Here is a 288,358-nt window from a genome sequence, read left to right as displayed (position 1 = left end):
CCGGACCAGGTGGCTCACGCCTGTAATCCCAGAACTTTGGGAGGCCAAGGCGGGCAGATCACAAGGTCAGGAGATTGAGACCATCCTGGCTAACATGGTGAAACCACTTCTACTAAAAATACAAAAAAATTAGCCGGACGTGGTGGCAGGCGCCTGTAGTCCCAGCTACTCGGGAACCTGAGGCAGAAGAATGGCGTGAATCCGGGAGGTGGAGCTTGCAGTGAGCCGAGATCGCGTCACTGCACTCCAGCCCGGGCGACAGAGCAAGACTCCGTCTCAAAAAAAAAAAAAATGAAAAGCCAGGCGTGGTGGCTCATGCCTGTAATCTCAGCACTTTCAAAGGCCAAGGTGGGCGGATCACTTGAGGCCAGGAGTTCAAGATCAGCATGGCCAACATGGCGAAACCCTGACTTTACTAAAAATAGAAAACTTAGTCAGGCATGGTGGCACGTGTCTGTAGTCCCAGCTACTCGGGAGGCTGAGGAGGGAGGCGGAGGCCGCAGTGAGCTGTGATTGTGCCGCTTCACAGCCTGGGCAACAGAATGAGATCCCGTCTCAAAAGGAAAAAAAACAAAAACACAGGGATTTCCAAGAGGCAGGGATTGTAATTTTAAACATGATGGTCAAGGATAGCCTGTGGAGAGGGTGGCAATTTGTGGCAATTTGAGCGAAGTCTATGCCTTTTGTTTCTTTCTTTCTTTTTTTTTTTTTTTTGAGATGGGAGTCTCCCTCTGTCGCCCAGGCTGGAGTGCAGTGGCGCGATCTCAGCTTACTGCAAGCTCTGCTTCCCGGGTTCATGCCATTTTCCTGCCTCAGCCTCCCGAGTAGCTGGGAGTATAGGCGCCCGCCACCACACCCGGCTAATTTTTTGTATTTTTTAGTAGAGATGGGGTTTCACCGTGTTAGCCAGGATGGTTTGATCTCCTGACCTCGTGATCCGCCTGCCTCGGCCTCCTAAAGTGCTGGGATTACAGGTGTGAGCCACCGCACCCAGCTGCCTTTTGTTTCTATAGACAGTAGCTTCTTTTTCAGAGGGAGAGAAAACTGAGGTGTTTTCAACGATTTTTTTTTTCATAGAGATGGGGTCTCGCTATGTTGCCCAGAGTGGTCTCAAACTCTGCCTCAAGTGAGCCTCCCACCTTGGCCTGCCCAGGCTGGAGTGCAATGGCACGATCTAGGCTCACCACAACCTCCACCTCCCGGGTTCAAGTGATTCTCCTGCCTCCGCCTCCCACGAGTAGCTGGGATTACAGGCGCCTGCCATCACATCCAGGTAATATTTGTATTTTTAATAGAGACAGGGTCTCACCATGTTGGCCAGGCTGGTCTTGAACTCCTGACCTCAGGTGATCCACCTGCCTCGGCCTCCCAAAGTGCTAGGATTACAGGCATGAGCCACCGTGCCCAGCTGGCTTTTTTGTTTGTTTGTTTTTAAACTAGTCAAAGACAGTAGTGAAAAAGGGAGGGGAGAAAAATAAATTTTCTGCAATTTCTTTTTTTTTTTTTGAGACAGAGTCTCGCTCTGTCACCCACGCTGGAGTGCAGTGGCACAGTCTCGACTCGCTGCAACCTCCACCTCCCAGGTTCAAGCAATTCTCAGGCCTCAACCACCCGAATAGCTGGAACTACAGGCGCCTACCACCATGCCTGGCTAATTTTATTATTTTTAGTAGAGACGAGGTTTCACCATGTTGGTGATCCGCCCAACTTCACTTCCCAAAGTGCTGGGATCACAGGTACAAGCCAGCTCACCCAGCCTGTTTTCAGCAATTTCTTTCCCGCCATGCAGCCCTGCTGCAGTTGCCTCAACTTACTTCAAGACCTGACTGTTGAGCAGTTTCCTGCTAACAGAGGGTCAGAATGATCACACTTCTCTCAGCCCCTACACAGCAAGCCAGATCTCCACTTGGCTGTTTTCTCTTCCTGGCAAAAATTGTTCAAATGAGCTAGAGTCAAATATAAGTATTCACAAAACACCGCGGTCATTTAAAAAAATCATTTGCTGAAATTGAACAGTTTATGGTGCCAAGTAATATATTTGAAAAGAAAATTTGCCCAAGTCAATGGATTTCAAAACACTTGACTTATATCCACAGGAAGAAATATATGTGGGATCTGGTACATTCATACATACATAAATCTAAAACATAGCTGGGAGTGGTGGCGCGTGCCTGTAATCCCAGCCACTCAGGGGGCTGAGGCAGGAGAATCGCTTGAACCTGGGAGCCAGAGGTTGCAGTGAGCCGAGATGGCACCACTGCACTCCAGCCTGGACAACAGAGCGAGATTCAGTCTCAAAAAATAATAAAATAAAATAAAAGTTTCACAAAATAATACTCACCTTTACCGTGATTCGCCTTTATTAGGTGATTTTTCTTTTCTATTCTATCTTATTTCATTTTAAATAAAGTTGTTCACTATTCACTAAATTGTTTCTCAACTGTCTGTTTATTCTCGTTGGTTGGGTGTTCAAGATCTTTTCTTTTCAGAGCCTGCAATTTTATCAATAAAATTTTTGTTGTTATTTGTAGTTTGAGACAGAGTCTCACTCTGCCGCCTAGGCTGGAGTGCAGTGGCGCAATCTCGGCTCACTGCAACCTCCGCCTCCCAGGTTCAAGCGATTCTCCTGCCTTAGCCTCTTGAGTAGCTGGGATTACAGGCAACCGCCACCAGGCTCGGCTAATTTTTGTATTTTTGGTACAGACAAGGTTTCACCATATTGGCCAGGCTGGTCTCAAACTACTGACCTCAAGTGATCCACCTGCCTCGGCCTCCCAAAGTGCTGGGATTACGGGCATGAGCCACCGCGCCCGGCCAAAGTCAAGATTTTAATCTAGGGTGCCATGACTCTTCGGTACTTTTTTTCACCACGACTATATTTTTATAAAACTTAAATGTTTCGACCTGAATATGAGATTGGGCAGTTGAGAGTAATGTTTGAGAGTACTGCATGGGTCAATGATAATATTTCTGAATAGTTTGGAAATATTAAAACTGAGGAAAATAATTATACTTGCCGGGCGCAGTGGCTCACGCCCGTAATCCCAGCACTTTGGGAGGCCGAGGCGGGCGGATTGCCTGAGCTCAGGAGTTTGAGACCAGCCTGGGCAACATGGTGAAACCCTGTCTCTACTAAAAGTACAAAAAAATTGCCTGGGCGTGGTGGCAGGCGCCTGTAATCCCAGCTACTTAGGAGGTTGAGGCAGGAGAATCGCTTGAACCCAAGAGTCAGAGGTTGCAGTGAGCCGAGATCATGCCACTGCACTCCACCCTGGGCGACAGAGCAAGACTCCGTCTGGGAGGGGCGGGTAGAAAATAATTATACTGTAATAATCTGCAAAAAAAATGTTCACACAGTATTGGGTGATAATCATCTCATACATTCCAGAAATGAGGTTTCAGAGAGCCTTCACTGACCATGTGTCCTATCCATTTATTTTGGGATCCCTTTCACCCCATTTTTAGCTTCCTCCCAGTTGCCCAATGTCCTCTGGAGTTTTCCATCCAAGACCTCCATCTTCTTTTTTATTCCCTTTCACCCCATTTTTAGCTTCCTCCCAGTTGCCCAATGTCCTCTGGAGTTTTCCATCCAAGACCCCCATCTTTTTTTATTCCCTTTCACCCCATTTTTAGCTTCCTCCCAGTTGCCCAATGTCCTCTGGAGTTTTCCATCCAAGATCTCTATCTTCTTTTTTTGGGGGTGGGGGGGGACGGGGTTTCACTCTTGTTGCCCAGGCTGGAGTGCAATGGCGCGATCTCGGCTCACTGCAAACTCCGCTTCCCGGGTTTAAGCGATTCTCCTGCCTCAGCCTCCCGAGTAGCCGGGATTACAGGCGCGTGTCGGGATTACAGGTGTGAGCCACCGCGCCCAGTCCCCCCATCTTCTTAAAGGGGTTCATTTCTTGGCTCTTGCATTTTGACTTTTCCATCATTCCAACTGCCATCCTGTGTCCTGCTCTTTCCCAAGGGTTGCATTCTTACTCTGCTGAATGCTATATTATTGGATTCATGAACAATTGTTAATGTATTATAATTGTCTGATACTTTGATTTACCGGAATGAACACTTCTATGAGAGCAGGACTGGATCGAACTTGTTCACAATTGGGATCTTCGTGCAAATCCTAGTTCTAAGGGATACAAAGCACAAAATATTTGCGAAATGGAACAAGCTTTCAGACTTCATACTCGCATATATATTTGCCTTATGCCAAAGATGTGAGGATGTGTCTTAATATGGAAGTTTTGCTTTGTTATTGAGCCAAGGTCTTGCTCTGTCATCCAGGCTGGAGCGCAGTGGTGCAATCATAGCTCAGTGTAACCTCCAACTGTCGGGCTCAAGCGATCCTCTCAGCTCAGCCTCCCTAATAGCTGGGATTACAGGCAGGCACCACCGCACCCAGTTAATTTTTAATTTTTTGTGTGTGCGTGTATAGAGACAGGGTTTCAGTAGTTGCCTCCCAAAGTTCTGGGATTACAGGCATGAGCTACCATGCAAGACCTGTTTTGTTTTAATACTTAGTAATTGGGTGTAAAGTCCTTCAAAAAACAGGTGGGGCAGGTGGGAAACTCCCTTTGTCTGACACTCTAGCACCAGGGATAAAATTCCAACTTCATTTTAAAGTGACAACATACTTTTCCAAGTCCAAGTGCGAAATAGCAAAGGGAAGAGCTAGCTCCGTAGCCGCCCGCCACAGAAATGCCACAAGCTTTCAATTATGGGACAAAATTGGAACGCATGGAAACTCCGTGCAGACTCCTGTGACATCTTCCCTCCTCTCCAAGTCCCTTCCCATAGACCCTGCGCCCCAAACGATTATTCCCCAGGGGCCGAGCAGGACGACTTGGGTCCCACTACCCGGACTCAGCGGTGCCCCCACAAAAGCGTCCGAAAAACTCCAGCTGGGGCAGCCCTGGGACAGATGCTGAAAATTTGTCAGAGGCCCTCGGGCAGTCCCGACATCTCCCCCAGGCCAGAGGGCCTGACCCTCCCTAAATGCAACGTTCTCCTACATCGGTTGATACTCAGGTTCCCAGAAAAGGGTGGAACCTAGGCTGGACGAGGCGCAGGGCGAAAGTTTAATTCCTCTAAGCTTCACCCAGCTCCCAGCACCTCTCCAGGCGGCCCCGTGGGGTAGGGCGGAGCTAGGTCCAACATATTCCGCTTCCCCCGCTCCACCCACCCAGGGCTAGGAAGCGCCCCGAGAGTTGGCCTCCTCCCACGCTCCGCGCGCACCTCCCCGCCCCCACCCCCACCTCCACCTGCTGGTGTGCCCAGTGGAACGGAGCCTTGGGTCTCCGCGTCAAGTCCCCGGATGCTCACCTCCCCGACTCGCCCCTGCTGTGGCCCCGCCCCCGCGCGGCTCTTCGTGCCACGTCACTGCCTGCGTCGCTTCCGGAGGCGCAGCGGGCGATGACGTAGAGGGACGTGCCCTCTATATGAGGTTGGGGAGCGGCTGAGTCGGCCTTTTCCGCCCGCTCCCCCCTCCCCCCGAGCGCTGCTCCGGCTGCACCGCGCTCGCTCAGAGTTTCAGGCTCGTGCTAAGCCAGCGCCGCCGTCGTCTCCCTTCAGTCGCCATCATGATTATCTACCGGGACCTCATCAGCCGTGAGTCCTCACTGCACTGTCCTTACTGCCGCACACGGGGGTCTGGGGTGCGGGTGGGGGCGGGGAAGGCGCAGCCGTCGCGGGCCTAGGGGACGCCGGCGGCCTTAGCCGAGCGCGGAGGGGTCGGTGCCCGGGTCTCGCGCCCGGCCCTGGTGCGCTCGGGAGGGGCAGATACCGCGTGCGGCCACCGGCGCGGGAAATGCGGGAAATGGTGGCGCTGGGCGCGCGGTGACGGGCGGCTCTGTGTATGCTGCAGACGATGAGATGTTCTCCGACATCTACAAGATCCGGGAGATCGCAGACGGGCTGTGCCTGGAGGTGGAGGGGAAGGTGAGTCGGTCGGGCCTGCGCGTGGGGGAGTCCGGGCGGAGCAGGCTCGGGTTTCCGCCGCTCCCCCGCCTGAGGTTGTGCAATCCTCCCCGCCGCCTCCTGGCGGAGGAGACGCTCTTTCCGGGCTTGGGTTTTTCTAGAAAACTGGAGGCGGAGCTGATCCTGGAAATAGGTCCGCCGCTTCGGCGCCCATCCTCCTTCCGGGGTTGTCAGGGACATGATGCCTCCGGCTTAGGAGCCCCGAGCCCTTTCGTGTTTGCCCTATCCCTACTTACCAACCAGAGGCACCACATGCCCGCAACTGGAAACAACTTTTTAATGACTCCACTTTCTGTTCCGGCCAACAGACAACTCTTTTAAGTTAGGCCGTTTTGAGAAATCCACAGGTCACAACTTTATTCCCAAAATGGTGCTTTTTTTATTTTCAGCAAGAACTAAGAATACTTTTTATCCGTGAACTGTTGGCGTGGAAGGTGCTTTGGATGCGTTTGTGTCTTTTGCAATTATACTGCTTTTCTTAATGCAGATGGTCAGTAGGACAGAAGGTAACATTGATGACTCGCTCATTGGTGGAAATGCCTCCGCTGAAGGTCCCGAGGGCGAAGGTACCGAAAGCACAGTAATCACTGGTGTCGATATTGTCATGAACCATCACCTGCAGGAAACAAGTTTCACAAAAGAAGCCTACAAGAAGTACATCAAAGATTACATGAAATCGTAAGTGATATTGGCAGTACCTAGCTGATGTCTAGAATCTTACAGGATTTAAAGATTGGCTAACTTTTGAGGTTCTTTCGCAGCGGATATACTTTTGTGAAAGTCCTTTTTTATTAATGAGTTCACTGAAAAGAGTGGTTGCTTTTCTATAATAGGAGCATACTGAAGCCTGCAGTCTGGTTGTGTTTAGAATTAGAATAGTATTTTGAAAATAGTCAACAAGAAATGTAAACATTCTTGAAAGATAACTTCTATGAACTAGTAATTTCTTAACAGCTGGTTGCCTTTTTCAGTGTTTTCTTTTTTTAAGCTTGGATATTTTTTACTTTAAAAATTGATTTTACTGAAAATTCAATACTTCAACTTGTTAATGAAATGTTGTTTTAGAATCAAAGGGAAACTTGAAGAACAGAGACCAGAAAGAGTAAAACCTTTTATGACAGGGGCTGCAGAACAAATCAAGCACATCCTTGCTAATTTCAAAAACTACCAGGTAAATACCTTAAGTATCTGGATCAAAGGATTGTACAATTTTAACTGCAAGAGCAAAAATTAAGTTGATTAATCTTCAATTCTATACCAGTATTCCAGGTGTAGAAAGTGGCTTTCCCAGCTCTCAAGTGTTTCCAAATCTTGTCTTCTGATTGAAAATGTGCTTCCCAGATGACATTTCTCAGTTTTTCTTTTCGTGAATTGCTTAACCACCTTTCAGTTTTCTGCTTACAGTTCTAATGTGTCTCATGGCTACTGGTCCTCCTCCTAATGTATCTGAGCTTGTTAATACTACTTTTGGAAAATGTCATTGGCTTTTCGTTTCCTCCAATTTTCCAGCTTCATGCATCCCCTGGCCATAAGATACTTCCAGACTGTATGATATATTCTATCACTGTCAGCCTTATGTTCCCTGTGGTTGACTATATAAGCACCCTTTAGGGTTTGGGATTGTATTTAGGACTGAGAGTAAAGGTTTCCTGAAAGCCTAGTGTTCCTGGATTGCTCTGTACATTATTTTTCTATTTAGGTCACTATTAAGGTGCCTTAATCCAGTGAACAGATGTCTATTATAAGTGAGCATCAGAGCTTTTGGGTACTGGAGTTTTGATTTTTGTGGTGGTCTAAACCTTCCCTTGTACTGTAGTTTGTTTTGAATGGCATGTATTTGTATGTAATGATCTAATTCTAGATATTTTGTTTGCTTCCCAAGTTCTTTATTGGTGAAAACATGAATCCAGATGGCATGGTTGCTCTATTGGACTACCGTGAGGATGGTGTGACCCCATATATGATTTTCTTTAAGGATGGTTTAGAAATGGAAAAATGTGTAAGTACAAGGGAGTAGGTTAAAATAAGTAACATAAAAAAGAAGATATTTTAGATGTGATTTGCAGTTTTGTGACACTGAGAACGAGTTTTACAGCGTTCTGAAACATGGTTTTATTTTCTCTTTGGGGATCAAGAGAATTGTTTCATTTGTAAAAGATTCTTAGGGTATAAAAAGGCTTAGAATCTTGTTTGTGGAAAACGTTGAGTGCAGATGGGACATAACAAAGTACAGTTTAGGCTGGGTGTGGTGGCTCACACCTGTAATTTCAGCACTTGGGAGGCCAAGGTGGGTGGATCACCTGAGGTTGGGAGTTCGAGACCAGCCTGGCCAACATGGCGAAACCCTATCTCTGCTAAAAATACAAAAATTAGCCAGGCATGGCAGCAGGCACCTGTAATCCCAGCTAATCGAGAGGCTGAGGCAGGAAAATCACTTAAACCTGGGAGGGGGGTTGCAGTGAGCAGAGATCCCACCACTGCACTCTAGCCTGGGTGACAGAGTGAGGCGCTGTCTCAAAAAAATACAGTACAGTTTAAATGCTGAAGGAGATCAGAGAACACCATTGATCTTCTCTAGATAGGCCTCACTTTCACATCATAATCATGTTTTGCTGTATACGTATGGATCAGTATCTGTTTTTCACTTTGGTTTACTGATAATGGGCAGCTGATCATTGAAAGCATAGTGCAGTACTAGCTTTTAGTAAATAGAGCTGACTGCTGAACTGGTATGCAGATTGCTTTACTAATAATAAATAACTCGGTGCCTGCTATGGAAGGAACTGCTGGAAGCTGTACAGAAACAAAGGCATTCATTCTAGCTTTCATAGGCTTCTGTATAAATTAGGAAGAAGATAAACATAAGGCTATACTGAACAAGCAAGATTAGAGTCAACAGTAGACAGAAATTACTTAGAACAGTATAAGATGACTTACCAAAGGGGTTATTCAGACAGTATCTGAGGTTTTTATTTGTAGAGCAGGGTGTGGGTGGTACATGCCACAGCCTTCTGGAAAATGAGCTACCGCTGATTTGGTAAGGGTGTTCTGCATCCACTGATAGACCTTGAACAATTTACTGTTGTTCTTTTGGTTTGCACTAGGATGCAAAAGAAAGAAATCCCTGCGCTTTCTGTCTGTCTTTGTGGCGGCCCAGATTGAATTGGGGAATACATCTATAGCCTAGAAATGTAGGCTGCATGTTAATGGCAATGTAACTTTTGCAGTGTAGTGTTTGAAAAATATTAATGTAGTTTTTGTTTTTACAGTAACAAATCTGGCAATTATTTTGGATCTATCACCTGTCATCATAACTGGCTTCTGCTTGTCATCCACACAACACCAGGACTTAAGACAAATGGGACTGATGTCATCTTGAGCTCTTCATTTATTTTGACCGTGATTTATTTGGAGTGGAGGCATTGTTTTTAAGAAAAACATGTCATGTAGGTTGTCTGAAAATAAAATGCATTTAAACTCGTTTGAGAGAATGCCTTTTAGTTTAATGCACATTTAAACTAAATTCATCCTGTAGTGTTCCTGGAGAAGCTAGAGCCTGGTTGTAGGCTACTACTCATCAATTTACTTCTACAGTGGAGACTACTTCTGGGACTGGAATATAAAAAAGAATCAAAAGTTTTGATTTTGAGTTGCAATAAAGGGAAAGACCATGCTCATAGCAGTGCCAACATCTGAAGTGTGGAGCCTTGCCCATTTCATCACCTACAACGGAAATAGCTAACTGGAAGAGATTACCAAGAGAATAAAAAGAGACTCATTCAGTGGAAGCAACTTTGTCTCAGCTTATTTCACATAAAGAGAGCCAAGTCTATTGGGATGAATGTTAAACTCCCTGGTAACTAGAACAGGGACTGGCAAACTAGCCTGTCCGACCACCTGTTTTGTACACTTTAAGGTGGTTGGTTGCCTTTTTAAATGGTTGAGGGGAAAAGAATACCTTGTGGGATGTGGAATTTAAGTTCGAGTCCAGTTTTATTGGAACGTGGCTATGCTCATTGATTTATGGATTGACCGTGGCTGTTGTCAGTGCATGAGCAGAGTTGTGTCTAACAGACTAGAGCCTGCAAGTTTGCCAGCCCCTGATATAAAAGATGAAGGTACACAGAATGTGAGCTGGCTGGTGGGCAAAGGGGTAAAAATGTTCTCTATGTTGTATCTGAAAAGACAGGGTGTCTGAATGAGTAAGAAAATGCATCTATTTGACAGACCTGGAGCAGTTACTATCTGCTGCTAAGGTTTCCACCACAGATGCGAGAAAAACATGTCCTTGCGCTTTCCGTCTGTCTAATTGTGGCAGCTGAGATTGAATAGAGGAATACAGGGGTAAAAAACAGGAAGAGTTTTTGAGGCAGGTCGGTCACCCAGGCTTGTAGTGCAGTGGCACAAGCAACTCACTGCATTCTCTGCATCCTGTGCTCAAGCCACCTTCCTACCTCAGCCTCACTAGTTGCTGGGACTGCAGGCATGCATGCACCCCTATGCTCAGCTAATTTTTGTAGAGACCAAGTATCACTTAGTTGCCCAGGGTGGTCTCTTACTCCTGAGCTCAAAGAGATCTGCCCACCTCAGCCTCCCAAAGTGCAGGCCCAGCCTGGGAGGGGAATTTTCAAAACGTGAGTTTTGGGAAATAGTCCCTACCAGCCTTACCTGGTTGATTACACTTGTAAAAGATTAAAAGCAAGCCGGTGACTCTGGTCTGCTTGAACATGTGAATGTAGTGGTTTGAGCAATCTGGAGTTTGCCCTAGTGTCAAATTCCAGACTACATCCATAGTGTCCAAAACCTGAGGCAGATGCTAATCATGTTAACCCCCATCCCCCTGTGATTGGAAACCTAAATACGTATTGGAAACTTAAAACTTGATAGCAATTTTAAGCATTCTGATAGTTTTTTTTGTAGGGACGGGGTCATGCCATGTGGCCCAGGCTGGTCTGAAAACTCCTGGCCTCAAGTGCTCCTCAAGCTTTGGCCTTCTAAAGTGTTGGGATTACAGGTGTGAGGCATTTGCATCTGGCTTAGCATTCTGATTTGACATTGTGATGAAAAGTGTCTCATTTACAGGGCCTTTTGTCCTCTGAAATGATAGCAGGAAGGGAATTTTCAGGTAGTGGTCAAAGCTAGGGAAACCAGGATAGTGGAGAGGGCCTTGAGGTGAGAGATGGAAGCTAATTGGTGAACTAGCCTTGGGAGCCTGAAACAGACAAGTAGCAATTTAGAGGCCTTGTGGGCTCCACTGCTCCAACTTGCCTTGAAAATGTTCAGTTCTGCAGAAGAGCCCCTATTTGCCCAGTTGTCCTTTCAGTGCTCTTAGCTGTTTTCCCAACATCCAGATCCAATCAAGGTTGGGACATAGCATTTTATCATGTCTATTTAAGCCAGAAGTGATCAACCCCAGCTGTTTACCTCATGGTAAACCTTTGAAGATTCCAGATAGAATCTTCTCAGACTTTGAAGACTGCCTCATTTTATATCTTTTTCTGGTTATTCCTAGGGTCAAGACGTTTTGGGCAAGAATAAGGATGTGCACATCAGAAAGCTCATAGCATTTTGTCTTTGATGCTAAGTTTAACACAGGCATGCTTTAGTAGCCTGTGAGCCCTAGGGTTTGTTAACGTGTGGAGAACAACTGAGTGGAGTAAGAGGACTTTTCTAGGAAGGTCCTTGTAATGTGACATTTGAAAACAAATGAAGGTGTGGAAGTAGGCTATGTGGATATCAGGACAAACCATTCCAGGCCAAGACAACAGCAGTTGGTCTGGAGTGTGATGTGTTCTGGGAAAAAAGTGGCCACTTTGCTAACCCAAGAAGACAGGAAGGGTTGTAAAGCAGTGTGAGTGCACGAGGAAGGAAGACCAGACCTCAAGGAAACCACAGGCACTCTCAGCAGAAGAGTTACGTGATAGGACTTAAATTTTTAAAGGATCACTTTGGCTGCCAGGTAGCAGGGTAAAAGCACAGAATAATTGTGTATAATGTGTTTTTAAGGCAAAGATGATAGTGGCTTAGTCTAGGGTGGTAGACTCAGGTGGTAAGAAATGAAGAGAGAGACAACAGGATATGCTGATGGGTGAGAGGATGGAGTTAATGTTGATACAAGTATTTTGGTCTGAGCGTTTGGAAGAAAGTTGGCACTGAGACGGGAAGTCGAGTTTAGTTTTGTTAGTTTTGGATGTGTTAAGTTTGAGATGCTGATTCTTCAGAGAAGTCTAAGCTGGAGAACTATATAGAGAGTGGAAAGATACCAGTAGACATTGAAAGCCATGATACTGGATAAGGTCATTTGGAGAGAGGATAGACTGCATTCCAACATGAGATTGGTTGACAAAGAGAAACCAACAAAGGTAATTAAGAGGCGCTCCCACTGCACTTGTACTCAGAAGGCTGTGGTAGGATTGTTTGAGGCCAGCCTGGGCACTACAGGAAGACCCCATCTCTAAAATTTAGCCAGGCACCACGGCTCATGCCTGTAACCCCAGGACTTTAGGAGGCTGAGGGGGGAGGATCGCTTGAAGTCAGGAGTTAGAGACCAGCATGGGCAACATAGCGAGACCTAAAAAAATTAACTGGGCATGTGTAGTCCTGGCTACTCAGGCAGCTGAGCCGAGAAGATGGCTTGAGCCCGAGAGATTGAGGCTGCAGTGAGCTGTGATCATACCACTGCTCTCCAGCCTGGGCGACAGTGAGACACTATCTCAAAAATAAAAGTTTAAAAATTTTAAAAAAGAGGGAACTGCCCCGAGGTAAGAACCAAGGGAGGGCCTCCCAGAGGTCAGGTGGAAAAAGTTTTAGGAAGGAGGAAGTAGTCAACAGGGTTACCTGTTGCAAAGTACTTAAGTAATACGAGGCCTGATAGTGGTAAACTTGACTATCGTTGGATTTCACTAGTGGGAAAGTAAGTCTAATTAAAATGCACTCGAGACTAACAGTCGCAGGCATGAAATACAATAAGGTACATGGTTTTTTTTATGTGTGCGTCTGCTTCAGTAATAGGTGTGAATTACTCATTTGGATCATTAGGAGTTTCAAAATCTAGTTAAATCACTGGATTTGTATTGATGTAAATTCTGTCATTCTGAACTGCAGGGATTGTCAGTAACTTACAGCAAACTAAACTGGTGATAATTATGGTAAAATTGCAAGACGAGCAATAAATCTCAACCAACTTGAGAAAACACTGATAACAAAGCATCCTTAAGGTTATATGTGTGCACACAGGTGGAGTGGAGTGACTGGCTGGCAGCAGAATACTCAGTAAAATGGAACTAAAACCATGAGGATTTACTAATTTACAACCAGTAAATTAGTGATCAGTAATTTACAACTAGTAGGTCACTAAAGAGCTCCAGCTTTGTGGCAATTGGCATGTGTTTTTAGAGACTATCCATAAGAACTGTGAGTGCAACTTGAGGTTTCTGGAAACATTTACTATTTCATTATTCCAAAGGAAAAGGCCTTGATTAAAGTGTTTTTAACATAAGCAAGTAAAGAAAAAGGTGCCATAGCTAGGCACAGTGGCTCATACCTGTAATCCCAACTACTTGGGAGGCTGAGGAGGGAGAATCGCTTGAGCCCAGGAGTTTGAACTTGGAGCCAGTTAATGACTGCAACACTGCACTCCAGCCTTGGTAACGGAGGGAGGCCTTGTCTCTTGAAAGAGAAGGGTGCCACATACCTTCCATTGAATAAAAGTTGGCTGCTATGCTAGCCATCTCAATTAGCTACACTAAACGTGGAGCTTGCAAATAAGTTAAAAATCATAATGGTGCTGATAGTTTCTATTTACCCCACTGAAATCCTCCAAGTCTATCCCTTAATCAATACAGCAATGATAAATCAGGCCCCTGTGCATGTCAGCAGTTCAAAACAGATTTTACTACTGTAGGGGCATATTTTTAACTACCAGAACATTCCAGTTTATTTTTTGAAAGTCTGTAGATTTGTGCGGTTACACACAGTTTCATATAATTGAGCCTGGAAGTTGGCATTGAAGTTTCTTCCATATGCTGGGCCATGAGAACCTTTGGGAGTAAATGTGGCTTTAGCTGGAGTCAATAGAATTCAGTGAGAGAAACGTGAGATATGAGTTTAGGGGAAGATTCTTTCTGAAATAACTTGTGCAATGATGTTTCCCTCAATTACTTTCTCCTCCATTCATTTATATATGCATTCCACTCCTCTCTGAGTCCAGAGGTAGAGCAAGGAGCACAAACCGGGGAGAACACTGCAGTGCTGTTTTGTGTGTGAGTCACAATCTACAGACAAAGGAAAATTGAGACATCAAGGGACTCACTGGAGGGGCCCTCTGGGACACGAGCCACAATTATTAGTCAAGAGTTATAACACAGTGTTTTTAATAATAGGACAGTAGAGCTACTAGCTACCATTTAGTCCTGAGTTTCTGGGGTTTTTTTATTTTTGTTATTTTTTTGGGGGGAAGTCAGGTTCTTGCTATGTTGCTGGAACTAATCTCAAACCCCTGGCCTCAAGTGATCCTCCTGCCTTTGCCTCCCAAAGTGCTGGAAACATTTAGGCATGAGCTACCACACCTAGTTACTAGAAATCTAGTTGTTGGCTGGATGTGGTGGCTCACACCTGTAATCCCAGCACTTCGGGAGGCTGAGGCGGTCAGACCACTTGAGCTCAGGAGTTTGAAACCAGCCTGGACAGCATGGTGAAAGCCCATCTCTATAAAAAATAGAAAAAAAAAAATCTACTTATATAGTTGTTGATTTTCTCAACATGTAAAGAAAGCAGATAAGCCCTACTTTATTATCAAATGCGGCTTGCACATGACCTCATCTAGAGCACAGGGTTATCAAATTATTCTACTGTTCCCTAAGCAGTTGGTAGAAAACTGGTATTTTCTGGACATCTATTCAAAACAGCTACACGTAATTTCCTTTTCCTTGAGTACATTAATTTGGGAGTTATCCTTAAGAACTACCAATTCATGTAAGTCAAACACCCAAACTAGTATTCAATCTGGGAGTGGAAACTGGCAGTTAAAGAGGAAAATTACTGCACATGAAATTAGAAAGAAAAAATGAATACCTCTTTTGACTACCTCAATGAGGTAGAAGAAAGTGCATCAACAGATGGCAAGTATAAAATTGGAAGCTAAGCAAACTCAGATCTTGGGCATGATGCACTGTAACCTTTTCTTCATTATGTTCCTAGCACCCCATCCTTCCTAGGCCTCTCCCATTGTATTAGCTTGAAGGGACTCAATCCACAGTGGTGGATTTTGTCAGATGGAACACAGGCTGTGTGTTAGTACCGTTGGTGACTGCCATTATATCAGCATGGTAACACCAGCTGCTGGTATCTATTAAAAGTAAAAGTGACTAAGCTTCTGAAATTTGGTTAAGTAATGTGCAACCTGTTCTGCTCTGTTCCATAGACCAGGGAGGAGGAGGAGGACTGGGTGTGAGTGTGAGAGCAGCAGAGATTTTCACGTAGGGGAGGAAAAATTGCTTTCCACACCCATTGCTAAGTTCATGACTGAGGCCGCTATAACAAAAGACAAGTCGACAAAAGCAAAGTATACACTTTTTTTTTGTTTTTATTTCTTGAGACAGTCTTGCTCTGTCGCCAGGCTGGAGTGCAGTGGCACGATCTCGGCTCACTGCAACCCCCGCCTCCCGGGTTCAAGTGATTCTCCCACCTCAGCCTCCCGAGTATCTGGGACTACAGGCACGCATCACCACGCCCAGCTAATTTTTCTATTTTTAGTAGCTGCTGGTTGGTTTCACCATGTCGGCCAGGACAGTCTATCTCTTGACCTCATGATCTGCCTGCCTCGGCCTCCCAAAGTCTGGGATTACAGGTGTGAGCCATCATGCCCAGCCAATGTACACATTTTTAAAATGTTTTCTGTGACATGGGAGCCTTCATAAGAAAATGAGGACCCAAAGAAACAGGTGAGCTTGTGTATTTTTCTGTTTTGGTGTAATGAAGAGTGAACAGTTGTGCAAAAGTATTGGACAAAGCGGAAGATCTAATGGTAAACTGGGGGAACTTAGCAAGGCCTGTTTGTTCAGATTCTACTCTGTGTTTCTGTCTTCAGAGATGAGGATATTTATTTCCCCTGGGTATATGGAGGGTACCTCTCGAATGAGAGTAATTTCTTTCTTTCTTTGAGACAGGGTCTCACTGTGTTGCCCAGGCTGAAGTGAAGTGGTGTGATCATAATTCCCCGTAGTCTCAAACTCCTATACTCAAGAGATCCTCCCACTTCAGCCTCCCAAACTGTTATGATTACAGGCACCAGCCACTGTGCCGAGCCTACACCACACCTATTGAAACAGAATATTCAGCATTTAATATTTCGGGTTTTTTGTTTGTTTGTTTGTTTGTTTTTTGAGAGAGAGTCTCACTCTGTCATCCAGGCTGGAGTGCAGTGGTGCAATCTTGGCTCACTACAACCTCTGCCTCCCGGGTTTGAGCGATTCTCCCGCCTCAGCCTCCTGAGTAGCTGGGATTACAGGTGCCCACCACCATGCCTGGCTAATTTTTGTATTTTTAGTAGACACAGGGTTTCGCTGTGTTGCCCAGGCTGGTCTTGAACTCCTGGCCTCAAGTGATCTGCCCGCCTCAGCCTCCCAAAATGCTGGGATTACAGCATGAGCCACCGTGCCCAGCCAGAATGTCCAGCGTTTTAAAAACCCTTCTGGGATTTCAGCTCCCTGCTGGGGATTGAAGAACCACTATGGTAGCAGGAACCATGGGAAGGAAATGAGCTCATGAGATAAAGGAAAACAGCTCAGGCAGCTGGCTTGTGGTTACCGCCCTCTTGCTAAAGCGACATATAAAGCGCCAGAGTGGAAAGGAATCTAATGCGCCTCTCCAGTGCTCAGCACGCTTAACTTCCATCCCTCCTAACCACAGTGCCGTGAAGGCCCTGCAGTTCCCCAGGTGTGGCTTGGCCTCGTTTTCCACATTGTATGTTAATGCAATAATTTTGTTTTTTGTTTTTTGAGACGGAATCTCGCTCTGTCGCCCAGGCTGGAGTGCAGTGGCACAATCTCAGCTCACTGTAAGCTCCCCCTCCCAGGTTCACGCCATTCTCCTGCCTCAGCCTCCCAAGTAGCTGGGACTACAGGTGCCTGCCACCACGCCCGACTAATTTTTTGTATTTTTAGTAGAGACGGGGTTTTACCGTGTTAGCCAGGATGGTCTCGATCTCCTGACCTCGTGTTCCCTGCCCTCAGCCTCCCGAAGTGCTGGGATTACAGGCGTGAGACACCGCGCCCAGCCAATGCAATAATATTTTAATGCAGCCTAAACTGACGTTTGCTTTCTTTGGGTAATATCAGACAGGAGACTGGTCTTGAATTTCTGCCAGCTAAAACTTGTTTTCATGCTTGCTGCTGAAACCAGGTCTGCCCCATCCACACTCTGGTGCAGGTGGATTTTGGACTAACACACAGGAACTTATATTGTGATACCTTTTTCTCACTTTGCACACCAGATGTCTCAGCATCTGATGTGTACTTTAGATATTTTCCTAATTCCTTTTTCTTTTTGTTTTTTTCATTCTATTTTAGCTCAGCTAAAACAAATAAAAGATAAGCGTCTTCATCAATTTGGCAGACTTACAAGAAAAAAAGGCATTCTTTCCATTTTGGAAGAAGGCATGTGGAATTAGTACTATGCAGTGGTGGTATTTTGAAATCTGGGTTCTAATAAAAGCCTGACCACTTGCTGTGAGACCTCCGCATCTTAACCCTCGAAGCCTCAGTATCTCCGTCTAGAAAACAGATACTCATAACTTACCTCATCGGCTGATTTGGTAAGTAGAGGCTATCATAGGAGTGCCTTTACCATGAGAAACTCGTACAATACTGGTCTCTACTCTGAATCAGTGCAAAATACAGGATGCCTGTTCACATTCTCTGACTTTTGTGTAGCCTTGGGAAACTGCATCATGAATATGTTTTAGGGGCCGGGCGCGGTGGCTCACGCCTGTAATCCTAACACTTTGGGAGGCCGAGATGGGCGGACCACAAGATCAGGAGACCAAGACCGTCCTGGCTAACATGGTGAAACCCTGTCTCTACTAAAAATACAAAAAATTAGCCGGGCATGGTGGCGGGCGCCTGTAGTCCCAGCTACTCGGGAGGCTGAGGCAGGAGAATGGTGTGAACCCAGGAGGTGGAGCTTACAGTGAGCCAAGATCGTGCCACTGCACTCCAGCCTGGGCGACAGAGCGAAACTCCGTCTCAAAAAAAAAAAAAAGAAATATGTTTTAGGCCTGGCGCAATGGCTCACGCCTGTAATCCCAACACTTTAGGAGGCCAAGGTGGGCGGATCACAAGGTCAGGAGTTTGAGACCAGCCTGACCAACATAGTAAAACTCCGTCTCTACTAAAAATACAAAAATTAGCCAGGTGTGGTGGAAGGTGCCTGTAATCCCAGCTACTTGGGGGACTGCAGTGAGAGAATTGCTTGAATCCGGGAGGCAGAGGTTGCAGTGAGCCCAGATTGCACCACTGTACTCCAGCCTGGGCAACAGAGTGAGACGAGGTCTCAAAAAATCTTTTTATCTATCCCTAGATTCTTCTTCAAGGTTGATAAGCAGTTTGATGTCACTTTAAAATGGGCAACTCATATCTTCCCTGTACCACGTGAAACTTTGTGTGCCTATATTCTTTTTTTTTCCCCCCCAAACATTGCAGGGTTGATCCTAGTCTTGAAAGTTTGGGCCTTTCCTCTTGGCCTGTTTCTGGAAGAAATGCTCATGAGGTGGGTGAGAGGCGGATGATATCCTGTTGCTCTGGCCCCACCCTGGGGATGCCAGATGACAGCACCACAGCATTTTCAATAGGTGACCCGCCTGGGAAGAGGAAGGAAAAATGTGCCCAAGGCCATTATGGAGAACAAACACCTATGCAGTTGGAGAATGCTAAAGACACCCAAGGGTGTTGTCCTCTCCCTCCTGAGAGAAGCTAAGAAGATCCAGGCTTAGAGTGCTACAGAAATAGAGATTTAGGATAGAAAAAAAGGAAGGATTTCCTAAGCACCATCAGGGCTATCAGGCACTGATATGACTCATTTGTGAACACAGTTGTATAGAATTGTTATGTGGCAAAGACGAAGATCATGCTGGAATGTCTTCCATGTATCCCTTGGTGGAGGCAGTGGGCAGCATAAAACTACAAGATGGCAGGTGGAATCTTTTTTTTTTTTTTTTGAGACGGAGTCTCGCTCTTTCACCCACTCCGGACTGCAGTGGCGCGCTCTCGGCTCACTGCAAGCTCCGCCTCCCGGGTTCACGCCATTCTCCTGCCTCAGCCTCCGAGTAGCTGGGACTACAGGCGCCCGCCACCACACCTGGCTAATTTTTTGTATTTTTAGTAGAGACGGGGTTTCACCGTGGTCTCGATCTCCTGACCTCGTGATCCGCCCGCCTCGGCCTCCCAAAGTGCTGGGATTACAAGCGTGAGCCACCGCGCCCGGCCGATGGCAGGTGGAATCTTTAACCTTGTGGTCTGGAGGCCGCATGATAGGGTTGCAGTGTATTTTCCTTCTCTACACGCTTGGGCCCTCATTCTGTTTTCTCACATTCACTCCATCCTAGTGTATTCTTGGATCCTGTCTCCCTCCCCTTGAGATTCTGGCTCTAACTAAAGCCAAATATCAGACCAACTTTACCTGTCTCATTAGACCAATCACAGGCAGATTCTTTATTTTTCTTCTTCTTTTTGAGACAGAGCCTTGCTCTGTTGCCCAGGCTGGAGTGCAGTAGCACAATTACAGCTCACTGCAGCCTGAAACTCCTGGGCTCCAGTGATCCTCCCCACTCGGCCTCCCAAGCAGCTGGTATTATAGGTGCGCTGCACCACGCCTTGCTTAGTTTTTTTATTTTTAGTAGAGACGAGGTCTGCTATGTTGCCCAGGCCAGTCTCGAACTTGAGGGCTCAAGTGATCCTCTTGTCTTGGTCTCCCAAAGTGCTGGGAATATAGGCATGAGCCACTGTGCCCAGCCTACATTTATTTTTACTTTTTTTTTTTTTTTTTTAGACAGAGTCTCACTTTGTTACCCAGGCTGGTGTGCAGTGGTGCGATCTTGGCACACTGCAGCCTCGACCTCCTGAGCTCAAGTGATCCTCCCACCTCAGCCCCCTAAGTAACTGGGACTACAGGTGTGCACCACCAGGCCCAGCTAATTTTTTTTTTGTATTTTTTTGTAGAGACGGGGTTTTGCCATGTTGCCCAGGCTGGTCTTGATCCACTCACCTTGGCCTCCCAAGGTGCCAGGATGACAGGTGTGAGCCACCCCACCTGGCTAGCTACATTTCTTTTTAGAAAGAAAAGATGGTTCATCAAACTTCAATACAGCCAGGTTGAAAATGTTTCAGACTGGCCGGGCGGGGTGGCTCACACCTGTAATCCCAGCACTTTGGGAGGCCAAGGTGGGCGGATCACAAGATCAGGAGATTAAGACCTTCCTGGCCAAAAAGGTGAAACCCCGTCTCTACTAAAAATACAAAAAATTAGCCGGATGTGGTGGCGGGCACCTGTAGTCCCAGCTACTTGGGAGGCTGAGGCAGGAGAATGGCGTGAACCTGGGAGGGGGAGCTTGCAGTGAGCTGAGATTGCACCACTGCACTCCAGCCTGGGCGACAGAGCGAGATTCCATCTCAAAAAAAAAAAAAAAGAAAAGAAAATGTTTCCCAACATGGCACATGGATACATATGTAACAAACCTGCACATTGTGCACATGTACCCTAAAACCTAAAGTATAATAATAATAATAAAAAAAAAGAAAATGTTTCAGATTTGGGACATGTGATAAACTGGTTGCACGGCTGCACTGATGGCCAAACAATCTCCTTGTATTTCTGCCTTTTGCAATGCGGCTTTGCAGCTGCTCCCACCAAGGGGGAAATCTACTTCCCCGTCCTTCACCACCAGCCCTGTGACTTACTTTGACCGTGAGAATGTGACAGAAGTGTTGATGTGACAGTTCCAGGCCTAGGCTTCAAGGGGCCTTGAGCACTCCTCTCTCTCCAAACACTGCCTCTACTGGGAACACAATCCTGGACTAGCTGCTGGAAATGGGAGACTGCGTGAAGCAGGGATGAATCCTTCCAGCTAAGGCCATCCTAGAACAGCCAGCTGCGCTGACAGCTGACAGCAGAGGCATGAGAAAACCTACCCCAAATGACCCAAGACCAGAACTCCCCAGCTAATTAAACTCAGCCTAAATTGCTGATCCCCAAAATCGTAAGCTAAACCAATGGTGGTGGTTTTAAGCCACTAAGTTTTGGGGTGGCTTTATGTAGCATAATTCTGGTAGTAGGTAACTGTTTCAGGATAAGACAGGAATGGTTCTGATAATTAGAACCACAATGACTCCCATATTTATGTCACCAGCCAACACTTCTCTCCCTTGAGTTCCAGACCCAAGTATCCAGCCACCAACCCAACATTTCTATGATCAGAACCAAGCTCTTGATAACACCCTAAAATTTACTCCTCCTATAGCCACGGTCTTTACTGTCTTGATAAAATGAATAACTTTCTATTTCCAGTTTCTTAGTCCTAATCCTTGCGCTCATTTTTAAGATTTCTTTCTTTTACATTCCATGTCCAATTTCTTAGCAAATCCCGTGGGCTCTGCCTTCAAAATATATTCAGAATCTGCTCACTTTTCACCAACTCTATGGCTACCACTCTGAGCCAAGCCCCCACCATCTCTTGACTGGATTGTTCCAGCAGCCTCTTAACTTATTTCTGTTTCCAAGTTAATTGAGCACCTTTTATGTTACCTGGCAACCCTAACCAGGCATGCTTCCACTTCACAGCGTTTGCATCTATCTGCCCAAATGCTCTTCCCAGATAGCTGCATAGCTCACTCTCTGACCACCTTTAAGTTTCTGTTCAGATGTTATCTTGTCAATATCAAGAGGCCTTCCTGGCCAGGCACGGTGGCTCATGCCTGTAATCCTAGCACTTTGGGAGGCCCAAAGTGGGTGGATCACTTGAGGTCAGGAGTTTGAGACCAGTCTGGCAAACATGGTGAAACCAGCTCTCTACTAAAATACAAAAATTTGCTGGCGTGGTGGCACGTGTCTGTAGTTCCAGCTACTCGGGAGGCTGAGGCACAGAGAATCGCTAGGAGGCAGAGGCTGCAGTGAACCAAGATCATACAACTGTACTCCACCCTGGGAGAGAGAGTGACTCCGCCTCAACAACAACAACAACAACAAAAAGGCCTCCTGGACCGCCACATGTATTTATTTATTTATTTAATTTTTTGAGACAGAGTCTCGCTCTGTCACCCAGGCTGGAATACAGTGGCATGATCTCGGCTCACTGCAACCTCTGCCTTCTGGGTTCAAGCGATTCTTGTGCCTCAGCCTCCAGAGTAGCTGAGACTATAGGTGCGCACCACCACCCTCAGCTAATTTTTTTTTTTGTGAGATAGAGTCTCGCTCTGTCACCCAGGCTGGAGTGCAGTGGTGCGATCTCGGCTCACTGCAACCTCTGCCTCCCGGGTTCAAGCGATTCTCCTGCCTCAGCTTTCTGAGTAGCTGGGATTACAGGTGCCCGCCACCATGCCTGGCTAATTTTTGTATTTTTAGTAGAGACAGGGTTTCACCATGTTGGCCAGGCTGGTCTTGAACTCCTGACCTTGTGATCCGCCCTCCTCGGCCTCCCAAAGTGCACCCGGCCCACTCAGCTAATTTTTGTATTTCTAGTAGAGACGGGGTTTCACCATGCTGGCCAGGCTGGTCTTGAACTCCTGACCTCAGGTGATCTGCCAGCCTTGGCCTCCCAAAGTGGTGGGATTACAAGCGTGAGCCACCACGCACAGCCCACCACCACATTTAAACCTACCTTCCCATCATGGTACGCCCAACCCTCTTATTTATTTTTTCTCCATGGCACTTATTACCATGTAACATGCTATGTATTTTACTTACTTATTTGTCATCAATCTCAAGCCCAATCCCATGCAAGATTCAAGAGGGTTTGGTTTTGCTCTGTTTTGGTTTGCTCGCTGCTGTATCCTCAGTGTTTAAAACAGCTCCTGACACTTGGTAGGTGCTTGTGGTGGTTGATTTTCTGTGTCATCAGAAAATCTGGGCACCAGAGGGTACCCAGATTAACTATTGTTTCTGGTTGTGTCTGTGAGGGTGTTTCCAGATGAGATGAGCATTTCTGGTGGTGGACTCAGTGGAGTAGATACTCAGTGGAGTAGATGTGAGTGGGCATCATCTAATCCATTGAGGGCCTGAATAGAACAAAAAAACAGAGGAAGGAGGAGTTCACTCCTATTGCTGCCTGCCCACCTGCTTGAGCTGGGACATTCATCTTTTCCTGCCCTTGGAATGGGATTTATACCACCAGCTACCCTGGTTCCCAGGCCGTTGAGCTTGGACTGAATTACACCACTAGCTTTTCTGGGTCTCTAGCTTGTAGATGCCAGATCATGAGACTTCCTAGCACCCATAGTTATATGAGCCAATTTCTCACTCACCTGAATGCCATATCCCCTTTTTCCATCTTGGTGAAACAGCTCTCCAACAGTTTATTGAGAAGGTACTTTTTGTTTTTTGAGACATTGCTTGTATAAAATATCCTTATTTTCTCCTTACACTTGATTATTTGACTAAATATGGAATTCAAGATTAGGAAAACTTATCAGACAGAGTTTTGAGGGCCTTGCTTCATTGTCTGCCAGCTTCCAGTGTTGCTGTTGAGAAGTCTGATGCTATTGTAATCGTCAGTTCTTTGCATGTGACTTGCTTTTTTTTTTCTTTCGTCTCTGGAAGCTTTTAAGATCTCTGTTTCTGGTCCTGACATTTCATCATGTTGTGCCTTAGTAGGTGTCTTTTTAAATTTCTCGTGATGGATACTTGGTCAGGCATTTCAACTTGAAAACACATTTTTCATTTCTTGGAAACTTTCTTGAAAAAAAATTTGTTTCTGGTATTTTCATTTTCTCAGCTCTTACTTTCTGGATTTACTGTTAGCCAGATGTTGGGTCTTCTAGACCTACTCCTTGAGGGTGAAATTCAGCATAATCTGGGCATCACACAGGCATCAGGCTCACCAAGGAAGCCAGTTTATGTCCAGGGCGTCAGGAGGCTAATGCTTGACTGCCACCTGTGCCAATACCTCTCTGCTTCTGTTTCATGAATTAAATGAGAAGTGACCAGTAGGCCGGGCACGGTGGCTCATGCCTGTAATCCCAGCACTTTGGGAGGCCGAGGCAGGTGGATCATGAGGTCAGGAGATCGAGACCATCCTGGCTAACATAGTGAAACCCCGTCTCTACTAAAAATGCAAAAACAAAATTAGCCGGGCATGGTGGCGGGCGCCTGTAGTCCCAGCTACTCTGGAGGCTGAGGCAGGAGAATGGCGTGAACCCGGGAGGCAGAGCTTGCAGTGAGCTGAGATCGCACCACTGCACTCCAGCCTGGGTGACAGAGCGAGGCTCCATCTCAAAAAAAAAAAAAAAAAAAAAAAAAAGAGAAACGACCACCTTGTTAACCCACTGTATTAGTCAGCGTTCTCCAGAGGGACAGAACTAATAGGATATATGTATATATGAAAGGAAATTTATTAGGGAGAATTGGCTCACACAATCACAAAGCGATGTCCCGTGATAAGCCATCTGCAAGCTGGGGAAGAAAGAAGCCACTGGCGGCTCAGTCCGAGTCCAAAAGCCTCAAAAGCAGGAAAGCCAATAGTGCAGCCTTCAGTCTGTAGCCAAAGGCCCGAGAGCCCTGGCAAACCACTGGTCTAAGTCCAAGAGTGCAAAGGCCAAAGAATCTGGAGTCTGATGTCCAAGGGCAGGAGAAACGGATAGAAGCATCCAGCACAGAAGAAAGATGAAAGCCAGAGGACTCTGAAAGCCCGCTTAGCCCACCTTCTTCCACCTGCTTTGCTCTAGCCCCACTGGCAGCCAACCGGATGGTGCCCACCTACATTGAGGGTGGGTCTTCCTCTCCCTTTCCACTGACTCAAATGTCAATCTCTTCTGGCAACACCCTCACAGACACACCCAGAACAATACTTTACCAGCTATCTAGGCATCCCTCAATACAATCAAGCTGCCATCTAATATTAACCATCACACCCACCTTGTTAGCATGTGGGTATGTGTTGAAAGTCTGCAGGTTATGTTGGGAAGCTTTGTGAGAAACAAATACATGGAAGCTTCCGGGGGTTAAAGAAAATCAGAATACTGGCTGGGCATGGTGGCTCAGGCCTGTAATCCCAGCACTTCGGGAGGCCGAGGTGAGCGGATCACTTGAGGCCAAGAGTTCAAGACCAGCCTGTCCAATATGGTGAAACGCCATCTCTACTAAAAATACAAAACTTAGCCAAGTGTGGTGGTGCACACCTGTAGTCTCAGCTACTCTGAGGCCTGCCTCAGCCTCCCAAAGTGCTGGGATTACAGGCGTGAGCCACTGCACCCAGCCTGTCTTTTTGTCTTGAGAATATGTCTGTATTCCTATTTCTTGGTGCATCCTGCACTGACACCGTAGGCCCCGGTGCATTCTGCCCTGCACATGCCCATGTGTATTGTAATAGCGAGGCAGCAAGGCGCAGAAGGAGGGTGTGTGTTATTACATAACATCATGTAGGCCCAAACCCTGCCACCCAACCCAGATGGGAGTTATTATACAGTGACATTTCCTTGCAGTGTCTTGTAACATTAGACTTCCCTTTTCTTTCCCAGAATTCTTTAAAACACACTTCCCTTGTATATAAATAACTTCTTAAAATATTGGAAAGTAGCTATCCTGCCAGGTTATAGCAGGAGGTTAGCATAAGAAGAAAGCTTCAATTTCCCCCCCATTATTTTGTTCTTCATTTAATAGCAACCTAGACTTTAATCTGAATATAGTACAAGGTTTGGGGAACATTGCAGGAGTCTGAAATCAATAGTGATGTCATTAAATTGCCACTTTAAATCCGCTTATTCTGGCTGCTGACACCCCTTCCACTCCCTGGGCAAACTACAAGCTTTTTAACAGCCAACACTTAGCGTGCTCGCTCTCTCTCTCCGTAAACTAACCTAAACTATAAGAGAAAACTCTTGTCTTGCATTATTCTGACTCTAGGCCAGTGCTTTCCAAAGTATCTGTGGTAAAGGACTGGTTTTCTTTTCTTTCTTTATTTCTTTCGAGACAGAGTTTTGTTCTGTCATCCAGGCTGGAGTGCAGTGGCGTGATCTCGGCTCACTACGACCACTGCCACCTAGGTTCAAGCGATTCTCCTGCCTCAGCCTCCCGAGTAGCTGGGATTACAGGCATGCACCACAACGTCTGGCTAATTTTTGTGTTTTTATATTTTTAGTAGAGTCGGGGTTTCTCCATGTTGTCCAGGCTGGTCTCAAACTCTTGTCCTCAGTGATCCACCCGATTCGTCCTGCCAAAGTGCTGGGATTACAGGCGTGAGCCACCGCACCCAGTCTCAGGACTGGTTTTTTTTTTTTTTTTTGAGACAGAGTCTCGCTCTGTCGCCCACGCTGGAGTGCAGTGGCGCAATCTCGGCTCACTGCAAGCTCCGCCTCCCAGGTTCACGCCATTCTCCTGCCTCAGCCTCTCCGAGTAGCTGGGACTACAGGTGCCCGCCACCACGCCCGGCTAATTTTTTGTATTTTTAGTAGAGACAGGGTTTCACCGTGGTCTCGATCTCCTGACCTCATGATCCGCCCACCCCGGCCTCCCAAAGTGCTGTGATTACAAGCGTGAGCCACCTCGCCCGGCCTAGGACTGGTTTTCTTTAAATTTTCAATCTGTTTGGATGGGTAACTTTTGTAAAATATAATAAATATGAATTACTATAAATGTAACTTGGAAAGAAAAACATGCAAAATACAATTCCAAATAACTTTTTTTGTTATTACATTGTATTTTTAGGTTCAATAAACAAAATTATTCTATCATATTGCCTGAAAAGCTCCCTTCCTTCCTTCCTTCCTTCCTTCCTTCCTTCCTTCCTTCCTTCCTTCCTTCTTTCTTTTTTTTTTTTGAGATGGAGTCTCACTCTGTCGCCCAGGCTGGAGTGCAGTGGCATGATCTCAGCTGACTGCTGCCTCCTGGGTGCTGGGATTACAGATGTGAGCCACCTCATCCAGTTTCTAAATGTGTGCTCTCAATCTCTGTCCCACACTGTGGACCACATGTTGAGTCACTATGCTTTAGTTGATACTGGCCTGAACATTACATAGTTTTGAGTTCTGAACTTGGAGTCAAATACTTTCACACTTCCCTTTTCAAAACCTTGCAAACTTTTGGCCTTTCTTTCTCCTTCCTTCCTTCATTCCTTCCTTCCTTCCTTCCTTCCTTCCTTCCTTCCTTCCTTCCTTCCTTCCTCCCTCCCTCCCCTCCCCTCCCCTCCCCTCCCCTCCCCTCCTGTCTCTCTTTCTTTCGACAGTCTCGCTCTGTCACCCAGGCTGGAGTGCAGTGGTGCGATCTCAGCTCACTGCAACCTCTGCCTCCGAGGTTCAAGCATGCCTCAGCCTCATCAGTGGTTGGAATTACAGGTGTGCACCACCACACCCAGCTAATTTTTTTTTTTTTTTGAGATGGAGTCTTACTTTGTTGCCCAGGCTGGAGTGCAGTGGTGCGATCTCAGCTCGCTGCAACCTCCGCCTCCCGGGTTCATGCAATTCTTCTGCCTCAGCCTCCTGAGTAGCTGGGATTACAGGCACCTGCCACCACACTGGGCTAATTTTTGTATTCTTAGTAGAGACAGGGTTTCTCCATGTTGGCCAGGCTGGTCTTGAACCCCTGACCTCAGGTGATCCACCCACCTCCGCCTCCCAAAGTGGTGGGATTACAGGCGTGAGCCACCGTACCTGGCCTGTATTTTTCTTTAGTAGAGACAGGGTTTCACTATGTTGGACAGGCTGGTCTCAAACTCCTGACCTCAAGTGATCCGCCCGTTAGGCCTCCCAAAGTGCTGGGATTACAGGCATGAGCCACCGTACCTGGCCTGACCTGACTTGCAAAACCTTCACAATGTGCCCCAAACCTACTTTTTAAAAATCACCAGAAGGCCCAGTTTTCTTTTTCTTTTCTTTCTTTCTTTTTTTTTTTTTTTGTTTTTGAGATGGAGTTTCACTCTCATTGCCCAGGTTGGAATGCAATGACTCGATCTCAGCTCACTGCAACCTCTGCCTCCCGGGTTCAAGTGATTCTCCTGCCTCAGCCTCCTGAGTAGCTAGGATTACTGCCACCTGCCACCACGCCCTGCTAGTTTTTGTATTTTTAGTAGAGACAGGATTTCACCACGTTGGTCAGGCTGGTCTCAAACTCCTGACCTTAGGCGATCCAGTCACCTCAGCCTCCCAAAGTGCTAGGATTACAGGCATGAGCCACCACACCCAGCCTCCAGTTTTCTTTTTCTTTTCTTTTCTTTTCTTTTTTTTTTTTTAAAGATGGAGTCTCACTCTGTCGCCCAGGCTGGAGTGCAGTGGTGCAATCTCGGCTCACTGCAACCTCCGCCTCCCGGGTTCAAGTGATTTTCCTGCCTCAGCCTCCCGAGTAGCTGGGATTACAGGCATGCGCCACCATGCCTGGCTAATTTTTGTATTTTTAGTAGAGATAGGGTTTCACCATGTTGGCCAGGCTGATCTCGAACTCCTGACCTCAAGTGATCTGCCCGCCTCGGCCTCCCAAAGTGCTGGGATTACAGCCACTGCGCCCGGCCAATAAATGTTTGTTGAATAAAGGAACATAATTTATAAAGTTTGGAAAGGGTCAGCATATACGGTTTTTGAGAAAAGGAAATGGGTTAATGAACTGCAGAGAAGAAAGCTAAAGATGGGTACAGTAGCTCACTTGGGCCAACTGTATATGAAAAAAGACTAAGAACTTGTCTACCTTATATGATGTGAAGTGTTATTTTAAAGGTGCCAAGATCACCTGATTCTCTGTACCCCAAAATAGCCCTTCCCCCATTGACCTGCTTGCACACCTGAAATTCCATTATTAACTATACATTTTTTTTTCTTCTTTTTAGACACAGGGTCTTGCTTTGTTGCCCAGGCTGTAGTGCAGTGGTGCAATCATGGCTCACTGCAGCCTTGACCTTCCCTTGACCTTCAAGCAATCCTCTCACTTCAGCCTCCTAAGTAGCTGGGACTACAGGCATGCTTCACCGTGCCCAGCTAATTTTTTTATTTTTTGTAGAGATGGAGTTTCACCATGTTGCCTAGGCTGGTCTCGAACTCCTGGGCTCATGCAATCTGCCCACTCTGACCTTCCAAAGTGTTAGGGTTACAGGCGTGAGCCACCGGGGCCCAGCCCTACATATTCATTCCTACCTGGGTATTGAGTATCAATGATTGTTAATATCACAAAAAGAGAGACAACCAGGTATCCGTTACATACTTCCTGATGGAAGAACACACCACCAACTATGAAATGGCCTTGTCAAAAGATCAAACCTAAAGCTGATTGGCATCCATGTACCAAATTATAGCAACTATAGGAACACAGGGCATATTATATGACACTACAGTGATGCCATTGCTGAAGCCCTGACTGGCGAATTCTAAAGGACAAACAACTTGAGTTTGTTTTTGTTTTTAACAAATAAATCAAAAGAAAAAAGAAAGAGATAAATCCTAGATTAATAAGAGATTTAAAAGATCAACCAATCACAACGTATAGACCTTATTTGTGTTACCGGAAAGGGGTCCCAATCCAGACTCGAAGAGAGGGTTTGTGGATCTTGTGGAAGAAAGAATTCAGGGCAAGTCTGTAGAGTAAAGTGAAAGGAAGTTTATTAGGAAAGGAAAGGAACAAGGAATGGCTACTCCATAGAGTAGCTACTCGGGAGGCTGAGGCATGAGAATTGCTTGAACCTGGGAGGCCAAGGTTGCAGTGAGCCAAGATTGGGCCACTACACTCCAGCCTGGGCGACAGAGTAAGACTCCATCTCAAAAAAAATTAAAAAAAGAAAACCTGGGCCCTGCTCCCTGGCTGCACGTTCTACCTTTTCTTGCTGATTTGGAGGTGAGCCCAATCTCTCCCCCATTGTGGAACAGTCCTTATATGTATGGTGACGGTCCCCTGACTAAAGTCTGCCATTCCACTTTAACGAGTGTCAGTAGTGACCCTCCCCTCCCCCCCCACCCCCTTTCCTTTCCTTCTTTTTGAGATGGAGTCTTCCTCTGTCGCCCAGGCTGGAATGCAGTGGCGTGATCTCGGCTCACTGCAACCTCCGCCTCCCAGATTCAAGCGATTCTTCTGCCTTAGCCTCCTGAGTAGCTGGGATTACAGATGTGTGACACTACGCCCAGCTAATTTTTGTGTTTTTAGTAGAGACGGGGTTTTGCCATGTTGGCCAGGCTGGTCTCGAACACCTGACCTCAAGACATCTGCCCACCTTGGCCTCCCAAAGTGCTGGTGTGAGCCACCACGCCCGGCCATGAGTAATTTTTTCTGTAGCACACATCTGGCACGTCCCCTCTCCCTCACTCAGCTCCAATCGCTCAGGCCTCCCCAGTGCCCCTCAGACATCCACCCCAACTCCTGACCTTATGCTTGCTCTGCCCTTGGAGCCCCATGTGGCTTACACTCTCATTTCTTTTTCTTTTTTCCTTTTTTTTGAGATGGAGTCTTGCTCTGTCCACCAGGCTGGAATGCAATGGCACAACCTCGTCTCACTGCAACCTCTGCCTCCTGGGTTCAAGCCATTCTCCTGCCTCAGACTCCCAGGTAGCTGGGACTACAGGCATGTGCCACCACGCCTGGCTAATTTTTTTTTTTTTTTTTGTATTTTTAGTAGAGGTGGGGTTTCACCATGCTGGCCAGGCTGGTCTCGAACTCCTGACCTCATGATCCACCTGCCTCGGCCTCCCAAAGTGCTGGGATTACAGGCGTGAGCCACCGCGCCTGGCCTACACTCTCATTTCTTAGGGTCTCTGCTCTCTTATCAGGAAGGCCTTTCCTAACCAACCATCTAAATAGCAGTGCCCAACACTCTATCCCGCCTCCCAACTGACATACCATTACCTTCTGATGGGTGAGACCCTGACTTGCTGTTACCGTAGCCCCCATCGGAATGACACCCATTAGAATAGAAGGACCATGAAAGCAGGGGCAAGGGCTCTATTTTAGCTTTCACGTTAAGAACACACTTTGTGGGTACTTCATTGTGGATACTTCATAAATATTTGCTTTATAAAGCACAAAACAAAAAATCAGATCAGAAAACAATCTGGGCTTTAAAACCTAACAAGACCAGGCATGGTGGCTCACGCCTGTAATCCCATAACTTTGGTAGACAACATGGTGAAACCCCATCTCTACCAAAAATACAAAACAAACAAACAAAAAAAAGCCGGGCATGGAGGTCATCACCTGTAGTCCCAACTACTAGGGAGGCTGGGGTGGGAGAATCGCTTGAACCTGGGAGACAGATGTTGTAGTGAGGAGAGATCAGGCCACTGCACCCCAGCCTGGGTGACAAAGTAAGACCCTGTCTTAAAAACAAAAAACAAACAAAAACATCTAACAAGAATGTTGGCATCAAGCAAAATGTTTCATCTGAAAATAAGAAATTCTGGGTATGGCCTGGTGGGGTGGTTCATGCCTGTAATCCCAACGCTTTGGGAGGCTGAGGCGGCAGATCACTTGAGGTCAGGAGTTCAAGACCATCCTGGCCAACATGGTGAAACCCCGTCTCTACTAAAATACAAAAATTAGCCGGGCATGGTGTAGCGGTAGTCCCAGCTACTCGGGAGGCTGAGGCAGGAGAATTGCTTGAGCCTAGGAGGCGGAAGTTGCAGTGAGCCGAATCGCGCCACTGCACTCCAGCCTGGGCGACCGAGAGAAACTCCGTCTCAAAAAAGAAAAGAAAGAAAAGAAAGAGAAGAGAAGAGAAGAGAAGAGAAGAGAAGAGAAGAGAAGAGAAGAGAAGAGAAGAGAAGAGAAGAGAAGAAGAGGAGAGGAGAGGAGAGGAGAGGAGAGGAGAGGAGAAGAGAAGAGAAGAGAAGAGAAGAGAAGAGAAGAGAAGAGAAGAGAAGAGAAGAGAAGAGAAGAGAAGAGAAGAGAAGAGAAAAGAGAGAAGCGAAGCGAAGCGAAGCAGGGCACGGTGGCACCCGCCTGTAATCCCAGCTACTCAGGAGACTCAGGCAGGAGAATCGCTAGAAACCGGAAGGCGGAGGCTGCAGTGAGCCAAGATCATGCCACTGCAGTCCAGCCTGGGAGAAAGAATGAGACTCTGTCTCAAAAATGAAAAAGAAGGCTGGGCGCCATGGCTCACGCCTGTAACCCCAGCACTTTGGGAGGCCGTGTATCTTCAGTAGAGACAGGGTTTCACCATGTTGGCCAGGATGGTCTCGGTCTCTTGACCTCGTGATCTGCTGGCCTCGGCCTCCCAAAGTGCTGGGATTACAGGCGTGAGCCACCGCACCCGGCCTCATTTTTTTTTTTTTTTTAGTAGAGACGGGGGTTTCACCATGTTGGCCAGGCTGGTCTTGAACTCCTGACCTCAAGTGATCTGCCGCCTCAGCCTCCCAAAGTGCTGGGATTACAGGCGTGAGCCACCCCACCAGGCCTGCAGGCGATGTTCTTCAGCCTCCCCCAACCTTCTAAACAGGGTGAAAGGCCCCTGGGGACTATCCCATTGCTGCTTGCCGCTAGGAGCCACACATTTCAAGACTTTTGGCTGGAAAGATAACCGTTTTTACGATGATACTTCTAAGGTGTTTATCTGTGTGCTTTTTGGTGTAGTGTCAAATCTTCTGGTAAATATGCGATGAACACATACAGACTTTTGGAGGGGACTTATGGCTTGGCCCCCTCTGCGGATCACCCTAGAGAAAATGCAAACATTACCGTTTAAAGCCGCACCCGCAGAGCTAGAAGAATTTTCTATGTGAGGACCGGGCGGCGCTGGAAAGTGCTGTGGCCAGAGACCCCCTGGCCTTTGTCTCTGGCGGGCGCGGCTGCCCTGCCTGCCCACGACTCGCCCCTGCGCCCCCTCTGTGATGCTGCGGAGAGCAGAGGAGGCCGGGCTCTGGCAGCAGGAACTCAAAGACAGCGAGCGCTCCTCGGACGCTCAGGTCCCTGCAGGCGAGGCCAGGCTGGGCGCGGACGCCGGGGCGCGGCTCGTGGCGCCTGCTGCAGGGTCCCGGGGACCGCAGCTCGCTCCGCGCGGATGTTGCTCGGCAGAGGCCTCCTTTCTACCTTCTCCTCCACCGCCATTCAGACCAGAATGTACTCGAACATACCCAAATTAAAAAAAAAAAAAAAAAAAAAAGTAACTCATCGGCATTATCCATTTCCTCCTCCTCTTCCTCCTCCTCCTCAACCCTGTTTTCCGGGGACCATGACAAGAGGCGGCATTTCGTGATGACAATGTGGGCCACTGCAGTCGTTGCTATTTTATAAGCCAAACGGCTGCTCGCTTTGCCCAGGGAACATAAAAATGACCACCTCCGCCCAAAAAAGACGCTTTGTGGTTTGCAGTCCGAACAGCTGAGAGGCCCTGCCTCTGGCCTCTGCCCGCGTGCTCACAGCCGGGAGGTGTCGCCGGGAGGGGGCGCCCGCGCGCCAGAGGCTCTGAGATGCACTAAAGTGCCAGCTTGTCTCTATTGGGAACGGTTCAGGGAAGGAGAAAAATGACAGGAGGAAGCAACCATAAAGAGCATGTTTGGGGAACGGTCACGTTTCCTTCAGAGCCAGGAGAACGAGGCAGACATTTGTACAGGTGTAGTCCGGCGAAGAGCCCCAACGTGGCACGTTGCTTAGCGACGGAAGCCAAAGCGTTAATAAAAACCGTTAGGGTGAACACTTAACAATAAAAGACAGGTGGAACACTTACAATAAAAGACAGGTAGCTGTAATCCCAGCTGCTCAGGAGACTCAGGCAGGAGAGTCAATAAAAGTCAATGGATGCTGCCACATCTCATTATTGAAATGCCTGCTGGCTAAGTGGAAAGAGAGGCAGTCTTGCTTCCAAATTTGCCTTTGCAGAAAGATACCAAACATTCCGTTGGGGATGGAAGTGGGGCTGTTGGTACATTAAGTCTGATGCGGTTATTATTGTGTAGGCATTCTGACATAGCCAAAGTGGCTAGCATGTGTTCACTATGAACGTATTCTTTCAGCAGTTAAGTACGTAATGTGCAAAACACATGTGCATCATCACAGATTGTCTTCATTTAAAGTTCTTCATGTATGCATCTGCAGCCACCCTTTTGTATCTTCTTGTGAATACTTTGCCCTATGACTGCCCTCTCCTACCCAAAAGACAGACAAAGGCAGGGAAGATGATGAAATAGTGGGTGCCAGGTGGGGAGGGTAAACAACTGATAGTTCCTACCTGAAATCTTGCCCCAGGGGCTTCTGAAACCAGCAAACATGAAAACAGGAGTTGAGTCAAGCATTGGTATTCTAGCTCTCAAGTGAAATTTAACAAATTTTGCAGCCACTTCTCTAAGGCTTCCCAGAATTAGACTGAGTGATGAAATTGTAATGGTTCTATTACAATTTGTACAATCAATCAATAACCGTAACCCATTAGTTGCACCCTGCTAAGGTACAGATAAAACAAATGCAGTAAAGAATGAAAAATATCCAGGCCGGGGGCAGTGGCTCACGCCTATAATCCCAGCACTTTGGGAAGCCAAGCTGGGAGGATCGCTTGAGCCCAGAAGTTCGAGACCAGCCTGGGCAAAAAAGTGAGACCCCATCTCTATAAAAATATTAATACAATAAATAAAAAAGAAAAAAAGAAAAATATCTGCAACTGGCTAAAAAAAGTATGTAGGTACAGTTTTTCTTTTCGGAAATCATACTCCCAGCTGCTGCATCTACCGTGTATGTACAGAAAAGGGACTTCAGTAATTTAACTCATAGATGACCTGTTTATAAAATAAATGTAATGTTTGGGTGGTGTAGTTCATCAGAAGGTCACCAGAGGGCGCCCAAGTTTGCTTCCCACAGAACCCCAGGGTAATTTGCAGTTCAAAAGGCTGGCACTCAGCCCAGCATGGTTTCAACACCTGGAGGTCCTGTTGCTGGAAAGCATTTTGGAAACACAGGACTGATAACTTCCGTTCCACTGGTATGAACTGGAAGATGGCTAAGCTAATGCTCACTGTTGTATTCGAAGTCTTGACCTTGTTTTCAGTTGTGTTTGGGGCTGCTTTGTAGGAAGGCCCGTCTCCCAGCTCTCAGCTTGTCTCCCACCCTCAGCATTTTTATAATGATAGTGCACAATGACAATCCCTGGAATAGTAAAATTACAGCCTAGTGCATAGAGCGGTATGGATGAGGGGGATGTGCACATCCACAGAGGAGAACAGTGAGTGAAATCAGCCCTACCTAATCAACAGAGCTTTGTCATATGTTCTAAAGGTTAAAAATTCTCAATACGGGGACTCCCTTTTATTTCAAATCCACATCTGAATCTCTTTCACCTTGTTTACTGTGAGTCACTGAATCAATTATCTACTGCTGTGTTACAAATAACCCCCCAATATAGTTAAGAATAATAAATACGTATTATCTCAAAGTTTCTGTGGGTCAAGAATTTAAAGCCTCTTGGCTAGATGGTATGAGCCTGGGGTCTCTTTGATGAAGCTGCTGTGAAATGGTGGCTGGGCCTGCAGTCATTTGAACACCTGACTGGGCTGGGGTATCCACTTCCAGGATGTTCACTCACATGGCTGCTGGGAGGAGGCTTCAATTCCTCACCCCTGGATCTCATCAATGGACCGTTTCAGTCTCTCCCATGATATGGTAGCTGCTTCCTCCAGAGTGAGAGCTCCAATGGAAATACAGTGGAAGCCACAATATGGTTTATGATCTAGTTTTGGAAGCTGCACATCATTTCCTCAATGTCCTGATGGTTACATGGTTAGCCCTGGGACTGACTACCCAAGGGCATGAATACCAGGTGCTGGGGATCATAGGAGACCCTCTTGGAAGCTGGCTGGAGTGCAGTGGCACGATCTCGGCTCACTGCAAACTCTGCCTCCCAGGTTCAAGTGATTCTCCTGCCTCAGCCTCCTGAGTAGTTTGTATTACAGGCATCTGCCACCATGCCCAGCTAATTTTTATATTTTTAATAGAGATGATGTTTCACCATGTTGGCCAGGCTGGTCTCAAACTCCTGACCTTAAGTGATCCGCCCACCTCAGCCTCCCAAAGTGCTGGGATTACAGACGTGAGCTACCGCACCCGGCCCAATTTACCTTATTTAATGGAATCATTCCTGTTTTAAGAATGCATACATGAACAACTTTTTACACTTGATCTTAACCAAAAGGCCGAGAAACAATACATGAACCACTTTTTAAGTGCATACCAGAAGTTTATTTTCCTCTGAGTACAAATTGCTCCCTCTTCTGTAGATGGGAAAATAATTTCTGAAGAGGTGTGTGTTGGGGGTGGGAAGAATGTCCTATCTTTAATAATATATATGTGTTATTAAACATATTGGTCTCTCACAACTGTAAAATTGATGTGTTAAGGAGAAGCTTTCCACCTTCTGGTTGGGAATGTTTTCTTCATTTCTTTCTGCAAGCAGACTTGCTAGCAAATGGCAAGTTATATCAAACAGTAAGAATCAATAGAAGTCATCAGGGAGTTACTGGATCACTTTGTTTTAAAATTAACAATCCCAAGCCCTTTTCTTGTATGACCTGACACTAGCTGACCCTAAAAGGGAACTGTGATGATTCTTTTATTCATTATTTTTTCAAAAATAAGAGCTCCCCACCCCTGACTAACACGGTGAAACCCTGTCTCTACTAAAAATACAAAAAATTAGCCGGGCATGGTGGTGGGCAGCTGTAGTCCCAGCCCCAGCTACTTGGGAGGCTGAGGCAGCAGAATGGCGTGAACCTGGGAGGTGGAGCTTGCAGTGAGCTAAGATTGTGCCCCTGCACTCCAGCCTGGGCGACAGAGTGAGACTCCGTTTCAAAAAAAAAAAAAACAAAAAACAAAAATAAGAGCTCCAAGGCAGAAAGGTTTGAAGCAACCTCAGAATTGGAAAATGGCTGCAAACTCAAAGTTCTAACCTGCTGAGTGACCTTGGATGACATCAGAAACTTAAGAGAAGGGTTCTGACACTCACTCAGCAGCCTCCCTCCATTTCTGTCAACAGCAGAGGCAGCGCCCAGGCATCCTCCTGCCTCGGCCTCCCAAGTAGCTGAGATTCATATGGCTTTTGGAGTTAGAGAGAGAACGAGTTTAAATTCTCCCTTCACTTCTCATTGGCTGTGTGACCCTGGATGTTTTATTTAACCTCTCTAAGGCTCAATTTACCCTTGTGGAATATAGGGATACTAGTATTTACCTTCCTGGGTAGTTGTGAGGTGATCTATGTAAAGTACCTATTATAGTTCCTGGGCCTCCTAGGTGGTCAACATTTGGAGGCTGTTTTGGAAGGGGGAGGGGATGGAATATGGCACCACAGTGATGTGCAGAGGGGGTCTATAGTCAGCTGTTTCTCTCTAGGTGAGATCATGTAAAACATAACATGACATTCCATAGTATTTTTCTCTTTAGAAAACTGAATAAGCTTTCTGGGGAAAATCAGGGAAGTGAGAATGTGTGGTGTCCCAAATTTAGGTCCTCCACATGCTGGCATTTCAGGATTCCCAGAACCATGGCTGGGTTCCCACCTGCTCACCCAAAGCAAAGTCTGTTGGTGACAGATCCTGCCCACACAGAGAACTCCTAATCAAACATTTCATTTCCTCGTTAAAAAAATGTGAACAAATAGGCAAGAATCACCAACAGAGCCTTCAGCACGAAAAAGACCAAGATGAACAAACAGAAAACAGAAATAATGCAGAGTACAGAAGAGTACAAGACCGCTAATTAGCATTCTAGAGAAATCTACAACAGCGGATCTATAAAAGAAGAACAAACATGATGCTATAAAATAAGAAAAGTCAGGCAGGTGACTAACACCTGTAATCCCAGCACTTTTGAGAGGCCAAGGTGGGAGGATCACTTGAGCTTAGGAGATTGAGGCCAACCTGGGCAACATATCAAGACCTTGGCTGGGCATGGTGGCTCACACATGTAACCCCAGCACTTTGGGAGGCCAAGGCAGGCGGATCACTGGAGGTCAGGAGTTCAAGACCAGCCTGGCCACTATAGCAAAACCCTGTCTCTACTAAAAATATAAAAATTAGCCGGGCATGGTGGTACACACCTGTAATTCCAGCTACCCAGGAGGCTGAGGCAGGAGAATCACTTGAACTTGGGAGGCAGAGGTTGCAGTGAGCCGAGATCGTGCAACTGCACTCCAGCCTGGGCAACAGAGCAAGACTCTATCTCAAACAACAACAACAAACAAACAAACAAAAACAAAGACCTTGTCTCTACCAAAATAAAAACACTAGCTTGGCGTGGTGGCATGCACCTGTAGTCCCATCTACATGTGAGGCTGAGGTGGGAGAATTACTTGAGCTTGGGGAGGTAGAAGTTGCAGTGAGCTATGATCACGCCGCTGCACTCCAACCTGGGCGATAGAGCAAGACCCTGTCTCAAAAAAAAAAAAAAAAAAAAAAAAAGAAAAGAAAAATAAATAAGCAGCAGCTAATTCCTTCATGAAGGAGTTGGTTCTAGAGCAAAATTGTTAAGAAAAAAATATAAAAACAGGGCCAGGCGCGGTGGCTCACGCCTGTAATCCCAGCATTTTGGGAGGCTGAGGTGGGTAGATTACAAGGTCAGGAGATCAAGACCATCCTGGCTAACATGGTGAAACCCCGTCTCTACTAAATGTACAAAAATTAGCCGGGCGTGATGGCAGGCGCCTGTAGTCCCAGCTACTTGGGAGGCTGAGGCAGGAGAATGGTGTGAACCTGGGAGACGGAGCTTGCAGTGAGCTGAGATCCTGCCATTGCATTCCAGCCTGGGCAACAGAGCGAGACGCCGTCTCAAACAAAAAAAAAAACAAAAAAAAAAAAAAAAAACAGAGAGACTTTGAGCACATTTAAACTCTGAGAGAGAAGAAAACTTATTTTAAAAAGTAAAAATCTGGTTTGGGCATGCTGGCTCACACCTGTAGTCCCAGCACTTTGGGAGGCTGAGATGGGAGGATTGCTTGAGCCCAGAAGTTCATGACCAGCCTGAGCAACATAGCAAGGCCCCCATCTCTAAAAATAGAAAATAAAAATAATTTTTTTTTTTTGAGACAAGGTCTCACTGTGTTGCCCAGGCTGGAGTGCAGTGGTACAATCTCGGCTCACTGCAACCTCCATCTCCCAGGTTCAGGCAATTCTCGTGCTTCAGCCTCCGGAGTAGCTGGGACTACAGTCATGCACCACTATGTCTGGCTAATTTTTGTATTTTTTGTAGAGATGGTGGGGGTGGGGGTGGGTGGTGTTTCACCATGTTGCCCAGGCTGGTCTCGAACTCCTGACTTCAAGTGATCCACCCGCCTCGGCCTCCCAAAGTGTTGGGATTAAAGGCATAAGGAACTGCAACCGGCATAAAATAATTTTTGTTTTTTTTTTTTTTTTGAGACGGAGTCTCGCTCTGTCGCCCAGGCTGGAGTGCAGTGGCGTAATCTCGGCTCACTGCAAGCTCCGCCTCCCGGGTTCACGCCATTCTCCTGCCTCAGCCTCTCTGAGTAGCTGGGACTACAGGCGCCCGCCACCACGCCCGGCTAATTTTTTGTATTTTTAGTAGAGACGGGGTTTCACCGTGGTCTCGATCTCCTGACCTCGTGATCCGTCCGCCTCGGCCTTCCAAAGTGCTGGGATTACAAGCGTGAGCCACCGCGCCCGGCTATAAAATAATTTTTTCAAAGTAAAAGTCTGACCTTGAATAGGTAGAAATAAACCTGTTTCATGTCAGAACATTTTCTTTAAGGGTAGAGAAAGTTCATGGCACAGATATTGGAGATGAAAATTCGTTAAACAGAAGTCGAAGAGGTTAGTAATCCCTAGTGTTTATAAAAACTTAGTTCCTCAGGAATTTTCACAGCAGATTTGCAAACGCCTTAGCTCCTAAAGCTTGAGTAGAATCAGGATAGAACTCAGGCCCGAACATACCATGACTGAGATTGCCTGATGATGCTGGCCTCTCCCTCAGGGACGGGGCCTCCCAAAATGGGTGTGGCCACACAAAGCACAGGCATCTATGGGCAGAGGTGTTCCTTCCAGCATTGTTACAAAATGAAGCAGAACAGAACAAAACTCAAGTCTGGAAACAGCCTAAATGTATATTAGGGGAACATTTAAATAAATTATGGTTTGTTCATATCATAAATCCTATGATGGCTGTTAAAAAGGATGAGGCTGGCCGGGCGAGGTTGCCTCACTCCATTAATCCAGCACTTTGGGAGTCCGAAGCGGGTGGATCATTTGAGATCAGGAGTTTGAGACCAGCCTGGCCAACATAGTGAAACCCCATCTGTATTAAAAATACAAAAAAATATTAGCAGGGCATGGTGGCACATGCTTGTGGTCCCAGCTACTGGGGAGGCTAAGGTGGGAGGATCACCTGAGCCCAAGAGGTGGAGGCTACAGTGAGCTGAGATTGTGTCACTGCACTCCAGCCTGGGCCACAGAGTGAGGAGACCCTGACTCCAAAAATAATAATAATAACATCATCATCACAAACAATCAACATCTATTTGATGGTTTCTGTTTACTACCAATCTCACTCCTCTGGCCCCCTCCCCCAGTTCCAAGAACTTTGTCATCTCCATTGCTAAGTCCAGACCTCTAGTCTGTAGTCCCACGTCTTCAACTTTGGAGACTGGACTGCAGTTTAAACTCATTATGTCCAAATGGAAACAGTCAGTGCTTCCCTGTATCAATTCATTGGAAATAAATAAAAATCCATTTCATTTGGGATCTTTCTTCTCTATCTCACATATGCATTATTAACTCTGGTCATTTCTTCCTTCAGAACATCTTTGTTCTACCCTTGTTGTCTACTTCTACCTTAGTTCACAACATTGTTATTTATCGGTGTATTCATTTAGCAAGTATTTATTAAGCGTCTCTTGTGTGCCAAGCGCTGTGCTACCTAAAGGGGACAAACGCTAATTCCAAGCTCTACCACGGTAGGAGGAGCTCACAGTTTAATGGGCCTCCCCACGTGGGAGCACGGTGTCTCCCCTCCATCCTCCAGCTCTTGCACCCCTGCTGACCTGCCAGGCTTGGCCTGCACCTCTAGGCAGTTCCAATCACAATTCCCAAGGGCCTGTGAGTTTCAGCAGTGCTACTATTTCATAATTCTCACATTTTCCTATAACCTGTTACTCTAGTGCCATTTCCTAAAGAAGAAAATTTAAAATATCCGCAAGAATTCTCACGAGTCTCTTCCTACAGAGCATGTTTGCTAGCAGAGCGACACCACGGAGGAGGCAGGGTTCTAAACGCATGGAGGATGCTGAGACTGGAGAAAGACCATGTAGGAGACATGCCGTCGCCAGGCCTGCAGGTTCTCTAAGCTCAGTACTTGGCATCAAATCAGTCTCAATGGCTGGGCGCAGTGGCTCACATCTGCAATCCCAGCACTTTGGGAGGCTGAGGCGGGCAGAACATTTGAGGTCAGGAGTTCAAGACCAGCCTGGCTAATATGGTGAAACCCCATCTCTACTAAAAATATGAAAACTAGCCAGGCGTGGTGGCAGGTGCCTGTAATCCCAGCTACTCGGGAGGCTGAGACAGGAGAACTGCTTGAACCAGGGAGGCAGAGGTTGCAGGGAGCCGAGATTGTGCCACTGCACTCCAGCTGGGCAACAGAGGGAGACTTCGTCCCAAACAAACAAAAAAATCAGTCTCAAGATGTGCTGTTCTGGAAGTACAAGCTCAGTTCCTTATTGGCAACCCTTCATTAAGTTGTATTGTAATGGAATCAGTAATCAACAAATGGGCCTATATACTGTGTCTTTGCATTATTTATCCCCAATATTAAGGTCCATGGTGAAGATTTATTCTATTTTTTGCTTAGGGCTGTCTGAGTTTCCATCATTTGCAACTCAAGGGACCTGCGCTAATAAAAATAAATAACAACAGCTAATAGGTTTACCCTTACAACATCTATGTAACATGGTACTTTGGTTGTACCCTTTATAAGGAAGAAGAAACAAAAACTCAGAGATAGAAGCTGTTCCCAAACAGATGAAATGTGAGCCAGTGTTCCTGCCCCAGAGCCTACGTCCTTTTCACTAGAAGTCCCTTCATCTGTATAGGAAGTTTTAAGTAATCTCAATATTTTTTCTGAGAATAGGTGAGGTTCACATTGCTTGTACATGATAAACTGAAGTAGAGTGATTAGAAGTTATGTTTTCATTAAATTATTTCTAGTCTCTTTTCTTTAGATCCTTTTAATTTCTTTCAAGTCATTGCTCTGGGGCCTGAAATAAACAGTAATTTTGTGAGACCCCCAACTTCCCTTTACACAGTCAAAAACCTTATGGTAATCACTAATTAATAGCCCAGCCATCCATCCTTCCCTGTCCCCCAAATCTAGAGGAAGGAGCTGTTTCTTCACCCATTATCAAGTCTCCTCGAAGCCAAGTGAGGGACAGTGTCAGCTACCAGAAAAAGTAAACGAAGCTCCCGCCGATCTGACTGACACAGTTTCTGAATTCCTTTTGCCAGATCCCAGAGAAAGATGCTTAGAAAGACAGCCCCCAGGCTGACCCTGCTGCTTGCTCTCAACTGTATGTAATGCTGATTCTCACCACCCAAGCTCGAGGTCAGTCAGAGTGATTTCAACTCACCCACGGGGATTGTATTCAGCCCAATTTAAATTAATTTGGCAAGTCAGCCTTCATGCGCTGTGGCATTAACCACCCTCTCCAAGCCCAAAAGTAGATCCTGTGTAGGTGTAGCCTCCACTTTGAAAAATAACAGAGTTGTGCATTCATTTCAGCTGAGGAAGGAAGGCAGCAAATAGTTGTTTTCAAAATAAAGTTTATTCATCATTTAAAAGAAAGATACAGGGCAAGACCCTGACTCAAAAAAAAAAAGAGAACACATTCTCATATCAAGCTCGTTCAAGGTATGACTACCCAACTGTTACAGAGTGAATGTTTGTGTCCCTTTTTTTTTTTTTGAAACAGAGTTTTGCTCTGTCACCTAGGCTGGAGTGCAGTGACATGATCTTGGCTCACTGCAACCTCTGCCTCCCAGGTTCAAGTGATTCGCCTGCCTCAGCTTCCTGAGTAGCTGAGATTACAGGTGCGTACCACCATGCCCAGCTAATTTTTGTATTTTTAGCAGAGACAGGGTTTTGCCATATTGGTCAGGCTGGTCTTGGAACTCCTGACCTCATGATCTGCCTTCCTTGGCCTCCCAAAGTGCTGGGATTACAGGTGTCAGACACCGCGCCCAGCTGTTTGTGTCCCTTCTAAAATCCATGTTGAAATCCTCATCCCCAAGGTGATGGCATTAGGAGGTGGAGATTGGGCAGGTGATCATGTCATGAGGGTGAAGCCCTCATGAATGGGATTAGTGCCCTTATAAAAAAGACCCCAGACAGTTCTCTTTCCTTCTTTCTACCACATGAAGACACAAAGAAAAGGCAGTCTGTAACCCAGATAAGGACCCTCACCAGAACTGACTTCCAGCCTCTGGAACTGGGAGAAAAAAATTCTGTTTATAAGCTACCCAGTCTATGGCATTTTATGAAAGCAACTCAAATGGGCTGAGACACCAGCTGCTGCACCAAAACAAAAATGTGCCTGGATTTCTCATTATCCTACAAAGCGAGGAACTGCCAGCTCAGAGACTTCTCCTTGTGTCACAAATGCTAAGGTACAAAACCAGTAAGGAGAACCCTGAGCGTGATCCACCTTTATTTTGTTGCCAATATGCACTCTAAAGCATACCTAACAGTGTGACCAAAGTGCTTGCCTTCCCACCAGCGACCATGAAGAGGCACTTGCTTCAGCTACTCCCAGTGCTGTTATTGCCTGCAGAAATCACACCCTGAAGGGCAAGGAAATCGGAGCAGACACTGTAAGAGAAGGAACCAGGGGACCTACAATTTCAACCAACTGGACTGTTTTTTTTTTTTTTTAAATTTTGAGATGGAGTCTCGCTCTGTCGCCCAGGCTGGAATGCAGTGGCGCAATCTCAGCTCACTGCAACCTCCACCTCCCGAGTTCAAGCAATTCTCCTGCCTTAGCCGGCTTTTTTTTTTTTTTTAAGACAGAGTTTCACTCCTGTCACCAAGGCTGGAGTGCAGTGGCGTGATCTCGGCTCACTGCAACATCTGCCTCCAGTTCAAGCAATGCTCATGCCTCAGCCTCCTGAGAGGCTGGGATTACAGGCCCCTGCCACCACATCTGGCTGATTTTTTGTATTTTTAGTAGAGACGGGGTTTCACCATGTTGGCCAGGCTGATCTCGAACTCCTGACTTCCAGCGATCCGCCCACCTTGGCCTCCCAAAGTGCTGGGATTACAGGGGTAAGCCACTGCACCTGGCCTAGACTGATATTTCGAAGGGTAAGTTATGCACTCGGGGGCAACAAATACTTCCTCCTTTCCATTTTTCCTATTGGGACATTCACCCTAAGGAGGGGCACAATCAGGAAAACCTATAGTCAAGTGGTGGGAGGTCCAGGTCTGGCTGTGTAGGGGCTGACACAACTGGTTTTGCTGGCTCTGATGGCTTTGAGTGGGGGTACAATGGAGACATTTGAACCCACAGGACTCTAAACTAGTTAGCAAGGGCCCTAGGGCCAATCAATATTTACCTTTTATTCCAAACTGGAGTTACTATTTGGTGTGTTTGATAAAGACAACCGTCTTTACTCAGTATGAGATTTCCTTGGTCCCCGGCTTTTCATACCCATCAATGGCTTTATGGCCATTTCCTGTGCGGTGGCTAGAAATGTGTGAAATGCAGGTTATCTTTACTATTGAGTGGCAGTAGCTCTGAAAACAGTCAATAATAAACACTTACTGAACATCTACTATGTGGCAGGCACTGAGTGAAGCCACTTTATACTCTTCTCATTCGCCCCTCCCACCGCTATTCTCATCCTTGGTTTTCAGGTGAGAGCAGGGAGGCCTCCGAAGGCTCACACTGTCAGTAGATTCATTTTCAAGTGCTCAGGGCAGGGTGTGTGGTGTGATGTGTAGGTGGGTTGTCACTGTGCTTTTTCAGGAAATTCTTGAACTTTCCTACAAGCTGTTTGTTCATGGCCAGGAAAACCCCACCACCAAACAACCGTTTTTATTAATTTTCTGGTTGAAAATGTTTTATGAGTGCAATGGTTTTCAGACCTGCTTGATCATCAGAAATAACTGTGGAGGCGTGGTATGGTGGCTCATGCCTGTAATCCCAGCACTTTGGGAGGCCGAGGCAGGAGGATCCCTTGAGCCCAGGAATTGGAGACCAGTCTGGGCAACACAGGGAGACCTTGTCTCTACAAAAAAAAAAAAAAAAAAAAAAAAATTAGCTGGACGTGGTGATCCATGCCTGTAGTCCCAGCTACTCAAGAGGCTGAGGTGGGAGGATCGCTTGAGCTTGGGAGGTTGAGGCAACGGTGAGCCACGATTGCACCACTGCAATTATGAGGGACTTTCCCTCATAATTGTCACTGTTATCTTGAAATTCACTGGTGAACCTTTTTTTCAGTGCTCTCTTTAGTTGTGGAACTCAGACCTAGGCACAGGTTCTCACCAGAATGGAGTACGATGGAACCTCAGGGCTCATATTCTCAGAAGAGCATTCCTGAGTAGCTATCACAGTCTGAGGATACCGTGGTCTTTTTCTGGGGTGCCCAGCTAGACACGAACCCTTCCTTGGGAATCACCCCAACCCCACAATTAGAGCTCCTACTGGCTGTGAACACACATGCGCCCTCCTGCTTTCCTCTCTCTAACCCCTCTAGCCCCACTGACCTGACCCAAGATGGGCAACAATCAGATTGGTCTGGGAAACCTGGAAATGGGACCTAGAGTGAGTCAGCCAGCTATGGGGAGCTAAGCTGAGAAATCATGTAAAATTGAAGCCAGAGCTGGCACCATATCAAGACAAAGCACAGTGCACGCCAAGTTATGGGGGAACTCGAACTGCATGGACCCAGGGAAGCCAATCTGTAGAGAGCAGGATGCCGCAGATACACAGAGGCAGGCCACCAGCAAAGACCCTGCAGCCCAAGAAAGGGAGGGCCGGTCTCTGTGAGGATTGTGCCTCCTACCTTTGAGCCACCTTGAATGGACTTTTTAAACTTGTGTTTTGTTTTTTCAGACAGGGTCTCATTCAGTCGCCCAGGCTAGAGCACAGTGGTGTAATCTCAGCTCCCTGCAACCTCCACCTCCTGGGTTCAAGTGATTCTCATGCCTCAGCCCCATGAGCAGCTGCAATTATAGGCGCCCAACACCACACCCAGCTAATATCTTGTATTTTTAGTAGAGATGGGGTTTCCCCATGCTGGCCAGACTGGTCTTGAACTCCTGGCCTCAAGTGATCCACCGTGCCTGGCTGGACTTTTTAGTCATGGTCTTGCTCTGTCGGCCAGACTAGAGTACAGTGGTGCAATCATAGCTCACTTTAATCTCCAACTCCTGGGCTCAAGTGATCCTCCCACCTCAGCCTCCAGAGTAGCTGGGACTACAGGTGTGTGCCACCACGCCCAGCTAATTTTTTATTTTTTTGTAAAGATGGGGTCTCACTCTATTGCCCAGGCTGGTCTTGAACTCCTGGGCTCAACTGATCCTCCTGCTTCAGCCTCCCAAAATGCTGGGATTATAGGCATGGGGCACCGTGCCCAGCTGTGAATAAACTTCTCTTTCTTACAACTGAAAGGGCCTTGAGTAGGAGGGAACTGAGTAAGGATTAAGTGATAAAGACAAGCATTTTTGGGTGCATGCAAAAGTGTGTGTAGAAGCAGGTGGGCCTGCAGCAGGGCGGAGGTGAGACTGCTGTGAAGCCATGCAGGGAATGGTCTTTTCTGAGAACATGCACGCCTGTCTGGTGCCTCACGCCTGTCTGGTGCCTGCCGCCTGTCCACAGTGGGATGTCCATGTGTAAAATTCAGTGTGGGTGCTGTAGCTGGGCCTCTGCCATGTCCAGAGCCTCTGGGTGAGAAGAACAATACAGCAAACCCCTCTCTAGTCTTGAGCTGGGCGAGGTTGACAGGATCTTCAAACCACAGCAACATTAAAGATCATTTTCACCAATCTCCTGCCCAGTACAAAGATACCCTTTTCTTTGTACCCAGTACAAAGATACCAGCCTCACCTCAACCACTTTCCCCAAACCAGGACAAGTTTCTCCATCCCCAGTTACTGATGACAACAGCTGTTTAAAAACACCCAGCAAAAACAAATATCACATGTGATGTAGAGCGTGCAACCCCAGCTCTCACTTCCTGGCTTCTTTTCTAGTGCATGTGATGCCCTAGTCTTGACTGACACACTCAGTTTTGTTTTTTTTTTCATGTGGCAATCAACCAATTGAGCCCAACAGAAAGTATTGTTTTTTTTCTGTTAATTAAAATAATCCTGTTTTTTCTTTTCTGTCCTTTCGCAGTTGATTACTTGGTAACCATGTGCGACATCAGTTAAATCCAGCTTGAGAAATCAACATGTCGAGGTTCAATTTATTTAGCTTGCAGACTAAGGTTTGTGGAGCTTGGGATGAATCTTTGTGTAGGTGGGTAACAGAATGTGATCTCAAAGCTGAGTGTTTCACGTTGTTAAGGTTTCACTTGCTGATGCTGTCTCAAGGTGATTAAGAGTTTTATTTTTGAAGTGGATAGGAAGGTTGGTGAGTAATAAGGATTCACTACCTCCATAAGCTGTGCTTGAACAGAAAAGCCTCTAGCAGCTGTTGGTGCTGCTGTTTTCTATGCGTAAGGCCCTGGGCCGAGGTGGCTGAGCCATGCCAACAGTGCAGCATGGGGAGGGAAGCGGGCACCCACCCTCCTTTCAGATCCATGACTCCATCAGAAACAAGAAAGGAGATGTCGCGGGGCTAGTAATTTAGCAAAAGCTTTGGCTCAAGCGGACTTGAATTCTAGCCTTAATTTTTTTCATTTGGGCCATGGCATGGTCAAGAACTTACCTTGGTTTTCTCTGCTTTTATTATTATTATTATTTTTTGAGACAGAGTCTCGCTCTGTCACCCAGGCTGGAGTGCAGTGGCACGATCTCGGCTCACTGCAACCCCTGCCTCCTGGGTTAAAGCAATTCTCTCAGCCTCCCAAACAGCTAGGATTACAGGCGCCTGCCACCACGCCCGGCTAATTTTTTCCTATTTTTAGTAGAGACTGGGTTTCACCGTATTAGCCAGGATGGTCTCGATCTCCTGACCTTGTGATCCGCCCGCCTCAGCCTCCCAAAGTGCTGGGATTACAGGCGTGAGCCACGGCGCCTGGCATTCCCTGCTTTTAAACCAGTGTATCTCTTACCTTCCCTCCAGTAGGAAAGTTACTCAAAATTGCTTTCTCAAGCATCTGGTGAATCATCAAAGCAGAAATGGCTTCTCCTTCTTCAGTGACACTCATTTCCCAAATTTACCATAGGCATACATATGCCTCACTCCATGCGTGGATCCTCTTCCAGTTGACTTAATTCACAGCCTCCATCACTGTACGGACCAGGCACTTTCTTCCATTTTGAGATGGAACTTACCTCTGTTGATCCCAGCAGAACCTGCAAGGCCTCCAACTCTGTAAACAGACCCCAACCCACTTCTCTCCCCGCTTTCCCTGACTGGAGCCACCTGCAGACTCCTGGGTTGTGGAGGACACAGGTGTGTGAAATTCAACACATGTCTGTCCAATCACATCTATCCTCTCTCCCACCTTTAGTCCTCTGGGGAATCGTTCCTCCTTCATGTCAGAATTTCAGGTGTGCTTGAAACCAAAAGCCCAATGGGGCACAAATAGAGCATTATGTATTTCTTGGAGAGGCCTTTAGTTTACCTTATAAAAGGCATGCTCTTCTTTTGGGCTTGATTTTCATATATATGTATATATCTGAAAATACCCAAGATCATTAACATATGTATTCTCATTGTAAAAATATACATACAAAGAAAATTCCCCTTGTCTTGCTTCCTATTCTAGTCTCCTCCCCAGAGGTGGCACTAAGAGTTTGGTATGTTTCCTGTGTGTCTGTATATCTATAAGCTCATGTAGCAATAGATATTGTTTCATTTTTATTAATTTAAAGGGGGGGGCTTACTGTTAACATTGTTTTGAAACTTTTTACACTTAAGCATGTGGAACTCTTTCCCTGTCAGATACACTGATGTGCCCCCCCCCGCCCCTTTTATTTTTTTGTAGAGAGTCTTGTCCTGTCGCTCAGGCTGGAGTGCAATGGTGCGATCTCAGCTCACTGCAACCTCCGCCTCCCAGGTTCAAGCGATTGTCCTGCCTCAGCCTCGCGAGTAGCTGAGATTACAGGAGCGTGCCACCAAGCCCGGCTAATTTTTGTATTTTTAGTAGAGGCGGGGTTTCACCATGTTGGCCAGGCTGGTCGAACTCCTGACCTCAGGTGATCTGCCCGCCTCGGCCTCCCAAAGTGCTGAGATTACAGGCGTGAGCCACTGCACCTGGCCACTGATGCGCCTTTTTAACTGTTGCAGACATTCCATGATACAGATGAGTCATACTTTATTTAACCTGTCCCTGTTCATCGACATTCATTTCCAGTTTCCATCCTATTTAATTTTCTAGAGTCAGTTTTACCGAGATATACTTTTGTGAAAGAAAATGAAGTACCGAGGACTGCACTCACACCTGCTGAAGGTCAAACCACAGAATGTTCCAACAGACTTGGATAAACAACTGCAGTCAGCATTCGCAGCCGTCAACATCTCTCAGCTGGGAATAGCCTAGTTAACTAACCAATCAGAACAGGTTTGCCATTTAGGATTTCTGCCCAGCCAATGAACTGCCTCTGAAAACAGCGTTTTGTGGAAACTCCCTATAAAAATCCTCTACTGAGCTTGCCTTACAGGCTACTATTCAGGACTGCCTTGCTTCAGTGTACACAAATTGTAAATCTTTATTTCCCAAATAAAAACTATTTCCCTCAACCTCTTTTTTTTTTTTTTTTTTTTTTTTTTTTTTTGAGATGGAGTCTCTGTCACCCAGGCTGGAGTGCAGTGGCAACATCTTGGCTCAATGCAGCCTCTGCCTTCCATGTTCAAGTGATTCTCCTGCCTCAACCTCCCAAGTAGCTGGGATTACATGTGCGTGTCACCACACCTGGCTAATTTTTGTATTTTTAGTAGAGATGGGGTTTTGCCATGTTGGCCAGGCTGGTCTCGAACTCCTGACCTCTGGTGATCCTCCTGACTCGGGCTCCTAAAGTGCTGGGATTATAGGCCTGAGCCACCATACCCAGACACTCTTTTAGTTAACACTTTTATGCAGTAAAACTCACAATGTGCAAGTTTTAACATACGCAGTGTCATGTAGCTGCCACCACTATCAGGATTTCCATTGCCTGTGAAGTTCCCTTGTCTTTCTTTGTAGTCAACCTCAGGCAAATCCTGTCCTGTGTTTTTATCCCTCTGGTTTCGCCTTTTCCAGAATGCCACATACACGGAAGCATACAGTACATACCACTAAGAGTCTGGTTTCTTTAAACCATTCCATTGTATGACTATACCACAGTTTGCTTTATCTAGTTACAAGTTGGTGGAAATTTGGATGGTTTCCTGTTTTTGGTGATTAGAATTAAAGCTGCTATAAGCCAGGCGCAGTGGCTCACGCCTGTAATCCCAGCACTTTGGGAGGCCGAAGCGGGTGGATCACGAGGTCAGGAGTTCAAGACTAGCCTGGACAACTTGGTGAAACCCCATCTCTACTAAAAATACAAAAAAATGGCCAGGCGCGGTGGCTCACGCCTGTAATCCCAGCACTTTGGGAGGCCAAGGTGGGCAGATCACCTGAGGTTGGGAGTTCGAGACCAGCCTAACATGGAGAAACCCTGTCTCTACTAAAAATACAAAACTAGCCAGGCGTGGTGGCGCATGCCTGTAATCCCAGCTATTCAGCAGGCTGAGGCAGGAGAATCGCTTGTGCCCGGGAGACGGAGGTTGTGTTGAGCCAAGATCGCGCCATTGCACTCCAGCTTGGGCAACAAGAGCGAAACTCTGTCTCAGAAAAACAAAACAAAAAACAAAACAAAACAAAACATTAGCCAGGTGTGGCGGTGGGCACCTGTAATCCCAGCTACTCGGGAGGCTGAGGCAGAGAACTGCTTCAACCTGGGAGGCAGAGGCTGCAGTAAGCCGAGATTGCGCCACTGCACTCCAGCCTGGGTGGCAGAGCAAGACTCCATCTCAAAAAAAAAAAAAAATTAGCTGGGTGTGGTGGCACATGTCTGTAATCCCAACCACTTGGGGGGCAAATCTGGAGAATCACTCAAACCCGGGAGGTGGAGGCTGCAGTAAGCTGAGATTGTGCCACTGCACTCCAGCCTGGGTGACAAGAGCGAAACTCTGTATCAAAAATAAATAAATAAACCTGCCATAAATCCTTCTATACAGGCGTTTGTGTGCACATATGTCTTCATTTCTCCTGGGTAAACTTCTAGGAATGGGATTGCTGGGTTGTGTATGGTAGTGTGTTTAGCTTTACAATAAACTGCCAAACTGTTTTCCAAAGAACCGGTATCCTTTTGCATTCCATGAACCATGCGTGTGTTCCAGTTGCTCTGCATGCTCGGTAGCACTTGACACTGTCAGGTTTCTAAAGTTTTAGCTACTCTGGCCGGGGGCGGTGGCTCACGCCTGTAATCCCAGCACTTTGGGAGGCCGAGGTGGGCGGATCACCCGAGGCCAGGAGTTCGAGACCAGCCTGGCCAAGATGGAAAAAAACCCATCTCAACTAAAAATACAAAAGCCAGCTGGATGTGGTGAAGAATGCCTGTGATCCCAGCTACTTGGGAGGCTGGGGCAGGAGAATCGCTTGAACCAGGGAGGCAGAGGTTGCAGTGAGCCGAGATTGTGCCACTGCACTCCAGCCTGGGTGACAGAGAGATATACTCTGTCTCAAAAACAAAACACCCCCCTTCCCCACCAAAAAAAAAAAAAAAAAAAAAAAAGTTTTAGCTATTCTGATAGGTATGCAGCATTCTTTTGTAGTTTTAATTTGCATTTCTCTAATGACCAATTATGCTGAGCAGCTTTTCATGTGCTTGTTCATCTATACCTTCTTGATGAAACGTATGTTCACATTTATGGCTTGTTTTAATTTTTCTTTTTTCTACCTCGCCTGGATATTGCCTGTTTCAAAACTGAATTGTTTTATTATTTTATTAAAGTTTTAAGAGACCTTTATAGTCTGGATACGAATCCTTTATATGTGTTTCACAAATATATTCTCCTTTATATGAAGTTTCCCTTTTAGCATCACTGCTGAGAGAACATTATTTCTGAAGTGCTAATTGGCAGTTTCATGCCAGTCATGTCTCTTGGAGGTCAACATCTGACAAATGTTGTCTGAACATATGGCTGAGTAAGTGCTCACAAATGTCTCAGCTGTGTCCTTGGGGGTAGGGGTGGAGGTAATTGGTAGTCCAGAGGGGAATCTGGGGGAGTAGGCAAGCTTGAAGGGACTTGGATGAGAGTTCCTTTGGTAGCCTGCTACCATTCAATCATTTGTGCCTTTTCCAAAGTCCATCTTTTCTATGTCCACTAAGTTAACAAACATTCCTTAACAATGTATCAGGGAATTTTGACATGGTTAGGTTCATCCATTTCCCATTCTGTGTTTGCTGTGTTCTTGAACCCCTGTGTCCACTCCCACAGGGTGTGCACACTAGGCTGTGATACCTCTGGGAGACCAACTACTCCAGATTTTTCACCTGCAAGCAGTAAGTCAGGCCAACTTCCGTTGGTGACCAGTTATCTCTACCTGAGGAAAAAGATAAGGAGATTCTCCACTTTGGTCTCAGCTCTTAGCTAGGTTCTTTAGTCCAGCTAGGAGTTACTGAGCCTCCACCAAGAAGGTGAATCATTTGACCCCATTTAGCTCCTGCTCCTTATTTATCTTTATTAGAGCTTGCAGTGATGGCGAGTAAGTGATTGGGACCTCAAACTTCTAACACATAATTCTCTCAGGTTGTTTTGGACTGCTACTCTAATTAGACTACATTAAAGAAATGTGTTCAGGGATGAATCAAAAGGAAAAAGCCTGCTGCAAATAAAGGAGTCATTGAGTTGCTGGCATCAGTTTGCACCTGTGTGCAGAGCTGATGGAGGTTAGCCCTGCCTAACTCCTCATCCATTCCACTTGGGCCCAGGGTGAGATTACCTGATTCCAACTTGCTCTATTAGACTGAGAATGTATTTAACTTGTCAAGTCACAATCCTTTACAATCTGCTGTATCTGCAGGTACACTGGAAGTGTGTGCAGGTTCTCATTCAAACCACCTTGGGAAGTAAGGCTATTCGAATTATCTCGCACTTGCTCTTTCTGTATCTCCTGCTCTTTGACTTTTATGAACTCCTAGACTCCTTTAAAACACAATTCAGATACCAACTCCTAAGCTTTCCTGATTCTCCAAAAATGTAACTAGTTGTTTCATTCTCTGTGCTACCCCATATTTTACATAATAGCCAACCCTGATAAAGTACTTTTTATGTGCCATGCAGTGTTCCATATATGAGCATTAAATTGACATTTAATTTTCATCACAATTCTATGAGGTAGATACTCTTTAACATTTCTGTTTCACAGACAAGTAAACAGGCACTGATGGTAGGCACCTTGTTCAAAGTCCCAAGCTTTGATTGTAGGTAGCTCTTAAAACATTCTCCCATATATTTCTACTGCTGCACTTGACACTATGCTGCCATTTATTTGCTTCCCAGTCTTCTTCAATACCACAGCTCCCTAAATGCAAGGACCTGTCTTATTTGTTCATCTCTGTATCCCCATTACCTGGGGGTCTCAAGCTGATGGACTTCCTCTGTGCTCACTGGGCCATGGCAAAGACCCCCAGCTGTGACCACCCAAGCCAGCAATTTCCTCATGAGCCTGGCATTGGAGAGTCACTGAGTGGTCTTGGGTGGAAATAAATCAAATACACTGGCCATCTGTAGTCATTAATGGGAAGTAGTATCTCCTCATTTGAATCTACAGCAAAGGAACATCATTCCATAATAAGAAACTCTACAAAAGAAATAAACACTGGAAACCCAATCTCTAAAGGCAAAGCAACCAAGGCAAAATTCTGAAGCAATTATTTTTGGTTCAGGAAAGGTAACTCTTGAGACTTTGCCACCAGCATTTAGTGAGGAGTCATTGAACCCTAGGGAGGCGAATGATAGCTGTGGGCACTGAGCAGTGGAGCACCCATTATCTAACACATGGTGGCAGGAGCCCATGTTCCACAGTGCCATTCTGGGATTTGATCTGGCTCCTGCCCTTGGCTAGAGCTGGGGCAGGTTCTACTGTATATTCTACTGTATGACCCAGGGCAGGTTCTTTAACCTTTCAGTGCCTCTGGACTCACATTGATAGAACACAGATAATAAGAGAACCCAGATTATAGGGTGGCTGGGAGGATTAAATGAGTTATATGAGTTAAATGTTTAGCATGGTGCTGGACACACAGTAAGGGTCCAAGAAACATGAGCTATTATTCTTCCTGCTTATTTAGTAAGACAGGCAGAGAACTGGTGTATGCAAGGTCCATCATCATAAATACGTATCACCTCTACCCCTGTGCCTGGCACACAGTACGCAGCAATGCTTTTTTGTTTGAGACGGAGTTCTGTTCTTGTTGCCCAGGCTGGAGTGCAATGGTGCGATCTCAGCTCACTGCAACCTCTGCCTCCTGGGTTCAAGCAATTCTCCTGCCTCAGCCTCCTGAGTAACTGGGATTTCAGGCATGTGCTACCACGCCTGACTAATTTTGTATTTTTAGTAGAGATGGGGTTTCTCCATGTTGGTCAGGCTGATCTCGAACTCCCGACCTCAGGCGATCCACCCACCTTGGCCTCCCAAAGTGCTGGCCACTGTGCCTGGCAGCAATGATTTTTCACTGAATAAATAAATGGCAAAGTGGTTGACAGGCTTTTGTTCAAGGAAATACACTGGAATGGTAATCAGAAGTAAAGCTTAAATGTCAAGAGGACCAGCCCAGTAAGCTCTTAATTCAACATTCTATTGAGATCGTTGTTACTACAGACATCCACTGTGTGTTCATAATAGATCAGCCTGAGGCACTGTATAAATCCTTTTGTGTCTTAAGAATTATCAATGATTAAATTATATTCAATGAAGTTTTAAAATTAAGTATACGTTACTGCATTCAAATACTTGAAACACTGGAAATCCATGAAGAGCACAAGTGGCAACAATGAATTAACTAGAGTCTTCTCATGGAGAGCAACACTTCATTCGCACCTCTGTACCTACACGGTATTGTTACCCATCCACAGCTGCATTTCCCACTAGATTGTGAATGCTTATGTCTAGTGCTTTTGTATCTCCAGTGCCTGAGATACAGTCATGCTTAGTAAATACTTACCAAACAAATAGCCATCGTGTTTCATGACCAAACCAGATTATAGTTTTTTTTAAATTTTATTAATATACTTTAAGTTTTAGGGTACATGTGCACAACGTGCAGGTTTGTTACATACGTATACATGTGCCATGTTGGTGTGCTGTACCCATTAACTCGTCATTTAGCATTAGGTATATCTCCTAATGCTATCCCTCCCCTCTCCCCCGACCCCACAACAGTCCCCAGTGTGTGATGTTCCCCTTCCTGTGTCCATGTGTTCTCACTGTTCAATTCCCACCTATGAGTGAGAACATGCGGTGTTTGGTTTTTTGTCCTTACAATAGTTTGCTGAGAATGATGGTTTCCAGCTTCATCCATGTCCCTACAAAGGACATGAACTCATCATTTTTTATGGCTGCCAGATTATAGTTTTTAGTCCAGAAACATATTCTTTTGGTGAACTTACACTTCTACAACACACTAAAAAAGCTTATACCCTCGAGACCACTTAAATATAAGTTTCAACATTGAAAAATACGGTACACAAGAAAATCATTCTTGAAAGCCCTAACATTTTAGACTAAATGACTTAATAGAACCCAGTTAAACTGAAAGCTAATGCATCTGAAAAGTCCTTTTAAATTTACAGTTTCTAGGCCAGGCGTGGTGGCTCACGCCTGTAATCCCAGCACTTTGGGAGGCCAAGGCGGGTGGATCTTGAGGTCAGGAGATCGAGACCATCCTGGCTAACACGGTGAAACCCCATCTCACTAAAAATACAAAAAATTAGCTGGGCGTGGTGGCCAGTGCCTATAGTCCTACCTACTTGGGAGGCTGAGGCAGGAGAATAGTGTGAACCTGGAAGGCGGAGCTTGCAGTGAGCCGAGATGGTGCCACTGCACTCCAGCCTGGCCAATAGAGCGAGACTGTCTCAAAAATAAAAATAAAAAAATAAAAATTTACACAGTTTGTAACACAATAAGATAAAAGCCCCTGCTTTTCCTTCCTTCCACAGAGTGAGACTCTGTCTCAAAAAAAATAAAAACATAAACATTTACAGTTTGTAACATAATGAGATAAAAGCCCCTACTTTTCCTTCCTTCCTTCCTTCCCTCTCTCCCTCCTTTCTTTCCCTTCCTTCCTTCCCTTCCTTCCCCTCCTTTTTCTTTCTTTTTCCCTTCCTTCCCTTCCCTTCCCCTCCCTCCCTCCCTCCCTCCCTCCCTCCCTGCCTTCCTTCCTTCCTTCCTTCCTTGCCTTTCTTTTAGATGGAGTCTCCCTCTGTTGCCCAGGATGTACACTGGCACGATCTTGGCTCACTGCAACCTGTAATCACACCTGTAATCCCAGCACTTTGGGAGGGCGAGGTGGGTGGATCACAAGGTCAAATAATAGAGACCATCCTGGCTAACACGGTGAAACCCCATCTCTACTAAAAAAAAAAAACAAACATTAGCTGGGCGTGGTGGCGGGTGCTTGTAATCCCAGCTACCTGGGAGGGTGAGGCAGGGAATTGCTTGAACTCAGGAGGTGGAGGTTGCAGTGAGCCGAGACTGTGCCACTGCATTCCAGGCTGGGTGACAGAGTGACTCCAAAAAAAAAAAAAAAAATGACACTAAGTCAGGCACAGCGGCTCATGTCTGTAATCCTAGCACTCTGGGAGGCTGAGGTGGAAGAATCAATTGAGCCCAGGAGTTCGAGACCAGCTTGGACAACATAGGGAGACCCCATCTCTACAAAAAACGTTTTAAAAAAGCCAGGCATGGTAGTGCATGCCTGTAGTCCCAACTACCTGGGAGGCTGAGATGAGAGGATTGCTTGAGCCCAGGAGTTTGAGACTGCAGTGAGCCATGATCCTGCCACTGCACTCCAGCCTGTGTGACATAGTGAGACACCGTCTCTTTAAAAAAAAAAAAAAAGAAAATGATATTACGCTCAGGAACTTTCTCTGGACTCATGTCAGAGAAACTAATCCGAGCACTTTGGGAGGCTGAGGCAGGCAGATCACTCGAGGTTAGGAGTCCAGCCTGGCCAACATGGCGAAACCCCATCTCTTCCAAAAATACAAAAATTAGCCAGGTGTGGTGGTGGGCACCTGTAATCCCAGCTACTCGGGAGGCTGAGGCAGGAGAATCGCTTGAACCCAGGAAGTGGAGGTTGCAGTGAGCCGAGACTGCACCACTGTACTCCAGCCCAGGCAACAAGAGTGAAACCCTGTCTCAGCGAAAAAAAAGAAAAAAAGAAAAAAGGGCAAACAGAATAAAAAACAGAGCCACTTTATCATCTTCTGGACTCTCTCACACAAATGCTAGGGAAAATGGCCAATGAGGTGAAAGTGATCTGCAGCAGGTGATGTCTGCAGCTCCCCTCTCAGCTCAGCACCCCTCCCCACAACACACTGCATCGGGAGCCTCAACCATGCAGAGGTCTAAATCATCGAGTCCACTCTAAAGCTGCACTCTGTACAAGGTACTTTTTATGGCAGGACGGAGACTCGCTCTGTCGCCAGGTTGGGGTGCAGTGGCGCGATCTTGGCTCACTGCAACCTCTGCTTCCCGGATTCAAGTGATTCTCCTGCCTCAGCCTCCGGGGTAGCTGGGACTACAGGCACACACCACCACGCCCAGCTAGTTTTTGTATTTTTAGTAGAGACGGGGTTTCACCATGTTGGCCAGGATGGTCTCAATCTCTTGACCTTGTGATCCGTCCACCTCGGCCTCCCAAAGTGCTGGGATTACTGGTGTGAGCCATCGTGCCCGGCCTCTACAAGGTACTTAAGTGTCACATTACATTGTTAGCGAAAGGATCTTGACTCTAAAGGTGGAAGTTTATTCTTCATCCTGTGGATAGGAGGAGTTTGGGTGTCAGGATTTAAGGAGGGTGGAAGTTTAGTCTTCATCCTGTGGATAGGAGGAGTTTGGTGTCAGGATTCAAGGAGGGGTAACAAAGACAAACTCCCATTCCTTCACAATTTTGCTGGGATCAGCTCCATTTTCTTGGTTTGGAGGTGACATGGGGTGGGGAGAGAGAATTCTGGGAAAGTAGACTCTGATTTTGGCCATGGGTAGAATTCCTCCAGCCTCCCAAAGTGCTGGGATTACAGGCAGTACTCACGATGGTATGCTAGGCAGGAAATAGTTCCATAAAATGGACATTACTTACCACTCAGCGTTGTGAGGATCAAATGAGATAATATTTTAGACTACTTACCATACTGTTAGGCACATACGGCCTGATAAGTGTTTACTATTACTTCACTGATATGTACCAACAATGATGAAAATAAGCTTCCAAAGAAATTTGCTCACAGACCATTAGAAACAGTTGTACTTGTGCTGAAATCCATAAGAACTGCTCATGATATAAAAGAGTGCAATCTGTTCCCTTTTTAAAGATCTATCACTTTTATTTTTTATTTTTTTTTGGAGATGGAGTCTTGCTCTGTCGCCCAGGCTGGAGCGCAGTGGTGCCATCTTGGCTCACTGAAACCTCCCAGGTTCAGGTGATTCTCCTGCCTCAGTCTCCCAAGTAGCTGGGATTACAGGCATGCACTACCATGCCCAGCTGATTTTTGTATTTTTAGTAGAGACGGGGTTTTACCATGTTGGCCAGGCTGGTCTTGAACTCCTGACCTCAGGTGATCTGCCCGCCTTGGCCTTCCAAAGTGCTGTGATTACAGGCGTGAGCCACTGCGCCTGGCTACCACAGTAACTTCTAAAGTGATAGATCTGCTAGGTGCAGTGGCTCACACCTGTAATCCCAACACTTTGGGAGGCCAAGGCAGGCGGATCACGAGGTCAGGAGATTGAGACCATCCTGGCTAACGTGGTGAAACCCCGTCTCTATTAAAAATACAAAAAAATTAGCCGGGTGTGGTGGCGGGCACATGTAGTCCCAGTTACTCGGGAGGCTGAGGCAGAAGAATGGCATGAACCCAGGAGGCGGAGCTTGCAGTGAGCCGAGATCGCGCCACTGCACTCCAGCCTGGGCGACAGAGTGAGAAGCCGTCTCAAAAAAAAAAAAAAAGGCCTTCCTGTCTTATGATGTGACATCTTGCCAGAGGTGTGCATCTCCTTTATCCGTCTTTCTCTCACTCTCACAGTTTATAAGGGCTTAGGATTCCTACTTATTGATCTTTGTCAAAAGTCTGTTTGTCAGAGTAAGAGAGTCCTGAAATAAAAGTATAAGGGAACCTGGGTGGAAGGGAAAACCTCCTCCATGGCCAGCACCCACATTTTAACATTAAATAAGAAAGCAATTTAAGCCAGGCGTGGTGGCTCACACCTGTAATCCCAGCACTTTGGGAGGCTGAGGTGGGCAGATCACTTGAGGTCAAGAGTTCGAGACCAGCCTGGTCAACATGGTGAAACCCAGTCTCTACTAAAAATACGAACATTAGCTGGGTGTGGTGGCATGTGCCTGTAATCCCAGCTGCTTGGGAGGCTGAGGCAGAAGAATCACTTGAACCTGGGAGATGGAGGTGGCAGTGAGCCGAGATCACACCACCACTGCACTCCAGCCTGGGCAACAGAGAGCAAGACTCTGTCTCAAAAACAAACAAACAAACAAACAAACAAACACGTAATCAGAAACAGCATCAGTCTAGCACCTAAATTATGTATCCTACTGAAGAGGTAAGTGTTTAAGAGACTCACGCTCACACAATCAGGTGTGCTGAGGTAACAGGCAACTAAAAGAAGCAGAAGAAACCAGTTTACAAAAACACCAAAGCACAGCTTCAAATAAAACACAGCTCTGCCCTGGGAACTCTTGTGGCACAGCCACCTCGTTCAATATGGCAGGCACTGTCCCCAAAACAAAAGACATCAGCAGAGGAGACACAAATCTGTTTCAGGGCAGAACACATATATAAAAAAACAAGGTTTTGGGGAAGATACATGCTATGAACCAAGCACATGGCAGGTATCCAGAATTCTCAGTTCTATATAGATTTATCAGACCATTATCCACGGGCTTCCTGACATGGAGCTTCCAGTCATCAGGAACTAGAAGGTGATGGGCGTACCACATTTGGCCTGTACATAAGAAAATCTGAGGTGGGGTGGGGAATGGGAACACCCTTTTTACTCAGAATTTTATTTTCCAGTGTGTACACAAGAATAAAAATCTTCTTAGTGCTGTAACAATCTCAGAACTCTAATGCTTTGCTGCTAAAAGCAAATAATATAAAAATTATTTTTCTCAATGGATAGATATCTCCTGGCTTTAATTATATAACATTTTCTTCAATTTTTGGCATTGCTCCTTCCTTATTTTATTATTTTTTTCTCTTTTTTTCCTGCAAACACTATGGCAACTTGGGCACTTGCTACTTCTTGGTTGCAGCATCTAGAAGCAGATGACAAAATGAACGGGTGAAAAAACAACTTTTCCCTGTGCTTGCTTAGTTTACTTAAGCTTGTTTGTTTTGTTTGATAGTCTTGATAGTATGATTTTGGATTGCTTAATATATAATATTGTGTTGTGCTACAAAAAACTAACATATACGTGTATTGTTTTCATTTAAAAATTAATTAAAGAAAAAGAGAAAAGCAACATTTTAATGCCCCAGGAATTGAAACTAACCTTTTCTGTCTCGGCTGGACCCCTATGCCCCTCTTTTGATTTGCTGATATCATTTGCCATGTGATGGTCAATACATGTCTGCTGGGTGAGCAGTAAAATTCTGGGGGCAAGCCAGTTTTGAGAAGCTTATAATCTGACTGGGGGAGACATATCTTGAAATTTTGGAAAGATATTTAATTTCTAATTATCTTAAAAGCAAATAAAAGAAACATCAATTGACCATGATTCTGCACATTTCCCATCTCAGGATCACTACGGTAAAATAAGCTAATGATGAACACTGCCATTTCACTACAAACTCTCTCCTTTTATTAACGTTGAGTATGAACACGAAACATGATCACCTGTTTAAAAGAAAAACACCGCTTTGTTCTTGGACAATTTCAAAATAAGGAACTTTGGGTTTTTATTCCTTTTAAGAGTTTCTGTAGTTGACTGTTTTTTTCCTGCTAAACAATTCTCCTTGGATCTGTATTACCTCAGCTCCTTAGATACGGCAAGGGTAGAGAGTCCTCATTTAAAAAACATTTCCTAATTGTACACATTAAAAGCTAATATTTAAGAAAAACCCTCTTAATCCTCCAACCCCTATTCCTATTGTGAATAATCTGGTTTAATACAAGTTAAGTCTATAAATAAATTTGTTCTTTCTCCTCAAAAAAACAGTTAAGAAACTTTACAAGAATTACAGGTTTAAAAAATTTACCGAGAGAAATGAAAGTACTGTCACTTAACCCCTATTAACATACAGTGTTCAAGCCTTCCAGTATCAGCGCCTTTTGCACAGCATCGCCGCTAGTCGTTTCACTAGCATGCTGGCTAGGAGTCTTCTTAGTCACTCTTTTCTTCTCCTTGATAGTGTCTGTACTCTGGCTTCAGCTCCCATGTGTTTTTGTGGATCCCTTTTACATTCTGAACACCGATTTCTTTTAAGATTTCCTTCAGGTACACCTAAAACAAAAACAAAACCCCTAACAAATAAGGCAGGGAACAAAACTTAAAATAAGATGATATGCCAAAGCACATATGCAAGCCATAAAAATTATGCTCCTAAAAGCTCAGCAAGATTTCTCTATAAGGAGGTTCAATAAACTGCCTTTTGATTCTACATGTGCGACATGGTAACTGCACTAAATATATGATCATATGCATTAAAGGGGTTGAAAGTCCTGAATGCCAACAACTTAAAAGCTAAAACAAAAAAACCACAAAAAACACTAGAAGAAATACATGAAAAAATTACTGGTCCTCATTCAATGTGACACGGCACACCAAGGGTAATCTGCCCTTGAGTTCAGTGGCTAACGGGCTCAGTTCACAGACTGAAACCAGTAGTTTCAAGAGCAGTAGCATATATAAAAAATGAGTAACATTTCTGAGAATATTCTATCAAGCAAGCATATGACAGGTATTCAGAATTCTCAGTTCTAAGGTGAGTTCTCAAATTTGTTATTAGGCCACCCACTTATTTTTTCCTATGTAAGAAGGAGAGTTGTTATTTGTATTTACTACTATTTGTACTTTAGCCAAGCTTGCCAACACAGATAAGGGAGTAAGAAGTAATAATAAGGCCGGGCTTGGTGGCTCACGCCTGTAATCCCAACACTTTGGGAGGCTGAGGTGGGCAGATCACCTAAGGTCAGGAGTTCGAGACCAGCCTGGCCAACATGGTGAAACCCCTTCTCTACTAAAAATACAAAAATTAGCCGGGCATGGTCGTGGGGACCTGTAATCCCAGCTACTAGAGAGGCTGAGGCAGGAGAATCACTTGAACCCAGGAGGCAGAGGTTGCAGTGAGCTGAGACTGTGCCATTGCACTCTAGCCTGGGCAACAAGAGTGAAACTCTGTCTCAAAAAAAAAAAAAAAGTGATAAGAAGACATCCCCTAAAACTATCAGGGAAGCAGCTTTGTGTTTGGCTTCTCCAAAGAAAAGAGTCATATTATGGTGTTTTAGGTCCCTGAAAATTCAACAAACATTTACTAAATGATTACTATGGTCATGGAAATGATGGCTATGTTAAGTGTAATATGAAACTTCACCTTTGCTTGCCAATGCTGAAGGCCAAAAAGCATTCCACAATAAGCTGACCAATATAAATTACAGAATTTCCTTCTTGGAGAAGAAAGGAAAGATAATAATAAAAATTATTATTAATTATAATTATTATTATTATTTTGAGATGGAGTTTTGCTCTTGTTGCCCCAGCTAGAGTGCAGTGGCATGATCTCGGCTCTCTGCTACCTTTGCCTCCCAGGTTCAAGAGAGTCTCCTGCCTCCTCTCAAGTAGCTGGGATTACAGGCACATGCCACCACGCCCAGCTAAATTTTTGTATTTTTAGTAGAGATGGGGTTTCACCATGTTGGCCAGGCTGGTCTTGAACTCCTGTCCTCAGGTGATCCACCCACTTTGGCCTCCCAAAGTGCTGGGATTACAGGCCTGAGCCATCGCATCCGGCCAAGATAATTATTTAAAGCGACTCTTTTGTTGTTGTTGCAGAACAAAGCAATCCAACAATAATTTGTGTGCATGTGCTTCAAAGAACTAGTTACGGTATGATGATGACTCATCCCATTGATGGAAGATGTAATTTTTCTTATTGATTGAAATGAGGCATTAATAAGAAAAATGGCTAAGAAGCTCTTGTCTGTATATTTAAGGTAGTGCTTTTCTCTAGCGTGGTGCTAGACTACCTGCATCAGAACCTTGTGGGGAGCTTGTTAAATAAGACACAACCTGGGCCTACTGAATCAAAGCCTCTTAGGCTAGGCTCAGGAATCTGCATTTTAACAAGTGCCTAGGCGACTCATGTAACTATATACTAAAGTTCCACCACATCTGGCTTAAGGTTCTTCCAGTTCTGATACTCTAGGATCTTTGAGTCCTTAGTGTGTTGCTTCATTCTCTGAGCCTCATCATTGCTGGAGAGTACGTGTTACCAACATAATCTAATGCCACTTTACACTGACTGATATAATGCTCTAGAGTTCATAAAGTCCTTTTAGTTAGGGGTAGGTTGTCACCTAGAAACATAATAGCTGATTAGTACTGGAACTATACAGAGGTTCCTTCAGGATGGCTTAGCTCTCTCGTGGGCAGCCTTCCCATTCCAGCAGCCAAGTCCCAGCAGATGGCAGCAATGAACCAAATGAGCCCTGGGTTCCCCCGAGGCTTGCTTGCCTCCCACACCTTATACAGTTGGCTTCACTAGCAGACCCGTGTGAATGAGTAAGCATAAAGGCTTGAGATATCCAGGTAATATAAAATGCAAGTCTGCCACCTGCTATTTCGAATTACATTTAAAAAACAGGACACCGGCCGGGCGCGGTGGCTCACGCTTGTAATCCCAGCACTTTGGGAGGCCGAGGCGGGTGGATCACGAGGTCAGGAGATCGAGACCACAGTGAAACCCCGTCTCTACTAAAAATACAAAAAAAATTAGCCGGGCGTGGTGGCGGGCGCCTGTAGTCCCAGCTACTCGGAGAGGCTGAGGCAGGAGAATGGCGTGAACCCGGGAGGTGGAGCTTGCAGTGAGCCGAGATCGCGCCACTGCACTCCAGCCTGGGTGATAGAGCAAGACTCCGTCTCAAAAAAAAAAAAAAAAAAAACAGGACACCGTTCATAAACTACTTTCTAATTGAACAGGATTCATAAATGGAAAATGATTGGTTAGGCACAAATGATTCTCTGTTTAGGTGCCAAGAATGACATCTTTGTAAAATTCCAAAGAATGGTTTATTATGAGACTAGCTAAGACGATGTTGCACAAACAACCATACAATTGTGGATGCACTGCAATGGGTCAAAAACGAAAAGAACAATTGCCAGGAGCATTTTAGTAGCTCCATAGAAAAGAAGCTCTCCTGACTTCAAGTCTAGTGTGCCCATTTATAATCTAGGCCCAGAAAATGAAAAGCCTAAAAAGGGTTAAACAAAAAATATTAATAAAGTCTTAAGTGTATAAATTCAGTTGTTTTCATGTCCACCCTCATTTTGGCAATCTAGTAGAACATATGGAATTCTTTTTATAAACGAAGGTGTCACTCTTTTTTCCTTGTAACTATAAGAATGGAATGAGATGATCATAGTCTCAATTTCTCAAGCAACAAAATGCAATCAGGGTCACAATGTCCTGTGATCAGGGGGTAGGGGACACAAACTTCCTGATTTTTAGGATGTTCTAAACTGCAACCTAAGACCATTTTACTCTAATCAAATAAATTAGCTTGGCAGGGAAGTAGGTACAAAACATTAGCAGAGAAAGTAGTAGTGACGATAGGGAAAAACAAGGTCTCTAAAGGGAAAATCTCTAAAGGGAAGACATGGAAAGAGAACAGAGAGAGCACATGTCCTTCCTCTGTCTAAAATATTCTAATGATTTCCCCGTTTGGGCTACACATTAAATTCCAAACGCCTTTGTAGGCATCCACTCAGGTCTGCCTTCTCCCTTTAGCCTCATCTTCCAACACTTCCCCTTACACATACTTCCCATTTCTGTATCTGTGTGCTTCTGGGTTTTTCCCAAATGTTGTTTCCCTTCCTTGTAATGTTTATCTCCTTTCCTCATATCTGGACCCCTCATTCTTTAAGACTAGGCTCAAATGTTACTTTCTCAGAGAAACTTTCTCTAACAGCCTTACCTTAGATTTACATTTCACACTGCACAATCTTCAATGGTAGCTCTTATTATAATCCTTTATTTATATGCCTTGCTCTCCTCTTAAATCCCATGCTCCTTTTTTTGGGGGGGTGGGGGGATGGTGGGGAGGGAGTTTCACTCTCGTTGCCCAGGCTGGAGTGCAATGGCGTGATCTTGGCTCACCGCAACCTTCGCCTACTGCGTTCAAGTGATTCTCCTGCCTCAGCCTCCCGAGTAGCTGGGATTACAGGCATGTACCACCACGCCTGGCTAATTTTGTATTTTTGGGACAGACGGAGTTTCTCCATGTTGGCCAGGCTGGTCTTGAACTCCTGACCTCGTGATCCACCCGCCTAGGCCTCCCAAAGCACTAGGATTACAGGCATGAGCCACTGCGCCCGGCCACATGCATTATAGTGCCTGCGTGCACATCACAGAGACTCAGTGTACTTATGCAAAGTGAATAGGGTGTGCTTAAGACTAACAAGGCAGCTAAGAGGACTGCTGGGTAGTGGTGGTGGATATCACTAGGAAGGTCCATAAAAATAGACCATTCAAATTATAGTTCATTTTTAGAACTCAAGCAGTGATCTAGTTTGAGAAAAAAAAGTTTACTGTCTAAACTGTACTACGTGAATTTGAATGTTATTTATTACTAAAATCTGCATTTTAGTGCTAAAATATTGTTGGTGACAAAGCCAACTGAAGAAGAGGTTTTAAAGGTTCTACCAGGATTGAAAATTACTTGGTAATCTTATTTCTCTTTTTAACATTCATATATTCACTCAAACATTTATTCCAGCACCTACAATGTGCCAGGTGGAATGGTAGACACTCAGTTTTTCTTCTCCTCGGAGTTCACAGTTTAAGATTAGTGCAGAGGATGGGGGCAAAGAAAAAGGCATATTAGGCCAGGCATGATGGCTCACGCCTGTAATCCCAGCACTTTGGGAGGCTGAGGCGGGTGGATCACCTGAGGTCACCAGCCGGCCAACACAGAGAAACCTCATCTCTACTAAAATTACAAAAATTAGCCGGGCATGGTGGCAGGCTCCTGTAGTCCCAGCTATTCAGGAGGCTGAGGCAGGATAATCACTTAAACCCGGGAAGTGGAGGTTGTAGTGAGCTGAGATCGCACCACTGTACTCCAGCATGGGCAACAGGGCAAGATTCCATCTCAAAAAAAAAAGAAAGAAAGAAAGAAAAGGAAAAAGGCAAATTGGCAGGTAATCAGAAAATATAACAGAGGCATGTGTACAGGGTATTACAAGACCACTGAGAAGGGGCACCTAACACAGCCGGCATAGAGATATTAGGTTCTTTGAGGATAGATATTTGATCATTTGATTTGAACAGCAATTCTGTGTAGAGATCCAGAGAAAGGAGTTCTCCTCCTCTTACTTACTCTAAATATTGAGTGACTTTCCAATTAAATCTTTTGTCTAACTATCTGTATTTGAAACAGAGGATTCTAGAACTGAGTAGATCGCTTTTATGTCACATACGATTGGGGATATGTCTTATTACAGACTATGTGCTGAGCTGCAGCACAAGATCTGAATAAACTGGCTCAGGTCCAGCAATTCTTCTTCAAAAGGATGTGTGGGAGAGAATTTACGGCAAGTCTGAATGCAGAGAAATAAGGAATAGAACATCACAGCTTTCTTGGAAGGAAATGGCAAGGCACATACTTGACCAAAGAGGGCAGGTGATTAGGATGTTTGTTTGCATTTGTGGGTCAAGTTAAAACTGTGGTGGGCAAAAAGCCAGAAGTCCACAGATCAACTTCCTAATTGGCCCCCAAGACTGAGACAAACCCATAGAGAGTCATAAGGCACAGTAGCCTATTATTTTAGTCTTTTGCTCCTTCCTTCCGTCCCTCCACCCCCTACCATTTCTCATATCATCTTTTCTTCTCTTGCTCTGTCAAACGAATGGAGGACTTAATCTGCATTTCATCTTATCAGGCATTTCAGTGATAAGCATAATAATAAATCAATTATATCTAAATTTGTAGATGTTCATTAAAAACATACACCTTTGACAGGGAGATGATCACCAACTACTAATGCTTTAAGTAAGTTAACAATATGACCCTGTTAGTCTTCTAGTCACAAAATCTTCCCAAAATGGTGAGGCTGAACATGCAATATGCAAACTTACACTGATGATGGCACTGATTAACACAGCCGACAAGGGGAAATGCACTATATGCTTTTTATAAAGTGACCCAACCACAAGAAGGGCATTATCGACTCTGTGATAATTTCAAAGCATCATTTCGTCTTTACATGATTTTTGTGTGAACGACTGCAACTCCTTTAAGAGATATCAACAGAATGAAAACTTACTGATGAAGATGTTAGTGACTTCAAGGCAAAAAATTCTTCTGTTAAAATATAAACCACATTAGGAAGAAACTGATCAAATGTGATATAGTTTGGATGTGTGTCCTCATCAAAATATCATATTGAAATGTAATCCCCAGTGTTGGAGGTGAGGCCTGGTGAGAGGTGATTGGATCATGGGAACGGAACTCTCATGAATTAGCACCATCCCTCTAGGTACTGTCCTCGCGATAGTGAGTGAGTTCTCCTGCCATCTAGTCGTTTAAAAGTGTGTAGCATGTCTTGCCTCACTCTCTCACTCCTGCTTTTGCCATGTGACATGCTTCCACCATGACTGTGAGTTTCCTGTGGCCTCCCCAGAAGCTGAGCAGATGCCAGCATCATACTTCCTGTACAGCCTGCAGAACCATGAGCCAATTAAATTTCTTTTCTTTATAAATTACCCAGTCTTGGGTATTTTGTTATAGCAATGCAAGAATGGCCTAATACAGAAAATGCAACAGACATTTTCACTCATTTAGAGGCAAGGTGATGCTAGGAGACTTCTCTGAAACACAGACCATTTCTGCATTTTTCTTCTTTTCTCCTGGTTTCACTTCCTCTTCCCCACTAGATCCCGCCTCCTATCTTCCACTCAGGGTCTCCATTGCTCCCTGTAAAAACTCTAAGCAGCACACAAATGGGTGATGAAATGGTCAAGGTGCAAACCCTACTCCACCTTCCCCCAGCCCTACTTTACTGCTTAATCCAAATCTTGAAAAAGCAATTATTGCGTTAATATTTGTGTGCTGGTAAATTATCTCACTTTATAACATCTCCTCTGTCCGGCACTGACAAATGCTTCACATGTTTGAATATTTCAGGTAAACAAAATTTACTTTCTTTAGGCTAAACCTTTTAACTTTGTTTAAAGACATGCTTCTGCCGGGCGCAGTGGCTCACGCTTGTAATCCCAGCACTTTGGGAGGCCGAGGCGGGCGGATCACGAGGTCAGCAGATCGAGACCACGGTGAAACCCTGTCTCTACTAAAAATACAAAAAAATTAGCCGGGCGTGGTGGCGGGCGCCTGTAGTCCCAGCTACTCGGAGAGGCTGAGGCAGGAGAATGGCGTGAACCCGGGAGGCGGAGCTTGCAGTGAACCGAGATTGCGCCACTGCACTCCAGCCTGGGCGACAGAGCGAGACTCCGTCTCAAAAAAAAAAAAAAAAAAAAAATGCTTCTAAACTGTACTAGGCCAGGCGCGGTGGCTCATGCCTGTAATCCCAGCACTTTGGGAGGCCGAGGCGGGTGGATCGCCTGAGGTCAGGAGCTCGAGACCAGCCTGGCCAATATGGCGAAATCCCTTCTCTATTAAAAAAAATACAAAAAATTGGCCAGGCGTGGTGTCAGGCACCTGTAATCCCAGCTACTTGGGAAGCTGAGGCAGGAGAATCACTTGAACTCGGGAGGCAGAGTTTGCAGTGAGCCAAGATCATGCCATTGCACCCCAGGATGGGCGGTAAGAGCGAGACTCCATCTCAAAAAAAAAAAAAAAAAAAAAAGTCTAGCAGTTCCTCAGAAGGCTAAACAAAGTTACTATGTGACCGAGCAATTCCACTCCCAAGAGATATGAAAACATATATTCATATGAAAATCTGTAGGCAAATGTTCATAGCAGCCTTATTCATAATAGCCCCAAAGTAGAAACAATGCAAATGTCCAACCCAAATGTACCAATGTATAAACAAAATATGGTATACACACACTATGATATATATTTGCAAATAGAAAGAAATGAAGTACAGTCAGCCTTCCATATTCTTGCGTTACATGTCCATGGATTCAACTAATGGCAGATCAAAAATCTTCTGATTCTTTTCTTAATGCATTTGTACTGAACATACACAAACTTTTTTGGGTCACTATTCCCTAAGCAATATAGTATAACAATTATTTACATAGCATATACATTGTATTATATATTATAAGTAATCTAAAGATCTAAAGTATACTGGAGGATGTATGTAGGTTACGTATAAAAAAAGATGCTGGAGAGGATGTGGAGAAATAGGAACACTTTTACACTGTTGGTGGGACTGTAAACTAGTTCAACCATTGTGGAAGACAGTGTGGCAATTCCTCAAGGATCTAGAACTAGAAATACCATTTGACCCAGTGATCCCATTACTGGGTATATACCCAAAGGATTATAAATCATGCTGTTATAAAGACACATGCACACGTATGTTTACTGCAGCACTATTCACAATAGCAAAGACTTGGAACCAACCCAAATGTCCATCAATGATAGACTGGATTAAGAAAATGTGGCACATACACACCATGGAATACTCTGCAGCCATAAAAAGGATGAGTTCATGTCCTTTGTAGGGACATGGATGAAGCTGGAAACCATCATTCTGAGCAAACTATCTCAAGGACAGAAAACCAAACACTGCATGTTCTCACTCATAGGTGGGAACTGAACAATGAGAACCCTTGGACACAGGAAGGGGAACATCACACACTGGGGCCTGTCGTGGGGTGGGGGGAGGGGAGGGGGGAGGGATAGCATTAGGAGATACACCTAATGTAAATGATGAGTTAATGGGTGCAGCACACCAACATGGCACATGTACACATATGTAACAAACCTGCACATTGTGCACATGCACCCTAGAACTTAAAGTATAATAATAAAAAAAACCACTATTTTATATCCAGAACTTGATCATACTTGGATTTTGGTATTTGCAGAAGGTCCTGGAGCCAATCTCTCATACTGAGGATTGTATGGCTGTACTGGTATGTGCCACAACATGGATAAAACATAAAAATATTATGTCTAAGTTAAAAAAGCCAGGTGTAAGAAATCACATATCCATATATATTAATGTCCAGAGAAAATCTACAGACACAGAAAGTAACATTAGTGGTTCCCTGTGGGGGAGAGAAAGGAAATGGGGAAAAGACAGGAGTGACTAGTAATGGGTATGAAGTTTCTTTTTAGAGCGATGGAAATGTTCTAAAATTGATTATGGTGTTGGTTGCACAACTCTATGAATATACTAAAGTCCACTGAACTCTACTTTGTTTTTTTTTTGAGACAGGGTCTCCCTCTATCATTCAGGCTGGGGTACAGTGGCACGATCTGGGCTCACTGCAACCTCTGCCTCCCAAGTAGCTGGGGACTACAGGCACATGCCACCACACCTGGCTAATTTTTGTGTTTTTTGTGGAGATGGGATTTTGCCATGTTGCCAAGGGCTGGTCTCGAACTCCTTGACTCGAGTGATCTGCCTGCTTTAGCTTCCCAAAGTGTTGGGGATTATAGGTATGAGCCAACACATCTGGCTTGAACTATACACTTTTAAGAAAGTATAATTTGGTCGGGCGCGGTGGCTCATGCCTGTAATCCCAACACTTTAGGTGGTCAAGGTGGGCGGACCACGAGGTCAGGAGATCGAGATAATCCTGGCTAATACAGTGAAACCCCGTCTCTACTAAAAATACAAAAAAATTAGCTAGGTGTGGTGGCATGTGCCTGTAATCCCAGCTACTCGGGAGGCTGAGGCAGGAGAATCGCCTGAACCTGGGAGGCAGAGGTTACAGTGAGCCGAGACTGCGTCACTGCACTCCAGCCTGGGTGACAGAGCGAGACTCCATCTCAAAAAAAAAAAAAAAAAAGTATAATTTGTACTAAAAATAAAAGGTTTTAAATTGAGAGGAAAAATCAGCTTATAACAACAAATTAAGATGATTATTTTTATTATCCAATTATCTAGGTAATGTAATATATCCAATAAACAGTGGCTGGCTCTGTATGTTAATCTATAATTGAATTAGCTGTCTTGGGACATTTGGAAAAGAAGAAATGGCTCTGTAATGCTGCAATACAGAATTGAAGAAGGCCAGTGCTGGCACTACAAGGTCCTCTGCCAGTTGGTTTATCCTCTGGTATCTGAATCCACCTGCTCAGAGAAATGGGAGGCTTCGAACACCGATCCAATACCACAGAATAATGTTTTCTTTTTTTTTTTTGAGACGGAGTCTTGCTTTGTCACCCAGGCTGGAGTGCAGTGGCACGATCTTGGCTCACTGCAAGCTCCGACTCCCGGGTTCACGCCATTCTCCTGCTTCAGCCTCTCCGAGTAGCTGGGACTACAGGCGCCCGCCACCACGCCCGGCTAATTTTTTGTATTTTTAGTAGAGACGGGGTTTCACCGTAGTCTCGATCTCCTGACCTCGTGATCCGCCCACCTCAGCCTCCCAAAGTGCTGGGATTACAGGCGTGAGCCACTGCACCCGGCCAGAATAATGTTTTCTTAAACGCAGAGCCCAACACAAAGAAAATTATTTCTTTCCTGAAGGAAATTATTTCCATAGAGATGGCAAACCTAAAACCAAGTCTTTCTAGCGTGTTCAGGAACTAAATGAAGAAACCAGCAGCAGACAGTTAATAAGCTTAAAAATTTTAGCTGGGCATGGTGGTGGGTGCCTGTAATCCCAGCTACTCAGTAGGCTGAGGCAGGAGAATAGCTTGAACCTGAGAGGCGGAGGTTGCAGTGAGCCAAGATCGCGCCATTGCACTCCAGCCTGGGCTACAGAACAAGACTCTGTCTCAAAAAAAAAAAAAAAAAAAAAAAAAATTTACCATGCTTTAAAATCAAGTGGGACTGGAAGGATGGTATGGAGATTTTATTGGTAAGGGCATTTTTCAGAAAATATAATTTTTGTGGCCTATTGCTTAATTAAAATTTCAATGTAAATTCTATATAAATAAATACCAAATTTTGTTTACTGGGTACCTATCCCAGATATTGCTCTTATCCATGTAATACCTTACATAAAATTCTGACTCATTTGTTTATATTACTAAATTCACCCCAAATTTCACCTCATTCAGGATGAGGTAAAAAACAAACAAGGGCCAAATGCTGTGGCTCATGCTTGCAATCTCAGCACTTCTGGAGGCTGAGGCAGGAGGACTGCTTGAGGCCAGGAGTTCAAGACCACACAAAGCAACACAGTAAGATCCTGTCTCCACAAAAACAATTTTAAAAATTTAGCCAGGTGTGGGCTGGGCACGGTGGCTCACACCTGTAATCCCAGCACTTTGGGAGGCAGAGGTGGGATCATGAGGACAGGAGTTTAGTACCAGCCTGGCCAAGATGGTGAAACCCCGTCTCTACTAAAAAAATACGAAAATCAGCCAGGTGTGGTGGCGGGTGCCTGTAATTCCAGCTACTCGGGAGGCTGAGGCAGAGAACTGCTTGAACTCGGGAGGCGGAGGTTGCAGTGAGCCAAGATTGTGTCACTGCACTCCAGCCTGGGTGACAGAGCAAGACTCCATCTCAAAAAAAAAAAAAAAAAAAAAAAAAAAAAAAATTAGCCAGGTGTGATGGGGCATGCCTGTAGTCCTAACTACTCAAGAGGCTGAGGTGGGAGAACCGCTTGGGCCCAAAGGTCAAAGTGACAGCAAGCTATGATCAAGCTATGAGCTATGGAGCTATGAGCACTCCAGCCTGGGTGGCAGAGCGAGACCTTGTCTCTTTATTATTTATTTGAGACAGGGTCTCGCTCTGTCACCCAGACTGGAATAGAGTGACACAATCTTGGCTTACTGCAACCTCTGCCTCCCGGGTTCAAGCAATTCTCCCAACCTCAGCCTCCAGAGTAGCTGGGACTACAGGTGTGCACCACCACTCCCACCTAATTTTTGTATTTTTTGTAGAGTTGGGGTTTCACCATGTTGTCCAGGCTGGTCTTGAACTCCTGAGCTCAAGCAATCCTCTCACCTCGGCATCTCAAAGCGCTGGGATTACTCTCATGAACCACCTCACCTGTCCAGACCCTGTTTTTTTTTTTTTTTTTTTTTAAAAAGAGCCAAAACAAAACCATATAAGAAGTTAAAAGGGAAAATGTTACTGTTCCATAATAAAGTTGGTAGTAGATCATTGGTCCTTCTATTAGAATCACTATTCAAAAAGAAAGTATTAAAATTTTATAAATGTTTTTAAATTTCACCCACTTATAGTCAACATAGTTAATAGTTTATTTTACATCACATTTCATATTCTAAAACTTTTAATTAAGGCTCTATTTCATAAGTTAGCAAATAATTATTTTTAAAAGAGAAGTCTTAAAGAGGGCTGTCATTAATATGCTCTGTTGGGAAATTGTCTTTTTTTTAAATATAAAAAATTTGTATTTAAAATATAAAAATGTAAAAATTTAAAAATAAAAATTTCCAGTTATAGGAAAAATGAAAAGATGAAAAAAGGAAGCAAGTGAATATATGTCACTGCAAAGCATTATAATAAAAACAGCAGTTATTAAGTAGTAGTAAATTTGGGAATAAGCTTCAAACATTAAAAATACCTATTTTTCCTTTTGGAGTAGAAACTGAACTAAGATAAAGCTTAAATTCTACTCTCTACATACCTGGCTTAGGATTAATGATGATGATTCTTAATAATATAGAAATTAGAAAGCAGCCTGCCTGATGAGCAGATCACCTGAGGTCAGGAGTTTGAGACCAGCCTGGCCAACATGGCAAAACCCCATCTCTACTAAAAATACAAATATTAGCTAGGCACAGTGGTGCATGCCTGTAGTCCCAGCTACTTGGGGAGCTGAGGCAGGAGAATTTCTTGAACCCGGGAGGCGGAGGTTGCAGTGAGCTGAGATCGTGCCACTGCACTCAAGTTTGAGGACAGAGCAAGACTCTGTCTCAAGAAAGAAAAAAAAAAAATTTAGCTGGGTGTGGTGGTGGGCGCCTGTAATCCCGGTTACTCAGAAGGCTGAGGCAGAAGAATCGCTTGAACTAGGAGGCAGAAGTTGCAGTGATCCGAGATTGCACCACTGCACTCTAGCCTGGGTGACAGAGCAAGACTGTCTCAAAAATAAAATAAAATAAAATAAAATAAAATAAAATAAAAATAAACTTCTCTGAATCCTGATCTGAAATTGGGTAGGTGGTGCAAAAGGAAATTAAGAGGTCCAGTTATAATCAGCGCTGGTTTTCTTTTTTTTTTTTTTGAGATGGAGTCTTACTCTGTTGCTCAGGCTGGAGTGTAGTGGCACAGTCTCTGCTCACTGCAACTTTCGCCTCCCAGGTTCACGCCATTCTCCTGCCTCAGCTTCCCGAGTAGCTGGGACTACAGGGGCTGGCCACCACGCCTGGCTAATTTTTTATATTTTTAGTAGAGATGGGGTTTCACCGTGTTAGCCAGGATGATCTCGATCTCCTGACCTCGTGATCTGCTCACCTCGGCCTCCCAAAGTGCTGGGATTACAGGCGTGAGTCACCGTGCCCGGCCAATCAGGGCTAGTTTTCAATGACACTTTTTAATACAAGTATGCTGTAGAGGAACACTGGTAAATGAATGCTGTTAGATAGAAAACAGAGTGTTGAAGCTCAGAGTGGTATTGGCAGTTTGGTGTTTCAAAGGGAGCAATTAGATAAAGTTTTTAATGGTTTATATCTTCAAAGGAAACGCTATATATGCTTCTATTTGACAGATAAAATATGAAAAAAGCTAGACATAACTCATTCAAGGTTAAAAATCAGAGTATCAGGGAGAAATAATAGGCCTCCTGTAATCTTCTATTTTTGAGGGGGAAAAAATCCAGAAGTTAAACCATATAAAAATACCTGCTATGGTTTGTATATCTGTCCCTTCTAACGCTCATGTTAAACTTAATTCTCAATGTGGCAGTAGTAAGAATTGGGCCTTTGAGAGGTGACTAGGTTATGGGGGTTCTGCCCATTCATAGATTAATGGGTTATCATGGGAGTGGGATTGGTGGCTTTATAAAAAGAGGAAGAGGAAGAGAGACCTGAGCTAGCACGCTCAGCCTCCTCACTATGTGATGCAAAAAGCCTCTTACAAGACGTGGCCCTTTGATCCTGGACTTCTCAGCCTCCAAAATTTTAAGAAACAAATTATTTTGCTTTAAAAATTGCCCAGCTTCAGGTATTGTTATAAGTAACAAAAAACAGACTAAGATAATATATCTTTAAATGGATACTATGTCCCTGACTTTATATCAGTTACCAAAGCTTGGCTTCCTTGATGAGTAACTTTCACTCTTTCTAGTTGCTTATGTAAGTCACATACTGGCAAACGAGAAAAAGACGGGCCCTAAGCAAAGTTTCTCTAGCCAATAATTTTGCTTATAGAAATGAAGGTTTTGGCCAGGAACGGTAGCTCACGTGTAATCTCGTGTAATCTTGGGAGGCTGAGGCATGTAGATCACCTGAGGTCAGGAGTTCAAGACCAGCCTGGCCAACATGGTGAAACCTCATCTCTACTAAAAATCCAAAAATTAGCCAGGTGTGGTGGTGGGCGCCTATAATCCCAGCTACTCAGAAGGCTGAGGCAGGAGAATCGCTTGAATCCAGGAGGTGGAGGTTGCAGTGAGCAGATATTGTGCCACTGCACTCCTGCCTGGGCAACAAGAGCAAGATTCTATCTAAAAAACAAACAAACAAACAAACAAATAAAACCCCCCCACCTCCCAAAATAAATTATAATTTGAAAATATTGGTAAATTTTATATTACATATGTTAAGTGAACTAAATATTAAATATATAAGTAATGTATTAAATATATTTAAGTACCAGGACTATTTGGCTAAATGGTAGAGCTGGGACTTGAACTGAGATCTTATACTCCAAATCCAGGTTCTTTCTATTATACCAGAACACTGCCTTTCCTGGACCATTGATCTTCATGCTAGAATAGATTCCTCAAGTCTCTCGGGTACTGATGACCATTAGTACAGATTCACTTATGTCCTGGAATCCTTTTAAAGGGGGATAGTTGCCTACTTGGGGGAGAGCTAGACTTTGGCAATTTTCTTTCCCAGTCAATGGACTGGAATCCATGCTGACCACTTCCTGCCCTCTCCTCTAGGTGGAGGTAACTACCTCTGGCCTACCCCCAGCCTGGGGAAGGCATTCCACACTTTCTTGGCACTGGCTCTTTCCCCCAACCTCACTATAAATGATATGAGAGGCCTGCCAAAATCCATCTGAAGAAAATATGGTGGTCCTTGGAGACTGAGGATTTTCTTTTTTCAAATCAATTCATGAGATATTTGCTGAGTTTTTACCATCTTTTACACTACGAGGTATATGAATATTTAGGGATAGGAATAGCATACAACTCTGCCTTCAAGAATCTTATGCTTACTGAGGCAATTTAGTCTCTAAATAATAAAATTATTATTAAAAAAGTTAGTTTCGAGATCAGTGGCTTCTATGAGAATCTGATATAAACTATGGATGATATGTTCCCCAGAAAAATCCATACATTTTTTTTTTTTTTTTTTGAGACGGAGTCTCGCTCTGTCACCCAGGCTGGAGTGCAGTGGCGCAATCTCGGCTCACTGCAAGCTCCGCCTCCCGGGTTCACGCCATTCTCCTGCCTCAGCCTCTCCGAGTAGCTGGGACTACAGGCGCCCGCCACCACGCCCGGCTAATTTTTTGTATTTTTAGTAGAGACGGGGTTTCACCGTGGGCCGGGCGCGGTGGCTCACGCTTGTAATCCCAGCACTTTGGGAGGCTGAGGCGGGCGGATCACGAGGTCAGGAGATCGAAAAATCCATACATTTTTGCATATTTTCAGGAAGTTAATGGATCCCCAACGTCTATCCACTGGTTAGGAATTAAGAAGCTCTGTTGTAAGAGATTCACTGAGTACTACCATATAAAAAATATCTTAAGAACCAAAACCAAAAGACACACTAGTAATCCTTGTTCTTTGATGTAAAATGAATAAACCTTATATCCCATGTGAAGGCAAAGAAACTGCTTTCCCTAGTATCATCTGAATGCTCCTCTACAAGTGATTATTTTCCATATCTAATTTTTTGTGTTTAATTCCATGAGAATCTCTTGTCTGTTTTCAGAGTTTCTAGAATGGTCTTTTCATAGATATATTTATATATATAAATACAAAGATACATTTCATTAAAACCAGAAGAAACACAGCTTAGCTAATGAGTTATTCTATTTCAAAAAAAAATTTTAATCGAGCTTAGAATGCTCTTTCTAAGACTTTGATGCCAAAAGGAGTGAAGTCATTGGGATGAATTGATAATACTGCACCATGAGCACTTTCTTCTTATTAAAAGTAAATCTTTTGGAATTTAAATTAATTTCTTAACAAAAAGTGAAGGGTTGATGTATAATAGTAAAGAAATCTCTGCAAGAGAAACTGTATAATGAACATTAAAATTTCATAAATCATTGCGTAAAGCTTTGTATAAATAAAAAAAAAATCAAGTCCTTTCACAAATAGGTTATTTGGTTACGTTAAGATATTTTTTAGCTGGGCGCGGTGGCTCACGCTTGTAATCCCAGCACTTTGGGAGGCCAAGGTGGGCAGATCACGAGGTCAGGAGATCGAGACCACGGTGAAACCCCGTCTCTACTAAAATACAAAAAAATTAGCCAGGCGTGGTGGCGGGCACCTGTAGTCCCAGCTACTCGGGAGGCAGAGGCAGGAGAATGGCGTGAACCCGGGAGGCGGAGCTTGCAGTGAGCCGAGATTGCGCCACTGCACTCCAGCCTGGGCGACAGAGCGAGACTCCGTCTCAAAAAAAAAAAGATGTTTTTTAAAATTGGTTATTGTTACATATTCTGAAACCAATAAATGGAGCAGCAAGAATCAACATATTCTTGAGTATACCAGCAGAGTAGACAAAATGGTAAAGGAAATGAGATAAAAGGGTTTCCATTCAATTTTCTTAAACTTATAAGTAAATACTCAATCTGATACTCTGGTGACATATGGTGGAAAAAGTTAAATGGAAAACAATGTGACTCAAAGACTAGAGAAAGAATTTGGATTTCTTATTGTTACCATCATTTTAAATGGATTATTAATGCAAATTACTAGTAAATGCACAAAAGCCTAGAGAAGAGATAAAAATGACTATTTATAAAACAAAGATAAACTTTCTAAAATACGAATTTGTTAAATTTGTCCTTAAAAATGGGGAATAGGCCAACCTAATCACAATCTCTGCAAGCATAATTTGAAAGTGCAGTTCAGCTCAGGTTTAAAAGGACCTACGTAGATTCTAATTAAAAAAAAAAAAAAATCCACAGAGAACAATTCACAAGACAGGGATAAACCCTCCCACAATGACAAAACAGTGTAATTCTTTAAAGAATGTGATTTTTCTATGAGGCATGTTTTCCAAAAAAAGGGAAGGGGTTAAGCTTTTTCAGAGGAAGATAGGGAAACAAAATAAAGACCAGAAATGGTATCAACAGATTTCAGGCTTAATATCAAGAATAAATGAACATGAGGATAATTTCTTTTCTTCATAATTATTAAGAGTACTAAAATGTAAAATAAAAGCTGATGTTACCAAAAAATGGCTGCATTAAGACATCTTTTCTGAGTGTTGTCATAAAATTAGTCATTAGCATAGGTAAATGTGAACTAAATCATGTATGACACACTTTCAGTAATGTCGTGTTAAGGAAGGAGGGCATATTCAAAGGATCAGTATGAACATATACATACCACAGGTTGTTTTGTGATGTCCACCAAGTCCTTAAGATTATAGTATTGATGTTTCTCAAAGGCTGAAAATAGCATGTCTAAAACATGTTGTTTATCAGCTCGAGCTCGCTTTCCGTCTTCTTTCTTTTTCCTTTCATATTCAATCTATATGCAAACAGCAAAGGAAATAAAAGCATCAATTCAACATGCTCACTCTGAAACACAGGCATTCTCTTTTTTTTTTTTTTTTGAGACAGAGTTTTGCTCTTGTTGCCCAGGCATGCAGTGGCATGATCTCAGCTCACTGCAACCTCCACCTCCTGGGTTCAAGCGATTCTCCTGCCTCAGCCTCCCGAGTAGCTGGGATTACAGGTGCCCGCCACCACGCCTGGCTAATTTTTTGTAGTTTTGGTAGAGACGGGCTTTCATCATGTTGGCTAGGCTGGCCTGGAACTCCTGACCTCAGGTGATCCACCCGCCTCAGCCTCCCAAAGTGTCGGGATAACAGGCGTGAGCCGCTGTGCTTGCCCAGGCACTCTCTTTTGAGTCATCCATTAACGACTAGATTGTAAGTTTCGAGGCAGCAGGCCTCTGAACAGTAGTTCAGAACCTGGGATCTGTTACTCCTGGGGGTCCCCATATCTTTAAGGCTCTAAGTTAGTAATAATTCCAGTCACTGTCATTATCCCCTAAAGCTTTATGTAATGCATAATGTGTCCATTTCCCCCTAAAAAGGCCTTTTGCCAAAATTGTATCAACTTACTGTGGTTAACTGGTTATCTTGTGTTGATCAAAAACTCTAATTTGTAGTGCTTTTGTTTTTGATCAACAGTAAAACAGTTTATCTAACAGATGCAGTTTTGTAGGTAACATCTTTCAAACATGGGGTTCTTGGAGGCAGGCAGATTATAGAACAGGTTCTTTACGGAGTGAAAAGTTTGGGAAGCACTGGTAAAAAGCAAAGGACATGGACCTTTTCTCATCCTGACCCTGTGCAACCTCCTTGAACCTGTTTCTCCTCCCATACAATAAAGTTAGTTTAACAAGAGAAAGGGGTAAGTATATACTTACCACCTCAGACACAAGCAAACCATTTTTCTGAAATTCCCATTTAAAACTTCATATGACCTCTGAATTCACCTGTATAATACATCTTTATTTTTTTAACATGGAAATAAAAAATACAGTATCTACTATCCAAATAAAAATGACACTTCAGGACCATATGTTATGTTTATCCTGCAGTTCTGTGTACCTCCATGCATGCCAGCTTAAAAAGCAGTGGCACTAACACAATGAAGAAGTTCCCTCCTACTGTTACCATCTTGGGACTGTTCAATTGTAAAACATCACCCTTTTTACTGAAAATATGCAAGTTCTGTTCTATTACTTAGTTGAGACATTTGTTTGTTTCTTTTTAGGAACACTTCACTTGTATAAACCATTAGAAACTTGTCGAAGGGGCCAACCTAGTGAAGAAAGCATCAGTAGGTTGGGTGGAAACTGCCAGAGAAGAATGTCCTGTGAGTCAGCTGGAATAATTATAATCTGGGGACTAGCTTCGAAAACAATGGGATACATTTAAAAACTTACAAATAAATTATTCCACAAATTTCAGCCTCAGGTAGTTAGGCTTACTCTATTTTAACAATAAAGATTTGTTATAAAAGGATAAAATTTAGTTTCTATTGATTATTGATATTAAAACTAAAAATATGTCTTATGAGAGACTGTCAAATTAATGGTAAAAGGTAACTCTGGCAACCTTGAGTATCTACTTTTCAATTAAATAAAGTTGGGAGTGAGACTAAGGGAAAGGACTCAATCATCTTCATTTTTTGATATGTACGAACTGGGAGTAAAACTCAAACTCCATTGAGCTTCAGCAGATTAAGCATGACTATATGCTAGGCATTGCGCTAAGATATGGGGGGAGTAAGACAGCTTTTTCTTTATAAAACGGCTTTAAATGGATTAAAATGATTACAGAGGGGAGGGCCTTGAGTGTTTTAAATACAGTAATGGACAAAGAGCTACCTAGGACAAGATCATCATGCTAAAAAAAATGCAAATGAATGACACAGATTGTATTGTTAGGGAAGACTGAAATCCAGCCAGTCTCAATTTTTTTTTTTTTTTTTTTTTTTGAGATGGTGTCTCACTCTGTTGCCCAGGCTGGAGTGCAGTGGTGCAATCTCGGCTCACCACAACCTCCACCTCCTGGGTTCAAGTGATTCTCCTGCCTCAGCCTCCCGAGTAGCTGGGATTACAGGTGCGCACCACCATGCCCGGCTAATTTTTGTATTTTTAGTAGAGACAGGGTTTCACTATGTTGGCCAGGCTGGTCTCGAACTCCTAACCTCGTGATCCGCTCACCTCAGCCTCCCAAAGTGCTGGGATTACAGGTGTGAGCCACCACACCTGGCCTCAGTCTCAAGTTAAATTCAGGAACTAGCAAAGACAAGTGATGGTATACTCAGTTTCCACTTCTAGTAGGCCGTTTCTTGTGTAAAATGATTGGAGAAGCTAGGAAGTTTAACAAGAAAAATGTTAAGCCCACTGGTAAAGTAAGATGACCTACTTTACAGAGGGCACACATTCTAGTTGGCTGTGGAGAGAAAACTTTTTAAGTGTTGTTATCAAGTTGTCCCAACCCAGAGTCACGTGTCAGATGCAAGGGGACCTGAATCAAAGGTAAAAATTAATAAATTAGAAAAGAACTTTAAAATCAACACTAGGGATAAGAGTAAGGGTCAGATTAAGTTGTAATTAGTAACATTAATGAGTAGTAAGAAAATTACCGAATTCTACCCAGATTTTTCAAACAATCATGGGGCCAGGCGCAGTGGCTCACGCCTGTAATCCCAGCAACTTTGGGAGGACAAAGTGGGTGGACCATTTGAGGTCAGGAGTTCAAGACCAGCACGGCCAAGTCTCTGCTAAAAATACAAAAAAATTAGCTGGGCATGGTGGCACACGCCTGTATTCCCAGCTACTAGGGAGGCTGAGGCAGCAGAATCACTTGAAGCCAGGAGACAGAGGTTGCAGTGAGCCAAGATCGTGCCACTACACTCCAGTCTCAGCAACAGAGTGACTCTGTCTCAAAAAAAAAAAAAAAAAATCTTTGTTTACATGCTTCAATCTCAAATTGAAGTTAATGTTGGTGCTTTCTCTTTAAAATTAGAAAAACAGACTAAAAATATATGCTTTTCTTTTTGTGTTAACATGCACATCACTGGTTTAGTTCCTGGGGGCACTGCAGCCTACCTCTACACTTACCTAGTGAACAAAAACTGTTTTTTTTTTTCTGTCTAAAATATTTAATTGTTTACTTATCAAGATGAACTCTTTCTCAGCCTAGATATTCATGTTTCATAGTTCACGAACACAAGTCAGTGACAAACTTCCATGTGATTCAATCCAAGCAAATTCTTTATATTCCCAAACCACTTTGCACTCTGAATGATACCAGCCTTCCTCATCTCAGTATCTTTCATGGAATCCTAATTTCTGAAGAAATCTGCATATGCCTTATTTCTTGGTTCAGCACACCCAACTTATAGAGAGCTGCGACCCCCAGGGATACAATGAATATTCCAACAACATAAAACCTCAGATGCATGGCGTTTGGTTTCATCAAAGCACTGGAAACCATGGTAGTTATTGTCCTTGACAGGCATATGTCAGTCTTAAGTAATGAGATTCAGAAAATAAGATTAACTATATAGTTTATTCGAGCCCAAAGCTTGAGGATAGCCATCTGGAAGCATAGTTTCAAGGTACCCTGACTATACAATCTGCAGCAAACAAAAACTCTTAAAAATGTAGTCTGTAAGCCAGGCGCAGTGGCTTATGCCTGTGATCCCAGCACTTGGGGAGGCCGAGGCGAGCAGATCACGAGAGCAGGAGATTGAGACCATCCTGGCTAACACGGTGAAACCCTGTCTCTACTAAAAATACAAAAAATTAGCCAGGCGTGGTGACGGGCGCCTGTAGTCCCAGCTACTTGGGAGGCTGAGGCAGGAGAATGGTGTGAACCTGGGAAGCGGAGCTTGCAGTGAGCCCAGATGGCGCCACTGCACTCCAGCCTGGGCGACAGAGTGAGACTCTGTCTCAAAAAAAAAAAAAAAAAAAAAAAAAATTTAGTCTGAAAACCCAGACATACAAAATAACGATAGCAAGAACAAAACAGAAATATTCCTCACTAGAAAAATTTAAGTACTTTAAATTTAATCCTACATTTATTTAAATTTATTTAAAAATAAAAACAGAACATCCCTTTAATGTCCTCAGGGCCTGTTTAACTATGGGATAATTTATAGAAGATTGTTTTAAAACAAAATTTATGGCCACACATGGTGGCTCACACCTGTAATCCCAGTGCTCTGGGAGGCCAAGGTGGGAGGATCACTTGAGACCAAGAGTTTGAGACCAGTCTGGGCAATAAAGTGAGATCCATCTCTACAAAATTAGCCATGAACAAGCCTGTAGTCCCAGCCACTCAGGAGGCTAAGGCAGGAGGATTACTTGAGCCCAAGAAGTTGAGGCTGCAGTGAGCTATGATCATGCCACTCATGCACTCCAGCCTAGGCAACAGAGTGAGATTCTGTCTCTAAGACAATAAATAAATAGATAACAAAATAAAGATTAGGCTGGGCGCAGTGGCTCACACCTGTTATCCCAGCATTTTGGGAGGCCGGGGTGGGTGGATCGCTTGAGCTCAGGAGTTCAAGACCAGCCTGGGCAACATGGCAAAACCCAGCCTCTATAAAAATTACAAAAATTAGCCGGGCGTGGTGGCACTCACCTGTAGTCCCAGCTCCTTGGCAGGCTGAGGTAGGAGGATCACTTGAGCCCAGGAGGCAGGGGCTGCAGTGAGCTGAGAATGCACAAATGCACTATAGCCTGGGCAACGGAGTGAGACACTGTCTCAAAAATAAATTAAAGATTCAACTAATACTGTACTACAAAAATATTATTGTTTTATTTTAATTAGTTAACTAATTTTAGAGATGGGATCTCACTCTGTCACCCAGGCTAGAGTGCAGTGGTGTGATCACAGCTCATTGCAGTCTCAACCTCCTAGGATCAAATTATTCTCCTGCCTCAGCCTCCCAAGTGGCTGGAACTACAGGGGTATGACACCATACCCAGTCAATTTTTAAAATTTTTTTGAAGAGATAGGGTCTGGCTAAACTGCTGAGGTTGGTCTCAAACTCCTGGCCTCAAGTAATCTTCTAACCTTGACATCCTAAAGTGCTGGAATTATAGGCATGAGCCACTGCACCCAGCCAGTTAAATTTTTTTTTTGATAATGTCTAAGACAGGCTCATAATCCAAATTCTGCTCTGTGGTATCAGATAAGTAGTTTCAGTGTATGTGTAATTATCGAAGGGGATTTAAATAATTTCCATGGCCATTAAGTTATTAATAACTTATAGTTAGGACAAAACCAAGGTCACTGAGGTAATTTTTTAAAACTAAACAGTGCAGAAATGGTAATCTTAATACTATATTCACAACTTGACACTACAGATAAAATCAACTGTACAAATAAACTACCAATGATATGAACTATTCTATTTAGGAGAAGATTACACTTTTGAGATAATGTTATTTCTTCTCTTTTTAGCTCTTTGCCTTTTGGGCATTTTGTTTCTTAGTGGAGCTTAGGCACTGTAAGGAAATGATATTAAAGCAGTCAGATATCTAACTTGTTGGCAGCCACTACAAATCTTAGTAAGACTGGAGTAGAAACAGCTTTTATATTGTGTGAATTTTAATTACCAATCTTCTATCCAATGATCACAGATCACTGCACAACTGACTGTATAGAAATAAATGTCAATTCACAATGTACTTTAGTCTTCAGTTACAAATTTTTACCAAAAAATCCATCATATACAATTAATTTTCACTACAGAACACAAATTATTCTTTTTTTTTTTTTGAGATGGAGTCTTGCTCTGTCGCCCAGGCTGGAGTACAGTGACGCTATCTCGGCTCACTGCAACCTCTGCTTCCCAGGTTCAAGTGATTCTCCTGCCTCCGCCTCCCGAGTAGCTGGGACTACAGGCGCATGCCACCACACCCGGCTAATTTTTTGTATTTTTAGTAGAGAAAGGGTTTCACTGTGTTAGCCAGGATGGTCTTGATTTCCTGATCTCATGATCCGCCCACTGCGGCTTCCCAAAGTGCTAGGATTATTGGCTTGAGCCACCGCACCCGGCCCCCAAACCTTTTTTTTTTTTTTTTGAGATGGGGTCTCATTCTATTGCCTAGGCTAGAGGGCAGTGGTGCAATCTCACCTCACTGCAGCCTCCGTCTCCCGTGTTCAAGTGATTCTCCTGCCTCAGCCTCTTGAATAGCTGAGATTACGGGTGTGTGCAACCATGCCTGGCTAATTTTTGTATTTTTATTAGAGAGACAGGGTTTCACCACGTTGGCCAGGCTGTTCTCGAATTCCTGGAACTACAGGGGCATGCCACCATACCCAGCCAATTTTTAAAATTTTTTTTAAGAGATAGGTCTGGCTATACTGCCCAGGCTGGTCTCAAACTCCAGGCTGGTCTCAAACTCAAGTGATCCACCCGCCTCAGCCTCTGAAAGTGCTGGGATTACAGGTGTGAGCCACCACGCCCAGCCTATTCTTGACTAAAATGCAACCAAATGTTGAAAATCCTTTGTGGATGTGGTATATATATGTTCAACCATTATTACTGAAACTGTAATCATTGACTAAAATTATAAATGCCACCCACTCCCAATTAAAATTTATAATACAGACATCTATAAACTTGTAGATTATTGTTTGCAGAAATACTCTGTTTTGTCAAGGCAGTCTTTGTAAAGGCTTTTAACTTTTGAAGTGAGCATGACAGCTTTGAATATCATGGTTCTGCATGTTAAATCCTTAGGAGATATTATTCCCCCTCCCCTCAACTAATGCTTCTATTTCTGCCTAGTGTGTCATTATCTCTTGGGAGGAAATTATTTCTTTAGAATTGGTCAGTCCTTTGTGTGCAAATTCAAATGGACAAAGCATGTAGTATACTTATACTATATATTATAACAGGCAAATATTACTGAAAAGCCCTCATGATATAGTCCTACAAACATCCTTTTTATTTAGGAAAATTCAAATTTATGCATAGAACTTTATAAGATCAACCACTCAAACCCTAAATCTTAGTTCTGCAGACTAACACAGTCGGCTGCCACACTGAAGGAAATAGAGCATATATGCATAAAAATGAATTTCCTTTCTAGTTCCTGGGGGTTTACCTCAACAACCAGTTTACTAAGTAAGCTTTTCTTTTTTCTCTCTTACCTATCTGAGCACAGTTAAGGTTTTCGAGTTCTTTCTGGCCAAGAGCTTTTACCAGAAATAAGAAAAAAAAATGAGAGAGAGAAAGCTTATTTTTTCAAACTATGGGGCAGAAATTCTAACAAAAATAAGAAATATTAATTCTTTTTAAAAGTTCTAGGTTTGGCCGGGCACGGTGGCTCACGCCTGTAATTCCGGCACTTTGGGAGGCTGAGATGGGCGGATCACGAGGTCAGGAGATCGAGACCATCCTGGCTAACACGGTGAAACCCCATTTCCACTAAAAATATAAAAAAATTGGCTGGGCGTGGTGGCGGGCGCCTGTAGTTCCAGCTACTTGGGACGCTGAGGCAGGAGAATGGCGTGAATCCGGGAGGCGGAGCTTGCAGTGAGCTGAGATTGTGCCATTGCACTCCAGCCTGGGCAACAGGGCGAGACTCCGTCTGAAAAAAAAAAAAAAAAAAAAAGTTCTAGGTTTGCCAGAAAGGTTTCCTTCTAAGTACCATTACTGAACACCCCACCCGCAACAGGAGATGGCAGAACCATAAAAAGTTCTCCCCTCTTTGGTTCAGTGGCTGCATACTAGAATTACCTAAGAAGCTTAAAAACTTAAGATGGTTGGCCTCCCCATTAGATTAACCAAATCAATTTCTGAGGGTATTTTTCTGTTTTTTTTTTTTTTTTTTTTTTTTTTTTTTTTTTTTTTTTTTTTTTTTTTTGAGATGGAGTTTCGCTCTTGTTGCCCAGGCTGGAGTGCAGTGGTGCGACCTTGGCTCACTGCAACCTCTGCCTCCCTGGTTCAAGCAATTCTCCTGCCTCAGCCTCCCAAGTAGCTGGGATTACAGGCATGTGCCACCATACCCAGCTAATTTTGTATTTTTAGTAGAGACAGGGTTTTACCAGGTTGGTCAGGCTGGTCTCGAACTTCTGACCTCAGGTAATCCACCTGCCTTGGCCTCCCAAAGTGCTGGGATTACAGGTGTAAGCCACCGCACCCGGCCTATTTTTCTTCTTTAAAAGCTTCCCAGGTGATTCTAGTATACGCAACACTGAAAACAAATGTCTAGACAACAGAGGACATGATTCCTTATAAGAAAAGGAATTCCTTACGAGAAAGTTTATAAAAGGCCATGAAATACATAAAAGAATTGCTATGAAATTTACATATGCTAGATACGATGTTCACAAAGTCAGCTGGAACACACAGAGTCACCCTTACTTGGATTCAAAGTGGGAAGGAGTTGTAAAGAACCTTACGCATCAGCTGACTCTATACTTTCATTATGCACCTCTGTGAGCAAAAAATTTAAAGCATGAACTATGCATATATCTCTTTATAAACTGGACAAACGTACTACTGTATTTATAAATAGATATAAGCATACACAAGATAAAAAATTTTAAAGGGAAGAAATATACATAATTTTAAGAGTAAGTTTTGTCAAAACTACAAAATACCTTTTCATTTTGCTCTCAAAATACAGTTATTTGTCTTCATGTTCTGTATGCTTAGTTTTTAAATACACTGCACACCGTGATAGCTTTGTATCAGCAATAGCTAAGCTAATATAACAAGGTACAACACTCGCAAAGGTCAGGGGCCACTTTGCCTGTTATTTTGCAACAAGTCTTCAACTCTAGGCTTGGCGGTAAGGGCGGGGTAGCAAGAGGTCTGCAGGCTACATTTCCAAGATTCCCTTGCTAGTGGGTTTCCAGCTGGGGTTCTGCCAATAGGAGAATGAAAGTGGGAGGGAGGGAGATTTTTCTTCTTTTTTTTTGTATTGCAGAAGCACCTCTGCAGCAGCTTCCTGATCTCTTCTCCCTTTTGCAACTCCAGCCCTTCCATTTGGTATTCCTAACTCATTTGTAACCAACTCCCTACATTACATTCTTTTCTGCTTGGAATATCAAGAGTTGTTTTTGATTCCACCATAGACACTAACTGAGTCATCATTAAAGACAGGGCATGACAAGCCATATTTAAAATGATACTGATAATTTCCTTTTTGGAAGGGCCAAGTTCTTTTCAGATCTGATTACATCATCACTGTTTGTCATCTCAAAGATTGACTGATAAAGAAACTATTTTTAGAAGCAAGAGTAGTTCAGTTTTTTCACTTTCTTGTTCACATATGCTTGGTTTATTAGTATTATCTCTAATTGACAGTTTCTCTGCAGCAATCTTTTAAAGCCATTTGTTCATTTGTTGAGACTGAGTTTAGTTAATAATAGATACTATAATCTGTAAACCTCTGAATTGAGCACCAATGCTAAAAAGCTGAAAGCAAATGAAAACATGAAGGCACAACGCTCAACCCCTGTCCTGTCCCATTTCCACTCTTCTGCTGAAAAATGACCGACTAGCACAGGGGCTGCAAAAAGATGCCAGGGTCAATCTACATGTTATTTCTAAAGCTCAGTTTCTTTCCTTTATTAGGTGCAAAACAAGATAAATATAAATTTTATAATAATATAAATATAATAATTTTCCCCCTCACCCAGTGGGCCCTCTTGTAAACCATACTTTGACATCTCCGTTATTTCCCAATGTCTTGTTTTCACTGCTTCAAAGAATGGGGGAAATTTGATGTTCAAATGTTTGTAAGTGCAGGATTAAACAAATTCCTAAAGCTTCCTAATCTTGAGTATATTAAAGTGAAGTGTCAATTTAAGAGGAGGATATAATCAGAAACTACAAGTTCTTTAAACACAGAATCCTTTTTACATGACCTTCTCACCTAGTTAATGTTACAAAAAATTTACTGTGGAAAATGCTGACCTACGTGAACTGATTCAAGTTTCAGACACCTAATGAAGATTTAAGGTACAGGAAATGCCACTTAGGGAAAAAAACCTGACATGTCATATCCTAGTAAGAAGATGGTTTTCAGGGGTGCGATTTCAATGGAGTATTCTAAGAGATAAAAATAATCATATAATTCTTTTTGGCCCAGTAGATGGTTTCTGAATGACAAGTATGATAGACATTATACCCAGATAGTTGGTGAACTAAAAAGATAAATCTGAATTTAATTCTTAGAATAGCTCCAAGAACAAAATTGGATATTTTCTCTACATATATACAGGTAAATTCATCTATTTGCCATAGGTGGGTGAAAAAGCTGTGGGTAAATGCAAGGTAGTTTCTTTTTTTTTTTGAGACGGAGTCTAGCTCTGTCGCTCAGGCTGGAGTGCAGTGATGCAATCTCGGCTCACTGCAAGCTCCGCCTCCCGGGTTCACGCCATTCTCCTGCCTCAGCCTCTCCGAGTAGCTGGGACTACAGGCGCCCGCCACCACGACTGGCCAATTTTTTTTTAGCAGAGACGGGGTTTCACCATGGTCTCGATCTCCTGACCTCGTGATCCACCCGCCTCGGCTTCCCAAAGTGCTGGGATTACAAGCGTGAGCCACTGCGCCCGGCCCAAGGTAGTTTCTTTCTGACCAAATGTAGGAACATTTCTTTCACTTTTTTGTACAAAATTTTTTTATTTTTATTTTTATTCTGAAAATTGCATTCAAAGAAGCTCAATTGTTAGAATGAAACACTGAGCTTCATGTTTATATAACTTTATCTGGCAAGACTTTCAAAACGTTTCAACATTAAAATTTTTTATTAAAAGTCTTTATTATGTTTCCTCTAAATCATTCTTGCTGACCTGTGTTCGTTTATGTTTCTCAATCTTTTAAAAGTCAATGTCCTCTTCTAATAAATAACAAAAATGTTATACTCTTTCTATAGTTGGTATTATACTACAATACTGAATATGTTTTTTAAAGCTATGCAGGTGCCTATCCTGGTTTACTCCCAAAATAAATAATGATTAAACATTCAAATGCAATGTGGTAGATTATAGTCAATCTTTGTATGTAAAAACCTTAATCCAAGATTCATTACTATGACAACCTTAACAAAGGTTGATATCTTAAAATAAAATGTCACTTAATGTTAATTATCTTTGTAGAGGGTGCTATAGCTTTATATAGTAAGGAGTTCAGAATATAACATGTTTGTACTTAATTTATTCACCAGGGATATGTATCTCAGACATGAAGTGGATATTTAAAAAGTACGTGTTTAAAGAAGGTAAATCTTAGACAATCAGTAGGGTACTATCATGGCCTTCTTCCCTGGCTTTCTTTCCTTTCCAATCTTCCCCTTCCCAACATAACTTTATTGCTTACCAACAATTCAGGCAATACGTGCTCACTGTGACAATTTCAACAATTGGAAAAGATTTTATAAAAAAGAAAATTAGGATAAAATCACTGTAGATCCTACCATCCAAAAATAATGACTTAAAATATTTATTTAATGAATCCCCAATTTGGGACACTTGTTTCCAATCTTTTCCTATCTTAAAACAGTAGAGAGAAACATTATTGTATATATATCATTGACCACTGGTCTCACTATAATAAATTCCTAGACACAAAACTGCTAGGTCAAACGATATATCCTTTTATAGTGCATTTGACATAAATTACCAAACTTCCCTCTAGAAAGGTAATAACTCTTTACAGCCTATGAAAGTGTGGTCTTTCTTGTACCCACTGTAATAAAAACATACACAAGGGTAGAAACCACAGAGAAGCCTGGCCCACAAAAGGATAAAAAAGCTGAGTCAGGCCTTCCTTCTTTCCTCCTTCTTTCCTTCCTTCTTTCCTTCCTTCCTTCCTTCCTTCCCTCCCTCCCTCCTTCTTTCTTTTCTCTCTCTCTCTCTCTCTCTCTCTCTCTCTCTCTCTACTCGGCTTGCTGCTGCCCGCGCCGCGGACTGCCTAGGACTGCCGGCGCCCACCACCGCTGCCTGCCTTTTCTCCTTTGCATACAGGCACGTGTTCGCCATCTTGGCCACGCTGGTCGCCAGCTCCTGACGCCGAGTGCTCTGCCCGCCTCAGCCTCCCGAGGTACTGGGACTACAGACGGAGTCTCGCTCACCCAGTGCTCGGTGTTGCCCGGGCTGGAGGGCGGTGGCGTGGTCTGGCCTCGCGGCAGCCTCTACCCCCCGGCCGCCTGCCTTGGCCTGCCAGGGTGCTGGGATTGCAGCCCTTGCCCGGCCGCCGCCCCATCTGGAAGGTGGGGAGCGCCTCTGCCCGGCCGCCCCGTCTGGGAGGTGAGGAGCACCTCTGCCCGGCCGCCCCGTCTGGGAAGTGAGGAGCGCCTCTGCCCGGCCGCCCCGTCTGGGAAGTGAGGAGCGCCTCTGCCCGGCCACCCACCGTCTGGGAAGTGAGGAGTGCCTCTGCCCGGCCACCCACCGTCTGGGAAGTGAGGAGCGCCTCTGCCCGGCCACCCACCGTCTGGGAAGTGAGGAGCGCCTCTGCCCGGCCACCCACCGTCTGGGAAGTGAGGAGCGTCTCTGCCCGGCCACCCATCGTCTGGGAAGTGAGGAGCGCCTCTGCCCGGCCGCCCCGTCCGGGAAGAAATGAGGAGCGCCTCTGCCCGGGCGCCCCGTCCGGGAAGAAGTGAGGAGCGCCTCTGCCCGGCTGCCCCGTCCGGGAAGAAGTGAGGAGCGCCTCTGCCCGGCCACCCATCGTCTGGGAAGTGAGGAGTGCCTCTGCCCGGCCACCCACCGTCTGGGAAGTGAGGAGCGCCTCTGCCCGGCCACCCCGTCTGGGAAGTGAGGAGCGCCTCTGCCCGGCCACCCACCGTCTGGGAAGTGAGGAGCGCCTCTGCCCGGCCGCCCCGTCTGGGAAGTGAGGAGCGCCTCTGCCCGGCCACCCATCGTCTGGGAAGTGAGGAGTGCCTCTGCCCGGCCTCCCATCGTCTGGGAGGTGAGGAGCGCCTCTGCCCGGCCGCCCCGTCCGGGAGGAAGTGAGGAGCGCCTCTGCCCGGCCGCCCCGTCCGGGAAGAAGTGAGGAGCGCCTCTGCCCGGCCGCCCCGTCCGGGAAGAAGTGAGGAGCGCCTCTGCCCGGCCGCCCCGTCCGGGAAGAAGTGAGGAGCGCCTCTGCCCGGCCGCCCCGTCCGGGAAGAAGTGAGGAGCGCCTCTGCCCGGCCGCCCCGTCCGGGAAGAAGTGAGGAGCGCCTCTGCCCGGCCGCCCCGTCTGGGAAGTGAGGAGCGCCTCTGCCCGGCCGCCCCGTCCGGGAAGAAATGAGGAGCGCCTCTGCCCGGCCGCCCCGTCCAGGAAGAAGTGAGGAGCGCTCTGCCCGGCCGCCCCGTCCGGGAAGAAGTGAGGAGCGCCTCTGCCCGGCCGCCCCGTCCGGGAAGAAGTGAGGAGCGCCTCTGCCCGGCCGCCCCGTCCGGGAAGAAGTGAGGAGCGCCTCTGCCCGGCCACCCCGTCCGGGAAGAAATGAGGAGTGCCTCTGCCCGGGCGCCCCATCCGGGAAGAAGTGAGGAGCGCCTCTGCACAGCCACCCATCGTCTGGGAAGTGAGGAGCGCCTCTGCCCGGCCACCCACCATCTGGGAAGTGAGGAGCGCCTCTGCCCGGCCGCCCCGTCAGGGAAGAAGTGAGGAGCGCCTCTGCCCGGCCGCCTCGTCCGGGAAGAAGTGAGGAGAGCCTCTGCCCGGCCGCCCCGTCCGGGAAGAAGTGAGGAGCGCCTCTGCCCGGCCGCCCCGTCCGGGAAGAAGTGAGGAGCGCCTCTGCCCGGCCGCCCCGCCCGGGAAGAAGTGAGGAGCGCCTCTGCCCGGCCGCCCCATCCGGGAAGAAATGAGGAGCGCCTCTGCCCGGGCGCCCCGTCCGGGAAGAAGTGAGGAGCGCCTCTGCCCGGCCGCCCCGCCCAGGAAGAAGTGAGGAGCGCCTCTGCCCGGCCGCCCCATCCGGGAAGAAGTGAGGAGCGCCTCTGCCCGGCCGCCCCGTCTGGGAAGTGAGGAGCGCCTCTGCCCGGCCGCCCCGTCTGGGAAGTGAGGAGCGCCTCTGCCCGGCCACCCACCGTCTGGGAAGTGAGGAGCGCCTCTGCCCGGCCACCCCGTCCGGGAAGAAGTGAGGAGCGCCTCTGCCCGGCCGCCCCGTCCGGGAAGAAATGAGGAGCGCCTCTGCCCGGGCGCCCCATCCGGGAAGAAGTGAGGAGCGCCTCTGCACAGCCACTCATCGTCTGGGAAGTGAGGAGCGCCTCTGCCCGGCCACCCACCGTCTGGGAAGTGAGGAGCGCCTCTGCCCGGCCGCCCCGTCCGGGAAGAAGTGAGGAGCGCCTCTGCCCGGCCGCCCCGTCCGGGAAGAAGTGAGGAGCGCCTCTGCCCGGCCGCCCCGTCTGGGAGGTGAGGAGCGCCTCTGCCCGGCCACCCATCGTCTGGGAGGGGAGGAGCGCCTCTGCCCGGCCACCCATCGTCTGGAAAGTGAGGAGCGCCTCTGCCCGGCTGCCCCATCTGGGAAGTGAGGAGTGCCTCTGCCCGGACATCCATCGTCTGGGAGATGAGGAGCGCCTCTGCCCGGCCGCCCATCGTCTGGGAAGTGAGGAGCGCCTCTGCCCGGCCACCCATCGTCTGGGAAGTGGGGAGCGCCTCTGCCCGACGACCCATCGTCTGGGAAGTGACGAGCGCCTCTGCCCGGCCACCTATCGTCTGGGAAGAAGTGAGGAGCGTCTCTGCCTGGCCGCCCCGTCTGGGAAGTGAGGAGCCCCTCTGCCCGGCTGCCCCGTGTCTGGGTAGAAGTGAGGAGCTCCTCTGCCTGGCCGCTCCGTCTGGGAGGTCTACCATGGAGGGCAGAAGCAATGTGGGGGCTGGACGTGGTGGCTCACGCCTGTGGTCCCGGCACTCTGGGGGGCGAGGCGGGTTGATCACTTCGGGCCAGGAGTTCGAGACCAGTCTGGCCAACTTGGCGAAACATGAAGAATACAACAGACAAACCAACCAACCAACTCAATGACAACAAAACAGGTCTACCCTGGAGTCATACTCTAATTTTTTCTATTTTCCTCCCTTTCTGATCCTTTATCCCACTTTCTTTTTCTTCCTCTTCCTTCTCCCTCTTCTTCGTCAAATAGAGGATTGAGTTATTATCACTGATCCATATAAAGTCCCTCTCTCATTTATTTTAACTCCCACCCCCATTTCTATTCCCCGACTTCCCATGTGCAACCTTCCTAATATGTTTAACACGCATCTTTTTGTTTGTATGTATTTTTAGAAAATGTTTATTGTTTTTGTATGCAAAAAAATTAATAAAGAAATAACTCAGCCGGGAAAAAAAAAAAAAAAAAAACTGAGTCAGGAGCTACAGAAGCAGCACACCAATGAGGAAGAAAGGCAAAAACAACTAAGGTCTACACTGTTTTACAAAACAGAATAGAATCTCTGTCTACACGTAGCTCCAGAAAACTGTACGTATTCCCATCCAAGAGTAGAAAAGACTAGAATGGAAGAGGACAAAGATGTGGACTTTTATCTATTTATCTAAGTCAGAAAACAACAGAAAAATACCTCTTTTGGATCATCTGACATCTTACCTGTCCTTTTCTTTAGTTCACTTTCCTCCTAAAGCATAACCAGAGGCTGTAAAATGGAAGCTTGGCTGGATGCAGTTGAACTTTTACCTGGTTTGTTTAACTCACATAGTGTAGCAATTTCAAAATGTGAATGTATTTATATGGGTCATGTGCACTCCAGTTCACACAGTTTCTAACACTGACTCTTAAATTTCATTGTTCCACTCATTTAAGATATCTACTTAGCCCTAGTGGCATTTGCTACTTTCATATAAAATAACCATTCAAATATCATAAAGTAGTAGTTTGGTAGATGTTATCCTGTGTCACTTAATAAATGTTGATACTAAAGGCTAGTCTTTTTTTTTTTTTTTTTGAGACGAAGTCTCACTCTTGTCCCTCAGGCTGGAGTGCAATGGTGTGATCTCAGCTCACTGCAACTTCTGCCTCCTGGGTTCAGGCGATTCTCCTGCCTCAGCCTCCCGAGTGGCTGGAATTACAGGTGCCTACCACCACTCCTGGCTAATTTTTGTATTTTTAGTAGAGATGGGGTTTCACCATGTTGGCCAGGCTGGTCTTGAACTCCTGACCTCAGGTGATCCACCTGCCTTGGCCTCCCAAAGTCCTGGGATTACAGGCGTGAGCCACCGTGCCCCGCCAAGGCTAGTCTTAAAGAAATTTTTCTTCCTAAACTCAGTATCAAATGTAATCTTAAACAACAAAGTGGGATACAAAATTCCAACTGTTAATTGCTATTTGACTTAACTTGGGTATTTTATTTTCAAGAAACCATCACACTTATTACATTACAGATATTTCAAAACCCAAAACCCTTAGCCCTTTTAGCTACTGCTAATCACCAGCAGCAACATACACAGTGGTTAACAGTATGGCTCCTAAGCTAGACTGCCTGAGTTCAACACCCGGACTGATCAATTACTGGCTGCACCACCTCAGGTAAGCCAATCTCTCTGCCTGTTACCTTATCTGTTGTAGTTTCTTCATAGGGTTGGTATGAAGATTAAGTGTCATTACTTATGAAGCACTCAGACCAATACCTGGCACGAAGTATACATAATATGTATGCAATAAATGTGTATATTGTATAATACATATAGTACATATAAGATACACAACAATAAAAAATGTCTGGAAATATAAATATACAGTACTTTCCCCTTATTGGCAGGAGATATGTTGCAAGACACCTCCCCGCCCCACTTGGTGCCTGAAATTGTGGATAGTACCAAACTCTATATATTACGGTTTTTCCTATACATACATATCTATGATAAGGTTTAATTTATAAATTAGGCACAGTAAGAGATTAACAAAAATAACCCATAATAAAATAGAATAACCATAACAATACACTGTAATAACAGTCTGTGAATGTGGTCTCTCTCTCTCACTCTCTCAAAATATCTTGGTGTTCTGTACTCACTCTTCTTCTTTCTTTTTCTTCTTTTTTTTTTTTGAGATGGAATCTCGCTCTTTCACCCAGGCTGGAGTGCAGTGGCATGATCTCGGTTCACTGCAAGCTCTGCCTCCCATTCTCCTGCCTCAGCCTCCCCAGCAGCTGGGACTACAGGCACACGCCGCCACACCTGGCTAATTTTTGTATTTTTAGTAGAGACGGGGTTCACTGTATTAGCCAGGATGGTCTCGATCTCCTGACCTTGTGATCCGCCCACCTCGGCCTCCCAAAGTGCTGGGATTACAGGCATGAGCCACAGCGCCCAGCCTCTTCTTTCTTTTTATCATGTGTCGATCGATCTGTTAACCAAGAGGGCTACTAAGTGACTAATGGGTGGGTAGCATATACAATGTGGATATACTGGACAAAGGAATGACTCACATCATGGATGGGATGGAGCAAGATGGTGCTAGGTTTCCTCCTACTCAGAAGGTTGCACAACTTACAACTTATGAATTGTTTATATCTGGAATTTTCCATTCAATATTTTTGACTGTAGTTGACTGTGGGTCACTGAAACTGCGTAAAGTTTTGAAACCGTGGACAAGGGAGTACTACTGTACAGATGGTCCTCACTTTGCATGGTAGTATGAGACCATTAAAATGCCTGTAAAAGCTGAAACCAGGCAAAGTGATCTTAATAATCAATGAGAAAGATCACCACTGTTCCATGACCTTTAAAATTTTTTGTTAACACATTAAAAACTTTCTTATGGTTCATCACAAAGGCATAGAATAATTTTTAAAAATAGTAAAACTAATATTTAGTTAGTACATTGTAATTTAAAACATCAGCAACATTGGGAATTGAAGTGTTTTACTTCTTTGTAAAAATTTATCAAGGGTAGTTTAAACAGTGATTGCCTTCTTTTTGCCATGATATAACTTGCAATGTAGAGTGAACATCTTTTCTATACTTTTAGCAAATTGTCATACTCCTTACTAAGTCCAGATCAGGTACTGTAATTCAAGCACCTGATGGCAAGGTGCGTAAATGCTCAGGTTCTTTGGAAACCTAAGACTCTATGATACAGAAAAGAATGAAGATATAAAAGAATGAAGAGAGACAAGCAGAAGACTTACATTGTATTGATGATTAGCAACAGGTTTGTAATTGGTTGTTACAACTTTGTCCAGCTGTTGTGATAGCCTCACAGGTTTGGAAGACTCTTCTATCTGCAATCTGAAAAAAAATATAAGGCATTATTAAAACTCTTGTTTAGCAGAGTGAAATATGAAGTTATTATTTCTATAATTCTTATTCAATGAAAACTAATATATAAAAAGGTAACCTCAGAGGATACACTAGCCTTAATACTTTAAAAATGCACTGAATATACGTGACTATAATGCAATAACCAGTACACAAGCTAAACATACAAACTAACTCATTATAATGCCACAATGTACTTTTCACCTGCTTATTATATAGGCAAATCTTAACCACTAAAACCAAGAAGCTAATCAGCCTTAAATTTCTGGGGAAAAAAAAATCCTCATGTAAAAATAAATCATCTTAAATTACATGGTCTAAAATCAAGTTATTAATTCAAAATGTCTACTCAGCTGATAAAAGATAAAGGTAAATAAAAAGAGAATACATCAACACTCAAGGTTTACTGAACAGCACAGAGAGAGAATATTTCTATCATCACAGAAACCTCTATTAGACAGCACTGCTCTAGAACTACTGCAGGACACCATCTAAACTGATCCTGTCTCTACAAAAAATTAAGAAAAAAAGATTAGCCAGGCACAGTGCCTGTAGTCCTAGCTACTCAAAAGGCTGAGGTGGTAGGATCACTTGAGCCTGGGAGGTCGAGGCCACAGTGAGCTGTGATTGTGCCACTGCACTCCAGCCTGGGCAACAGAGTGAGACCATGTCTCAGAAGATAAAACTCAAAACACTACTTTTGAAAATATATGCCACCATGTACAGTATATTATAAAACATAATAGTTGACTAGTACATGTATATTTAAGTAGCAATCTTAGGATATTTTGTTTTATATTAAGTATAGCAAGACTCATAATCATTTACTTATTTAGAAAATTAATTCATTTGATATATCAGCACAGTAAATTTAAAAAACTGTTTTAAGGAAGGAAAAGTACAGCTTTCTAAGCCAACTATTTTTAATGATGCAAAAGTTATCACTGTACCTTTTAAACTCATCAGCAAGATATCAAAATATAAGATGGTAATTTTTTAAGAAAATTGCTCAACATATCTAGTTAGATTACAATTGAAGAGTAAGCGTAAAACATACGCATTTTTGGACAAAAGCTTATGTTTATTATTTATAGATCCTCACTGAGAAACTACTCAAGAATTTATTTCAGTAAGAAGGAAAATGAATCCAATAGGAAGCAGTGAGATGCAATGGTTACAGCAAAAAAATTGAAAACCATGTTAGAAAATCGCCTTTAATTAAAAAAAAAGGCAGTTTTTTTTTTTAAATGGTGAAACTAGCATGAAAGACGGGAAGGAAGAGATCAGACTGGATGCATTTTGTTTGTTTTCTAAATGTTCTGCAATAAGTATTTATTACTTTTATAACCTGAAGAAGTACCCCTTCTTAAAAAGAGAAGAAAATGCTGTAATTTCTTGGATGGTTCATTTGAAAACCACAAAAATGCTGGTTATTAAAAAATAATATGAGTTTAACATTATGTATTATTTTATTTGAATGGGGCTTTAAATTCTTTGGTTTAATAAAATAGAAATTAAAAACAATTTCCATTTTAAATTCCTTCAAAAGCAGAATTAAGTACAAAAGGTGTTTGTATAACATTCCTATTATTTAACTCCTTGGATGAAGATAATTCTCTATTTACTTCTGCTTATTTTCAGGTATATACTATCAAATTGCTGAGAAGATATAAGATATCTACCAATTGCCTTTTCAATTTGAAATCTAAAAATGCCATAGGTTTTGTTTTTACCAAGATTCCCAAATTCAGTATACTCATTTCTGTATGGAAATGTAAATATTTAAATTATTCGTTACATATAAATCCATGTTTATCCTTTAAATACACAAGATGATTTACTCTATAAAGTACAAAAAATTCTCTGGAAGTGTCTTTAGAAACTTACTGGATATGTAACCATAAATAATACTTACAATTATACTTTGCTTTTCATGTGCCACATAGCGTTTCTATGAACATGGATTAAATTTTCTTGCTGAGAAATTAACTAGCTAGAGTCTAGAAGGGAGATGTGCAAAACAAGAATGGATTTAGATTAATGATTCTTCGATGGCCTCTTACTATTCTCGGGGTGCAGCACAAGTTCCTTCATAGGACTTTAAGACTCTTTGGGATCTAGTCCCTGGGTATCTCTCCAGTTCTCCCTACCATTCTCCCGTATCTGCCTCTGGCTGCAGCTGTGCCACAGCCAGACTCTGGAAGGAGCCTCCTGCTGTCAATCATCTAGCAAGTGTTTACTGGGTACTCACTTCTGCCAGGCACTGGGTTAGAGGTTGGAGACACAGCAGTAAAGACTTGCTCTAGTGGAAGACAAGCATTTAATACTATAATTAACTGCAGTACTGAAGATGAACAAGGGTGATGGAGGGATGGTAGGACAACTAACTGCATACTGATAAAAAGATTAATCCCAAGGTGTGCATTTTGAGAGTAAACTGGAGCAGAGCTGCTCATGCTTATAAGAGATAAGGCGGGCTGGCTGTGGTGGCTCACCCAGTAATTTGGGAGGTGGAGGCAGGCAGATTACTTGAGGTCAGGAGTTCAAGACCAGCCTGGGCAACACGGTGAAACCCCGTCTTTATTAACAATACAAAAATGAACTGGGCATGGTGGTGCATGCCTGCAATCCCAGCTAGTCAGGAGGCTGAGGCACAAGAATCGCTTGAACCCAGAAGGCGGAGGTTGCAGTGAGCCAACACTGCACTCCAGCCTGGGTGACATAGCAAGACTCTGTCTCAAAAAAAAAAAAAAAAAAAAAAAAGAGATAAGGTAAAAAGATTAGGTGGAAATGATCCCTCCAAGGAAAGTTATGTCAAAGCTTCTAAGAGATAAACCTCTAGAGAGAGAAAAAAGATTGAAGACAGATACAGGAACGTTTACAAAGTGTCAGGACAGCTAAATGTGTTAACTTGGTTGGGGGTGGGAGTGGGTGGGAAAACACTAAGTGTCAGCCTGTTTCTGAACACACCTGTGTCCTAATCTTAGCCCCCATCCCCCTCTAATGCAATCAGCTCTCAGAGGTTTGGCCTCTCTAAACGGTAATCTGTTATGTTGCCGCTAAATTATCTTCCCTGTTTTAGTCATCTCCACGATTTGATCTTATGAGACATTCAAGAAAGGAGGCATGCACTAGCTCCTTCCTTCCATATTAAATGATTGTTCCCATTACCTCACAATTTGAAAATTCCTCAGGGTTTCAGTTTGTTTAGTGAAGTGCTTCTTTATAAACGGTAGCTTATTCTGGTCACACTCTTACACTTGAATTTATTCGTAGCCACCGCATCCAAAGTATGTAGCATACTTTCCTTTCAATTTTAATTCAACAATTCTAAAAGCCAATTTCATCACTCATACAGTGTCATGCAGTTTTTATCCTCAAAGCATTTAACCTTTTATGTAAAGGAAAGCACTGACTTAAAAAAAAAAATAATAAAGAACTCATTTAAAAAATTTAACTGTTCTATTATACATTTAAAAGGCAACCACAAGGGTTTTAATTAAAAGAGGACAATTTATGATTCAAAACTAAAAACTATGATTCAAAACTAAAAAGGTTAATGTATGAACTGAAAATATAACAAAGAACTAAATCTTAAAATACTTTAACTCACTTTGAATCGTTTAAAATAATTTAGCAGGGTCCTTAACACTAAATAATTCATTTAACACTATCTCATGAAGTGTCAAGAACAATTGGCAACTCCATTTCATCACTGAACAATGTACTAAATTAAACATTACTGACCTTGATATGCTTTCAAAGTCAAGGTAAGGTTTATCTAGGTTTGTACAAAATAATATAATTTGGAAATATGTGGTTCGTAAAGCAGAACAACAAACTACATAGAGAGGTATTAGGCTGACTTGGGAGCAAGCTAAAAGGTTACCCTGCCCATTTTAAAAAATGAGTCTCCACTTTTTCAGAAAATTTAAAAATACAGTGTTGTTTTCAAGAAACAGAAATAGAAAAATAATGGCTGATCACTTAGATACAGCCAGGCTACATTTTACTTTGTTTTGTAAACCATTAAAAAAATACTTGGTGCTGGCTGGGAGTGGTGGCTCACGCCTGTAATCCCAGCACTTTGGGAGGCAGAGACTGGCGGATCACCTGAGGTCAGGAGTTGAAGACCAGCCTGCCCAACATGGCGAAACCCAGTCTCTACTAAAAATACAAAAAAATTAGCCGGGCGTGGTGGCAGGTGCCTGTAATCCCAGCTACTCGGAGGCTGAGGCAGGAGAACTGCTTGAACCCAGGTGGCAGAGGTTGCAGTGAGCTGAGATCGCGCCATTGCACTCCAGTTTGGGCGACAAGAGCGAAACTGTCTCAAAAACAAAAACCAAAAACCAAAAAACAAAACAAAACAAAACAAAAACAAAAAACAAAACAAAATAACACAAAAAAAACTTGGTGCAAATTCAGAATATAAATATATATTCTTCAAATGCCAGGACTAACCATGCCTTCTGGTGTTCCCTACAGACATAAAGTGCTTGGAAACATACAGTACATCTATAAAACAATTGCTATTCTAGTCATAAATCACGCATATCTGTCACAATGTAAGACTATTAAGTATCAAGTAACAAATTTAGTCAAGCTTGAATAGTATTCATTCTAATGAAATAAAACTCCATTTATTTAAAAAAATCAGGCCAGGCACAGTGGCTCGCGCCTGTAATCTCAGCACTTTGGGAGGCTGAGGTGGGCGGATCATGAGGTCAGGAGTTCAAGACCAGCCTGGCCAACATGGTGAAACTCCGTCTCTATTAAAAATACAAAAATTAGCCGGGTGTGGTGGCGCATGCCTGTAATCACGGCTACTCGGGAGGCTGAGGCAGGAGAATTGCTTGAACCCAGGAGGTGGAGGTTGTGGTGAGCTGAGATCTCGCCACCGCACTCATGCCTGGGCAACAGAGCAAGACTCCATCTCAAAAACAAACGAACAGACAAACAACAACAAAAACTGCAATTTTAATTTTAGGTAACTTCAGAATGGTATTCTTGGAAATTCAAGTTGGTGAGGTTTGAAAGTTGTCCCTAAATTATTTGCCTGAGTTATAACATCAAAAACACTAAAATACTTGGGAAAAAATAAAATACAGGATACAGGTGGCTGGGCAGGGTGGCTCATGCTTGTAATCCTAGCACTTTGGGAAGCCGAGGCAGGTGGATCACGAGGTCAGGAGATCGAGACCATCCTGGCCAACAAGGTGAAACCCTGTCTCTACTAAAAATACAAAAAATTAGCCGGGTGTGGTGGCACACACCTGTACTCCCAGCTACTTGGGAGGCTGAGGCAGGAGAATTGCTTGAAGCCAGGAGGCAGAGGCTGCAGTGAGCTGAGATCCGGCCACTGCACTCCAGCCTGGGTGACAGAGACTCCATCTCAAAAACAAAACAAACAAACAAACAAACAAACAAACAAACAAAATAGGTATCTGTCTAACAGAATAGCTTATATTCAGGAAGCTTAATTCAATTTGAGACAGTCTCTCTCTGTCTCCCAGGCTGGAGTGCAGTGGCGTGATACCAGCTCACTGCAAACTCTGCCTCCCAGGTTAAAGCGATTCTTGGGATTACAGGCATGCGCCACCACACCTGGCTAATTTTTATTTTATTTTTTGTATTTTTAGTAGAGACAGGGTTTTGCAATGTTGGTCAGGCTGGTCTCGAACTCCTGTCCTCAAGTCATCTGCCCACCTTAGCCTCCCAAAGATCTGGGATTACAGGCGTGAGCCGCCGTGCCCAGCCAAGAAGCTTAACAGTTTTTTTTTTTTGAGATAGAGTCTTGCTCTGTAGCCCAGGCTGGAGTGCAGTGGCGCAATCGCGGCTCACTGCAAGCTCCACCTCCCAGGTTCACGCCATTCTCCTGCCTCAGCTTCCCGAGTAGCTGGGACTACAGGCATCCGCCAACAGGCCTGGCTAATTTTTTTTTGTATTTTTAGTAGAGACGAGGTTTCACTCTGTTAGCCAGGATGGTCTTGAGCTCCTGACCTCGTGATCCACCCGCCTTGGCCTCCCAAAGTGCTGGGATTACAGGCGTGAGCCACCACGCCCAGCCCATGAAGCTTAATTTTAAAGTGAATTTACACAGAGTAAAATCTAGGAAGGCAAGTAGGAAATATATGGGCTGTCGTAAGTATTTTAAATCCTAAGATTAATGAAAAATCAGAGAATTTTTAAGCAAGAAATTAAATTTCTGTTTTAAAAATATTCCTCTGGCTACTATTTGCAGAATAGAATGAGGCAAAAATGGACATCACTGACTAGGAAAGCTACTGTACCAATCCAGAGGAAAGATAATATTCACTTGGAACAGGGTGATGGTAAAGGAGTTGGACTCAAGTTAAACAAATTTAGGAAATATTTTGAAAATAGATTCAATAGAAAGTGGTGCCTAAGTAAGTAAGATAAAGGAGAAATAAAGGCATCATCAAGAATAACTGAGCTCAAACAATGTGATACCACCTTACTCCTGCAAGAATGGCTATAATTTAAAAAACAAAAAAATAGGCTGGGCGCGGTGGCTCATGCCTGTAATCCCAGCACTTTGGGAGGCCGATGCGGGTGGATCACAAGGTCAGGAGATCGAGCCCATCCTGGCTAACATGGTGAAACCCTGTCTCTACCAAAAATACAAAAAATTAGCCGGGCGTGGTGGCAGGCACCTGTAGTCCCAGCTACTCGGGAGGCTGAGGCAAGAGAATGGCGTGAACCTGGGAGGCAGAGCTTGCAGTGAGCTGAGGTCTGGCCACTGCATTCCAGCCTGGGTGACGGAGTGAGGCTACGTCTCAAAAAATAAATAAATAAATACATAAAATGAAATAAACAAATAATAGATGTTGGCATGGATGTGGTGAAAAGGGAATACTTTTTTTTTTTTTTTTTTTTTTTTTTGAGACAGAGTCTTGCTCGTTGCCCAGGCTGGAGTGCAGTGGCGCAGTCTGGGCTCACTGCAAGCTCCGCCTCCCAGGTTCACGCCATTCTCCTGCCTCAGCCTCCCGAGTAGCTGGGACTACAGGCACCCACCACCACGCCTGGCTAATTTTTTGTATTTTTTTTTTTAGTAGAGATGGAGTTTCACTGTGTTAGCCAGGATGGTCTCGATCTCCTGACCTCGTGATCCGCCCGCCTCAGCCTCCCAGAGTGCTGGGATTACAGGCGTGAGCCACCGCACCCGGCAAAAAGGGAATACTTTTACACTGCTGGTGGGAATGTAGACTAGTACAACCACTATGGAAAACAGTATGGAGATTCCTTAAAGAACTAAAAGAAGATCTACCATTGATCCAGCAATCCCACTACTGGGTATCTACCCAAAGGAAAATAAGTCATTATGTGAAAAAGACACTTGCATACACGTTTACAGCAGTACAATTCACAACTGCAAAAATATGGAACCAGCTGAACTGCCTGTCAATCAAAGAGTGGATAAACAAAATGTGGTGTGTGTGTGTATATTCACACCATGGAATACTACTCAGCCATAAAAAGGAAGAAAATAATGGCACTTGCAGCAACCTGGGTGGAGTTGGAGACCATTATTCTAAGTTAAGTATCTAAGAATGGGAAACCAAACATCCTACGTTCTCACTTGTAAGTGGGAGCTAAGCTATGCAAACGCATGAGAATGATACAATGACTTTTGGGGACGTGGTGATGGGAGAGGTAAGGAAAGGGGGGATGAGGCGTAAAAGACTATACATTGGGTACAGTGTACACTATTTGGGTGATGGGTGCATCAAAATCTCACAAATCACCACTAAAGAAATTATCCATGTAACCAAACACCACCTGTTCCTCAAAAACCTACTAAAAAGTAAAAAAAAAAATTTTTTTAAAGAATAACTGGGCTCAGATTTCTGGATTCAGCAACTATAACCTACGCAGGGTAGACAGACTACATCACTGTAAAACTGTTTCCTATGGGATTCACCATATTTTACTCGAAAATTTGTAAATTACGCGTTCCATTTTCAGATGTAGAAAAACTATTCCAGTTGAAAATAAGAAAAATTACCACCTTCTATTTTGAATTCTTAATGTTTTACATGAAGATATCAGTTTCTCTTTCTGTCTCACACTTACATTAAAATAGATACAAACATCTGATGTAGAAAGCTTCAAGAGTAACTCATTTCTCCGGACAAGAAATAAGGACCAGCTGGGCATGGTGGCTCATGCCTGTAGTCCCAGCATTTTGGGAGGCCAAATCACTTGAGGTCAGGAGCTCGAGACCAGCCTGGCCAACATGATGAAACTCTGTCTGTACTAAAAATACAAAAAATTAGCCAGGCATGGTGGCTCACATCTGTAATCCCAGCTACTCAGGAGGCTGAGGCAGGAGAATCGGTTGAACCCAGGAGGCAGAGGTTGCAGTGAGCCGAGATCGTGCCACTGCACTCCAGCCTGGGCAACGGAGTGAGACTCTGTCTCAAAAAAAGAGAAAAAAATAATGACTAACAATGACTATCATTGTATAACCTTGGTCATACAAAATTAAATAGCTTTGTTATTATTATAAGGAAACAGTCAAGATCAACTCCTTGAATTACTAGTCTTTCTATTATTATTATCTAAAAATAAGTTTTAGCTCATATTTTTTCCCATCCAAAAAACAAAGCTCAAGGGCCACCTAGCATAGAAATACAACAAGAATAAAATGACAACTGTAACAAAAATAAGACATTTAAAGAACACTTACTATGTGCTGGAAACTGTGGTAAGAACTTTTCCTACATCATCTCAGTATCATTTTTTCCTCATAGTAAGCAAAAACAAAACAAAATTGGATTTTTCTCTTTTCAGTCTAGGGTTCATGCTATTAATCCTACCTCTATATGGTCCCATAAAAGGCCATATAACAGAATAAAATCTCTAATAAAAATTTCACGGAACTTAGTTCAAAGTAATTTCTCCTTGACAGTCATCAGCCTCCCTACAACTAATACAATTCTATACACAAAAAGAAAAAGCACATTCTCCTTTACAACACTGAAAAAAAGACTCCTAGTAACTCAATGTCACTAAGTCATTGGGACATAACCACGGTTCATAATTACCCTTGTCAAAATTACAGTTGGGCCACTGTATCTGCATATTGGGTACTTGCAGATTCAACCAACTGTGGATAGAAAATATTTGTTTAAAAAAACAAAAAGCCGCCAGAGCGCAGTGGCTCACGCCTGTAATCCCAGCACTTTGGGAGGCCAAGGCGGGCAGATCACTTGAGGTCAGGAGTTTGAGACCAGCCTGGCCAACATGGTGAAACTGTGTGTCTACTAAAAATACAAAAATTAGCCAGGTATGGTGGCAGCTGCCTGTAATCCCAGCTACTCAGGAGGCTGAGGCAGGAGAATCGTCTAAACCCAGGAGGTGGAGGCTGCAGTGAGCCAAGACTGTGTGACTGCACTCCAGCCTGGGTGACAAAGCGAGACTCCGTCTCAAAAAACAAACAAAAAACCCAAAAAACAACAATAAAACAAAACGAATTAAAAAAAAAAACGGTATAACCACTACTTACACAGCATTTACATTGTGTTAGGTATTCTAAGTAGTCAAGAGATGATTTAACATATCGGTCCCCCAACCTTTCTGGCACCAGGGACTGGTTTTGTGGAAGAAAATTTTTCCACCAACAGCGTGGAGGGTGTGGCAGATGAAACTGTTCCAACCCAGATCATCAGGCATTAGTTAGATTCCCATAAGGAGCACGCAACCTAGATCTCTCGTAGGTGCAGTTTACAACAGGGCTCATGCTCCTTTGAGAATCTAATGCCACTGCTGATCAGACAGGAGGCGGAGCTCAGGCAGTAATGCTCACTTCCCCTCTGCTCACTCCTCCTGTGTGGCCTGGTTCCTAACAGGCACAGACCAGTATGCGGCCCAGGCGTTGAGGACCCTCTGATTTAAAGTACACAGAAGATGGAGGTAGGTTACATGCAAATACAACACCATTTTATATAAGGAACTTGAGCATCTGAGAATTTTGGTATCTGAGGGCGTCCTGGAATCAATCCTCTGGGGATACCGAGAAACAACTGTACTTCATTATTACACTTTGTGAAAAGTTATGTACTATACTGAGAATTTAATTTGTAAATTACTGTGTATATTCTGAAAATATAAAATTCATGTAATAAAAATAATAGTAGCATATACATCCTCCAAATATTTTATAGGATGAACACTGGTAAGACCTAACTTAACGAAAAAATGCCAAACTCAATCGAAACTGCTGGCAGATTTGGAAGAGAAATCTGTAAGTTTTAGTCAATAAATCCTCCATTTATCTCATTTGTAAGTACAGCATTTCTCACATAATAGTAACTCAATAAATGTTCTTTAAGCAAATGAATGACACCTTTGTTAGATAATTAGATCACAAAGAAAAAGGCTGAGTCCTATATTAACAAATACTATAATTCTGCCTAATTTAATACATGTAGACTATTTTCAGGTCTAAGCAAAAGCCCTAATACTGCCTTGCTAATCTCGTTATCAATGGAATTAAACAACTACAAAAACACTAAACAACAAATGTTTCCACCAGCAACTGTCAATGTAGAAGTCATTTAAAAACATAAATATACCACTTCAGCATTCATCTATCTTTTGTGCATTTGATTGCAATTTGTTATTTTTTAAAGGATAGGTTCTACAAAAGAATGTGTATTTTCTAAACATGTGTATTTCATTTTTGAAGGGGGGAGACAGAGGCTGACATTTGCAGGGTGAAAGAAGGAAAAAAGTTTTCATGGCAAGAAGCAGGAAGAGCAGTAGAGTTACTGGGACTGCCCGTGAGAGAGAGCACACACACTTGGCCCAAAGTCAGGTAAAAAAAAAAAAAGAAGAAGTTCCAGCAGAAGACGCAGCTTGGAAGAAGGCAGACAGAAGGCCGGGAGAAAGGCCAGGTGAAGTAATAGGGGGAGGGCTGACCTGATTTACTAATATGAAAAAGTTATGAAGAAGCCTAGCTTTAAAACAGCACCTTTATAGGAAGTTTCAATATTTTGGGAGTAAGATGTTTTTCAGAGGACTGCAACAGTAAGTATATATCAATCTATTAGAATGTGAATCTAAGTGGCAATGAGGAAATTTTAGGGCTTGGAATTAACAAGTAAATGTATTATATCCTTATCTGGTAGGGCTACTGAAGGGATTACAGATAGTAAATATTAAATTACTTCGGCAAGCATCTCTTACAAATATTTATTAATTATCTGTAAGCTTCATGAAAACAGGGACCATGATCATATGCCTAGGGCCCAGAACAGGCATGTAAAACCCAGTGGGTTGAATAAATAAATAAGGAGAAAAAAGAAGAAAAGTCTCAGCCTCCATTTCATCAGAGAGGGTTATTTGGTTTTCAAATCATAAGGCTTACAGTAATACATGCTACCATTTAGATTCAGGATTTAAGAGAATAGATATAAAATGCATTAAGGCTTGCTTTTCACTCTGTAGGAAATAGCCAATAAAGGAAAATACTCCATTATTGACTTAACTGTCCAATATGGTAGCCACTAGCCATATGTGTCTATTTAAATTAATTAAAAATAAATAAAATTAAGAATTCGCCTCCTCAAGGACACTAGCCACATTTCAAGTGCTTAATTGCCACATGTAGCTAGTGGCTATCATACTGGACAACAAAGATACAACACACTTCTACCATTGCAGAAAATCTATTGGATGGTCCAAGAGAATCACAAACTCAAAGGTCTACAGGGGCCTGTCCAGCGCAGTAGGACATAACAGAGAGAGGTTGGGGCTAGAGTGAACCAGAAAATAGAGAATATGCTCCACCCCAGGTGGGTAGCAAGTCCACAGCGCTAGCTGGTTATCACTCTGTAGGAATGTAGGCACGGTGTTTATTATCAGATCTTCTAACTATTTAAAAATGTGTGTGTATATATATATATATATATATATATATATATATATATATATAAAACATTTATTTACTTTTTTTTAAGGCAAGGTCTCATTCTGTTGCTGAGGTTGGAGAGTGCAGTGGTCTGTGGTATGATCACGGCACACTGCAGCCTCAACCTCCTGGGCTCATTCGATCCTCCTGCCTCAGATGCCCTAGTGGCTGGGATAAAAGGTGCATGCCACCACGTCCGACTAATTTTTTGTAATTTTTTTTTTTTTGTAATAACAGTGTTTGCCATGTTGCCCAGGCTGGTCTCATACTCCTGAGCTCAAGTGATCCGCCCACCTGGGCCTCCCAAAGTGCTGGGATTACAGGCATGAGCCACCATGCTCAGACAAGAATTTATAATTTTCTTTCCTTTTTTTGAGAGGTAGTTTCCCTCTTGTCACCCAGGCTGGAGTACAATGGCACGATCTCAGCTCACTGCAACCTCCGCATCTCAGGTTCAAGCGATTCTCCTGCCTCAGCCTGGGATTACAGGCGCCCACCACCATGCCTGACTAATTTTTGTATTTTTGGTAGAGACAGGGTTTCCCCATGTTGGCTAGGCTGGTCTCAAACTCCTGACCTCAGGTGATCCAACCACCTTGGCCTCCCAAAGTGCTGGGATTACAGGTGTGAGCTGCTCTGCCCAGCTGGTAATTATAATTTCCTGTGAAATCACTTAACAAACATTGCTAACTAATTCAATTTTTAAAATGAGCAATTCTCCCATACCAAACCAAACCAACAGAAAACCCTTTCAAAACCAAAAAACACACACTAGCTATACCGGGCCACTAGTTGGCTGCCCTGATCTATATATATCTATATTCCAGGGGTTTTTTGTTTTAAACAAAGCAGCAACAAAGAGTTATTACTAGAAGCAGCAAAGTCATGACACAAGTGGGAAATAACCACTGGCATGAAGACTACAGTCTTATGAAAGGAAAAGCAATTCCCTTCCCCTCCATCCCCATGCTCCCATCCTAAGGTGAATCCATGAGTTGGCTGATGGGCTCTCCTAGATTGTTCTTAGGAGAGTGCATGGCAATTGGTGTTCAGGCTAAGAATTAAAAAAAAAAAATCCCTCTACATAATACAGAAATTGGATCATTTTTGGTATATAAAACTAGCATCTTCATAGGATTCAACCTAATAGCTCCCTCTTAGTGAAAGACTTAATACTGAGTTGAATTCTTCTATATGAGAACATAATTCAAATCCCTAATTAAGTCCCAGCAGATTTGTGACATGCCCATGACCATAAAGTTTGTAAGGGGCAGAGTGGGGGAAAAAATTCAAGATTCCTTGTTCTGTGTTCATCACCTGTATCATAATTGCATCTTAGATATAATGAAGCAATGCAGGCATCTTTTAAAGCTTATTAAATATATACTACCCCAATTTAAAATATTTATAGCTACTTAAGAAAATATATAATGTCCACACTATGTCCATTATATGCCATAAAAATATGGCAGCTTACAGTTTTGGGTAATTTCTTATACATCTGATTCAAATGTGTTCCGAAGGGGCCTATGCCCAGGCCCAGTGAGGGAATGATGATTCACACTGGGCTTTGTTTTCTCCAAGATTTCTGTTAGAAACAACAAGCACCCACAAGTTTTTGGTATGTGTTGCGTAAGGTCAAATAGATGACAGACTAATGGAGTCTTTTTGTGCCTGTCTTGTTTTATTTTTTTAAATTACTGCCTAAATTCTGTTTTTCAAAGAAACACTGTAAGACTGTCAATCCACTGCGTAACTTTCACTTCTTTAGGAAGAGTGTATCACCAGCATTCCAGAGAGTCACTATATTACCTCTGTTAGCTAGACAACACAAGATTTCCACTAAACAGTCCAAAATATAAATATCTTACCTTATGATCAGCACATTTCTACTATCTTACGTAGTTTCCTTATCTCTTAGATTCTTTCCTTTTGAAATCTCTTTATCTGGAACTTGAAGGTATGTTCAGGGGATACTTTTACCTTAAGCAGTGGCACTACTTCTAAGTCACCAGCACTCTGGTTGCAAGCAAGCACAAAGATGCCCAAGCTGGGGAGGGGCCGGGGAGGCAGGCAGCTCACCTAACAACTGCGTCTCATGAATCTGTGAGCAACAAGATACCTAAGACTGCACTGGCTGGAGATTTTGTCCAAATAATTGTACATTTTGGTTACTTTCAATTTATTCACTGCAATATTTTTTTTCTTTTTCTTTTCCTTTTTTTTTTTTTGTTTTTTTGAGACGGAATTTTGCTCTTATTGCCCAGACTGGAGTGCAATGGCACCATCTCGGCTCACCACAACCTTTGCCTCCCAGGTTCAAGAGATTCTCCTGCCTCAGCCTCCCAAATAGCTGAGATTACAGGCAAGCACCACCACGCCCGGCTAATTTTGTATTTTTAGTAGAGACGAGGTTTCCCCATGTTGGTCAGGCTGGTCTCGAACTCCCAACCTCAGGTGATGCGCCTGCCTCGGCCTCCCAAGTGCTGGGATTACAGGCGTGAGCCACTGCGCCCAACTATTTTTTTTTTTTTTTCTTTACTTCAAGTCAGGCATGATGTGTCATGCTACTTTATGAAAGCAAACTGCTTTTCATCTTGGAAAGTTCAGATTCCAAAATAAATGTGTGTGTGACAGGGAAGAGGAACAAGGGAGTGGGAAGAGGGAGGGGAGACAGAAGGGACAGCATGTGATAGAAGAAACTCTTTACTGCTAATGCTTTTCCTGTTAATCAGGCACTCTAGACACTATTTTAGTACAGGCATAAAGCAGAAATATATGAGGGGAAAAAACATTGAGCTGATCAGGGACCATTTATTACTCCTCAATACATGACCAAGTGGCTATTCTTTCCATAATAGAAATAAAATCACCTTAAACTCCAGTGGATGATGAATGAGAAAATACTTGAGTTTCATTCTTTAAAAACTTTTCAGGCCGGGTGCAGTGGCTCACGCCTGTAATCCTAGCAGTTTGGGAGGCTGAGGTGGGCGGATTACCTGAGGTTGGGAGTTTAAGACCAGCCTGGCCAACATGGTGAAACCTCATCTCTACTAAATATACAAAAAATTAGCCGAGTGCAGCGGTGTGCACCTGTAATCCCAGCTACTCTGGAGGCTGAGGCAGGAGAATGGCTTGTACCTGGGAAGTGGAGGTTGCGGTGAGCTGAGATCACGCCACCGCACTCCAGCCTGAGCTACAGAGTGAGACTTCATCACAAAAACAAACAAACAAAAACCTTTTCAAACTCCAACTCCAAATAAAGTGCCTAAATAATTTGATATGGTTCCCAGGAGTGGGGATGAAAGCTTTTCTATCAGAAGAACGAGTAATGTTTATAACTCAATATTAAAGAGAGCAAAAATGACATATCTTTTGTTTTCAGATCCATGCCAGTAATTTTGCATTAAAAATCAGAGACTAAAGCAAATTTATGGCATACAGAATAGCCTTAAATAATACTTAGAGTAAAAGAATGTACCATAGTATGGCAGGTCTGAAACCAAGTTCTGGTTTTAAGTTCCAGTTCCATCCCTAGGTGTGACCTTGGTCAAGTTATTCAACTTCTTTAGTCCTTTGGTGCTCTCATGGAAAACAATGAGAATTATAACAGAAATAAGTGAGATAATCTTTATAAAACACTTAGTAAATGGCCTGTCCCACAGTATGTATTCAGTATGTTTTAGCTATTATTGTACATCTTATTATCACTCCACTGCCCATATTGAACAGAAATGTATGGGAGTTATTTGAATAAGCACAACTTTAAATATTTATTTAGTTTACATGTTGGATTTTAGAATCAAGACTTGTAAAATCTGTGTTCATCCTTTATGTATTCTGATACAGTATATTTAGCTATATTAGATCAAAAAGCACTTTATCTCTTCTGATGTTTTCAAAGATTAAAAAAATTTCTTCCTAAATGTCATTCAGCTGCAGGTAAAACATGTAATGTTCATGGAAGTGCTAATTATAATCAATTATAATTTAACCACAGCACCGAAAAACATAAAAATAGGCAGTTTACAGCTTTGGGTAATTTCTTATATATCTGATTCAAATAATTCACTGATCTTTAGGTATAATATTTTTTAGATTTAATCTTTCAGGGTACTCAAATTAATTCGTCATATGACTTTCAACCAGTAGTGAACAGAATGTCTGAGTTTAACAGAGTAGAAAAAATCATTTCATTGGAACATCTCCTGAAATTATACAGATTACTCATGATAACCATTTTTTAAACTAGTCTCAAAAATTATTTTTCTCAATATTCCTCCTTATATTAAAATATGACTCAAGAAGGTTATATAATTTTCTTCACAGGAGACAGGGTCACTTTCAGACAAACTGCATAGTGGGTGCAAATGAATAAAAAGTAACTGTTTTCTTCCTCTTCTGCTCTTTATCATATCATAATTGTCTATTTTACTTAGACTAGTGTCCCCATTTTTCACTTCCTCGACCCTTTTGGTTGATTTTCTATACAGCTCTAGATTATTTCATATGCATTATTTTACCTCAACAGTCAAATAGGCTAATGCTTTCAGGGAACACTAAACAGTAACACTTAGGCACCTTTCCTCCCATAATCCCAAAAGATTAGATTTTTATACTCCACACTTATCTACACTGAGCCTCACAAATTTGTGTGTGTGTGTGTGTGTGTGTGTGGCAGGGGGTGAGGAATCAATTTAGAGAGCACTTAGCAATCTTCTTGACACCATCATTTCACTATACACAGCTCAGGAGATTTCACTATCCATTTCTTCTCCCAAATTATTTTCATAAATATAAAGTCAGTTATGCCTAAGTACTAACTCTAGGGCCTCCTACTGCTTAAACTCTCCCATTTAGATAAGTAAGTCACTCCTGCCTTTTGGTTCCTTGACAACTCCCCATCTACAAGAGTCCACAGAGTCCCATGATGGTATGTATGACTCAGAGGAATGATTAGTTTAGGGAAACTGCAGGCCATAGACAGTGGGCCAGTTCAGTGTGATGTATTTGGGACTGCCAAGCCCTTGAATATTCTCAAGTCACATCATATACATTTTGATTAGAAATACTTGGGAAATGAATTCTTTCTCTAGAAAACAATTAAATGCACCTAGATAGTGGCATCAGGCACTAGACTACTACAATAAGACCTCCTTTCAGTCCCTCTTTTCTATTTTTGTAATTGGTTTTTGTACTTTTTGTGGTAAATAGTAAAGTCTTACAGCAAAGGTTAATATAGAAAATAAAGTATATGGCCATGCGCGGTGGCTCATGCCTGTAATCCCAGCACTTTGGGAGGCTGAGGGGGGCCAATCACCTGAGGTCAGGAGTTCGAGACCAGCATGGTCAATGTGGTGAAACCCCGTCTCTACTAAAAATACAAAAAAAAAAAAAAAAAAAGCCAGGTATAGTAGTGGGTGCCTGTAATCCTAGCTACTTGGGAGGCTGAGGCAGGAGAATCCCTTGAACCCGGGAGGCGGAGGTTGCAATGAGCTGAGATCATGCCACTGCACTGTAGCCTGGGCAACAGAGCAGGACTCTATCGCAGGACAAAAAAAAAAAAAAGGAAAGAAAGCATATGGACATAATTTCAAATTTTACTTCATCAAATCTCCATTTAATTTGCTAATTTCATTAGCATTTCAAACTGCTAATCAAACATTAGAAACAAAATAAAGATAAGTGCCTCCCACTACATTTGTCCTTAAGAAGTCAAGAAGAAAACTCAAGTTAAGCCTATCCTGTGCCAAAATGATGAACTATAATGCATTACTTGTCAGATAACGTAACAGCTTTTCCTTTTCATAAAGAATTGAAATGTATTCATTAAGGATGAAGTTTGGTTTTGAGAATTTAGTCTCACAAATATCAATTTTTAAATAAAATTGTTTAAAAATCAAAAGAGAAACTGCTGGAAATTACCGGTAATATAATAAAATTAATTCAGTTTCATAACAGAAACACTAATGTTTATAAGTTTACCATATTGACAAAGTGCTGACAATAATTACTACTGTAAGATTTTCTATTTTCACAATGTTGTCAGTTCATGTTATAAGCCTTCTCAATAAACATTCAACTATGACCACCTTTTTTTTTTTTTTTTTACTTTCCCTCTCTTGTTGCCCAGGCTGGAGTGCAATGGCACAATCTTGGCTCACTGCAAGCTCTGCCTCCTGGGTTCAAGCAATTCTCCCGCCTCAGCCTCCCGAATAGCTGGGATTATAGGCATGCGCCACCATGCCCGGCTAACTTGCTATTTTTAGTAGAGATGGGGTTGCTCCATGTTGGTGAGGCTGGTCTCAAACTCCCAACCTCAGGTGATTCGCCTGCCTCTGCCTCCCAAAGTGCTGGAATTACAGGCATGAGCCACCACACCTGGCATGACAACCTTTTTGTAAGCTGCCCAAAGTGCATATTTACTAACTGATATATAGGTTGCTGGTCTGGTATAGTCTGATGAGGAATTATGCAACTCTGACATTAAGTTACCTGGCCAACATGCAAGTTTTTCTTTTATATTGAACCCATGGATAGATTAAGAACTTAATACATCATTTTATAACTTTAATAAAATAAATATTTTTGTTATTAGTAGGAAAAAGGCATTATAAAAATGTTTAAGCCAGTTTTTTTCCTAAATATACAAAATATCTGATTCCATTCAAACAGATTTTGTTAAAAAGCTAGTCTTAGTACAAAAGCAATTAAACTTAGCATACAGGAAAAAGATTTGAGAACAAGATGCTTGTGAAAATAGTTGATGATTTACAAATCTAGACTCTGTATATTATTTTATGTGCACTGCTAGCTCTATTTACAAACAGCTTTATATTTCAGTCACTTATTTTATATTCTATAACAACTACAAAATGCAAGGGATATCAGACTATTCTTCACATAGCTCTGGTTAGTCACAGAATGACTATTATTATAGGACCAAAACAAATGTATAAAAATGTTTTCTGCATCATCAACATGCATGGATGGTAAAAATTATAATACAGGTTATTAAAGCCATAATGCATGTTCAAGAAGTGATGGACAAAATCTGTTTTATTTTTTTAAGCTGTTAATATGATGATCTGGGTTGCTTATGGCCATCCTTGCAAATGTTGCTTTGGTAGACATCTTTATAGTGGGAGACGATGAGGTTGATTCACCAGTAGGAAAACATAAACTCCTATATTATTTTTTTCCAACTGTGGCAATGGTTTTGTTTTTCATTTTTGTTTTTGAGACAGAGACTCGCTCTGTTGCCCAGGCTGGAGTGCAGTGGCATGATCTCGGTTCACTGCAACCTCGGCCTCCTGGGCTCAAGTGATCCTCCCACCTCAGCCTCTTGAGTAGCTGGGACTACAGGTGCACACTATCACACCCAGCTGACTTTTCTATATTTTGTAGAGATGGGGTTTGCCATGTTGCCCAGGCTGGCCTCAAACTCCCAGACTCAAGGGATCCTCCTGCCTTGGCCTCCCAAAGTGCTGGGATTATAGGTGTGGGCCACCATGTCCAGCTAGCAATTGTTTTATACTAAGTTGTATTCTCCTGTTTCCTCTATGACTGGCTAAAAGTTCATTCACAGTGTTGCTAGTGGAGGCAAGGGCAAAATCTGTGCCCATGGAACAGTCTACAGTGATATGCTCAACTGGCAACCGAACCTATAGCTTTGGTTTCCTAGTAAGATCCATTCAACAACTGAGTTAGGTAGGAACAAATGAAACATACATATCTGAATGAACACGTGCCCAAGTTTCTTCTGGTCAATTATGAAATTAAGAAGGATTTGAGCCTACACCGATCAAAATGAGAATACAGATGACTAAATGGGAGTGGATTTCTATGGATTTAATTCATTCTTATTTTAAATCTTTTTTTATATTGCAGAGATGGGGTCTCACGATGCTGCCCAGGCTAGAATGCAGTAGCTTTTCGCAGGCACAATCATAGCATATTACTGCCTCAAACTTCTGAGCTCAAGCCTCGGCATCCCCAGTAGCTGAGAATACAGGCATGTACCACTGTACTCAGCTTTGTGGATTTAATGCATATACAAGGTAGAGCTTAAAATATGGAGTATGTTTCATAAAAGCAATTTAGACATAAAATGAACTTGGTAGTTTAAAGTGTGCCTTTACAAATTTTATAACAGATGGTCAAGTGATCATCTTTACGTTATTTAACATTAGATCAGATTCTTGAAATTGTAAACAATATAACCGTGAACAGGCTACCCTATCTTCTCCAAATAATGTCTATCAAAGAAAATGTATTTTCTGCAAAGTACACACTTATACTATGTGAAATCTGAAGGAGATACATTTAAAAAGTAAAAATATATTTATGTAACTGTTAGTTTTAGTAATGACTAAAGGAACTTATGGTGGGTGGGTAGAAAGGAATGAGGTAATGCAGTTCAAGGAGGCTGACCTAACAGAAATTATAGAATAAAGACTGGAAAAATTACTGTAATGAGAAGTATTTTTCTTTTTTTTTTTTTTTCTAAGACAGGGTCTTGCTCGTCACCCAGGCTGGAGTGCAGTGGCGTGATCATAGCTCACTGTAGCCTCAACCTCCTGGACTCAAGTGATCCTCCTGCCTCAGCCTCCTGAGTAGCTGGGACTATAGGCACATGCCACCACACTCAGCTAATTTTAAAAAATTTTTATTTTTAGTGGAGACAAGATCTCACTGTGTTACCCAGGCTGGTCTTGAATACCTGCGCTCAAGTGATCCTCCTGCCTCAGCCTCCCGAAGTGCTGAGATTATAGGCATGCCCAGCCAAGAAGTATTTTCAATTTTCACATTATACTAAAAACTGAAGTCTTAAAACCAGAATTATTTATTTAAGCACCCAAAATGATTAAACAATCTCAATTTCTAATACTCTGATCATCAACTTCAACTCCTAAAAATGTTTAGGTTAGAAATTCAATAAGCTGCTTATGATGATGGAGGCCATGTTTCTCCAGCCAGCTACTTTGATATATATAAGTATGAATCACTTTTTCAAATTAAAATTCTGTAATCCTATGACTATGTGATAAGTGCCAATGGAATACAACGGTGGGATCAAATAACTTCTATTCAGCAAATTTAAAAATACTATTCTGCAAAATTCCTGTTGCCTCTGAGTAGAAATCAGAATTATTAGCTGCATATCATGTCAAACTGCAGGAAGCTACCCAGGCATACGCTAACTGAGACAATGTTGCTATGGTGACTAAGTAAATATAGCAAATGGCTACCTCATTAGTGACTCCATGAAACTTTAAATGCTAGAAAATAGATGGGAAATTCCTGGCAGTATGTGGCTACCAATGTGAGCTGGGATTCATAGAAAAATTCTTAAAAGAGAAGGTAGTTTTTAATATGCTGTTTGAAAATTAAAATTGGGATTCTTGTGCTAACTAGAGACAAATCAAGCCAGGAAAAAAAAATGAGAGAAAGAGTAGTCACCCTTTCAAGGAAAAGACCTTCATTTACGACCAGCTGTGGTACTGATACTGCTATTAAAGAGTGAAAGCCATTGGGAGTATCATTCAGGACTGCAAAACAGGAAAGGAGGACTCCCTATTGCTTCACTGCTCTGTGGACGTGGTTGCAGGCCATATGGTCTCTCTCTCTCCATTGAGAGGATGAATAGGAGTGAGAGAATTTCTGTACATATTTCAACTTTGAATAATGTAACTTTAAATTCAAGAATGAAAATAGGCCGGCACAGTGGGTCATGCCTGTAATCCCAGCACTCTGGGAGGCCGAAGTGGGCAGATCATGAGGTCAGGAGTTCAAGACCAGCCTGGCCAATATGGTGAAACCCCATCTCTACTAAAAATACAAAAATTAGCTGGGCATGGTGGCACACGCCTGTAGTCCCAGCTACCTGGGGGGCTGAGGGAGAAGAATCGCTTGAACCTGGGAGGCAGAGGTTGCAGTAAGCCAAGATTGTGCCACTGCACTCCAGCCTGGGCAATAGAGCGAGACTCCATCTCAAAATAAATAAATAATAATAAGTAAATAGAAGAATAAGAATGAAAATTAAAAAATGAAAGCTGGAGATGAACTTCTGTGATACAATGACAAACAATTAATACAAGAGTTGAACCTGAAGAAGTTAAATTATTTATCTAGTATTCTACATACTTCTACTCCAATCTTATAAAAAACAAAAGCTGCAAAAAAAACCCCACAAAAGCTGCAAACTAAAAAAAACCCAAACCTAAACACTTCTGTCTTATCCTTATGAATTTACATTGTCACTAAGAACTTTTAGCTGACACCGTGTAGGAACTAACAAAAGATATTCTTACATTTTAGTAGATGGTAGTGGTATTGTGACCTTTTCATGTTACAATGCCACATAAATAAAAACCCTAGTTCAAAGTAAAGTTATAATTACATGACATGTAGCTAGTTATGTATAACATATCACTGTAAACAACTGTATCTCAAAATGGACAATATATAAGCAGTAACTAGCTTTAGTTAGACTTTTCATAAAACTACCAGACTATTTTTAAAAAAAGACTGGCAATATACTCAACTTTCCGACTTGTAGTAAATACAAGACAATGCTATGGTTGTTTTTGTCCTTGCTTCTATATGTGTAAACCTTGAGAGGAAAAGCCATGCTTACCAAGTACCTCAACGTATCCTCCCATATTTCTCCTACTAAAGTCCTTGCAATCCTGTCCTCTTTACCCTAGTAACTTGTGCACACCACCACACAAAAGATTCTCCTCCAACCACCCCTTCCAGTACTTTCCAGTACACCCTCTGCCTTTCCAGTACTTTCTATCTGAATGGCTTTCTCACCAGCATTGCTTAAGACATAACCAATTAGTACTGGAGTTACCTCTCCTACCATCCTTTTTGTTAATTTTTTTTTTTTATTTTGAGATAGAGTCTTGCTCTCTTGCCCTGGCTGGAGTGCAGTGGCGCGATCTCGGCTCACTGCAACCTCTGCCTCATGGGTTTAAGCGATTCTCCTTCCTCAGCCTCCGAAGAAGCTGGGATTACAGGTGTGTGCCACCATGTCCGGCTAATTTTTGTATTTTTAGTAGAGATAAGGTTTCACCATGTTGGCCAGGCTGTTCTCAAACTCCTGACCTCAAGTGATCTGCCCACCTTGGCCTCCCAAAGTGCTGGGATTACAGGCGTGAGTCACCGCGCCAGGCCTCTCCTACCATACTTAAGCACCCTAACCACACATAGGTTGCCATTATTAAACTTTTACTCTATTTTTTTATGTATTCTACTTTCCTTGTTAAACTGAAAGTATGGGGGCAGGGGAGAGGAGAAGAGGAGGGTGTGAGCTGTATCTATTAGTCCTTCTAAGTGTTCTGAATATTTCTCAGATAAAATGTAAGAGATGACAAAATGCATCCTTACATCACTACATTTTTTCTTCTGGCCAGGTTTCCTTTCTGTCGACAGCTCTCTAACATCTGGCCTTCACCATCTTTCCTATCTCACCTTTTTTCTTCACGCTGGATTCTTCACAACTTCTCTAATTTCTATTAAATATTAATACATATTTATACCATCTTCTCATGAGCCTCCTTCTATCCCCAACAAAAGCCTCTAATTTCAAACCAATATCACATCTCTACCATCTCCCAACAGCTTAAAGAGATAAGTATAATCACAGTGTGTAGGAAGAGCTGCCATGGAGAAACAAGTGAAGCACACGGGAAGAGGGGGCAGCTGCCTGGAGGAGGATAGGGAGGCTTTTCCGGAGGTGATAGCCTTGCTAGGAATTTGCTGTACAAAGAAAGTGGTGGTGGGAGGTGGGGGGAAGTAAGGGGCAAAAAAAGGGTGGTAAATTTCAGGAAGGGTGTGCAATCCACAGAAGCTCAAGAAGAGACAGTGGGAGAGAAAAATAGGGAGCGCGGGGAGTGGAGCAGAGGGGAAGAGCCAGGCGCGGTGGCTCACTCCTGTAATCTCAGCACTTCGGGAGGCCGAGGTGGGCGGATCACCTGAGGTCAGAAGTTCAAGACCAGCCTGGCCAACATGATGAAACCCTGTCTCTAATAAAAACTACAAAAATTGGCCGGGTGTGGTGGCAGGCACCTGTAATCCCAGCTACTCGAGAGGCTGAGGCAGGGTTCATTTAAAAATGAGGATTGGTTGGGTGTGGTGGCTCACACCTGTAATCCCAACACTTCAGGAGGCCATGATGGGCAGATCACCTGAGGCTGAGAGTTCAAGACCAGCCTGACTAACATGGAGAAACCCTGTCTCTACTAAAAATGCAAAATTAGCTGGGCGTGGTGGTGCATGCCTGTAATCCCAGCTACTCGGGAGGATGAGGCAGGAGAACTGCTTGAACACGGGAGGCAGAGGTTGCGGTGAGACAAGATCATGCCATTGCACTACAGCCTGGGCAACAAGAGCGAAACTCCGTCTCAAAAAAAAAAAGATTAACTCTGGCAGCAATAAGGAGAATGGGGCAGGATAAGCAGAGACTGGTGTTTAGGGAGAACGATACCCAAGGGATGAGGAGAAGCGGCTCAGTGCCCATGGGTTAAAGGGAAGAATGGTGTGTGAGCATGGTAAGCGGACAAATGCCACTGATCTCAAGAGGTTTCTGGAGGCCTAATGTAAGTCTGGCCCAGTGTCAGGTACTGCTCGAGAAATGAAAAGGAAAAAGCTACAACCTACTGGAGGGGTGGGCAAGATAGACTAGCAACCAAATGAAAGAGCTTCTGGAACGTCAAAGGATTCTTCATTGGTAATTCCTAGGATTTGTCACCTTGTTTTCTAGCCTTCAGTCCCCCTTCTTTGTACGGCAAACTCATCCCTTGGGCCATCACCTCCCCAGAAAATTTTTCCCTTATTCCCTGGGCATTTGTGCCATTTCCCCATGCACTTTACTCATCTCTGTACTGCAGAGGACTCAGGATTCCCACAGCCTCCTAAAAAGTGAGTACCAGCATGGTGTTAAAGAAGGAAAAATAACCCAATATGTCATTTAATTACATTTCATTTAATACATTCAGAATGTCTGTCACCTATCAGGGACTACATTAACTACTGATCTATATTCCATTTAAAATACATCAGTAAAAACTTTTAAAGAATTCTTCAATGAAAGCAAATAAAGGCAAGACTATCAGAGAGAAAGCCTAACTCAAGCAAAAGTTTTGTGATACTTGTTTTTTAAAAAAGTTTTGAGGTATAAGTGACATATAAGCTGTAGATAAAGTGTACAATTTGATGTTTTCACATATGTATATGTCTGTGAAATCATTTGCTATTCTTAGAAAAATTGTCCAGCCTTATAACCTAGGTTCTTCAATGCTGAATTTTGCTCTCCCTGTGGATAAACTGAAGCAGAATATATAAGTTACTATCTATCTATGATCAATAACCTGGAAATTTTATCTTATATTTTTAATTGAATATGAAAATATATATCTATATAAAACTCAACAATATGCTCTTCTAAATTTCATATGCTAATAAATACCTTTAAAATGTCAATATACTTTTGCAGGCAATATAATTATATACCTTAAAGAAAAAGAAAAAATTGAAAAATGAAATAATACAAATATACAAAAATAATTTTCCTATAATCCAGCTATATAATATTTTTTATTTTTGAGACAAGGTCTCACTCTGTTGCCCAGGCTAGTAGCATGGTCACAGCTCACCGCAGCCTTGACCTTCCAGGTTCAAGAAATCTCCCACCTGGACCTCCTGTTTCTCTCCAGTAGCTGGGACTCTAGGTGTGCAACACCATGACCAGCTTATTTTTAAATTTTTTGTAGAGACAAGGTCTTACCATGTTGCCCAGGCTTATATTTTTTAAAGAAACACATTTACAATAGCAACAAAACTATAAATACACAACTCTTACCAGAAAAAGGTTCAACCCTCTTAGAAGAAACTATATACTGTAACTGAAAGATATAAAAGAAGGCAGGAGGCCGGGCGCGGTGGCTCACGCTTGTAATCCCAGCACTTTGGGAGGCCGAGGCGGGCGGATCACGAGGTCAGGAGATCGAGACCACGGTGAAACACCGTCTCTACTAAAAAAATACAAAAAATTAGCCGGGCGTGCTGGCGGGCGCCTGTAGTCCCAGCTACTCGGAGAGGCTGAGGCAGGAGAATGGCGTGAACCCGGGAGGCTGAGCTTGCAGTGAGCCAAGATCGGGCCACTGCACTCCAGCCTGGGTGACAGAGCGAGACTCCGTCTCAAAAAAAAAAATAAATAAATAAAAAATAAATAAATAAAAGAAGGCAGGAATAGGCAGCTGTGTTTTTGAATGGGAAGATTAAATATTCTAAGAAGTGAATTCTTCCCAACTAATTTTATAGATTCAGAACAAAAAATTTTTACTGGAGATTTTTGAACCTGGGGAAAAAAAGTGTTCTAAAATTTGGACAAGGAAGACCAAACAGGTAAGAAGAATTAAGAAAAACATTTAAATAGAAGAACAACAATGGGGACTATAATATTCTAACACATTAAAATATATTAAGCTACAATAATCAAAATAGTATGTCTCTGATATAAGATTGGAATGATAGAATGGAAAAAACTGCTTAGAAACAGACCCTATGATGTATAAGAATGAAACTTTTAAAGTGCCATCTCAAATCTCTGAAGGAAAGGATTATTCAAATAAAGTGCTTATAAGAGGAAAAGGCCCACCCTCTAAGATATGCTGATGGGGAAAGTTACCAAAAAGAAAAGAAAGTTAAGAGATAGCTACACAAATTACAACCAATAGCATAAGTTTGATATACAGCCTCAAATTTCCTTTTGGTTAGGTAATACAGTCACATGGTACTGAATTCGTATCATACAAAACGATACATGATTATAAATAAGTCTCCCCTACCCACCCAGACCTTCTCTTTGGGGGCAACCACTGACCCAATTTCTGGTGCATACTTCAAGATATATTCTATGACATTTCTTTTTTTTTTTCCTGATATAATCACCATGTATTTTACTATCACAGCCCATAAAAGAAAACAGATGCATTTTTCCTAATTCCAACAGAATCTGCCAATTCTTTCATACTTGTTGAGTTAATTACAATAAGATTGATTATAATGCTGATGAAGAAATTCAAATTGAACTTCCTGTAACAAACAATGAGGAAATAAAATTTATTGAAATAAATAAGTACAACAGGCACCACTGTCCCAATATTAAGGGTTATATGACGATAATCCATTGTAGCAAAATATCAAGATATAGCTGGGAAACTTCTTAAATGCATTTGAAGATACGGTCTATGACATTTCATTTTTAAAGAAGTACTTTGGTGGAAATATTCTGCCTTTGCTCTGGCTCTCTAATCATGGTTGTCTTTGGGAGACAGCTTGTCATAGGCCAATGCTATTCTTTTTTTTTTTTTTTGAGACAGAGTTTCACTCTTATTGCACAGGCTGGAGTGCAATGGCGCTATCTGGGCTCATTGCAATCTCCACGTCAAGTGATTCTCCTGCCTCAGCCTCTGAGCAGCTGGGACTACAGGCGTATGCTACCATGATGCCTGGCCAACAGGCCAACATTATTCTTATAGGAAAGATTAATTATTGGTAGGGTATTTAAGAAATAAGAAATGATATTTAAAGTCAACCAAAGTATTTAGTCATTTTATCTCAACATGAGGGTCATAAGGAAAAACATTAAGTGATTGATTTCAAAAATAGGGTTTTAAGATAGTTTAAATTACAGATGAAATGGCAACCAGGTCGAATATGACATTATATTGTTCTTGTCCATATATTATCTGAAAGTTGTACCTCTTTGTTAAGAATTATTTATCTGCCAGACTATAGAATATATTTCTCAAAATATGTCCTAAGGACCACCTACATCGGAATTGTCAGGCTGCCTATTAGCAATGTGTATTTCTAGTCCCAACTCAGACCTGTTGAGTCAAAACCTATGGGGGCCAGGCCATGGAATCTGCAGTTTAGTGAAGGCCTCAGCTGATCTGTATACACAAACATGAAAGTTTGAGAACTGGGTACTATGTTAGCCCCATAAATACAGAAATCCTGTATCTTATTCACTGCAGGGACAGTGCCTAGCACAATGCCTGACAAAGATGGTACCCCACAAAATATGTTGGAGGCTTCATGAATATACATTGGGATTGACTGCAGAATATCTTGATATGTTGTCAACACTGAACTGATTTTAAAACTGCATGCTTCATCCATGATAGAGATTTGAATAAAAATCAGAAAAACAAGCTTTGGCAATCAACAGCTTAATAGAGTTCATTTACTTGCATGATTCACTTTCACAGCAAAACACTTGGAAAGATGTCAGGAAATTTAATTAGCAATACTTTATTATATATCTGAGTTTCAGATAGATGGTACAAGTGTATCACATTAACAACAAAGACCAAGTGACCCAAAGGGAGTGTTCCTCCAACTAAAATGAGATATTCTACATATTTTCTATTTTGTGATTTATTAAATGCGATGACATCTGCCCTAACTAGAATCAGAAAAGAAAAAGGGAAAAAAGGGCATCTCAGCAACCAAAACAGATGTCACAGCGCCAACCATGACAGCTCTGAACACTTGACTCATAGGCAAGCCCATCAGACCTTCACTCAGAGTCTATTCAGTCTTCTTTTACACACACTATTCATTCTAGTGGAATTTTTAAACTGGATTCTTTGCTCACAGGAAATTAAAAACACTAAATCAGAAGGAAGAGAGAGGCTGCAACAGACAGTAACACAATCAACATGACAAAATGACAGCTGATAAGAGAGGACTGAAGAACTACATATAACTCTCAAAGGACTTGCAAAGCGTAATACTCTGGGGCCATCTTGTAAAGGGGCAAATAATCCTACTCTTCTTGATGGTGTATGAAGGCATTGGCCACATAATCAAAAAATGGGTATTCATATGAAAAACTAAGTTATAGAGAAAGCTAGATTATGTTCTCAACAAACTCTTTATGAAGTATGGATACAGTTTAATATATAATATAGCTTAGAAAGATATTCATTCATTAAAGTGAATTAAAATTTTTAAGTTACAAACTTTTAAAGGAGTTTAATAACTATTTTGAAAACCCAATTACTAGAAATAACTTACTCCTCTAGAGTCTCAAGAAGGGAAAATGGTATTAATCTACCAAACCAACAGAGATAATTTTCAAGACAAGACGTCCTTTAAGATTTTTAGTTATTTCTTTGTTAACATGCTTAGCAACAGTTCTTATTTTATGTATTTGAAGGACTGTAAAGCACAGTACTGTCATTTATTCACCATTTAGAGCTGACATAGGGGATTACTTCTAGAAAAGTCATAGTGCAGTATTCTATCAGTTATTTTCATCTTGAATAATTTTTTTATGAAAAAAGAATATCTAAGTTTTGTATTTAAAAAATGTGCTACTGAAATATGTTAATGATAACACAAATAGAAGTATAAACTGCTAGTAATTTAATGAACTACAATAAAACACCATATGGCATTAAATATAATTATGTAATAAGAACTGAAAATGCTGTGAACAACAGCATTTGGCCGTCACCACACCCACTCCCTCCAAAATTGGTGTGCGTACCCAACAGGATTGGTAAACAACAGATTTATAAATTAATTTTATGTATTTCTTGTTCACATTAGCCTCATAAGGGGTGCATGCGTGCACGTGTTTGTTTCTCCTATACAACTGCATCATTTTGGATTACAAAAATCAACTATTCTTTTTTTTTTTTTTTTTTTATTGAGACAAGGTCTCCCCTCTAGGCTGGAGGGCAGTGGCACCATCTCAGCTCACTGCAACCTCCGGCGCCTCCTGGACTCAAGTGATCGGCCCAACTCAGCCTCAGGAGTAGCTGAGACTACAGGCGTAGCTGGGACTACAGGCGCACACCACCCTCAGCTGCTTTTTTAAGGTTTTTATAGAGATGAAGTCTCACTATACTGCCCAGATGGTCTCGAACTCCTGGGCTCAAGCAATTCTCTTGCTTTGGTCTCCCAAAGGGCTGGAATTACAGGCGTGAGCTACCGTGCCCAGCCAAAATCAAGTCTTAAAAGCTAAAGGATCTAGCCATAGTTCATGAAGCAGGTTTAGTATTTATCTTTTTGAAACTACACAGGATGTTGCATGTCAAAGAACAAATTATCTACAGTGAATAACTCAAGGGCAGGAAAAATGTCTTATTCATCTTTTCATTCCTGAGTGTCTATTATATAATAGATGTTCAAGGTTTACTGAATGGGTTTACATGCATTTCTGAAGCTTGGGCTGTAAAACCCTTGGTATTACAATATTGATTCTGAGGGAAAAAAAAATGTGCTCACCCTATAGTATTAACCTTAGTTCTAACAGGAAATGACATCTTTAATTCCTTATCCAAGCTAAAGTACATTTATGTATCATGATATGTTATACCAAAGACATGCCATTTTAAAGAGAAGGGGGCTTCTTTCATTGAGATTCTAAAATTAACTTGGAATACATTAAATAAAAGTCAATTCAATTTTATAAGGACTCAACAAATAAAAAACTTAAGGGAAGGGCCCTTGTTAAATTCCCAAATAAATTTAACAAAATCCCAAAGGATTTTGTTTGTATTGTATGAATTCCTTTTGTTAACTGAAAAACACTGTTAACTTCAGATAAATCTCCTAAAATGAAAAAGGCTAAAAAGGTTATGATAAACATTCATTCGTGCAATGAATACTTACTGAGCACTATTATGTATGAGGCACTATGCTAGGTGGTGGAGATACAGTCGATATGTCATAATTAATTAATTAATTAAGGTAGTCACACAATGTTAAGTGTTAAGAATACAATAAACCCGAGTAATGTCATAGCACATAATTAGTTGTTGTTGTTGTTGTTGTTGTTGGTGGTGGTGGTGGTGGTGGTGGTGGTGGTGGTGTTGGCGGCGAGGAGAAGTCTATACTATTTCACCTAGCAGTGGTCGAGAAAGGCCCATCTGAGGAGGTTCCATATAAACTGAGAGGACTCCATGATTGCAAGGGGGCTACCAACTGAAGATCTGGAGAAAGATATGTGTTTAGGCAGAAAGAAGGGCCCTGAGATGGGACTATTCCTGTTCTTTTTGATGGACGAAAGGTGGCAACTATGGCTGCTGTCTAATGAATGAGATGTGTAGTGGAAGAAGAGGTTGAAAAAGCTTCAGGATCAGATCAAAGTTCTGAAGGCCAGATGATGCAGGATTTGTACATTTTATTTTAACTGCAATAAGCAGGGAAGTGGTATGACTAGATCTACACGAATGAGTCTGACCTGTGAGGGATGGTCCACAGGGGGAAGGAAGGAGCTACTACTTAGGAGGTTACTGCAGTAGTGGAGGCAGGGCCAGCTTCATGGAGAGGGAGCCTGTGCAGTCATACTGGGCCCCCACTTGGAAGGGCCTTGAGCTTGATTTAATGCTCCACTGTCACTGTTTTGATTTTTATTAAAATTTCAATAGTTTTGGGGGGTACAGATGGTTTTTGGTTACATGGATAAGTCCTTCAGTGGTCTTTTTGAAATTTTTAATAATGTATGAACAAGAGACCCCATATTTTCATTTTGCACTAGGTCCTGCAGATTATATAGTCAGTCCTGAACTTATATTCTGGAGCAAAAATGGCAGCTTAGATTAGTGTAGTAGGATTCAGGGTGTATTGTGTTGGTACAACTAACAGGACTTGGTCATTGACTAGATGTGTCTTGTCAAGAAAAGAAGAAGAATCATGGATAACTCCCAGGTTTTTTACCTGAGAAACTGCATAAAAAATGGGTAAGACTGGGGGCAGGGAGGACACTGCATTAGAGGTAGGCTAACAACCAAGAATTCAATTTTACGCATGTGAAGTTAAAACACGAAGGAGACATCCAAGTAGAGCTCTGAAGGGGAAGGGTGTATATGAGTATAAAGCTCAGGAGAGAGGTCTAGAGGGGTCTAGGCCAGAGATACAAATTCTGGAGTTTCTCTCTATATATACACACACAGACACAAACACACACACATACATTTTAAGTGGATGGGATCACTTACCAAGATAACGTAGGAGGCAAAAGTTCAGACGATAAGTAGGAGCCTTCAAAGATGACTAAGGTCAGTAACCAAAGGAGGAGAATTGTACCAAGGACAGAGCCCTGAAGGAGACCTAGGAAGCCCCCTCGGAGTAAAATACACTCAATCAGTGACTCTTACTAGATCAAGTCTAGCCCGTTCAGTCTGGCACAAAATACACTACCATCAGCCCAACCGACCAGGCAATTCTATGTATTCCTTTTTCTGTCCATCTCTGCTTTACCAGGATGACCTCTACTAAGTTTCCCAGAACACTGCTATTGTTTTATCCCTTCCCTGGTTAGGCTGTGCCAGTCCTGCCTGGGAGCCCTCCCTCCACTCTTTATCTAGTCAAAGTCTACTGATACTTATATGGTAGTATAAGTATGGAAAATACTTATATGATGAAGTTTGACTTCTGAAATCTAGTATTTACTGCCTGTGCCAACTTCTCACACAGCATAAAATAATACCCTAAATTATTAGTTACATTAAATTAGTATGATCAATTTTCCAAGAAACATAAGATCTGGTTTTTTAATGTTACACTGCTTAGTATACCCTAGATGCTCAGTAAACATCTGTTAAACAAACGAGTAATAAGTGGCACTTTGAAGCTATGAAATATAGGGAAGTAACAAAAGCAGATAAATCAACTTGGCATGCAATAGCTTAAAAAAGAATGACTCGGCCGGTCACGGCTCAAGCCTCTAATCCTAGCACTTTGGGAGGCCGAGGCGGGTGGATCACCAGGTCAGGAGATCGAGACCATCCTAGCTAACACGGTGAAACCCCGTCTCTACTAAATATACAAAAAAAATTAGCAGAGCGTTGTGGCGGGCGCCTGTAGTCCCAGCTACTTGGGAGGCTGAGGCAGGAGAATGGCGTGAACCCAGGGGGCGGAGCTTGCAGTGAGCGGAGATCCCGCCATTGCACTCCAGCCTGGGGGACAGAGCGAGACTCCGTCTCAAAAAAAAAAAGACTCATTGTGATCAAACCCTGGGCAGCCTGTAGGACACAAATGCATAAAGCCAAATCACACGCTTTTCATTCCTTTCTTTACTTAACAAGTATTTATCACGCACCTACTAGGTGCCAGGTACTCTTCTATTCATGAGACACACACCCATAAATGAATCAGACAAAAAAGGTCTTTGCCCTAATGGAGCTGCGTTCTACTGGGAATACCATTCATTGGCATATTTTGTTTTATGTAACCTCACTACGCCCATATATGTCATCCTTTCCCGTTTTTCTGACATGTACTATTTTTCAGTTTGAAAAGTTTCTGCCTGAACATTATTAATTCCTTCCTTTGGGATTTCCTCAAATATATAACACATTAAAAGAAAAAGGTTTTAGACATTTTGAGGCTTTCAAGTCATAAAAACAAAAGTGTACAATATATGACAACAGAAATATCTGGGGTACATTATAGATTAGTAGATCTTCAAAACAGCACAACTACTAGTTCATTAAAACTACCCACAGCATTAGAGATTTCACATAAACTTCAGAAAATTAAACTTCACAGACTCGTAAAATCATTTAATGTCCCACCTCTCCTGCAGAAATATGGAGCTTTGCAATTCAATTCAATCATGCTATCGAAGTTCGCTTTTAAATTAAAAAATCAGAAATTAGATAAAAATTCCAAACTAAAAGAATGAGACCGTTTTACATCTTATATGAATCTTGTATTTATTTTATAATGTAACAGAACCATGGTACTAACAATGTTGGTTTAAGTTGTGGGGCTTTGAAGGTCATTCAGTAAGAGGGAGGAGAGAGAGAGTACCAGTTGCTCCCTTCTCTTTTCCTACGAATAAGCCAGGCAACCTTTTGAAACGGAAAGCTGAAAGAGGTACCTTGTCATGTGATTCCTTTGGAATCAATCAGATGTGGGTTCAAATTCCGGCTTTGCCATTTACAAATCATGACCTTGGGCAAATCACAACTTTTCTGTGATTCAATTTTCTTTTTTGTGAGAAAAGAAATGAGATTTATTTTTTTAAAGGATAGTCACGAAAAAGAACTTCTAATTCATATAATATGAAGCCACATAAAAGTGAGGGACCCACTATGCAGGCTGAACCATTCTAGCTGAAAGTCATTTCCTTTAAGCCTCCTTTTTTTTTTTAAGAAAAAAAAAAATCTTCTCTTTCTCTACTAATAAACTCAAAGATTCCTTAAATAATTCAAGTTTTCTTTACAATACATCCCATGGCAACTGCATTACAGTCTCAAGCAAGACAGATAGAATGTAACACACTTAGGAGTCAGGTGTTCCTGTACTGTCAGTGACAAACTATTAGGAATATTTAAATCCTGATCATCCCAAAGTCTAAATTAGTTCTTCCTAATAGTAAGCTAAAGACTTGATTAACAGCATTTAACAATCCCAGACCATTCGGCACCCCATCAATTCAATTCCCTAAATGAGACCCTTTTTCTTGAACAAAGAACATGTGGTATCTTTCCTGCATTTCCAAATGTTTCAGAAAAATCAAAGACCAAGAATTGAAAATTCCAGTGCCTGCAAGGACAGGCAAGTTTATTTGAAATTACTTAAATTTTAAGTAAACTGGTAAGAAAATAGGACACATTGGCCTGCAGCAAACTGGAGGGTGCAGCCCCTTCCTACATCAGCCTGTTTTATAGTGCACAATGATGCTGTGTTAAAGGGGCACATTCACATGAGAGATGGCAATTATCGTGTCAATTTTCTGGCAGATGGCAGTAATTTCTTGTTTAACAAAATCTGTAAATTACCACAATTTTCTGACAGATAAAAATAAAAACACTTGAGGAAGGAGCACCTTTTCCTAATATGTACAAAGATGCCATATGGACTAGTTAGTGACCGTCCTGCTCCTGCCTAAGGGAATTTGGTCACTTCTGTGGGTCACCTTCAGCACCCATTTTAAATCCTCAGAACAGATCTCTAACAAATGCAGCTAGGTCAGATCTGCCCATTTGGCCCACGAAGCAGAGATGGTTGTCCTGGTGACAAATCCTCCAGCAAACTAAAACGATTCCTTAATTTTGTGTTTGGGGCCAATCTATAAATGGTTTAATTTCAGTGAGTTCTCTTTCTTTCCCATGGGGAGAAAAAAATCTGCCGGCCGGGCGCGGTGGCTCACGCTTGTAATCCCAGCACTTTGGGAGGCCGAGGCGGGCGGATCACGAGGTCAGGAGATCGAGACCATGGTGAAACCCCGTCTCTACTAAAGATATAAAAAATTAGCCGGGCGTGGTGGCGGGCGCCTGTAGTCCCAGCTACTCGGAGAGGCTGAGGCAGGAGAATGGCGTGAACCTGGGAGGCGGAGCTTGCAGTGAGCCGAGATTGCGCCACTGCACTCCAGCCTGGGCGACAGAGCGAGACTCTGTCTCAAAAAAAAAAGAAAAAAAAAAAAAAAAAAAAAAAATCTGCCTACTCAAATTACTTGAACAGGTAATCTAATGGCTTTTATTTCACACGTAGTAATAAAAGGTTTAAAACCAAATACCCAGTTTGACTTATGCCCATTCATTCTTAAAATATATCCAGAATTGACAGGCTAGAAAAGATCAGAACAAGATAAAAAGTAGACACCTAAAGACAGACATTGCTAAGGGGAAAAAGTGAAAACAGGAGATGCCTGAATAATAAAGACAAACTTTCTATACTTCATAGTTTCGCCTAAGGTTAACCCTGTTGATTTTCAACTGTGAGTGAACAAAGAGAAACTGTGTGCTGAGGTATTTTTATCCTGCAAAGCTGTAAGGCTTTGTAGAAACACCACCACACGCCAATACTGCTTCTCAGGACTTATAATTTGAATTTTAAACATAGCTAAAAAAGAGTATCAATTCTGGAGATTCATTAACCAAGGTATAACTATAAATCCTTAACTTTAAAATGCTCATCTTTTGTTGCTCTACTAGTGTTAACTGAACATAAAGTTGTTAGAATGAAGATGAACAAGATACAGTCCCTGACCTCAAGGGGCTCACAATCTAGCACAGACAGAAACAAAAGTAATAAAAGTAAAATAAAAAGCAAAATGTGATTAATGGTTTATTTTAAAAAGTGTAGCAGGAGTTTGGTGGACATGGTACTTATTCTGGGTGAAGAGAAACAGTCAGGGAGATTTCCCATTTGAGCTGAATCCTTTTTTTTTTTTTGAGATGGAGTCTCGCTCTGTCACCTAGGCTGGAGTGCAGTGGCGTGATCTTGGCTCACTGTAACCTCCGCCTCTCAGGTTCAAGCAATTCTGCCTCAGCCTCCTGAGTAGCTGGGATTACAGGTGGCCACCACCATGCCCAGCTAATTTTTCTATTTTTAGTAGAGATGGGGTTTCACTCTCTTGGCCAGGCTGGTCTTGAACTCCTGACCTCATGATTCACCTGCCTCGGCCTCCCAAAGTGCTGGGATTACAGGTGTGAGCCACTGCGCCCAGCCCATTTGAGCTGAATCTTAAAGCAACCAAGAGCACTGCAGATACTTAGGGACATGAAAGCACTTGATGCACTTGGGGAAGAGTGAAAATGGCTGGCTTTGATATGGTGCACACCTGAGTTAAAATGGCAGCAGAATAAGATGAGGTCAGACCCCCACAAGGAACTTCCTGTTCTATAGCCTTAAAAACAAAAACAAACTTTGGGCCGGCACAGTGCTTCATGCCTATAATCCCAGCACTTGGGGAGGCTGAAGCGGCAGGCGGGGGGGATCACTTGATGTCAGGAGTTCGAGAGCAGCCTGGCCAACTTGGAGCAATTCTGTCTCCACTAAAAATGCAAAAAATTAGCCAGGTGTGGTGGCGCGTGCTTATAATCCCAGCTACTCTGGAGGCTGAGGCAGGAGAACTGCTTGAACCCAGGGGCACAGAGGTTGCGGTGGGCTGAGATCACACAGCTGCACTCCAGCCTGGGTGACAGAGCAAGACTCTATCTCAAAAACAAAACAAAAAACAAAAAAACAAACACAAGACTTTGATTAAAAAAGACTTACAGCCCCACATATTAAAAATCACACATTTGGGTATGTCAGGAGAGTCACTAACCACGGAACACAAGAGAGCAGGCAGAAGAGATGGGAAATTCCAAAGAAAACAAGAGATGTTCAGGGTGAGACAACACTTAACTACTGAAAAAACTCCTCCGCTCCCCCATCTTAAAGTGAAAATATCAGAGATCACAAGAAGGAAATATACAAATATATGTATAACCTTTGAGTTTTTCAAAATATTCCAGTGCTTTCTTTTTTTTCCTCTTGAGACAGGGTCTCACTCTGTTGCCCAGACAGGAGTGCAGTGGTGCAACCTCAGCTTACTGCAGCCTTGACCTCCAGGCTCAAGCCATCCTCCCACCTCAGCGTGCACCACCATGCTTGGCTAATTTTTGTTGTTGTTGTAGGGATGGGGTTTCTCCATGTTGCCCAGGCTGGTCTCAAACTCCTGGGCTCAAGCCTCGGCCTCCCAAAGTGCTGGGATTACAAGTGTGAGCCACTGCACCAGGCCTCATTCTTTATACATATTCCCAAGAGCTTTTACAACCATTTGGAAGTCCTTGTCTCATCACAATAGTAAATCTTCAGGGGCAGTCTACAGCTCAAGGCTGTGAAAGAGACAGCTGCTATGGCTCTTCAGAGGAAAGAGGGTGATCTCTACCACTGAGTCTCCCTAAGGAGTCTTTCTTGAAACAAACAGTTTTAGTCTTTTTTTTTTTTTTTTTTTTTTTGAGACAGAGTCCCGCTCTGTCACCCAAGTTGGAGCACAGTGGTGCGATAGCTCACTGCAACCTCTGCCTCCTGGGTTCTAGTGATTCTCGTGCCTCAGCCTCCCGAGTAGTTGGGATTACAGGCACCTGCCACTACGTCTGGCTAATTTCACTGTATTTTTAGTAGGGACGGGTTTCACCATGTTGGCCAGGCTGGTCACAAACTCCTGACCTTAGGTGATCCACCTGCCTCAGCCTCCCAAGGTCCTGGGATTACTGGCATGAGCCATCACGCCTGGCTCAGTTTTAGTCTTTTAAAAAATTCTGGGTAAAACACCTTGCCTAGTTTTCTGTTATAGTTTTATCCCAAAGGTATTTTTATACTTTTATTACAACCATTTATAAAATGTTTTACATTACAAATTAGTGCATTTTAATGGAGACATCCAGCTTCTTCAACACAATCCTTCACTTTAAAATAGGTAATTAAAAAGGAGCATTTCGACCAAGCATGGTGCCTCACACCTGCAATCCCAGCACTTTGGGAGGCCATGGGTGGGCGGATCCCTTGAGCTCAGGAATTCCAGACCAGCTTCGGCAATATAGCGAAACTCTGGCTCTACAAAAAATACAAGAATTAGCTGGGCGTGGTAGTGAGTGCCTGCAGCCTCAGCTACTTGGGAGGCTGAGGTGGAAGGATCACTTGAACCTGGGAGATCAAGGCTGCAGTGAGCTGTGATTTTATCATGCGCTCCTGCCTGGGTGACAAAGACCCTGTCTCAATTGAAAAAAAAAAAGAAAAAAAAAAAAAGAAAGAAAAAGTATTTCAAGCGGAAAGAATGTGAGAACAAGGATGGACTTATGGCAGAGACAGTTGCCTTCTTTAATTGGTTTAGTTCTTCAGAAGGACTTCTTGTTCCCTGAACTTTAAATTTTTTTATTAAAAAAAAGAAAACAAAACAGCTGGGTGTTTAATTAAAAAAAAAAAAAGAAAAGAAAACAGCTAGGTGTGATGTCTCACGCCTGTAATCCCAACACTTTGGGAGGCTGAGTTGGGTGGATCACCTGAGGTCAGGAGTTTGAGACCAGCCTGGCCAACATGGCAAAACCCTATCTCTAAAAATACAAACATTAGCTAGGCATAGTGGCAGTCGCCTGTAATCCCAGCTACTTAGGAGGCTGAAGCAGGAGAACTGCTTGAACCTGGGAGGCAGAGGTTGCAGTGAGCCAAGATCGTGCCATTGCACTCCAGCCTGGGTGACAAGAGCAAAACTCCATCTTAAAAAAAAAAAAAGACAAACAAAAAAACAAAAAAATTAAAAAAAAATGCACCCAGAGTGGTTTGCTTTAATCTAGAATTTCTAGTATGAATTTTCTAACTGGCAGCACTTTCACTATTTGACTCCTATCTTTTATTTCTTGTTTTAGGTTAGTATTTTTATGTACCTGAGCTACTTATATAGGGAATGACCATATGTCCCAGTTCATCTGGAACTGTTGTCTCAGTGTAGTATCCTCCCTGGTTAGTGCCTGCTTTCATTCTCAAAAGTATCCTGTTTGGAATGATAAATTATATGACCATCCTATTTATAATTCAGCTTATACTTCTTGGAACAGCAATGTTTCTGATTTGGGGATATTTGCATTAAACTTAGCATCCTTAACATCTGAAATCTGAAATGAGCACTTCTCAAAGCATTTCCTCTGAACATCATGTCAGTGCTCAAGTAGTTTTGGATTTTGAAATGATTTCAGATTTTTGGACTTAGGATATTCAACCTGTATCCCATTCAATAGTTGAGCTAGTATTTGAATGTTTTATAATCATACGGGAACCTGTGTTCCTATAGGAGAAAGGTTTTGTTAGGTTTTTGAAAAAAATCCACAAACACTGGAATAAAAATAAAAACTTTTAAGACAAGTATTTTCAGAAGAGTTAGTGACATAAACATACAGAAGTCAAAAAGCCATATAATTTCATATTTCTATGATTTTCCTATAAGAAAATATGTTAGGATGATTGCCTTATATTTATGTTCCTTTATACTTAACAAAGTACAATATGAATTATAGAGTGGGCACATAAGCCACCATTCAAAGACTAGGGAAAAGCTCAAGAGGCTGAAATAAAAATTACACTTAAAATAATCAAAATTAAATCAGTTTAATACATCAGACATGATGTGATATTAAGTATATTTATATTTACCAATTCAAAATAATTTTTCTCCTAATATTCAGATTAATCCAAACTAATGTCAGATAAAGAAAAAGTAAGGGAAGTAGTAGAACACTTTTTTCTTCTCAATATGAAAAGTTAGGCTGTTACAATTTTAAGACTAGCAAACAAAATCATTAGGTTTTTATTTAGTTAGTTTTAGATTTTCTTGGTGGCTAACTGGAGTTTTGGAGGATTTTTTATTATGTGAGGGGATTTGATGAAAGAAATCATTTCTTTCTTGGCCTGAATTTCATCAATTGAAGGGTTTACATATTTCTTGGGGTTAGTGTATGTATTTACTAGTATGTAAGTATGTATTTAATTTCCACCTTTATCTAAATGAATGACAGAATCTTACTAACTTACAATTGATGAATATGGTTATAATTCTCATAACATCTGGCTAATTTATCAGCCAAAATTTAACAGCAGAGAGCTGTAAGAATTACTAAAATTAAATTCCTGCTAAAATAAGACTAATCATTCTTAAAGATCATTATTTATAAATGTTAAATACACTTTGTGATAGTCATTTATGTTTCCAAGAATGTAGTTCAGCTGCTAGTTACTAAAATATAATACAGTAAAAACTCACTGATTAAAGAAAAGCGACTCATTGACTTAAGAATAGGTCTTTTTTGATGAAAAGGCTTTCTCTTCTAGTCCTCTATAAATAGAAGATTCATTTCTTTATATTTTGAAAAACAGATTTATTGTTGATGAAATGTTTTTATATTTATTTTGAAATCACTTTCTCCTTCTCAAAGCAAGGGACATGTGCACACGTGTGCACAGAAATATGCATATATAGGCCGGGCGCGGTGGCTCACGCTTGTAATCCCAGCAGTTTGGGAGGCCGAGGTGGGCGGATCACGAGGTCGGGAGATCGAGACCACGGTGAAACCCCGTCTCTATTAAAAATACAAAAAAATTAGCCAGGCGTGGTGGCGGGTGCCTGTAGTCCCAGCTACTCAGAGAGGCTGAGGCAGGAGAATGGCGTGAACCTGGGAGGTGGAGCTTGCAGTGAGCCGAGATTGCACCACTGCACTCCAGCCTGGGCGACAGAGCGAGACTCCGTCTCAAAAAAAAAAAAAAAATATGCATATATACAAAACTGAAAACTAAAGTCCAGGTTTCAAGTAAGTCCAAATAAAAAAATTATTAATAAAGAAGCTGAATGCTGATGATTCCCATATTTCTGTACCTACCTTTGCCATTTCTATTTCAATCCAATAAATACTTTTGGATATTTATACAAAAAAAAAAAGAAAGGAAGGAAAGGAGACAGGGAGAATAAGAGGGAAAGAAGAAAGAAAAATAAAACTCATAGTCTCTGCTCTCATGAAGTTCATAACGTTGTGGAGGACACAACTATGAATTCCCAAAACATTAAAGAAGAATAAACATTTAAATATGTGGGAATGCAGAAAACAGGAATGGAAGATCCTAAATGGGGTGGGGAATAGAAACTATAAGGAGGTTTTGCTGAGTAAGTGATGCTGGGTTGGTTTTAAAGGCTCAGAAAGATCTCGGTAGGAGGTAGATAAAGAAATCCTAGGTAGAAGCTGGGGCCTCGTGGCTCATACCTGTAATCCCAGCACTTTGAGGGGCCAAGGTGGGCAGATCACAAGGTCAGGAGATTGAGACCATCCTGGCTAACACAGTGAAACCCCATCTCTACTAAAAACACAAAAAATTAGCCGGGTGTGGTGGCGGGCGCCTGTAGTCTCAGCTACTCTGGAGGCTGAGGCAGAAGAATGGTGTGAATCTGGGAGGCAGAGCTTGCAGCGAGCCAAGATGGCGCCACTGCACTCCAGCCTGGGCAACAGAGCGAGACTCTGTCTCAAAAATAAATAAATAAATAAATAAAAATAAATAAAGAGGCCGGGGGCAGTGGCTCATGCTTGTAATCCCAGCACTTTGGGAGGCCAAGGCGGGCGGATCACGAGGTCAGGAGATCGAGACCACGGTGAAACCCCGTCTCTACTAAAAATACAAAAAAAATTAGCCGGGCGTGGTGGCGGGCGCCTGTAGTCCCAGCTACTCAGAGAGGCTGAGGCAGGAGAATGGCGTGAACCCGGGAGGCGGAGCTTGCAGTGAGCCGAGATTGCGCCACTGCACTCCAGCCTGGGTGACAAAGCGAGACTCCGTCTCAAAAAAAAAATAAATAAATAAAATTAGCTGGGCACAGTGGCTCACGCCTGTAACCCCAGCACATTGGGAGGCTGAGGTGGATGGATCACTTGAGGCCAGGAGTTAGAGACCAGCCTGGCCAAAAAGGTGAAACCCTGTCTCTACTAAAAACACAAAAATTAGCCAGGAGTGGTGGCACATGCCTGTACTTCCAGCTACTCGGGAGGCTGAGATGGGAGAATCGCTTGGAGGTGGGAGGCAGAGGTTGTAGTGAGCCAAGATCGCACCACTGCACTCCAGCCTGGGCAACAGAGTGAGCCCGTCTCAACAACAAAAAAAAGAAACTACAAAAATTAGCCAGGCGTGCTGGAGGATGCCTGTAGTCCCAGCTACTTGGGAGGCTGAGGCAGGAGAATCGCTTGAACCTGGGAGGCAGAGGCTGGAGTGAGCGGAGATTGCTCCACTGCACTTAAGCCTGGGAAACAGAGCAAGCAAGACTTGTCTCAAAAAAAAGAAAGAAAGAGAGAAAGAGAGAAAGAAAAAGAGAGAAAGAGGGAAAGAGGGAAACAGAGAAAGAGAGAGAAAGAGAAAGAAAGAGAAAAGAAAGAAAGAAAAAAATCAATCAATCAATCCTAGGTAGAAGATGCAGCATTTAAGTAGCAAAGGCATAAGATGGGAAAGTGCCAAGCATATGTGGGATAAGAACTTGTAGTGTGCTATAACTATATAATGTCTATGTAAAAGAGAATAGCTGAAAACGAAGACAAGTAAGACAAGAGCCAGACCATCAAAAAACTTGAATATGACTAAAAACTATGCAGTCAGAAGGAGGCCCTGAAAAATTGTGAACATGTTTATGAAAAATCTAGGTATAGAATATCTCAGACTTACCAATTCTGTTCTCAAACACTTCTACTTTAATGTTACCTACATCTGAAAACTGTCTTTCCATATTACATTCAATAACACTACCACATTGCTATTCCTTTCCTCCACGACATTGTCTGTAAACAGATCCTTTAGGTAGTAGGGTAATTGAGTGTGTGCGTGCGCACATGTGGGGGTGTGTGGTGTGTGTGTGTGTGTGTGTTTCTTCAGGTTCAAAGACTAAACTATCTGGAATAAGAATAGTATCTTATGATTCTTTAAAATTTTGAGCGTGGGCTGGGCGTGGTGGCTTACGCCTGTAATCCTAGCACTTTGGGAGGCTGAGGTGGGCAGATCACCTGAGGTCAGGAGTTCAAGACCAGCCTAATCAACACGGAGAAACCCATCTCTCCTAAAAATACAAAATTAGCCGGGCATGGTGGCACATGCCTGGAATACCAGCTACTTGGGAGGCTGAGGCAGGAGCATCACTTGAACCCGGGAGGCGGAGGCTGCGGTGAGCTGAGATTGCATCATTGCACTCCAGCCTGGGCGACGAGAGTAAAACTTAGTCTCTCAAAAAAAAAAAAAAAAAAAAATTTTTTTTTTTTGAGCTTGGCCAGGTATGGTGGTAGCTCATGCCTATAATCCCAGCATTTTGGGAGGCTGAGGTAGGAGCATCACTTGAGCCTAGGAGTTTGAGATCAGCCTGGGCAACATAGTGAGATCCTGTCTCTAAAAATAAATAAATAAATAAGCAAATATTTAAAAATAATTTCAAACCCATGTTGTTCACAGTTTTAAAAAAAACAGAAAAAAGTTTTTGAGCCTCACCTTAGTGATAATGTTGGGTAATTGTAAATAAAATAATTCATGACAAATTAGTTTGCTATTTTGATAATTTATACCTTGGTACCATTCTTACAATTTTATGTATTTTCTGCTTCGAGTCTTTTATGTAAACTGCCAAACGGGATTAAATTATAATGGACATGGGGACTACAAAAACTTCCCTATCCCTCTCCTCTCATCAGTGTAAACTGTCCTTGCAATGCACAGGACAGCAGGGAGCCAAACTGGGATATTCACAGCTAGGCCACAAGAGCCACCACCAACCAGAAGAATCTCCCATTCCACAACCAAAAAGTCTGAAGCAAGTTCATTAAGTCCTATTGGCTCTACCTCCAGCTATCCTCAAAAGAGACTCTCATCTCCCTTCTGACTAGAACCACCTTGCTTAGTCATTCAGACATTTTGAACCTGGATTATTATATCTGCTTCAAGCTTATCTTCCAGCTTCTAATCTTTATACTATGCCCAGAATGATCTATTTAAAATACAAATCCCTTTAGATTCCACCCAGCTTAAAATTTTTCCATACCTCCTTAATAGTTATAGCACACACTGTCCAAATTTCTTACCATAGTATCTAAGACTCTTTTAACATTTTAAACCTCATCTTGTGCCATTCATTCACTCACCAAATATTTACTGACTAGCTACTAAGTGGAATCAACTATTGTAGACAAGTGTGTGTATGTAAATGAGTGAGCCAAATAGACATGCACAAAAAATAAAGTCAAAAAAGAAAAAGAAAAACTTTGTTTTCATGGGAACTTAAATTGCAGGAGGGAAAACGTGGCAATAAATATAAGTAAACTACATAGTTTAGTAGAAGGTGATGTGTGCTATGAAGAAAACACAAGTATAGAAAGAGGTAGGGTAGTCAAGGTAGGCCTCATGAAAAAGTGGTGGCCCTCATGAAAGGGGTGAGGCGGCAAGCCATGCATTTATCTGGAGAAAGGCTGTTCCAGGCAGAAAAGAATGTCTGTGCAAAGGCTGCAGTGTGGATGTGTGCCTGGAGGGCTCATGGATTGTTAGCAGACAGGTGTGGTTGGAGCAGAATGAGTGGAGGGGAGGGAAGAAAAAGATGAGGATGGCAAGAAGGTGTAGACAGTGGTAGGATGATTACATAGGACCCTGTAGATCATTATTAAGGACTTAGATTTTATTCTGATTAATATAGGAAGCACTGCAAGTGACACTTGAACAGACGAATGGCATGATCTGACTTAGATTTTAAAAGAACTTCCCTGGCTACTGTGCTGAGAAGAGACTACAGTGGGGCAAGGGTGGAAGCAGGAACTCTGGTAGGAGGCTACTGCAGTAATCCAGGTGAGAAATAATGGCAGTTCATGGGAGTGATCAGACTATGGATGTGTAATATTTTGAAGGGACAGTCAACAAGATTCTTCTGACACATTGAATGTGGGGTGTGAGAGGAGTCAAGAACTAAGACTAAACCAAGGTTTAATGTTTTTGGACTGAAAAAATGAGAGGACAGAGTTGGTATTAACTGAGACAAGAAAAGTACTAGTAGAGGGGGTTTTGCAGGAAAGATCTGGAGTTCAGTTTTTTACATATTTGAAATGTCTATCAGACATTCAACCCGGCTTTTGTATGTATGTTTGATGTTGAAGAAAGAGGTCTGGGCTGGAGCTTCTGCCATCCTCTCAAACAATTCTTCCATTCCAGGCTTATAGAACTACACACAGGTCCCTAAAGTCTTTCCCATGTCTTTGTGCATGTCTATTTTGAATGTTCTTACCCAATCTCTTTCTCCGCTTGGTCAAAAAAATGCTGTCTTCAAGACTTATGTCATCCATCACCTACTTTATGAAACTCACATGATCCTCCTGAACCACTTGTTTCTTTTTCTAAGTCACTTAAGATTAAAATACAGTCATGCATGGCTTAACAATGGGGATACCTCATGAGAAATACATTGTTAGGCAATTTCACTGTTGTGCAAACATTATAGAGTGTACTTACACAAACCTAGATGGTATACTCTGCTACACATTACTGTAATGAATACTGTAGGCAACTATAACACAATTTTAAGTATTTTTGTATCTAAACACAGAAAAGGAACAGAAAAAATACAGTACTGTAATCTTATGAGACCACCAAATGTCCTTATATAGTGCATGACTATGTAACAGCTGATCTTTCAGCACACTTGAAAGGCTAAACAATTTTCACTTCTTTTTTGGCAGGAAAAAAGCAGCCATTTTATAAACACAGCAGGTGACCTGTCTGATCTCATCATCAGAAATCTTTAGAACCCTTTAAAGAAAATTAGGGCCACAGAAAAAGATCTTGGTAAGCAGCTTGGTAACCAGATTTTGCATTTTTCAATTTCAGTAGTTATATGAAGAGATAAATTTTCAAAAAGACTTCAAAAATTTACTACTATACAATAAATTTTATAAGCTAAAAACAATGAAAGAAACATCTTCTGCCTGTTTTCCAAAGCTATTTTCTGTTATAAATATTTTTCATTTTGATTGTCATTTTTTTATTTGTCCCAAGGACATATTTAAATTAGAGGAATTATTTGACAAGAGAACAAGTCTATGTCATTCTCAAAAGATAGAGTCTAATCTAATTGACAAAAGAAGGAAACTTTTAAAGATGATGCAAAATTTTGAGATGATCCAGCTCAACTGGCCTCTTATATAGATGAGAATGCTGATATCCAACAGGCCACTACCACTACTTCAGCAGTGTCTTCTCCACTACCGATTCAGTGTACCTACAATCTGCGACAATGGAAGGTCCACGAACTCAGAGATTTTTGTCTGCTTTGTTTACTATTTCTCTCACTCCTAAGAAAGCACCTGGCAGATAGTAAGTACTGAATGAATGAACAAAAAAAGTATAATTCTAAATCACATGGGGCTAAAACACATTAAAAATAAACTATGAAACAGGTATAATATATTTCCTCAGGGCTTAAAAAATTGCTGACTCTTTGAACGTCATAAAATTTGGAGTATCAAGAATTTGCAATCAGCATCTTTAAATACTAATTACAAAATGTTAACCACATAAAAATTTAGGGGGCAGGGGAAGATCCTGAAACAAACTCTCTAACAAAGTGTCTATGTTTATAAAAATTTCTCTATAGATCAAGAGAATAGGATGATATTCTGGCAACTACACTTGCTTTATACAGTACAATTTTTTTTTTTTTTTTTTTTTTTTTTGAGACAAGGTCTCACTGGGTCACCCAGGCTGGAGTGCAGTGGTGATCTCAGCTCACTGCAGCCTTCACTTCCCAGGCCCAAGCAATCCTCACACCTCAGCCACGCCCAGCTAATTTTTCTATCTTTTTGTAGAGATAGAATATCTCCATGTTGCCCAGGTTGGTCTCAAACTCCTGGGCTTGAACGATCCACCTACCTCAGCCTCCCAAAGTGCTGGGATTACAGGCATGTGCCACCATGCCTGGCCCAGTTACAGTATTTTGGATACGTATTTATTATGGAAAAATTACAGCCCTGGAAAATAAAATAGTACAAAGATCTTATTACATGTCTTTAAAGAATCCAAATTTATAAAGACAACTAGAAAATGTAGTTTAAAAACTTTGATTCCGGGATGTATTAACAAAGTAGCCTAAAATACCTCAAATAAACAGCAGCCCAGATACTGAAATTTCTTTAGTGCCAAAGAAACTCTTATTTGCTTTTAAAACCAAACAGCTTTTGAAGCAAACACTCAACAATAACCACAGTTTTAATGCAGTCAATAGGCGATATAACACACGTATTTCAATCCCGAAAGGGAAATATCAGGTATCATTCTGGAGTTACAAAACACCAACCTTTTTAATCGCATGTAGTTTTCACTGGCAGCTGGTCGGCATTCAGCTCTTTGTACCACTATTCCTTCCAATGACAGCTTATCTTGAATGGAAAAAAAAAAGGATTCAGAGATAATACTTATCATTTTCAAGACTGTATTTTGACACACTAAACACAGTAATATGACAATCAAATATAATTAATACCAAAAATCAAGAAAAAATAGTTAAGTTTTAGGAATCTCACTGGTCAGAATAGAGAGAAACCTTATTCTTGGCTTAGTAACAAACTGGGCTCCTGTCAGATTTGTTTATTAGGCTGCTGCAGCCCTTTGCCAGGAACAGCTTTTATACACTCAGCTCCTTCTAAATAAGGTAGCTTAAAAGGGCATAAAATCAAATTAAAGAGTATAAAGGCTATCGTCTTTGACAAAGAGGTAACTTCTGAAAACACAGCTAGTCTAAACCACTAAATCAAAGACTGTGTGTGTGTGTGTGTGTGTGTGTGTGTGTGTGTGAATAAAATTCTTGAGTACCTTGTGACTAGAACAGCCAGCCCAGAAAATACTGTGACACTGGGCAGGTCTACTCTCTGGATTATACTGTGTACCAGTTCAGCCTGCCAGCTGCTCTGACTTCTGTTTTCCTGCAGAATTCTAAATCTGGGCATGTCAAAACAGAATCTTTAACTGCTATGAATATTTGTCCAAACAGAAAGGCAATTTCCCCTATCCTTAGTAATTCTTATAGTGACTCTGACATAAAACCTAGGAGAATCAGAAAAAGGAAACAAAGGCTAGCATCTATTGTGTGCCTACTGGCCACCAAGCATTGTGGTGTGGTCACTTGACAGACCTTACCTTATTATATAATACACATATAAATGTCTCATAATGGTATCAGCTTTATGATACCCTGGAAATGTATGACTGTGGTTAGAAACAGTTAAGGTTCAGTCTTCTTTCCACAAGAATTCACCTGGGTTTTAAGAAGAGACTCAGGAAATTCCCTGGCTCATGAGTAGTGCATTTATGATTCATCTTTTCAGAGAGAATTACTTCATTCCACTAACATTAGCAAAATGTCTGCTATGCAAAAGGCCCCATCTAGGCATTGTGGAATCAAGATGATTAAGACACAGTGCTGTTTTCAAGAAGCATACAGTTCACTGGGGGAGACAGATAAATTGATCAAAACGCAGAAAGTGTATAGAACCATGCCTACATATTTATACTAAAAAATCTTTTTTTAGTGATCTTTGGATGTCTCCAAAATCTAGGGGACTCTACGAACTAATTACAAGCACACTGTATATAATCAATGTATCCAGGGTCCCTTAATGCAACATATGCAACAAATCTCAAGAAGATGCAGAAAAAGCAATGAGAGAAGCATGACTACCTTATACCAAAATATGGCAGGAAGAAAATATTTTAAAAGCCGTAATTATTTTATAGTAAAGTTTAAATTCTAAAAATAATTTCCTCTCATTAATGTCTTTAATAAAATTAAAATTTGAATTTTCTTAAAACAAAAAGCTTATATTCAAGTTTGGCTCTTGCTGAAGCTGAAAGTTCTATCAAGAAAAATTCTTAAGTCGTCACAACAATAGCAAGATTTGGGAAAATCTGATATATCAAATGTCTTAAATGCATGAGGAAAGTCCAACAAAGGACAATTAATCCTTTAAAAAAATAAATCTAGGCCGGCCACAGTGGCTCACAGCTGTAATCCCAGCACTTTGGGAGGCCGAGGCAGGCGGATCACGAGGTGAGGAGATCAAGATCATCCTGGCCAACATGGTGAAACCCTGTCTCTACTAAAATATAAAAAATTAGCCAGGCATAGTGGCACACACCTGTGGTCCCAGCTACTCAGGAGGCTGAGGCAAGGGAATCGCTTGAACCCGGGAGGCAAAGGTTGCAATGAGCCAAGATAATGCCACTGCACTCCAGCCTGGCAACAGAGCAAGACTCCGTCTCAAAAAACTAAATAAATAAAATAAAAATAAATAAATCTAGACTACTATCCCTGCAAATAATTTAGTCACATATCCACGTGTTTATTAATGTTGCAACTAAAAGAGCTACTGATACGGTCTGGCTCTGTGTCCCCAGCCAAATCTCACCTCGAATTATAATCCCCATGTGTCAAGGGAGGGAAATGACTGGATCATGGGGCAGTTTCCCCTATGCTGTTCTCGTGATAATGAGTTCTCACTGGCAGCTTCTTCCTGTGCTCTCACTTCTCCCTCCTGCCACCTTGGTGCCTGCTTCCCCTTTGCTTTCCACCATGAAGGTAAGTTTCCTGAGGCCTCCTCAGGTATGCGGAACCGTGAGTCAATTAAACCTCTTTCCTTTATAAACTACCCAGTCTCAGGCATTTCTTTATAGCAGTGTGAAAATGGACTAATATAGCTACCTTTTACTAAGTGAATGCTCCTCACTTATTTAGCAGTACCTACTACAGGTAGACAGGCTGAATTTAACTTTCAGTTAAAGGTTTGTGCTATCAACCTTCTCCATATGACAGCTCAAGGGTAGAAATCAGGTCCACAGCAACTGCCCATTACAACTTGGCCACCACTCCCCTCACTATTCTTCAGTTAAGGTCACTCACACAGAGCAGTAACATTTACTTCCTCAAACCATAATTTTCTATCATATCTTTTTTTCAAACCTAAAATAGCTTTCAAATGCTACTCAAAGTGAACGGAAAAGTCTTCATCAGCAATGAATTTTCCCATCCACTGGATGTTCCTAAGTAACCTGACATCTCTGTTCACTTCCTTTCTCCCCTTCTCTTCTTAAATACATTTTTAAAACGCCAATTTACTCTTGATGCAGCCCCCTAGGCATGATTTGCCTGCTCTCTTTTTAAAGCCTTATAGGAACACATTCTCATATTTTTTCCACTAAACCACACTTCTTGTCTTTTTTCAAAATACTGCTTAAGATTTCAAAGGGAAGGTATTAAATTTTATTTTAAAAGTATTTAAAAGCACCCACTTGCACATTACTGCTGTTAATTATAGATCCTATTCATTAATACAGAAACCTTCACTTAAAACTAGTTTGTTGACCCAGTTTAAAAGACCACAAATACTTGAAAAATAATTCATTTTATTCTCATACATTTCTTAACTATTTACTGAGTGCCTACTATGTAAAAGACAATGCAAGAGCACATCAGGAATAACAAATAAAACACGGCTCCTACCCTCAAGGAGCGTAGACTTTCTCAAACATTCTGTGGTGTGTATTAGTTAAAAAGTATAGATGTGAATAGCTTGATTTAGCCATTCCACAAATATACATATATCAAAACATCATGTTATATACCATAAATATACACAAATTTTACTTGTCAATTAAAAAATAAACTTGAAAAACCTAAATTTAAATGTTTTTAAAAGGAAAAATGTATAGACCCCCAAAAAACCTGTTTATAAGTTTTAACTGCTGATATCTACCATATTAGAAACTAAAATTAAGAAATTTCTAGAGAATGAGAGTGAAAAAATAAAAAAAGTCGTTAGCATTACTATAGAAATGGTCTTGACATCATCGACCCCTTGAAAGGATCTCGGGGACCCCTCTGCCCACTGGTTCCCAGACCACATTTCGAGAGCTGCTGGTCTCTTAGGATAAGACAGGTATATAAATCATCTTAATACACCAGAAGCACTTTTGATACACCTTTACTTAACTCACCTCTAGATTAACAAAGGCTCTCAATTGCCTGCTATTAAATATAGCGACAGATGCCCACAGCTCACTATATACTAGTGGGTAATAGGTTAATCTCTAGCACTCCCACACACTTCTGCTCAAACGATGCTAGAACTTGTCTATATTAGTTTTAATAATTATGTAATCTGATTATATATTACAAAAGCCCATTAAATTACGAGTATGAGGGGAATTTGGGAGGTGTTTCTATAAAAACTATGTAGAATGCTTTGGTAAGATGATATAAAGGTAAGTTGTAACAAATACTGTCAAATTAGGTACAGGTGAGACAACTGGAGACTGAAAGGGAAGCACAGGAGTCTAGAAAGAGTCTGCATTTAGATAGTTTCACAGTGTCTAAGTTCTTGCTCCTTTTCAAAGAAACCAAAATGGAAAATCTAAACTAAATCATGGGGCCAGGTGCAGTGGCTCACGCCTGTAATCCCAGAACTTTGGGAAGCCGAGGAGGACAGATCACTTGAGGCCAGGAGTTTGAGACTAGCCCAGGCAACTCAAGGAAACCGTGTCTCTACTAAAAATCCAAAAAAAATCCAAAAAAAAAAAAAAAAAAAAAAAAGCTGGGCGTGGTGGTGCGTGCCTGTAGTCCTAGCTATTTGGGAGGCTAAGGCATGAGAACTGTTTGAACTCTGTAGGCAGAGGTTGCAATGAGCTGAGATCACATCACTGCACTCCAGCCTGGGCGACAGAGTGAGACTGAAAAACTAAATGATGGGTTTAATTTTTGAAATGAAAGCAGATGGTCAGTCAGTATCCTATATTCAAAGCAAAGGCCTTGTCTTACATATACATCAGCAACTAAATGTACATTTATTTTATTTATTTTCTGAAATGATGTCTCATTCTGTCACCCAGGCTGGAGTACAGTGGTGCAATCTCAACTCACTGAAACCTCCGCCTCCCAGGTTCAAGCAATTCTCATGCCTCAGCCACCTGAGGTGCCGGGATTACAGGTGTGCGCCACCATGCCCAGCTAATTTTTGTATTTTTAGTACAGCCAGGGTTTCACCATGGTGACCAGGCAGGTCTTAAACCCCTGACCTCACGTGATCTGCCCACCTCGGCCTCCCAAAGTGCTGGGATTACAGGCGTGAGCCACCGTGCCCAGCCAACTAAACATACATTTATAAGTTTTAAGATAAAATGTTTAAGGCAGATAGGAACTGCATATTGATATCATTTTTATGATTTCCCATCTTTTAATGTAACTGGCCAATTACTGGTTATTCCACATGTGCTGTAGGATTCTTCTGTCAAGTTGAATATGTTAAAGGTCATAAAACAGAAACATACAAGAGTACTGGGATTAAACACACATGCACTTGCACACACACACACACACACACACACACACACAGAGATTATGTCTAGCTAGAGATCAAGAAGAGTTTTTTGTTTTGTTCTGTTTTGAGATGGAGTCTTGCTCTGTTGCCTAGACCGGAGTGCAGTGGCGCGATCTTGGCTCACCGCAACCTCTGCCTCCTGGATTCAAGCGATTCTCCTGCCTCTGCCTCCTGAGTAGCTGGGATTACAGGTGCGCGCCACTGCGCCAGGCTAATTTTTGTATTTTTAGTGGAGATGGGGTTTTGCCATGTTGGCCAGGCTGGTCTTGAACTCCTGACCTCTGGTGATCCGCCCACCTCGGCCTCCCAAAGTGCTAGGATTACAGGCGTGAGCCACCACGTCAGGCCAAGAAGAGTTTTGAAGAAAAAGCAATGATTGTGCTGGACCTTGAAAAATGGGTAGGATTTAGACTGGGGTGGGTGGAGGTAAGAAGGAAGAGCACTGAAGGTGGTGGGAATGGCCTCTATGTGTGTCTGTGCTTGCTCGCTCTTGTGCTTGAAATGTTCAACTAAGGGGCTCACACCACAAATTACTAGAAGGACATGGTCTTGCCAGCACTCTGCAGAGAAGCCACACAAACTTATCCTACCAAAGGCTTTGGAATGGCTCAATTCATATCTTTTCCTTGGCCATTTGCTCTTCTTTGGATTCTGGGAAACAGTATGGGATTCTTTCTAAATTCTCCCCCGCACTCCTTTTTTGGCTAGATTGGTTTGTTGACTGGTTTCTGCTACTTGCAACCGAAAGAATCTTATTGAGTATGAACACACATCTTTGATGATGGTAATTTATTTATGTATATCCCACCACCTAAAATCAGAAAAAACTCGACAGAAAAACTTAAAGGTTATGTATATAAAGCACATCCTATAAAAAGAACTGAAGGCTTCTAGTTATGATTCTGTCACTAAACAGCAGTGTTACTTTGGAGAAGTTATTTTACATCTCTGGGCCTCAGCATCTATAATAATGATATTCTAGAATGTCTGAGATCTCTTCTAGGTCTCTTTCACTAAATAAAAATGCTAGCCTGCCTCTCCAACTGGGGATGTTTTATTATTTCATTAGTGTTCATTCTGTTCACTCTAGTACTTTCCAAAAGACCTAGATATAATTAAATTTTCTTTGAGCAGAAAGAGAATAACAAAATGTTAAGAAGCTGCCCAAGGCTTGAAAATATTTAAATTTGTGCTCTATGCTGGATTGCCCTGCCCTATATCTGAACTTGAGATACACTCTATGTCAAAGAACTGAGGAGAAATGATACTGGCACTTTTTAAAAAAAGTTAAGGGCATCCCTAGTTTGAACAAGTTAAAGGAATAAGCAAGCAGCAACACTGCTTATTAGCATTGGCATGTAAGTAATGAAATCAGGTATGTTAGGAAGTCTTAGGCATCAGGAAGTTACACTTATTCATTTCCACAAGACCTTCTGGATCCAGTTGAATGTGGAGGCCTCTAAGAGAACTTCCAGCTCCTGTAAAAACTCAGACCAGAGGACTACCAACCAACATTTCAGGCTGATCCTCCAGACCTTGAAGTTACTCTCCTGATTCTTAATTACATCACACCTGTGTCGACACTCTCTGGGAAAAGGCTGAAGAAATAATCTTTTCAAGAAGCAGGTACATTTAAAAGGTAAACCATTTTTAATATTCCTAGTAGTCTCCTTTCTTCTCATTTAAAATATGTTCCTAGAAGTTTTTTTTGCCTGTGGTTCTCAGGTGAGGTCTACTAATAAAAGGTACTAGCATCTTAACAAACCAGTTAGGCAAACTTTCTATCCCTGTATTATTAAAAGGCTGCTCTTTATTCAAACTTGTGAAGTAATATTCTGTTCTCTATTTGATCTTCAGGAATTTTGCCACGCATGGTGGCTCACATCTGTAATTCCAAAACTTTGGGAGGCTGAGGCAGGAGGATAGCTTGAGCCCAGCCTGGGCCACAAAGTGAGACCCAGTATCCACAAAAAAATAAAAAAGTTAGCCAGGTATGGTGGGGTATGCCTGTGGCCCCAACTATATGGGAGGCTAAGGCAGGAGGCTCACCTGAGCCCAGGAGGTTAAGGCTGCAATACACTCCAGCCTGGGTGACAGAGCAAGATCCTGTATCAAAAAATAAAATTTAATTTTATAAAAGTTATAATTTGCCTAATTTTAACATCAAGCAGCCACATTGTTTTGTCTCTCCCTCTCTCTCCTCTCTCTCTCATCTCCCTGCAAAATTCTTTCCCTCCTCCCTGTCTGTTAATTTTACTTTCTTTTTTTTTTTTTTTTTTGAGATGGAGTCTCGCTCTGTCGCCCACGCTGGAGTGCAGTGGCACAATCTCGGCTCACTGCAAGCTCCACCTTCCGGGTTCACGCCATTCTCCTGCCTCAGCCTCTCCGAGTAGCTGGGACTACAGGCGCCCGCCACCACGCCCGGCTAATTTTTTGTATTTTTGGTAGAGACGGGGTTTCACCGTGGTCTCACCGTGGTCTCGATCTCCTGACCTCGTGATCCGCCCGCCTCGGCCTCCCAAAGTGCTGGGATTACAAGTGTGAGCCACCGCGCCCGGCCTTAATTTTACTTTCTTGTGATACGGAGGGAATAGCTCACAGAGCTGCTCAAATATTTCATCAACTATAAGATGCTATCATTTGTAATATCAATCATTATTTTACGTGCCACCAAGACAAAATACTGCTGCTAAACTTTGACAAGCTAACGATATTAAGATGTACCTCAGTTATAGAAATGGTAAATATGAAAAAAATGTGTGATATGATAGAGTTCTCCATCCCTAAGTTACAACTCCTCCCTACTCTGTAAGAAACCACATTTGGCTCCCTAGAGCCATCACATCCTGTTCTCCTGTTCAGGTCCTCTTCTCTCTCCTCCACACCACCTCATCACTGAAGACACAAGGGGATGTTAAGCGATGAGAAAAACAGAAAGAACAGTGGCAGGCGCTAGCATATGGGAACAGAGACCCTCTTTAGTCATTTACTTCCTAACTGTAGTATCTTTACAAGAGTTTTCAAAGTTATGCCCCTCATTTTGAGATTGTAGATAATGGTTATTAGCTTAAAATATCTTCTTCCCAAAGAGAAAGTAAAATTGCATTTTGCCAAATAGCACTATAAAAATGAGTTCTGTACAATATTATAATTTTAATGTTCATTTGATGGCTTATATAAGTGCTATGCTCATCTGGTTACAATAGAATTTTCCAGTAAATAATAACGCACCAGTTATATTTCAAAAAAAAACTTCATTTTAAAAAACTTAAGGTATGACTTCTGCTTACAAAATTATAAAACACAGGTTTCCCTGAAATACTCATTTTCCAAAGTACATGTAAAACATGAATTAATATGATTTATAAATTGTCAAGATTGCCTCTGTAGTGAAAATCAAAGAAATGTGGAATGGAATTTCACCTGAACTTTTGAGCTAGTCTGTTGTCTTTATTTGTGCTCCTTTTGACAAATAGTGCCTTATGCTTTTCTACACTCCTCAAATGAGGCTAAAACATTTACCAATGTAGGTAATTTTCCTGGGCTTCCTTGAAAACACAGTTGAACACTGCAAAATATTTACAGCTGTATTCTTTGGACTGCAATGACATGTTCACATGACCTTCTGGCCAGAGGTTACGTCCTATTAGTCCTAGGAAGATTCAAGTACTTTGCACAGATGCTGTGGTCAATCAGTTACATAAAGTGGCTGCCATTGTACTTTTGTTAGTATAATACCAGTAGCAGACAACATTTAGAGCAGATAAATTTTATATTTCAAAATAGAACTAAAATTTGGACACTCAAAAAGAATTACATTAACATGGGAAAATCCTTGATTCTTAAAATATGTCAATAATTAAGACAGTGTAATTTTTATTTTTAACACACAAAAGAAGCCAACACAAAATATTCATACCTCAATATCAAAATGAATGTTTCTTACATTCAGTGCTATTGACAAGAGGCGATGAAGCAAGTATATGTTAAAAAAAAAAATAAACTCAGCTTGTGGAAGGCAGAGGAAGGTCAAAACACAGATCAATAAACAAACAAACAAACAAAAATATGGGCAAGTCCAAGACAGAGATATAGTGTCAGGTTTAAGTAAAAAATTGACAGCAGCTTCTCTAGCTTTTACTTTCTTTCTAAGGTAATGGGAACGAAATCCTTTTAAAAGACAAGCAGAGAAGCATGCAGCTGACAACAACCAAGATTTGATAGCAGGGGAGAATGTGGAGACAAAAGCTCCCTGTTCTTATCAACGGCAGCTTCTAAAACCATCCCTTTTCCTTGAAGAGTGTTTGAATTTTATAGAGGAATGACCTGTTAAGTCTAGGAGAATTATCACACTTTTTGTATCTTCCAGTCGGGAGAGATAACCTCCTGGTAAGGTTCCACTTCCTTCCATGGCATGGGAACATCTCTGGCATATAAATGGAGCAAGTGTATATATTACAATGATGTCCTGCATCAATCACGGGATGACAAAGACCTCATTTCCCAATAGTAGTTGGTAAAAAGGTGGGAATTCCTGCTGGAATGAGTTCTTCCTTATGCAGACGGTAGGACATTAGCATTACCTCATAGTGGAAGGTTCTGCCAGAATTTAGTTAGGCATTGGACCCAATTAACTATAGGATACACTCATACTAAGGACCAGTTCAAATTCTCAAAGTTGGTTATGTATGATTAAAGATGTCTAAGACAGAGGTGATCTAACTCTAATAGTTAAGGTACTGAGTAGGAAACAGGACCATAATCTTTCAAAATTTTATGTTTTTGCCTGCAAAGGCAGATAAAATCTTCAAATCTAGTGGCCAAGTGGATCCAGGTAAGCTCATCTTTGACATGTGTGGTTTAAACCCTTCTGCTGAAACCACTAAACTGAGCAGTTCCAGTTTGTATCCGCAATGAGGAAGAGAAACATAGTCCCATGATCCAGGGATGTCTCCCTTGGTACAGGTACTGAAGCACCATTCTTATAGTTTCAGGGCTGTGGAGACCTTACTGATACTACCTCGGACAAGCAATACCCACTCGCCGCCCCCTAGCAAGTAAATATAAATTTAGAATAGACTAAAAAGAGATAATCTGGCCTTCTCCTAAGGGGCATGTGTACCACTACAGGCAGCAATGATCAATGAACTCCTATAATTTCCATGAATTGCAGTCACTTTGCTTTGCTGGAGGTAATATGGAGTAACAGGCATACAGTGGGGCCTACTGGGTGCTTTTTTTTTTTTTTTTTTTGAGACAGGGTCTTACTGTGTTGCCCAGACTGGAGTGCAGTGATGCTATCTCGACTCACTGCAACCTCCACCTCCCGGGCTCAGACGATTCTCCTGCCTCAGCCTCCCAAGTAGCTGGGACTACAGACATATACCAACACACCCCAGCTAATTTTTTTTTTTTTTTTTTTTTTTAATTTTTGGTAGACAAGGGATTTCCCTATACTGGCCAGGCTGGTCTCAAACTCCTGGCCTCAAGTGATCCGCCCACCTCAGCCTCCCAAAGTGCTGGGATTACAGGCATAAGCCATGCCTGGCCTACATTTTTCTTCCTTAAGTCTGTAAGTTGGGCCAAAGAGGACACAAAAGTCCTATGGATTTGTATAAGCCTGGCACTAAGACAAGGCTTCAGTTACACTACTGTTGCCAGGCCATGGATGGCAAAGAAATCACACATGTCAACTTTGCAGAAGAACACCAGAGTGAAGTCTAGAGTGAGAAAAAACAATCAAGGAGAAGAGGCACAAGATGGAATGGTTCAGGGTCTGTTCAGGCAAGCCTACAGAAACGAGCACTCATCAGTGGTTTTGAAAACCTGGTAGCAGAAACCAGAAGTGAGTGAGTTAGGAGTGTAAGGTGGCCCTGGAGTGATGACTGAAGGTCAGCAGTCCCACTTCCAGCTGTCCTGACTCACTCCTGCCTTCTCTTCATCTCATAGAAGCCTATCCTCCAACAGCAATAGCATTGGGGCTTCCCATGAAGGCATCTATAGACAGGCCAAACGGTGTAAGGAAGCAGACCCAGAGTACATAGTATCTATCCACATCACTTTATTTAAACAAGCAAGAACATGCTAGCACAGTCTCCATCACTATACTACAGTTATGTTGTACTAATTCTGGTATCCTATAAAGTTCAAAAAAAGAGGACTATACCTATAAATGAAATTGTTATACCTTTTTGATTTTGCTATTATATGATGCTACTCATGTGCAGTGACTATTTGTAATGGTAACACAAGAATTCCATGAATATACTTCCAAAGTTGTATCCCTTCTCCCTCAAAATCTATTCAGTATTTCTTAAAAAGTTGTATTGACAGAAAAGACTTAATCTAAAAAAGCAAAATCAAGACAAACGTGAGATTGTCAGAATATAAGAGTAAGTCTTACTAAGTGCTGCAGGACTAAAGGAAGTTTTAGTCATAATGTTGGCTTTGCTGTGAAATCCTAGATAAAATACTAAAAATTCTCTGGAATGCAATTTTACCTTTGGTGAAATGAGGAAGTTGAATTTCATAGTCTCTAAGCAAAAACACAGCTCTAAAAACATTATGCCTTAGTTTTCTAGTTTGATTTCAATGAACTTTTGATCTCAATAATACATAAATGTTAACTTCAAGATCACTATAAGAATGTAACTTTTTATACCTGAAAATCTAATATTGTTTAAAGATAATAAGAAGTATGCATTTTAGAAGAATCTCTTCCAATATTTCTATGTCAACATACAGTTAAATAATTTTAAAATACTTTTAATGCAAAAGAAATATAAACTAAAGTCTGACTTTTAACAGTGTGGCCCAGCGCAGTGGCTCATGCCTGTAATCCCAGCACTCTGGGAGGCTGAGATGGGCAGATCACCTGAATCCAGGAGTTTCAGACCAGTCTGGGCAACATGGCAAAAACTTGTCTCTACAAAAATAAATTAAAAATTAAAACAAAAACAAAAAACAATGTAGTTTCCCAGAATAATTTAGCAGATAGGCCAAATAATAGTGTACTGGGGACAAGGTTTACATTTCTTACCACTGAGCCTTTAAATGCTAGAAGTGAAAGCTCAGAACCCTAAATTGCTTTGGAAGGGAAGTTATAGGGGAAAGAGGAAAAAGATGTGGGAAGTGGAGGGTGACATCATTCACACTGTTCCAGCTCCCAAGCTGAAAAACAAGGTTAGGCTTTGGTGGTTTATTTTGCCCACTGTGAAACAAACAAACAAGAAACTAACTTACCCATGACACTATCTTGTAGTAGGTATTCTGAATCTAGATCTTTCTCCTATCTTCCTATGGCATATATATGCATGTACATACACAGTCACAGTATTTTCTATAATTGTCCAAGTCTTTGTTCAGCACAAAAGCAGGCTGCGAGTGAAACAAGTTCATGAATTTTCCACAGAAAATCTTAACCAAAAAAAGTAAGTGATTACTGTAAAGCCTATTTGATTTTTTTTTACTTTTAGGGTAAATAAAATAATAAAAAATAAAAAATAAAAAAATTTCTTAACATCCTTTAACAAAGATCGCCAAATCAGAATCACATGCAAATCCAATTAAATTCAAGTGCAGTGTCACAAGGAGCAAGTTAAGTATTCTTATTTGTGTCTCAAAAATGACTACACTACTGTGAAATGTGTGACTTTTTCCAGGAAAGAAAATTGCATACACCTAGAATTTTCACCTTATGTTTCCTACTTAAATTTACTTTAAAAAGATGACACTAAATCAATACACATTATTTTCCAAAAGATGACAATATTATTAAATATTAAGCCTGCCTGATTAAAAAATAACTTAGGCATTTAGAAACAGTTAAACATTCACATTTGGATGAAGAATTAAACATTGGATCTGCTTAACTGACAAGAGGAAATTCAATTTATTCTGAGTAACTCTTATTACTTCAAAGGATAGACATGAAAATCCTTTCACAACATATCCCTTCCCTGATACAGTTAAATGCAAATTCTCTTTTCCGTCTTACTCCAGAAAGCTCCTGCATACATAGGCTGATACGCCACCTACTGCAAAACCGAGCTGACAGCGCAGGCGATGCTGCCAGCGTTTCCATTCCATCACCAGGCTGGGGCTGAATAAAGGCGTGCTTGTGTGGTAGTGTTTCTTTTTAAAAAATCTCAAAGCCAAGAAGAACAAGCTGAAATAGCATCTTCAAAAAATGGAGCGTAAAATAAACAGAAGAGAAAAAGAAAAGGAGTACGAAGGGAAACACAACAGCCTGGAAGACACCGATCAAGGAAAGAACTGCAAATCCACACTGATAACTCTCAACGTTGGTGGATATTTATACATTACTCAAAAACAAACACTGACCAAGTACCCAGACACTTTCCTTGAAGGTATAGTAAATGGAAAAATCCTCTGCCCGTTTGATGCTGATGGTCATTATTTCATAGACAGGGATGGGCTCCTCTTCAGGCATGTCCTAAACTTCCTACGAAATGGAGAACTTCTATTGCCCGAAGGGTTTCGAGAAAATCAACTTCTTGCACAGGAAGCAGAATTCTTTCAGCTCAAGGGACTGGCAGAGGAAGTGAAATCCAGGTGGGAGAAAGAACAGCTAACACCCAGAGAGACTACTTTCTTGGAAATAACAGATAACCACGATCGTTCACAAGGATTAAGAATCTTCTGTAATGCTCCTGATTTCATATCAAAAATAAAGTCTCGCATTGTTCTGGTGTCCAAAAGCAGGCTGGATGGATTTCCAGAGGAGTTTTCAATATCGTCAAATATCATCCAATTTAAATACTTCATAAAGTCTGAAAATGGCACTCGACTTGTACTAAAGGAAGACAACACCTTTGTCTGTACCTTGGAAACTCTTAAGTTTGAGGCTATCATGATGGCTTTAAAGTGTGGCTTTAGACTGCTGACCAGCCTGGATTGTTCCAAAGGGTCAATTGTTCACAGCGATGCACTTCATTTTATCAAGTAATTACCTGTGTCACGAACAAAGGCAACAAGCATGCAGCCAGCAAGCTTCGGAAAACTACAGCATCAAAAGCATCCCAAATAACATGCCCAGCTAGCTCTGTACTACAGAGCCCTGCTACTAATCAATTACTGTGAGCTAACGGTATGTAAATTCTATCGCTAAAGATGTCCTTCCTCTGGGGTGTTCCTGCTGATCAGACTCTTCCACCTAAAATGAAAACAGTAACCTTCTATATACTGTAAATAAAGACTGAAAGCTTTTGCTATTTATTTGTCCTTAAGCTGTCTTTCAATCAGATTGTCTTGGGTATTTGCACAAAAAACAAAGCATGTACATTATCTATCATTCATTTAAGTAAATGGTAATAAAATATTTTAAGGGGCTATTAATATTTAAAATCCTTTTCTACTATGGCAAAAATCTAGAGAAACTGAACTGGCAAAATTAACTACCTAGAGCAAAACAGATGTGCAGATCTAACTAAAACAAAGCTATAGTGAAACAAAATGAGATTGTAAGAAGACATTAAAGCTATTGATTTGATTTTTCCACAGCAGGCACCAGAAGCTTATATTCACAGTTCCTGTGTTTCATATTAGACTTATAGCTGAATTGGTATTTTGCTGAAAATTCCTAGAAAACTGTCTGATGACAATAAAAAATAAATAAAGGCACTGCTACCTTCTTTGATTGTATTAATGATTATAATAAAAAGTTACATGTCACTTTAAAAACAAACAGTACCACTTGATGATTTTGCACAAAATTATGCATTGATGTAGTCAACCGGCAGGCTACAGTAACCCTGGCTGGTCCTGGAAGTGACAAAAATCAGCAAATTCAATTCTTTGCAGGCTGAGTTCCCACAAAGCATGGGTAACTTAGTCTCAATAGAGTATCTGTTATTAGAATAATAAAGGAGTTCATTTTCAGAATCACCGTATCTGTTCATTTTTCAAGCTCAAAAATATTAAATGAACATAACTAAACATTATTCTTACGAAAGAACTTTGATTGTTTTCAATGCCTTTTTGGATGCTAAATCTCAGACTCAATGAGTTAATATTACTTCATGCCAAATAAAAAATTATTTTTAAAAATTACATTTTACGTATGGCCGTTTCAATTAAGTAATCTACAAACTTAACTTTAAATGAGTGTATTTTCCCCCTGCAAAGGACAGCTAAATCATTTCACCTGTTCTTTAACTTCTAAGAACAAAATATATTTAAATTTTCTTCTTTAAAATTAAACCATTAAATCTGGTAACTAAATCTTAATTTTAATAATCTCAAGAAGATGTCTGAAAATCTTGACTGAGGTTACATAAATTAGCATATATGCCAAAAGTTTGATTACTCATAAAAACTTAGAATAAGTAAAGCTAATATTCATTTCCAGAACTATAACTGACTTCTAGTTATAACAGCTAATGTAATGTAAAAGTTGGCTGTATATACTAAAAGAAACCTTTTAAAATCTGTTCTACAAAAAAATTCCTTCAAAAATCACATTTAAAAACCAAATTCCACATTAGCTACACAATATTTTTATATATACTAAGAAAAACAGATTTCTACTAAAACATTATCTTTTACATACTTTAAAACAGCTTAATCAAGACTGAACAAAACTATAAAAACAGGAAAAGAATTGTAAAATTTATTTGAATAGCCACTATAATTGAACTGTTTATATGCCTCTCCAACTTAGGAGTTGACTTTTCCTTGGCATTTGGACTTTGGTAATGAAAAAAAGGTAGTGATTTACTGTCAGAGCAAGATTTTCTCTTACAAGATTTCATTACAGATAATAAAAATAACCCTGACATATCTTTTTATAGGAGATATAGCTGAACAGATCTCCTTAGAAGCATTACAAGTAAGGTTTTTCATCAAATCCAAAGAGGAGAATTTAACTATCTTAACAAATTTATTATTGATAGAAACCATTAAAAATATCAGATTCATTTTTATGTAGCATCTTTTAGAACTTGTATCTGGACACATTTAATTCCTCCTCACACTTTTAATAAATCACAATGTTCTAAAACAATTTAGTAATCTAGAAGGAAATCTGACTAGACTGACCACCCTTGTAACTTTTTATAAATATACCTTTTTAAATCAAATTACTTGTACTTGGATTTATATATTCAAATGCCTAAATATTGTCCTCTAAGTGTATAGAAAATATCTATATTTTAATGTTAGTATTTTCTAAATATATTCAGAAATACTTTCCATTCAAGAAACTCAAGAAATCACACAAAATGTCAATTATAAGTCAGAGTGAAGCTTTCAGAGTATTTCTGTTCCCAGTCACTGAAAAATTTATTTCTCAAATTTTTTCTCATAAGTAAATACTGTTCCAAAAAACAAATCACAAAGTGACTATCTTTCTCAAAAGAAAGGTAATAAAAAAGTAGGTTACTATAGTTGCCATGAGCCAAACATATATTCTCTTATATTTGGAATTACCCCCACACGGTGACTCAAGCACCATCCTTAAAATGTGAGAAGATTATGGCTTTTACTATATATATATACACACACACACACATATATTTTTGTGTTTTTAGTAGAGACGGGGTTTCACCATGTTAGCCAGGATGGTCTCGATATCCTGACCTCCTGATCCACCCACCTCGGCCTCCCAAAGTGCTGCGATTACAGGCGTGAGCCACCGCGCCTGGCCGGCTTTTACTATATTTTTAAAATGTATATAGGGTGGTATACAAAACAAATCAAACACGAGACTTTTCAAATAACTCAAGGAAGATGACTACCATGCCAGACTGAAGATGATGTTACTGAATCAGCTTATTCAGTTTGTCTTTTTTTTTTTTTAAAGAAAATTACTTGTATTTCAATTAGCCACACATGGTGGCATACATTTGTAATCCCAGCTACTTGGGAGGCTGAGGCGAGAGGATCGCTTAAACTGAGAGGTGGAGGTTGTGGTGAGCCGAGATCACACCACTGCACTCCAGCCTAGGTGACAGAGCAAGATTCTGTCTCAAAACAAAAACAAAAACAAACAAAAAAAACCCCACAAAACTTATACTTCAAATGTTACTTACTTTTAGGGTGCTAATAAAAGCTCACATTTATTAAGCATTTTACTACATGCCAGATACCATGCTATGAACATACATTCTCTCAATTAAACCTCAAACAATTCTAAGAAAGGTATTAATTATTCTTTCCTTTTTACTGATGAAGAAACGGAGACTTAGGGGGTTAAGTAACCTGCCCAAGATTACATAGTTATAAAAAGGTGGAACCAAGATTTGAAGCCCAGGTATACCAGTACCAGAGCCAACAGAAACTGTGTCTGATTTTGCAAGCCACTTATATCCCTAACACTTAGAACGTGACAGAAAACAGGCATTCACAAGGTAGGTGTTGAATACAGAATACCAAACTATAGGTTTGCCTCACTTGATACAATCTTATAATGCAAGTATTCCTGAAACGCTGAGTGAAAAACTGAATTTTAGAAAAGTAATATTTTTAATGTCATGTCATTTAAAAAACAGGTGAATCGTATGTCTGCTGGCTGCATAAATGTCTTCTTTTGAGAAGTGTCTGTTCATATCCTTTGCCCACTTTTTTATCGGGTTGTTTTTTTCTTGTGAATTTGTTTAAGTTCTTTGGAGATTCTGGGTATTAGCCCTTTGTCAGATGGAGAGATTGCAAAAATTTTCTCCCATTCTGTAGGTTGCCTGTTCACTCTGATGACAGTTTCTTTTGCTGTGCAGAAGCTCTTCAATTAGATCCCATTTGTCTATTTTGGCTTTTGTTGCCATTGCTTTTGGTGTTTTAGTCATGAAGTCCTTGCCCATGCCTATGTCCTGAATGGTACTGCCTATGGTATTACCATTTGCAATACCATCCTGAATGGTATTGCAAATACCATTTTTAAAGTATAATTTTAAAGTATAAAATTGAGGAAGTCTACTAATTCTTAATTTGCAACCCATTGATTTTTGATTGCAAATCAAAACCACAATGGCCTTTGCCCATGCCTATGTCCTCAATGGTATTGCAAATCAAAACCACAATGGCCTTTGCCCATGCCTATGTCCTCAATGGTATTGCAAATCAAAACCACAATGAAATACCATCTCACGCCAATTAGAATGGCGATCATTAAAAAGTCAGGAAGCAACAGATGCTGGAGAGGATGTGAAGAAATAGGAATGCTTTTACACTGTTGGTGGGAGTGTAAATTAGTTCAACCATTGTGGAAGACAGTGTGGTGATTCCTCAAGGATCTAGAACTAGAAATACCATTTGACCCAGTGATCCCATTACTGGGTACATACCCAAAGGATTATAAATCATGCTGCTATAAAGACACATGCACACGTATGTTTATTGCGGCACTATTCACAAGAGCAAAGACTTGGAACCAACCCAAATGTCCATCATAACAGACTGTATAAAGAAAATGTGGCATATATACACGATGGAGTATTATGCAGCCAAAAAAAAGGATGAGTTGACGTCCTTTGCAGGGACATGGATGAAGCTGGAAACCATCACTCTCTGCAAAATATCACAAGGACAGAAAACCAAACACCACATGTTCTCACTCATAAGTGGGAGTTGAACAATGAGAACACTTGGACACAGGGAGGGGAACATCACACACCGGGGCCTGTTGTGGGGTGGGGAGCCGGGGAGGGATAGCATTAGGAGAAATACCTAATGTAAATGAAAAGTTGATGGGTGTAGCAAACCAACATGGCACATGTATGCCTATATAACAAACCTTCACGTTGTGCACATGTACCCTAGAACTTAAATTAAAAAAAAAAAAAAGTGAATCATCCATCTCACAACAGTAAAGAATATCACAAATTTGTCTGCTGGTGAATCTAAGATTTTCACATATCAGGTTTGCTGAAAAATAGGTTAACTTTTTATGACTGTATAATCCACAGAACTGACATATTAGGAGAAAAAAGCACAGTGAAACACACGTGGGCTCTGGAGTTAGACTTGGGTTCTAATTCCATTAACTTCCACTAACTTGCTTACATGATTATAGGCAAGATCCTTAACTTTTTAAAATTTCAACATCCTCACAGTAAAATAAGGATAATAATAACTATTTGATAGGGCTTTTGCAAGGTTTAAATTAAATTCTAAATTGTATGTAAAGTACTTCACCTTCATGAACTTTTGATAAAGCACTAATTATTATCTTGTCCAGTAAAAAGTATTTTCATGGCAAACCATGAACAGGTCTCCCCAAAATGCACATTTATATTAATTAGGCTTTCTACTTACACATGAATAGAATGGAGAACTTTTAACAAGCACATGTTTAATTCTGTGATGAAATACTACAAAACACAAGACTGTACTTTAAATTGCTATAGGCAAACATGTTTTTCATTCTATTCATTTAAAACAGATATAATAGGTTTCTTGGGACTTTTATTTTCTAGCTTCATGTCAAAATCTACAATAACAAAATAATCATAGCAGCTGTTTTGTCAGCAATATAAAATCAGTCGGGGCCAGGCACAGTGGCTCACACCTGTAATCCCAGCACTTTGGGAGGCCAAGGCGGGCGGATCACTTGAGGTCAGGAGTTCAAGACCAGCATGACCAACATGGTGAAACCCTGTCTCTACTAGAAATATAAACATTAGCTGGGCATGGTGGTGCGTGCCTGTAATCTGAGCTACTTGGGAGGCTGCAGCACGAGAATCGCTAGAACCCAGGAGGTGGTTATAGCAAGCTGAGATTGTGCTACTGCACTCCAGCCTGGGCAACAGAGTGAGACTCCCATCTCAAACAAATAAATAAAATCAGTAAGGAGTAATATAAGTGATAATGCTATTTTAAAGACACACTTATCTAACAAATTATGAATATTTTAAACAGCAATGAATGTTAGTCAAGGTTAAAATTACAGCATCTGAATCATAATTATCCTTGCTAACAAAGCAAAGATGTAATATACAGGACTATCCAAAACAGCACACAACTTAGAAATCATTTGTATTTAGCTTTAAAATATACAATGGCTTCTTCTGTAGCCAACTTATCGTCCTAATCATATTTTGCTTAAGATAATATTACAATTAATTTGTTTCTGTCAACAAACACCAAGGGAGTGGCAGTAAAGGAAAATAGGCTGGACAGAGAGAAATATTTAAGATGAATCTAAAATATGGCTAAAAAAATTTATGAAGAGGTGGACTGTATTTCTACTTCTTAACAAAAATACATAATGGTTTAATATTTTCTAGCAAACAAAAATCATGAACACATATAAGTTGTTATAAATGACCTATATTTAATAAAACTTTTCTAACAATGCAGAAATGTACATTAAACATTGTATAATAAAATACAGAAATTCTCGTTTTATTTCAACCACCGGTTATTTTAGAAAAGATACCGAATTGGATATTTAAAAATGAGACAATTATAACATACCCCTTTTAAATTTTTAAAATATAAATTTAAAAAAATATATATTTTCATAGAGATGGAGTCTCACTTTGTTGCCCAAGCTGGTCTCAAACTCCTGGGCTCAGGAGTTTTTAGTAGAGATGGGGTTTTGCCATGTTGGCTCGGGAGGAAGAGGTTGCAATGAGCCAATATCGTGCCACTGTACCCTAGCCTGGGTGACCAAGAAAGACTGTCTCAAAAAAAAAAAAAAAAAAAAAGAAAAGAAAAAAGAAGTGGTAAATGCAGATAATCTGATCCTTTAACACAGGAGATCATAAAAATGTCTGGCATTTGCTGAGGTATTACTTTGCATCAGGCATGGTACTAAGTATTGACATGCACTGTCTGCTTTAAAGCACACAACACATAATGATCTCATGAGGTGATGGGGTAGAGATTGCTAATTACTTCTCCTGTATCCATTCCCTTCTTTGTCAGAAATGGAACCCTAATCAACGGTAGCAACTACACCCAAATTAAACCTACATTTCCCAGTGTTCTATGGCTGCAAAGTGTGGCCAAGTTATCAAGTTCTGACTGTGGAATGTAAGCAAAGTGACTTCTAGATATGCTCCTGCAAAGAATTAAAAAGTCCCTTTACCTTCCCCATCTTGCCTCCCTTTTGATGCCTGAGAGGTAGATATGACAGTAGTAACTCCAGCAGTCATTCTGGATCCCCCTGAGGATGGAAGCCACAGTTAAACAATGGCAAAGGCCTGCTGATGACCTTGGAAATGCCATAGCAGACAAGGACTTCTTACCTAGGAACTTCCCTTACAAGGGAAAACAATGTGCTTAAGTCACTGATATCTTGTTAGCGGAGTTAACTGTAACAGACAGAGGTAGGTAGTATTAACACTATCATTTTATAGATGAAGAAACAGGGATCCCCAGAGTTAAGCAATTTGCCTGCAGTCACACAGCAACCAAGTAACCTTCAAAGTGCCAAGCTCTTAACCACTATGTGATAATGCCTTCAGACCAGATCCTGGAACTCAGTAAGAGACTTACTTGACAAAGGACACGAACCTTGAAAATGGGCAAAATAATACTGAAGGAAGGGGGTGCCTCCACTTATTCATTAGTCTAGGCCAAGACCTAGTTAAAATAATGGAAGAAGCCACAGTTAACCAAAAGGGAACCCAGCCTGCCTGATGAGTGTGCTGCAAGAAAAAACTAGTACAGAGAATCCACTTCTGAGACTTGTGGGGCCTCAACCACAGAAAGAAAAAGGGGGACTGGCACGTGAGGGATAACCAGGAAAGAAGCCTCTGTGAGCTAGGCATATTTTCTTCATTCATGTACAGAATTATTAACAAATTAAACCTGAAGAATAGCTACTAATAGGGAACAACCAGCAAAATGATTTCTAAAAATGAACTAAAAATTCTTCCATGGGACCATCTAAGAAAAAAGTAGACTACCTTTAAGCAAATGGGAGGAGGGAGACTATTTTTACATCAAGTAAGCAAAGGAACAACTTCACAGATTTTTGAGATATAGTAAACTCTTTTTTTTTTTTTTTTTTTTTTTTGAGACGGAGTCTCGCTCTGTTGCCCAGGCTGGAGTGCAGTGGCGCAATCTCGGCTCACTGCAAGCTCCGCCTCCCGGGCTCACGCCATTCCCCTGCCTCAGCCTCTCCGAGTAGCTGGGACTACAGGCACACGCCACCACGCCCGGCTAATTTTTTGTATTTTTAGTAGAGACGGGGTTTTATCGTGGTCTCGATCTCCTGACCTCGTGATCCGCCTGCCTCGGCCTCCCAAAGTACTGGGATTACAAGCGTGAGCCACCGCACCCGGCTGAGATATAGTAAACTCTTGTACTGCCCTGCTCTGGAGATGGAGGAAGAGTATAAACATAGACTAGAGAAAAAGGCATAATTCTGTTTCCCTACAGTACCAAGCAATTTTAAAAAACACTTAAGATCACAAAGCATCTTGAACGCTATTTTAGAGTCATCTGGGAAGGAGTGAAGTAAGAACACTGGGAAAGTGGCCGGGTGCAGTGATTCATACTTGTAATCCCAGCACTCTGGGAGGCCGAGGCAGGTGGATCACCTAACAAAAGTTAGTTGGGCATAGCAGCAGGCGTCTGTAATCCCAGCTACTCAGGAGGCTGGGTCAGGAGAATCGCTTGAGCCCAGGAGGCAGAGGCTGCAGTGAGCTGAGATTGCACCACTGTACTCCAGCCTGGGCAACAGAGTGAGACTATCTCAACAAACAAACAAACAAACAAACAACACTAAGAAAGTGAAATGTAGTCTAAAAAGCTAAACTGGTGGAAACTGGAAGAGAGACATGGTCAAATTCTTAGAAATGGCAGGGTATGAATCAGAAGGGGCTACATAAGGAGCTACCTCCAGAGAGAGGGAGGAGTCTAAAGCTTCAGCCAGAAGGGCGGCCATTTGTTACCTAAGGAGCTAGCATTATTATCTCTGGTTTTCTAAATTAATAAGCTTGTGGTAGACTATTCAAACAATGAGGCATTTTCCCCAATACCATATCAACAGAAGCATCAAGAAAAGCTACCGCTAGCTTTTTGTACACTTAAGCTAACATAATGTGCTCAAGCTCACAAAGTTTTTTAAAAATTAAAAAACAGATGAAAAGTAACCCAAAAGACAATGCTTTTGGATGAGACATTTTCTCAACCTAAACTCTCTCTCTAGCTTTCAAAAGTGACCCAAAGACAATACTAAGTAAGTTTTTCTGGCTTATATAGCCGAAATATGAAGATCACTTAAAAGCAATACTCACTCATCCACAGGTTAATAGATTTATTTTATATTTACTTCTAAATACATACTAATTGTTTTTGTATTATACAGCTTTATAAGATAAAATGTAAAGTTGCTGTTGTTTAAAACCTAAAAATTGTCTTAAAAACATCAGAGAGAAATGTTCATATACAAGTAATTGACATGCTTAAAATCTTCTTGGTTATTCATTTAAGGATTCCCTAAAGGATCTCTATTGACTAAGCTTTTTTACTCTGACTCATTATTTTACAGCAAAAGCAATGACTCCTTAAAACTACTGTGAAAAATAAAATATATTTCAAGGCGCCACTAGTTGAAATGTCCTATGACCCTTTCCTTTTTTAAGGTGGCCAGCAAGAAGAAGAGAAGGAGGTATATGAAGGGAATTGATGCCATGATATCTGGATATCACTTTTGGTTTTTCTGGGTTTTTTTTTTTTTTTTTGTCTTTTGAGACAGGGTCTCACTCTGTTGCCCAGGCTGGAGTGCAGTGGTGTGATCTCGGCTCACCGCAGCCTCCAGCTCCTGGGTTCAGGCAATTCTCCTGCCTCAGCCTCCTGAATAGCTGGAACTACACTACAGGCACGCACCACCATGCCTGGCTAATTTTTGTGTTTTTTGGTAGAGACGGGGTTTCACTGTCTTGGCAGGCTGGTCTCGAACTCCTGGCCTCAAGTGATCCTCCCACTTTGGTCTCCCAAAGTGCTGGGATTATAGGCGTGACCCACCACGCCCGGATCCCTTTTGTTTTTTGATGACTACATATGACAAAGACCACATCAGAGACTAGCAATTTACCAATACAAAAATATACTTCTTTTAAAGAAAAATCCATGCTTTCTTCAAGTCACTATACCCTTCTAAAGAAAACATTAGGACACAATAAAAAATTAATTAAATAAATTTTTATTGGATAAAAAGTTAATGAAATAAATTTTTATTGGATAAAAATTTATTAAAGCAACAAAGTAAGGTAACTTAGATGACTGACGTGAAGTATAATAAACATGTAGAAATAAAAGTACAATTCATTTGGCTACAAACACACAAAACTTGAGAAAAACAAAATGAGCAATCTTTTCCTTATACAAGCAGTATGGACCAAATTAGATCAGAGTTTATAATTACGACAAAAATACTCATTTAAACATTTGTTGACCAGCCAAAACTCTGCTTTGAGGAAGATATATATACACATACATATACACACACACATACTGAAAAAAATGAGAAAATTATAACTGTCTAACTAAAACAGACACAAAATATGCATGAGTCTATAGTATAGACTAAAATTCTACAATGGACCTGAAAAGAAACTATGTATATTTTGTAAAGCTCACCTATGAGTGCTTTTTAAGAAAAGAGATGTAACAGTGAAAGCTAGACTATATAGAATAAAAATAAATAATTCAAGAATAAGATGACATGATCAAAAGCCTAGAAGAAAGTACAAACTTATTTATAATTTATACTAAGGCTAAACAGCAGGGAAATTAGTTGTGGAATGTTAGTCTTTACAGTCTTGACAAAATGATAACACAACTAAGTAAAAATGAGAAGCTGTTTTGAGGATTATAATTTTCAAAATTTACATAACAGAGAATAGACTGTCAAAAAGTGAAAAACATGGAATTTTTAAAAAAGATAATATAATGACTCCGATTCTTTAATTCTTCACCCACATCTACACTCCCACCTCCCAAGTTAAAAGAAACTCTTGGGAACTTGTATTTCTTGTGAAAAAGAGGCATTTATTTGATGTTAAGAAATTCCTGGCCGGGCGCGGTGGCTCACGCTTGTAATCCCAGCACTTTGGGAGGCCGAGGCGGGCGGATCACGAGGTCAGGAGATCGAGACCACGGTGAAACCCCGTCTCTACTAAAAATACAAAAAAAATTAGCCGGGCGTGGTGGCGGGCGCCTGTAGTCCCAGCTACTCGGAGAGGCTGAGGCAGGAGAATGGCGTGAACCCGGGTGGCGGAGCTTGCAGTGAGCGGAGATTGCGCCACTGCACTCCAGCCTGGGTGACAGAGCGAGACTCCGTCTCAAAAAAAAAAAAAAAAAAAAAAAAAAGAAATTCCTTCAGTTCTTTTTCATCTGTTATTTCGAATAAATTAACTATGCTGGTCTATATTCTCTATAATGGTGGGCTAACTTAATTTAGATCAAATCTCCCTCTGAAAGCAATTAAAAAGCTTAATAAAATCTTAAAAGTATCAAAAAGACCACAAGATAATAAGGAATTACAAGCCCCAAATACGGGGAAAACGAGATTCCCTGTGGTCACGAGCCAATGCAAGGAAAATGAGACTCTTTGTTTAGACAGCCTCCCAAGGCATAGGGGCCATAAATCAAAGTCCAGTGCCTAGACAAGGTAGAAAGTCTAACAGGAGTTCATTACCACAAAAAATTAAAATCCCAAAGGACTATATACCTTCAGGGCAGTGATAAGAAGGAAATTTTAAAAGCTCCTGATAAACTAACCAGGGTGACCAAGAGTCCTAGTTTGTCACAGACAGTCTAGTTACACCCGAAGTACTGGATGCTTAAAAACAGTGCTCCTTTTTACTCTCAAAAAGATTCCACCTTGTAACCAGGTAAGCTACATGGTCACTGTAATGATCACCTAATTTCAATCCCTGGATACCCCATCAAAGAAATCTCAAGCCTTGAGCATGGTTTAATGTGATCATGGTAGACTGTCTCTGAAGATGACTGAAAACAATCCCTTCCTTCCCTGTACTCGCACACCGCTAGTTTCATCAAGAGGTGGGGTCTATTTTATTTTCCCTCGCTTTGAATATGAGCGGGTCCTGTGACTTGCTGTGACCAACAGACTGCAGCTGAAGTGATGCTGCACCAGTTCCAAGCCCAGCCCTTAAGAGACTTAGCAGCTTTTGCTTTTGCTTTCTTGGAAAACAGCCACCATGTGGGTAGACCTACTAAATGACGAGAACACTAAAGAGAGACCACAAAGGATAGAGCAAAGGTACCCCAACCCACATGCACCAAGTCTCAGGCAATAAGTGAAGCAGCCCTGGACACTGCACCCTAGCCAACCCCCCAGCTGAATGCAGATGCATGAGTAACTCCAGTCAACATCATGTGAACAGTGGAGCCCCCAGCTTAATCCAGCCAACTCACAGATTCATGGAAATACGACATCATTGTTGTTTTAAGCCCCCAGTTTGGTGGTGATTTGTTATAAATTACTAAAATAGTGGATCAAAACTGGTAGTGGTCTGTAGTGCTTGGGTGAGAGTAGGTACGTAACTTTCATTTAAAGTCACATGTTTGGTAAACGGAATTTGAGGAGAAAAAGAAAAAAAGAAAAAAAATTTAAAGAAAGTCATGTTATTCCTATAAATAAATATAATGCCAAACACGAAGCTTTGAAACTAGATTCCTTGACCAAGTACCAATAAAAGCATCAACATAAAGGGATTCTAAAAGACTTCAGAGATTGGAATTCTCAGATACACACTATAAAACAACTGGACTGTGATTAAAAAAAAAAAAAAAAAGACAAACTCAGAAATACCTGCAGAGAAAATTGTCACAGATTCAAAAAAGAACCACATAAGACATCTAGAAATAAATAATAATAATAAGCATAATTTAAACCTCACTGGACGAGTTTAATATCAGACTAGCCACAAGTGAAGAAACCATTAGTGCGCTGGTATATAGGAAAAATAAATTTTCCAGAGTGTAGCACAAGCAGAAAAGGGGAAGAAAAATCATTAGAGACACACAGAAGATATAAATAAACTGTTTGGCATATGTTTAAAATATTTGTTTCATCAGAATCTCAGGAGGAGAGAAAAAAATAGAGGTAACATTTAAAGGGCAGGTGTCTGAAAGTTTTCTACAAATGAAGGAAAACAGCAATCAACAGACACAAGAAGCTCAATGAATCCCAGGCTGCTTAAATAAAGAGAAACTCACATGTAGACATATCACATTAAAATCAAAGATAATAAAAAAAAATTTATATACTCAGAGGAAATAAAAAGACATTACCCTTAAAGCATCAGCAATAAAACTAACAGTAGAATTCTCCACAGAAAAGCAAGACTGTGGACTTTTTCCTTCTTCACAATTTTACGAATGAAAGATTCGTTTTTACTGTAGATCTTAGCAACCTCAACATATTTTTGTTCCTTTCCTTATTAAGTTAGGAACTCTTACTGTTTCACTTAGAGGAGGCACTTCAAGGTTTCTCTTTGGCATATCTGAGTTGCCAGCATCACTACTCTTATACTTTGGGGCCATTATTAAGTAAAATAAGGGTTATTTGAACACATACAGAGGGACATTAAGATAGTCCGTCTGATAACCAAGACAGTTACTAAGTGACTCATGGGCAGGTAGCATATACAGCATGGGTATGCTGGACAAAGGGAGGATTCACATCCCAGGCAGGATGAACTCAGATGGCCCAAGAGTTCATCATTCTACCCAGAACAACGTACAGTTTAAAACGTTTGTATTATTTTTGGAATTTTCCATTTAATATTTTTGGACCTCAGTGGACCACGGGTAAGTGAAATCGCAAATGGGAGATGGTAGGGGGACGCAACTGTATAACTTTGATACCAAAATAAGGCTAGATGATATCGACCACTGGAGAAGAGAGTGAGCCTAAAAGCAGACCTGTACTTCAGTAAATAGTTTACTTATGGCAAAGCTGGTATTGTAGAACAGTGAGAAAAAGATGGTCTTTATTAAAAAATACATCATTCTCATTCATATGGGAAAAAAATACAATTTGACCCCTATTTCGCACCTACAGAAAAAACAATTCCAGGCTGGGTGCAACGGCTCATGCCTGTAATCCTAGCACCTTGAGAGGCTGAGGTGGGTGGATCACTTGAGGCCAGGAGTTCAAAACCAGCATGACCAACATGGTGAAATCCCATCTCTACTAAAAATACAAAAAAAAAATTAGCTAAGTATGGTGGTGGGCACCTATAATCCCGGCTACTCGGGAGGCTGAGGCAGGACAATCGCCTGAACCTGGGAGACAGAGGTTGCAGTGAGCCAAGATTGCGCCATTGCACTCCAGCCTAGGCGACAGAGCGAGACTGTCCCCCGACAAAAAAAAAAAAAGAAAAGAAAAAGAAAAAACAATTCCAGTTAAACCACAGATCCAAATGTGAAGAAAGACAATACAAAAAGGCTTATGGAAGATGACAGAGGAAAATAACTTTATGATCTCGATTTCTTAAAGAGACACAAAAAGCACAAGCCACAAAGATAAGACTGACAAACTGGACTATTAAAGATAACTTCTGTTCATCAAAAAATACCTTTAAGAGAGTAAAAAGGCAAGCCACTGAACAAAAGGTATTTTAAAACCACATAACTAAGGGCTATACCCAGAATATATAAAGTATATAACTCAAAAAGAAAAAGACAACCCATAAAAAATGGACAAGAAATCTAAACAGGCATCTCTCAAAATAAGAAATCCAAATGTAAAATAAACACAAGGGTAACTTCATTTAAAAGAGACAGATGTCAAATCAAACCACCGTGAGAAATCACTACACATTCTCCATAACAGTTAACATTTTTCTATAAATTTAATTATCATTAGAGAGGAGTTAAAACAAAAAGAACTTACATACACCACTGATGGGAAGATAAACTAAGATGGCTTCTTTGGAAAACAGTTGGGCCTTATCAACTAGAATTGACGATAGATGTATCCTGTGACCAAACGAAGTCCACACTTAGAAATTATAGCAGTATTGTTAATAAGCTAAAAATTATAAACAACATAAATATTCACTAACAGTAAAAATGAGTAAACTACAGTAAACAAATACTCTGGAATGCAGCAAAGAAACGGAAGGAACTACTGTCATATACAATGCGGATCAGTCTTAGAAAACAGCACTCCATGACAACTGTAATAAAATATATACTAACAGGAATAATTCAGGCAAAAACAAAATGTTACCAGATAGAATTTGGCAAATGGGCCGGGTGCGGTGGCTCATGCCTGTAATCCAACACTTTGGGAGGCCGAGGCAGACGGATTACCTGATGTCAAGAGTTCAAGACCAGCCCAACCAACATGGAGAAACCCTGTCTCTACTAAAAATACACACAATTAGCCAGGTGTGGCGGCGCATGCCTGTAATCCCAGCTACTTGGGAGGCTGAGGCAGGAGAATCGCCTGAACCCGGGAGGCGGAAGTTGCGGTGAGCCGAGATAGTGCCATTGCACTCCAGCCTGGGCAAAAAGAGCGAAACTCTGTCTCAAAAAAAAAAAAAAAAAAAAAAAAAAAAAAAGAATCAGGCAAATCCAAGAAGGAAGGAAGAGAACTGAAGAGTACATACATATTTGGATAAAGATACTGATGCTGTTTAAGATAATAACAAAAATGTTTTACAGGACATAAAACATATATAAAAAAGAACACTAAAAAATAGAACAACCATATGATCCAGCAATTCCACTACTGGGTGTATATCCAAGAGAAAGGAAATCAGTATGTTGAAGAGATGTCTGCACTCCTATGTTTATTGCAGCACTATTCGCAATAGCCAAGATATGGAATCAACTTACACGTCCAACAGATGAATGAATAAAGAAAATGTGGTACATATACACAATGGAATACTATTCAGCCACAAAAACCAATGAAATCCTGTCAAACAAAGCAACATGTATGAGCCTGGAGGATAATTATGTCAGTGAAATAAGCCAGGCATAGAAAGACAAATATCATATGTTCTCACTCATACATGAAAGCTAAAAAAGTTGATTTCACAGAAGGAGATAGAATAGTGATTACTACAGGCTGGAAAGTGTGAGGCATGATAAGGAGAGATTGGCTAACAGATGCAAAATTGCAGCTATATAGGAGAAATAAGTTCTACTGTTCTATTGCACTGCAGGGTGGCTATAGTTAACAATAGTGCATATTTTCAAAGAGCTGTAAGATTTTTAATATTCCCAACACAGAGAAATGATAAATATTTGAGGTGACAGATATGTTAATTACTCTGACTTGATCATTATACATTGTACATATGTACCAAAATCATACTGTACCATAAATGTATACAATTATCGAGTGTTAAAGAAAAATCTCCCAGTGAGAAACCTGTTTGGATAAGGCCCTAGACCTCAATGAAGGCGTTAACCCATGGATCTTTCTCCCTCTCCTTCCCTCTGAAGTCCTCCCTGACCTCTGTGTATGGCCTCCAGGTATGTCATGTATCCAGGACCTGTAAGTAATAAAACCATTATTTCTTTAAAAAAAAAAAAAAAAGAAAAGAAAGAAAAAGAAAAAAGAAAACAGTGCTCCATGAAAAACTCATACCAAAAAAATGGTGCAAATTGATTCTATTTATATAACACTAAAAAACAGACAAAGTAAAATATATTACAGAGGAATAAAGGCTTAAATGCTAAAATTATAAAAGAAAAAGTTACTATCATAAATGTCAATGATGGTTTTCTCCGTGGATGAAGGAGTGAGCTGTGATCAAGGAGGGATACCTGGCAGCTTTTGAGGGGCTGCATATGTTCTATTTCAGCTGTTTCATGTTAATACATCTTTTCTGTATGTGGCAGTGGTCACATTTTCAAGTTTAAAAAAAATTATCTATACTTTTACTTTTAAAAATAGCTTCTCTGGAAAAGTTTGGTGGTTACGTATTAAATTTAACTTGCAATTACCACATTACCCAGCAAATGCACTCTTGGGCATTAATCCCAAAGAAATGAAAACTTGCACTCACACAAAGATCTATACACAAATGTTCACAACAGCTTTATTTGTAGTAGCCAAAATCTGGGAACAACCCAGATACTCTTCAATGAGAGACTAGTTAGATGTACTGTGGTACATCCATACCATGGAATACTCAGCAATAGAAAGGAATCAACTATTGATTCACATAAAACCTTGGATGAATCTCTTAGAGAATTTATGCTGAGTGCAAAAAGCATTTATATAGTACTTGTTTACATAACAGTTATATGACACTTTTAAAAAGTGACAAAGTTGGCCAGGCGCGGTGGCTCACGCCTGTAATCCCAGCACTTTGGGAGGCCGAGGCAGGTGGATCACAAGGTTAGGAGATCGGGACCACCCTGGCTAACACAGTGAAACCCCATCTCTACTAAAAATACAAAAAATTAGCTGGGCGTGGTGGCGGGTGCCTGTAGTCCTAGCTACTCGGGAGGTGAGCCAGGAGAATGGCATGAACCCGGGAGGCAGAGCTTGCAGTGAGCCGAGATCACACCACTGCATTCCAGCCTGGGCAACAGAGCAAGACTCCGTCTCAAAAAAAAAAAAAATGACAAAGTTATAAAAATGCAGAACAGATCAGTCGTTTCTGGGGGTTAAGACAGGGTTGGGGAAAGAGATGAGAAGTGGGGGTGGTTAGGAGGAAGGTGGCATGGTTACAAAGGGTAACCTGAGAGATTCTTGTGGCGATGGAACTGTTCTGCATCTTGAGTGTGGTGATGGGTATATGAAACCACATGTGACAAAACTGCATGAAACTAAATGATACACACACACACAAGAAAGTACAAGTAAAACTAGGGAAATCTGAATGGGATCAGTGGACTCTATCAATGTCAATATCAATGTCAGTGGTTTGTATAGTACCATGAATTGCAATATTACCACTGAGGAAAACTGAGTAAAGGGTACATCCAATCTCTCTGTATTATTTTTTACAACTACATGTGAATCTACAATTACCTCAAAATAAAAAACTTAATTAGAAAAATAGAACACTTTTTTTCTCTCTGTACACTTTTTTCTATATCTATGTATCTCTATATTGCATATTTTGTAATGCTGTCCACCAAATAATACTGTTAAGATGGCAATACTCTTCAAAGCGATGTATAGATTCAATACGATCCCTACCAAAATCCCAGCTGGACTTTTTACTTTTTGCAAAAATTAAGGAACTGATCTTAAAATTCATATGCAAACTTGAGGGACTCAGAATAGGTCAACAATCAACAATCATGAAAAAAAAAGAAAGGTGGAGGGTTGGAGGGTTCATGTTTCCCAATTTCAAAACTTACTACAAAGCTACAGTCATCAAGACTGTGTGGTACTGGCATGAGGATAGATACATTGAGCCATGGAATAGAACTGAGAGTCCATAAATAACTCCTGATCAACTAATTTTCAACAAAGGTGCCAAGAGAATTCAGTTTGGAAAAAATAGCCTTTTCAACAAACAGTGCTGGGAAAACTGGATAGCTGCACGGAAAAGAATAAAGTTGGCTTCCTATTTCATACCATATACAAAATTAACTCAAAATGGATCAGAACCTAAATCAAAGAGCTAAGAAGATAAAAATAAAAAATAGAGACATTAGATTATATCAAAATTAAAAGTTCTGTACTCCAACGAATACCATCAGAAAAGTGAAAAAGACAACCTACAGAGTGGGAGAAAATATTTGCAAATCATATATCTGAATAAGGGATTTGTGTGTGTGTGTGTATATATATATATTGAACTCTTACAACTCAACAATAAAAAAGATAAACAATCCAGTTTAATAACAGGCAAAGGGTCTGGAATAGGTATTTGTCCAAATGAGATATACAAATGGCTAACAAGCACATGAAAAGATATTCAACATCAATCATCAGCTATCAGAGAAATACAAGTCAAAACCACAGGGAAATGCAAATGAAAATCACAAGGAAATGCCACTGCACACCCACCCACTAGGTTGGCTAGAATCAAAGGGACAGACAATAACAAGTGTTGGTGGGGATATGGTGAAATTGGAACCCTCGCACACTACATTCCACTCCTAGGTATATATACAAGAGAAATAAAAACTTAAGTTCCCACAAAAACTTGTAGTACACAAATATTCATAGCAGTATCATTCACAATAGCCAAAAAAACGGAAACAATCTAAATGTCCATCAACTGATGAATGGATAAACCATGAAATATTCAGACGATGGAATACTGTCTAGCAATAAAGCAGAATTAAGTACTGATACATGATACAACATGAATGAGCCCTGGAAACATCATGCTAAGTAAAAAAAAAAAAGTCACAAAAGACCAAGTATTTTAGGATTCCATTTATATAAACTGTCCAGAATGGATAAATCTATAGAACCAGAAAGTAGACTATGGCGTGGGAGGTTGCCTATGGTGTGGGAGGTTGGGGTGAGAATAACAGGTGACTACAAATAGGTGTGGGTTTCTTTTGAGGTGATGGAAATCTAAACTTATGGTGATGGATGTACTAAAACCATTCACTTGTACACTTTAAATGGGTGAATTGTATGGTATGGGAATTTTCATCTCAATAAAGCTGTAATTTTTTAAAAGGCAATATAATGTAAATACTCCTTTTCATTTAAAATACCACTAAATAATATTAGGTTTACTTCCCTCCTAACTTCAGATAGAAAGAAAACTCTAAAGTGATTCAATAGGGATCCTTCTTACTCATTGCAAAGGTACAAAATGGATATCAGAATGCTTGGCAACACCATGCAGAACCCTCAAATTACTTAAACCTGTTTCTTTTAAAGTTCAGTTAAGGTCAAGATATGGTTTTAGGCTGCGTGCTGCAGCTCATGACTGTAATCCCAGCACTTTGGGAGGCCAAGGTGGGCAGATCACCAGTTCGAGACCAGCCTGGCCGACATGGCGAAACTCCATCTCTACTAAAAAATAGAGGCTGGGCGCGGTGGCTCACGCTTGTAATCCCAGCACTTTGGGAGGCCGAGGTGGGTGGATCACAAGGTCAGGAGATCGAGACCATCCTGGCTAACATGGTGAAACCTCGTCTCTACTAAAAATACAGAAAATTAGTTGGGCGCAGTGGTGGGCGCTTGTACTCCAAGCTACTCAGGAGGCTGAGGCAGGAGAATGGCGTGAACCCAGGAGGCGGAGCTTGCAGTGAGCCGAGATAGTGCCACTGCAGTCCAGCCTGGGCGAAAAGGCGAGACTCTGTCTCAAAAAAAAAAAAAAAAAAAAAAAATAGAAAAGTTAGCCGGGCCTGGTGGCACGCACCTGTAGTCCCAGCTACTCAGGAGGTTGAGGCAGGAGAATCACTTGATCCTGGGAGGCGGAAGTTGCAGTGAGCAAAGATCAAGCTACTGCACTGCAGCCTGGGTGACAGAGCAAGACTCTGTCTCGAAAAAAAAAAAAAAAAGGGTTTTAGACGCTAGCCTTTTCATGGCTATGTCACTGCATGCAGGCAACATTGCTTTCTCTCTACTAAATTGCTGCCTATTTAATTTCTGCTGCTCCCTGAGCCAACTGTCTGTTACCATTCTGACTGACCACCATGATCTTCCTCTACTCTCTCTGCTACCCTCCCAGTATGACAGATCACACTGCTACTACCTTCACTGGGCTTTCATTACAACCTCCCCTCAGTCAGCTGGAAGCCACATCCTTTTCATTCCAACCCTTCTCTTGCATCTAGACTTCTCCAATTCCTCCAGGAATCATTCTTCTGATCTCATGATGGTTCTCTCAGATACCACCTCTGATCCTTTCTCTGACTGCAGCCCCTAGTCTTTCTTGTATGCAGATTCTCTATATTTTCCAGCTTTCAGAAATAACTACTTCAAAGCCACAGAATCTTTCCATTAGAATATAATTTACTCAGAAAGACAGTTTCAAGGGGAAAATATTCTGCATACAGAATACCTCACTAGCTGAAAAAAAAGTCATTTGTTGGAGATGATTTCAAGACTATAAAACTCACGAAAAGTAATTCAAAGCTGGGTGCGGTGGCTCATGCCTGTAATCCCAGCACTTTGGGAGGCCGAGGCGGGCGGATCACGAGGTCAGGAGTTCGAGATCAGCCTAACCAAAGTGGTGAAACCCCGTCTGTACCAAAAAAAAAAGAAAAGTAATTCAAATAAATTACCTGCATCACTGACTCAACTGACATTCAGTTTCCACAAAAGCTTTTATTTGCTTCTAAGCCTTGTCAGAAAAAATTTTTAAAAGATGTTAAGTGGGTGAAAGAAAAATTAATTGGAGCCTATGTAATGATAAATTTACCAGACTATGTGTCTTACAAAGATAACCAGTCTCAGCTGGGCACAATGGCTCACACCTATAATCCCAACACTTTGGGAGGCCAAGGCAGGGGAGTTTGAGACCAGCCTAGGCAAGAAAATGAGACCCTGTCTCTACAAAAAACTTTTTAAAAAATTAGCTGGGTGTGGTGGTGTCTGACTGTAGTCCCAGCTATTTGGGAGGCTGGGGTGGGAAGATCGCTTGAGCCCAGAAGTTAGAGGCTGCAGTGAACCGAGATCATAGCACTGCAGTCCAGCCGGGGTGACAGAGCAAGACCTTGTCTCTAAATAAATAAATAAATAAATAACCAGTCTCTTATTAAAAAAAAAAAAAAAAAAGATAAATGTTGGAACTATAACTCTCTGGTTGGTTCGTGTTAAAAACCTAGTTCTTAAGAAGCTTAATATCTCTAATATTGCAACATTTCTAAACAATACTGGTTGTGTCCATGTAAAACTTATGCTTGAAGATTAAAAAATAGTAATCTACATTTAAAAGGGAGTAAGTTACCGAAGATACGTAAAAAAATTAGTCTAGAAAATTTGATACTGGATCCATGAATTCAAAAATCAAAGCATAGCTGACAATGTTCTTTTGTTACCTCGGTGTGGTTACAGGGATGTGTTCACTTTGTGAGAAAACAGTATAAGCTTATGATTTGTGCTGTTTTCTTAAATGTAGGTTATGTTTCAATTAAAATTTTAGTAACAAAAAAGCAAAACACAAGAAGAAAATCAATTTTTCTAAACATCCATCAACTAGACTTCTTAGTTCAAAAAATTAAATCACAAGTATTAAATCACACTGCATTAGTTTGCTAGGGCTGCCATAACAAATTTCCACAGACTGGGTGGCTTAAGCAACAGCAAGGTATTTTCTCATAGTTCTGGGGGCTGAAGTCCAAGATTGAGGTGCCTACAACTTTGGTTTATTCTAAGGCTCAGCTCCTGGGCTTGCAGATGGCCACTCACTTGCTGCCTCCTCACATGGTCATTCCTCTGTGCACGTGCACCCCTAGTCTCTCCTGAGTGTCTAAATTTCCTTTTCTTATAAGGACACCAGTCAATTGCCACTGCCTCTTTTTAACTTCATCGCCTCTTTAAAGGTCTTATCTCCAAATATAGTCACATTCTGAGGTACCCGGGGTTAGGACTTCAACCTATGAATTTGGAAAGGGGAGGGGCGGGCACGGTGGCCCACGCCTGTAATCCCAGCACTTTGGGAGGCTGAGGCGATCGGATCACTTGAGGTCAGGAGTTCGAGACCAACCTGGCCAACATGGAGAAATCCCAGCCTAGGCAACATGGTGAAACCAAGAAAGGAGGGAAGGAGGGAAAGAGGGAAGGAGGGAGGGAGAGAAGGAAAGAGGGAAGGAAGGAAGGAAGGAAGGAAGGAAGCCAGCCAGCCAGGTGTGGTGGCACACACTTGCAGCTCCAGCTACTCAGGAGGCTGAGGTGGGGAAATCACTAGAGCCTCCGAGGTGGGGGGTGCCATGAGCTGAGATCGGGCCACTGTACTACAGCCTGGGTGACAGAGTGAAACCCTGTCTCAAAATAATAAATAAATAAATAAATAAATAAATAAATAAATAAATAAAGTTCAGGTAGTTTATTTGTCAGAAAACACTGAGGGTTGGAAAAGAGAGAGAGGAAGAATAAAACGAGCCTATAAAATGATTAGTGTAGAAAACCAGTACCAGCCGGATACTACTAAGGTCAACTGTTGCTTAATATGTGCCTTAGTCACCCTAACCTGAGGATTAAAGGAGCTGGGTGTTCATCCACTAACTCCTGGCAGATATTGGCTGAACGCCACTCCCAAAGTGAGTGTTAATATCCTGGCATTTCTGGCCTGCCCTCCAGGCAGGCAGTGTAGTTGGCACAAGAAAAGCTCTCAGGCAGAGACAAAGGTGCTAAGATGTAGAAGTTGGCTAGTGTGCACAGTAATGACAAGGCCTTGAGAGGCCATGGGTGAACACCGACAGCACCTGGGGAATCTATGCCACAGCCCCTAATCTATAGGAGTCTGTCCCGAACTTGTGAATGTAAAGACACATCAGCCTTCACCTAGAAGCAGCAGAAAAGGGGTTGAGAAGTGATCTAAACCAGACTTTTTTCTTTGCTAAACAGTACAAATCTTTCTCTCAAGAAAAGTCTAGGTATGACACATAACACATTATACAGTAAGGAAAAAAATGTGTCAAATCATCATAGTCATTAAGTTCTGCATGGTTATATAAAAGAAACTGAAGCTGTAAACAACACTGGGTGGTGTACTTTTTTTTCCCTCTATCAACAGAAAATGCCACAACTTTCAACCATAAAATATTCTCAAGAAAGGTTCTTTTAGAGTGGGGGGAAAAAAAGTGAGGCTGGGCGTGGTGGCTCATGCCTGTAATTCCAGTACTTTGGGAGGTTTGGGAGGCCTGAGGTGGGAGGATCACTTGAGGTCAGGAGTGTGAAACCAGCCTGGCCAATATGGTGAAAGCCTATCGCTACTTAAAACACAAAAATCAGCTGGGGGGCCAGGCACGGTGGCTCACGCCAGTAATCCCAGCACTTTTGGGAGGCCCAGGCAGGCAGATCACGACGTCAAGACATCAAGATGATCCTGGCTGACATAACAGAACCCCGACTCTACTAAAAATACAAAAAAAATTAGCTGGGCGTGGTGGTGCACGCCTGTAGTCCCGGCTACTCGGGAGGCTAAGGCAGGAGAATCGCTTGAACCTGGGAGGCGGAGATTGCAGTGAGCCAAGATCGCACCACTGCACTCCAGCCTGGTGACACAGCAAGACTCCATCTCAAAAAAAAAAAAAAAAATTTGCTGGGTGAAATTAGCTGGGTGTGGTGGCAGGTGCCTGTAGTAACAGTTACTTGGGAGGCTGAGGCAGGGAGGCGGAGGTTGCAGTGAGCCGAGACTGCAACACCGCACTCCAGCCTGGGCAACAGAGCGAGACTCCATCTAAAAAAAAAAAAAAGTAAAAATAGTATGTATAGTATGTATCTGTAGGGCTTTTTACCCTTTATTATTTTGAAATAGCTAATGATACAGTCTGTATAAGCAAGAATTTGTGGGCTGATACACATACATGAAGTTCTTTAAAAAAAAAAAAAAAAGACTTCAACTGAACTTCTTTTTAAACACAGCAGTCTTTCAAAGTGTGCTGGCCACTATCAGAGTTTCACCTCTGGGCAGGCCACAGCTGTCTATCTAACAGCTGGTAGGAACATATAAGAATAAGGTTTTCTTTCAGAACTTAAACATGTTTAATTAGTCATTTTTGTATTAAAGATATATAAACAGACCTAACTTTCAAGAGATTTTAAACTCAAGACAAAATTGGTTTCTCAATTTGATCAATATTCCAGGTAAGAAATTCATACTCTAAATTGAGGCTTGTATACAAGTTGTATATAATGTCCCTACTGGGATATACCAATATAGTCCCTATTCATATTCACTCTATTACGTTAAATAACATTTTTTATTCCACTCATCATATGAATTCTCATACCACCTACTTCTATTTTACTTTAACTTTTATTTTAAAGCCCCCTATTCCCTAAAGTCTGGTCATAGTGGATTGACAAGATTTTCTTTCTAAACTTATCTGCTTGTTAACTTTAACTTGATGCAATCTGAAAACAATCCATATGATGCTCAGTGAACACAGCTTTCGTACTTTTCCCTAACACTGGCTCCAGTTTGACATCAGTACCTCAGCACTGTTCCAGAAATAATTTTCTATTCTGTCATTTCCTTATCAGCCAAACTCCTCAAACAGTTCTGCAGAAAGACTGCATCATGTCTTCGTAGTAATATGGATGACTTGACAAAGTGTATCTTCTCCAGGGGATGCTATAACCTATATAACTGCAATCCATGGTGACTTCTGATAGAGTTGGACCATAAACCAGGAAACAGAATGCATTTAAAAGGGAAAAAATATCAGAAAACACTGGAATTTAAGCATCACATAGTTCCCAGTGACTAGATCTACCATATTTTGGAATTGTTAATTTTTTTAGGTATCATAATGATCTTATGGTTATGCATTTTTCTAAAAAGGAATCTGTATGAAGAATGTACTGAAGAAGCTGGGTGCGGTGGCTCACGCCTGTAATCCCAGCACTTTGGTAGGCTGACGCTGGCAGATCACCTGAGGTCAGGAGCCGGAGACAAGCCTGGTCAACATGGTGAAACCTCATCTCTACTAAAAATACAAAAATTAGCCAGGCGTAGGGCAGGCGCCTGTAATCCCAGCTACTTGGGAGGCTGAGACAGGAGAATTGCTTGAACCCGGGAGGCAGAGGTTGCAGTGAGCCGAGATCACAGAACTCCACTCCAGCCTGGGCGAGAAGACTGAAACTCCGTCTCAAAAAAAAAAAGCCTGTAATCCTAGCTACTTGGGAGGCTGAGGCAGCAGGATCGCTTGAACCCAGGAGGTGGAGGTTGCAGTGAGCCGAGATTGCGCCACTGCACTCCAGCCTAGGTGACACAGCAGGACTCTGTCTCAAAAAAAAAAAAAGTTTTTTTTACCAAGACTGATGGCAGAGAAGTACAAACATATGAGTGAAATTATATCTTTTTACAAAAGTAATTTGGGGTTAATCATTGATAGCACATTTAAAAATCACTATAGCAGGGCACGGTGGCTCACGCCTGTAATCCCAGCACTTTGGGAGTCCAAGGCAGGAGGATCACAAGGTCAAGAGATCGAGACCATCCTGGCCATCATGGTGAAACCCCGTCTCTACTAAAAATACAAAAAATTAGCTGGGCGTGGTAGCGTGTGACTGTAGTCTCAGCTACTTGGGAGGCTGAGGCAGGAGAATCACTTGAACCCGGGAGGCAGAGATTGCAGTGAGCCGAGATTGCGCCATTGTACTCCAGCCTGGTGCCAGACTGAAACCCCATCCAAAAAAAAAAAAAAATCTGCTATACATTCCTAAAGTTGGGTAGGGGTACATAGAATTTGTTATATTATTCTACTTCAGTGTATGTTTGAAATGTTCCAAATAAAAACAAATATTGGCCAGGCGTGGTGGCTCACAATTGTAATCCCAGCACTTTAGGAGGCTGAAGTGGGCAGATCACTTGAGGCCAAGAGTTCAAGGTCAGCCTGGCCAACAAAGTGAAACCCTGTCTCTACTAAAAATACAAAAATTAGCCAGGCGTGGTGATGCACGCCCGTAATCCCAGTTACTCAGGAGGCTGAGGCAGGAGAATCACTTGAACACAGGAGGCAGGGGTTGCAGTGAGCTGAGATTACGTTACTGTACTGCAGCCTGGGTGATAGAGCAAGACTTTGTCTCAAAGAAAAAAAAAAAAAAAAAAAATATATATATATATATATATATATTTTAGATATATATCTAATGGATAATGGATGTGTATTATACATGTAAATATATATTTTTTCCATTCTATTTCTCCATTTTTCCATTCTATTCCACATATATATGAATATATAGATATCTATATATATTTTTTCCATTCTATTTCTCTTTATTTCTTAATGTTGCCTAGTACCTCACAAATTGATTCTGCATCCACTGTGTAAGTGCTCACCATAGCAAACAAAGTAAGTGCTCAGTAGGTTACCTATATCTGTCCACTTAATAAAGCAGCTATAGCTTAACAAAATCATTGCTTAATAAGGATGTAAACATTGTGTATCTATATGCCATAATTAAAACTTCCTTCAATTCTTCCAAAACAAATAGTTATGAGAATGTAAAATGGTACTAGGCACTTTGTATCAGAACCAATGTAATCAAGAACACAGTTCAAGTGTAGGTCTCTAATCCATTTTTTGGTAACCCTTCCTATTCTGCTGTGTTGCAACTTTTTGATGTATAGCCTTTTTACCAGCACTGGGTACCCCAAAAGTGGCACTAGTAATGCTGGGGGAGAAGGAACTACAATTTTTTTTTTTTCAGACAGGGTCTCACTCTGCCACTGACACTGGAGTGCAGTGGCACGATCACAGCTCACTGCAGCCTCAACATCCCAGGCACAGGTGATCCTCCCACCTGAGCCTCCAAAATAGCTGAGACTACAGGTGCACGCCACCATACCCAGCTATTTTTTGTAGAGATAGGGTTTCACTCTTTTGTCCAGGCTGGTCTCTAACTTCTGGGCTCAAGCAGTCCACTCACCCTGGCCTCCTAAAGTGCTGGGGTTACAGGCATGAGCTGCTACCTGGCCACTAGGGCTGCTACTTCTTTACTTGAAAACCTTCAGTAAATCGACATGTTTTATCGCTTTTTAAAGAAATAGGTCAGTTTTAAAGTCTTACTTTCTTTTCTTCTTTGTTCCAAGGGAATTACTATACTAGTGCTATCACCATATCAACAAACTACCTTTCTCTCTTTCTCTTTTTTTTTTGAGACTCTGTCTCACTGTTGCCCAGGCTGGAGCACAGTAGCACAATCCTGGCTCACTGCAACCTCCACTTCCTGGGTTCAAGTGATTCTCATGTCTCAGCCTCCCAAGTAGCTGAGATTACAGGCGTCTGCCACCACGCTGGACTAATTTTTGTATTTTTAGTAGAGATGGGGTTTCGCCAAGTTGGCCGGGCTGGTCTTGAATGCCTGGCTGGAATTACAGATGTGTGCTGCGTAGCTGGGATTACAGACGCGCACCACCACGCTTGGCTAATTTTTGTATTTTTAGTAGAGATGGGGTTTTGCCAGGTTGGCCAGGCTGATCTCAAACTCCTGGCCTTAAGTGATCTGCCCACCTTGGCCTCCCAAAGTGCTGAGATTATAGGTGTGAGCCACCACACCCGGCCCTCAACAGACTACATTTCTAAGTGATAAAAATACAAAGGCAACCAAATAACCTGTTTCTGTTTTTATAATGTAATGCTATACTACAGAGAGAAAAATCAGTTACATGGCATTTTTTACATTTTAAATTTTGATAATGGTACCCTTATGCTCAAAGAACTAGAGAAAAAAATCACGCTACTATAACCTTGAATGAGGTTTTTAAAAATAGTGGCAATAATGTTATTTGAAAAAGCCAAAGAAAATGAAATTTTGTAAATTAAAATATTTTAAAATTACAATTGCTTCAATTACTTAGTATTAATACCTTGACCAAGTAATTTACTTTTTTTTTTTTTTTGAGACAGAGTCTCACTCTGTCGCCCAGGCTAGAGTGCAGTGGCGCTATCTTGGCTCACTGCAACCTCCACCTCCCAGGTTCAAGCAATTCTCCTGCCTCAGCCTCCAGAACAGCTGGTGCTACAAGCGTGCGCCACCATGCCTGGCTAATTTTTTTTATTTTTAGTAGAGACGGGGAATCACCATGTTGCCCACGCTGAAGTAATTTACATTTTAATTGATTTTACTAAGTTAGGTTTGGTTTTACAAAGAAACCAAGTTCTTCCTAAGATCTTAAGTATACAATGAATCAAAACAAAGAATCAACTTTATAAACCGGAAGCTATAGAAAATCAAAAGGAAGAAAGAGAAATATGTTTGTATAGCCTGTCATTTTCTCCAGATATGACAAGAATTTCCTAAGTTCTTCCCAATTGTTTTAACAAATATGGAATGGCCAGGTTTGATCAAAGCTTGAGTATCACAAAGTTTTAGGAATAGGCAAATACGACATACAATAAAAGTAAAAACTTGATGATGCTTTCTGACATTCTCCATAAAAATCATAACAAAGATATACAGAATGGGGGGAGGGGTGAGAGATAGCATTAAAGAGATATACCTAATGTAAATGACGAGTTAATAGGTGCAGCACACCAACATGGCACATGTATACATATGTAACAAACCTGCACGTTGTGCACATGTACCCTAGAACTTAAAGTATAAAAAAAAAAAAACTCTGAATAGAAAAAAAAAAAAAACAAAGCAAAGATATATAGAAAACAGAGATGCTAAATAAAGATGTTTATTTAGTAGAATCACAATCCAACCTTCAACAAATTTGAGACCATAAAATTTAGGTGGGATTCATGAACACTAGAACTAAAAGTTTATGTCACATTAATATATTCATAGCAATAAATAAAACTGAAGAAAAAAAGTGTCAATATTCCTTGCATAAATTAGAGATCAAGTCTTCTGAGAAAGAATACTCTAAATACTATTTCATATTCAAAACACTGTCAGTGGCCGGGCGCAGCGGCTCACTCCTGTAATCCCAGCACTTTGGGAGGGCTAGATGAGCAGATCACTTAAGGCCAGGAGACCAGCCTGGACAACATGGTAAAACCTCTACTAAAAATACAAAAATTAGCCAGGCGTGGTGGCACATGCCTGTAACCCCAGCTACAGCTATTCAGGAGGCTGAGGAATGAGAATCACTTGAACCCAGGAGGCAGAGGTTGCAGTAAGCCAAGATGGCGCCACTGCACTCCAACCTGGGAAACAGAGTGAGACTTTGTCTCAAATACAACAACAAAAACACTGTCAGTGTGATTATTACAACACAGATGAAGAAGAAGAGAAACTACATTACCAAAATAACACATGGGTGGCAAGGCCAAAACAATGTAAACATCTTTTATCCTTATACTCTACTGATCATTCACTATTTCACTAGAAACCATGGGACTGAATTTTTAAGTTCCTCACTGATAATTACTTTTGATCATCTAATTTGTTAAAATTCCAGAAAAAAATCTTAATTAATGTACTACAGAGATAGAAGAAAAAAAGGCTTGTCAAGATATAACCTACACTAAAAAATCTCTACTCAAGCTAAACACTGGACTTCCACAATTGCTAGAAATTTGGAGCACACTGCCTAACACATCTCCAAGGAACTTGGTTGGTTTCCACCAGTTAAACTATAAAGATTTTGTTTTGAGAATTGTAGACTAGTCACAATGAGTCACAGTAATACATGCCAACTCCAGGACAATAGTTACCTCTAGCAAGTGAGGTAAGGGTTGGGGGTTGGGGGAGAGGAGAAATCTAAAATGTTTTCTAGCTTTAAAGAAATATGGCGAATGTCAACACTTATGAAATATAGCTGTTAGGCATAGGTTAAACTATTCACTATACTTTTCTGTGAGTTTGAAATATTTCATAATTAAAAAACTGGAGAGTAAATCATAAGTTTTAGTAAGTTTGTGATTCCAAACCTTAGTATTATCCTACACTGTGGTTTTTTTCTTTTAATCTTCCTCATCCCATTCTCAGATTATTAAAGCTACCACATATTTATGCATGAATACCTGAATATGAAGAGTACAAACATTGTTTTTACAAGTCTCTTTCTAGCCACTAAATAAAGGAACATTTTCTGCTATTAGGTTTAACTTTTCAGAGAGTAGACCTGGCTCAGGCATTTGGCAGTAAAATACAAAACTAAATCTCCACAGTCAGCCACAACCTTGGTGGCAGTTCAGGAAATAAACACTAAACTCATATATTTTTGTTCCTGTTTGTTCCTCCTCACAAGTATAAGATTGTCAGAAGCTGGTATGATTCCAAATGTTCAGTGGCAAGGCTGTTACTCAAAGGAGTAAGCAAAAAACAGAGCTTCATTACTCCTTCTGTAGGGCCTTTACTAGGGAAGTGAGAAAGAACCACTAGCTGCCAAAGTGAATGGGACTTGAAGATGGCTGCCCTGTGAAATGCAGTGATGAAAGAGACAAGATGGAGTCACCACAGACATCTATCCAGGCAGACCTAGCAGGATTTCTATTACCTAAAGAGACTGTTTTAACAATATATTTCTAAATATCAGGAAATAGGGGCTAGACACACAATCTCTTAGAGCTTCTGTCACATCATCCGCAAAATGAAGATTTCTTAAAAGTCCGTCCCTCGTGGAGTTGTGAGGAGAACTAAATAAGATAGTAAATACAAAGACAGGTTATCCACCAACAGAAGTGTAATAAATACATACCTAAAAGAAATAGTTTAAAAGTGGTTCAAATCTGGTTAAAAAATATGTACTGTATTCATTTTTTCTTTTTGAGACAGAGATCCGCTCTTGTTGCCCAGGCTGGAGTGTGATGGCGTGATCTCAGCTCACTGCAACCTCTGCCTCCTGGGTTCAAGTGATTCTCCTGCCTCAGCCTCCCGAATAGCTGGGATTACAGGCGCTCACCACCACACCCGGCTAATTTTTTGTATTTTTGGTAGGGATGGGGTTTCACCATGTTGGCCAGGCTGGTCTTGAACTCCCGACCTCAGGTGATCCGCCCACCTCGGCCTCCCAATGTGCTGGGATTACAGGCCTGAGCCACAGTGCCCGGCCCCTGTATTCTTAAAACCAACAATAAACACTGAAACAGGCATGCAATTCAGTGTTACAGATGAGGTTCCCCTAAGAAGCACTGGGGGGAGGAGTGTCTCTATTAGGTAGGCCATCCCAATAAAAAGTGATCAACACTTCACCAGGTACTTTAAAATGGAGCTTGCAATCTTTTCACACTACAACACACTAAATTAGCATTCTTCAAAGTATGGTCTATAAATCCCTAGGGGTCCTCAAGATTATTTGGGTGTCCACAAGGTAAAAATATTTTCTTAAAATATTTAATTACCTTTTTCACTGTGTTGATATCTGCCGGCAGTGCAAAAGCAACGGTGGGTAAGGTTACTGGTACCACCACAAATTAAGGCCAAATGGTACCAAAACTGTACCACTGTATTCTTCACCACCTAGCACTTGCAATTTTTTAAAAAGTCTGTTTCACTTCACAATGTCCTTGATGAACAGTAAAAACTGTTTTTATTAAATTTCAACCCTTGAGTACGCATCCCTTAACATCCTGTGACACCAAATGGCAAATGCACATGAAATGCTTCTGCTGGACACTAACGTAAGATGACTGCCTCAAAGAAAAGCACAGTTGCAACGTTTGAGTTGAGCGCTGAGCTAGCTACTTTTGTTGTGGAAGATCATTGTTACTTGAAAGAATGACCGACACACAAAGCATAATTATTCAGACTTGGGTATCTGAAAGATAGCTTTTCAAAAATCAATGAAAAAAGCCCATCCTTTAAAAAAAAAAAAAAAAGCTGACAGGATTTGTTGTCATTAAATTCAACTTTTTAAGTGAAAATTAAAGTCTGAAGAACTTGTACCTACCACCATAAACTTAACAGCTCCCCTATACTTAAAAGACTTTTGTGATAAAATCAGTAGTGATGCTAATCTAATGAATGTAAATTTTTGATATTCTATAATGAAACGTGTCAACATTCAAAAGAACTACATTAATTCAGGGAACCAATAGTCTCCAGAAGATGGATGTATGATGCTACAAAATCACGTCTGGGTAAGAGATTCATTCCAAATACAAGACAGACCTATAAATTTAACGTAAGAGAGTAGAAAAGGTTTGCTAATAGAGTTTCAGGTTCTATACTGCAAGTGACCTTTAAGAAACTACCACTTGTAGAGTTTTAGTGTAGTAGCAAAAGAAGAATGTCCACAACTATCTGAAAATGCTACTAATTACTCCTCCCTTTTCCAACTATGTATTTATAAGGGGTAGATTTTCTTCAGTACTTCAACCAAAACAGCAGATCATTACAGACTGAATACTGAAGTGGAGATGAAAATCCAGCTTGTCTTAAGCCAGACATTAATGATACCTGCAAAATGGCACTCTTCCCACTATTTTTTGGAAAATAGATTTTTAAATAAAAATGTTAGCACATAATGTATAAAAGAGCCCTGAGACCAAAAAGTTTAAAAAATGCTCCATTAAAGTGATAACAATAATTAAATTATGATAGATAAGGTAAATAAAGCCTCAGAAAGTCCCACTACATATGCATCTGGTGACAATTCAGGAAACAGAGTATAATTCATGTTTTAAACCAGTGACAAGAAAAAAAGTTCAATGAAAAAGTACTTTGAATGCTTATAATCACACATATAAAGAAGGCTTAATTCAAACCTCTCAAAATCATATACCTGATATGATATTCCCCCCAAAATAAGTGAAATGCACCAAATTAATGTTTCCCATAAGCACCCAACAATCCAACTTAAAAATGAAAACATGGTCAGGCATGGTGGCTAATGTCTGTAATCCCAGAACTTGGTAGGCTGAGGCGGGCAGATTACCTGAGGTCAGGAGTTTGAGAACAGCCTAGGCAACATGGCAAAACCCCGTCTCTACTAAAAATACAAAAAAATTAGCCGGGCGTGGTGGTGCATGTCTGTAGTCTCTAATTTTTTGTATTTTTAGCAGAGACGGGGTTTTACCATGTTGGCCAGCCTGATCTTGAACTCCTGACCTCAGGTGTATTCTGCTACTTGGGAGTATTCTGCTACTCCGGAGGCTGAGGCAGGAGAATCACTTGAACCTGGGAGGTGGAGGTTGCAGTGAGCTGGGATCACGCCACTGCGCTCCAGCCTTGGCGACACAGTGAGACTCAGTCTCAAAAAAAAAGAAAGAAAGAAAACGCTTACCTTTGTTTTTCATTTACTATACTTGCAGGACAGTACCATACAGGACAGACGATAAATTCTACAGTTTCAGCTAAGTTTTCAAAAGGACTGGTAATTAAGCATCTTCAAAGAGCATTACTATTGCTATACATTCTTCTTCAAATACAAACTAGTATGTTCTTAGTCATATGTGTAATTGGTACATGTTACCAAATTCAAGCTTGAAAGTAAATGTGGCAGCTACCATCAGTGAACTCAACTGCTATTTTATCTGGGGAATATGTTTCATGACAATATGTAGAGTGGCTAACCAAGTGTCACAGGATATGATACTGAGCTAATCTGATTAGTCAACAGAAAGTTTAAAAAATCATCTGTGCCAAAATATAATGAGCAAAAAATAAAGTGAGGAACAAAGGGATTTAATATTGGATTCTGAACCTCAAGTGTCTTAAGAAAAACACTTTGCATCAAGAATATCTGAAGGGAGACTAGCCATCCCGTGAGTAACTAAAACAAGCTATCTCACTTGAAAACCATTCTAAAAAGTACCATTAGAGTACTACTAATTCTTAGGAGGAAATAAATGATTTCAACCCACCTTAGGAGGAAATAAATGATTGAATCCATCACTCTGTGCTCAATCCCAAGCCACAGATGTGCTCAATGCTATACTAGGCACCATGGAGATAAGCATGAGATACAGTCCTCCGCCCACAAGGTTTAATAATGGGACAAAATGAGCTAACCTACTGCCATACAAGTCTAAATGACGGAAGAATCAACAAAGGCTGGATCAGAAAGGGAAGGCTGATTATGACTATAGAAGACGAATCCCTGACAGAGGAAAAAGAAGGGGAAAAACAGAGGTCACTGTGCAGGAGGGTATGGTAAAGGTAAGAGATTTCCGCAGATGGGGCTGGAAAAGGGGATAATGGGTGGAGTTTTCAGAGGGCTGCTTTGGATTAAGTGGTGTATTAGTCTGTTTTCACACTGCTGATAATGACATACCCAAGACTGGGTAATTTACAAAGAAAAAGAGGTTTAACAGACTCATTTCCACATGGCTGGGGAGGCCTCATAATCATGGCAGAAGGCAAAAGTCATGTCTTCCATGGTGGCAGACAAGACAGAATGAGAGCCAAGTGAAAGGGGAAACCCCTTATCAACCCACCAGATCTCATGAGACTTATTCACTACCACAAGAACAGTATGGGGGAAGCTGCCTCCATGATTCAATTATCTCCCACCAGGTCCCTCTCACAACATGTGGGAATTATGGGAGCTAAAATTCAAGATGAGATTTGGGTGGGGACTGAGACAAACCATATCAAGTGGTATCCAGAAATGTGTATATGTGATTCCTACTACAGAAACGACAAAATGACCAAATACGAGAATAAGAGGAGGCTAAGAATTATTATGGCCAAGACAATAGAAGAATAATGTATCACTGGCAGAAACATGGATATATAGAGAATAAGGAAATGGATAAATGAATTTGATTTTCTATCTCCTGGTTTCAGGTAATCGAAGTGGCAGACTGGGCATAGTGGCTCATGCCTATAATCCCAGCACTTTGGGAGGCCAAGGCAGGTGGACAGCTTTGCACGCAGGAGTTCGAGACCAGCCTGGGCAAAATGGTGAAACCCTGTCTCTACAAAAAAACACAAAAAAATAAAAAACTAGCCAGGCATGGTGGCATGTGACTGTAGTTTCAGCTACTCGGGAGGCTGAGGTGGAAGGACTGACTGCCTGAGCCCAGGAGGCAGAGGTTGTAGTGAGCCAAGATTGTGCCACTGCACTCCAACCTGGGTGACAGGATGAGACCCATCTCCCCCCACCAAAAAAAGAATCCAAGTGGAATGTTTGTTAAGACAACTAAAGATATAAAGCTGGATATCAGGTGAGTGAGTAGATCTCTGTCACTGCTACCACTCTAATCCAAGCTTCTGTCATGTCTCCCCTGGATTACTATAACAGCCTCCTGGTTCCAGCCCTGCCCCGACTCCATGGTCTCTTCCCAACCTACCAGTCAGAGTAAGTCTTTAAGATGTAAATCAAATTATATCACTATTCTGCTTAAAACTCTCCAGTGACTTCCCACTTCACTAAAAGTAAAATCCAAAATACTTTTCATAGTTTAGAAATCTTTTCATGATCTGCCACTGCCAACACCCACCCTTCTTCCCTAGCCTAATTAGCGCACTACTCTTCCCCCTTGCTCACCTACTTTATCCACACTGACCTCTTGGCCACTCCATGAACATGCCAGTCTTGTTCCCAACTTGGAGCATTAGTCGTTACTGTTCTCTGTCTGCCTTAAAAACTCTTAGCTGGCTAACTCACTCCACATGGCTACCCGTTTTGCCTCCTTCAAGACTGTTCAAATTTCACCTTCTCAATGAGGTCCCACCCTCAACCTGATACTCCTGAGCCTACTTCTCACCTTATTCCCAGAAAATTTATCAACTTCTAGCCAGGAATATCATTTACTTATGTTTATTGTTGTCTCCTCTTAGTAAAATGTAACCACCACAAGGGCTGAGCCTTTGCTTGTTAAAGTATCCCAAGCCTAAAAGGGGGCCTGAAAAAAACAGGCACAAATATTAATTTATTGAAGTAATGAACTGCTATAAAGGCATCAAAGATAATGAAAAATGAAAGCAAAAAAGTCATTGCGTTATCAGCTCTAACCCTGCCCATTTCTTTCAATATTTTCTAACTTAGTAACGGTTTCACTATCCCTCCAGATGCTCAAGCCAAAAAAAGCCTGGAAACCATTCTAGGCTTCTCAATCTTCCAATTTCCTCATAGCCGATTCATCACCAAAAGCTGTCAAAATAACCTCTAATTCTGGTCGACTTACCTGATGGCAAAAAAGATTAAAAAAAAAAAATTACCTCTATTATCCCTGGAGTATGTTCTATCTTTTCCACTCCCATTGCACCAATTCAAACTTTTTTCATCTCTAACCTAGACTATGACATCCACAACTAAGTTTTTTGCTTTAATGAATTTTTAGATAGCTATGACAGAGGATGACGGGTAAAAGAATGCCAAGTGAAGAATTGGATCCTTGAAGGCTAGAAAAATGAATTTATCCTCACTATCTTTCATCCTATTCGTATACTTCAAGGTCCAGCTCAAATATTATCTCCACTTCTGAAGCCAGTTCCCTCAGGCAAAGTACACATGCTTTTTTCCTCTTTGTACATAACTCCATTAGAGCATTTGTAGCATTTATTCAGTTACCAGTTGTCTCAGTGCACAGGAGGCTAATCTTATTCTAGCACAGGGCTTAGCACCAAAAATATCTATTGAACAGATGAATGAACATTTTTGTCTAGAATTGGCAGTTATAAATAATAATATCTAAGAGCCAGACATGGTGGTGCACGCCTGTCGTCCCAGCTGCTCAGGAGGCTGAGGTGGGAGGATCACTTGGGCCCAGAAGTTCAGCCTGGGCAACACAGTGAGACACTGCCTCTAAAAAAAAAAAGAAGAAAATCTAACTTTGAATAAAGGTAGGAATGCCAAAGATGCCAAAGGCAGAAAAAATAGAAATGATCTATAGTCACCAATAAATAGTAAATACAAATACTAAACTGAAGACCCAAGGCAGGGAAATGTAAGGCCAAACACATGAGGTATTTCCACAGAGATAAGGGTAATGGATAAGAGAGCTCCATGAAAATAACAGAAAAATATTAATAGATCATTTTGAATTTCACAGAGGAAAGCAGAAGTGGAAGAAAGGATAACCCAAAATAGCCCATAAAAATAAAATATATTCTCTCAGACAGGAACACTGAATTAGAAATAAATTAACTGAGTTCATAAAATGTTGATGACATGCAGATTATTTTAATTAATGAGAAAAAAAATGTATAACTTAATTATTAGTCTCCTCTAATTCCCTCTCCCTAAAAGATACCCAAATGTGCCAAATTCAATCATTAGGAAAATGGGCTCAAAAAAGGCCTCTCAAAAACCAGCAAAATCACATTAACAGGAGTAAAGTTATTAAAACTAAAACTCCTAACACAATGAACTAAAATGTGGTTTCAAGTTTCCTTACAAACTCTACATTTTATAGACCTGTGCACTAATAAAAAGGAACGAAGAGCCTAGAAAAGCAGGTACAGTTCTATGCTTGATAGAAAATGTAGAAATATTCCAGATAATGCCTACCTCATTTATATTTCAATGTAAAATCAACAGCTTACTCCTTGTAAAATGGCTTAGTCACTTATACTTTGGTAGGTTCACGACCAACCAAGGTTAAAACTAGGGTAGTGGTTCTGTAGCTTTTCTGGGCCACAGATTCCTCTGAGATGCCAATGAAAGCTCTGGTACCATCCTATAGAAAAGAATGCACATATACAACATACATCTAACATTTTAAATATGTCACAGCAGTCACAGAGCCCCTGCTACTATTTATGACTTCCAAGAGATCCAAGGAACCCACTTGTAGAACTGCTGCTTTAATGACTGGAAATAGCAAATACATAAGACTCTTCAAAGGAGATAAACTACTAACAATTCTAGAGCTTTTTTCTTGGTCATGCAGGCAATTGAGAAACATTTAACATAAAAATCTCTACTGGCTGAATTTTACCAAGTGATATACATCCAGATTGAGCTAAAATGCATGCACTTGCCTTAAAATAAACTTAAAACCTAAACTGTTTAAAAATAAGGTGTAATATTAACAACAACAGCTAACATTTGAGCATTCATTATATACTGAGCACTGTTCTAAGTGTTTAAATGTATTCATATTTATATATGTCAATAAATTACCCTCATTTCATAAATGAGGAAATTAAGGCACAGAAAGGTGCAAAGAGAATCAAGGAACAATGACTTGAAACAGAAATAATGAGGTTAAGAAGAAAAAATTGTTATAGTGTATTATAACTAATAGCAACTTAGAACTGCATTTGTATTATCACAGTTCTACAAAGCAAGAACATACTGTCCAAGCCCCAGAAGAAGGATGACAATCTTAATTCTCTTCCATATCCCTGCCAAGATAATCCTTATAAAACCACATTCTCTTTAGAGTACACTGTAGCCAGAAATGTGAACACGAAATGTTCAAAAAGAGCACAACACTAAAGTATTTTTAAAATGTAAAATGGAAGACTAATTTTGAGGCTAACAAATGTTAGCTTTCTAAATCGCTGTCTTTGTAGAAGTACCAGAAATAAATCATGCTTTCAAAAAATTAGTCATTTAATAAGACGTAAAAAATCTGAAATATGGTACTTTTTTCTACAAAAAAAAGTTCAAGTTTCTCTACCTCAAACTTTTATCAAGGCGATGACTCCTTTTTACTATCTTGGTGCCATGCCTCTTCCACTCCAGGGACAATCACAAAAGTAGAGAAAACCTCACAGGTTCAACAGATCTTATTAAATCTCATCAATCAACAGGAATAGAGTTGTTGAAACTAAAACTCTTTAACTTTTTTTTTTGAGACTGAGTCTCCCTCTACCGCCCAGGCTGGAGTACAGTGGTGCGATCTTGACTCACTTCTACCTCCACCTCCTGGGTTCAAGCGATTCTCCTGCCTCAGCTTCCTGAGTAGCTGGGATTACAGGCACCTGCCACCACGCCTGGCCAATTTTTTATTTTTAATAGAGACAGGGTTTCACCACGTTGGCCTGGTTGGTCTCGAACTCCTGGCCTCAGGTGATCTGCCCACCTTGGCCTCCCAAAGTGTTGGGATTACAGGCATGGGCCACCGCACCCGGCCAAACCTAAAACTCAACATACTGAATTCAAATGTGCTTCTAATTTCAGACAAATTTCAGGTTTTTAGATAGGCCTATACTATGCCCTGAACTATGTAACATGCAATAAATATTTGTTGAAGGGTTGAATCTTCTCCAGTATAAAATGGATGTACTGAAGATACTGTTACTTTAACATTTTCTGCCTCCCATACTACTACACTACTAATTATCAGAGCCTCAGAAAACTGTAATGAAACCAACCTTCTACCTTCAACTACATAACTGAAGAGTTATAATTTACCATTTTCTTATACTGAACATCCAAGAAAAAAAGAATACTTTTTTAGATCATTTTATGTGCCTACTGGTAATCTAAGATACCACAAAAAAATTCGGCTGGGCCCGGTGGCTCATGCCTGTAATCCCAGCACTTTGGGAGGCCAAGGCGGGTGGATCACGAGGTCAGGAGATCAAGACCATCCTGGCTAACACGGTGAAACCCCGTCTCTACTAAAAATACAAAAAAAATCAGCTGGGCGTGGTGGCGGGCGCCTGTAGTCCCAGGTACTCAGGAGGCTGAGGCAGGAGAATGGCGTGAACCCGGTAGGTGGAGCTTGCTGTGAGCCGAGATCTCTCCACTGCACTCCAGCTGGGCGACAGAGCAAGACTCCGTTTAAAAAAAAATAAAATAAATAAATTTATGAGGATGTTCTTTTTTTTAAACAATGGTGTTCTTAACATACTATAATTTCTTATAGCTTTCTTTGAAATGCTTGATGAAATACAACAAAATCACAAATGTTTTCTTTTGTCAATAAGCTTTTTGAACTAGATAGGGGAAAATTAGCTCCATTAAACTAAGGTGGCCTGTTGCCTTTTATCTTTAGTGAAAGATAAAAATCCCAAAACAAGGAAAATTTACTCATGCTGAGCATGTGCCACAAGAAAGTTCTCTCTGTATTTAATTCACAAATGGAAACATTTGCTTCTGATTTACTGAACTGTTAAAATATCTCATTGCAAACACATACAATCTTAAAACTCTACACTGAAACTTCTTGGAAGCCAGTATCAATTAAAGTTATCTCTATGCAGTATAAAGGCCCTCTTGGTATACAAAGCATACAAGATGAAAAATTCAGACTAAAATATTCCCTAATATCAAGCTGTATTTTTTAAGTACAACTCACAGTTGCTGAATATCAATTTACTAAAACAAGCAAGGATGACCTTATCTTGGCAAAATTCAGAATACTGTTTCTTCAACATCTTAGAAGGCAGCTTGATGAACCACATTCTTCCATCTGCTTTGTTCTACATCTTCATATCCCAAATGGAAATTAAACCCTTCTCAAGTAATGGCCAAAATTTCATTAATCACAAGAAAGTACACAGAGCAGAGAAGTAGCATAGTATGAATAACAGAGGTAGACAAAATGAGAGATGGAACAGTCTTGGTAATGACCTTAAAAAAGCAAACAGGGCTGGGCGCGGTGGCTCACGCTTGTAATCCTCGCACTTTGGGAGGCCGAGGCGGGCAGATCACGAGGTCAGCAGATAGAGACCACGGTGAAACCCCATCTCTACTAAAAATACAAACAAAAATTAGCCGGGTGTGGTGGCGGGCGCCTGTAGTCCCAGCTACTCGGAGAGGCTGAGGCAGGAGAATGGCTGGAACCCGGGAGGCGGAGCTTGCAGTGAGCTGAGATCGTGCCACTGCACTCCAGCCTGGGCAACAGAGCGAGACTCCGTCTCAAAAAAAAAAAAAAAAAAAAAAAAGAAGCAAACAGGAGGCTGGGTGCAGTGGCTCACGTCTGTAATCCCATCACTTTGGGAGGCTGAGGTGGGCAGATCACCTGAGGTAGGGAGTTAGAGACCAGCCTGACCAACATGGAGAAACCTCGTCTCTACTAAAAATACACAATTAGCCGGGCGTGGTGGCGCATGCCTGTAATCCCAGCTACTTGGGGGGCTGAGGCAGGAGAATCACTTGAACCCAGGAGGTGGCGGTGAGCCGAGATCATGCCATTGGACTCCAGCCTGGGCAACAAGAGCAAAACTCCGTCGCAAAAAAAAAAAAAAAAAAAAAAAAAAAAAAGCAAACAGGAGTGTATGTTGAGACAGAAAATCTATACAACATGTACAGGAATCACATTAAATAATTCCATTCCCACTTACCTGATGAGCTCTCAGTAAATACTGTTAATGTCTGTCCTCCAACACTTTGCAAGACAAATGGATGTTCTCTAGGAGCACTGACTGAAGCCGGTTTTCCACCAATATCATGAATATTTGCAAGATCCTCATTCAAAGTAAATGACACCTAATAAACACATTAACCAGAGATTATAACAGACTTCTGTATTCAAACTATATATAAAAAAATTTTAGTTATAAATCAAATTGTTTTTAAATATGTTTTCCAGTCATTTCATTAAACACTTTATTAAAAACTCCTTAATACTTGGTCATAAAAAGAGAATATAAACTGGACACATTGGTGCACACCTATAATCCCCGCTACTTGGGAAGCTGAGGCAAGAGGATTCCTTGGGCCAGGAGTTCCAGGCTGTAGCTCACTATGAACAGCCATTGCACTCCAACCTTGGCAACACAGCAAGACCCTGTCTCTTAAAAAAAAACAAAAGAGAGAAAGACAATCTATTCCCATTTGTCAGAATAATGGGGCTAATAAAAAAAATAACAAAATCACATCCTTTGCAGCAATGATGCAGCTGGAAGCCATTATCCTATGTGAATTAGTGCAGAAACAGAAAACCAAATACCACATGTTCTCCCTTACAAGTGGGAACTAAACATTGGGTAGACACGGACCTAAAGATGGGAACAATAGACATTGGGGACTCCAAAAAGAGAGAGGGAGAGAGGAGACCAAGGGTTAAAAAACTACCTATTGGTTACCATGTTCACTATTTGAGTGACAGAATAAATATCAGCCCAAATCTCAGCATCATGCAATATACCTATGTAACAAACCTACACATGTACCCCCAAAATAAAATAAAAATTACTAAACATAAGAAAATAAAAAACAAAAACAAAAAGAATAATGGGGCTAATCTATCATTATAAAAAAAGACAGTTTTTATGTTTTCTCTGGTCTGTAGCTGAAGAAGTCTTTCCAAAACAGGAGTAAGATTATTTTTTCCAGCTGGGCACAGTGGTTCACACCTGTAATCCCAGCACCTTGAGAGGCCGAGGCGGGCTGATCGCTTGAGGTCAGGAGATTGAAACCAGCCTGGCCAACATGGCAAAACCCTGTCTCTACTAAAAATACAAAAATTAGCCGGGCATGACAGAACGAGACTCCATCTCAAAAAAAAAAAAAAAAAAAAAAAAAGATGATTTTTTTCCCTAAAATCTCTGAGGTCTGAGGTCAAGGGATCATGTCTTACTATCTTTTATATCTTTAAGATCTAGCAGAGTGCGTGGCATATAGAAGGAAAATAATATTGCTGAATAAGTGAATATTTTAAGAATATTAAGAAAGCAATCGTACTTCGGGGGAGGGGTGTGAAGTGAACTATTTACTCTGAAAAGCTTAAACACTCCAATAAACAGAGGATGTATTTATTTTGTAGGTCTTAATGACAACTGTATGAGTACATGGTATTATTTTTGAATGTTTTAACAAATACAACCCAACAGTTACAAGGATAGCTCAATAATAAGGTTTAGAATAAAAAGACATACATACTAGGTGTTCTTTCAAAATGCTTTTTATTATATACCAGATCTCCCCAAAAGAACATCACATTTTACACTAAACAGACTTATAAACAAAATTACTCATCTCCCAAGCATGTAGGAAGATCATGAAGTATTTATTAAACATCTCTAATATGTGATAAGTACTGTAAATCACAAACTGGACTCAATGGGTCAGAATCTAAAGTTCTCAAAAAAATCCATATCAAATGCCTTTGTCGCACTGAAGTAATACTAACGTGTTAGCAAAGTATTACAGAAGTTTTACTCAGTTTCATGGTAACAAGAGGGGAAATGTAGGTCAAAGAAGAAAAATGCTGAGAATGAACAACTAGAAAAGAGTCCATTCATTCACACAAGGGTGGCATTTATACCTTTATGTGTTCCTAACCATCAGCCATGCGCTTGATCTAGAGTTTTCCAAAATTCGAACACTCTTTTTTCACTATTATTAATGAAAAGATAGTCTCGTGTTTTAACTAAAATTTCCATATAAATAATCTTACCTCAGTCCTTCCTTGAGTCCTAAAGGAGAGGGAAAGAAATATTTAAAATTATTTAGATTTCATGTTGTTTTCAAATGTGAGTTAAGAGCTTAAAAAAAAAAAAACTTCATATTTACATAAAATATTATATTTACAGAGATTAACCAATATTTACCCTTGACTCCCCACAACTATCCTATTTATAATCTTATGGGAAAAATAAACATTAATCACACATCATTATTTTGGATATTATGAGTTTATGTCACTTAACACTATTATAACCTCTGCTAGTTCTATTTTGTGCAAATAATGATCTTATTACAATTCTTTTTTCTTTTTTACTTTTTCTTTTTTTTTTTGGAGACAGGGTCTCCCTCTATCAACCACAGTGGCCCAATCATGGCTCACTGCAGTCTTGACCTCCTAGGCTCAACCGATCCTCCCAAGTAGCCGGGTCTACAGGTGCATGCCATCACACCCAGCTAACTTCCGTTTTTTTTTTTTTTTTTTTTTTTTTTTTTTGTAGAGACAAGGTCTCACCATGTTGTCCAGGCTGGTCTTGAACTTCTGGTCCCAAACAATCCACCTGCCTCAGCCTCCCAAAGTGCTGGGATTACAGGTGTGAGCACCCACACCCAGCCTTATTACAATTCTTATCTTTATTTCTGAGCATTTTTGGTATTCAGCAGCATGTTAATACATATATAATACCAGATCTATACAGTACTTCATCAAATTTTACTATTCATTTTATCTAGCTGAAGAGGTTTCATTTACCTAACAAAATCTTAAAGATCAAGTTATTAAATTTAATAATTTAAATTATGAGCAATTTTCCTCTATTATAAAACAATATATGCCCATTATATAAATATTTTTAATACAGACAAGCAAAAAATAAGTTTTAAAATAGCCAGGATTCCATTGTTAACATCTTGGTGCAGTATCTTTCCACACTATTTTCTATATACTGTATTTGAATTACGTTTCTAAATATTAATTTTTTTTACAAAGCAAAATCAATGTACATCCTATATAAGAACTTAATTTTTTAAAAGCATGTATTAAATACCTCCTACATGCAAAGTACTGAGTTAACCCTGTCCCAGCCAGCAGAAGGAATAAAAGGTACATCCATAAACTATAAAATGGGATAAATTTTAATGTTCAATTAAGGAAGCCGCAATGCACCAGGATCAGACAGGAAGAAGCCATTTCTTCCATTTTAAGAGTTGAGGAATGATGCAACAAAGAGGGAACTCTGAGCTCAGCCTTAAAGGGTACTAAGATTGCAATAAGTTGAAGTGGGGAAATACAGTACCAGAAGTGAGAGTTGAACAAAAGTCACAAAAGGGTCTGATCACAAATGAGTGATCAGATTTGGCTAGAAGGGAAAGGCAAAATAAGAAAGGGGAGGAGATAAACTCTAAAGCAAGTGGGGCTCAACCATAGAAGCTCTTGAATATCACAGTACAAAGTACAGACTTTATTCTTTGGGCAATGGAGAACTGTAGATATTGTTTGACCAAAAGAATAACAAGTACAAACATTTCCTACAGGAAACTTGCACTAGAAAATATATACAGAGTAGACTAAAGGTGACTAGAGATAGGAAGACCAATTAGAAAACCACTGTTTCTCCATAACATTCAGTTTGGTTCCAACCTGCCTTCATTCACTAGCTCAGTTAATCACTCATTCTATTATGAAGGGTCTACTATACGTCCACTATGCATTGTGCAAGGTACATGGTACAGTATTGAGTGTGGATCCTTGACCTCAAGGAAGTCCCAGTTTAATGAAAACAGACACGTCCAATCCATAAACAACTATAAATAAGACGGTTATATCTTGCCATAACAACAAAAACTTTATGGCAAAGGTATATATCATAAATGTACCTGTCATGGAAATGCAAACTGGAAAGCCAGGAAAAGAAGTGAGTGAGGGATGAAGTCGAAAACATGGGGGATTTCTAGGCTAAGGGAACAGCCCAAATGAAAAAAGAAAGTATCTAGCACATTCTTTCTGACACTAGTGAATGGCAGCCCGGAGTCAAATGGTAAAGAATCACTTAGGACAGACTAAGGATTCCAGATTTTTCCACAGATTTGTTTACTGTAGGACTTCTCAGTCTTTTACATATTAAAATGCAGTGTCAATCTCTTTTTTGTTGAGGAAGTATCTTAAAACGAGGTGAGAAAATTTTAAGATTTCACATAAAAATATGAATTTCCAGCTTCTCTTACAAGAATTAGAGATATGGCAAAGATTGGCCCCCAATTCAGCATGACAACAATACCCTCAACTTGCATTTTGAGGCAGGCACTAAATTCACCACAGTCCCTTCTCTAGCACTCCTGAATTTAGCTTCTAGAGCTCAATTTAACGTAACTGCCTTTAATTTAGCTACCTGTGTAAGGCAGAGGTGCTGTAGACAAAACAAAGGAAAAGATGCAGAAGACACTTCCATAATGTTTACAGAATGCTACTGAGGCTAAGGCAAACACCCACATAGAAAGTAAAGAAAGCTTGAAGCAGCTAGTGGTAGAATGTAAGGAAGAGATACATAAAAAGTCATTAAATTGTTAAAACTAAGAGAAGAGGAAATGACTGGAAGTAGGCAGCATAGGAAAAAAGATGAATTAAAGATCATGTTGACATTTTCAGTCTTGGTAACTAGATGCAATCAGGGAATACAGGAGGAGAGGACAACTTCATTTTCACACACATATAATTATAACAGCATCTTAATTGGAATGATAGATTGATGAGCTCTAGATGAGTTAATACTCTCTAGAAAAAAAAGCTAATCCTTGAAGACTTAAAACTTATTTAAAAAGAATGACATATTCCCTTGTCTTGGTGTGTGAATGTATGAAGTACACATAACCTTTTGTTATTCTACATTACAACTATAATATACCCTTTGTATGATGACCTGTGTGCAAAATTTTAAATGCTAATTATTGTACAATACAGTGCTATCTTCAGAAATTAATGAAGTAAACATCTGGCCATCCTTTCACTAAATTTCTCAGAATGCTGTGCATTTTCTCCTTTACTACTCTGAGTCTATTTCTCAATACCCCACAGCTACTTTTCTAGATCTCGGTCTCATTCCTTTTGCCTTTCTTAATTTGTATTAATCATGTCTTTCCTTTTACTTACACTTTTAAAATACTTCTTGGATTTGGTACCAATGGGGCCTGGCTTTTCACTAACAGCCAGTAAGCAACACCTTTTCCAGGTTAAGAAAACCAATAAAACAATATCAATATTCAACTGTTGGCTCTTGTTGGTTTTGTTTTGTTTTCTTTTTGTGACAGGGTCTTGACCTGTCATCCAGGCTAGAGTGCAGTGGCATGATGATGGCTCACTGCAGCCTTGACCTCCTGGGCTGAGTGATCCTCCCACCTCAGCCTCTGGAGTAGCTGAGACCACAGGCGCTCATTACCTTATCTAGCTAACATTTATTTTTATTTTTGTAGAGACAGGGTCTCACTATGTTGCCCCAGCTGGTTGTGAACTCCTAGACTCAAGTGATCCTCCTGCCTTGGCCTCGCAAAGTGCTGAGATTACAGATATAAGCCACCGCACCAGGCCTTGTTTTAATTCCTATTCATACTTCCCTTCCCCTAACTGAACAACTGAGCTCAAAAACCATTAGGTGAAGCCAAACAACGTAGGTATCTTCTTCAGAGTGGGTTGGATAGTATGGTCATAGTCCAAATGGGGTGAAGAGGATGCCACTGGGGTGAAGCAGGCAAGCAGGGGCAAGGTATCAGAGCCCAGTCAGGTAAGGAGGGCATCGCTATAAAGCAGTGGCTCAGTAAGAAATGTGTCAGAGCCTAGCAGGTGAGAGCATCCACATATAGGAGGACAATCGGAAACAGGATGCTGAACCCTTAGTGGGGTAAGGAGGCATTCCTATGGAGGAGAGAAGAAGCCTCAGAACAAGAATGAAAGCCTGAACAGGGTGAGAAGGGTGTCCCAGTGGGGGACAGCAAAAGTGGCAGCACACTGAAGGGAGCTACAGCCCAAGCAGGGTGAGTAGGGTGTTCGCACATGGAGTTGGGAACGGACTGAACAAGTAAGAACAGAGGCCCAAACAAATAAGTAACTATATTAAGGACAACAGGAACCAGGTTTCTCACTTTTGGAAAAGACATACAAGTAAGAAAAGGAAGAAAACTGGAACAAAGCATGTGGTATTTTATTGGAACTGGATATATTAGTGCAAACTCATTTCAATATATGTAAATATAGAAATATAGATGTAAAGAGGGATGTGTGGTGGGGTGTGTGTGTGTGTGTGTGTGTGTGTGTGTGTGTACATATGCTCCCTAGCTCTGTTCACTGAGAAGGCCTTGGAAGCAGCAATAAGCATTTGGGGTATCCAGATCTTAGTTTCTAAATATCATTCTCCCCTAAAACGAACCATGGCCAACTCCTTGGAGAAATGGCTAACTCCAGGGCTTAGGCAGAAATGTATAAGATGAGTCTAAAACATCTAAGTCAAAAAAATAACAAGTGCTCAAAGAATGATGAAGACATGTCAAAAGGGCATAAATATTTTACCATTAATTTATCCTCATATATTAATCTTTCCATCACTCACCTATTACTTCCATGGGATAAGTTCCTAGCAGTTGATGGAATTAAAGAAACAAAGAGAAATTTACAGAATTGCTAGGTGAAAGGCATGAATATTTTGTTATTAATTTTTATAGCTTTCTCATTATCCCAGTCCCACTCTACTGGATGAGCTCATTTGTCTGTTTCTCTAGATAATGGCAGCATCAAGAACTGAATAAAATGCTTGAGCTGTGAGCTAACTGGCAGAGAAAATAGTGGGATTGTTATTTTATGTTGTCTTGAGCAGGAATATGCGTGCATGTTGTATAAGTTATACACACACACATACATGTTGCCAGACTGCCTTTCAGAAAGTTTGTAACAAATTAAACTCCTGTCATCATATCATCAGTATAACACTGTTCTAAACTCAGTCAATTTTATAACAGAAAAATTATGTCTCATTAATTTTTTGTTTCCATACTTTTTATTATTAGCAGGTCCCCACATGACCCAGAATGTTAAACGTGCTTAGAAATAAAGCTAGAAAGAAGCACTTTGGGAGGCCGAGGCGGGTGGATCACGAGGTCAGGAGATCAAGACCATCCTGGCTAACATGGTGAAACCCCGTCTCTACTAAAAATACAAAAAATTAGTTGGTCGTGGTGGCGGGCACCTTGTAGTCCCAGCTACTTGGGAGGCTGAGGCAGGAGAATGGCGTGAACCCGAGTCGAGATCGCACCACTGCACTCCAGCCTGGGCAACTGAGCGAGACTGTCTCAAAAAAAAAAAAAAAAAAAGAAATAAAGCTAGAAATAAAAGTCTCAGGGAGAAGCCATATTATTAGTATAGGCTACGTGATTATCAATAAGATACAACATATATCAAACATTTGGAAAACTGAAGTATTCTGAGGCAGGATGGTGATGTACAAAGAAGGTTGCCTTTAAAATTAAACAAGCTAAAGCAAAACTATAAACTAATTTTTTTTTTTTTGAGACCAAGTTTTGCGCTTGTTGCCCAGGCTGGAGTGCAATGGTGAGATCTCTGCTCACTGAAACCTCCGCTCCCCCGGGTTCAAGCGATTCTCCTGCCTCAGCCTCCCGAGGAGGTGGGATTATAGGCACACACCAACACATCTGGCTAATTTTTGTATTTTTAGTAGAGACGGGGTTTCACCACGTTGGCCAGGCTGGTCTTGAACTCCTGATCTCAGGTGATCCACCTGCCTCAGCTTCCCAAAGTGTTAGGATTACAGGTGTGAGCCACCGTGCCCAGACCAGCAAAACTATAAACTAATTAAAATATGGCACACATCAGATGTCCAAAGATACAAAAATAATCCAGGTACATTGGTTTAGAAATATCACATAAATTGCTTGATAAAAATGGTCCAAATGTTACCAACTGTCAGAACAAGCTGTTACTCTCATCTTATTCACAGCTGGACTCTCCTTTTTTCAAGTATTAAGACAGAACCAAATTCCGGAAGAGCTGCATTCCAAGCTGCACGTCTTTTCCCTCCTCTCTGCCTCTCCCAATCTCTCCACCCACAGCCCTGTCTTCTGGAATGAGCAGCCACACCATACAGATCTCCTAGTTTCTGGCCTACGCCACATAGCAAGCTGCTGCTGAGCTTCGGAAGATGTGATAGGGAGGGGAGGTCCTCCCACACATTAGACACAATGCAGTATCTACTATCTGGCCTGTGTAGTATGTGTGGTTACGACAGCAGGAGAACTCTTATTAACTGCATATTTTACATGCATTTGAACCTATGAGGTATTAATATCATTTCCTCAGATAAGGAAACAGAACAAACAATTTACCCAAAGTCACATAGCTAGTAAGTGATAGGGTAAGGACTAAATCTCAGGCTAATTCCCAAGTCCATACTCATAACCAGTATGCCACACTGCCTTTCTAAAATCTTAGTTGTTTTCATTTTTTACCCAAATATACGTTTTTTTAAACCACAGGTAACCTATAACCTACAAACCTACAAACTTAGAGGTTAATCTGCCTCTAGGAATCAGTAGTTGATTCTACATTTAAAATATGTGAGTACAGTTTATCTGGTCTGCCCTACATCTTCTCTTAACAGATCTAGACTTTCAAGCGTTCCTTATAAGACATCAATTTTTTTTTTCAGCTTTCTGATTATCCTAGTCTCACTCCACTGAATGATCTTATTCATTCATGTCTCTCTTTAAGTGCAGCACTAAGAACTGAACATAATGTTTTCACTGTGAGCTGACTGGCAAAGAAAGGAGTGGGATTATCATTCCACTTCATTCTAAACAACAAACATCTATCAACGGAGCCTTTTGTTTATAGGCTTCTAAATTTGATGACTCATATTAAGCTCAAAATCAACTAAAATCCTGATAACCTAGTCACGTGCACTGTAAGACATTCCCCACCCATCCTACACTTGTTTAACAGTGAATCTAGTTAATTCAGTAACAGCAATGAAAACTAAGTAAATTAGTAAAGTAAACAAGACAGCCTGGAGAATACAGCCAGGAGACCAACTAGGGAACAAGCTGTTTTCAAGCATTTTCATAGCAGTCTTAGGGTACTAATTACTATAAGTCTGTTCTCATCACTAAAAGTATCTAGATCTTCTACAAGACTGATTATGTGTTATGTTAGGTAGAAAATCTGCTAGACCTGTTGCCTACATATAAAACATACAAACACACACAATTTGCTCCTTATTTGTCTCTGATATTGGCATACAGAGAAACCACTAGATTCCCTTTTAAGAAATTCTGAGGGCCAGACATGGTGGCTCACGCCTGTAATCCTAACACTTTGGGAGGCCAAGGCAGGCAGATCACTTGAGGTCAGGAGTTCAAGGCCAGCCTGGCCAACATGGTGAAACCCTGTCTCTACTAAAAATAAAAAAAATTAGCCGGGCATGGTGGCAGGCACCTGTAATCCCAGCTACTCGGGAGGCTGAGGCACGAGAATTGCTTGAACTCAGGAGGCGGAGGTTGCAGTGAGCCGAGATCACGCCACTGCGCTCCAGCCTGGGCAACAGCCTGGGCAAAAAGACCCCGTAGATTTCAATATTATTTTTCTCTTTCAATAAAAGTATGACAACTCATAAAAATGTGATACATCTACAACTTTCCAGGAATATGTTCATCTTATAAACTTAAATATACAAATAAATAACTATTTATATACTATTTCCATATTATATAAGGAAATAAAAGCCCTGCAAAAAGGCAACTTTTAGGATAAGAAATCTAAAGTCAGAAGATTCAGTGACTTGTACAAAGTCTCACTCATAGTAAATGAGCTAGAACTAGGACATGCTGGAGTTTTCTGACCAATACAAGGCCAGAATACAAGCCTGACTCCACTATGAACATATACTCAATCATGCCTTGAGAAAACGAGATATTACAGTTGGCCCCCTATATCTGAGTGTTCAATATTCGTGGAGTCAACCAACTGCAGACTGAAAATATTTTAAAAATCGGCTGGGCGGGGCCGGGAGCGGTGGCTCACGCTTGTAATCCCAGCACTTTGGGAGGCCGAGGCGGGCGGATCACGAGGTCAGGAGATCGAGGCCATCCTGGCTAACATGGTGAAACCCCGTCTCTACTAAAAAATACAAAAAAATTAGCCAGGGTGCCTGTAGTCCCAGCTACTCGGGCGGCTGAGGCAGGAGAATGGTGTGAACCTGGGAGGTGGAGCTTGCATTGAGCCGAGATTGCGCCACTGCACTCCAGCCTGGGCGACAGAGCGAGACTCTGTTTCAAAAAAAAAAAAAAAATCGGCTGGGCATGGTGGTTCATGCCTGTAATGCCTACACTTTGGGGGCTGAGGAGGGAGGATCCCTTAAGCCCAGGAGTTTGAGACCAACCTAGGCAACACAGGGAGACTCTGCCTCTACGAAAAAAAAAAAATTAGCTGGGCATGGCAGTGCTTGCCTGTAGTCCTAGGCAACAGAGTGAGACCCTGTTTCAAAAAAAAGAGAAAAACAAAACAGTGACAACTATTTACATAGTTTTTACACTGTATTAGTTATAAGTAATCTAGAGATGCTTTAAAGTATACAGAAGGATGTGTGTAGGTTATACGTAAATACTGTGCCATTTTATGTAAAGGATTTGAGCATGGTAGATTTCGGTATGGGGGATGGGGCATGCCAGATACCAATCTCCTGCAGGTACTGAGGGACGACTGTACTTGTCCCCACCTAACTTTACAACACAGTATCTACTATGCCAAGCATTGTTCTACACAATGGAGATACAGTAATCATCAAGACAAAAATCCTGACCTGGTAGTTTATACTTTAGTAGGCGATATGAACAACACACAAACAAATATACAGTATGTCAGATGGGTATAGTAGAAGGAGAATAAATAACAACACAAAAGAACAGTGAATAATAAGAGGGTAAGGGAGATAGAGCCTACAGGGTGCTATTTTACATATGGTGGCCAGAAAATACCTCAATGAGCTGAAATTGTGAACAGAGACCAAAAAGAAATGTGGGAGCAAGGCATGGGGATTATCTAAAGAATGTTCCAGAGAGAAAAAAAAGAAGAATAGCAATTATTAAGTTTGAGATGCTTCTGAAACATCCAAGGACACAGTCCAAACATCAACGACACAGTCAGAATTATGAATGTGGACAGAGAGAGAGATGTGTAAATACATTTTTTGATTTTTACTTATTTTCAGTTGAAATGAACATCTATTGAGCCCATATTAAATGAGACACAGCTAAGAAATGCCCCTGCCCCATCCATGCAAAATTCACACACCCAACCCAGGATCAATGTCTTGCTGTTTCTCCTCAGCTGGGTACATCCTACATTTCACTAGTTTTCTACCATTATGCAATCTCCTATAGTGGAGTGACAAGCTTGTCTTAAAGCTCAGAATCTTCTTAGAAAGTAGTGCATAACAGAGTGATACTCACAGCTAACGAAACATTTGCTTTATTTAAACATGCGCTGAGATGGACTCACTACTTCCTGTGAATCTGCTAAGCTTGTCTGTCACTCTAATCATGGGCTCTTTGGAATAAACAGCATTCATAATAATCTTCACTCACGGCCGGGCACAGTGGCTCCTGCCTGTAATCTCAGCACTTTAGGAGGCCGAAGCGGGTGACTCACTTGAGGTCAGGAGTTCAAGACCAGCTTGGCCAACGTGGCAAAACCTCATCTCTACTAAAAATACAAAAATTAGCCAGGTATGGTGGTGCACATCTATAATCCCAGCTACTCAGAAGGCTGAGGCAGGAGAATCGCTTGAACCCGGGAGGCAGAGGATGCAGTGAGCCGAGATCATGCCAATGCACTCCAGCCTGGGCGACAGACTGAGACACTGTCTCGAAAAATAATAATAATACTGATCTTCACTCACATCATAATCATCACTCACAAGTGCTCTGAAATGGATTATAATCAGCTGTGGCCTCAGCAGCTTCTTCCACAAAGCTAGAGTTGGCTGACTCCACATCAGTAGAGAATTCCAGAGCCTGCGTGTTCTGTGGTTGGCTCTAGGTCCGTGGTCAAGTCTAGGTTAACGGTTAAATCTTGGTCTGTGGTTAACTCTAGATCAGCGGTCAATTCTAGTAGGTCAGTGGTTGATTCTGGGAGTAGTGTGGAGAAAGTCACAGCTAGGGCATGGAACACAAAGAAAATCAGGACCTTCCTGAGCACGGTGCCTCCACGGAGGGCAGAAGCATCTTGAACTGTATATTTAAATACCACCTGGTACTTAAAGCCATGAGACCAAATGAGACCACCCAGGAAGTGAAAAGAGAGAAAAGGAAAGAACTAAGGACTGAGTCCTGGGGTCACATAACGTTTAGAGACAGAAGATGAGAAGGGGCTTAGCAAGAAACTAAGAAGGAACAGCCAATGAGGGGAGAGGAGAAGAGATGTGTCCTAGATTAAAGTGGGGAAAAAAAAGTCTCAGGAAAAAAGTGATCAACTATGTCAAATTCCACTGAAGTTCAAGTAAGAGAGCTGCTAGTTGACTCTTGGATTTAGGAATGTGGATGTGGCAGATTATAGAAAAGGAAGATGTGCTCGCCTCAGCAGCATATACTAAAATTGGAACAATACAGAAAGGATGAGCAGGGCCCCTGCACAAGGACGACATGCGAATTCAGAAGTATTCCATATTTTGAAATAAATAAATAAATGAGGAACACAAGTTTTTTTTGCAGCAGCTTCCATCAAAAGGTGGAGTCTGTTTTTCCACAACTGAATCTGGGCTTGGCCATGTGAGCTGCTTTGGTCAAAAGGACTTTAGCAAACGTGACACAAGCACAGGCTTTCAAAGTGCTTGTGCACTGGGGCTTCCTTTCTCTTTTGCTACTAGAACTCTTTCACCATCATGTGAATGAGCTTGCTAGAGATGAAATAAATAGCTGTTGCCCCTGCTGATGTCAAATCAACCACCACACACAAGTGAGGACATCCTCGCCAGGAAGGCCACCCAGGCCAGCCCCAACCAGAATTGATCCATAAAATTATCAGCAAATAAAATGGCTTTGGTTCTAAGCCACTAAGTTTTGGGATGGTTTGTTATGAAGCAAAAGCTAATTGATAAAGAGGAAGATACCAGTAACAGACAAGAGCTGTTTCAATGGAATCATGGACATACGAATCTGACTGGAGTTGGTTAAGAATGAATGGATAGAAAGAATGGAACACAAGGCCTCCAGCTGACACTTGCTAAGCTTTAGGGGCTTTCCTTTCTAACAAGGCCATTTCCTCAACCAGAAAACTATATTGTTACACTGTTTTCTAGATACTCCCCACCCACTTCCAAAGCCCCTATAAGTAGGCCCAGTGGTACAGTGGCAAAGTCCTACTGCAAGTACTTTCCTTGGTGCATCCAGTTATACCCAACCCAAGCACACCTGCTCATGGAGGCAGACAGGATGGAGGGGTGAAAGAACTACATAATCTGCTGCTTCACCGCCATTGAGGTAAACCAATAAACTTGATATTATATTTATACCACCAGTCACTAGGAGTGTGGGTGTGGGGATATGTGTGTATGTGCAAGGATGTCTCCTTACAGGGCACCTAACCATCTCCTGACAAGCCTTGACATGCTCATTACTTGTCATTTTCCAAGTAAACTCTCTGATCAGAAATTATAATCACATTTAAAAGCATTTATAAAAATTTCAAAAATAGCTTCTTAAAATGTCAAGAATATGTAAATAACTTACTTGGCAATCCGCAGTTTCCCAACTTCACCTCTGCCAGAGGCTTTAGCCCATTGCTGTGACAAATATTTAGGAACCTAAAACAAAGTAAAACACTAGTAAGTCTATTTTAGATGCTAACAGATCTTTTCAAACATAAAATGATATATTGCTTCTATTTTTATTTTCTGCCTCTAATAAAGGATCATTATCAAGTTATCACTGTACGTTTTACACTACATGAAATACTAAGACACGTAAAAAATGATTTTAGCTCTCAAAGAACTTAAAGTTAATCAAGGTGGCAACACAAAACTAACATAGGTCAAATAACCTAACAATTAATAAAGCACCAACTTATCTTCCCAAATAAGTCCAATTAAAGGTCACAAAAGAGAAAGGCTACCAGAAAAGGCTTCTCAGAAGAGAACAGCACTGACTATAGCAACAGCATTATTTAGAAACATCACTGGGTTTAAGATTATTTCAAAAGTCAAGTTTTATTATGTAGAAAATTGTAACTTTGACTACTGTGAAGAAGCAGCTGCTAATATAAAAGGATTATTAAACAACATAGCTAACATTTATATAATCCTGCCTTCCTGATACTGTTGTAAGCACTTTATATAGATTGACACATTTAATCCTCACATCTCTATGGAACGGTACTATTACCCCCATTTTACAGATGATGAATTTGAGGCACTCAGGGACTATACAAGTTACTCAAGGTATACAATTAGTAAAGATGGAGCCAGGATTTGAACCCAGGCAGTCTGCCTCCAGGGTCTGTGTTCTTAACCAATACACTATATTGTGTTGTAACTGGATACATGCAATAAGAAGGACTTTAATTCTCAAAAAGGAGAAGTGGATGATATATGCTGAATCCCTACTATATACCTTATCTCATTTCTTCTAAAAAGTAATTTGGACTCTGGAATCAGGGCATACCTTGAAAGCTATCCTACTATTAGGAGTAAATGAGATACACCAAGTATAAAGCATAATACCTTACACAAAGCAATTAGTAAGTGTCAAGTGTCATTATTTTTTCATGATAAATTTGGAATGATGGTCCAGCTGTCAAAGCTGAGAAGGAAAGAAATTCTACCTAGCAGTACTTCATGTGCAAAAAAACACCACTTGACTACTAGCCAAATAAATTGCAGTACCTTGGTACAGCAAAAATTCAGGAATAGAAGGGTGAAAAGAAGCCCCTGATGGTGTTTGTTCAATTATGTATGCACTCTTCACATTAAAAGTTACTGAACAGGGCTGGGCACGGTGGCTCACGCCTGTAATCCCAGCACTTTGGAAGGCCGAGGCAGGCAGATCACAAGGTCATGAGTTCAAGACCAGCCTGACCAACATGGTGAAACCCCACCTCTACTAAGAATACAAAAATTAGCCGGGCATGGTCGTGCCTGCCTGTAATCCCAGCTACTCGGGAGGCTGAGGCAGGAGACTTGCTTGAACCTGGGAGGCGGAGGTTGCAGTGAGCCAAGATTGCGCCAGAGCAAGACTCCGTCTCGAAAAAATAAATAAATAAAGTCACTGAACAACTACTAAATATTATGGGTTCACGGGGTGTGGTGGCTCGCTCCTGTAATCCCAGCACTTTGGGAGGCCAAGGTGGGCAGATCACTTGAGGTCAGGAGTTCTAGACCAGCCTGGCCATCATGGCGGAATCCTGTCTCTACTAAAAATACAAAAATTAGCTGGGCGCAGTGGCACATGCCTGTGGTCCCAGCTACTTAGAAGACTAAGGCACGAGAATTGCTTGAACCCAGGAGGTGGAGGTTGCAGTGAGCTGAGATTACACCACTGCACTCCAGCCTGGGTGACAGAGAGAGACTCTGTCTCAAAAACAAAACAAAACAAAACAAAAAAAAGTTAGACAATATACTAGAGTCAGTCAGGTACCATGCTAAACATCCATTATACTGTTTCATCCTTCCAATCACCCTGCAAAATCACATTCTCCTCACCCTACAGATGAGAAAACTGAGGTTCAGAGGGTTGAAATAACTCAGGTAGCCAGGATCAGATTCAAGACTCAACTCCAGACTGGTCTTCTGCTCTCTTCACTAGACCATACTGCCTCTCACAAGGGTATACGTGCTAAAGAAGAGTATGTAATAGATCTAAGGGAAAGAGGATTTTGAAGATTCCATATCTCAACAAAACTTCCACTACACTGTACTCCATTCATCCAAACAAGCTTAGAGGATTTGGCAAATTCCTTATGATGACTATATCTACCCATTCGGTCTCCTTTAATTATAGGTGATAGAAAACCCACTTAAAGAGGATTTCATGTGCCAAGTAACAAAAAATTCCAGAGGTGGCTTTAAGGTGGCTTCATTAAGGGCTCAAATGATGCCCTCAGGACTCTTTCACTTTCTCTTATCTATCCCTCCCCCATGTTAACTCAGTTATTTGGCAGACCCCCACCTCAGGTAGCAAGATGGCAGAGGCAGGTCGGGAAGAGAACAAGTCTTCTTCCCAGAAGTCCCTAGAGAAAATTTGTCTTTCATGAAGCTGACAAGGGTGTGTGCCCGTCCTTGGACCTATCACTGTGCCCAGAGATGAGACACTTCACTGGCCAGCCTGAGTCAATGACATCTTTGGGGAAGGGTAGTCAACACCATTAAAATCACACAGATTGAAAAGGGGAAACAGTGGTTTCCACAAGCACAATCAAGATTCTGAAACAATGTCAAAGTAAATGGATACTGGTTAAAGAAGCAAATGTCCACAACATTATCTGCTGGATATCCTACGAACTTCTCATTCTCAACAACAGTATCCCTTTCATAATCTGTATTTCAAGCAACTATCCTGAGCACCATCTCCTAAATTCCTAGCTCTCTCCTTAAACTTTTGTTGTGGAATCAGGAGGACCAGAGAGAGACCATGGGGTGTATACAGGAGGATATCTTTAATGAGTGCACTCAAGACCCAGCGGACTTAACATCCAAAGACTGGGCCCAGAACAAAGACAGCACTTGTATACACACTTTAAAAAGGGGTGGGCTAGCTTGAAGCAGGCTTACAGCTGCGCAAATGCAGGGATACAGAGGCAGGACAAAGACAGTTAATCAAACACTGTAACAGGTTCATAACTCAGGATTACACATGACCGTTGCTATGCAGCCCAGATGTCCATTATCCAGGTTTGCCTAGTGCCTAGCATGGCTTATTCCATGGCCTTCACTATGGCGCCCAGGTGGCCTGCTCAGACAGTTTATGACCACTCCACTACTTAGATAAAACAGAATACTTGAAGTCACCAGTTACAGAGAACGGAATTTATAAACTCATACCATAAAACACAGGAAAATTTGTTTTTCTTCTCCCTATGTTGAGGGAGTGCTGGGAGAGTCTCCAGAGCACATTCCTTTGTGTCCTGGCTTCTTAGATAGACAGTATTATCAAGACTTTCCCTGGGTCTGGGCTGTGCACATTGCTGCCTCTGGGACAAGTCAGCCTAATACAGGAAAGCTTATTTCTCTTTTTAATTTTTTTTTTGTTTGTTTGTTTTTTTCTTTTTTTAGTTTTTTTATTATACTTTAGGTTTTAGGGTACATGTGCACAACATGCAGGTTTGTTACATATGTATCCATGTGCCATGTTGATTTCCTGCACCCATTAACTCGTCATTTAGCATTAGGTATATCTCCTAATGCTGTCCCTCCCCCCTCCCCCAACCCCACAACAGTCCCCGGAGTGTGATGTTCCCCTTCCTGTGTCCATGAGCTCTCATTGTTCAATTCCCACCTATGAGTGAGAACATGCGGTGTTTGGTTTTTTGTCCTTGCGATAGTTTACTGAGAATGATGTTTTCCAGTTTCATCCATGTCCCTACAAAGGACATGAACTCATCATTTTTTATGGCTGCATAGTATTCTATGGTGTATATGTGCCACATTTTCTTAATCCAGTCTATCATTGTTGGACATTTGGGTTGGTTCCAACTCTTTGCTATTGTGAATAGTGCCGCAACAAACATACGTGTGCATGTGTCTTTATAGCAGCATGATTTATAGTCCTTTGGGTATATACCCAGTAATGGGATGGCTGGGTCAAATGGTATTTCTAGTTCTAGATCCCTGAGGAATCGCCACACTGACTTCCACAATGGTTGAACTAGTTTACAGTCCCACCAACAGTGTAAAAGTGTTCCTGTTTCTCCACATCCTCTCCAGCACCTGTTGTTTCCTGATTTTTTAATGATGGCCATTCTAACTGGTGTGAGATGGTATCTCACTGTGGTTTTGATTTGCATTTCTCTGATGGCCAGTGATGATGAGCATTTCTTCATGTGTTTTTTGGCTGCATAAATGTCTTCTTTTGAGAAGTATCTGTTCATGCCCTTTGCCCACTTTTTGATAGGGTTGTTTGTTTTTTTCTTGTAAATTTGTTTGAGTTCATTGTAGATTCTGGATATTAGCCCTTTGTCAGATGAGTAGGTTGCAAAAATTTTCTCCCATTCTGTAGGTTGCCTGTTCACTCTGATGGTAGTTTCTTTTGCTGTGCAGAAGCTCTTTAGTTTAATTAGATCCCATTTGTCAATTTTGGCTTTTGTTGCCATTGCTTTTGGTGTTTTAGACATGAAGTCCTTGCCCACGCCTATGTCCTGAATGGTATTGCCTAGGTTTTCTTGTAGGATTTTAATGGTTTTAGGTTTCTCTTTTTAATTTTATTTTTCTTTCTTTAATTTCCCGCCTCACTTTGACTCCCAACAATTCTTCTAACCCTTCAATTCGCTGACTCTAATTAACATCTTCTCACTGTCCCCAGTCTGCAATGTCCTCGTTTCTCTCTTTAATGACACTAGATTCCATGGTCCATCATTATAATCATTCCCTTGCCCCTATCTTCCTCCGTCATACTAGCGTGGCAAAACCTTAATCCTGATTAAAGCCAATCTCTACTTCTCTTTATTAATTTATAATTTATCTGTGGTTTTATTTTATTGTGTTATTCCTCTTCTCTGCCACACTTGCACCTGAGCAGCTGAAGGAAAGCTCTCAATCATGCTAGCTGGTCTCACATTAAATACATGGCTACAAACATCAAGTGAGCCCTTAGTGACACCTGGCAACTTAACTACATCTACCTAGTCAATTCGGTCCCTCACTCCTGATTATTCAAATGTTCTCTTTTCACTTCTCGAACCTAGAACACCTCTTTCTTCCTCCTCCCTCTGTGCTGACCTGACATCCTCTTCCACCGAGAAAAAGCAAACCATCAAATCTAAACTTCTACATCTACCATCTAGCCACAGTTGGATCCTTTTACTTGCTTTACCCTCTTTAAACAATGGATAAACTATGGCCAATTCCTCCACTTGTGCACTGAATTTCTTTCCCTGTTACGTAACCAAGGACATCTTTCCTTCGAGTACACCCTTTCTCTCCTCTATTGCCTTCTCTGCTTAGTCATTCCCATCAGCACAATAATGATAATAATAGCAGCTAAGACAAAGTGCTTACTAAATGTAACAGGGAGATTTCTAAGATGGTTCCAAATAATCCCCACCTGCTATCAACCCCGTCCACTTACTGGTGTAATCTCCTATCCTTCAGTGTGAGCAGTATCTGTGACTCAGGGCAAAAGTGATGGGACTTCACTTCTGTAATTAGGTTACATAAGATTATGACTTCTGTCTTCTCTCATTGCTTTCTCAGTCTGCACACTCTGATTTAGAAATCTGCCATATTGAAGAGGCCGATGTGGCAAAAACAAAACAAACCAAAAAAAAAAAACACTCATGACAAGCTTTAGCCAAGAGTCAGCTAGGAACGTGGACTCTTAAGTCCAACAATCCTGGAGGAACTGAATTCTACCAACCATGTAAGCTTGGAAACAATATTTCCCCAGTCAAAACTTCAGATGAGAATCCAACCCTGGCTGATACCTTGACTATCACCGGTGAGAGACTCTGAAGCAAAGGAGCCAACTAAGCCATCCCAGGAGTCCCAGCCCACAGAAACTGTGAAATAATAAATGCATGTTGTTTTAAACTACTAAGTCCGTGGTAATAGGTTATATACCAATAGATAATTAATACATTAAGCAACAAGCACTCTTCTAAATGATGTAAATATATTAATCATCTACTTCTCACACAATCCTATTAGTGTCTTCATTTTACAGATGAGGAAACTAAGTGAGGCTTATAAATTTGCTCAAGAGCATGCACCTTGGAAAGGGCAGACTTAATAATCCTTCCCACCCAGTGTCTGATTTCTCTACCTTTTCTTTTTCTCTTTTTTTTTTTTTTTTTGAGACAGGGTCTCATTCTGTCACCCAAGGTGGATTTACAATTTTGGCTCACTGCAACCTCCACCTCCTGGGCTCCAGTGATCCTCCCACCTCAGCCTCCCAAGTAGCTGAACTACAGGTGTGCACCACCATGCCCAGCTAAGTTTTGTATTTTTTGTGGAGATGAAGTCTCACCACATTGCCCAGCCTGGTCTCAAACTTCTGGGCTCAAGGGATCATCCCACCTCAGACTCCCAAGGTGCTGGGATTACAGGCATGAGCCACTGTGCCTGGTCCTCTGCCTCTCTTTATGGCAAAACTCCTTGAGAGAGTTCTCTATGTCAGCTGTCTACATTTACTCCTCTGCCACTTGGTTTTGAGCTTACTCTAGATAGGCTTTCCTCCCTACCACTCCACTGAAACTGATCACAGGGTTATTAGGGTCTCCAAATTGCCAAGTCAATGTTTAGTCCCCATCTCTCATACTTATCAACAATATTTGAGAACTAATTATTTCCTATTCCTTCAAATACTTTATTCACTTGGCATCTGAGTAATCACATTCTCTCGATTTCTCCCTCTACTTCCCTGGACTCTCCTTTTTGGTCTCCACATCTAGATTCTCATCTTTCTGGCCTCTTAACTTCAGTGGGCACTGGATTGAGTCCTTGGATCCCCCCTCTTCTCTGTATACTTTTTTTTTTTTTTTTCCTGAGACGGAGTTTCACTCTTGTTGCCCAGGCTGGAGTACAATGGCGCAACCTCAGCTCACCACAACCTCTGCCTTCTGGGTTCAAGCAATTCTCCTGCCTCAGCTAATTTTGTATTTTTAGCAAAGACCGGGTTTCTCCATGTTGGTCAGGCTGGTCTCAAACTCCTGACCTCAGGTGATCCACCCACCTCGGCCTCCCAAAGTGCTGGGATTACAGGCGTGAGCCACCGCGCCCGGCCCTGTATACTCTCAATCTTATGTAACTTCATCCAGTCTCGTGGCTTTAAATACCATCTGTATGACAACTCTCAAACTTACAACAAGCTCAGGTTCTCCCCTAAAGTCTCAATTTATATATCCAACTGCCTACTCAAACTCTCCATCTTCATATTCAGTAAGCATTTCAAACTTAAAATCTCCATACTAGAACTCATTTCTCCCTCATAAACCTTGCTCCTGCTGCAATTTTCCGTATCTTAATAAAAGGCAACTCCATTCTTCCAAGCACTCAGGCTGAAACCTTGGAGTCATCCTGAATATTTTTTTTCTTACACCCCAAATCCAATCAACTGATACATCCTGTCAACATCTTCAGATTATATCCAACTCCAGCCTTTTCTCACCAACTCGAGTTACTACCCTAGCCCAAGCCACCATCATCTCTTGAATAATTATTGTTAATAGCCTCCTAACTGATTTCCTTGCTTCCACTTTTGCCCATGTACAGTTTATTCTCAATAATGCAGCCAGAATGGTAATCTTAAAACCTAAGTCAGATGATATCATTCTGCTCAAAACATTTCCATTTATTTAACAGACATCTACATAGTGCTTACTACGTTTACCAGACACTTTTCTAAACACTTTACAAATATTACTTCATTTAATCCTTATAACAGCCCTATCATCATTCTATTTTGCAACTGCAGAAACTGAAGAACCAAAAAGCTATTATTTGCCCAAAGCCTCACAATCACAGCGGTGAAGCTACGATTCTATCCTAAGCAGTCGACTCCATAGTCCACGATTTTAGTCACCATGCCATGCTGCCTCTCCATGGCTACTGGCTTCCCATCTCACTCAGAAGAAAAATCCTATAATGTCTTAGGTGACCCAGTCCCCTGGATGATCCTATCCCATATCTTCAACTCCTCCTCTCCCTCTCATCTTACTCAAACCACACAGACCTGTGAACATTTGCGATGACGTCCCATCTAAAGACCCATTTGCTGTTATTTCTGTCCGGAACACTCTTCCCATGGGTATCTGCAAGGGCAAGCCCATAAATTCTTTACGTCTCTGCTTAAAGACCATCTTATCAGTGAGGTCCTTTCCAGCCCCATTTAAAATAGCATCACCAGTTACTTTATAGATCCTTGACCTTGTTTTATTTTTCTTCAGGGCACTTATCATCTGCTTTAAATGTATTTGTTTATTGTCTATTCTCCCTCCTCATTAGAACGTAATCTAATTAGAACGTATCTAAATAGGCAGATATTGTAATTTTGTCTACTGTCATATCTCTAGCATCCAGAATAGAAGAATAGTTATCATTTTAATGACTGGATATTGAAGAAACACTAATGTAATGGCAATGATGGTCAATACTGGAATATACCTAGGATATATAATTTACTACACTTCATTTCATTCTCAGAGGGAAGTCTCAGTTCACAGATCCACCTTAAAATAAGGGGGAAGGGCTGGGCATGGTGGCTCACGCCTGTAATCCCAGCACTTTGGGAGGCTGAGGTGGGTGGATCATTTGAGCACAGGAGTTCAAGACCAGCTTGGGCAACATTGCAAAACCCCAACTCTACAAAAAATACAAAAATTAGCCAGGCATGGTGGTGTGTGCCTGTAGTCCCAGCTACTCGGGAGGCTGAGGTGGGAGGATCACCTAAGCCCAGGGAGGTCGAGGCTGCAGTGAACCATGATCGTGCCGCTGCACTCCAGCCTGGGTGACAGTGTAAGACTCTGTCATAAATAAATAAATAAATAGGAAGAGGACAAAGTGCAAATAGTGGAGGAGGGCATTTTCTAACCTACTACTTTGCCCTAACTGCTATACCCTGAAATGCTCTTAAAGAGAACACAAGAATGTTTGGAAGCTTTGGAACTCTTAAATGAGATCATACTTCTTCAACATATTAACCAGATCAGGATTTTCTGTGATCAAACTACTGGAGAGTACAATTTAGGCCTTCAAACAAGAAAACACTTCAAGGGAAAGTAACTATATATCATACATTAAAGCAAATTTAAGAATCAAATTCAGTACAACAAATTATACCTAATACAAGCAATTGCCAACTTAAAAACATTGTGTCGGGCATGGTGGCTCATACCTATAATCTCAGCATTTTGGGAAGCTGAAGAGGGAGGATCACTTGAGCCCAGAAGTTCGGGACCACCCTGTGCAACATACAGGGACCCCATCTCTACAAAAAATTTAAAAATTATCTAGGCATGGTAGTGCACACTTGTGATCCAAGGTACTTGGGAGGTTGAGGCAGAAGGATCGTTTGAGCCCAGGAGTTTGAGGGTACAGTGAGTCATGATCACATGCCACTGCACTCCAGCCTGGGCTGGAGTGCCTGGCCGCAAAAATAATTTTTTAAAAAGGCTGGGGGGAGGCCGGGCGCGGTGGCTCACAACTGTAATCCCAGTACTTTGGGAGGCCGAGGCAGGTGGATCACAAGGTCAGGAGATAAAGACCATCCTAGCTAACATGGTGAAACCCTGTCTCTACTAAAAATACAAAAAATTAGCCGGGCATGGTGGCGGGCACCTGTAGTCTCAGCTACTCGGGAGGCTGAGGCAGAAGAATGGCGTGAATCCAGGAGGCGGAGCTTGCAGTGAGTCGAGATCGCGCCACTGCGCTCCAGCCTGGGTGACAGAGCAAGACTCCGTCTCAAAAAAAAAAAAAAAAGGCCAGGGGTACCGGGCACAGTGGCTCATGCCTGTAATCCTAGCACATTGGGAGGCTGAGGCGGGCAGGAGTTCGAGTCCAGCCTGGCCAACATGGCAAAACCCCGTCTCTACCAAAAATACAAAAATTAGCTAGGAGTGATGGCAGGCGCCTGTAATCCCAGCTACTCGGGAGACTGAGAGAGGAGAATCACTTGAACCCAGGAGGCAGAGGTCGTAGTGAGCCAAGATCGTGCCACTGCATGCCCAGCCTGGGCGACAAGAGCAAGACTCCGTCTCCAAAAAAAAAAAAGGGCCAGGTGTGGCAGCTCATGCCATAATCCCAACCCTCTAGCACTTCGGAAGGCCAACGTAGGTGGATTGCTTGAGTCCAGGAATTTGAGATCAGCCTGGGCAACATGGTGAAACCCTGTCTCTACAAAAAAAAAAAAAAAAAAAAAATTAGCTGGGCATGGTGACACATGCCTATAGTCCCAACTACTCAGGAGGCTGAGGCAGGAGGATCACTGCGGCCCAGGAGGCAGAGGTTGCAGTGAGCCGAATTCACAGCACTTCACTCCAGCCTGAGAGACAGAGTGAGACCCTGTCTCAAAAAGAAAGACAAAAAAAAAAAAAAAAGCAGATTGTATTCCAGAAGTTAATGGACAAAAAGAAGTTTGCAGCTCATATTGCACTATCTTCATTATTATAATAAAACTGTAGATTCCCAGGTAAGCCCACCAGCTTATTTAATTTAAAGGTTCCTAAAATACTATACCCTTGCAATAAAAAAAAAAATAATAGCACATTAATTATATATAACTCTCTACACCACGAACTTACAGAAATTAGCTGCCCAGAAGTCCTGGCCTATTAAGTCTGAAAAGAGGGAGGGAGAGGAGAAAAAAATGACAGTATATATGGTTTCAAGGCTCCAAAACACCATTGTCAACATACCACTTATGAGGTATCTGTGTTATTTCCACTATCTCACTCATTACTGAAAATCAGATGGAGACAAGGTAATAAGTACAACAGGGTATGGTTGCTTAGATTTCCCAATACCAGAGAAAGGGACAGAAAATAACTCACTACAGCATTATTTCCTCAGGGAAACCTCCCTTGACTTCCTAGACCAGGACAAGTCCCTTGTTACTCACATGCACAGAACAATATTCCTTGCTTCAGTGTCCTTCTCTGAAAATAACTGTTTTCGTTAAGACCAATACTGGACTGATGTCTGTCTCCTATATTGGGCTATAAGTCCTAGTTTACACAGTATATACCATGTCCGTTTTGTTCACTGTGACATACTCAGAGCCTAGCAATCATTGAAAGCTTGTGGGATGAGTCTATCTGCCCACCCATTCACTCAAACTGGGCAGCATAAGAAAGTCATTCTTGTCGCTGGGCACGGTGGCTTACGCCTGTAATCCCAGCACTTTGGGGGGCCAAGGCAGGGGGATCACAAGGTCAGGAGTTCGAGACCATCCTGGCTAACATGGTGAAACCCCATCTCTACTAAAAATACAAAAATTAGCCAGGAGTGGTGGTGCACGCCTGTAATCCCAGCTACTCAGGAGGCTGAGGCAGGAGAATCGCTTGAAGCCAGGAGGTGGAGCTTGCAGTGAGCCAAGATCACACCATTGCACTCCAGACTGGGTGACAGAGCGAAACTGTCTCAAAAAAAAAAAAAAAGAAAAGAAAAGAAACAAAGAAAGTCGTTCTTGCCTTTGAAGCCAAGGTGCTTCTTTGCCAACTTTGCTTCATCAAATACCTAGTTCCCCAACTGCTAGCCTCTAAAGCCCTGTTTCTCCCAGAAAATTAAAAGCACTGAAGTGGACACCATGATGTGACACCCAGATTCCCCCTTCAGCACGGAGGGCATTATTCCCACAGCTGCTGAGAGTGTGGCCAGCAGACAGCCCTCAGCTATTAGGCCTCTTTGAAATTGCCTCCACTAAAGAAAGACCCCTTGCTCAAGGTCACGCCTACTTACTGGGGCAAACCACATCCACTGACTGGCTGGGACAGGAGGACAGCTCTGGAGGGCTCCCTGTGGAATCGTCCTGGCTTTTCATTGAGACTGCCTTACATGCTCTACCCAATCTTGCTTAAATCCTTTTCCTTCCACACATGCTGATCCCAAGAGTACTCGCTAATAAATCCCTGTCCCCAACTCAAAATCAGCTGCTCAGGGAACCCAATCTATGACACGCAGCATTTATTCCCATGTTTCCTTGAACTTCAAGAAACAGAGCTGACAAGACCAAAGACATAAAAATGAAGTCCCCACCTCACCTCTGAATCTCTAGGGAGATAACCAACTAAAGTGACACAAAGGGGGCTGGGCACAGTGGCTCACACCTGTAATCCCAGTACTTTGGGAGGCCGACGGGCAGATCACGAATGAGGTCAAGAGATCGAGACCATCTTGGCCAACACAGTAAAACCCTGTCTCTACTAAAAATACAAAAATTAGCTGGGTGTGGTGGCCCATGCCTGTAGTCCCAGCTGCTCGGGAGGCTGAGGCAGGAGAATCGCTTGAACCTGCGAGGTGGAAGTTGCAGTGAGCCAAGATTGCGCCACTGCACTCCAGCCTGGCAAAAAAAGTGACACTCCGTCTCAAAAAAAAACAAAAAACAAAAAACAAAAAACAAAAAAAAAAACCAAAAAAAAACCAGGGAGGCACAAAGGGGAAAAAAAATTTCTATGGCAAAGCTTTTAGCCTAACAAATTTGAATCACTGTTTCCACGCTTAGGCAAGATAATTAACCTCCCTAATCTTAAATTTTATCATCTGAAAAATACAGATAATTAGTACCTACTTTATAGGTTTGCTTTGCAAAATACTCGCTACACAAGAAATGTTAAGTTCCTTTTTCTCCTACTATCTGCAAAGCTTTAGGGTATCACCCATTCCAGTTTCATCTCTCCCTTGCATATAACTTTCTCTTTGGCCACCAATGTCCAAGTGCTTGCCTGTCTGTGAAAAAATGAAAGATAGCCGGGAACGGTGGCTCACGCCTATAATCCCAGCACTTTGGGAGGCCAAGGTGGGTGGATCACTTGAAACCAGGAGTTCAAGACCACCTTGGCCAACATGGTGAAACCCTGTCTCGGCTGGGCACAGTGGCTCATGCCTGTAATCCCAGCACTTTGGGAGGCCAAGGCAGGCAGATCACGAGGTCAGGTGTTTGAGACCATCCTGGCCAACATGGTGAAACCCCATCTCTACTAAAGATACAAAAAATTAGCTGGGTGTGGTGGTACACGCCTGTAATCCCAGCTATTCGGGAGGCTGAGGCAGGAGAATAGCTTGAACCCAGGAGGCAAAGGTTGCAGTGAGCCAAGATTGTGCCATTGCACACCAGCCTGGGTGACAGGGCAAGACTCCAGCTCAAAAACAAAAACAAACAAAAAAAACCCCATCTCTACTAAAAATATAAAAATTAGCCGGGCATGGTGGTCAGGCTGGTCTCGAACTCCCGACCTCAGGTGATCCACCCACCTCGGCCTCCCAAAGTGCTGCAATTACAGGCATGAGCCACTACGCCTAGCCGCAAAAATAATTTTTTTAAAAGGCCAGAGGGGAGGCCAGGTGCAGTGGCTCACGCCTGTAATCCCAGCACTTTGGGAGGCCAAGGCGGGTGGATCACGAGGTCAGGAGATCGAGACCATCCTGGCTAACACGATGAAACCCCGTCTCTACTAAAAATACAAAAAATTAGCTGGGCGTGGTGGTGGGCGCCTGTATTCCCAGCTACTTGGGAGGCTGAGGCAGAAGAATCGCTTGAATTCAGGAGGTGGAGCTTGCAGTGAGCCGAGATAGCACCACCTTAGATGCTGGGGCTGGCATTGCCCTCATTGACCACTTTGTCAAGCTGATTTCCTGGTAAGACAATGAATTTGACTACAGCAACAGGGTGGGGGACCTCATGGCCCACATGGCCTCTAAGGAGTAAGACCCCTGGACCACCAGCCCCAGCAACAGAACAAGAGGAAGAGAGAGGCCCTCAATGCTGGGAAGTCCCTGCCATACTCAGTCCCCAACCACACTAAGACTCTCCCCTCCTCACAGCTTCCATGCAGACCCCCTGAAGAGGGAGGGGCCTAGGGAGCCCTGCCTTGTCATGTGCCATCAATAAAATCCCCTGTGCTCAGCCAAAAAAAAAAAATTCAAAATTCCAGAAATAGCACTTCATTAGACCAGAACAGTACAGGTCCTGGATATTTTGTTATTTTGGTAAACAATCTACTACTATATTTGTTTTTCCCTAAACACACTATTTATCCCCAGTCCTGCCCATCGGTTTTTTTGTTTTTTTTCTTTTTAGATAGGGTTTCACTCTGTAGCCCAGCCTGGAGTACAAGGGGTGTGATCTCAGCTCACTGCAGCCTCAGCCTCCTAGGCTCAAGCGATCCTCCCACCTCAGCCTTTCAAGTAGCTGGGACTACAAGCGTACACCACCACGCCCAGCTAACTTTTTACAGTTTTTGTAGATAAAGGGTTTTGCTATATTGCCCAGGCTGGTCTCAAACTCCTGGGCTCAAGCAATTCGCCCACCTCGTCCTCCCAAAGTGCTGGGATTACAGACATGAGCCACTGCACCCGGCCTTCCATAAGCTCTTCTTGAAAGCTTCTTTGGAGGTTCTAGCAGGGGAGTACAGCCACACATATACCCTGGACTGAAGACCAATCCTCCTCTATCCGGATGGTCATCCTCTTTGGTCAAGCGTGCAGCTTTGGGAGGGACATACATGGAGCAGTGTGGGAGGAAGGGGACACCCGCCTAGCCAGCCAGATTAGCCAAATCAACCCTGGTGATCAATGGGGTGACAGATGTCCCAGCCAGATCACACTCACAACCATTTTTCTTTTTTTTTGAGACAGGGTGTCACTCTGTCGCCCAGGCAGGAGTGCATGCAGCGGCATAATTTTGACTCACTGCAACCTCCAAATAGGCTCTTCTTAAACGTCACCTTCTTTATGATGCCTTCCCAGTTATGGTGAAGCATTAATTTTTTTCCCGCTCAAAACTCTCAGAGATCTTGTATGTATAGTTCCTACTGTATTTACACAGTTCTATACCTGTCTAGTGATGGAATTAAATATGTACAAGATGATCTATAAACCCTGAGATATCCTAGGAGGAAACATTATTTAGCAACAGAGATCAGAACTCAAGGTATTATTTTTAATAGGAAATATTAATGTAAGGAGAAAAAACTTGAAATCAATATGTACTTCAATTCAAATTCTGATTAGATGAGAATGAAGATATACTTTCTAAGCAACAAATTACACTTTTTTTAAAATTAATTTATTTTTTTGAGATGGAATTTTTGCTCTGTTGCCCAGGCTGGAGTGCAACGGAGCAATGTCAGCTCACTGCAACCTCCGCCTCCCGATTTCAAGCGATTCTTCTGCCTCAGCCTCCCAAGTAGCTGGGACTACAGGCGCACACCACCATGATTGGCTAATTTTTGTATTTTTAGTAGAGATGGGGTGTCACCATATTGGCCAGGCTGGTCTCGAACTCTTGACCTCATGATCCACCCGCCTCAGCCTTCCAAAGTGCTGGGATTACAGGCGTGAGCCACCACGCCCAGCCCGATCCTGTGATAATTTTCTAATTGTGACTCTGGTTACCCTCCCCTCTAATTCATACTGCACACTGCCAAACATTTTTTTTTTTCTGAATAAATATCTGGCATCTCTACCTCACTCAAATCCTCCAAAAATTTAGTTACTTCCTTGTAAACCAAAGTTAGAACATCTCCGTTTCATGATATGACAATCTGAGTATATGGTCCCAATCTTCATCTACACAGATCTTCTGCTCTAGGTTCTCTCTGTTTTCCACAACACGCTATGCTGATTATATACTTTGAGTCTTGCATTTCTGTTCCATTCCCCCATGGTATACACTGTGTCCACCCATCCAAATCCTGTAAGGCAAACATTGAGCATTTACCATGCTCCTAGGACAATGGCACCATCTCAAGTCACACCATTTTTTCAAGCTTTTTCCTTCAGTCTGTAAGGGCGATCTCCTCCTTAGTGACTCTCCCCCAAGTAACATGCTACTGGAGGGAGAAATGCCTACTTAATCCATCCTTTTAAGTCACACTGAGCTTGGAAATAAGTCAAATGAGTGCCACAGACTAAGGCGAGGGATGAAGAATGAGAGGTCACGCATTTACTCATCATCTATTTGTTGAGTAATTACCATGTGCCAAACACTATTCTGGGTATGACAGGCAAAGATTCTGTTCTCATGGAATGTGATTTTGTGTGTTCAGAGGTAATCAACTTTGAACATATGAACACAAAATCACTCTACACTGTGAAAAGTGCTTTGAAGAATGTAATACAGATCTGTCGTGTTAGCAAATGATCATAAGGGAACTGTTTTAGGAAGGCCGACAAGAAAGACCTCTTAGATTTAATTAACGAGAACTCAGCCATGTGATAAAACAGTTAAAGCATTAAGAAACCAAAAGTCCTTACATTTTAAGTTTCAACGACTTTCAGGATCACATTTTGAATATGCTTAAGTATTATGAAACTCCCCTAGGAGAAAACACTCTCCAATATGAAACAATAAAGCACAAATAGTGCTCACTGTGAGCTAACCAAAATTGCTGTCTTCACATAAAACGTTTATTGACGGCCAGTTTCACGAGACCCAAATGTGCTCTAAAAGAATACTCCAGTCCAGTGACCTCTCCTGACCTCTCCTTCTGTGAGTTCAGGGCGCTCTCGCCTCTTTTGAGAGCTTCATTAAGGACCATCAACCTAAGAGAACACTTTTAAGAGTAGGCAAGAACCAGTCCTACTTTCTGGCCGAGAAAACTGTACAGAATACAGTAGACATTCAACTACCTCACATAGGCTCATGGCTAAAACCAGTTTCACCAAGGGAAGATACAAGGAATTCTTCAGTCTGGGATAAAATGCACCGTCCAAATCTGGGGACACCAAGACAAGACTCCAGGAAAGCCGTGAGAAAGAGATCTAGTCCAGGCACATTCAGACTAGTAACTGGCTGAAAGACACTTTGCGTCCCTAATTTCCTCATCTGCAAACAGATACAACAACGACTCCTGCCTCTCAAAATATGTGAAGCTCTAACGAGATAGCCGTAAAAGAACTTTAAGAGGCGCACGGAGCGGGATAGGCTCAAGTTACTTAAACTATACTTGTGTTAGGAGGAGCGCAAGTGGGAGACTCGCGAACATTACCTTGACTAGCCACACTCCTGTGTTCTGTTTGGCGCCGGTCAAGTCGAGTTCCCCGCGCTCGGCCATGGGTCTGTAGCCGGTGGAGGCGTGCGGGCTGCAGCAGCGACCCCAGGAGGCGCAGGGCTGAGGAGCGGGCGTCCGGAGCAAACGACTATCCGCGCTGAAAGGCGAAGAGCCGCCGTTCCTCACCTGCCAGAACACTGGGAACCGAGGGAAAGAGGAACACGCCGCGAGGACCCGGGACTGCGCCTGCGCACTGCTACGTCAGTACGGCGCGCTGTTGCAGACAAACTTTCTGTTTAGGAAATTTCTCGGGTGGGCGTGGCTGTCAGCGTTGTCTGTATCTGAGGGATTAAAACGTAGGGTGGGATGAGCTAAAACGTTAGCAATGTATTTAAAGACATGGTCAGCATAACTGAAGAAAAAGATTATCAGAACGGAAAAATGGGGTTCAAAGAGACGAAAGTTGTCAGAACATGTCCAACCCTAGCCAAGAGAGAGAGACAATATTTGAAGGACAGAGTCAGGGTAGTAAACTGGCGTCCCTGGCCAACGTCATTAGCACAAATGAGCACTGGGATCAAACTTAGTAGCCCTGGGTATATTGAAAACATGCCGTTTCTAGACCTGAAAAAAAAAAAAAAAAAGCCGTGTTTCAGCTCAGAGGCTGCCCGAGCTGTTCTGATTAAGCAAGCAGAGCACCTCAGTTTCCAAAACCCGGAGGTCTGTAACGAAACGAACAAGTAAGAGACAAACCTGATCGTTTCCTCCCCTGCTTAAACAGTTTTCTCTTTCTCTTATTGCCTCTAGAATAAAATTCAATCCTCCTGCTTCAACTGGGCCCTCTCAATTTCATCCCTTTGCACCTCCCACAATCACTCCACCATGCACCGAACCAAACCAAACCCAGCAGACTACCCTGAATACGTCAGAATCTTCGTCGGTCATTTCAGAGCCTCTGCACACTGGATTCCCTTCCCTCGGAAGCCCTATTTTACCCCTGCCCTCACTCTCACCCCTGTCCTCTGGTTGGCAAACTCCTACTTATGGTTCAAGACCAATGAAAATGTCACTTCCTATGAGATCTTTTATCAACTTCCCCAGAAGAAATTAGTTTTTCTTCACATCACAGTGTGATACTTAGCACTCTGCACTATAATATATATGTTTACCTATCTGCCTTTGCTTTCCAGACAATGAACTCCTCCTAGGCGAAAAGAGCTTTATTGAGGTATAATTGACAAATAAAAAATAGTGCTTTATTCATTTTATATCCACAATGTCTAGCACAGTGTTTAACACATTGTCAGGTTTCAGTAGGCTTTGGGTGAAAGAACATTTGCTGAAGAGAAACAAACAGTAATGTATTGTTAAGAATGGCAAGTAATTTATTGAATCACACATCAGAGCCTTGCACAAAATTGAGGAAATTTTATGTGTGTTCAGCATAGGGCCAGGAAAAGCTATCAGAACTCTGCGGTTAGCTGGGAAAACTAATAGGAAAGATGGGAGAGACCAGGAGTGTGTTGAAGATGAAAGTTTCAGGCTAGGCTCAGTGGCTCAACCCTGTAACCCTAACTTTGGGAGACTGAGGTGGGATGATTGTGTGTGCCCAGGAGTTCAAGGCTACAGTAAGTCATGATCGTACCATGCACTCCAGCCTGGGTGACAGAGCAAAGTCCTGTCTCTAAAAAATAAATACTAAAAACAAAATTTTTTTGGCCAGGCGCAGTGGCTCACACCTGTAATCTCAACACTTTGGGAGACTGAGATGGGAAGACCACTTGAGGCTAGGAGTTCGAGACCAGCCTGGTCAACATAGCGAGAACCCTATCTCTACAAAAAAAAAAAAAAGAAAAACAAAAAAAAAATTTTTTTAAGCAGAAAATGAAGGTTTCTTCTTGTGCAACAACTTGGAAAAGGGCCTTATTAAAACATATAAAGAGTAAGCAGATGAAGGGAACTGCTCTAAGCTTTAATTAAGTAGAAGGAATAAATTGAAATATGAGACCATGGGAGAAGAGAAGCAAAGTCTAGAGCACCCCAGCAATGGACTTTAAAGATTGGAACCCTGGCTTTGGTCTCTGGGTCATGGGAGGCCTTAAAATGTGTATGTGGTGTGGGTCTGTGTGTATGTGTGTGTACACAGAGATTGGGAGAGAAAAAAATGGCTGATGAAAGGGCTAGCGAAGAAAGGAAAAGTGGAGATTTAAAAAGGATATATAGAAGAAAGAAAAAAACAACTTATTGAGCACCTCTTCCTCGTACGCTGTTGAACAAAGAGCAAGCTTCTCCTGTCTGTCCTTTTCAAACCCCTTCTAGCTTGAAGAGGGATGTTTACAGAACCCTGAGAGAAAAGGAGGGCATGGCCCCTGTGAACCAAATTCACAGATTTACTGTGGAGACCCTTAAGGTGATAGATACTATAGCCAGATCCCTACCTTCCTAAGGACTCATGATATGCCAGATCCTCGGTTATTTTCTGTATTATCTCATTTAATCCTTATAACAATTTGCCAGAGTAGGTATTATTTTTCCTCAATATAGCCCTATATGTCATTAAACATATCAACATCCAAGAGCTGAGACCATATCCCAGGATGGGGCTCACAGAGCATAGGATGCAGAGGTCAGTGCCCCAGAAAAGGTAACACCAAAATTTTTTACTCCCTCAGATGATTAACTAGTCAAGTTGTTATCAAAATTTTTAAGGCGCAAATGCAATTCTAGGAAGGAGGGCCCAAGAACTCATTGCTGGCTGCAATTTTTCAAAAAAGTCTAGTAGTGCTTAGGTCAACTTGAAGCTCCATCTTTATCTAGGGCTTAGATTCTAGGTCAGACCTCAAGGCCACCCAACCTTCTTTGCTGCTTTGTTTTTGTTTTGTTTTTAGATGGAGTCTTGCTCTGTCACCCAGGCTGGAATGTGCAATGGCATGATCACAGCTCACTACAGCCTTGACCTTTCAGGCTCAAGCTATCCTCCCACCTCAGCCTTTCAAGTAGCTGGGACTACAGGTGCACACCATCACACCCAGCTAATTTTTGTATTTTTTGTAGGGATGGGGTTTCACCATGTTGCTCAGGCTCCTCTTGAACTCCTGGGCTCAAGCAATCCACCCCCCTCAGCCTCCCAAAATGCTGGGATTACAGGCAAAATGAGCTACCGTGCCCAGCCCCAATCTGCTTAATAGGCAGAACTACATTCTTTTTTGTGGGTCTTCTAGACTAGCTGCAGCAAGAAAAACCCCTAACACCACACCCACCACAAAACAAGCTTCAGTCTAGATGAGTGTTCTAAGCCTCTGGTTCCTGTACAAGTTGCATTAGAATTACCTAGGGGAAATGTGTTTTAAAATGAAGACACCTGAGCCCCAATCCAGGCAAACAAAATTAGACTTTCTGGAGGTCAGTCTAGAAATTGACACTTTTAGCAAGCTCCCAGAGTGTTTCTTAGGCACACCAAAATCTGAGAATCATTGTTCTAAATGATAGAGTTCTAATCGATAGAATTCTAATCGATATTTTTCTAATCAATATAGTTCATTAGAACTGGGCCAGTTTCCAAAGTCTAAGACATGTGAAAAAGTTTACCAGAAAGCCTTACAGCTAGAATTCCCTCATGCCTTGTTAATTCAGAACACCACAATTCTATCAGGTAGCTATCAGAGAATAAGCAGCAAAGCCATTAGGCAAGATGTTACAAGTGAGTTGAGGGAATTAGAATGACTTTAACAGATAGCTGAGTTCACTTTCAGATTTTGTCCTTGTCTGTCATACACAGGCCTGATCTCTCCAGGCCAGAGATTTTCTTTGTTCACACTTACTCAGAAACATTCTAGCAAGAGAAAGTGTTACCTCCAGGGGAGTTCATATAGGCAAAAAATGCTACCACCAGGTCTTTCTTAATAAACCAGACTCATTATCTATTGGTTACTAACATAAACATTGTCATTCAAAAATTACAAATGAATACGACATTGTGGTAATTCATTCAATTTCCCTGACATTAGTGATGTAGTAGGTAGATAATTTTGCTTCGATATGACACCAAGGCTATAAAACTCCTTCTCTGAATTCTCCCTGCCTTTCCCTTCAACCCTAACAGTTCCCTCCTTCATAGAATGCCCAAATTCCTGGGTGATCCCTTGTTTCCCCAATTATACACAAACAAAAAGAAATACTTCCTAAAATAGTTTCCATATTGTTTAGTATAGAGAGAGAGCATGAGCTTTGGAGTCAAACTTTTTACTTTTTTTTTTTTTTGAGACAGAGTCTTGCTCTATCACCCAGGCTGGAGTGTAGTGGCACTATCTTGGCTCATTGCAACCTCCACCTCCCAGGTTCCAGCAATTCTCGTGCCTCAGCCTCTGAAATAGCTGGAACTACAGGCACGCACCACCATGCCTGGCTAACTTTTGTATTTTTAGTAGAGATGGAATTTTACCATGTTGGCCAGGCTGGTCTCGAACTCCTGACCTCAGGTGATCTGCCCACCTCTGCCTCCCAAAGTGCTGGGATTACAGGCGTGAGCCACTGTGCCTGGCCAGTCAAACATATTTCCAAGTGATACCTCTGCTGCATACCAGCCTAATTATGTTAATCTCTCTGCACCTGTTTCCTTGCTTATATAATGGAATTATTACACTCACTTTGTAGAGTTATTATGTGACTAAATGAGAAAAATGTATTAAAAGAATTTAACATTATGATATGGAAATTATTTTGTAACTGCATTAATTATATTGCAGTTATATATACTGCAATTATACAAATAATTGAAAGGAAACACAAAAGTTTTATTATAGGCAGCAGTATACTGGCAAATGTTTAACAGCTGGGCTCCCTAAACTCCCCTACCCCCAGGAAAGCCCTGATTTGTAGTGTTTTCCAATTTCCATGGTGCAAGTACTTCTACAATAGCTGATTTCAAGCTGCCAAGAAGAGATCACTGAAGGCAAAGTTGGAAGAGATGCACTGTACATTGTATAGTATATAAACTCTATAGGCCAGGCACAGTGGCTCACGCCTGTAATCCCAGCACTTTGGGAGACCAAGGCGGGTGGATCACTTGAGTCCAGGAGTTTGAGACCAGCCTTGCCAAAATGGAGAAACCCCGTCTCTACTAAAAATACAAAAATTAACTGGGCGTGGTAGTACACCCCTGTAATACCAGCTACTTAGGAGGCTGAGGCACAAGAATCGCTTGAACCCAGAAGGTGGAAGTTGCAGTGAGCCAAGATCATGCCGCTGCATCCCAGCCTGGGTAACAGAGCGAGACTAAGTTTCAATAAATAAATAAATAAACTGTATAGTATTGTAATACATTGTATAGTATTTTCACTAGATAGATACATTAAATATAACTTTAAGAGCATGGATAATAATAAAATACAGAAAAATAATTAGGAAGTGATGAGTATTAAGTGTTTATTACCTTTATGTTTAATATTATTTATTTCTTCAGCAGCGTTTTAGGAAAAGGAAGTAGCATCTGCAAACCCTGAAGAGGGAAGCCCCTGGTATGTTGATATCTGTGGGAGAGAGAGGATGCCAGTGGGCAGGATGTAGTCAAACTGTGGCAGTGCCATTGGCTGAAGAGGGAGGGAGTGGCTAGACCATGCAAGGCCTTGGAGACCTTGTACAAAGCAAATGTAAACCAGAAGGAGAATTTTTTTTGTTTGTTTTTTGAGACGGAGTCTCATTGTCGCCCAGGCTGGAGTGCAGTGGCGCAATCTTGGCTCACTGCAACCTCTGCTTCCCAGGTTCAAGCAATTCTCCTGCCTCAGCCTCCTAAGTAGCTGGGACTACCGGTGCATGCCACCACACCCAGCTAATTTTTTGTATTTTCAATAGAGACAGGGTTTTACCATGTTGGTCAGGCTGGTCTCGAACTTTTGACCTTGTGATCCACCCGCCTCAGCCTCCCAAAATGCTGGGATTACAGGCATGAGCCACCATGCCTGGACAACTGGAAGGTTAATTTAAGCTTTTTTTTTTTTTTTTTTTTTGAGACGGAGTCTAGCTCTTTTGCCCAGGCCAGAGTGCAGTGGTGCTATCTTGGCTCACTGCAAGGTCTGCCTCCCGGGTTCACACCATTCTCCTGCCTCAACCTCCCGAGTAGCTGGGACTACAGGTGCCCACCACCACGCCTGGCTAATTTTTTGTATTTTTAGTAGAGACGGGGTTTCACCATGTTAGCCAGGATGGTCTCGATCTCCTGACCTCGTGATCCGCCCGCCTCGGCCTCCCAAAGTGCTGGGATTACAGGCGTGAGACACCGTGCCCGGCCAATTTAAGCTTGAATATAAAGTAATATTTACAATTTCAAAAGATCCCTGTAGTTGCTGTGGAAAAAATGGATTGGAGGAGACCAGAATGAAAACCAAGAGACCAGTTGAAACACTATTTTACTAATCCAAATGGAAAAGGATAGTGGTTTTGATTAGGAAAGTGGTAGTGAAGATGAAAGGAAGTGGATTAATTTGAAAATATCAGAAATAGGTTTAGGAGGCAGAATTGACAAGGCTTTGTAATTCTTTGCTGTATAGCAAAATAGGAACAGGACCATCTACCAAGAGATAACTCAGAACAAGAAAACAAAACAAAACATACACACAAAGCATTGCTCCTTCTGGGAGATCAGAGAAGACTCTGCATGTATTTTGCCTGATGGATGACATGATTCCGTTGAATTGTTTCTGTTCGGTGCCTTATGTCTGATGTGACATATGTGTGCTGTGGCCCGCAAGAAGCCTTCACTCTCAGTAAGTCACTTTAATTGCTCATTAGGTATTGCTGTGGGAATAAAGTGTTAAATAAAGCATGAAAAAATTCGATTTATCATTACTGTATTGAAATCCAATTTATTTTCATATGTAATTTACCAAAACATGTATATCATATTTTATATATTAAATAAAATTATAGTTAGGAAACAGCACTGAAATACTTGAACAAAGTGCCCAAATAAAAACCACAAATAAGAATAAGCCCTTAAATACCATATTAAACAGACAGATCCTCACTAGTGTTCAGATTTCAAAGCCAGAGAAGCCATGTGTGCTGAATATCAATGAGCAATTGTGTCCACATTCCACTAAAGGCAAAAGCTAGGGGCTTCCTTTTTTGATGGATTTCCTCCCCAAATACATAAGCATCAGGGGAAGACAGTTTTCACATCCAGGGGAAAATATTAGATAAATATCAATGGGTGGAGTCAAGGAATGTTCAGTTTAAGGACTCTTTCTATAGGTCGAGCTATTGCCATAGCTTTGTCAACATAATTCACTTCCCTTGTGTGTAAACGACTGAGCCGACACGGTAGCTCTGCTGCATATAAAGCTGTTGGGGACCACGGTCCTTCCATCTCGTTATTTTACCATCCCTGTGTGGTGTCCTTGTCTGCATGGGGCACCACAATGTCTGCATTTTTCAGCCAAAACGAAAAGCGAAAGGATAAAAAGAGTGTATATGACTCTGGGCTTTTTTATTTTAACAGTGTGTTTAGATTGGAAGCCAAATAAGGTCCATACATTGCGGCTGGTTTTGATGTCTCTTAGTCCTCTCCTCTCCTTTCTCCTTGCCTTCCCTCTGTTCCCCTCCTCTCTCCTCCTCTTTCTCTCTGTTTCATACACCACTCTCTGTCATTGTTGATGAAAAACTAATTTACTTGTCGTATACAGTTTTTTTTTTTTTTTTTTTGAGACAGAGTCTCGCTCTGTTGCCAGGCTGGAGACGATCTTGGCTCACTGCAACCTCCACTTCCCAGATTCATGCGATTCTCCTGCCTCAGCCTCCCGAGTAGCTGGGACTACAGGCACGTGCCACCATGCGCAGTTAATTTTTGTATTTTTAGTAGAGATGGGGTTTCACCATGTTGGCCAGGATGCTCGCGATCTTTTGACCTCATGATCCGCCCACCTTGGCCTCCCAAAGAGCTGGGATTACAGGTGTGAGCCACCGCACCTGGACCTCCTATACAGTTTTCTACATTCTAGAGTTTTCTGATTGCATCTCCAAGGTCTCATGTATAATGTTACTTCTTCCCTTGTGTGTTTTTTTTTTTTTTTTTTGAGATGGAGTCTCACTCTGTTGCCAGGCTGGAGTGCAGGGGCATGATCTCAGCTCACTGCAACCTCCACCTCCTGAGTTCAAGCACTTCTCCTGCCTCAGCCTCCTGAGAAGCTGGGACTACAGGCAAGCGCCACCACACCCAGCTAATTTTTGTATTTTTAGTAGAAACGGGGTTTCACCATGTTGGCCAGGCTGGTCTCGAACTCCTGACCTCAGGTGATCCACCCGCCATGGCCTCCCAAAGTGCTGGGATTACAGGTGTGAGCCACCACACCTAGCCTTTTTTTTTTTTCTTTTTTTTGAGACAGAGCCTCTCACTCTGTCACCCAGGCTGGAGTGCAGTAGTGCTATCTCGACTCACTGCAACCTTTGCCTCCTAGGTTCAAGTGATTCTCGTGCCTCAGCCTCCCAAGTAACTGGGACTACAGGTGCACACCACCAGGCCCACCTAATTTTTGTATTTTTATTAGAGACTGGGGTTTCGTGATGTTGGCCAGGCTAGTCTTGAACTCCTGACCTCAAGTAATCCATCCACCCACCTTGGCCTCCCAAAGTACTGGGATTACAGGTGTGAATCTCCGCTCCTGGCCTTCCCTTGAGTATTTTCTAAACGTGGTAGGTAGATTTCGAGGTATGATCAGACTCAGGTTGGATTTTGGTGGAGGGGAAGACTGTTTCAGTGGTCTTGTGCACTTCTAACGTGAGATATATAATGTCTGGTTTTCTTTCTTTCTATAATGTTAGCAGCCATTGATGAATGTTGCCTAGACCCAGTAATTCAGTAGGGATTGCAAAATTGTTATATTCTAATTCTGTCATTCCTTCTTTGTAAAAACTTCCTCATCATTTTCTCTATTAAATATAGCATTAAAAGTTGATTCTGGCACAGACCTGAGCAAAGGTAGTGTGAAGTTTTCATACTGTGAATGTGAAATAGTTGGTCAATAAGTACTTGGATTCAAAAATGCATCCTTTCTCATTTTATGTTAAGGAGAAAAAAAGAAAAAGAAAAAAAAAAATGCACCCTGAACAGTGTAAGAGTACCCCAGACAAATCAGCGCTCAATCCTCTACAATACTGATTCCCATGCTCACAATCCTCTTTATCAGCCTCCACGCCAAAACCATTGTCTTTCAAGATGGAGTCTCACTCTGTCGCCCAGGCTGGAGTGCAGTGGTGCGATCTTGGCTCACTGCAACCTCTGCCTCCCGGGTTCCAGTGATTCTCCTGCCTCAGCCTCCTGAGTAGCTGGGATTACACGCATGTGCTACTACACCCAGCAAATTCAAAGCCATTGTCTTTTTTGTTTTATTTTTTTCCAGAGCATCTTTTGATCACTCATCAAGAAAAGCCTTTATAGCCCATTAAAATTGAAGCCCCGAAATCCACAGTTGCTTGATTTCCTAGTTGCTTTTATTTCTAGATATAGTGGATTTCTACAGCATTTGCCTGGTAAGCAACCAGAAAGAAAGGTATGGTCTTTCTTCTGGAATTGTTGAACTAGGAGAATCGAGTGCCAGGAAACTGGTCTGTCTGTATATGTGTTCAACTCTGTGGACATTAACACCTCACAGGCTGGCCACCAAGTGAAGACAAACTGGCCTGGGTCACAAATCTTTTTTCTGTGGCTAGTTGCTGAAGGTGGACACATCTCTGTAATGTCTCAGGACCAGTAAACTCAAGCTATGCTTGGAAGGACAGAATTGATCAAGATGGAATGACTCCTGAGAGGAGACAGTAGTGATATTTCTGCTCCATTGCTATTTATTTTTCTGGCTTCAAGGTTCAGATTCAACCATGGCAGGAGAGAAATCCCTTAGCAGTTTCTTATAATTTTATATTTTTTTGTTCCTATGTACCCCTCATTAATAAAATAATCAGCTGGGCGTGGTGGCTCACGCTTGTAATCCCAGCACTTTCGGAGGCCGAGGCAGGTGGATCACCTGAGTTCAGAAGTTCAAGACCAGCCTGGTCAACATGGTGAAACCCTGTCTCTACTGAATATACAAAAATTAGCCAGGCGTGGTGGTGGGCACCTGTATTCCCAGCTACTCAGGAGGCTGAGGCAGGAGAATCGCTTGAACATGGGAGGCAGGGGTTGCAGTGAGCCGAGATCATGCCATTGCGCTCCAGCCTGGGCAACAAGAGCAAAACTTTGTTCCAAAAAATAAATAAATAAAAATTAAAAAAAAATCAGAATTTGCCCATTTCCTGAATCCAGACAGCATTATGTGAATCACATTTTAAAACTGATTATTGATCTTTTACAGTTCCTTCAGCTTTCAGAGACCTTGAGCAATGAATGCTATTTTTTGAAAGGCATGTTAATTGCTTCCCTGGGGTCAAACATCCTCTTTGTAAATCACAAATCCAATAGCCACAAAGAACCCAGACAAAAAATTGACCATTAGTCTTATGAGAGTTATAATTTAGCCTTTTAAATTTAATTCTAATGCAAAATTTTTTTTAGTATTTTTTTTTCTTCTAACATCTTTAACATGAAATAATTATTGTGACTCTTTAGACTCAGCTTATTCATTATTTTGGTTAACTCTATGAGGCTTCCTTCCAAGAATCTCTTCCCTCTGTGAGGAAAACATCTCTGTCTCACTCTTCTATTTTTTTTTTTTTTTTTGCATAAAGCATGTGTCTCTGATGATTTTCCAAAATGTGCACCTAACATCCCTGATTTTCTGTATTGGTTGTGGTGGTGGGATTGCCAAATGGCAGAGAGACAAATACTAGGATAAAATTCCTCTCTATATCCAGACAGATTTAACCAATATCTTCTTGTGTGAGGCAGCAGACTAGAGTAAATATGTTGCACCTGCTATAGTACTATTTGAATTTAGATGAACTCTATATTATTTTAATTCCTCCAAGCAAGAAAAATGAGGACAGTAATACTTATGCTGAGAGAATGCTAGAACAAGCTGCTATTGGACCTGAGTTACTGCCTGTCTTCCTGGGCAACTCCTTCTACTGCCATTGGATATGACCATCAGGTGGTTTCAAAATATGTCCCAATACATCTGACACTACTTTCTTGAAAATGTTAAGCCTAGTACACTCCCTCATGATGTGGGACAGACCCCTGGTGATTCACTTCAAAGAAATAGAATGTGGTGAAAGTGAAGTTACAGGATTTCCACAGCTAGGTCATAAGGATAGCTTGTGCTCGCTCGTGCGCTCTCTCTAAGGAGATTATCTTTTTCTGGCTATTGCACTCCAGAGTGTCTTAAGGTGGTTTTACCTTAGACTTTTTTTTTTTTCCGGTGGGGAAACAAGTTACAGATGGGGTGACTTTTACGGTTTGGGTTCTTTTGCAAGCAGGGAAAGTCTCAGTAATCTGAAGAGGAGAGGGTATTCTCTGTGGTTAGCTGGTTTCAGGGGGACAAACTATTCTAAGCTTAACTAATCAACTGCAAACCAAAAAGTATCTGAGGTGAGTTTCAATCAATTTAGAAGTTTATTTTGCCAAGGTTAAAGGACATGCCTATTGCACAGCCTCAGGAGGTGCTAACAACATGTGCCCAAAGTGATCGGGCTACGGCTTGGTTTTATACATTTTAGAGAGACAGAGACATCAATCAATATGAGACAGCTGGGTGGGAGGGGTCCGGGAGGGGACCCTGGCAAAACTCCAACCGGCCTGTGCACTGGGGTGGAGCTACAGGAGTTCACGCCCTTGGTAGCGGGGAGGAGCCTGGCCCTTCCTCTTCCTGTGTGGAACCTAGGATTCAAACTGCAAGGCGGGAAGCACACTAGAGTAACTCCGACCTTGCGGAGAGTCGCCGTTCCCCCTTTTATTCCTTTTCACCCAATAATACCCTGTTTTACTCACCCTTCAAACCATCTGCAAGCCTAAACTTTCGCGGCTGTGGGACAAGGAACCCTGTCTTTAGCTGAACTAAGGAAAGGTCCCACAACAAATCCATGTAAGATGTACATTGGTTTGGTCTAGAAAGGTGGAATAAACAGAAGTGGGGGCTTCTGGGTCATAGGCGGACTCAAAGATTTTCTGATTGGCAATTGGTTGAAAGAGTTATTATCTAAAGGCCTGGAATCAGTAGAAAGAACTATCTGGGGCCAAGTGTGGTGGCTCATACCTGTAATCCCAGCATTTTGGGAGGCCGAGGCAAGAGGATTGCTTCAGCCAGAAGTTCTAGGCCAGCCTGGGCAACATAAGCAAGACCCTGTCTCTACAAATAAAAAAATTATTAGCTACTTGGGAAGCTGAAGTGAGAGGATCACTTGAGCCCAGGAAGCTGAAGCTGCCATGAGCCATGATCTTGCTGCTACCCTCTCAAAAAAAAAAAAGAAAAGAAAAATTAAAAAAAGATAAGAGGTTATGAAGACCAAGGTTTTCTCTTTTTTTGAGATGGAGTCTTGCTTTGTAACCCTGGCTGGAATATAGTAGCCCAATCTCAGTTCACTGCAACCTCCACCTCCCAGGTTCAAGCAATTCTCTTGCCTCAGTCTCCCGAGTAGCTGGGCTGCTTGAGTGGCAGTATGGTGATCAGAAGAAACACTCCTCCAGAATGAGTGAGGAGACAAGGGACAAACACAGACCCTTTCCCCTTTGCTTGAACTCACTGAACACATGCTCCAACATGGTCCTCCAACTTCCGGTTTTTTTGTCTCATGATAATGTAAACCAAAAATAAAATTCTATGCACCTCAACCTACTGATGCCTGCCCTCTGCCTCAGCCAAAGGCATTCCAAAGTAAACCTGAAAATCTAGTTCAGGTCGTGATTGGAAGGGGGTTGTCTGATATCCCTCATTTTACTTTCCTCCCTTTGAAATTCAGGCACAGCTAGGCAGTTTTAACATTACAGCAGAAACCTTAAGACTGAAGAAACAGACTTTTTGTAGCAATAAGACACCAAATTCCAGCCTGACTTCGGTATAACATCACATGACAGAGAGCAGGCCCTGAAAGAAATAAAAATATTCCAAAATGTATTCCTTTGACATATTTTGAAATGACCCTGCAAAGCTGCCTCTTGTGGGGAAAATCTACATTTTGTAAAAAAAAAAAAAAAAAAAAAAAAGTCCCTGTTGCTTTCCAAGTCTTTTTCCTGATCTAGGAGCGAATTCACTAAGAGTCTGGCACCTTTTCAGGTCTGATAAGAACTCTGAAGCTTGCTACAGGGAGGCTTAATCTGCATCATAAAACCTTGGTCCTTGGTCTAGGTCTGGATGGGGTGGCTCATGCCTGTAATCCCAGCACTTTGGGAGGCTGAGGTGGGATCATTTGAGGTCAGGAGTTCAACACCAGCCTAGCCAAAATGGTGAAACCCCATCTCTAATAAAACTACAAAACTTAGCTGGGAGTGTTGGTGTGTGCCTGTAATCCCATGTACTTGGGTGGCTGAGACATGAGAATCTCTTCAACCCAGGAGGCAGAGGTTGTAGTGAGCTAAGATCATGCCACTGCACTCCAGCCTGGGCAACAAAGCAAGATTCTGTTTAAAAAAAAAAAAAATTCTCATTTTAACCATACCCTTTGATAGAGGTAGGAAGCAGAGAAATTCTAGGCAGACAGGTGGGTCCCTGGCAAAACCCTACCTTTGAGCCCAAAAGCCTGAAACCTGTATCCAAAGTGAGAACGTCTATCCCCGTTTGCCGGCTCTCTTCCGATCGGTTCTTTCTGAATAATGTCTTTTCACTGATTGAATGTTGCCATTTCTGAAACTACCTATGGCCCACCCCATGCCCCTATCCTGTGCCTATAAAGACCCCAGATTCAGTAGAGGGAGAGAAGTGGCTTGACTGGAGGGAGGCGACTTGCCTTCAGAGAGACAGATGGGCTTCAGAGGAGAGATGGCTTAATTTCAGAGAGATGGCTTGACTACAAGGAAGAGCCGGCTGGAGACAGCCGGATTTCATGGGAAGATTACCTGCCTGTCCTGTCCCCTCTCCGGCTACCCTCTCTGCTGAGAGCCATTTCCCATTGCCTAACACAATTCTCTGCCTTCACCATCCTTCAAGTGTCTGGGCTATCTCATTCATCTTGGATGCCAGACAAGGGCTCGGGACCCACTGAATGTGGGTACCCAAAAAAGGCTGTCACACTGGCCCTTTGCGCTCACTGGCAGAGGGCAGCCACCCCACACCATGAGGCAAGGGGCTCACTGAACTGATAACACACCGCTGTCCACAGACGGCAGAGCTAAAAGAACACTGTAACGTGCCCTCTGGAGTTTCAGGGGTTGCAGGCACCCCAACCTGGGCACTGCTGCCAGGCCTGCAAGCAGCCTGCTCCTGGCAGCACCCAAAGCAGCCACCCAGATCCCGCACTTGCTCCCTCCTGCAAGGGGTTGAGCGTGGCAGGCTGAGTAAATGGGGTACCCCCTTCGCAAGTCTGACAAAGGGGTTGAGAAAAATCCTGCATCACCTTGGCAACTGGATAAGTCAGTTCACTTAGTTTACAATCTCCACATACTCATTTGTGATGCAATAAGGGCTGATTGTAACATAATCCAGTTTTAAAATCTCAAATTTAATGAGTAAAACAAAATACACAACTGGTAAAGCCAGTTGTATATTTTTTTAAACATGGGAATATTTATGAGAAGTTTGAGCTAGGGGTGGTGGCTCATGCCTGTAATTCCAGCCCTTTGGGAGGCCGAGGCAGGTGGATCATTTGAGGTCAGGAGTTCAAGACCAGCCTGGCCAGTGTGGTGAAACTCCATCTCTATGTTTTTATATTTCATAAAATATAAAACTTAGCTGGGCATGGTAGCACATGCCTGTAGTCCCAGCTACTTGGGAGGCTGAGGCAGAAGAATCACTTGAACCTGGGAGATGGAGGTTGCAGTGAGCTGAGATAGCACCACTGCACTCCAGCATCCGTGACAAAGTGAGACTCCATCTCAAAAAAAAAATAATAATAATAATAAAAAGAAGTTTGAAATGTGTGATTAGAATCTTGCTATTCAAAGTGTGGTGCTTGTGGCCGAGCATGGTGGCTCACATCTGTAATCCGAGAACTTTGGGAGGCTGATGTGGGAGGATCACTTGAGGCCAGGGGTTCAACACTAGCCTTGGCAACATGGCTAGAGCCTGTCTCCACAAAAAATGGTCCCAGCTTCTTGAGCGGCTGAGGTGGGAGGATCCTTGAGCCCAGGAAGTCAAGGCTGTAGTGAGCCATAAAGGCACCACTGCACCCCAGCCTGGACAATAGAGCAAGACCCTGTCTCAAAACAAAAAACCCCAAAAAGTGTAGTCCCAGGACTAACAATATTAAGTTATCTCAGTGCTTTATTAGAAATGTAGAATTTAGAGGCCTATCTCCAACCTACTGAAGCAGAATCTGCATTTTTTTTTTTTTTTGGAGACGGAGTCTCGATCTGTAGCCCAGTCTGGAGTGCAGTGGCACAATCTCGGCTCACCGCAAGCTCTGCCTCCCGGGTTCACGCCATTCTCCTGGCTCAGCCTCCCGAGTAGCAGGGACTACAGGCGCCCGCCACCTCGCCTGGCTAATTTTTTGTATTTTTAGTAGAGACGGGGTTTCACTGTGTTAGCCAGGATGGTTTCAATCTCCTGACCTTGTGATCCACCCGCTGTAGCCTCCCAAAGTGCTGGGATTACAAGCGTGAGCCGCTGTGCCCGGCCAGAATCTGCATTTTAAAAATATCCCCAGGTGATTGCTGTGCATGTGAAAGTCTGAGAAGCCTGGTTTAGAATTCTGGCTCCCCCAATTTCCTGTGAAACTGTAGGTACATCATTCGTCGTTGTGACTCCAGATTTCCCATCTGTAAAATGGGAAAGAGTGATGCTTCACTCATGTACACATTCAATAATTACCGATTAAATATTCATTGCTCTGGGTATAGAGCAGTGAACAAGACAAATAATTTTTCAGTCCTCTTCCAGCTCTAAAGTTTTACAGCTCTTTAATCTATTTCTTGATATAATTATTTTTCCCTAGCCTTTCACTCCCTGCCCCACCTCCCTAAACTCATGAGAGTACTTACAGCATCATGCAATTTTGCATAAGAAGACAGGTGCCAGAGAAAATGGGAGAAAACAACTCCCTCAAGATCGGAAACCCACTTAAAATTGAAGTAAGAGAATGAACACATACATTAAACGCCCACTGCTGCTGCCAGCTTGCTACAAATTCGCTACATAAGGAGTCTAAGATTCCCTAACTTGACTTTCAAAATTGCTCCACAAATCACGGGAGATTTCACAGTATTTTACAAACAGCATGATTCTGACAGCATGTCAGGCATCTACTGTTGTGTCTCTAACAACAAACCCACAGGGCATGCTAGAAAAAGTGGCAGAGAAGATTCAGCTATAATTATAAAGCCCAAACTTGAGGATATTTGCCACCAGCCAAGGGGCTTGAAACCTTTTTAAATTCTATTAATAGGCCATTAGGCAGAATAAAAGAAAATGGGGAGGAGAATAAAAAGAAAATGGCCATCCTGGCCAACATGGTGAAACTCCATCTCTACTAAAAATACAAAATTAGCCGGGTGTGGTGGCGCATGCCTGTAGTCCCAGCTACTCAGGAGGCTGAGGCAGAAGAATCACATGAATCTGGGCGGCGGAGGTTGCAGTGAGCTGAGATTGCACCACTGCACTCCAGCCTGGGTGACAGAGCTAGACTCCGTCTCAAAAAAAAAAAAAAAAAGGAAAGCAAAAAGAAAGAACTGCAATACCACCAGGACTAAACTCCATTCCTATTTAGTGGCACCAGTTACCTTGGGCCTTTGGTCTGGTGCCTTCATTTAGCAGCACCAGCTCTTTACAGCTCATTTAGAGCTGTAAAGGAAAAGCCACAGCTATCATTTTAAAATGGCACTCCTTTCCCTTCAGAGGTTAGATTTTCAAAGTGACTCTTTTCAAAAGCTTAAGGAAAAATTGATTCGTAAGACAAGACATTTGATTTTACAAAATTGCTCCTTTATTGGCCCTTGAAAATAGTGTGACTCTTCTTTATGCATATGAGAAACAGGGCGCTATTCTGCCAGTAACATCTCTAGTCTTCTATATTTGCAGAAACGGGTTGAAACAACATGGTTCAGATTACTTGTTGGTAAAGAAATTTTGTTAATTAATTATACCACTGTGTATCTGTACTTTTGAGTCTTAGTGAGTGCCCGACACATATTAATATCAAAAACAGATCAATAAATATTTGTTAAATTAATAAATAAAATAGTGTTCTGAAAGGCGACAGAAAATATAATTTAGACCCTCAACTGTCAAGGACTCAGCAGTTAGTTAAATGACCAGTCACCACCTGCTTCTTCAGCAAGGTTGTTTTAATGAAAAAAAAAAAAAAAAAAGCCATTGATTTATATCCTTTAGTTCCAGTTTGACCCCAGGACTGCTCAGTATTATGGTCTTTTAAGGCAAGCTCATTAAAAAGCAATGCGGGGTGAGGCAAACACATCACAGTCAAATGGCTATGTGACAGCAAAATCCTCCTGAACCAAACATTCACCTAATGAGCTCGGTTTGTGAGTTTTGAATTATAATGAATAACAGGCAGCGTCTGAAGCCCTAAAAAGCATGTGTGTGTGCGTGTGTGTGTGTGTGTGTGTGTGTGTGTATGTAAGCAATGGCTTTTGAAGCACACTTTACAAAAGTATGTGCTTTAAAGAAGCCAGCTGAAGGTTTTATGTTCACTGCATGCTCATTAGTAACTGGTCTCATTTCTGCTGTTTTCTTCTTTTTTTTTTTTTTTAAAGAAATCATAAGGATACAATTAAAATCCCAGTGACTGGTGGTTTCTGCTAGAGAGATAAACAGTACCTGACCCCATGTGATCTGTTGCATGAATAGATCAGGATTTCATCTTCAGGCAACTTCATTTTGGATGGTTGCTAAGGAGACTATTGGCATCTCTGTGTCCTAGGTGCCCCATTGCTTGGAGAGAATTACAGCAGCTTTTGCCTGTTATTTTCCCAGAGAGAAAACCTGAAAACTCATTAAGGCAGTCAACATTTTAAGATTTTGCTGGTCTTTTTAATGCTTTGAGTGTTTCTGTCTTGTAGTGTAACTGGTGAACATGTTGGCATCTAAATGCGTATGCTTTCAGAAATGACAATGCAGCTTTGTTACAGAAAAGAGGCATAAGTAGTCAGCGTCTGGGTATCAACTTCTGTGACCCAGCTTGTGGCACAGGCCTGTATTTGTTTCTTTGTTTACTTTTGTCAGAGTCAGGAGATCAAGATTAAATCCCAGCTTTTTTTGTTTTCCTTTTCTTTTCTTTTCTTTTTTTTTTTTGAGACAGAGTCTCACTCTGTTGCCCAGGCTGGAATGCGGTGTGGCAATCTCAGCTCACCGCAACCTCCGCCTCCTGGGTTCAAGAGATTCTCTTGCCTCAGCCTCCTGAGTAGCTGGGATTACAGGCATGTGCCACCACACGCAGCTGATTTTTTAATTTTTGGTAGAGATGGGGTTTCACCATGTTGGCCAGACTTGTCTTGAACTCCTGGCCTCAAGTGATCCACCCACCTCAGCCTACCAAAGAGCTGAGATTACAGGCATGAGCCACCGCACAGGGCCCTAGCTTTTTTTCTAATAAGCTATATGGCCCTGGGCAAATATCCTCTTGACACTCAGTTTTCTTATCCTAAAAGCAGAAAAATAGTTAATGCCTCACAATGTTGTTTGTGAGGATTAAAGATGATAGTGAGAACATGTCAAAAGCTACTCATAAATTACAAACAGCTGTCAGTTGCTGTCCTAAGTGTGGTTCTCCTAGGGCACAGACTGTCAGGAAGTTACCCTTTAGCATGTTTATTAAGGAGTACTAGGATCAGTGCTCCTGGAAGGAAAAAGAAGGAAGCAGGACAAGTAGAGGGAGAAGCCAAAAGGTGAATAAATGCAGGCCCAACAACAGACTCAGCTAACCCTACTGGTGAGCTCTGACGCTAGAATGGCCCTTCAGGATTGTCTTGAATAGAACAAACCTTTTTTTCTCCCTGCAATCCTACCCTCATTCATATGTTGAAGCCCTAATCCCCAGTGTAATGGTATTTGAAGATGGGGTCTTTGGGAGGTAATTAGCTTTAGATGAGGTTGTGACGGTGGAACCTCCATGATGGGATTAGTGTCCTTATAGAAGAGGAAGAGACGAGAGCGCTCTGTCTCCACCATGTGAAGTCACAGTGAGGAGGCAGCTGTCTGCACGCCAGGAAGAGAGCCTTCACCAGGACCCCAACCATCCTGGCATGCTGATCTTGGACTTGCAATTTGTTAAAAACCTGTTGCCAAGCCAGTGCACACCTGTGCAGATTATCTCCAACACCTGCCCTGCCAGCTTAACTTTGTCCCTTCCCTTGCTTTATGGAGGTAGAAAACTATTTTCCAGAAAAATCAGAAGGGGAGAGGCTCTGAATCAGAGGCTACAGGGCTCTTCAGAGGGCAGGAGTAAAGATCCAGACTGAAAGGAAGGGGTTTGCATGTGGAGCAGCGGCAGGCAAGGGAGATTGCCCAGCTCCTCGCATGCCAGCAGCCACGTATAACATCCAGGCAGGGGCCCTAAGTTTCCCTTCCCGAAAAAAGGGGACATCCCCAGAGAACAGACTTCCTGATACTGGTTATCACTCTCATTTTTATAAGTCTTAAGAGTTGATGAAAAAGAAAAGTTGTCATTTTAGTGAAACAACTTGACTAAGATTTTAGCAAACCAAATCAGGTCCCAGTTGCAAAATAGGCTGTTTAGGATGTGCTGAAGAAAAGGTGTTCAGGACAAATGCTCTGAAGAAAAAAGACTAGAGTTGAAGAAATTACACCCTTTCTGTTTGGTCTGGGCCAATCGTTGTAAATTTCCTGATGTAACAGCCTATAATAAGGGACCTAACTGATTGGGTGATAGATTAGATAATCACCCTGCAAGGGCCCCTCAGGCACTCTGTCCTCAGTCCTGAGATGTCAATGGTCAACCTGAATCCACAACCTTGGCCTGTCTGATAATAAACACTCCTTCTCTGGGTTAAATAATTAAAACTGTATCCTTAGGAAGAAATAAAAACTAAAATTATGCTGTAGATATGGAGAAGGATAAATAAACATAGATGAAGGCCAGGCACAGTGGCTCACACTTGTAATCCCAGCACTTTGGGAGGTCAAGGTGGGCAGATCACTTGAGCCCAGGAGTTCAAGACCAGCCTAGGCAACATGCAAAAACCCCATCTCTACAAAAAACATAGAAAATTAGCTGGGCATGGTGGCATGAGCCTGTAGTGCAGCTACTCTGGAGGCTGAGATGGGAGAATCACCAGAGCCTGGGAAGTTGAGGCTGCAGTGAGCTGTGATCAAGCCATTGCACTCCAGCCGAGGTGACAAAAATAAAATAATTAAATAAAATAAAAACATAGATAAATAAACATAAATATAATTTTAAAAATAATTACATCAGGCTGGGCACAGTAGCTCACCCCTGTAATCCCAGCACTTTGGGAGGCCAAGGTGGGTGGATTACCTGAGGTCAGGAGTTCGAGACCAGCCTGACCAATATGGTGAAACCCTGTCTCTACTAAAGATACAATAATTAGCTGGGTGTGGTGGTGTGAACCTGTAATCCCAGCTACTTGGGAGGCTGAGACAGGAGAATCGCTTGAACCCGGGAGGTGGAGGTTGCAGTGAGCCAAGATGGTGCCTCTGCACTCCAGCCTGGGCAACAGAGCAATCTTGGCTTACTACAACCTCTGCCTCCCGGGTTCAAGCAGTTCTCCTGCCTCAGCCTCCCAACTAGCTAGGATTACAGGCGCCTGCCATCATGCCCGGCTAGTTTTGTATTTTTGGGATAGATGGGGTTTCACCATGTTGGCCAGGCTGGTCTCAAACTCCTGACCTCAGGTGATCCATCCGCCTTGGCCTCCCAGAGTTCTGGGATTACAGGCATGAGTCACTGTGCCTGACCTCTGATCAGTTTTATAATCATTGAAATATATAAATGTTTTGCTTACTTTCAAAGTAATTACTACATTTAAAGAACATTTAAAGAAATCTAAGATATTAGACTTGCAAAAAAATTTAATTGACGATTTGCAATTAGTGTTTGCTTGGAGAAAACTCATTTGTAAAATTATGACTTTGATTAATTAGTGTCTAAGTAGTTTGTAAATAAAAGAACACTAATTGTTTACATATTAATAAATTCAGGATTAGACAAAGTATAAGTAGCAGTGAATATTCCTCTCTAAGAGGAAGATCCCCAGACAGTCCAACAAAATGAGGCTTTGAATAAACTTGTACACACAGAGTACCCAATCAACACTTTTTTTTTTTTTGAAACAGAGTCTCGCTATATCACCCAGGCTGGAGTGCAGTGGCACAATCTCAGCCCACTGCAACCTCCACCTACCAGGTTCAAGTGATTCTCCTGCCTCAACCTCCCGAGTAGCTGGGACTACAGGTGCATGCCCCTGCGCCTGGCTATTTTTTGCATTTTTAGTAGAGATGGGGGGTCTCACTATATTGGCCAGGCTGGTCTCGAACTCCTGGCCTCAGGTGATCTGCCCACCTCAGCCTCCCAAAGCGCTAGGAGTACAGGCGTGAGCCACCGCGCCTGGCCCCAATCAACTTTTTTTTTTTTTTTACAGCTTTACTGAGGTATAAGTAATGAACAAATAAGTTGCACACATTTAAACTGTATAATTTAATTAGTTTTTGCATATTTAAATACTTGTAAAACCAACTATCAAGATAATGAACATTTTGGCTTAGGCTCAAATGATTCCCCTTGCTCCTTTGTGATCCAGTACTTCCTCCTTAACACCCCACCCCACGGTTCAGACAAAATTGGCCTGCTTCTGTCCCTATATATTAATTTTATTTTCTAGAATTTTACATGAACGGAATCACACAGTATGTACTCTTTTTGTCTTGCTTCTTTTAACTACTATGATTATTTTGAGATTCATCCATGTTGTTGCATATACAACAATTCATTCTTTTTTTTTTTTTTTTTTTTAGTTAGGATCTCCCTCTGTTGCCAAGGCTGGAGTGCAGTGGTGCGATTACGGCTCACTGCAGCCTTGACCTCTCTGGGCTCAGGTGATCCTCCTTCCTCCTCAGCCTTCCAAGTAACTAATTTTTTTTTATTTTTTGTAGAGATGGGTTTTGTCATGTTGCCCATGGTCTGGAACTCCTGGGCTGGAATTCCTGGGCTCAAGCCATCTGCCTGCCTTGCCCTCCCAAAGTCTGGGATTACAGATATGAGCTGCTGCAGTCGGCCCATTCTTTTCTATTGCTGGGTAGTGTTCCATTATATGGATATACCACAATTTGTTTAACCATTCACCAATTGATGGACACTTGGGATATTAAAATGCTAATAATATTTATATACAAGTCTTTGGGTGAACATATGCATTCATTTTTATTGAATAAATACTTTAGGATTGGAATGGCTATGTCATAGGGTATGTATATGTATAACTTTTAAGAAACTGTCAAGCTGTTTTCCAAAGTGGTCGTTTCATTTTACATTCCTACCAACATAGTAAGAGTTTCAATTGCTCTATAGCCTTGCAACACTTGGTATAATCAGTCTGTTTCCTGCAAATTATTCTAGTGGGTGTTTAATTCTATTTCATTGTGGTTTTAATTTGCATTTTCCTAATGACTAATGATGTTGAACATTTTTTTGTGTGTAACTTATTTGCCATCCATATATCTCTTGTGAAGTGCTTGTTCAAATATTTTGCCAATTTCTTGTTGGATTGTTTGTCTTGCATTATTGAGTTGTAAGAGTACTTGGTATATTTTAGATACAAATCCTTCATCAGGTATGTGTTTTGTGACTATTATCTTTCAGTCTGTAGTTTTCATTTTCATTTTCTTTTCTTTTCTTTCTTTCTTTTTTTTTTTTTTTTTTTGAGATGGAGTCTTGCTCTATTGCCCAGGCTAGAGTGCAATGATGCGATCTTGGCTCACTACAACCTCTGCCTCCCGGGTTCAAGCGATTCTCCTGCCTCAGCCTCCTACGTAGCTGGGATTACAGGCATCTGCCACCACGCCCAGCTAATTTGTTTGTATTTTTAGTAGAGATGGAGTTTCACCACGTTGGCCAGGCTGGTCTCAAACTCCTGACCTCGTAATCTGCCCACCTCGGCCTCCCAAAGTGCTGGGATTACAGGCTTAAGCCACTGAGCCCGGCCTTGCATTTTCATTTTCTTAACAGTGTCTTTTGAAGAGCAAGTTTTAAATTTTCATTAATTCCAATTTATCAAAACTTTATCTTATAATTCATGCTTTGTCTCTTCTTCAAGAAATATTTGCCTACACAGTATCATTAAAATTTTCTGGCAGGGTGTAGTGGCTCACACCTGTAATCTCAGCACTTTGTGAGGCAAAGGAAGCAGGATTGCTTGAGCCTAGGGTTTCGAGATCAGCCTGGAAACACAGGGAGACCCTTATCTAACTAAAATATAATTTAAAAATTAGCCAGTTGTGGCTAATTACTTGGTTACTTGGTAGGCTAAGGTGGGAGGATTGCTTGAGCCTGGGAAGTCAAGGCTGCAGTGAGCTGTGATCATGCCACTGCATTTCAGCCTGGGTGACAGATTGAGACCCTGTCTCAAGGGAAAAAAAAAAATTTAAAAATGTTTTTCTTATGTGTTCTTTTTGAGCTTTATAGTTTTAACCCCTACATTAGGTACATGATTAAATTTTCTCAATATTTTTTTTCTTTGAGACAGAGTCTTGCTCTGTCACCCAGGCTGGAGTGCTATGGTGCGATCTGGGCTGACCACAACCTCCCGCTTCCAGGTTCAAGTGATTATCCTGCCTCAGCCTCCTGAGTAGCTGGGATGACAGGTGTGTGCCACCATGTCTGGCTAATTTTTGCGTGTGTGTGTGTTTCTAGTAGAGATGGGGTTTTACTATGTTGGCCAGGCTGGTCTCGAACTCCTGACCTCAGGTGATCCACCCACCTTGGCCTCCCAGAGTGCTGGGATTACAGGTGTGAGCTGCCATGCCCAGCCAAATTTTGTCAATTTTTATTTATGGTGTTAGGTAAGGGCAAAGGTTCATTGTTTTTTGTGTTTGTTGAGTTTGTTGGTTTTTTGCATATGGTAAGTCTTTCGTTTCAGCATCATTAATTGAAAAGATTGTCTATTCTGCTATTGAATTGTCTTGATACTTTTATAAAAAATGAATTGACCAGGCTGGGTATGGTGGCTCACACCTGTAATCCCAGCACTTTGGGAGACTAAGGTGGGAGCAACATAGTGAGACCATGATTCTACAAAAAATCAAAGAGCTAGGCATGGTGGCGCACACCTGTGGTCCCAGCTACCGTCTAGGGAGGCTGAGGTGGGAGGATCACTTGAGCTTGGGAGATCCAAGCTACAGTGAGATGTGATCATTTCACTGTACTCCAGCCTGGCTGGGCAACAGAGCAAAACCATGTCTCAAAAGAAAAAAAAAAAAAAAAGGCTAGGTGAGGTGGCTCACGCAGGTAATCCTAGCACTTTGAAAGGCTGATGTGGGAGGATCGCTTGAGCTCAGGAGCTTGAGACTAGCTTGGGCAACAACTCCGTCTCTACAAAAAATACAAAAGTTAGCATGCCTGTAGTCCCAGCTACTCAAGAGGTTGAGGTGGGAGGATCATTTGAAACAGGGGTTGTAGTGAGATGTGATCATGCCACTGCACTCCAGCCTGGGTGCTAGAGCAAGACCCTGTCTCCAAAAAAATGAAAATAAAAAGACACAGGATCTCTATGCTGTCCTTGCTGGTTTCGAACTCCTGGGGTTGAGTGATCCTCCCACCTCAGCCTCCGAAGTAGCTCAGACTACAGATGTGCACCACCGTGCCCGGTAAGGCTTGTCACTTGGGAGGCACTCATTCTCACTCATTCTCAAGTGCATGATTAGCACCTCAGGGTTTACCAGAATCTACCTCCCCAGTGGCTGGGTGTGTGACCATCTATCACTCTTCTGTCACTGGCCTCCTGAGTAGCTGGGATTATAGGCGTGCACCACCACGCCCAGCTAATTTTTGTGTTTTTAGTAGATATGTGATTCACTGTGTTGTCCAGGCTGTTCTCGAACTCCTGACCTCAAGTGATCCACCTGCTCAGCCTCCCAAGTCCTGGGATGAGCCACGACGCCAAGCCTTTTTTTTTCTTGAGACACGGTCTGGCTCTGTCACCCAGGCCGGAGTGCCGTGGTGCGATCATAGCTCACTACAGCCTGGAACTCACTACATGCGATTTTCCTGCCTCAGCCTCCCGAGTAGCTGGGATTACAGGCGTGGGCCACTGCCTCACCCTTCTCACGGTCTTGATTCCTGCTTTCTCATGTTATTCCCCTATGATGAGCTGAGGCATAATGGGAGACAAATGTGTTTCTTTTACAATTTACATAATTTTTTTGTTTTTAATTAAGTTTAGGGCATGGGTTTATCTTTTAAAGTTCTAATAGAGATTTCTTTATATTTTGTGAGGCCAAATTTTAAAGTACAAAATCAACTCTGTCACCTCAGAATTTTTTAACAAGCAAGAAAACCTCCAAAGGTTTTCATTTCATTTCACTGTCATAAATGACAATCATTTATGATCCATGCATAATAAAGAACAGAAAAAGTATAAAGAAAAGAAGAAAGTGGTGGAAAAAATGAAGTATTCAAAACACATTTTATCATTACAAGTCCAATAAATTATACTGTTCATTGAAAAAAATTTCTATTTCCAAAGTTTAAGGACAGTGTTTTCTCAAGCTATTGTGTGAGGCTGCATGTGCATACTAAAATATTAGAAACAGAAGAGCAAAAATCCCCACAACTGTCTCAAGTCTGTTTCTGAAAATGTGCAGAAGCATTTTCAAGTGGTTCACAGAGCCTCTATTTGCGAGATCGCTTCAATGAAATTGCTTTATCACAATCTGCTTATCTCCAAGGCCAGGAGTTGAAAATAAGTCCTTACTTTAGTCAATTCTGATTAGAGTAGAAGTAAACTTCATACTGCAGTGGTAACAACCCCATCAGCCAAAGACTCTATTGGCTGTGCTAGAAAAAAGTCTTGCTACTCTTCCAACTTCCTAGGAAATTGACCATTTAGTAACATTCATGTGCAGTGTGGTGAGGATAGATGCAGTCCAGGGGCTAACAATGTTGTTCTTCACTCTATCAACTTTTAACATAGACCACCAAAATCTATCATAATAAATTTATAACAGTTATTGAGACATTTTGATAAAATGCCAGCTTTATTCCTATATTTCAGAAATTCATTCTATGTTAGTGATACTTAGCCATGATCTTGCCTTTGTCAAATAATTGATTTTAGCCAAGCACGATGGCTCAAACCTGAAATCCCAACACTTTGGGAGGCCCAGGCGGGTGGATCACTTGAGATCAGGAGTTCAAAACCAACCTGACCACCATGATGAAACCCCGACTCTACTAAAAATATACAAAAATTAGCTGGGTGTGGTGCTGGGCACCTGTGGTCCCAGCTACTCGGGAGGCTGAGGCAGGAGAATCGCTTGAACCTGGGAGGTAGAGGTTGTAGTGAGCTGAGATTGCACCACTGCACTCCAGCCTGGGCGACAGAGCGAGACTCTGTCTCAAAAAAAAAAAAAAGGAAAAGAAAAAAGAATCGATTTTAACATTAACACTTGGCCACTAAGCATTCAGCCAATATCTGTACCTATTAACTCTATTAGTAATATATTTTTTATGTATTAACATGAGATTTCCTCTTTCCACCCCTACTCCCTTTTCCCTTACCATTGTGTATGTGTTGGTTTGGTTAATTTTCAATTTAGTCCACAGGTTGCAGTATATGAAGACGAAATTTGACTAATCTAGAAGAATTAAAAGTCTCCCAGAGGACTCCCAGGAACTCCTGTGACTTTGGGCTTCCCATTTTAAAGAGAAGGAGAGGGCTTTTTGTTTAACAGAAGAAAGTTGCTTTATGCAAAGCAAGTGTTTTGCTGTACAGAAATTTAAGTATATGGCCGGGCGTGGTGGCTCACTCCTATAATCTCAGCACTTTGGGATGCTGGGAAAATTTTTTTTTTCTTTTAAGGCGGAGTCTCACTCTGTTGCCTAGGCTGGAGTGCAGTGGTGCAACCTTGGTTCACTGCAACCTCCACCTCCAAGGTTCAGTGATTCTCCTGCCTCAGCCTCCCGAGTAGCTGGGATTACAGGCATGTGCCACCGTGCCCAGTTGCTTTTTTGTGTTTTTAGTAGAGATGGGGTTTTAGCATGTTGGCCAGGCTGGTCTCAAACTCCCGACCTCAAGTGATCCACCTACCTCGGCCTCCCAAAGTGCTGGGATTACAGGCATGAGCCACCATGCCTGGACAAAAAAAAGAAATTTAAATATAGGAAGAAACCTCAGAGATTGAGTAGCTACAGTTGTGAACTCTTGCAGATACCGACTGTCTCCATGTCCACTGCAACCACCTGCTGGCATGGCTTTCTGCATGGCAGAGCCTGGAAAACTAAAAATGACATTCCCAGGATCCTCTGCAGCTAGGGGATAGAAGTATTTTAGACTTCCCTGATTAGATAAACTCACATGAAGTTTTAATTTGGAATGAAAATTCTGGAGAGAGAGGCAGGCTATGAATCATCTCTTGGCTGGCATGGATGCTGGCAAAGACGGCATAGTCAGACAGCAGCTGTGGTTGTGGTTTCCACAGTCCTTAATTTCCTACTTGTGGCAGGGGTAGCAGCTCTCTTGGCAGGCTAGTTTTTTAATTGGTGTGGTTTTGTTCTGTGAGTCCAGGTTTTTGCCCCTCGCGAAAGTTCTGTGAGCTCTTCAGTTCCCTCAATCAATGCCTTTATACTTAAATTAATGACAGAGGATTCTGTTTTCAACTCTTTGCGACTTGACCAATTCAATTTGTCTTGTAACATGCCAAGCCCTTAAGCTACATCAATTTAGTAATCACAAGACCAAGAGATAATTACTATTGTTTATTTCTTTTTTTTCTTTTTCTTTTCTTTTTTTTTTTTTTTGAGATGGAGTTTCGCTTTTGTTGCCCAGGCTGGAGTGCAATGGCGCGATCTCTGGCTCACCGCAACCTCCGCCTCCTGGGTTCAAGCGATTCTCCTGCCTCAGCCTCCCAAGTAGCAGGGATTACAGGCATGTGCCACCACTACCGGCTTATTTTGTATTTTTAGTAGAGACGGAGTTTCTCCATGTTGGTCAGGGTGGTCTCGAACTCCCAACCTCAGGCGATCTGTCCACCTCAGCCTCCCAAAGTGCTGGGATTACAGGTGTGAGCCACTGCGCCCGGCTGTTTATTTCTTTCTTTCTTTTTTTTTTTTTTAAAAAAAGCAAAGTCTCACTCTGTTGCTCAGGTTGGAGTGCAGTGGTGCCATCAAGGCTCACTGCAACCTCTGCCTCCTGGGCTCAAGCAATCCTCCCACTGCAGCCTCCGCCTCCTGGGCTCAAGCAATCCTTCCACTGCAGCCTCCACATTTCCTGGGACTGCAGGCACACACCACCATGCTCGGCTAATTTTTGATTTTTTGGGGGAGAGATGGGGTCTCACTATATTTCCCAGGCTGGTCTCAAACTCCTGGGCTCAGATGATCCTCCTGTCTGTTTCCCAAAGTGTTGGGATTACAGGCATGAGCCACCATGCCCAGCCTTTATTTCTATTTTGCAGATGAGGAAACAACTTTTTGACTCTCTTCAAAAGATAGAGAAGGGATGTTGGAGGGTAACTTTTTATTATAGAAACTTGCCAAAGGCCAGGCGTGGTGGCTCACACCAGTAATCCTAGCACTTTGGGAGGCTGAGGCAGGAGAATCACTTGAGCTCAGGAGTTCGAAACCAGCCTAGGCAACATAGTGAGACCTTGTCTTTACAAAAAATTTAAAAAATTAGCCAGATGTGGTGGCACACGCCTGTAATCCCAGCTACTTGAGTGGCTGAGGTGGGAGGATCACCTGAGCCTGGGAGGTCAAGGCTGCAGTGAGCTGTGATCATAACACTGCACTCCAGCCTGAGTGACAGAGTGAGACCCTGTCTCAGAAAAAAAAAAGAAAATTGCAAGAATAGTAGAAAGAACTTTTCACTTATATTCCCTAGTTGTAAATATTTTACCACATTGCTTTTTCTCCTCACATTTTCTCTCTCTCATAATACTCACGAGTACATATATCTCCCAGATATACATAGTATTTTGTATATGTTTTGTATGTAAACAAAATATGCATTGCAGACATGATGCAGACGTGATGCCGTTTGCCCTTAAATATTTCAGTGTATATTTTTCCTAAGAATGAGGATATTCACTTACATGACTACAGTGTAATAATCAAAATCACTAACTTGGCATTGATACAATACTATCTTCTAACCTACAGACTTTATATTTTGCCAATAATGTCCTTTGTAGCAAAAATGTTTAAATTTTTTTTTCAGTCCAGGATATAATCCAGACTTGTCCATTGCATTGTCAAGCTAATTTAGTCTCCCTTAATTGAAACAGTTCCTCGTCTCAGTCTTCCATGACCTTATCATTTTGAAGTATAAAAGCCAGTTATTTTATTTTATAGAATGTCTCTTAATCTGGGTTTGTCTGGTGCTTCTTGAGTGGATAGTTATATACATATCTTTTCCCCTGTGTGTAAAGTAGAAAGTAAAAATGTCCTCTTCTCCATCTCCCTTGCCATAAATCACTGTTGGTAACAATTTTACTTTTAGAACATTTTAGAGCCTGGGCACAGTGGCTCACGCCTGTAATCCCAGCACTTTGGGAGGCTGAGGTGGGAGGATCATTTGAGCTAGGAGTTTGAGACCAGCTTGGGCAACATAGTGAGACCCTGTCTCTACAAAACATAAAAGAACATTTTAGAATTTCAAAATATTGCTTAAAAATGCATTTTTTGGGCTGCTCTGCCTATGGAGTAGCCATTCTTTATTTCTTTACTTTCTTAATAAACTTGCTTTCACTTTAAAATAAATAAATACATAAATAAAATAATAAATGGTGTGGTCAGGCACAGTGGCTCATGCCTGCAATCCCAGCACTTTGGGATGCTGAGGCAGGTAGATCACTTGAGATCAGGAGTTCGAGACAACTTTGGCCAACATGGCAAAACCCTGCCTCTACTAAACATACAAACATTAGCCTGGCATGGTGGAGCGCGCCTGTAGTCCCAGCTATTCCGGAGGCTGAGGAACGAGAATCACTTGATCCCAGGAGGCAAAGGTTGCAGTGAGCTGAGATTGCACCACTGCACTCCAGCCTGGGCAACAGAGTGAGACTTTATCCCCAAAAATAAATAAATAATTGTTCGTTTGTACAGCTGAAAGTTTAAGAACATGGCTGAAATAACGTATCACCTTAATATTGATCGTAATCCTTTTTTTTTTTTTTTTGAGACGGAGTTTCGCTCTTGTTGCCCAGGCTAGAGTGCAATGGCACAGTCTTGGCTCACCGCAACCTCTGCCTCCCAGGTTCCAGCGATTCTCTTGCCTCAGTCTCCCGAGTAGCTGGGATTACAGGCACATGCCACCACGCCTGGCTAATTTTGTATATTTTTAAAGTAGAGACAAGATTTCTCCATGTTGGTCAGGCTGGTCTCGAACTCCCGACCTCAAGTGATCTGCCCCCCTCAGCCTCCCAAAGTGCTGGGATTACAGGCGTGAGCCACCGCGCCCAGCCACAATTCTTTAATATTATCTAATACCTCAGTCCACATTCAATTTCTTTCCATTGTTCCGGAAATGTCTTTTATGGTTCATTTGTCCAAACCAGGATTCAATCCACAATTGGACATTTGTAACTGATTGTTATGTCCTCTAAACCTCTTTTGTCCCAGAATCTATGTTGAACAGTAAGAAACAGTATAATATAAGGAAGGAAGCACCAACCCCTGACACTGACTTTGGGATTCTGTCAAGAAGAAACGTTTGGGCCCAGCTCAGTGGCGCACGCCTGTAATCCCACCACCATTTCGGGAGGCCAAGGTGGGTGGATCACTTGAGGTCAGGAGTTCAAGACCAGCCTGGCCAACATGGCGAAACCTCATCTCTACTAAAAATACAAAAATTAGCTGGGTGTGTTGGTGTGATCTCTAATCCCAACTCCTTGGGAGGCTGAGGCAGGAGAATTGCGTGAACCTGAGGGGCAGAGGTTGCAGTGAGCTGAGATCGTGCCACTGTACTGTAGCCTGGGCAGCAGACCAAGACTCCATCTCAAAATAAATAAATAAATAATAAGAAGAAGAAGAAATGTTTGGCTGAGGTTCCAAGGTTCCAGAAGTCCTTCTCATGCCAGGAGTGATAGCCCTCACCACTGTAGACCAGGACAGGATTTCAGGTGACTCAGAACCTGGCTCTCTGAGCAATTCTCTGTGGCCTTGTCTAGTTACCCTAGGTCCTCAGCTTCTGCTTCATCAACTATAGCCAAGACTCAACTCTCTGAGCTCTGGTTTTCTTTTTGCAATGCCAGTAAGAAAGTACCTAGTCCCAGCAGTTTCTAAGACAAAGGCACATTGGCTCAGGCCTATAATCCCAGCATTTTCAGAGGCTGAGGCAGGAGGTTCGCTAGAGCCTAGGAGCTTGAGACCAGTCTGGGCAACATAGCAAGACCCCATCTCTACGAAAATGTTTTTAAAAAATTAGCTGGGCGCAGTGGCTCATGCCTCTAATCCCAGCACTTTGGGAGGCCGAGGCAGGTGGATCACCTGAGGTCAGGACTTCGAAACCAGCCTGGCCAACATGGTGAAACCCCATTTCTACTAAAAATATAAAAAATTAGCCAGGTGTGGTGGTGGGTGCCCAATCTCAGCTACTGGGGAGGAGGCATGAGAATCGCTTGAACCTGGGAGGTGGAGATTGCAGTGAGCTGAGATCACACCATTGCACTCCAGCCTAGGTGACAGAGCAAGACTCTGCCTCAAAAAAAAAAAAAAAAAAAGCTGGATGTGAGGGTACCTGTGGTCTGAGCTACTTGAGAGGCTGAGGTGGGAGGATTGCTTAAGCCCAGGAGGCTGAGGCTTCAGTGAGCTGTGTCGCACCACCACACTCCAGTCTGGATGAAAGATCCTATCTCAAAAAAAGAAAAAATGAAAGAAAGAAAAGAAAATGCTCATCATTTATCACATATAGAGTAATAATACAAATATACTTCCCATAAAAAATGTCTAAAAGCAAACAAGAAGAAAACTTCAAGCCACAAGGAACTGGATAATGACTGCTCTCTATTCACACAAAGGAAGACAAGTCTGTAGTATGAAGATGTTTTGATTTGTTTTTCAATTTTTTTTCTTTCAATGTTTTCTACACAAATGGCAGTAAGAAGGTGAGAATTGATTAAATTAGACACTTTAATTGGAAGCAATGGAATAACATTATATTTATAGATCTGAGTGGAGTGGGAGTGAATCTCCGCCTATAATACAGGAAAACAAGCACTAAACAACATTGCATAAACATTAGCTACGGTCTGAATGTTTGTGGCCCCCATAGCTTCCTATATTGAAGCCTAATCCCCAGTGCAGTGGTGTTGGGAGGTTGGGTCTTTGGGTGGCAGAGCTCTCATGAATAAGATCAGTGCATTTATACAACAGGCCTGAAGGAGCTAGTTCACCTTTTCTCCCATGTGAGGATGAAGGAAGCAGGCCTTGTCCTTGAGGTAGAGGGCAGGCCCTCACCAGACACCAAATATGCTGGTGCCTTGATCTTGAACTTCCCAGCCTCCAGAACTTTTTATTTTTTGGAGATGGAGTCTTGATCTGTCTCCCAGGCTGGAGTGCAGTGGCACGATCTCAGCTCCCTGCAACCTCTGCCTCCCAGGTTCAAGCGATTCTCCTGCCTCAGCCTCCTGAGTAGCTGGGATTACAGGTGCGTGCCACCACACCCAGCTAATTTTTGTCTTTTTTTTTTTTTTTTTTTTTTTTTTTTTTTTAGTAGAGACAGGTTTCACCATGTTGATCAGGCTGGTCTCAAACTCTGACGTCGTGATCTGCCTGCCTCGGCCTCCGAAAGTGCTGGGATTACAGGCGTGAGCCACCGAATCCAGCCAATTTTTGCATTTTTAGTAGAGATGCAGTTTTGCCATGTTGGCCAGGCTGGTCTTGAACTCTTGACCTCAACTGATCCACCCATCTTGGCCTCTCAAAGTGCTGGGATTATAGGCATGAGCCACTATGCCTGGCAGGAAATATATTTCTATTGTTTATAAGTTACCCAGTCTAAAGTATTCTGTTACAGCAGCCCAAATGGATGAACACAGCATTCTTTCATGTCAGTAAAATGCCCTGACTATTACTTCTAAAAAGTTCAGCTGGGCGAAGTGGCTCAGCCTGTAATCCCAGCGCTTTGGGAGGCTGAGGCGGGGACGGATTGGTTGACATCAGGAGTTCGAGGACAGCCTGGCCAACATGGTGAAACCTCGTCTCTACAAAAAATACAAAAATTAGCTGGGCGTGGTGGTGCATGTTTGTAATCCCAGCTACTTGTTGGGAGGCTGAGGCGGGAGAACCACTTGAACCCAGGAGGCGGTGCGTGCATGTTATTAACAAGCATGCTAATAAGCCTATCAATAAATCATATTTAATGGTGACTAATGAACATTTGTACTGGGTTAAATAGCATCCCTCCAAAATTCATATTTACCCAAAACCTCAGAATGTGACCTTACTTGGAAATAAGGTCTTCACTGATGTAACTAATTAAGTTAAAGTGAGGTCATACTGGATGAGAATGGGTCCTAATCCAATTAATGATGTCTTTGTAAGAAGAAGGAAATCTGGACACAGATACATTGGGAGAAGGCTGTGTGCTGATGGAGGCAGAGATTGGAGTGATGCATCTTCAAGTTGAGGAATGTCAGGGGTTGCCAGTAACCACAAGAAGTTAGGAAGAGGCAAGGAAACATCCTCCTTTAGAGCCTTCAGAGAAGCACAGCCCTGCTGACACTTTTTTGTTTTGTTTTGTTTTGTTTTTCTGAAACGGATTCTCACTCTGTTGCCCAGGCTGGAGTGCAGTGGTGCTATCTCAGCTCACTGCAACCTCTGCCTCCCAGGTTCAAGCAATTCTCTTGCCTCAGCCTCTCGAGTAGCTGGGACTACAGGCGCATGCCAACACACCTGGCTAATTTTTGTATTTTTATTAGAGACGGGGTTTCACCATATTGGCCAGGCTTCTCTCGAACTCCTGACCTCGTGATCCACCTGCCTCGGCCTCCCAGAGTGCTGGGATTACAGGTGTGAGCCACCCTGCCCGGCTCCCTTGCTGACACCTTGACTGGAATTTCTGGCCTCCAGAACTGTGAGGAAATACATTTCTATTGTTTTAAGCCATACAAGTTTATGATAATTTGTTACAGTGGCCCTGGAAACTGAAAAAACATTGCAATGTCACATGCAACTGGGCTTTGGGGAGCTGACTCATTGTAACCAGAACTCTCCAGCTGCTTTATAAACTTGAATTCAGTTTATCAATCTACAGTGGGAAATAGCTGGCAGGATAATAGGCATTCCCTCAGCGAACACCGACCTGGTTGACAGGCCTAAATTAGAAATGAGAAAGAAGAAGGAACTAGTATTTATCAAACATCTGATATATTTCAAGTACCATATGTGTCACAAATATATATAAAATTACAACCGTGGTAAGAGATTTGAGGGGAGATATATTGTGGCACATAATCGAGGGAAATTGGAATGTCAAGGAGATAAAAGATGAGGACTGTGGGGAATGGATTTGGAAGAATAACAGAAATTAAGAAAAGGAATGGGACACAGTGTAGGGGGCAGGTGGCGGATGGCAGGTCCAAAAGCTGTACACATCCAAGGAACTGAAAGAAGGGCCAGGTGCATCAAGGAATGGGGTGGGGTTGTACAAGGTGAGGGAGGAGAGAAAGTTAAGGGTAACACATGCAAGGCCTCCTAGATGGTGTTAAGGTTTGTGTCTTTCTCCTAGGGACAATGAGGTGTTAAATTTTACTCTACGATGGAGTGGCATGATTAGATTTGCAGTTTTGTTTCTTTTTATTTATCTACTGTTTTGAGACAGAGTCTCGTTCTGTTGCCCAGGCTGGAGTGCAGTGGTGCCATCTCGGCTCACTGCAACCTCCATCCCCCAGGTTCAAGCAATTCTCCTGCCTCAGCCTCCCAAGTAGCTGGGACTACAAGAGTGCACCACTATGCCTGGATAATTTTTTTTGTATTTTTAGTAGAGACAGGGTTTCACCATGCTGGTCAGGCTTGTCTTGAACTCCTGACCTGAAGTGATCCACTTGCCTTGGTCTACTAAAATGCTGGGATTACAGGTGTGAGCCACCGAACCCAGCCTAGATTTGCAGTTTTGAAAGCATCACTCTGGCTGCAATGGAGACTACAAATTGAAGAGAGAGACTACAAATTGAAGAGACTACAAATTGAAGAGATGCCAGCCGAAGGCCCAGGGATTATGACTGAATACACCACACCCCAGCAGAGACTGCTATCCCCCATCACCTGCAACAGCCAGCAGGAGGCCAAGCCCCCTTTTCCCAGTGCCAGGAGGTCCTCCAAGCCACAGCCCTCACCATAGACCCAGACCTCCTCTTTGAGAGAACTAGAACTGAATATTTGCCTGAATTAGCCAAGCAGAAGAAAGAGTAACTAAAATGGTATTGAGATCATTGGATTGGTTTAAGATTGTGATATTGGACTACCTTTTTACTCTGGCTACTGCCCCAGATGATGAGGGTTCATAAGATGCAATCTGTAACAGGATATAATGGAGTAAGATTCTATTTATACGCCTGAGTACAGTGTGAGTGAATTTACAACCCTGACAGGTGAATAATAAACACTCAACAATGTATTATAAACATGCTTTCAGGTCAGAGTATACTTACGTAAGGCATTCTCTAAAATGGCTGCAGTACTCCTTGCATGCCTGTCCTATTATTTAACTATTTTCTTATTAATTTGTAAGCAATCTGTCTGTGGTATTTTGCTACATTACACCTGTATATTGCATGTATATTCGTGTACATTTCTGAATGTACATTTAGGAATAGTCTTAAAGTTTTTTTTGAGACAGGGTCTTGCTGTGTTGCCCAGGCAGTGAGTGCAGTGGTGTGGTCACAGCTCACTACAGCCTCAACCTCCTGGGCTCAAGCGATCCTCCCACCTCAGCCTCCTAAGTAGCTGGGACCACAGGTAGATTCCATCATGCCCAGCTAATTTTTTATTTTTGTAAAGACAGGGTCTTACTATGTTGCCCAGGCTGGTTTTAAATTCCTGGCTTCAAGCGATCCTCCTGCCATAGCCTCCCAAAGTGCTGGAATTACAGGTATGAGCCACCGTGCCTAGCCAGAATGGAGTCTTGATGGGAGGATTTCCAGGTCTAAGAGAAAGCACATTTAAACACCAACAGATGCTGGCAAATCAACTTCCTAAAAGATTCTTCTGATACATAACTCTATCAATAGTCAGGCTGTATATTAACAACACTTGTTTCTGTCTGGGTATGGTACACATTAGATAACATTTCACACATTATTTAATTTTTTAAAGTTTATTTTTCTGATTATAAAAGCTATATGTTTCAGGAAATGGGGAAAATTTCTTTCCCTTGGCCTATCAAGGAAAGCACTGTAGGAGTTTGAATGAAATACCTGGAGAAGCTGCTTGTGGTGAGGGATAATTCTCACCTGTGAATGTTCCAGTGAATAGAGCTCTCCAAGGAGGATGGGCTTCTTGCCTTGCTGAACTTGCATTTCAGGATAAGCCCTGAGACACGACTGAATCTCCCCCATTACACGGGGAAAATTTGAAGTTGGCAGGTGGGGTGAGGTCTCTGAGAAGAGGGCCCCAGAAGCCTGTGTCACTGAACCTGGGAAGGGGAAGGACCGAGAGGTAAATCCCGGACACAGAGCAATAGAAAGGGGATTTCCTTTTTTTTTTTTTTTTTTTTTTTGAGATGGAGTCTTGCTTGGTCACCCAGGCTGGAGTGCAGTGGCGTGATCTTGGCTCACTGCAATCTCCACCTCCTGGGTTCAAGCCATTCTCCTGCCTCAGCCTCCCAAGTGGCTGGGATTACAGGCGCCCACCAACATGACTAGCTAATTTTTGTATTTCTAGTAGAGACAGGGTTTTACCATGTTGGCCAGGCTGGTCTCAAACTGACCTCAGGTGATCCGCCTGCCTCGGGCTCCCAAAGTGCTGTGATTACAGAAGTGAGTCACCACGCCCAACCTAGAAAGGGATTTTGGAAGCCAACACACCAGTTCCTAGAGTTCATTAAATTCCATTCTTTTTGTGTCAATTATACCTCAAATATGTATTTAACCTTGTATTAGAGATTTTGTGAGATGATTAATTCTGGCCTTCCTCCCAGGAAGGCAGCTGTATGGCTTTCATGAGTTGTTTCAACAGAGGGAGAAGAAGCCAGGAGAGCCAATTTCTGACGGCAAGTGTTGAAGAAGGTAAGGAGAGGTTGCTGCTGACGGATAACGCTGAGCGTCCGAAGGCTTGCTCTAGGTACTGTTTTAGGTAACAAATCTGTAAGTCTGTTTTTACCCTCCTGTCAAAACTCAAGGGAGCAAGTGTAAGGGGGAGGGGGATCACTTAGATGTGGGGCTGAGTTACAACTTTTAGCCACACCTTTGGGAAGGGACCTAGGAATCCTTGAAGACAGTCCCTGCAGGGCTTAGGCACTGTGCCAAAGAGAAGGCCAAGGGCAGGTGGATGTCACCAGAAAATGAAACAAGAAGAATGGGAGAAACCCCATGGCAAGTGAGAACCACTGCGAAAGACCCTGGGCAAGTTGAGAGCAGGAAGGGCCCCCCTCTACCTGAGATGATCAGGGGGCCCTCATGGAGAATGTAACACCTGAGCGAAGACTGAAAGATGAATAGCAGATCACTGAGAGGACAGAGTGTGGGAGGGTGGATTGGTTTCCTACGGCTGCAGTAACAACCTGGGTGGGTCAGAGCAGCAGAAATTTATTCTCTGTTCTCTGTTCTGGAGGCTACAAGTCAAAATCAAAGTGTTAGCAGGGCCACGGTCCCCCTAGAAAAGACTCCATTCCTTGCCTGGTTCAGCTGCCAGTGGTTGCTGGCTTCTGTGGCTTTGGCCCCCTCTGCCTCCATCTTCACATGGCCTTCTCCTCTTTTCCTCTATGTCTGTTTTCTCCTCTTTTTTTTTTTTGAAACGGAGTCTCTCTCAGTCGCCAAGGCTGGAGTGCAATGGTGCAATCTCTGCTCACTGCAACCTCCGCCTCCCAGGATTAAGCAATTCTCCCGCCTCAGACTCCCGAGTAGCTGGGATTACAGGCACTGGCCGTCGTGCCCGGCTACTTTTTGTACTTTTGTAGAGACGGGGTTTCACCATGTTGGCCAGGCTAGTCTTGAACTTCTGACCTCAGGTGATCCACCCGCCTTGGCCTCCGAAAGTACTGGGATTACAGGTGTGAGCCACTGTGCCTGGCCTGAGCCACTGCGCCCGGCTGTCTCTCCATTTTTTTTTTTTTTTTTTTTTTCAGATGGAGTCTTGCTCTGTCGTCCAGGCTGGAGTGCAATGGCGCTATCTTGGCTTACTGCAAACTCCACCTCCTGGGTTCAAGCAATTCTCCTGTCTCAGCCTCCAGAGGAGCTGAGATTACAGGTGCCTGCCACCATGGCTGGCTAACTTTTTATATTTTTAGTAGAGACTGGGCTTCACCATGTTGGCCAGGCTGGTCTTGAACTCCTGACCTCAGGTGATCCACCCGCCTTGGCCTCCCAAAGTGCTGGGATTACAGGTGTGAGCCACTGCATCTGGCCTTGTCTTCTCCTCTTCTGTCTCTTTAATGACATTTGTCATTGGATTTAGGGTCCACCTAGGTAATTCAGGATGATCTCATGTCAAGACCCTTAAATTAATTCCATCAGGGAAGATCTACTTTCCAAATAGAGTCACATTCACAGGTTGCAGGGGTTAGGGTGTGAACACATTTTTTGGGTGATCACCATTCCATCTACTACAGAAGGTGCTCCAACCTGAGGATCTCTGGAACAGAACCCACTCTTCTTAACAAAAGGCCTTTGATGAACAGGTCTTTGATGATCACTGTCTTTCAAATCCCATCAGCCCCATCTTCTCTGACTTCAAGGTGTGATTAATTCTTTTATTTCCACAAATGAAAGTTTTTTTTTTTTTTTTTTTTTTTTTTATGTCTCTGTGCTTCCATGCAGTTCCCCTTTCAGTTTTAATTAACCAAGTCAGATGCTGGAAGGGAAATCAATAGGATGAAGGGGTTGTTGGGGGCAGGTTTGCAGAATGAGAACAGACTTTCTGGTTCCAAATGTTCATATCTCAACAATAAAAGCTTCTTTGGGGCAATTTAGCTAAGCTCTGGAGGTCCTTTCACTATTTTGCCTGACTTTATGTAAGTAGCAGTTAGAGGGTTTATTTGTGTGAAATGTGAAAAGTTCATCTCTGAAATTTGATTTCTGGTTTACTCATGAATAGCAGCTGCTCTCAAAAGTTGTTCACTTTTTGAGTAAATGATAAGTTTGCCTCTGAGCACATAAATATCCTAAAGGTTTATTTCAGTTTGTGTCTCAAGAGAAGGAAGAAGAACAAATGAGCTGGATATTCATGAGGTTGCAGATAACTTGTTTTGGATGCTCTCAGTAGACTGAGGAGCAGCGGCTGATGAAGAGAGATGTTGAATTTCGATGGGAGTAGTAAACATGAAGTGAATGACAAAGAGTCAGCCACAGATTAATGTATTCATATGCCTCTGTTATTGCCTCATTGCAATTAAAGCCTAAAGTAGGTTATGAAAATATACAAACAAATATCTTCCACCCTGGATTTCCTCCTGGCATGCTATGAAATTGTGGTGGGATATGGTTGACATTATGTAGATTTTACTATAATGGAGGGAATATAATATGTAATGGAGTTTCCATGTGATAAAAATATAAGTCTATCAACACAAAGGCAGACATAAAGGGTATTGTTTATTAAAGATCTTAAGCAGATCTGGGTGTGGTGGCTCACACTTATAAAATCCCAGCGCTTTGGGAGGCAGAGGTGGGAAGATCGCTTGAGCCCAGGAGTTGGAGAACATCTTGGGCAACACAGCGAGACCCCGTCTCTACAAAAAGCAAAACACTAACAGACTAGGAGAAATTAAGGGGCAGAAAAGAAATAGAAAGCATCGTGTGCCAGACTCATAGAAGATGTAGAATATCTAGTGCATAATCAAAGGGACCTGGTGAAGGAGTGACTGGGAAGCAGATCAAAGGAGGACCCTAGTCTATCACCCTTCTCTCACTCTGTAACAAAAACATAAATAAATAAAAATAAATAAATAAAATAAAAATACATTTTGTATTCCTCATTATGTAAGGGGACAAAAACTGCCCTTCTGCCTATGACAGGAGGAAATCCCAGTGGAAAAAGAAATGAAGAGATGCTTTCTGGCCTTCTATGTGCAGAAGGGACAAAGCTGTGCATGAAGAACCTAAATTGTCTTAATGCTCCTGCCTACAACCAATGTGTTGTTCTTGCTCTGTTTTTTCCCGTTTTATGAACCTTGACTATGCCTCAGCTACTTAGAATTGCATAATGAAATAAAATTCTGCTCCAGCAACTGTCTGCACATGAACTGTTGTGGTATTAGTTTAAACAAAGATGGACTATAAGGAGAGTTCACAAATGCATAGGTAGTATTATCACCATAGGGATATTATTGGCTAGTCAAAAGTAATGGGCTGTGAAACTTAACTGAAACCAGATGTTAGTAAATTACCTAAGTTTGGAAAAATGAGCACATACAGAGAACATGTTACCTTAATAAGTGGATTAGAATGAAATGCTGGTATTCATATAGAAGAAGTACAGCACATTGAGAGCATCTTGCTTAAAGTATGGCTTGTTCTTATCACTTACTTTCAGAGCATCTCCTACTCATGGTCCATAAACAAACTGCATGGTATTTGCAATGTGCTAACTTTTCCCTTGAGGCATGATGAAGCTTCTTCGTGGACTCTTTGTTCATAATGTCCTCTAACCATGCTGGGGTGAAGGTGCATGTTCTCCTTCTGTTCTGCAGGTGGTGAAGAGGAAGATTCTGTGAATAAACTGGCCAAGGGCAATGACTGCTTAGCAACTTCTCTGATTTATCTGGGAGATATTTGCCAATAAATACAAACTAAGTTGAAGACTAGATTAAATCCAATAAATAATTTTCATCACTGGAAACTATAGGTTTTAGTCATTTAACGTTGGTGGTTACACTAATGCTTTGTCCTCCACATTGCTGTTGGATTTATTTTCCTAAACTATACATTATATCATGACACTTCCATGCTCCAGAACCTTCGATTTTCAAACCTTTCCTATTTTGCAAACCAAAGTTCAAAATGGCTGGCATACAAACCCTTGCACAATCTCTTTCAAATCTGCGTTTCTTTCCTCCATTTGGGATCCCAATATGGAATCTGTGCAGTAGTCACAACAGGGGTCCAGCCATTCCTGTTTTTGTTTTTGTTTTTATTTTTTTTTCGAGACACTCTGTCGCCCAGTCTGGAGTTCAGTGGTCGGTTCACTGCAATCTCCATCTCCTGGATTCAAGCGATTCTCCTGCCTCAGCCTCCTGAGTAGCTGGGACTACAGGGGTGCACCACCATGCCCGGCTAATTTTTTTGTATTTTTAGTAGAGATAGTGTTTTACCATGTTGGGCAAGCTGGCCTCGAACTCCTGACCTCAAGTGGGAGGCCTGCCTTGGCCTCCCGAAGTGCTGGGGATTACAGGCATGAGCCACTGTGCTTGGTCCAGCCACTCCTGTTTTGATGCACATTTTTTTCTTCCTTGTTTCTAACTGTGGTGCTTCCTCTGTCTAGACTGCTCTGCCACTTCACATGGATCACTCCCCTGAGTCTTTTAAGAATCACTCCAAGTAGGTTGAGGGTGTAGACAAAATGACAGCACTTGGAAACCCAGATTTAGGGAGTGAGTCAAGATCCTTGTCCTTTGGTCTGTACATGAATGTCAGTTTGATACTTGCATGGGTCATTTGCAAATAGATACCTGCCCAGCTATCAGGATTCCCTCTTTCGAGGGTTGCCACCTGGATCCATAGGTTACAGGGGTAGACCTCTGGCAGCTGAATTTGTTCCATATGATCCACAGTTTGGGGGGAAACTGCTTGACACTCTGTAGAATTCTTTTTTCTGGGACCTAGGAAGAATTAGGTCATATTCATCACATGGTTAGAGCCACAACTTAACACATTTAACAAGTGTGAAGCAGTTGTCCTAACTGAACCTGCAGAAGATACAGAGGAAATAAGTTTATGGAGAGAGAGAAGTATAACAAATCCATATGGAGTAGAGATGAGAGATGGAGAAAGAGACCTAGAAGCTTCCTAGGTGTTAATTTTAGTTCCTTGGCTACATTCCTGTCTTTGGAGTCTATGAAATAACAATGTATCCTTATAATAAATCCTTGTTTTTTAATTTCTTTCCTTCTCACTTGCGGAGAATAGCATACTATGCTCATTTTACATGCAAATCACTTCTCTTGGTTTTAACGAATTTTTCACTTTCATTTTTGACCCTTACTTTTTTTTTTTTTTTTGAGACAGGGGTTTTGCTCTCTTGCCCAGGCTGGAGTGCAATGGTGGGATCTCAGCTCACTGCAACTCCCACCTCCTGGGTTCAAGTGAGTCTCCTGCCTCAGCCTGTCAAGTATCTGGGATTACAGGTGCTCGGCACCATGCCCGGCTAATTCTGTATTTTTAGTAGAGACGAGGTTTCACCATACTGGCCAGGCTGGTCTCGAACTCCTGACCCCAGACGATCCACCCACCTCAGCCTCCCAAAGTGCTGGGATTATAGGCGTGAGCCACCGCACCCAGTCGATCTTTGACTCTTACTTTCTTCCCTGCAACCCCACTGCTGAACAGCATTCCATTGTGTGATTGATTATAATACAAGTTATTTATTCATGTTCCTGGGGATGGACATTTGGGTTGCTTCCTTTTTTTTCTTTAGCTATTTTAAAGACAGCTGCTAAGAACATTCTTGTATATGTCTACAATCGTACACAAGTACATTTTGCTAATTTTAGGGCATACTACTTGGAGTGGAATTGCTGAGTTGGAGGTTATGTAAATGTTCAAGTTTACAAGATAAAGTCAAATTCTCTTCCAAAGTTGTAATGGTTTACATTTTTCTGCCATTATTAACAGCCAATAATAATAACTAATACTTAACATTTATCGCATGTCAGGCAGTCACCCATGTGTAGAGTTTTTGTTTTTTTGACACAGGTTCTCGCTCTGTCACCCAGGCTGGAGTGCAGTGGCATGATCACAGCTCACCGCAGCCTCCACCTCCTGGGCTCAAGTGAGCCCACCTCAGCCTCCCAAGTAGCTGGGATTATAGGAATATGGTACCACATGTGGCTACTTTGTAGAGACAGAGTTTCATCATGCTGCCCGGGCTGATCTCAAATTCCTGTGTTCAGTGGATCTGCCTGTCTTGGCCTCCCAAACTGTGGGACTATAGGTGTGAGGCACTGTGCCCAGCTCCATATGGAGAGTTTGATGCTGCCCTACACTTGCATTCCTACGACAAACGCTATTTGAGCATGATGTACTTTTTTTTTTTTTTTTTTTTTTTGAGACAGAGTCTGGCTCTTTAGCCCAAGCTGGAGTGAAGTGGTAAGATCTCGGCTCACTGCAACCTCCAGCCCTCCAGGTTCAAGCGATTCCCCTGCCTCAGCCTCCTGAGTAGCTGGGACTACAGGTACCTGCCACCACGCCCAGCTGATTTTTTTTTTTTTTGAGACGGAGTCTTGCTCTGTCACCAGGCTGGAGTGCAGTGGCGTGATCTTAGCTCACTGCAACCTCCGCCTCCTGGGTTCAAGCAATTCTCCTGCCTCAGCCTTCTGAGTAGCTGGGAGTACAGGTGTGCGTGACCATGCCCAGCTAATTTTTGTATTTTTAGTAAAGTCGGGATTTCACCATGTTGGCCAGGATGGTCTTGATCTCTTGACCTTGTGATCTGCCTGCCTCGGCCTCCTCAAGTGCTGGGATTACAGGTGTGAGCCACCGCACCCAGCCTAATTTTTTTTTAACTATGAAATATTTGTAACTTTCTGTTGGATTCAGGTGGTTAATATTTTATTTCGATTTGTACATCCGTGCTCACAAGTGCAAAGGACCCATAATTTCCCTTTCTTGTTCTGACACTGTCTGGGTTAGAAATCAAATTATCCCAGCCTCAAGAAAGGAGGCTATCCTTCATTTTCTATTTTCTGGAATGATTTGCACATAAATGGTTATTTTCCGTTCCTTGAAAATTGCCAACTCAATAGTAAAACCACTTTGAGCAGGCCCTTTTATGTTGGGAGTGAGGTTGGGGACGTCCTTGATAATCATGTCAATTACTTTAAATTATTAGTCTCTTCAAATGTCTTTTCTTTCTTGTATTAATTTTGGGATTTTATGATTTTTTCTTTTTTCAGAAGTTTACCTCTTTTATGTAGGTTGTCAGATAGTTGCTCATTTTATTTTATTTTATTTTATTTTATTTATCATTTTTTTTTTGAGATGGAGTCTCGCTCTGTTGCCAGGCTGGAGTGCAGTTGTGTGATCTCGGCTGACTGCAACCTCCGCCTCCTGGGTTCAAGCGATTCTCCTGCCTCAGTTTCCCGAGTAGCTGAGACTACAGACGCCGGCCACCACACTCAGCTAATTTTTGTATTTTTAGTAGAGACGGGGTTTCACCATATTGGCCAGGATGGTCTTGATCTCTTGACCTTGTGATCCGTCTGCCTCTGCCTCCCAAAGTGCTGTGATTACAGGCATGAGCCACTGCGCCCAGCCTCATTTTATTCTTTTATTGTTATGTTAAACTCTGTCATGTTTGTATAGTATTTATTTTTCCATTTCGTGACTTAATGACTTCTTGTCTGCTGTTTTCTTCATTAGTTTTGTCAGTTCTTTTTCATAAAACAGCTTTAATTTTGTTGATGTTCTCTATTGTGTAATTGTTTTGGGTGTTCTCTTTAATTTCTGCTTTTATTTTTATGGATTTTTTTCTTCTGTTTATTTGGGTGTGACTTGTTACTTCTTTCTGATTTCTTTTCTTTTTCCTTCTTTTTTTTTTTTTTTTTTGAGATGGAGTCTCACTCTATTGCCCAGCTGGAGTACAATGGTGCGATCTTGGCTCACTGAGATCTCCGTCTCTCAGGTTCAAGCAATTCTCCTGCTTCAGCCTCCTGAGTAGCTGGGATTACAGGCACGCACCACCATGCCTGGCTAATTTTTGTACTTTTAGTAGAGATGAGTGTCACCATGTTGGCCAGGCTGGTCTCAAACTCCTGACCTCGTGATCTGCCCGCCTTGGCCTCCCAAAGTGCTGGGATTACAGGCGTGAGCCACCGCTCCTGGCCTTGTTTTCTGATTTCTTACGTTCATTTGTTTTCAGGATTTGGTTTTTTCTTGTTTCTTTGTTTTCTTATTTTTCTGCTTGGAATCATTGTCCTCCAGACAGCTTCACAAATGCTCTTTCCCTCCTTCCAGATGCCATTTGAATGACACCTTCTCAGCCCTGCCTTCCCTGCCCACTCTATTTAAACTTGCCCCTCCCCCTCCCTCTCCATGCCTCTTCCCTGGGTTATTTTCTCTATAGCATTTGTGTGCACATTTTACTTACTATTTATTGTCTATTTCCTCCCAGTAGAATGTGAGTTCTTTTAATTTTGGTAAATTTATGGAATTGTTCAATCATGATCGTGTCTAGAACATTTTCATCACCCCAAACACTTTGCTGTGCCCCTTTACCATTAATTTCTGTTCTACTTGAGTCCTAGGCAACCACAGATCTACGTCTGTCTCCATAAATTTGGGAGATAGGAATTTTGACTGTTTTGTTCATTTCTGTACCCCCAATATCTAGAATGCATCTGGCACATGATATGTGATCAATAAATATTTGTTAAGTGATTATTTCAAATAATCTTTTTTTATGGGGGAAATTCAGCCCCTGATATTTCAATGTGGGTTCTTTTCTGTTTCCCTGAGTGTCAGCTGGTCTGAGAAATAAAGGGAAAGAGTACAAAAAGAGAAATTTTAAAGCCAGGTGTGGTGGCGGGCACCTGTAATCCCAGCTACTCAGGAGGCTGAGGCAGGAGAATCACTTGAACCTGGAAGGCGGAGGTTGTGGTGAGCCGAGATTGCGCCATTGCACTCCAGCCTGGGCAACAAGAGCGAAACTCTCTCAGAAAAAAAAAAAAAAACTTGTTTACCCATCTGTTTATCTCTGTGATTCTGTTCATGGATGCTTTATATATTTTGGAGCTGTTGTTGCTCATATGGTTTGGATCTGTGCCCCTGCCTAAATTTCATGTTGAATTGTAATCCCCAGTGTTGGAGGTGGGGCCGAGTGGGAGGTGATTGGATCATGGGGGTGGTTTCTAATGGTTTAGCACCATCCTCCTAGTGCTGTCTTGTGATAGAGTTCTCAGGAGATCTGGTTGTTTAAAAGTGTGTGGCACCTCCCCGCCTCCCTTTCCTCCTGCTCCAGCCATGTAAGATGTGCCTGCTTCCCCTTCACCTTCCATCATGATTGTAAGTTTCCCGAGGCCTCCCCAGCCATGCTTCCTGTACAGCCTGCAGAACCTCTTTTCTTTATAAGCTACCCAGTCTCAAGTATTTATAGCAGTGCAAGAACTAATACAGTTGTTATATGTAATGTATTCATGATCTTTAAATCTTCCTGATCTATTGTTCCGTTTTTCAATATTTAATGTCCTCTTTATGATACTTTAACTTTGAATCCTATTTTTTCTAATATTGAAGTTGTGGTCTGTGTTATCTTGTTGTTTCTATGCCTTCATCTTTTTCTACCTTTTTATGTTTTACCTGTCTATATCCTTTTTGTTTTAAGTGGGTCTGTTATATAGTTTACACATTACTAGATCTTGTTAATTTAAAAAAACTCTGAAAGTCTTTATCTTCAGATTGATGAATTCAACTTTTATTTCTGTCTGCTTGTTTGTCATTAATTTTTGCCACTTATTATATATATGTGTGTGTGCATATATATATATATATATACATATATATATATATTTTTTTTTTTGAGATGGAGTCTGGCTCTGTCATACAGGCTGGATTGCAGTGGTGTGCGATTTTGGCTCACTTCAACCTCCGCCTCCCAGGTTCAAGCGATTCTTCTACCTCAGCCTCCTGAGTAGCTGGGACTGCAAGCATATGCCACCATGCCTGGCTAATTTTTGTAATTTTAGTAGAGACGGGGTTTCGCCTTGTTGGCCAGGCTGCTCTCAAACTCCTGACCTCAGGTGATCCACCTGCCTTGGCCTCCCAAAGTGCTGGGATTACAGGTGTGAGCCACCGGCCTTGCCTTATTTTATGTTTTTTATACTCTAATTTTTTGGATTTATCTCTTCTTTCCAGTTTTCCACTAGGTAGATTGAATTAGGACCTTTAATTATGTTTATTTTTCCCTATCACTTTTTAAAATGGATTAAAATATTTATCTTCTCTGCATCTAAGACAAGTCTAACAGCATCCCCTGTCTCCAACCAACCCTGCTTCCCTTCCCCAACATGCTGGTATCATCTAACTTTAGTTCTGAATTGTAATCATCTGGAGACAGAACAGCACCCTCCCCCAGGCTGTCCCCAGCACCAGATCCCAACCACTCTCTCTTTCTCCCTTGGAGGAAGTGGAGAAGAATTCTTGCAGCCTTTGTAGTTTCCTAGGTCCATACACTTTTTCTCTGTAGCATTTATTACCATCAGCCATTGTATATATTTTACTTATTTATTATCTGTTTCCCTACTAGAACATAGGTGTTAAAAATTTATAGAATTGTTCAATCATAATCCAGTTTTCCCGGGGCAGGGCTGGGCTGGGAGAGGGGAGCCAGCAGCCTTTGCTAGTTTGCCAACTTCTAAAGTTCCATCTTTCTGCTTGGGCTATTGCTATGGTCTGCATGTTTATGTTTCCCCCAAATTCGTACTTCAAAACTCTAATCCCTAATGTATTAATGATATTTGGAGATGGAGCCTGTGGGAGGTGATTAGGTCATGAGGGTGGAGCCCTTAAAAGAAGAGACATAAGAGGCTGAAATGGTGGCTTGCTCCTGTATTCTCCTGTAATCCCAGCACTTTGAGAGGCCAAGGTGAGAGGATTGCTTGAGCCCAGGAGTTTGAGAACAGCCTGGGCAATGTAGCAGTACCTCATCTCTACTGAAAAAACAAAAAAGAAAATAGCCAGGTATTGGGCCCGTGCCTGTGGTCTCAGTTCCTCGGGAGATTGAGCCCGAGAAGTTCAGGCTGCAGGGAGCTATGATCTCACCATTGCACTCCAGCCTGGGTGACAGAGTGAGACCCTGTCTCAAAAAAAAAAAAAAAAATTTAGATGTTATACTCACATCCAGGAATATAAAAACAAAAAACAAATAAACAAACAAACAAATAATAATAATAATAAAGAAGGGGCTGGGTGCAGTGGCTCACGCCTGTAATCCCAGCACTTTGGGAGGCCTAGGCAGGTGGATCATCTGAGGTCAGGACTTCGAGACCAGCCTGGCCAACATGATAACCTTGTCTCTACTAAAAATACAAAAAATTAGCTGGGAATGATGGCGGCCACCTGTAATCCCAGCTACTCAGGAGGCTGAGGCAGGAGAATCGTTTGAACCCAGGAGGCAGAGGTTGCAGTGAGCTGAGATCTCATTATTGCACTCCAGCCTGGGCAACAAGAGCAAAACTCCATCTCAGAAGAAAAAAAAAAAAAAGACACAAAAGAGCTTGCTTGCCTTTCTCTGCTCTCCACTGTGTAAGGACATAGCAAGAGGACAGCCATCTGCAGATCAAGAAGCAAGCCCTCACCAGATATTGGACCTGCCACAACCTTCATCTTTGGCTTCTCTGCCTCCAGACCTATGAGAATTAAATGTTGTTTAAGCCATCCAGCCTGTGGTATTTTTGTTATAGCAGCCTGAACTAAGATAGCTAGCTTGAGTTGGTTCTTGCTAATTTTATTTTATTTATTTATTTTTTAAGACGGAGTCTCGCTCTGTCACCCAGGTTGGAGTGCAGGGGTGTGATCTTGGCTCACTGCAACCTCCGCCTCCTGGGTTCAAGTGATTCTCCTGCTTCAGCCTCCTGGGTAGCTGGGACTAAAGGCACCCACCACTGCTCTTAGCTAGTGTTTGTATTTTTAGTAGAGATGGGGTTTCACCATGTTGGCCAGGCTGGTTTCGAACTCCTGACCTCAAGTGATCCATGCGCCTTGGTCTCTGAAAGTGCTGGGATTATAGGCGTGTGCCACCACACCTTGCCTGCTCTTGCTATTTTTAGGCACAAGGTCCTAAGAAAATATGTCAATAATTGTGCTGTGAGTATTAAATTGAATATTTTAACAGGGTAAACTATATACTGTTTAAAAAGGACCCTCTTTAGAAATACATAAAATACCACAATGGGGATGCAACCATCAAAATCCACAATGTGGGAAACTCTGTAGGACAAATTCTCCAGTTTTTAAAAAAAAAGAATTTCATGAAGAAATAAGGAGAGGAAGAGGTAACCTATAGATTAAAAGAGACTTAACGGTATTAAATAAATAAGTAAATAAAATAGAGTAGCTATATCAACCAATTGTAATGATTTTTTAAAAATTAAAAATGTTTATGAGTCAATTCAGGAAATTTGAATATTGACTGGATATTTGATGGTTAACGTCAAATATCAATTATTGTTAATTTAAGAAGTGTATTATAACGATATTATGGTTATGTTTTTAAAAAGATAATTATCTTCCCATCTTATTTATTTATTTTTTTTGAGACGGAGTCTCGCTCTGTCACCCAGGCTGGAGTGCAGTGGCGCGATCTCGGCTCACTGCAAGCTCCGCCTCCTGGGTTCACGCCATTCTGCTGCCTCAGCCTCCCGAGTAGCTGGGATACAGGTGCCCTACACCACGCCCGGCTAATTTTTTGTATTTTTAGGAGAGAAGGGGTTTCACCGTGTTAGCCAGGATGGTCTTGATCTCTTGACCTCGTGTTCCACCCGCCTCAGCCTCCCAAAGTGCTGGGATTACAGGCGTGAGCCACCGCGCCCAGCCTATCTTCCTATTTTAAAACAATTTTTCAGGCTGGGTGCGGTTGCTCACGCCTGTAATCCCAGCACTTTGGGAAGCCGAGACGGGAGGATCACTGAGTCCAGGAGTTTGAGACCAGCCTGGCCAACATAGTGAAACCCCGTCTCTACCAAAAATAGAAAAATTAGCCAGGCGTGGTGGTGCATGCCTGTAATCCCAGCTATTCGGGAGGCTGAGGCAGGAGAATCACGGCAACCTGGGAGGCAGAGTTTGCAGTGAGCCAAAATCATGCCATTGCACTCCAGTCTGGGTGACAGAGTGAGACTCTGTCTCAAAAAAAAAAAAAAAAATTTCAGACAGTCTCACTCTGTTGCCCAGGCTGGAGTGCAGTGGGGTGATCATGCCTCACTGTAGCCTCAAACTCCTGGGCTCAAGTGATCCTCCCACCTCAGCCTCCTGAGTAGCTGGGACCACAGGTGCATGCCACTATGCCTGGCTAATTTTTAAATTATTTGTAGAGACGGGGTCTCCCTATGTTGCCCAGGCTGGCCTTGAACTCCTGGGATCAAGCAATTCTCTCCTGCCTTGGCCTCCCGAAGTGCTGAGATTACAGGTGTGAGCCTCTGCGCCTGGTCAGAATTATCTTTTTGAACATTTCAGATGAAATGATGTGGGGCCTGTGATACACTTCAAAGGAACTGGGGTTGGGTACTGGGTGGGAGTATAGATGAAGGAAGAATGGCCATGAATTAATAATTGCTGAATCTGGATGACAAGTAAGTACATAGAAATTCATTATACTATTCCCTCTGTTTTGTACACATTTAAAATTTTCCATAATAAGTTTTTCTTTCAAAGTTCTTCTTTATAATTATTGACTTGGAGATCTAAAACAATTAGTGGGAAAAGAAAATTGCAAAAACCACTTATGTAAAGATTATACTAATTGCTGTCATGGTCTAGTAGTGGAGAACAGCAAGTAAATACGCAATTAAAATACAATGCAATTAACTGCTATAATAGAAGTATCACAGGGTAGAATGTGTGTAGGTGAGGGTCACTCAACCCAGCCTGGAATATCAGAGAAGGAGAAGGCTTTGGAGGATGGCACGCTGCCCAGGTTGAAATAAAATACAGTCTGTTTGGCTTCCACAGTGACTGAGACCCAAGTGTACCTCCACCTACTACCAGCCTCTGTTTTAATCATTCTCTTTATGTCCTCCAAGATGCCTGTCCATTGAAAAACAGTCTCTTAGTCTGTACCTTCTGCATCTCCTTGCCTCGAGGCTTGCTTCTCTCTGGAGAGACTGCCTTTCTGGTGGCCCTCCCAGAGGCTGTCCATGCTCCCGTACCTGACTCTTTGTGGCTGTGGGCAGGCAGGGGACTGGCTTTGCCCTACCAGATACCATCTGTCTCCTGCCTCCTCAGCACCCTGCTTCTCTTTCTTCTCTTATGTCAGCCACTTCACTAAATTGGTCCTTTATTGTTCAACCATGTTCAAGTTTCCTGCATCCTAAAAACAGGAACCCTGACTCTCCAGGGGCTACTTCTTTCCTTCAGTAGCCACATCTCTCTCTTTACAGCCAATCTTCTTCAAAGAAGATAACTTACATGAAATGCACAAAGAAGTGAGCTCACTTCTATTCCTTCTTGAGTCAATGTTGGTAGTTTCAGTATTTCTAGGAATCTGTCCATTTCATCTAAGTACTCTGTTATGCATATATGCCACATCTTCTTTATCCAGCCATCCACTGATGGGTGCTTAGGTTGATTCCATACTTTTGCTATTGTGGATCCTGCTGAGCTTGCAAATTAAATATATATATTAATTATAAATATATATATTAATATATACATTATAATATATAATATATAATATAATATATTATATATTATTTATAATATATATTTATAAAATATATAATAATATATAAAATATATAAATATATATATAATTATTATATATATATTATTGGATTGTCTCTTGTTCCCAAACTTATTTGGAGAGTCACTGTCACGTACTGATGGTCAATATGCATCAAATAAGGCTGCTATTATTGACACTGCCTCTTTTTTTTTTAATTTTTTATTTATTTATTTTTTAATTAATTTTTTTGTATACAAAAACAATAAACATTTTCTAAAAATACATACAAACAAAGAGATGCGTATCAAACATATTAGGAAGGTTGCACATGGGAAGTCGGGGAACAGAAATGGGGGTGGGAGTTAAAATAAATGAGAGAGGGACTTTATATGGATCAGTGATAATAACTCAATCCTCTATTTGACAAAGAAGAGGGAGAAGGAAGAGGAAGAAAAAGAAAGTGGGATAAAGGATCAGAAAGGGAGGAAAATAGAAAAAATTAGAGTATGACTCCAGGGTAGACCTGTTTTGTTGTCATTGAGTTGGTTGGTTGGTTTGTCTGTTGTATTCTTCATGTTTCGCCAAGTTGGCCAGACTGGTCTCAAACTCCTAGCCCGAAGTGATCAACCCGCCTCGCCCCCCAGAGTGCCGGGACCACAGGCGTGAGCCACCACGTCCAGCCCCCACATTGCTTCTGGCCTCCGTGGTAGACCTCCCAGACGGAGCGGCCAGGCAGAGGAGCTCCTCACTTCTACCCAGACACGGGGCGGCCGGGCAGAGGGGCTCCTCACTTCCCAGACGGGGCGGCCAGGCAGAGACGCTCCTCACTTCTTCCCAGACGATAGGTGGCCGGGCAGAGGCGCTCCTCACTTCCCAGACGATGGGTGGTCGGGCAGAGGCGCTCCTCACCTCCCAGACGATGGGCGGCCGGGCAGAGGCGCTCCTCACCTCCCAGACGATGGGTGGCCAGGCAGAGGCACTCCTCACTTCCCAGATGGGGCAGCCGGGCAGAGGCGCTCCTCACTTTCCAGACGATGGGTGGCCGGGCAGAGGCGCTCCTCACCTCCCAGACGATGGGTGGCCGGGCAGAGGCGCTCCTCACCTCCCAGACGATGGGTGGCCGGGCAGAGGCGCTCCTCACCTCCCAGACGGGGCGGCCGGGCAGAGGCGCTCCTCACTTCTTCCCGGACGGGGCGGCCAGGCAGAGGCGCTCCTCACTTCTTCCCGACGGGGCGGCTGGGCAAAGGCGCTCCTCACTTCTTCCCAGATGGGGCGGCCGGGCAGAGGCGCTCCTCACTTCTTCCCGGACGGGGCGGCCGGGCAGAGGCGCTCCTCACCTCCCAGACGATGGGAGGCCGGGCAGAGGCGCTCCTCACTTCCCAGACGATGGGTGGCCGGGCAGAGGCGCTCCTCACTTCCCAGACGGGGCGGCCGGGCAGAGGCGCTCCTCACTTCCCAGACGGTGGGTGGCCGGGCAAAGGCGCTCCTCACTTCCCAGACGGGGCGGCCGGGCAGAGGCGCTCCTCACTTCTTCCCGGACGGGGCGCCCGGGCAGAGGCGCTCCTCATTTCTTCCCGGACGGGGCGGCCGGGCAGAGGCGCTCCTCACTTCCGAGACGGGGCGGCCGGGCAGAGGCGCTCCTCACTTCTTCCCGGACGGGGCGGCCGGGCAGAGGCGCTCCTCACTTCTTCCCGGACGGGGCGGCCGGGCAGAGGCGCTCCTCACTTCTTCCCGGACGGGGCGCCCGGGCAGAGGCGCTCCTCACTTCTTCCCGGACGGGGCGGCCGGGCAGAGGCGCTCCTCACTTCCGAGACGGGGCGGCCGGGCAGAGGCGCTCCTCACTTCTTCCCGGACGGGGCGGCCGGGCAGAGGCGCTCCTCACTTCTTCCCGGACGGGGCGGCCGGGCAGAGGCGCTCCTCACTTCTTCCCGGACGGGGCGCCCGGGCAGAGGCGCTCCTCACTTCTTCCCGGACGGGGCGGCCGGGCAGAGGCGCTCCTCATTTCTTCCCGGACGGGGCGGCCGGGCAGAGGCGCTGCTCACTTCCCAGATGGGGCAGCCGGGCAGAGGCACTCCTCACTTCCCAGACGGGGCGGCCGGGCAGAGGCGCTCCTCACTTCCCAGACGGTGGGTGGCCAGGCAGAGGCGCTCCTCACTTCCCCGACGATGGGTGGCCGGGCAGAGGCGCTCCTCACTTCTTCCCGGATGGGGCGTCCGGGCAGAGGCGCTCCTCATTTCTTCCCGGACGGGGCGGCCGGGCAGAGGCGCTCCTCACTTCCTCCCGGACGGGGCGGCCGGGCAGAGGCGCTCCTCACCTCCCAGACGATGGGAGGCCGGGCAGAGGTGGTCCTCACTTCCCAGACGATGGGTGGCCGGGCAGAGGCGCTCCTCACTTCCCAGACAGGGTGGCCGGGCAGAGGCGCTCCTCACTTCCCAGACGATGGGTGGCCGGGCAGAGGCGCTCCTCACTTCCCAGACGATGGGCGGCCGGGCAGAGGCGCTCCTCACCTCCCAGACGGGGCGGCCGGGCAGAGGCGCTCCTCACCTCCCAGACGGGGCGGCCGGGCAGAGGCGCTCCTCACTTCCCAGACAGGGTGGCCGGGCAGAGGCGCTCCTCACTTCCCAGACGGTGGGTGGCCGGGCAGAGGCGCTCCTCACTTCCCAGACGGGGCGGCCGGGCAGAGGCGCTCCTCACCTCCCAGACGATGGGAGGCCGGGCAGAGGCGCTCCTCACTTCCCAGACGATGGGTGGCCGGGCAGAGGCGCTCCTCACTTCCCAGACAGGGTGGCCGGGCAGAGGCGCTCCTCACTTCCCAGACAGGGTGGCCGGGCAGAGGCGCTCCTCACTTCCCAGACGATGGGTGGCCGGGCAGAGGCGCTCCTCACTTCCCAGACGATGGGTGGCCGGGCAGAGGCGCTCCTCACTTCCCAGACGGTGGGTGGCCGGGCAGAGGCGCTCCTCACTTCCCAGACGGTGGGTGGCCGGGCAGAGGCGCTCCTCACTTCCCAGACGGTGGGTGGCCGGGCAGAGGCGCTCCTCACTTCCCAGACGGGGCGGCCGGGCAGAGGCGCTCCTCACTTCCCAGACGGTGGGTGGCCGGGCAGAGGCGCTCCTCACTTCCCAGACGGTGGGTGGCCGGGCAGAGGCGCTCCTCACCTCCCAGACGGGGCGGCCGGGCAGAGGCGCTCCCCACCTTCCAGATGGGGCGGCGGCCGGGCAGGGGCTGCAATCCCAGCACCCTGGCAGGCCAAGGCAGGCGGCCGGGGGGTAGAGGCTGCCGCGAGGCCAGACCACGCCACCGCACTCCAGCCCGGGCAACACCGAGCACTGGGTGAGCGAGACTCCGTCTGTAGTCCCAGTACCTCGGGAGGCTGAGGCGGGCAGAGCACTCGGCGTCAGGAGCTGGCGACCAGCGTGGCCAAGATGGCGAACGCGTGCCTGCATCCAAAGGAGAAAAGGCAGGCAGCGGTGGCGCGCGCCGGCAGTCCCAGGCAGTCCGCGGCGCGGGCAGCAGCAAGCCGAGTAGATCCCAGGCAGTCCGCGGCGCGGGCAGCAGCAAGCCGAGTAGATTGTAGCCTGGGCCAGAGAGGGAAAGAAAGAAAGAAAGAAAGAGAGAGAGAGAGAAAGAAAGAAAGAAAGAAAGAAAGAAAGAAAGAAAGAAAGAAAGAAAGAAAGAAAGAAAGAAAGCAAGCAAGCAAGCGACACTGCCTCTTGTCATGAAAAGCACTCCTGAGACAAGAGAGGTTTCAGGGCTATGAGCCACCTGGTCATAACAGAGCAGCACCTGCCAATTTGATCCTGTTGTAGGCACCAGGTTCGTGGGCAGGAAGTCATCATGGAAGTACATAGTGCACTTTCTGTTGTACTTGGCAAATATTCATTGACTACAGTCTTTAGCTGTTGGCGTATTTTATCTGCCCACCAAGGGAAATTTGTAATGAATGTACCCAGACTTCCAAGTGGACCCCCTTTTCTGATACTTTTACTCTAAAATACCCAAGGGAAGAAATTATGGACTTTTCTAGATCTTGGTCCACAGCTCCTCTCTGTAAAATTCATTGAATTTTGAAACTTTCTTCCCAGTTTCCTAGAGTGGTAACACCAAAGTTCCGAGTAATTACTGAAAAAAGTTGAATTTGGATTTAAGGATTTAGCTTTCCTAGTCATTCTTTAGATAAGTATCACAGAAAAATCAATAAATGAAAGCTTGACAACAACGAAATTACAGTGAAGATCCTGTGCACGGTGGTGGGAGGGTGGTAATAACCAACCATCTGGAAACATGGAGCGAGTGCCTGTGTCCCAAGTACTGACAGGAAAGGCACAAGAACAAAACATGGT

The 288,358-nt window shown here is 42.3% G+C and overlaps 3 protein-coding genes, 1 long non-coding RNA gene and 3 other non-coding genes across 10 annotated transcripts; 5 read left to right on the top strand and 2 right to left on the bottom strand.

Annotated features, from left to right (window-relative positions):
- Positions 1-3,413: 3,413 nt before the first annotated feature.
- On the bottom strand, positions 3,414-5,459 carry LOC134732655 (uncharacterized). The gene is made up of 2 exons (XR_010116038.1): positions 5,323-5,459; positions 3,414-4,129 (listed from the first exon to the last, which is right to left on the bottom strand). It is a non-coding gene; the product is annotated as an uncharacterized lncRNA (long non-coding RNA).
- TPT1 (tumor protein, translationally-controlled 1) lies at positions 5,374-9,764 on the top strand. 4 transcript variants are annotated; one of them, XM_055244234.2, is made up of 6 exons: positions 5,374-5,607; positions 5,864-5,937; positions 6,464-6,654; positions 7,042-7,147; positions 7,859-7,975; positions 9,246-9,764. In XM_055244234.2, exons 1-6 carry the CDS (start codon positions 5,580-5,582, stop codon positions 9,246-9,248), a joined length of 519 nt encoding a protein of 172 aa, XP_055100209.1. In that variant the 5' UTR covers positions 5,374-5,579; the 3' UTR covers positions 9,249-9,764. The 4 variants fall into 4 exon arrangements, 3 of the variants coding, with proteins under 3 accessions (XP_055100209.1, XP_055100208.1, XP_063475215.1); XR_010116029.1 differs by having other exon boundaries at positions 5,384-5,607; positions 7,859-8,221; positions 8,264-9,764; XM_055244233.2 differs by lacking the exon at positions 9,246-9,764 and adding an exon at positions 9,081-9,173 and having other exon boundaries at positions 5,384-5,607.
- LOC129464261 (small nucleolar RNA SNORA31) lies at positions 9,025-9,154 on the top strand. The gene has a single exon (XR_008651500.1). It is a non-coding gene; the product is annotated as a small nucleolar RNA SNORA31 (small nucleolar RNA).
- Positions 9,765-10,186: 422 nt separating the features above from the next.
- LOC129464262 (small nucleolar RNA SNORA31) lies at positions 10,187-10,320 on the top strand. Its single transcript, XR_008651501.1, has one exon. It is a non-coding gene; the product is annotated as a small nucleolar RNA SNORA31 (small nucleolar RNA).
- A 50,950-nt stretch (positions 10,321-61,270) lies between these two features.
- GTF2F2 (general transcription factor IIF subunit 2) lies at positions 61,271-232,390 on the bottom strand. The gene is made up of 8 exons (XM_055245268.2): positions 232,052-232,390; positions 214,933-215,006; positions 203,147-203,165; positions 201,090-201,234; positions 145,426-145,507; positions 97,723-97,822; positions 79,499-79,642; positions 61,271-61,935 (listed from the first exon to the last, which is right to left on the bottom strand). Exons 1-8 carry the CDS (start codon positions 232,115-232,117, stop codon positions 61,816-61,818), a joined length of 750 nt encoding a protein of 249 aa, XP_055101243.1. The 5' UTR covers positions 232,118-232,390; the 3' UTR covers positions 61,271-61,815.
- KCTD4 (potassium channel tetramerization domain containing 4) lies at positions 158,685-160,399 on the top strand. Its single transcript, XM_055245267.2, has one exon. It carries the CDS (start codon positions 158,685-158,687, stop codon positions 159,462-159,464), a length of 780 nt encoding a protein of 259 aa, XP_055101242.1. The 3' UTR covers positions 159,465-160,399.
- On the top strand, positions 213,774-213,875 carry LOC129464314 (U6 spliceosomal RNA). The gene has a single exon (XR_008651541.1). It is a non-coding gene; the product is annotated as a U6 spliceosomal RNA (small nuclear RNA).
- Positions 232,391-288,358: the final 55,968 nt, after the last annotated feature.

This window comes from Symphalangus syndactylus, chromosome 15, assembly GCF_028878055.3.
Source record: "Symphalangus syndactylus isolate Jambi chromosome 15, NHGRI_mSymSyn1-v2.1_pri, whole genome shotgun sequence".
Classification (NCBI taxonomy): Eukaryota; Metazoa; Chordata; class Mammalia; order Primates; family Hylobatidae; genus Symphalangus; species Symphalangus syndactylus.
The sequence above is the reverse complement of the archived record's forward strand: the minus strand, read 5'-3'. Positions and strand labels throughout refer to the sequence as shown.

Excerpts from the sequence above, each read along its gene's own strand:
- TPT1 (XM_055244233.2), top strand. The coding sequence starts at position 5,580 with ATGATTATCTACCGGGACCTCATCAGCC. Across the intron at positions 5,938-6,463 it reads GCCTGGAGGTGGAGGGGAAG|ATGGTCAGTAGGACAGAAGG; the intron begins GTGAGTCGGTCG and ends TTCTTAATGCAG. Across the intron at positions 7,148-7,858 it reads CTAATTTCAAAAACTACCAG|TTCTTTATTGGTGAAAACAT; the intron begins GTAAATACCTTA and ends TTGCTTCCCAAG.
- KCTD4 (XM_055245267.2), top strand. The coding sequence starts at position 158,685 with ATGGAGCGTAAAATAAACAGAAGAGAAAAAGAAAAGGAGTACGAAGGG.
- GTF2F2 (XM_055245268.2), bottom strand. The coding sequence starts at position 232,117 with ATGGCCGAGCGCGGGGAACTCGACTTGACCGGCGCCAAACAGAACACA. Across the intron at positions 145,508-201,089 it reads ATTTACTGAGAGCTCATCAG|ATAAGCTGTCATTGGAAGGA; the intron begins GTAAGTGGGAAT and ends TTTCCATTCAAG. Across the intron at positions 61,936-79,498 it reads ACATCACAAAACAACCTGTG|GTGTACCTGAAGGAAATCTT; the intron begins GTATGTATATGT and ends TTTTTGTTTTAG.